The following is a 281,173-nucleotide window of genomic DNA, read 5'->3' on the forward strand; positions in this document are numbered from 1 at the left end:
GTGATATCTTTTCGAAGGAAAATTAAATTTTACCATGTGATTTATTGGGCAATGCAACCATATGGATGAATTTAATAGGGGGAACCTAAGCTTTAGCACCTGAGGAGTGGTACTTCAGTTTTCCTTGCTAAAAAGAAACATTGATGTATATATTTCTGGTAATATAGGACTAGCCAAATTGGCTAAGCAATTTGGTGGTATTTTTCATCTCCGTATTGGGTACTTACACATGGTCGCTGTGTCGAGCCCTGATATGGCTCGACAAGTCCTTCAATTTCATATATTTGCTATAGGGCAATTGAATAATTAAGTGTCGATTGATTGGTCCAGAGTGAGGGGATTCCATTGAAATCAACCCTTGCAATCAAAACCCTAAACCAAAATCGAAACCCTAAACCCCAAATGGAAACCCTAAACCTAAAATCAAAACCCTAAACCTAAAATCAAAACCCTACAATCACAAAATCGAAACCCTAAACCTAAAATCAAAACCCTAAACCAAAAATCGAAACCCTAAAACAAAAATGGAAACCCTAAAACAAAAATCAAAACAATTAATTTTAAAAACTTACTGTTACTCGGCCCTGTCAGTGTCTTGAGTGAGATTGAGAGTTGGAGAGACCCAAGGCAGTGAGGGTGGAGGCGGTGCCGCGGCGCTTGGTCTGGAGGTCAGTGACGATGCGGATGAGGGTGGCGTGGACAGTATCGAGTGGGGCGGACTTCAGTTCGAGTTGGGTCTTGCCGATTTTGCCGCCGGTGAAGGAGAGGACTGGGATGGTGGCTAGCTCAGAGGTGAACGAGAGTGGTTTGGTTTGGGTTTTGAGGGAATTGGGTTCGAAGTGCTTTAGACAGAGCAAGGGATTTTTTTTTTTAAGCTTAAGGAGATTTGTTCTTTTTAATTTATAGTAAGGTGTTTTAGCCCCGTTTTTTAAAACGTAGCTTCAGGAATCTTGAAGCCGCGTTTAAAAAACGCAGCTTCAGGGGAACTATGGCCGCGTTTCTCAATAAACGCGGCTTTAGGACAGAACTAGAGCCGCATTTTACAAACGCGGCTTCAAGACATAAATAAACAAAAATTTCAGATGGGTCTGAAGCCGCGTTTTAAAAATGTGGCTTCAGCCCATAAATCACAAAACGCGGCCTAAGACCCAAAAAACGCAGCTACAGACTTGGGCTTGGGTTGCGTTCCTCCCACGCGGCTATAAATCAGGTGCTGTGGCCGCGTTTCTCAGAAACGCGGCCCAATTAGGGTCTTAGGCCGCGTTTTTGCAAACGCGGCTGAAAAAAACGCGGCCTAAGACCCGCGTTTTTTGTAGTGATATATTTAAAAGAGTGTGCCAAATTGAAAGTTCAATATGTGTATAAACACCTTTGAACGTTTAGACTCCCAAATTACAAATTACCAATTCAAGCTTATTAACAAACAATATACGTGCGGAAAATGTAAATAAGCTAAAATAGAATTGATAACATAATCTAAACTAAATAAAATCACATCCACAACAGAAATTAAATGGCAAAGATTAAGGGAAGAGAGATGCAAACGATATGTTATCGAAGAGGAAACCGAAGCCCTTGGCGTAAAACCTCTCTGCCACCCTCCAAGTGGTCAATAATCCACTAAAGAATGTAGTTGGGATACATGGACAACAGAAGACCCTCCAAGCCTAATCTACCCAGTGTACCTAAGCTCTCCAAGCTCCTACTCCAACGAGGTTGCGCTGAACCTATTTCTTCTTTAGCTTATCGGATTCCGTTATAGCCCATAGCATCAACCAATACTGAAATTGGTCCCTTCCTAACTGCTTCCCAAAGCACCAAACAACCTTTTCACAGAAATGGGTATGGTGAGAAAATGTTTTGGTAATGTACCTCCCAAGGATGTAGCAATGGAGAGGAAGAGAGTAGAGAAATTTGAAGAGTCTCTTTATGAAGATTGTGGATGAGTCAATCTTGTTTTTTCTCTAGGGTTTCTCTCTCAAAATTCTCTCTGGAAACTCTTTACATTTCGTGGGTATAAGAAGTATTTATACTAGAGTGAGAATGGAATGCGAAGAGTCAGGTTTTTTAAAACAGAGCTGACTGGCCACTTGGCCTCGCGACTTGACTGAGTCGCAAGTTCAAGTCGCGAACAAACAGAATGGCCAGACTGGACTTTTTGTCCCGTAGTGCTCCAGCTAGCATGACTGTTCGTCTTCTCTGCATGCTTCACTCGTGTGCATCATCTGGCGGCTTGCAAGCCGCGAGCCACCGGCGAGATCCAGCCGCGAGTCCCTGCTTCACTGCACAGTCTTGAGCATTTCTTCACACTCTCTCTCACACTACCCTTACATGAATCCCACCTAAATACAGGGTTTCTAAGTGCTGAATCACAAGCAAATTGGCATGGAATAAAGCCAACAAAATGGTTGATAAATTTCAAGCTTACACAAACAATCATTTACAATCAATTTTTATAACATCTTATAAAAAAAGATGTTAACACTAAATACAAAAACTTAATTAACAAATTGCATCTCACAAAATCAGAAGAAAGGTTTTTAAATAAAAATATAATATAGAAAATTGAATAAATAATATTTGATTGATATTTAAATACTAAAACATCACTAATTTGTTTTTGCCTTGAGCCTTAAAATGTATTCATCCGGCTCTGTGCCTTCAATTCTCATAAGAGGAAGTCAAAACCAGAACAAATGATATTCTTGCAACAAGACTTCCTCAAATTATTTAGCCACAAAACCAAAAAAAGAGAGAGTATAATTTAGATAATGAAAGCTCTGATTTGTGTTAAAAACACAAGAGCTATTTAAACCATAATTTAAAAAATTACGGCTCGGTTCATTTTACTCTAACTTAAACTAAGTGCGGAATAAAGTAAATGCGAGCGAAAAAACAAAACAAATACTCTAAGCCATATTCATTAAAATACAGTAGTAAAATGAAAGTTATAAGAGTAAGGAAGAGAGATGCAAACACAAGATAACACTTCGATGTGTTATCGAAGAGGAAACCGAGGAACTCGGCGAAAAACCTCTCCGCCGCCCTCCAAGCGGTAAATTGATTCACTATACAATAAGTTGGGATACACGAATAGCAAAAGACCCTCCAAGCCTAGTCTACCCAGTGCACCTAAGCCCTCCAAGCTCCTACTCCAACAAGACTTCTCGAAAGCGTATCTTGTCTAGCTTTCCGTATTTCGCAATGCACTCGATTGCATCCGCCAAAGCTTGGCTTCTTCCAATGCTTCCCAGCAGTACCAAAACCTCACTAGACACTCAGTATGGGTGTGGTAGGTGTTTGAGCTATCAACCTCTCAAGGATTTGAAAATGGAGAGGTAGGAGTAGAGGAAAACTACAATGGATGGTGTAGAGAATTATGGGTATGACAATCTCACACTGTCAAGGGTTTGAGGCTAGGGTTTTCTCTCCGAAAAGCTCTCTACTTAATATGTAGGTAATGATAGTCTATATAGTGTGTATGAAGATGTAGTGGAGCAGATAGGACAAAATAGCAAAACAGACTGTTTCGTGGGTATCTCGCAGGAAGGCCTTACCTGCAAGACACTCGCAAAAACCAGCTATCACCATCTGTCATGACTCTTCGCATTCTAGTCATGTGTTGGGCACATGCCTCACTTTGCAGGATGGCTAGTCGCGAGTTACCCGCGAAAACTCCTTTTGTCTTTAAAAGATGTCTTGAGTCTTCACACTCTTTCTCTCACACACAACCCTTACAAATAAATCACACATAAAATACAGGGTACAAAAGATTGAATAAAGTTACAATCAAATTTGGCACGGAATTAAAGCCAACACAAAATAGTTGTAAATCACAACTTTACAATCTCCCCCTTTGACTATTCCGTGACAAAACACCCTATAACAAACTCTAAACTTAAATGTGAGTTTGGGAACAATGGCAAAACTCACTCACACCTAATCTAGAAGCTGTGAAGCACTTGCACGAATACACCTGTATCCTGAAACACTCACACATAAACAAAACTTTCATTAAGCTCATGACAAGTTGAATACAAGGTACGTATAAAAGCAAGTATAATGCGATCAAGGTAAACATCAAGATATAAACAATGAAGCATAACTTAATCATACAAGAACAGTCATTACGGAATGACTACAATGATCATTTAACTAGTAAACGATCATCCGAACACACAATGCAATTAAGTACAAAGCACGAATCAATTGTAAGTCCAAAACACTCAACCAATGCAAAATACCAAAGTATTCGCATTAAGGATACAAGATCCAACAAGGGCACAAGAGTGTAGTTCTCAAGATAAACTATAAGTACTAAATAAATGCTACAAAACAATGAGATAAACACAAAGTACTGAATATTAAACTGAATTTAAAACAAAGTACTTAAAGCTTTAAAAGAAAGCAATGTAAATAAAAGCGTTCTAGACTATGGCAAAAAAATAAACAACTAAACCACCAAAAATTAACCAATATGTCTATGAAGTGCATGTGCTACACTATGCTCCGCTATGCTCCCCCTCAAAATGTGCAACTCTCCCTCAAAATTTCCTCCCCCTTTTTGACCGGAATGGCCAAAGGAGCTAGAATTGCTCGGATTCTGAATCGGATCCTTGCGCCATCGACGTATCCTCGATTTGTGATGATAATGTAGTGATTTGACCTTGGATGTAAGCAAATTGATCTGCAGTGCTGCACAGGAGACTTGAACAAGCCATATATCTATTCTATCGTAGTAAGAAGTCGATCAAGACGATCAGTTCCTCATGGTTGTGCTTGGGAAGATGGCTGTGCAGAACTCTCTGGAGTAGAAGTAAATCTGTCAATCTTATAGTCTGTGTCTCCACCTTCTTCTTCAATAGCAGCCCTTGGAATTTGAGAAGTGCTGGTCTTTGATCCTTTAATGTGAGTTGTGCTTTGAGTCGCTGTGTGTGCACCAATGGGGTAATCTCTATGCACAATAGTGAGACCGCTCGGCAAGTTTGGGGTTTGCCTTTGCAATGAGACCTATAATAAGAGAGGGAAATGGCATGACTGTTCTGGAGTTCTGCTTCTCAATGCTTTTGGTCAAGAGGTGGAAGATGTGTCCACAAATATCAATCTCTTTGTGAGTGAAGAGATCGTACAAGAAGATTGTCCTTGCAGCTGACAATGTTGTCCAGTTGGTTACCAGATACAAATTGTGGATCATCACAAAAGCAAGAGCCCTCATTTTCGGATTGAATGGAATTGTGTTCATAGACCTCTTGGTTGGTGTACCACCAAGAATTTTTACCATTTCCTTGATGGATTCCAAACGATCACTGTATTGCACAGTAATTGGCTGTGAAGGAGGATGAACTTCAAGAAAATCTTGAATTGAATCTCTTGTAATAACAAATTCCTTGTGTCTCACCCAGCAGTTAATGTGGTCTCCGTCCACACTAGCATTGGAAAAGAACTCTTTAATGATTTTCGAGTACACATTTCCACTCGGAGTTAACAGCTTCGTCCATGTCCTCTCCTTCAATACATCGGGAATGAAAGTGTCTTCAAGGGTATCCAATTGGACAACTCTCGCCATAATTATTTTACCTCGCTTGTAGCAGTCATTGTAAGCCATATCTGCCTCAACATATTTGAAGTTGTCAGAATCCGTGCGAGCCCGCTTAGAGGATTTCTTGGAAGTAGCATGCTTGGTGAGAGACATCTGCATAAATAGACACAGAACACACAAAGAAAATGCAGAAACACAAAACAGACCACAAAACTTTATTAGATTCAAGGTAGTCCAATACTTAAAACAGAACATAACAGTGTCAAAGCTACATGCTTTATGCTCTAAACCATGAAAACACTAACAAAATGCAAGAATATATCAACTGTGCATGTGTGTGAATGAAGTGATGCAAGGAGTGTGCCTAGGTGATGGATGACATGGCATAGAGGCACAAATTAGGCAAAGTGTGTAAAACACACACCCAATGATCAAAACATGTCAAACATGTTTAATCAAGGGTAAACCCAAATGGTGGAACTCATTTGAGTCCAAAACAGCACAAAAATGTCACTTGAACATTTTGTCAAACACTTAGCATGCAACACTGTTCTACACATGTGGACAATGCATGAACATATGGAAATATGCCTAAAGACATGTTTAGAATGCCATAAGGGGCCAACACAGATACACAAAAACCAATTGGGACTTAGTCCAATCAAAATATTGAAAATATTTTGCTTAAAAATCATGAACCCAACCCTTGTTTTGAAAATCCCCAAAATGTATAACCCTAAGATAATTTCTGCATAATCTAAGACAGAAATGAAAATAATATTTTAGAAAACGTACCTTGAAGTCGATTTTGCAGAAAACAATCTTGAAAAGATGGGGTTTCGAGAGAAAATAAGATTTGGGTTGAGAGAGGTTCGAGAGAGGCAGTGCGAGGGAAATAGAGAGTGTTTTAAAAACTCAGTCACATCAGCCCTATAAAACTGAAAACACGCGTTTTTCGCAGGTTAGGCAGTCTCGAAATTACTCGTGAAAAACACCACTGAAGCACAAACACTTTCGCGGGAAGCTTTTAGTCGTAAAACAGTTGCGAGACAATCGCGAAAGTCTCTGTATGAATTTGTGTTTTCAGTTTTTGCCTAAAAAATATTTCGCAGGAAGAGCTCGGTTGCAAAATAGTCGCGAGATAGTCGCGATACTCTCTGTGTGAAAATTGAGAATTTTAGATTTCCCTTAAACACTTTTCGCAGGAAGCTCTTAGTCGTGAGCTTCTTGCGAAAATGCCTCTGAACCAGTTTTTGAAGAACAACACAAGAAATGCATTTTGAACAAAAACTTAAAGCACGAAAGTATAAAAACACTTTAAAAAACATATAAAATACTCAAAAATCTTTTTGGGTTTGATCGACAAGCAATTGAGTATACACATCACATTTGATCATGTACAATCACACAAATGAAATAAGCATTCATTAAACAAAGTCTTGTGTGTTGTGTGTGGGTCTCAAATGTGGAATAGTCCTTAGTCTAGAGTGAAACTTCAATGATCAATCCATCAAGTCATACACAACTAGTACTAAGTCAAGTGGACTATCTCAATTATAGAAATGAACATATATGATCTCCCACAAAAATGATTACATAACTTTGAAGCTTTTCATTTGGCTTCTTTACAAAACATAGCATTTGATCATTTTTGAACAAATACATTTTAGTTTGAGATTGATGCCTGAACTTATTGATATTTCAACTTTGTGAGTGAGCCTTTGGCTTTTTGAGGCACCATACATTTTGATACAAGTCGCTTTCCCTTTTTCCTAGTCAAATACTAATACGTGCGACGACTTTTGCAGCTCAATATCTCTTTTCGAGATTTGACGTTTTATGAGCTATATAGCAAAAACATAAAAACGTGGGAAAAGATATAGGCACAAGTCTATGCAAGTATCAAGACCAACAAGACTATTGACTAATCATTCATGACAAGCTTAAAGATTGATTTACAACAATCACACGAAGATTTCAAGATTTTTTCCACAAAGATTGATGTGCATACAAAACAAGCTAAGCTCATAAATGCACTATGCCATTAGTACGAAGGTACTATGCCAAACTCACATGTGATATACACAACACAAGCAATCAAACTTTTTGAAGATTTTTCAAATTTTTATGAGTTTTTGAACTTTTCAACACACTAAAAAACATAACAAGAAAAGTAAGATCAACAAAAAAAAAAAAACAAGAACAAAATGCAGCTAACAAAAGAAACATGCTATGAATCGGAAGCAATGACATAAGGAGATTTTACATGACATGATGCATGAACCTATGACCCTAAACATCAAAAGTATTAAAACATAAGCATAGGAAATAATCATGCATAGGTACCCTTCTTCACCCACACTTTTTGAGTGTTTTGGGTGAGAGCCTTGGATGGAGGTGCACGACCAACATAGCTTTCCAACCTCGGAGTGAAGCTAGCAAGGCATAAAGAGATGTTCTTTAACATTTCCATGACATCTCCAATGAGATGTCCTTCATTTTCTCCCTTAGATTGTGTTCCCTTTGGTTTCTTCTTTGAACTTTCTTGCCCTTACATGGAATCAGCTTGGGTGCATGAAGCTTGAAACAGTTGGGTCTTGTGTGCTCTTGAACACCACAATGATGACACACATGCTTTACTTGAGGCCCCCTCTAATTTTTGAGTAATGACTTCCCTTTATTCTTTGGTTTTACACTAGTGGTTATCTTATCAGCAACAGGGGTCTCAGTCTCAACTGTCACTTCTTTAAGTTTCTCAATACTCTTGGCTGATACGAACCTCACTTCCTTCTTAGGTTTGTTGCTGGAGCTTCCTTCTCTAGTATAACCCAAACCGGTTTTGTCATGTGAGGATTTCTGTGAGGACAACACACTGTCAAGTTTCTTGGTGGAGGTACGCTCAACCTTGACATTAGCTTGGATTATTTCAAGCTCTAGAAACTTGATCTTAGAGTAAGCTTCAACTAGCTCTCCCTTGAGTCCCTGCTTCACATTTTGCCTCTTTAAGTTGCACAAGAGTACACTTATACTCTTCTTCAATCTTCTTCATCTTTCTCATAGCATAGTTCACAACCTTGGCATATTTTCCACAGTCTTCTAGCAAAGAATCATATGCTTCTTGAAGGTTGTTCTCACCTTCATTTTGGCATACATCTTCAACTTCCTCACCCTTAGAATGTTCACCAAGCTCATTTACCAAATTGCTCAAATCATCCTTAGATTCAACGGAGGTAATTGTCATGAAGGCTCTATAATTCCCGTAACTGTCACACTTTTCTTCCATGTCTGAATTTGAGCTTTCAGAGTCGCTAAGAGTAGTGGAAAACATCTTACCCTTCCCTCTCAAGTAGTTGGGACATTCTTTCTTGATGTGTCCATGGACGTTGCATTCAAAGCACACAACTCCTTGGGGGGATTGAGAGTCCTTCCCATCTTTCTTCCTGAACTCCTTTCTACTACCTTTGGATGATGAGAACTTTCCTTTACTAAAAGACTTCCCACTGTTCTTTATCTTTAGAAATTTTCAGAAATTCTTTGCAAGGAATGCTACTTCTTTTTCCACATCATCTTCTTCAAAAGTGTCGTCCATTCTCTCGTTGATGGTTTTGAGTGTAAGTGATTTGCTTGGCTTGTGAGAAGGTAGTCCAAGTTCATATGTTTGGAGAGATCCAATTTGCTCTTGAATCTTAATCTCATCCAAATCTTTGCTTTCTTCTTGAAGGAAAAATACATGTTTGTATCGCATACAAAACTTACGCAGTGGAAAAATAACGGATCTACTTCATTCATAAATGTTAACATGCACTATGTAAGTTTCAGAATTTGAGAACAAGAGAGTGTACCTTGGAGCGGTGAATTTCAAAACCGAAGATCAGAAGCACTTAGGAACACTTTCAATCTTCACTCCAATTCCACTAACACTCAAGATGTGTGGTCTCTCAATCAGTTTATAAAGGAAGAATGTCAAAGTGTCTAACACTTACATACACACCATTGCACAATAGTGATCTTACAATTCACTTACAGAAAATTCTGTATGTTTCTCCTTTTATATCTAACTGATTATCTAATTGGGCTGGCCTTTTGGGCCTTTCCAATTGGGCTTAAGTGTGTGGCTTGGAGTGAGACCAAAAGGGACCAATAAGATACTAGCTCCAATGAGCCTTGGAATTTTCTGTCAACTCTTGACAAGTCCAAAGTTACCATTAACTATATTTAATACCACTATATAAATATAGTTGCACTCTAGACCTTATTTATAAATTATATTCCAAGACTTTATTATACATGCAACCCTTCATAAAATATTCGTAGTAATACAAAGTCATAAATGTAGACTGTCACTTTGTAAATTACTATATCTTAATTCCTTGAGTACCCGGTTTAATCCTTTAAGTTATTCATCATATATTTATGAAATCCAATTTCATAAATATATACTTTAGTAACTCCTTACTAAAGTGGTTAGGCCTAACTTTCTGAATAACTGAACCCATTAAACTTATCTCAAGAGAATATTTTATACCTCCATTAAGAGACTATGAATTCCATCTTGAGAATATATTTTCCATCAACGCTAAATGTGGTTACCCAACATACTGAGGTTTTGACCATAACTTTAGATCTCACTCTTGATATATCAAAGCAACCTACACTTCATGATCAGGTCCATTATCCTTTTAGGATTAAGAGTTCATGTAAATATAAGTCGTGAGTTTATTATTCATTTGACAGTCGTTAGGAGAATAATAAATCTCACAACGGTCTAGTTCAATATGTCTTAACACTTAAAACATATCAACATATCAACTAGAAATCTCCATTTCCATGATCAAGACAAATGATCTTAGTTGTTATGTTATAGTCTTCATAGATGAAATGCCCAATTTCATCACTGACTACGAACTGAAATTCTGAATTTACAAAGAACTTGTGATTCATCTTTTCTGTAACTAAATTACATAAATCACATACTATGCATCTCATGGACTATATGATAATGTCCCAATATTCATGTTACCATTATTTTTAAATAATAATAAAACAACTTTATTAAACACAACATTAAGTTATACATAATGTCAAACATAGCATTATACAAATAGGATTTAAGGGCACATATCCTAACACTTCTATAACAGTAACCTTCGCACGGTAGCTCTCCGATAAGGACCTTAAGATCTTTCTCAGCACCTTAGCAACCTCAATCTTTTCACCAAGATTGAGCTTGGAAATCATGATTTCGTTGAGCTTCCCATAAAATGAATCAAATGACTCATCGTTACTCATCTTAAGCTCTTCAAATCGAGTGGTAAGCATTTGGAGTTTTGTGTCATTGACTTTCTTGGTACCTTCGTAGGTAGTCTCAAGAATCATCCAAGCTTCCTTGGCGGTCTTCACGTGCGATATCTTGTGAAATTCATCAGTAGACACACCACAAAAGATAGCGTTAATTGCTTTGCTATTGGCATTTGCCAAAGCAAGTGCTGCCTTGTCCCATTCAGACTTGGCTGTTGTGGGTCTAACATACCCATTTTCAACGGAATCCCATACGGACTCATCTATAGAACAAAGAAATGCCCTCATACGGACTTTCCAAAAACCGTAGTTGCTCCCATCAAAGTATGGCAGAGCATTGAGGGATTGTGATCGATCTATCACAAAATGAGTCTTGGATCTCACTTAGGTAATATAACCATAACAAGTGTACCTGCTCTGATACCGATTGAAAGCTTGGATTTGAGTTAAAAACACAAGAGCTGTTTATACCCCAATTTAAAAAATTACGGCTTGGTTGATTTTACTCTAACTTAAACTAAGTGCGGAATAGAGTAAATGCGAGTGAACAAACAAAACAACTACTCTAAACCATATTCATTAAAATACAGTAGTAAAATGAAAGCTAAAAGATTAGGAAAGAGAGATGCAAACACAAGATAACACTCCGACGTGTTATCGAAAAGGAAATCGAAGAACTCGGCAAAAAACCTGTCCGCCGCCCTTCAAGCGGTAAATTGATCCACTAGACAATAAGTTGGGATGCAAGAACAGAAAAAGACCCTCCAAGCCTAGTCTACCCAGTACACCTAAGCCCTCCAAACTCTTACTCCAACAAGATTTCTCAGAACCGTGTCTTATCTAGCATTTCAGATCCCGCAATGCGCCCGATTGCATCCGCCAAAACTTGGCTTCTTCCAATACTTCCCAGTAGCACCAAAACCTCATTGGACATTCAGTATGAGTGTGGTAGGTGTTTGGGCTATACACCTTTCAAGGATTTGGAAATGGAGAGGTAGGAGTAGAGGAAAACCACAATGGATGGTGTAGAGAATTGTAGGTATGACAATCTCATACTCTCAAGGGTTTGAGGTTAGGGTTTTTTCTCTGAAAAGCTCTCTACTCAATATGTGGGTAATGATGGTATATATAGTGTGTATGAGGATGTAATGGAGCTTTAATTTGATTGCTTTTGGGTTGCATGTTAAGTGGGGGTAAGAAGTGATGTTGACAATCTTGTTGGGATCATAATATACTGTATCCATGCTTTTTTTTTATATTAATTTTGGTTTACTTGTCAGATAATTGCTAACAATCTATTTGCTGCAGGCACTAGATAGAGTGCAGCCTGGACTCGACGATCATACCCAGTTGACCCGGCAGCCGAATCATCGGTCAACTCCTCTTTGGAGGCACGCCTCCGATGAGGTATGTAGTTGTATTATTAATACATATTTGTTTTATAATTACCTCGTGTGCATTACCTAACACAATGCTCGTCCGTGTGCAGGAGGTGCTTGGCATCATAAAGGTTTGATGCCGTAAATGTGTATTGCCGCAGGCTGGGCTAGACCCACGTATCATGCAATACATAGATGCAGCAGGTTTGACCGGGTTATTCAAGGTTCGTGAGATGGAGGTCGACCATGCCTTGATCATGGCCTTGGTCGAGTGGTGGCATCCGGAGACGCACACGTTCCACTTACCCCATGGAGAAATGGGTATCACCTTGCAAGATATAGAGGTGATGTTGGGGGTTCTGGTGGATGGGGTGCCTATCACTGGGAAAACAGACTTGAAATGGAATTTGGTGTGCCGAGATTTGTTGGGGGATGAACCTCCAGTGATACCGAACACAAACAGGTCTACCCTTGCTGGGGCGAGGTTAAAATACACGTGGCTTGATGAACGGTTTACCGCTTCCCCAATTGCGGACGCTGGTGACAAAGTCGTGCAGCAATATGCTTGCTACCACCTACTTATACGGATGGGGGCCTTGTTGTTCATGGACAAGTCGGCGGACCGGGTCTCAGTGTTGGCTTTGCAGTTCCTCAACCCAATCAACAATGTGAGGCAGTACAGTTGGGGTAGTGTAGCATTGGCTTGGCTCTACAGGCACCTTTGTAGTGCATCAAAGAAGGATGTGATGTAGATTGGAGGCGCGCTCTTGTTGGTGCAGCTATGGGCCTATGCAAGGTTCCCACGAATATGCCCTATTACGACGCTGCCTCTACCGCCAGTACACTCGGGGCCCCTTTCCATTAGTTACGTTCATTGAGTTCTCGTTATTCAGGCTAAATGTCTCTTAGGAATAATTATTTATGTGTAATAGTATATTATATTTTATTTGTCTCTTTGATATAATTAAAAAAATGTGAAACTAACAAACAAAAGAAACTTATCAATGCTTAGTATATGGATGTGAGATATTTGTGCAAGTTTGTTAATTGTAAGTTCAGTAACGAGCATTTGTTGAAACCCCATGTTTGCTAGGTGGAGCGGCACAAAGAGCACCGCAAAGCATGCCACACACGTCCTTGTTGCGTACCATATTCAATTTTCTTATCCCTGCACACAATCTTCTCTTTTTCTTCCCCAATTTTCATACACTGCGAACTCTGTCTCAGGCTTGAACTCAATATAATTTCTTTGAATCTTGGAAGACATTTTCTAAGCCTAAAAATAAGTTTATCAATAAAATATAATAAAATAGGGAGCACAAAAAAATAAAAGATAAAAGAAAACAAAAACCTAGATCTTTTACTATTTTCTGCAGATCAATGCTAGTCATTGTTTTAATTGCTTGTTGACTTCATTTTGTTAATATTTTGAACACAATGTTACCGATATTTTACTTTCTGGCAATAATCCCTGAAGATTTTGTGTACAAATTAAAGCAAGAAATTCCATGCTTTCCATATTACATATCACAAACATAATCTTAAATTAGTATGATGTCTCACTATCACAAATATAATCCACTTATGCAGATTGTATGGGAGCCCTACAAGCTTATGCTGGGCTCCTTGGCTGCGTATTGCATCGCCGGGCAGCATATTTGGAGGGCCGAGGTGCCATTGATATACTTTTGGATAGTGGAGGGGCATCATCTCGAGCGGGTCTTCCGTCAGTTTGGGATTAAGCAACCAGTTCCACTTGTTGTGGATACGTCGACTGAGCGTCACAGGATATCCCTCTAGGGTAAATGGGAGAACTGGTGGCAGAACATGCTCCCCATATTTAGCGATGGGCGAACCGAGAGCATGAAGTTCGTGCTGCCCCCCTCCTAGACAGTGATACAACATACCTCGTTGAGTACATGACGTGGTACAATCACAGCACAAGGCGGTACATAATACCAGAGTCTGCATACTGGGAAATCATGGTGAGGCAACAATTCCTTCCCCTTTGTTGAAACCATTCTTCGATTAAATATCTTCAATTAATTATTGTCGTTACATCTCTATGAGTTTATCTTTCATTATATTTTAAAGTCAAAAAATACTATGATTTAAGTTCTTCATAAATAAGTGAATTTGTCTTGATCCAATTTGTTTGCGTGAGGAATGGTTATTTTTTGTTTTTTTGTTTTTGGTTGGCTTGTAATTTCAAACGGATGGTACAACTCTCTTTAGTAGTGATAATTAGACATTTCATGTTAATTCATAGTCACAGTAGATAGGCTTACCTCCAGGACTGAAAGCAAATTAGATATTTCATGATAGATATTACCTCTAGGATTGGGAAGTCCCTTACTAAACTGTTTGTAGAATGCAATTTCCAACACCTATCTTTCTTCAAAGTCAAAGCCTAAAAAGCTAGTAATAGCAACTTCTAGTTTCTCAGGCCACAAAATAAAAGGAAAAAGAAAAAGGGACCTAACAGATTGGATATTGTTGTAGAACCACGATGTCTACAAAGCAACCATGAAAATTTCTAAAGTTGGGAAGGCAACTCCGGATTCTGTTGCAAGCAACACTATTTGGAATCCATATGCTCCTTATTTAGAATTTCATTAGCTATATATACTACAGACTCTTTTGAAATTCGAATAGATTTATCCATATTTTGCATCATACCTGCATTCTTGCTTTTATGACGCCCTTGTTTTGCAGGTTCAGACAATGCTTAGGTCTCTACAGAGATACGGCGAAGGTTCTGACATGCACAATGACCTTAAGCTGACACTAGAGCTTGTGGAAGAGCTGGGCCGACTTAAATTGGTAGATGCCCTTGCAGAAGCATCCGACATTGGTAGACAGGCCTCGGGTCGTAGCGGGCAAAGTGGTGGGTCTCGAGGTGGTGGACGCCGTGGAGGTGGTCGAGCTGGTCGTGGCTGTACGACTTAGCCCGATCCCATCTACGACGAAGAGGTTGACTCCAAGGCAGAAGAGTCATGGCTTGTGGGTGATTGGGTACTGTCTGACGATGGCGGCAGGACACTATGATGCACATCTAATGCTGCTGCTGGGCCATCCCACACCGCCGGTCATGAGGACACTGTTCCAGCCCAGACTACGTCCCGTGGTGCTAGCACGGACTATGAGGACCCTCCTTGTATGTCGCCCCTAGTTTTCAGTGGATCCGTCCATGATGGTGGATGCATAATTGTCCCCACACCAGGCATGCCCACCCCACCTCTAGTGCATGTGGAGCCCACCATGGCAACTTCATCTCCAACCCCCCACGATGAGGCTGTATAGATTGAGCAAATACCAGCTGAGGACATTGAGCCGGTTGAGGATTTGCGATGATCGCGACGCCCTCCTGCGCATGCTCCTGATTGCTGGACTGGTGATGGTTTGTACTTCGTCTATACTTCTCATCTTCTTGAGCTACTTATACTATGCATTTGATTGAATATGTTAATTTAATCATACTTTTGTGTCTGATGAAACAGGTAAGATTAGACCTGTGTGGGCATATGGGCAGAAACGAAAAGATCATTGAGCAGTCAGATAGTGTGTGCTTATACTTCCTTCCCAAAAGTTGACTGGATATTTCCGTTTCACTTTTCTTTTAAAGTTGTATCTTTTTTTTAGAGCTTATATATGGTGGAAAAAATGCAGCCCGTAATTCGTACATATTTGCAATTTTTTTCATTTTGGCTTTTGTGCGTGCTTCTTCTTACTGGGTTTTTGGTTTTAGATTTTTAGCTACCTCAGTAATATTTTCACACAAACTTTATGACAAAATGATGTTAATCCTGCAGTAGCCTGCAAGAGGTTGGTCAACACAGTGATTCTTGTATTTATGTTGTGCCATTCTAATTTCTTTTTTCACTTGTTTCCTTGTTAAGAAATTTATTTGAACTTCAATTATTTAAATAATTTTTAATTTATTCCAGAGCAGTGTCATGTTCAGAAGACTTACAAAGAATGGAGGAGAGTTTGAGGAGCAGACTCAGGAGCATATTAATGACTATGCCAGTGCTAGTTTGAGGACCTTGGTGCTTGCATATCGTGAACTCGATGAGGAGGAATATAATAAGTTTAATGAAGAATTTACTGAGGCCAAGAACTCCATGAGTGCAGATCATGAGGAAATGATGAAGGAAGTGGCAGAGAAGATTAAGAAGGATTTGCTTATAGGAATTGCAGAACATGTCACCCTTGTAGTCTTAACTTTCACAATTACAAAATTTTAGGTTATAGAGAATATTAATACAAATTTTCCATGAGAATCTTTGGAGGTCAATGTCATGGAAGGAAAAGATCCCATGAACAGTGCTTTATTTTGTCATGTGTATCTTTTGTGATTGTCTCTAAGTCTAGTTTCTTATTCATCGTGATTATGGTTTTTTTTATTGTAAACTGTATCTTCGTGTTGGGCTTTATTTTTGTTAATTTATCCTGCTCCATATATGCCTTAACTTGGTCCTGAGAGTGTCATGGTTATTTTACGCCCCGAATTTTAGTCGCTTTCAATATCTTTTGGGAGTTAGTGTTCTATTTCTTTTTCTGGGTGATTAGTTGTTGGTATCTGCTGGGACACTAATTTCTTTAATCTAAATGCAATGTTGTTTTCTCGTTGTGTAGAACAATCTCCATGAACTTTGGTCCCTTCTCAACTTTCTTCTGTCTGAGATATTCCTGAAACTTTTGACGAATGGTTCCAAATTTCTGGTGAAAATGATCAGCAAGAAGTTGTCCAGCAGCTTCATAAGGTAGGTTAAAAACTTCTGATTAGGGAGTGTGTTTTATGTTATGTTTTCTAGCCTTCTCTCTCTCTGCCCCTTCAAACACGCTTTATCTTTTAAGCTGATGACATATTTAAATTTTAGTTTTCTTCATTTAAAAGGTCCTACGCCCTTTTCTCCTTCGAAGGTTCAAGTCAGATGTGGAGAAAGGTTTACCTCCAAAGAAGGAAACAATTCTTAAACTCGGCATGTCACAAATGCAGAAACACTTTTATAGGGCTTTATTGTAGAAATATCTCGAAGTTGTTAATGCTGGTGAAGAACGTAAGCCTCTTCTGAATGGTTATGGCAATGCAGCTGCGTAAATGCTGTAATCACCCATATCTTTTTCAAGGTGTTGAACCTGGCCCTCCATATTCTGCCGGAGATCATCTTATTACAAATGCTGGTATGCTATTTGTTCCATGTAATTTTGGGTTTGTAGGGTTTTTACATTGACAAATGATCAAACCTAATGGACAATCAATTTCAATTTGCAGGTAAAATGGTTCTATTGGATAAGTTGCTTCCGAAGCTGAAAGAGCGTGATTCTAGGGTCCTGATATTTTCACAGGTAATTTTTCTTTAAAATTGTTCTAGTAATTATGTTGTTGGTGACTATGGTTGGCTTGATGATTTTATTTGCAATAGATTCTTGTTTGGTAATGGATACATGCTTTGATATGCAGTGTTATTTTTTATGTATTGTATTTGTATTTTTCCTGTCTGATTGTGTGGTTAGTATATGTTTTTATAATTCAGATGACGAGGCTGCTGGACATTCTTGAAGATTACTTAATGTTTCGTGGATACCTATATTGCCGGATTGATGGGAATACTGGTGGAGAAGATCGTGATGCTTCCATTGATGCTTTTAATAAGCCAGAGAGTGAGAAATTTGTTTTCTTATTATCAAGTAGAGGTGGAGGCCTTGGTATTAATCTTGCTACAGCAGATATTGTCATTCCTTATGATAGTTATTGGTGAGCATCCGTCTTTATTTTCTTGTGGAAGTTACTGTGGTGTGTGTATGTGCATTTCTTTTTTCTCTCTTTTTTTGCTATTTTTGGTAGTTTGTTGATGTTTGTGGTTTTCTCAGGAATCCCCAAGTTGATTTGCAAGCATAGGACCATGCTCATAGGATTGGTTAAAAGAAAGAAGTTCACATTTTCTGGTTCTGCCCAGAGGTTTGGATTTGTGTTTTTTTAAATAACATATTAGAAGCTAGATGTAATAATTTTTAATCACCTTTGTGATTGTAAATGATTTATGGAACAGTATACTATTGAGGAAAAAGTTATTGAGAGGGCTTATAAAAAGGTAGCACTTGATGCTTTGGTGATCCAGCAAGGACGATTAGCAGAGTAGAAGAGTAAGCATTTTTTTTGTATTAAATGATTTTCCTTTTAGCGTCCTTTTTTTTTTGGGACAAATTTTTTTATTAAAAATTATCCACATGCATTTTTCTTCTTTGCAGCTGTTAATAAAGATGAACTACTACAGATGCTGAGGTTTGGTGTTGAAATGGTTTTCAGTTCCAAGGATAGTACAATTACAGATGAGGACATTGATAGAATAATTGCAAAAGGAGAAGAGGCCACTGCTGAGCTTGATGCCACGATGAAGAAATTTACAAAAGAGGCAATGAAATTTAAAATGGATGACAGTAAGTATATTTGTTTTCAAGAGATTTTGCCTATTAATATATATAGTTGTACAGTTTTTGCTTTGCAATGATGATATAATTTTAAAATGTCTAGTGCTAATATTGATGTGGTTTTGTGCAGCTGCTGAATTGTATGACTTTGATGATGAGAAGGTAAAGGAAATTCTGTCATGTTTTGTTCATCAACCAATATAGGTTCTTCAATTTGTACTTTGCTTGGTGTTGCTTTAAGGCTCACTTCGTAACTTACTGCTGTCCATGCATTTTGTTGTGGCGTGAAGGACGAGAACAAGGTTGATTTCAAGAAACTTGTTAGTAATAACTGGATTGAACCACCAAAGAGAGAGCGGAAACGAAAGTAATATCATCTTTTTTTTTTAATTTAAAAAAAAAAATTTAATGCATTTTAATGAGTTTCAATCATTATATGAAATCATTTTTCCCCATGTAGTTACCCAGGATCTGAATACTTTAAGCAAACAATGCGCCAAGGTGGTCCGGCAAAACCGAAAGAGCGTCGGATTCCTCAGATGCCTCAATTGTAAGCACCTATTGAAACTTGTGTCAAAACTGCTATCCTGTTCTCACTTGCTATGAAACCTATTTATTTGTTTATTTATTCTTTTCTTCTGTTGCTGGCAGGCAGGTTTTCAGTTATTTAACACTCAAAGGCTGAGTGAGCTGTATGAAAAGGAAGTGCGCTTTCTGATGGTGGGTATCATTGAGCTCCTGCATATATGCTTTCGGCTTTGATAAAAGCCTCGTACATAATTGATCTCAAGTTTTGTGTTTATGCATAATTTATTTACTATTTGACAATATTTCAACAAACACTGTGATACGAATTAGCTGAAAGATATAATAGATGTGGATGAACCTGAAGGTATTTGGGTATCTTCTATATGATTTGCATCTACCCGACTCTTTATAATCTTATTCATTTTGCATTAAATCCTTCTCTAACTGGGTGTTAAAACATTTAGATATAGGAGACCCATTGACTGCTGAAGAGCTCGAAGACAAGGAACGGCTATTAGAAGATGTGAGTGAGTGGATTATATGTCACAAAAAAGATTATGCAAGTCACCTTTTTCAAAGCTTGGCTATTGGTGCATGTCAGGGATTTTCTTCATGGAGTAGGAAGAGATTTCAATACTTTCATCAGGGCATTGCATATGCCATTTTCTTTACTGAGTTTCATACTGCTGAATTATTTACAACAAAAAAAGAGTCTGCGACTTTTTATACTAGTCTTTGCTCAGGAAGACCATGAGGGACGATCAACTTTGTCTTTGTAAATCTTTGTCAATTTTGAACCCTTCTATAGGTATAAAAATTGTCATAGTTTTGAAAGTGACTATTGAGAAAATTTTGTCATTTCCCATGTAATCATGTTACTCAAATAACTTCAATAAACTGTTTTTTTTATATATAAAAAAATGCAAAATAACTCTCTCTCTCTCTCTCTCTCTCTCTCTCTCTCTCGGATTATGCAAAATGACTTCAAGTACAAGTGTTGAATCATTAGTGATAGTCATCTAGTTAGTCTCTCACATTATGCTCTTCGTGTTACACATTTTTATTTTATTTTTACAAGTCATAAATGTGATTGATGTTAATATCCTCCTACCATACCAAAATATTACTAATTTAGTATTGGCCCAAAGCTTCAAGGGCCTCATATTGTGCCCAACGCAAATCTCTCTTTTTGTATTATGTAACTACACAATAATGGACTGAAGTGAACCAAATTTATCTCATACAACCACGTCAATACTGAATAGGGTAAAATGGAGCGAATAGAACCTACTAGACCGATTAGGACCAAATGAGACCAAAGTAGACAGGATGGACCGAATAAGACCAAAGTAGTGCTGAAAATAATAAGGTTACTTGCCATATATACATATCTGCCATCCCAAGTCTTCTAGAAAACGATGTTGCTTCTATTTAAACCACACACACGAAACTAGTTGGCATATAGACATATCTTACAGAATACCACAACAAGAAGTCATATTTTTGCATTCATTTACCCGTACGTTGTCTCGTTGATGCATTGACTTCATCATCCCCCACAACATGGGCCACCATTTCATTCAACATGTTCGCACTCAAGGTTGCAATCCTCCTTACGTGGTCACGCTCCTCAATGGCAACTTCCAACTGATACCTCAACAAGTTTTCCTAATGTCTCTACTATCGTAGTTGGTTCCTCCGCTTGGAGAAGTGCTCGATGGAGTTGAGGTTGACATGTTCGGAGTTGCCCACGATGCAGACGCACCACCCTGTAAATCCATACCATTACGATGCAAATACTCCATGTATGCGACTTTTGCTTCCCTTCGATCTTTATATGATTTGTGATTGGCATTTGGGAACTTATGAACTTGTCTGCTCGCATCTAGCCAACTGTTGTATATGCTTGGAACACGACCATTAAACACAATGTAGGTACATCCCATCCCGCTCTACAAACACGCATTGGTGGGATGTCTTTGCACCAGGATTTGCAGATGCATACCTTCTTACTAGTGGAATAGGTATAGGTTGTTATAGGAAAACTGGGAAGAAGAACTTGATTTCTAAGAGGTCGAGTTATGTAGAACAAGATCCCCTGGAGGTTAGGAATAACTCGATTTCTAAATAATCGAGTTATGAGGGTAACTCGATTCTTCATTTGTCGAGTTTCTAAATTGCCATCACATCAATAACGTCTAGTAAATGTAACTCGGCCACCTAACAGTCGAGTTTTTAGTACCTTGACTACCTAGAAATTGTGTTATGATTCACGACCCCTTCTCCACATATGGGAACCCATGCACGTGTTTGGCTTCTGAAAAGCTTTACGGTGATGGGTTCTAAATAAGAAAGCTTGACAGGATTCCTAATTTCCTACTAGTTCCTGTGTTGGCATTTTCCTCCTCACTATTTCATCCTCACCAAGCATGCTATAGTTGTGGTCCCCTCCTTCTTTGTTGTGGCACATCTTCCTTGACTGGTATATCTTCACTTTTGTAGAAACTGTAATTACATTTGGATTGACACTTTAGTGTGTGGGTTTTGATTACCTTCTTAGTATGATTTTGACACTCTGTGTGTATATATACATATATATATATATATATATATATATATAATATGTATGTCTATATATCTATATATAAAATAATTAACTACGTACCCATATATGATCACACACACACACACACACACACACACACACATATCTATATATAAACAAAATGACTACGTACCCATGGAGGATCACACACACACACATATATAGGAACACATTAAGTCATCAATTTTTAGAAACATGATGTCGGGAATTGGAAAATTTTTCAATACTCAAATAACCTTTTTCCAAAAATGATTAATTATTGTGTGCCCTTAGGGTACACATTCGCAAAGTCCTATATATGTGTGTGTGTGTGTGTGTGTGTGTGTGTGTGTGTGTGTGTGATAGTAACATTGTATACACACACGCACACACACACACACACACATATAGTAATGTATGCATTCATCCATAACTATCAACAATGATGTAACAAGCAATCATAGGTTTAAATTGTGTGGCTCTTTCGATTCTGAAAAGCTTTAGTGCTTGGGTTCTGAACAAGAAAGCTTGAGAGGATTCCTCATGTTCGTCTGAACAAGTTTGTTACGAATTCTTAGGATATCAATATAGTGCATCTGTAAAACTTTTATTGTACGTTCAAGTGCGTAAAGATTAATTACTGTTGACTTTTGGAAAAACTATGATTACAGTTGGATTGACACTTTAGTGTGAATGTGATTACCTTCTTACTATGATTCTGACACTGTGTGTGTGTGTGTGTGTGTGTGTGTGTGTCTATATATATATATATAATGTGTGCCCTTAGGGCACACATTAAACCGTCAATTTTTGGAAACATGACATCGGGAATTCAAAAAGTTGTCAATACTTTTTCAATTTTGGAAAAAAATTGATTGATTATTGTGTTCCCTTAGGGCACACATTTTCGCAAAATCCTAAATATGTGTGTGTGTGTGTGTGTGTGTGTGTGTGTGATAGTGACACTGTATACATATACATGTCCAAACATACATGTGATTCCCTATGATGATGATATATGCATACATCCATAGCTATCAGTAATGATGTAACAACCAATCATGGGTTTAAATTGTGTGGCTCTTTCAGTTCTGAATAGCTTTAGTGTGTAGGTTCTGAACAAGAAAGCTTGAGAGGATTCCTCCTGTTCGTCTGAACAAGTTTGTTAAGAATACTTAGGATATCAATATAGTGCGTCTGTAAAAGTTTTATTGTACGTTCAAGTGCGTAAAGATTAATTACTGTTGTGTTAACATGTGTTAATATCTTTTGCACGATAACCACAATTAATTGTCTTATCCAGGTCTACCATGGGTCATCATTGCTTCTATGTTTACTACGATGGGGAGCAATATTTCCATGACTTGCATGGGCTTTCCTACAGAGGCGAGTCAGTGAAGAAGAAGTTCATTGAGTTGAAATGCGGATCACACTTGAGAAAAATGCACCGGAAGATAATGGAAGCTCTAGGGTTGGACAAGGTGTCACATAAGATATCCATTGTGTACCATGCCCCCTAGCTACTTGTCAGTACTCAGGCATTCTACAACTCAAATCCGTTGGATTGCGATGCTGACGTGGACATGATGTGGACAGTGATTAAGAGGACCCCCCAGTTCATAGCGTCTGACTTGTATGTAATAGTTGAGGCTGTTAGGTTCCATGCTAGTGCAAGTTCGCAACATGGCAGTGGGGTGGAAGAGCCACACTCATCTCCGCTTGACGTGCATCCTTCCTTTGCTGATGCCACGCCTTTGCCCTACAACACTCAACCATGCAGTGCAGTTGATGATTTAGACAACACCCAAGAAGCTGAAGTGTTGGGTGCCACCCAGACACATGATGTGGGAGGGCCTAGTCACACATATGAACATGTCCAAGCCTATATGGATGGAGGACTTGATGTTGATCCCAGTCAAGATGTGTACGAAGAGTTCATTGATAATTATAGACCGGTGGACAATCTAGAGGTCTTAGATGAGCTCCAGCTTGAACAGAATAAGGAGGCTTGCCCTAATATGTTCCTATCCCAAAATGGATCAAATCAAACACATGGGAAATTATTAATGACCCATCACCTGCATTGGGTACAGGACAGCTTACAAGTTGGCATAAAGGTGATTCGCCGCAAAAGGGAATGCTATTCAAGAATAAAGCCTCCACTCAGTATGTGTTGACCCTCTACTCTGTGGAGCATAATAAGCAATACAAGGTCATCAAGTCTGATACGAATAGGCTGGTAGTGCGGTGCATACGTGATGCATGTCCATGGTCAATTCAGGCTAGCTGCAGCAAAAAGCACGGGATGTGGGTGATCAGTAAATGCGAGGGTCCCCACAGTTGCACATCCCTCCAGGTAGCGTTCGATGGACGGATGATGGATTCAAAGTTCATTTCCATTGCACTTAAGTAGTATATACGGGAGGACATTGCAAGATCCGTAAAGGACCTACGTAGTATGCTGCATGCGAAGCATTCGCATGAAGTTAGTATGTACAAGGTTTGGGAAGCCAAACATAAGGCAATTACGCGTATTTACGGGGATTTTGATGAGTCTTACATGGAATTGCCACGGTTTCTAGCGGCATTGTCCAATGCAGATCCGGACACTATAACAACATTAAAGTGCGACCCCTGTGTCCAGGGGACTTGTATATTCAACTCCGCGTTTGGGGCTTTCGGTCCGTGTATTAAAAGGTTTAGGCATTACAGGCTGGTTATAAGCATAGATGCAACACACCTCTATGGCAAGTACAAAGGAAAGCTGTTGATAGCAATGGCAACAGATGGTAAAAACGAGGTTTATCCACTCACATTTGCCGTTGTTGAAAGTGAGAGCACGGAGACATGGGGATGGTTCTTGGCATGCTTGCTGACCTATGTTACGAATTGGACCAATTTGTGTATAATCTCCGACAGGCATTGTGGGATACAATCATGCTTTGATGACACCACTAGGGGCTACTTGCAACCGCCCTTAACCCATCACCGGTATTGCCTCTGCCATTTAGTAAGCAATGTTAACACTACCTTCAAAAGTGTGGTGTTGAAGAACTTGGTATGGAGGGCAGCAACTGCGAATTAAGTTAGGAAGTTTGAAAACACAATGGATTGCATCAAGAATGTCAATCCAGATGCGTACGACTATCTTAAGGATGTACCTCAAGAAAAGTGGACACTTGCACATGACCATAGGCATCAATATGGGGTAATGACAACCAACCTATCAGAGTGCTTCAATGGGGTACTTAAGGGCGCACGTAGCTTGCCCATAACTGCAATGGTGAAGTTCACATTGTACAAGGTGAACTCGTACTTTGACGATTGTCGAAACAAAACCCTACAGCAGTTGGAAGAGGGGCAAGTGTGGTGCAAATATGCCTATGACAAGTTCGAGGCAAATAAAGAGAAGGCGAAGCTCCATATGGTTAGAAGGATGAGCGCGCAACAGCACCTATATATAGTGGAGACACAATCTTCACTGTTGAGCACTGGCGGGGGAGCTCACACCCATAGGGTTCCCTCATGGACATGACATGCACGTTTGGGAAATGGGAAGCAAACAAGATCCCATGTTCACACTTGATAGCAGTTTGTGCCAAGCACAACCACGATGCCACAAAGTATATGGATCGTTTCTACCACTTGGAAGAACAGTATCACAGCTACGAGCCGATATTCCAACCACTAAAAGATAGGTCGGAATGGTCGGAGCCAGAAGAAAGGAGAACAGTGATGCCAAACCTACGGTTGATCCAAGGGAAAGGTCGGCCGAAGTCCACGAGAATCCGCAATGAGATGGATGCCAAGATAGGGAGTTGCCAACCTCATTGTGGATTGAGAATGGACCAAAGTCAAAGTGTGGGTTGTGTCATCAAGAGGGTCATAATCGTCGTAGATGTTCGACTCGAAATGTGGCATCAACAAGCCGTGGTGCTATGTAGTAGGTAACAATTACAAGTCATAGTAAGAAGGGGGTATCATAAGTTATTCTTCTTTACATTACTGACAATTAGTCTTGTTACAAGTGGTCTAAACAGAATGAATTGAAATGTTTAGGTATGCATGATGTTAGAGGTGTAAACTATGATGATATATGTAATTTGTTAATAATGGACGAACCCCTACATTTGTAGATATTACATTATATGAGTTATAATTAAGATTCCTGGAGTAATTTTTAGATTGGAACCATGATAGTAATACCAATGTATCAAATTTAGCTACACTTTGGGCAATCTTGTGATTACTTGTTGAAGTAGTTGCAGTTAGTCTTAACTCCTAGCTATTACCATTCCAAGTCTTCTATCCCAGTTTTGGTGTTCTTTCAATCTTATTGTTTGTGGTGTACATATTCTAGTATTCATGGGGTCTCTATTTCCCTAACTGTATATGTTTTGCTTTAGATTGCTAATTTTGACCAAGGTGTAACTTTAGAAGATCCTCATTTAAGCAGGCAAGCTTCAAGGTTCTTCTGTATTTGTCAATTCAATTTATTAATTAATGTGGGTTGTATACTAATTTTTGTGTTGGTTACTCCTCAGAAAGGAGGTAGCCTTGAAGCAAAGGGAGATTTGTAGTTCCATTACTGTTGCCATGTCCTGTGTGGCAAAGGTGCCAGACTTAAGACGTACCATTGATGAAGTTGTTAGAATGATTGAAGAAATCCGACAATCATACTCAGAGAACCGGCCATCTTCTGAAGAGAACAAATCCAATGACTCAAATGTGCAGACTCCATGATTTCCTAAAACCATTGTTGGCGTATGCTTTCTAAGTTTCAAGTTACAATTGTCAAGAATTCATCTAATGCAGAATTGAACATTTTATTTTTGTACATTAATGGATTTAAATGTATAAAGGCTCTTTACTTACAAATAAGCTTGTATCGATGATTTTCTTATTTGCGTATTGGAATTAAGGGAATGATTTATTGATGGATGTGGTTGGAATTATATGGATGATTTGATTATGGAAGTGGTTAGAAGTAGATGGATCAGCAGTTGTTTATAGTATGGTTGTGAACAGTGCTACATGAGTTCTTACTCCATGTAGGAAATGTATTCCCAAATAACTCGATCATCAATTTATCAAGTTGTGCTTGAGGTAGACTGCATATAACTCGATTCAATAATAATCGGGTTATGTGGAAGACCATTCTGGACATTAGGATTCCTCTTAAACTACATCTGGATCAATCCAAATATCTGGGCTAGGTGTGGAACCACAATGCACATAACTCGCCTTGTGTATTATCGAGTAACAATGCACATAACTCAATTAGTTGCATATCGAGTTATGTGTAAGCCAGAAATTGGATTCCTGTGAATTACACTGCACATAACTCGATTCAACAATAATCGGGTTATGTGGAAGACCATTCTGGACACTAGGATTCCTCTTGGACTGCATCTGGATCAGTCTAAATATTTGGGCTGGGTGTGGAACCACAGTGCACATAACTCGCCTTGTGTATTATCAAGTAACAATACACATAACTCGCCTTGTGTATTATCAAGTAACAATGCACATAACTCAATTCGTTGAATATCGAGTTATGTGCAAGCCGAAAATTGGATTCCTGTGAATTACACTACATATAACTAGATTCAACAATAATCTGGTTACGTGGAAGACCATTCTGGACACTAGGATTCCTCTTGGACTGCATTTGGATCAGCCCAAATATCTGGGTTGGGTGTGGAACCAGAGTGCACATAACTCGCCTTGTGTATTATCGAGTAACAATGCACATAACTCAATTCATTGAATATCGAGTTATGTGCAAGCCATAAATTCGATTCCTGTGAATTACACTGCACATAACTCGATTCAACAATAATCGAGTTATGTGGAAGACCATTCTGGACACTAGGATTCCTCTTGGATTGCACCTGGATCAGTCCAAATATCTGGGCTGGGTGTGGAACCATAGTGCACATAACTTGCCTTGTGTATTATCGAGTAACAATGCACATAACTCAATTAGTTGCATATCGAGTTATGTGTAAGCCAGAAATTGGATTCCTGTGAATTACACTGCACATAACTCGATTCAACAATAATCGAGTTATGTGGAAGACCATTCTGGACACTAGGATTCCTCTTGGACTGCATCTGGATCAGTCCAAATATTTGGGCTGGGTGTGGAACCACAGTGCACATAACTCACCTTGTGTATTATCGAGTAACAATGCACATAACTCGATTTAGTAATAATCGAGTTATGTACAAGCCCAAAAGACACAACATGGATTCCTTTGAGTTACGTTACACACAACATGGACTCGTTTGAGTTACACTGCACAGAACTCGATTCAGTAATAATTGGCTTATATGGAAGATGAGGAACCATTCTGGACACTTTATTTAGTACTGAACCTAAGAATCATCAACAGTTGTGTGGGTTCTCAGCAAAAAACAATGTCAATTTTTGAACTAGAACTATGAGTTTTCAATGGCGGAGAGACAATGAGGATGGTCCTGCTGATCTTACCACAAAGGCCCCACACTTTTTCAAGATTATTATTCTTCAAACTCTTCAAGAACGAAAGCTTGTAAGTATACCCAATTTCATGATCTTTTTCACTCTGAAAATCATATGCTAATTAACGTCGTCCACTTGGTCTTATTTATTTGTGATTCTTGAAAAACTTTACATTTGTTGATGACCAAATTCAAGAAAATCTGTGAACTTGGTTCCATGTTACATGTAGTCATAAAAACTTTCATTTTGTAATGCGTAGGTTACTGCTTTGACTTATTTTTGTTCTTTTCTCTGTTTGTGGGGGTGGGGGGCTGGAAGCAAATAGGAGGACTTAATTCAATGTAACATGTAGTAATGTAAATCTACCCTTTTGTAATGCACAAAGGTTATGGTTGTAGCCATGGATTTTTTGACTTCTTGATACAGTGGAACAAAATACCCCATCAATTTTTATTTTATTTTCTTAATTACATCTTTCTAGCACTGTCTATATGGTTTGTGTTTGCTTTTTTTTGTTCATCCAACAAGTATCTTCCTTGAACAATTATTAAAGTATTAATAAAAGAAAGACTAAATCCATTTTTCCTGCAATGGTACTGACTGCACAACAAGAATAAAGCTTGATTGAATGCATGTGTTTATTTACAAAGCCTGCATTTATGTTATGGAGATTCTTTTTACAGCGGATTCCAAAAAAGTTTATAAGCAAATACGGAGTTCATCTGTCAAATACGACCTTTCTTACGATTCCAAATGGTACAAAATGGAAAGTCAAGTTGATAAAATGTGATGTGGAGGTTTGTTTTCAAAATGGTTGGTGCGAATTTGCAAGCTATCATGCTCTAACCCTGGGGCACTTTCTAATTTTTAGATATGAAGAAAATTCACAATTTTATTTACTCATATTTGATGCCACTGCAACAGAAATAGACTATCCTTTAGATGACCAACTCCAAGTTCGTAGGATGGAAGACAATGAGAGTGATGATAACTCTCTTCAAATCATGGATGGCTCTATGCCAAGCCGAAAAACAAGGGAGAAACCACCATTACCATGCTCTCTACCTCATAAGAGGGCAAAAACCAATCCAGGAAGTTCTCATTTGCAAGCAGGGGATACACATTTCAAACCTGAACTCACTAAATCTAAAGGGTCAATGTTAGACAAATCAAAGATGAATGTAGAGGTATCTTTTACTAGTCGAGAATCTAAAGGTTTGAATCTTAAACTTTTGTAAGGAATTGGTTGATTTTGTAAGCCTATTTACTATTAATTTCAGGTGCATGACTTCATATTTTCATGTCATTTCAGGATCAGCTCATGGGGCTGGAGAAAATCGAGTAGGATGCAAAAGCAGCCCGTTAGTTAAACCTAAATTTGATTGCAATCTGGATTATGTGTCTTTCTTACATGACCAATGTCCTAAGAAAGATGGTGGTGTAGGCATGTCTACCAATCGGAGAAGGCTAAAAGCCAAGGCTGTTGTGAAGAACCAAGAATATAAGGCTCTTGAGATTAAGTAAGAATTGATGACTACTAATGGAAAAGCTGAAAATCTTGTGAGAGCCAATGCTTTTAAATCAGAAAATCCCCTTTTCACGATTATTATTCATCCATCATACCTTATTGGCAAGGATCGTGCGGTAAGCTTTCAGCTGAACATATTGTTGGGTTTTAGAAATGCAACTCCCATTAACTTTGATTTTTCATAGATCAATTAGAAAGCATGTAGCAGAGAGTTGTTGCTGGACATAACTTGGTAATGATTTGCTTCTTTGTGTTTTTAGGGGAATTGAAGTTCCATTTATAGTTAACAGTATTGTCTGGATATCAAATAGAATCATCTTAGGTGGTAGAAGGAAATCACATAAGAATGTAAAGTCATCTTAGGTGGGTATCAAATAATAGTATTGCCTCAAAACCGCTTTTCATTCAAATGGGTTCAACTATTTTTGAAATATCTCTTATTATTTTTTGTACAGAGTTTACCTCATGGCATTATCAACTACTTACCGAGAGAAGGATTTACCAAGGACTACACCAAAGGAAGTATACTCACTGTGAAGCTCCAGGTTGTAGACTGATTATGACCTGTGAAGTTATATGTTTATGAAGGAATGTATCAGAGTTCATCATGTGTCGTATCTGGTGGTTGGTATGCATTTGCGAGGGTTTGCATATTTGAGCTGATTCTGAGGGATGATGCTGTGTTAAAAGTCCACATTTTCAGATGCCTCGATTAAGTGGTTACTAACTTTGCTTTGTAAATAATGAATTAGTATTTATCTTCTTGGGAGCTTATTATTTTGCAACTACTCTGTTCAGACCTTTTTATCCCTTTTTGATTTTGGATTTTGTTGAATCAAGGTTGATGTTTTGTTATATTTACAGCCCTGACCTGTCAGGGACTTCTATCAATAGGATTTGTATATTTGGTCCAACAATCTTGGTCCTTACTAAATCAATAATAATTTTCCCTAAGTAGTATGCAAAGTGTTCGCGTAAAATAATCTGCAAGCGCACAGAATCGTAACAAGTAGTAAAGTGTTTTTAGAAAACAAATGTTGAACCCACAGGGATTAACTATGTTATTGAATACCGAAATTCACTAAATTAATTACTATTTGGAAAATCGAAAATAAATGGAACGTTCTACTATCTGAATTAAATTAAACTATTTAATAAAAATAAATCTACGAATAAAAGATTAACAAAATGCAAAAATCTAAAAGTGTAAAAATATGATAAGAATGGATCTAGAGCGGTTGATTTCACCTAAAAAATCTCACACAATTTATTCTTCCTAATTATTAAATTCTAGTAATCTCCTGTTGATGATTAAAAATTTCTTAAGTATTCAATATCTTCTCTTGAATAATATCAAAAATATCTTCAACTAACAATTCCATATCTCTATGTGAATTTAATTAATTGGAGACTCATTACGTACTTTGAATTTTCTGAAAAATTACACTAATCGCGGTAAAGCATCTCTACTTTCGCTTAACTAATGATGTTTAATTTTAGAACTAAAATAAAAAATCACCTCTCGGTTTCATTGTAATTCAATTGATCAAACAATAATTCGTAAAAAAAATAGTAAGCATTAAGAATAAGAATTAAACACTCAATCATGGAAATATTAAAAATAAAATAACTCAAAATATAAATTGTGTGTTCGTTGCTAGACTACATTAACGCTCTAGAAAATAAATTTAGATCATAATAAAATTGAAAAGAAAACAAATAAAACTTATGTTCTTCATCTGAATTGGTTGATTAACATGAAGCTCTCGCCTTTGTCCTCAGATCCTCCTCTTCATAATGACTCCCAAAACAAGTTCTTCTATGCGGCGCCCCCTTTTCCTCTCAAGTTTTTTTCTTTTTTCCCTAAAGAGCCTTTAAATAGGTCAAGGAATTCTATTCCCGTTTCGAGAAAATCCCAGATTTTTAGGCTTCACTTAACCGACAATTTTGGCCCATTTAACATCAGAATTTGGACTTTTGGTAAACTACAAAGTTGTAGCCCTTTAAGTTAACTTTCTATCACAACTTGAATCATCTTGATTGGATATCTGAACCGAAAGTTATGCCAAAAATACTACTGATGTGCAGGCTGGAATCCTAATCCTAATCTGAATTGGACTTGAATTTGGTGCAAATTTCCTTTGATTCCTTGCTCCACTTGAACTTGAATTTAATTGGGTTGGTCTTCTCTTGAATTCATGCCTGGCTAGATGAAAGTTGGCTTGATTCAATTGGCTTAGCCCCACTTTGCATGTAAAGCTCTTGTTATTTGCAACGCAAAGATATTATATAATCAGTAACAAAATAACATAAAAGTAAGGCTAAATATGTAGATATGTGAGTACTTTATTGTATAGATTTCATGCACATCACAAAGCATCTGAAGAGTGATGTGGTAGACTGTGGTAGTTCCTCAGGAGCGATGTCACAGTTCCTCGGGAGCGATGTTACAATTTCTTCACTCGGTTTCATTGTGGAATTCCGATATGATACTAACTGATAGTGTAGTACCATTGTGTTAGTCAGCTACACTATACATAAGCTACATGCAAATAACTCGATTTAGTAATAATCGACTTATATGGAGGACCCTTCTGGAGACTTGGATTCCTCTTCGACTGCATCTGGATTAGTCTAAATATTTGGGCTATACATGGGACCGCACTACACATAACTTGATTTTCTAATTATCGAGTATATTAATTAGTCGATTAATAAGAAGTCAAGATATGTGATTACCCACCATTATAAACTCTCCCCCAGGTTTGCAGAATTTGCAGCAGTCCGAAATTACATCTTCAATTTTTCTCGCTACATTCGGCTAGAATCGACAATTTCCCGCGCAAATTCTTTGAAGATTTTACATAGTAAGACTCTTTTAACCATTATGGTCTTTAAAATTACACATTGGTGGTGCGTTATTCTCCAATCTATGATTGATGCTTCAAACTTCATTGTCTATGTAGATTGTGATGAAATTAGGTGTTTGGCTAGTTAAATGCTTTGTTGTTAGTAAGGTTACTTGCTTATCTCGTAGGTTGTCTTCAACTAGTTTCCTTCCACAAAATGAACTTACCAGTGGCTCCATATGTGTGTGGTAGTCCTTATGCTGTTTGTATGTCTGAACTGTAAATTGTGCAATTTAAAATTTTAGGCGGTACAAGTTGGTGAAACTTACGACATGTAGCTAGGAATTTCGAAAATGTGTTAGATCCTACATCCACTTGTATGTTTCCTATATAATAATACTATTGCTGTTAGAATGCTTGCTATCAGTGCGTGATATTATTGATCATTTTGACAAAATTCAATATGTTAACAAATTGCAATTTGGCTTTTTGAGTTCAACTAAAGTTTATATACTCTAGGTCTTTATGTACAAATTATTGACTCGGACCAAAATGCATTACAATTATTTCACCAACTAAACAACCCGTGAATAAGAAATCTGTTTTTTCATTGTATTGTTGTAAACTACTCTAGACAGTACATTGTATGGATGATTTTCTACCATGGTAGTGCGTTATTCTCCAATTTTTGTTCTCTTCTTCAAACTTCATTGTCTATGTAGATTGTGATGAAATGATCTATTTGGCTATGAGAATATCAATGGGTTAGGTAGTATGAATCTTGTGTTTATATCTTCGTAATGCGGTTTTCGGTTCTATTTTTTTGTGAGCTGATCGTGTTTCCATTGCTGACCATCAATTAGTTATGGCTCCGAAGAGGGTTAAGAGGGAAAAATCCAAAGCTGCATTCGAACCTGAAGTGGTGTTTGATCAATTAAGGTTCCTCACGCCCGAAAATGAGCAAACCTTTGAAACCTTGATTAAGCGTAGGCATATTTTGGGAGAAAGGCAAATCAATCTACATGAACTACATCCTTCTGTCCATGAGAATCTATAGTCTAGGCATTGGCTATCCCTGTGTACAAACATACAACCCCCTCCAGCTGACTTGATTAGAGAATTATATTCGAATCTCTCAGTGCATGAGGATCTCAGTGGTCACAAGGTGGCATCGTCCATACATGGTGTACCATTTACAATAACTAGGGAGTGCGTATCTAAAGCTCTTGATGTACCTATAATTTGTACAGCTACTTATCCATACTCTAGGGCTCCCCGTATTGATGATTTTATGGATGTCCTTTGTAGACAATCAATCACTTGGGGTTCTGACCGAAGTATTAGCTCAAGTGAGTTGACTGAGCTTAATTATATCTTCTTTAGGATAGCTTGTCACAACATTTTCCCTATCTCTCATATCCATACAATCCCTATAGACAGGTGTTTCTTTCTTTACGCCCTCGTCACCGATAGTTCCATTTGCTTTCCTTCCCTTTTCATTGAAACCATTGTGAAGGTGCGTAGGAGCAAGTATAAGAGGCATGGTTTGTTTTTTCCAGTTCTCATCCATATGGTCCTCAAATATTTAGGATTAAAGAACTTTCCTTCCCAAGAGTTGGTTCACATCCAAGCCCCTATAGGAGCCAAATTTCTGAAACAGCGAAATGCCCAAAAGAAGTTTGTCGACCCCAATGTTTATTCATCCAAGAGACCACGAGTACGGTCTACTACTGAAGATGTTCCAGGTGAGGATATGCATGCGGATCCCACAGCTGCTGTTGCCGAGGATGGTGATGATGAGGTAGATGTTGACACTGTTGCTGCAGTGCATACGGCCCTCCTTCTCTCTCTCTTCATGCTATGATGGAGACCATTATGACAACTCAGGCAGCCCATGGGTAGCTTCTAGATGGTCTTCTTGCCGAGGTTGTAGCTCTGCGAGCGGACTTAGTTGAATATAGACGCCCTGTTCCACCTTCTCCACCATCTGACTCTTGATGATTGCCATTGGCCATTGTACCCAAGGGGGGGACAAATTTTTTGTAGTTGTTGTATATTTGGAGAATTATATGACAGTTCTATGAAGTGGTTTTCAGCCAGTTATATATTTTGTTATTTTAGTGGCAGTTTGAAGAACATGGTATCTGTGAAAAGTAATTTGATATATTAATATGATGGTTAGTTTCATAGCCATCGTTACTATTATTAGTATTATTGAAATGGTTATAACCGTAAGAATTGTTTATGTTATTATGTGATTCTATATAATATCAAGTAGATCCAAATATTTAAAAAAGATTTATTTCATAATTCGGTACGGCACTCACGTGTTATTAGATTATAGTAATTATTAATACAAATTGAAAGTTTGTGAAAGCACAATTGGTTTACAGGGTTTGATATTGCCGATGAACCACCTATGAGATTTTCCTTGGAGCAATGACTAAAGCTATATCTTGACTTCAGGCAATTGTTTTTATTGGAGGTTTTGCTTTTCAATCATGTATTTTCCACTAATTGGATATTGTTGTCACTCTTGAATTAGTAGTTATATTATACTGAATTTGGTCCCCGTCTGGACTGTACCTCATGCATCATATTTTCATTACAAAATTTCCTGATGAAACCTTGCAGTGCAGACTCATCCAAAAAGAAAAAAAAGCGACACTTGGCACGACCTCATGCACCACCGCATTAGGTCTAACGGTTTTTTTTTTAAATGTACTATTGAGTGTATTGATTTTGCGCTACTGCAATGGAGTATACTAATGCACAAGCTATAGAATGTGTGATTATACTTCGTGTTGTTCAATTGCTCCATGCATCGCACAAGTTAGCGACCAGTAATAGTCATAATAACTACATTAGCAATAATAACTACAACATGCGCCAAGTCATTCCCAAAAAAAAAAAAAAAATAGAGTAACTGGATACGCCAACGACATTTGCGCCAAGTCTAGTCCTATCAAACTGCCACCTTCAATGTGACATTGGGAACATTTAAAATCCTTTTCATATAGTGTTTTTCCAGCCTGTATTGACATGACAAGCCCTAATAACTGAAATTGTTATGATTTGACTGTGAAATAAGGTTATAAATGCAATATAATAATGATCTTCTTTCTACCCCGCTAACTTCGTAGATTGATTAAGCTATGAGTTGATATGCCTCAACATCAAATCGTAGAATGCGAAACAAGTTTGGATCTACTTCAACAAATGAATCATCACAAGTTCCAATAGATCAACAACTACAGACATACACAGACCACTATGGAGGGAAATGGGTTGGAAAGAAGAGAGATTTTGTTAATATGCCAATATACACGTACAAGAGTCTTGGAAGCGTCGGGCACATCATGGTCGACAAACCTACAAAACTAAGTACAGATGCCACTGCAATAGAGTTCATCGTAGTAGAACCACCATGGTCAACCCTATACGAGAAGAGGTGTGAGTTAGAGGTGTATTGTCGATGGCACGGGTTACGAGTTCCTAAGGCACGTTCAGTCGAGTTACCTAGAGATGAACCTGCCAATATACTTGCTCGTCTTGAACAAGATAACAATCAAATGCAAAGGCGACTAGACTGTTTTCACGCAATCCAAAAAGCTAGGAAGCATCTAAAGGGGAAGACGCAAGAGCGAACCATCAAGTTTATTAATGAAATTACTGTGTTAGATGATGACAGAGATATTTCAGACTTCTCAGATTCAAGCAATGATGATTTTCAAAAATTTCTACCTACGAACATTAGATGTTGTTGTTAATGTCTACACATTCTGTGCAATACAGAATGTTGTTGTTAATGTCTGACAAATGATGATTATGTACGTTTAACTTTTGTAACTCTAAAGATTAACTGTTCATTAGTTTTGGCTAAGTTTATATGAAATCAGTTTCTCATTTTTTTTCCCTGCTGTTCTTTGTTGCTACTGTTAGGACATATGTGTTTCACTTGAGCATATGTCATTCTTTTATGTAATTGGCTAATCCTTTGATAAAATGCACTTTACTTATAATTGGGTAGATTTAGGATGAGTTTTATACTTCAAGAAACTGTGTTTCAAGATTAAGTGTTGAAGTCATCAAGTCTGTCCAAGAAACAAGCTGAATAGTGCAAGTTTATTAAAGCTTGATAGCTAGCATGTGTCAAAGTTTAAAGAGCTGTTCTAGCCCCGTGGCTCGACAACTACTCGACAACATCTCGACGCCTCTATCTGTCAAGGTTTAAGAAAAACAGATTTTGAGTTCTGTTTTGATTCCAATCTGTGGATGTGTCTTTGAGCCTTCTTTTCTCCTAACCCTAGACATATAAAAGGATTATTTTAAGGGCCGTCAAAACATACACAAGTTGCTCAAGCATTTAGAAATCCTTGTTTAAGCAAGTTGTGACCAGAGACAAAGTTCTTGCCCTAGTTCATCTCTCTTGTGAAGAAGTTACTATGTAATGTGCACTGTAGGGTTTTGTAACCAAGCATCTTCTTGATCTTCATCGTGTGGATGAATTGAAGAACTTTGCAGCCAACAATCTTCTCTAGTTGGTGATTGAAGTCGCGTACTGGGATCCGCAAAATTGGTTAGTCACATACTTGGGAGCCGTGCATTGAAAGGAGAAATTGTCACTACATAATAAGTCCAATTGGATATTGGGGTAAGGGTTCAACTGTAGGTTGGTAAGGTACTTGGGATTCCTTTACTTGTAACCGCTTGTTGTGATAATAGTGAAATTTCGGGAGTGGTGACCTTAAAATCACCCGGTGGGGTTTTTGCCGTGTAAGTTTTTCCCATTCGTAAACAAATCACCGTGTCATTTATTTTCCACTGCATACTTAGTTTAATTGGTGATTTGTTTGTGCTACCACGCAATTTGCATGTTAATTTGATTAATTAATAACTTGGCTAATTAATCAACTTAATCCATCACAAGGGGTCAACACATTTTTGGCCTATCAGCTACAGTGGGTTCTTGTACTTTGGTTGGACAGTGTCCTCTGCTTTGTAATGTAGGAAAAACCTTAGGAAGTGAAATACCTCCACTTAGATATGTTGATGTTTCCAATATTCTGTCTGTGTAACTTGACACACATAACACTCATCACCCAAATTAGATTTATTGCACATTACTTGTACAAAAATTTAATACATTCAATACATACAGACTCATCCAAACCACATATATGATTAAATAATACGAATAATTCATTTATATGAGTTGTTTGAGTCGCTGCATCATATACACGTATCCATGTATCTTAGTTCCGCTAGTGTACTACTTTATATAGATACATTACATACAGACTCATTCAAACTAGACTAGCCACTCACTTACTGAAAAACCATATGGCTTACATAACACATGGTCACAACGATATTTGGTTTACTTATAAATAGGGTAAATGCCTAAAAGCCTAATCAGCCTCTAAAATATTTCATTCAAGTTATTGGTTTGTTGTAGCATTGCTCCAAAGCTTCCTAATGTTGCAATTGTGATGATCGGAAGCCATTGATGTAAACCTTGGAAGCATAGTTTTCTTCATGTAATTTTACATTGATGTTGAGAAAATGTAACTACATTTTGTACCCCCAAAGACTCCCTGAAAAGTTTGTAAGGGAATATGGGGATAAAACTCTCCAGTTTTGCTACACTTACTGCTCTTAATGGTAACATTTGGCAAGTGAGGTTGGAGAACGCTAACACAGCTCGACACTGTTCAACCAAGTCATGTTTGCAGTTCTACATGTGCTGCTCAACAGCTCAGCACTGTTGAACCCTATTCAGTCATATCATCCATGCTCATGTTAATACACAAATATGCAACCTTTTGCAATGCACTGCTTTCAAGGATGCAGAGGATCCCTCAAAAGTGTAAGCAAAATTTTGGGGGTGAGCTATCAACCATTGCTACACTGATGTTCACAGTTCTGCACGTGACGCTCAATAGCTCGGCACTATTGAACCTTGACCACAAGTACTCATCCCCACTCACGTGAATACACAGATGTGCAACCCTTTGCAATGCACCATTTTCGAGGAGGTAGAGCATCCTTGAATTGGTTATGCATGAATTTTGGGGGTGAGCTGTCCACCATTGCTGCAATAGTATGTTCGGAGTGCTACATGTTCTGCTCAACAGCTTTGCACTGTTTAACCCCGTCCAGTCATATCACCTACACGCACGTCAATACATAGATATGCATCCTTTTGTAATGCATTATTGTCAAGGATACAAAGCATCCCATAAAAGTTTATGATACATTTAACACAGCTTGACACTGTCTCGTAAAGTCATGTCAGATGAAGCAAAGGAATGCTGAATAGTCTTCAACAAGACATACCAAAGTGGTTAGAGAAAAGTCTTAAAACCACATCCATCAAATATAAACCATACCAATGATCAAAGTCCCTAATTAAATATAAGCATAAACATCACTAGTTTAAAATTTAAATAGGTTAGCCTAGTCCGAACTTTGATGGTCAACCACGTGAAATATTGAGACACTAACCACAACAAGCTTCCTCTCAATCACCTCGAACACACAGACATCTCCTTCTTCTAAATTATTGTCTTTCAAAAATGCAACTCATCCCTTACCGAATCTCATGGCTGAATATGTTTTGATGGGGGATAATAGCACAAGACATTGAAGTGTGACAAATTGCTTCCCAATAATATACTTGGTAGAAAATTCAGCAGGTACATACTGCACAAGAAGGAGAAACAACTAAGCATTAAACTATATATGTTTCAAGGCCATATTTAAGAGAACATCATGATCACATTATGTATAAAGGCTCACCATATTATGCGGCTGCGAGATACCCATGAAAGAAGGATTTTTAGGCTTGAACTTTTTGGCTGCTTGGATTGCTCTCTCTCTTCCTCTGGACATGCTAGAAAATTTTTCTAACAAACTTTTCTCTAACTTCATGTTTTGTAGGCAAATCATCTGAGGGAGATATGTTTGTATCATCTTCATCTAAGTTTATTATTTCTACCTGATGATCTTCCAATTTACAATTTTCTTGTGGGGTGGATATTGAATCTTAGTGGCAATCTTATCAAATATAAGAACATGGAAGCTTGAATTTCCTTCATATCTGAAGACTAAAAAATAACCATAACAGATAGAATGGTATTCAACGAAATCCTGCCAACCATTACAAAACCAAATGTTGTTATCAGCTTTCTTCAATCCCACTTGCCAAATACCACCATAGAGAGCAATAAGTGTAACTACAATGGATAGCTCAACACTGTTGAACCCTGACCACAAGTACCTATCCACACTCACATGAATACATAGAGCATCCTTGAAAAGTTTATGCATCAATTTTGGGGGTGAGTTGTCCACCATTGCAACACTGATGTTCGAAGTGCTGCATGTGCTGCTCAACAGTTTCGCATTGTTGAACCCTGTCCAGTCATATCACAAACACGCACGTCAATACAAAGATATGCATTCTTTTGCAATGCACTGTTTTCAAAGATGCATAGCATCCCTAAAAAGTTTATGATACATTTAACACAGCTTGGAACTGTCTCGTTAAGTCGTGTCAAATGAAGCACAGGAATGCTAAATAGTCTTCACGTGAATAAATACGCAGCATCTTTTGAAGTACATAGCACTAACCCGCTGTTGTAGTACAAGCTGTAGCCATATCAAACAGCTGCCTCAGCGAACCACATGCACCAAATGGCGCCACTGCACAACCAAGTCATGTTCGCAGTTTTGCATGTGCTCCTCAACACCTCTCCACTGAATAGTACACAGTTGAGTTGTATCATCTTTACTCATGTGAATATTTACCCTTACATATAGTCACATCCACGTGAATACTTGCCCTTGCAAAACCCCTATATAAAGTCCCATTTACACCTACCCTTGTAAAACATCTACACATACCAAAGTCCCATTTACATCTACCTTTGCAAAATATCTACACATACCAATCTGAAGTCACATTTTCCAATGTCAATGCACAATTGGATGCTACCTCATTTTCCAAATAACTATAAAAGGGAAACAAATTCTGGCGAGGGGGAATACTATGCCGAACTGCGGTGGGAGTGGGACTTTCGCGTGAACGAGTCCAACATTCAGCACGATGATCTCGTGCGACTCAGAGTGCCTCTTGTTGACTGTAGCTCGCTCACACTGCCACGGTGAAACATGCACCAATATGAGCATGCAGTGACTAAAATAAAAGAAGAGAACAATCTTATGATACTTTGTAGGTCCATGAATCACATGCTACAACTGGCGGAGGAGTTGGCCGCCGCAATGAACTGGCAACTCATTCCGGCGGAACGTAAAAATGTCCTCAACTATGAGGACTACTTGTCAAAATGAATGTTTATGTGGTGTGTGCCTTATGTCTACGGGTTAAGTTAATAATGTTAGTAGTGTTAGTGTTCGATATGCAATGCATGCATATTGGTGGCATCGTGTAAGAATACTTTAGTTTTTTGTGTTATGCCGTAGGTGTAGCCGCCGCAACCAACAAGCAACTCACTCCGGCGAAACGTAACAATGTCCTAAACTACAAGGATTACCTGTTTGAGTAAATGCCTATGTGGTGTGTGTGTTATGTCTAGGGTTAAGTTAATAATGTTAGTAGCGGTAGTGTTCAATATGCAATGCATGCATATTGGTGGCATCGTGTAAGTTATATTAAGTTTTCTGTATTATGTCGTAGGTGCTTATTGAAAAACATCACGTGTGGGAATATTTAACTTTTATGCGTTATGTGGGAATAATCTAGATTACGAATAATGTGCATGCTCCTCTTGATGGCTATAAGGTTTACATAGTACAAATGCAACAACAGTGACACACATACATATAAAACACAGTTAAGCAAAATAGTTCTCCAACAAATTCTAATAACACCACGACACGATTACTCTTCATCTAACATCTCCACGTCTTACTGATACATGGGATCAGCAAGAAGTGATTGCATGAATTGTGCGTGCTCATACCACTCTCCTTCCACTGACTCTTGAATCTCGACTTGGGTCCGATATTGATTAAGATGTATCTTCATTCGATTATTTTCTTCTCTTATGAGGTTCAATGCTTTACGAAGTTCGTCGATCGTATCTCTGGGCATTTGCGATGCGAGTCGTCGAGGCACTGGCAACTTAAAACCAACCAACTCATCATAAAACATTTGTTGTTCACGAAATAAACAAGTCCACTCCTGTCTCATGGTATTGTGAACGTAAGCACTATTTCGCAAATTTAGATTGATTGGATGGCTGAACTCATCTTCCAATACCTAGCAACGGCTCATAGTAGTGAACACATCGTGAGGCCTATAGAGTTGTGGGTTGCCAGAACCAGACATTGACGTTGAATAAAATAACATCAAATGATTAAGTTAACTGTATGCATCAATTATTGGTAAATAATGTAATGCTGCATAAGATGGTACACGACAAAGACATTCATAAGTTTGTGTACTATTACATGCTAAAAATGAAATACTAACACTAACATTTGACCATAAACATTAAACGTTGTTGTTAATGTCTACACGTTGTGTGCAATACAAAATGTTGTTGTTAATGTCTGACCAATGATGACAATGTGCAATACAAAATGTTGCTATAGTAAAGATTTCATTCTCTTGTGACCAACATTTACTACAACAAATAACCAAAATCACACCAATGTACTTACTTCACACTCGTTCAACCAAAAAAATAAAAAATCAGTACAATATCAAATGAAAATACCATTGCCATAAAATACTGGTGGGAGTTTTTTACCTAAGGTGATATAAATTTCAGTTGAGTCCCGAAGCAGCTGTGGATTTGTGGAGCAGAGCGGAATTCAGTTCAGACAAAAAGCAAGACACTTTGAATGGAAGGAGATGTGTATTTATTATATGAGAATAACTCGATTTTAAGGAGTTCGAATATGCTTTATAACTCAACATTCAAGAAATCGAGTTATATTAAAAGACATGAATCCGTACGCTTGACACCAAGACAGTCTGAAAACAGGTTTAACAAGAGCATAACTCGATATCTGTATAGTTGGTTACATAACTCGATTTTAGTATAATCGAGTTATTCAGGGATTAAAAAAAGGATATGCCACGCTGGCTATCCAGCGTGGCACAAAGCTGAAGCTAACTCGACTATTTAATAATTGAGTTCTTCACAAAACTCGATTCTCATATTGTTGAGTTATAAAAGAGGGGTATTTCCCTAATTAGTTTGGAAAATGGGGCATAACACTGTTATTTTTGCGCGAAAAGGGCATTTGCTCATTTTCGCCTTGAAAATATATGTTAAAAATAACACAGTGTGCCAATTTTTTTTTTGTTTTTTTTTAGAATCATAATGTGTTAATTTAATTATGCGGTTGACTCTTGACATACACAATATTAATTTTAACTTGAGGATGATTGCCTTTTATCATCTAAAACCATTGTTGCTTTGATGAACATGTTAGGTTATGGCTTGATCCACCTTATTGAACTCAAACCATTGAGCTTGAGACCTCTTAACATTGATTCTCACTATGGAAGTAACATAATCATGGCTAGTTCCCTAACTCTTTTAAATTTTATTGCCAAAAAAGGGGGAAAAAAAACCTAAGACTAAGAAAAAAGATTTAGTTCAAGCCAAATATTACAAGTAAGAGTAAGTTTTCTCATTTTGACGGTTGTTATCCTTCATTCCAACAAAATGAAATTTCAATAAATTTTTCTTTTAACAAAATTTACATAAACTTAACATTATCTTATTTTTAGAAAAGTCAACCAATGCATGGATGCAAACGTAATTGTTGTCAATTGAAAAACTTTATTTCGCTTTTGAAACCCCCTTAGAAGACTCTTTGTTGTTAAATTTAGATGTGAAGGCATGAACTATAGTCCATTAGTCCTTCTAATGTCTTCGTAATTAACTTTGCAAATAAATTTAATTATCTCTTTTTAATTAATTATTGATGCGTCTCTATTTTTATTATGAATAATGTAGCAGCTAGATTTGAATCCTTTACAATATAATAGGTATTGCACAAGGTGCAATAATGGTCAACAAAGAGTTAGACAAGATTAAAAAAAAAAATAGCAAGAAACCATTGGATTGGATTCGAGAAATTAAAAAACAAAATAAACAAAAAAGTTATAGAATAAATGGTAAAAAGTTTTTTTTTTTTTAATCTCATCCAATTACAAACATTTTTTCAACTTTTTTTTTTTAGTTTTTAGTTTTCACGAGATCTAAATCGGTCACAACCAAATGTCTCATCTTTACTTGTCACATTACACTACACTACAAAAATAATCTCATTTCTCCATTCGACTAAGCACATAATAATGACCTTATAAGTTCATTACCTGATAACTGGAGTTATCAAATTCAGTAGTAATCCATGATTCTTCTCTATTTTTGGATAAATATTACATGCTTAATTAACTCATTGTATTATTCTTTGTTTTAAAAAAATAAAAATAAAAGCATGTAAAATGTCTCATCAATATTGCCTTGTCTTGACTCATAAATTCACTCCTAGTCCTTCTCCTTTCATGTTCACTTTCAACTTAAAACAAATTGTTCAAAAAGTGAAAAAAAACATGTAGGGATCACATTATGATATGTTAGGATTTACCAAGTCTATTGTATTGCCATTACTGTTGCATTGTTTTTACTATTCTGTTAGTTAACTAACTCTAGCTTAAAGGGGTTAAGGGTCCATGGTTTGGTTAAGTGAGGTGATTGTATCTGTGTTAGTTAGTTAGGTTGTGGTGGTTGGTTTGTTAGTGAAGGGGTGAAGAGTTAGTTAGGAATAACAGAGTGGCATATCTTGTATATATAAGGATTTTACTAAGCCTTAAGGGCATACAATAGTATACTATTTTGAAAAAAAAATTATTGAGAATTAAAAAAAATTTTACAATTTTTTCAATTCTCCATAAAATGTTTCCAAAAATAAATAGACCGGACCCATTGTATAAAGGGCTACGGCCATGTTCAATGGGAAGATAAGCAAGTTGTTAATCAATTAACCCTCTTCCTATCTCAGTCTTCTTATTCCCTTCTCTGTCTCTCTCTATTCCCTACCACTCTTTTCTGGAGGTTAGGCTGTCCTCGATTTCAGCTACAATCACAGGCCAACAATCCTTGCAAGATATCATCTTGTCTCTCATCATAAAGAGAAAATACATGTTGTTTCCGATGCATGCATCTTCCCTCTCACATGAGGGTGGACCCCACACTTTTAGGGCCCATCCCATGAGGGAGGATGCATGCACCGGAAACACCATATACCACCTCCATCATAAATCACTTTATGGACTTTTCTTTTCTCTTTTAATTCATTTGTACTACAAAAGTGAACATTTTCTCGAGTCTCAACATTGACTTGGACTTTATCTCAAAAAAAAAATGGCTTGGACTACTCTTTTTCTCTTTTAATTAATATGCAAAACAAAAGATAGATTGTGAATATGCAAAACAAAAGAGGACATTGTCTCAGCGTCAAGTTAAATCAAATTTAATGTGCTTGCTCTTGTAAAAGTTTTATAAAAAAAACAAAAAAGGAAAAAAAAAGTGTTATAAGTTTTACAAATTTTACTATATAGTTCTTATAAATTGATATGTTAACTTTGAAAACATTAAGAAAATATTATCTATTTATTTATTACGGTGTTGAATTTGTTGATGTTATACTAATCACATTTATTGTGAGTTTCAGTTAGCTCAACTAGTAAAATCTTTAATAGTTGAGTAGAGATTTGAGATTCAATTTCACGCTTATATCAACAATTAATATAAGTTGAAACTCCTTTTTATTTTATTTTTAAATCACATTCATTGGCACAGGAATTTGTAAACTTTTATAGTTTGATAGCTGATAATTTTAACATGCTATAATTATATGTGAAAAATGAGTGAAATCAGGGCTGGCCTTGCACTATGCAAGCTATTGATTCAACTTGCTTATTCTGGGATTGAGTCCAGTTAGGTCCCATATCAATGCTTTTTTTACCATTTTGTTTAATCCATTTACAAAGAAACCAGTGGGAGCCTATAAGGACCCTTTACTGCTTCGTTTACATGGACTAATTGCTTTTTTCTTTGAGAAGCGTTTCCATGGACTTATGTTGGTTGGATTCAGTGCACAAATTTTTTTTGGCAAAGTCTCATGACCCAAAGTGCTGTCCTATAACGTAGTTCTTAGGATTTTTATATGAGACAAGTCCTGAGTTCCAACTTTCACAGGAAAGACGTTATGTTAATGTTTTTGATAATTTGATAGCTATAACGGGGAGGGGGTGGTTTGAATCTTGAAAATCTCTGTTAGAGATACCATAATATGCTAATTTAGTAACAAGGTTCTTGATAAATAGAATATTAATTTTAACTTAAAAATTATTGTCTTTTATCGTCTAAAATCACCATTGCTTTGATGAACATGATGTTAGGTTATGGCTTAATCCACCTTGTTGAACTCAAACCGTTGAGTTTGAGACCCTTGGCATTGATTCCTCAAGGATGGAAGTAAGATAGCCATGGCTAGTTCCTAACTCTTTTATTTTTTATTGCCAAAACAAAAAAAAAACCTAAGACTAAGGGTAAAGATTTAGTTCAAGCCAAATTTTAGAAACAAGTGTAAGTTTTCTCATTTTGACTTCTGTTATCCTTCATACCAACAAAATGAAATTTCAACTTTCTTTTAAAAAAATTTACATAAACTTAAGATTGTCTTACTTTTGGAGGAGTCAATCAATGCGTGGATGCAAACATAATTGTTGTCAACCAAAAAACTTTATTTCACTTTTGAAACCACCTTAGAGGACTCTTTGTTGTTAAATCTTGATAGGGTGTTAAATCTAGATAGGGAAGGCATGCAATATAGTCCATTAGTCCTTCTAGTGCCTTTGTAGTTAATTAGGCAAATAAATTTAATTATCTTTTTTAATTAATTATTGACATGTCTCTATTTTTATCATGAATAATGTAGCAGCTAGATTTGAATCCTGTGCAATATACTAGGTATTGCACAAGATGCAATAGCATCTAATGGTCAACAAAAAATTAGACAAGTTGAAAAAAAGTGTAAATTTCAAATTATACCCTTAAAGTTTGGGAGTGATTGAATTTTACACCTTAAAGTTTCAAAAATTAGATTTTATCCCCCGAAGTTTGGGGTGTTTTGATTTTACACCCTAATGTTTTTGAACTTGGATTTCTCTCTCTAAAGTTTAGGGGTGTTTGGATTTTACACCCCCAATTTCTAAAACTTTGGGGTGTAAAATCCAAACACTCCAAAATTTTAGAGAGTAAAATCCAAACACTCTTAAACTATAGGAGGTAAAATCTAAATTTTGAAACGTCAAAGTGTAAAATTCAAATATCACCAAACTTCAGGGGGTGCAATCCAAATTCTGAAACTTCAAGATGTAAAATCCAATCATCCCAAATTTTAGGAGTATAATTTGCAATTTACCTTTGAAAAAATAGCTAGTAACCATTGGATTGGATTTGAAAAGTAAAAAAAACAAAACAAAAAAAAAGTTTTAGAATAAATGGTAAAAGGTCTAAAAAGAAAAACAAATATCATCCAATTGCAAACATTTCTTTAACTTATTTTTTAATATTTTATTAGTCATTGCATTCTATTGCATCTTACGCAATACCCTAAATATTGCATGAGATCTAAATCCGTCATAACCAATGTCTCATCTTTTCCCCTTATATTACATTACACTACAAAAAGTGCCACATTTCTCCATTGGAATCAGCGCATAATAATCACCTTAGTTCATTGCTTGATACATGGAGTTATTGAATTTAGTAGTACGCCGTCATTCTTCTCTATTATTGGATTAATATTGCATCCTTAATAAATTCATTGTGTTATTCTCTGTTTTAAACAATAAAAATAAAAGCATGTAAAATGTCTCATCAATATTGCCTTGTCTTGCCTCATGAATTCACTCTTAGTACTTCTCTTTTTAAATTGTTCAAAAAGTGAAAAAACGTGTAGAGATCACATTATAATATCATCTTGTCTCTTGTTATAAATCCCTTTATGTACTTTTCTTTATCTCAATATGTACTACAAAAGAGGACATTGTCTCAACATTGAGTTAAATCAAATTTAATATGTTCGGTCTTGTAAACAATTTTATTTTTAAAAAAGTGTTATGGTTATCACATTTCTATTAAATAGTTAACATAAATTGATTTGTTAACCTTTAAAACATAAAGAAAATGTAATTAATTTATTTATTATGGCGTTGATGTGATATTAATTACATTCATTGTCACATAAGTTTGTAATCTGTTATAGTACAATTGTTAATAATTTTAAAATTTTATAATATAAAAAATATATGTGAAAAATGAGTGAAATAATAGTTTTTTTTTTATATACGAGTTTGTATCTAGAAGATGGTAGCTTGAAAATTTTTCTCAGACCTGGGCTTGAAACTATGCAAGTTTTTGACTCAACTTGCTTATTTTGTGTTTGAGTCCAGTTAAGGCCCATTAGGTGCTTTTCACCATTATGTATAGGCCGATGTCCAAGAAACCAATGCCGGCTTATAAGGAACCTTTATTACTTCGTTTTCATGGGCTGAGATTGGTTGGACTCAATGCCACTAAAATCTTGGGCAAAAGTCTCAAATGACCCGAAGTGCAGTCCTATAAGGATAAGGTAGTTCTTAGAGTTTTTATATGAGATAGGTCTTGAGTTACAACTTTCACACGAAATATATTGTTTTGATATTCAATAGCTATAGTGGGAGGAAAATTTTGAATCCTAAAAATATCTCTTGAAAATATCAAAATTTATCATTGTAGCTACAAGATTCTTGAAAAACACAATGCTACTTTGAACGTAATAATTATTATCTTTTATCGTTTGAAATTATTAGTACTTTTTGGTAAATATGATGTTAAGTTATGGCTTAATCTACCTTGTTGAACTCAAACCACTGAGACCCCTTAGCATTGATTCCTCGTGAGGAAGTAAGATAGTCATAACTAGTCCCCTAATGAGGATCGGTTCAAATTGGCCAAAAATGTTAGAAACAAGAATTAGTTTTCTTCTCATTTTAACTTTTGTTTTCCTTTGTACTAACATAATAAAATTTTCAATATTATCTTTCAAATGAACATAAAGTTAACATTATTTTAGAGAAAGCCAACCAATGTATGCAAGCACACATGGTTGTTGTCCGTCAAAAATCTTTATTTCACTTTTAAACCCCCTTTAATGAATTATTTGCTTAGGTTTAGACAAGGGCAAGCACTATATAGTCCATTAGCCCTTCTAATGCCTTTGTAATTAACTATGAATTTAATTTTCTTTTTTTTTTTACCCAAAAAAAAAGTCCAGGACAAAACGTTTTTCATAATTATTAATATGTTATTCTGAAAGAAGGCATCCCTCGTGAGAGTTTTGTTGTTTAACAAACATCTTTTTATATTTTTAGGATGATGATTTGAATATATTAAGGGTTTTGTTAATGAGCATTTGTTAGTAGATTATTTTAAGGAAGTTTTAATTTTATTTTCATGAGAAAAATAAAAAATTGTAAAAAAAAAATCGTCAAAATTTTATATAGTTATACTATCGAGTTCTTTTAAAGCAATGATTAACGATTTATTTTAAAAAAAATTTAACACTATTTTTATGAAAAATAAAAATAAATGTCAAAATATTTACTTGTGTCGTATTTTAAAAGGAAAAAAAATTTAACAACCATTCCACTACTTTTATTAGTACTAACCACTCTTTAATGATTTAATGATTAAAAATAAAAGTAGAGTTTATTAAATCCTAACCACTCTTTAATAATTTAATGGTCTAGATTTTGCCATGTCAGCATTTTATTAACAATCATCTTAATTGTTTTGTTTACAACATTATTTTATTATTTCAAGAATATTATTAATGAAATGCTGACATGGTAGAATCTAAACCATTAAATCATTAAAAAGTGGTTAGGATTTAATGAACTCTACTGATAGAGTACCCTAAGAACTCTAGAGGATCTGAATCCTATCATATTTTAATCCCAAGACATGGGAATTAATTACTCCGACATCACTACTAATTAACAAAAAGACAAGTTTCTCAACAAAAAAAAAAAAGACAAAGACAAAGCCAAAGCCAAAGCCTTTAGCCACTTCGAGTAGGAACCTCCTGATTCTGCAATCAAGTTTGGAGCTCCTGATTCTGCAACAAACATTCTTCTCGCAATGGTAGCCTCTGTTCTGATTTAAATTTATAATCTTTTATTGCTTTTGTTTATTTATGCTATTAGTTTTTCTGGGTTCATGTTCTTTTTTATATTCATGTTTAGCTGGATGTGAAGTTTGGATAAGAGAATATTAAATCCATGTATGTTTGGGCAGTTTTACCCATTTGGGGTTGTCAAATTGGAGTTACACTATTAGGAATTCTATATTAGTATTTGCAATGATTATGTGCTTGTTTGAATGTGTACGTGTAAGTCAACAACACGAACAGAAAGTAATGATTATTGTGAAGGGTAACACTAACACACTTGTTTTATTGACAGAATTCAAATAGGCCTTTTGTGGGATTCTTGAATTTTTATTTTTATTTTTATTTTTTTTAAGGAGGGCCAGAATTTATATTGCATATGGTTCAGTAGTTTTATGTGACCCACAATTGTATAAGGCTTAGTTGTTGTTGCATGTTTCAGTTCTTGAATCAGCTAGAACTTGTCCAAAAGAAGTTTTGCTCTGTGAACATTCACTAATTACCCAAACAGGAAAATCCAATTTTCAAAGTTTTATTTTACTAACTTTTTACGCAACCTCTACTTCTTGAGGAATTTATGGAAAGAGAAAAAAAAAAAAAATCATATATGTGCTTTTATCAAATGGTTGATGTCATGCTTCCATAACATATGGCTGCCTTCCAAGAGAGATGATAGAATATAATATATCAATAATGGAAGTGAAAATTAATAAGATAAGTTTAACAACTTATAGGAATGAGTTAGTGAGTAATGTTTAGAGATTCCTTTAATGGCCTTCTGAATGATGGAATTAAGAATCACTGGAATTTATTTAAAATACAGTTTCTCATGACAATCTTATCAATATAAGGTGCAATTTTTAGAAAGAAGTTGAGAGAATTTGAGGTTTTGGGCTCCTTATTGAAATGAATTAAGCTGATATTTTTGTTTCAGAGCACTTTTTAGTGAGGTCAAGGGTGCATAAAATGTAGTTTTCACTTTTTTGCTCCAATTGAAGTGGCATTTTTCCTTGTATGATCTCCCATTACTTTGATACTCAAGAAGGCTATGGTTGCTGATGACTTTCTCTTTGCTTTTAGTTAGGCTTTCTTTAGCCCTAGCCCCTAGCCATTCTATGATCTTAGAAATTCAATCAAACAGTAAGGAAGGCCTCGAAGAATACACCATAGAAAGATTTCTAAAGTTTGTAATGTTATGTTCCTTTTTTGAAAATAAAATCCATCTTAACAAAGGAGAGAACTATTAATAGGCTACTATGTCCTATGATATATGCACTACTATGTTTTGCTCTCAAGCCCACCATCTTCTCTACTCAAAGTGTAGATTTCTCTTCAAGAATTTAGTTTGACATGAAAGGACCTCAATCACTGGTAACCTTGTGGGGTGGTAATATCTGGAAGAGCTCAAAGCATCTACATTTTTTGTTCTTGTATCCATTTTATAGGGTCAGGAGTGAGGTGATTGGCTTGGCTTAGGACTACAAAACCCTTTTTTCAGTTTTGCCTATACAAAGCAAGCTTCTGAACGTATCAACTCAATTGAATTTCTTCCCATAAAGGTGGTGGTAATTTGCATAAGTTATTTGTCAATACAAGCAAGAAAGCTGGGGAAGACAGTATATGTTCATGTCATCATGTGTGTGTAGAAACTTACCAAAAGAAAAAGAAAACTAGTCTGTAAATAAACCATTTGTTTATCTAAATTCTCTTCAAGCTTCTTGTACATGACCTCCATGCTTCCTTTTTTTCTTAGTTGTGGGGGGGGGGGGGTTGGGGGAGGGAGATTGGGTGGAGCTATTCTTGAACCTAATTTTATTTAGAAGTATGCTTATGTTAGTATGTACAATGTCTTATACAAATTTGTTTTTCCTGAATGTCTAGATGATGCAAATGATGGGTGACAAACAGAGAGTAACTGGATGTGTACCGTTTGTGTACCTTAGTTTTATGTTGAAGTGTATTTATGTAAAATGTCTTACATCGAAGGATTCTTTTCCCAAATGTCTAAATTATGACAAAATGATGGGTGAAAAATATACTTAGGTTGTTAGTGACTCCTTGGCCACAGGGGAATAACATCCAAATAGGATTTCTACTGTGCTTAAGGAACCATTTTCTATGATTTTTAAGCAATTAAATTGAGTACATATTAAAATATTTTGCTAGCTCCATTTGTCAATGTTTTTCTGGGTTAGTTATGAAGACAAAAAATTCTCATTTCATAATAGGCATTTTTACTGTCACGCAATACTCCTAATGCACTTTTCTACTTCATTAACCATGCTCTTATCCTATGATTCATATACTTTTTTCTCTTTCCATTCTTATGGATTATTGATCCAAGATTTCGAAAGCAACAATCCTTTGGTATGTCTTGACCATCAATTTTTACAACCCCTTCATCTTTATTTCTCCTTTTATTAAGTTTACACTCCATGTACATATTTAACTTCTACTTAGTCTAAAGCATCCATTCATTACAACTACATAATCTGCAAAAGGCATACATTAATGAATTTCATCTTGAATTGATCCAGTAAACTTTTGCATAACTAATGCTATATATATGGACTTCAGCTAATCCATAATACAATGCTATTTGTCATTGGAAACTTACTTGTGATGCCCACCTTTTCTTACACTATTTATAGCTCCAATATTATTCTTAATCACATTAATATACTTTAGAAGAACTCATTTCTATTTTAAAACCATCACATAACCTTTCTATTTACCCTTCATATTCTTTCTTTTAGTTAATAGGAAACATATAGAGATCTTTATAGGTTTCTCAATATTTTTTCATTAGTCATTTTCAATAACAAAATAGCTTTCCATGGTAGACCATCTTGGCATAAAACCAAATTGATTCTTTGATTTAGTTGTTTCGTGTCTTAACCTATATTCAGTCACCCTCTCCCAAAGTTTCATAGTGTGACTCATAAACTTAATTCCATGGTAATTTGTATAGTTTTGAATCTCTCATTTGTTCTTGTGTAAAGTTATTAAAGTGCTTTCTCTTCACCATGAATTTTGTTAACACTTAAAATCTTATTGAAAAGGTTTGTCAATCATCTGACACCACATCACTCAAGCACTTCTAAAATTAAATAAGGATTGCATTAGGTTCCACAACTTTTGTTGTTTTCATCCTCCTCAGTGCGTCCTTTACCTTGTTCATCTAATTGTTCTATGAGCAATTGTTCTAACGAAACTGCAGTTTCTATCCATAATTGGATTACTCATTCTAATTTCTTGTATGACATTTAATAAAATATTTTTTTCTAAATAATTCTTCCATCACTCTAATTTCCTATACGGCTTTATAGCCTCCATTAAAAACTTGTCGTAGAAAGCATATAAAATTTCTTTTTCCATCCATCATCCCAAACTTACTATATAATTAACCATAAGCCTTAAATCTAACCTCTTGGATTTCCTTTTTTCCCTTCCCTCATAGCCATGTCCTAATTTTCATTAGCGACCTTGTCCCTATATCTAAGTAGACGTTTGTAGCTCTTGCTCTTTTATTCTAATTGTTGCTTGGATTTCCTCATTCCACCTCCTAATCTCCTTCGTCGAATGCTCAAATCCTTTAGATTCTCTAAGTGCTTCTTAGCTACTCTTTTATTACAACTACAAGTTGAGTCCAAAGTCTTAGGTTAGCAAACAGTGAAAAAATGTAACCTTTTAGGATTGTCTTGAGAGTGTTTGAAGTCCTTTTTCAAGACCAAGACATGGCCACGTTTCTGCTGAAGAAGACGTGAAGTTTTTGGAATCTCGATACCTGCTCAACACCAATTTAATTGGTTGAGAATCACTTAACTTGACCTATCGAGCTTGTATCTCAACCTATTGAGAATCGGGTAGACAAAATCCTGTTTTAACTCAATCAACTGTCATGCATCTACGGTTTTGTGGATTTAAAGCCAAGTCATTAAGGAGACCTAGGGCACGTTATTTGAGGATTTTTGAGCCGTATATTGTACACACCACTTGGAGACTCAAGCTCTCTCAAAGCATCAACAGGAGCACAAGTAAGAATTTTGAAGATCCAGTTGAAGTAGCTGCATTCAATACACAAACAAGTTGCTGGAGTGATCTTCAAGAGGGTTCTTGAAGCCGTGACCATGTTTGACAGAGTCCACAGATAGAAGAGTTCAAGGTTTTGGAGTTGTGACTTGAACCTATGACCTTGGCTCTAATACCACTTGTCGGACTGTGACATGCGCCACTTTGCCTCAAAACCAATTGGTGATAAGGAAATACACTCAAAGTCTTTTATGACATCTGACGTTGCGTTCCATGATTCTATTTATAGTGTGGTCGTAGGGAGCCGAATTATGGTCCACCCAACACTAATTTTATTCCACATTTTATTAACTGTTTTGTAGTTTTATGAAGTTTGAAATGGTTGGTCAAGTCTACATTAAAGAGGAGCAGTTTAATTCAACTTTAGGGAGGTATATGGGAAACGGAAGGGGAAAGGTAAAAGGATTGAATCAAATGAGATAAATATGATGGCCTATAGGTAGCAGTAGAAATGGCCCTAGATGGAGTTGGTTGGCAATTATTGATTTGATTGGTTGACTTCAAATAGCTGTGATAGAAGACTTTGTTGAGTTTAAGAGTAAGGTGGTGCTATTGGCACCGTTAAAACGTTAGTGCTCTATGAAGGCACATTGGTAATTTTGGAGCCTTCAGAGCTGATTAATAACTAGAATCATTTTAAGAGACTTGGACTTCAAATCTGGCAGAACTCTAAGCTTCAGAAGAATTTTGGGTGTTGCAGCAGTTATCCTATCCTATGCTTTCCTTAGCAACTACTGGTGCTTTGTTCCATTAATGGAGGCAGTGTTTCTAAAGTTTTCAGAACAAATGGAAGTAGAATGTAGCTGATGGGATGGTATAGTAAGTAATAGCATTTCAGACACTAAACTTTTGTGTTATGATCTTAGAATGAACAAGAGTTTGATTAAACAATTATTGATATATGTTAACATGGTAATAATGCTCTATACATTTATCTTACAAGCGAAATCTGCCCATCTTCTAAACTCTCTTATTTTACTGCCTTCCGAAATTGCCAATCCAATTCCGTTCCTTCCCCCACACCCAACACCCACATAATACAATCTCCATTTATCTACATTTCCCTCCATCTGAATTAGACAAGGGGACCCCACTCCTTTATTATCCCATCCATCACCTTCTGAAGGCTTAAGAACAGGGTCTTGTTGAAGCCTTGTCCAATTCTTTAGCCCATCTGGAGATGCTGCAATCCCAATACACCTCATCCCATCTGCTGAAACGCCCTCATATGCCATCAAATAGTTTCCTTCGTTGCCGTTTCTCACCACACACGCATTCTTGACCCCAATTTCATCAAAAGAACCTTTTGATCCACCTCCAAGGATCTTCCCCAGTTTCACCCATCTGATCCCATCTCTGGATCTTGCAAGTCCAAGAGCAAACTGTCCATTTTCCACATCATATGAATGATAATACATCCTGAGGTCATCGTTGCTGTGCACTACAACGTGAGGTGCGGCAATAAACAAAGAATCCCACTCCTTGTCTGATCCCACATCTAACAAGGCTCCACTGTGATGGTCCCCTTCAATTCTGGCCCAGTGCCTTCCATCTTGACTGCATGCCAGCCCTGGCAGAGACTTGAAAATTTTGCCAATTTTATGATTTTCATCTTTCTTGTCTCCGCCATGGACTCTTTCTGGATTTTGTAAAATGTTTGGAGCTCCTGATAAGTTAACTTCTTCAGAACTATATCCTGTGTAATAAAGCCAGTAAACAGCACTGTACATAGGGCTGGACATAATAACCATCTCAGAAGGCCTGATACTATCTGTGTCAAAAGCCCACCAATTCTTGCTGCAATTCATCACCAAACCATCATCCCCAGATGATCTAATATGTTCTTCTCTAGCCCAATGAATTCCATTGCTCGAAACTGCTAGCCCGATGGATTCGGAAGTGTTGTTGTTAATATCAGACCTTCCATGGTACCACATATACCACCTTTCCTCATTGTCTCCTATGTATCTTTTCACAACTGGTGAGCCAATTTCGGCACTATCCCAGCTGTTTTTGAGACCCAAGTCAAGCACCAGACCTCTTGAACAAGTAGATGTTAGTGCTTGATTTGGCACAGGAGCTGCCAAATGTTGAGATTTTGAACTCGGATCCCGTTCGATGGCAGGATTCTTATTTGTTGCATTATTGCTGCCAATGCCTGGTGTTGTGGAGCACCTAGTGACAGAGAAGATGCTATTTTTAGACTTAGGACATGGACATCTTTGGTGGCTGGGAAAGTTGCCACATGAAGATGTGCCAGAGGCATAGAGAGCAAGTGTTTGTGGTTGGGTAGAAGGCCATGATGGTTGGATTAGATTTTTTGCGTTCATCTTTCTGCCAGCAGTATAAGATGCAAGAAGATTTACTGTTTTGATCCTTGTGACTGCCGCTGTGTCCATTAGAGGACTACAGGAGAGCAGAATTAGAAAGGAATTGGATTGGTATCAATGGCAGAATCAGATACAAATTAAGTGGTGCCACATTCACGTGGCTTTTATATGAAGTAGAGAATTTCTTTTTGGGCTATTTGAAAATTTGCCCCAAAATTTTCTTTTTCTCTAAATAAATACTTCATAATTTGAATTATATTCAAATACATCATTGACCTCTGAAGCTTGCATGAGAGTACTTGTTAAACCCCTTTTAACCTGAAAGTCTGTAGGGTAAAGAAATTATGGTAAAGTGCATCTTCCCATCCTAAAATATGATATCAGTTGTAATGTACCCTAAAATTTAAATTAAATAGTCACCCCCCTAAACAAAGGGATCAATTGCAATTTCTCACCACTGTTAAAGTTTCTCCAATTTATGTTATACTTATCACATTATCACATGATGATGTGCTTATCTTGTTTTATCTTTTATGTGATATTGACAGTGGGGAATGTTGCAAACTTGCAATTAATCATATAATTAAGGGGCTTGGTTGCTCAAATTTATAGTTTAGAGGGACATTGCATATGACCCTAGGGTGAAATAGTGAAGCGTGCAGAAGCTGTTACTTTTATCTCAACGTAAAGAGTGATATTTCAACATTCTACTAAGGGTAAATTTTGTAGAAAATTTAGATTCTGTAGGAGGTCATCAAAAATTCCAAATGCTAGGGATTGTTCAGAAATATCCTAAGATATTCGTCGGTATATTTAAGAGAAACAGAAAATTCCAATATTCCATAAATTTGTCATTCTCACTCCTTGTTCTTGTACTATCTACTATTCTTCCCAATGAATTTTGACAACTCCTGCTCTCCTCCTTTCGCACCAATTGGGAATATTGGTTGCTTCTACCTGTCAAATGGCCAAGGCAAGACCTGAGCTTTGGTTGACTCACCCATTTTTAGTTGAGACATTATTTGTGCAAGATTTTTTGTTTAGTTGGTATGAAAACGTTTCACATGTCTTTAGATCTTGTGTGAACTGAAATAAAAAAATTTATTACTCTGGGGATTTTAATTCTTTAGAAGTTGATGACACCAATATCAATTTGGTTTTCTCTTCTGTTCTTCTCTTCTTTTTCTTTCCCTGTAATTAGAGAAGAATCTCATTGTCAAATGCTGAAGAGAGAGAATAAAATCAGCAAAATGTCTAGAAACACAAACAGGGACATTTTAAGTAAGGAGCCAACTTTACCATGCTTATTTTACTTTTTTCTTCCTTCAAATCAGGGAGCAAATCATGCAACCAGCATCACATGCTATATTTATTCTATTAATCATTTGTTGGATGGTTATGTTCATGTCAACTTTTCTAGTGCACTAGACCATATACAACTTGAAATGGCTTAATACATGAGCTTCTTGTCAAGGACCTAGGTCTCTGAAACCAGTTATGTTGAACCTGATGTGCTACACATATTTTCTGAGTGGAACACATTACTCTTGCAATATGACCCTCACATGAAACTTGGCCATTTTGAGGCCCAAAACTAACTAATTTTTGTGGGAAGAAAGTTTTAGAATGGGAATGCTGCTTTTGTTTTTGAATAGTAGCAGAAAGTTTGGGTTGCTGATGATCAACATCACTGTTAAGTTCTAGGTTTTCGTTTTTGGGCTTTTTTTTCCTTCTTAACCTGCAACAAGTTAACTAATATTTTTTAGGTACAACCTGTCTGCGCCTTGTACCCTTCTAATGAACCCTTGACTTAGGGTTGAGGAATGATGTTCAACGTAGCTACCTTTCATGTGGCACAGCCACGGAAGGATGGGTAAAGATCTAATTAATTGATATTGTCCACATCTAAGATATTTCTGCTTCTTAATAATTTGATTTCACTTCATTGTACAGTAAAATATTATTTCACTGCATAGTTTATACTTAAATGTATGATTGCTTGTGAAATTATATCATATTATATCCCTGTTTATTCGGTCACATAAAGTATTTGTACTTCAGTTTTACAGGTAACAACTACTTGTACAACGTATTGCTGTCAAGGTTAACAGGTGACATCTTGTGATTACTATATAATAAATGTAACGTCAGCTTACGTAAAAGAGATGTTAAACCAATCACAATTTTTCATTTAGTTGCGTTCCTAGCCTTATTCGTTTAATATTTCAGAACTAATAGTTTTGCAGAAACATTTTTATAATGCAGTAAGTGTTTGCATTTGTAAACTTCAACATCTTTTTATTAAGAATAGCTATATCATGGGTGGTCATTGTCTAGGTGCGCCATGAAAATATTGTCACCATCTTATATTGCTGTTGAGAGGTTTAAGGTGATCATTGCTTTGTCCAGTCACAGGCTGTGGGGAGTATGTGGCTGGACAAAGCAATGATCACCTTAAACCTCTGGATTAGTATGAGCATATGACAATAAAACACCATTATAACATCCGTACAATTATGCTGGTAAAAACTTAAAAAAAAAAAAAAAACCAAATTGTGGTCTCCACATTGGTTTTCAATGATCAGCTAATTTCAAGTTTTATTGTAAAAGATATGTTTATGATATCTGGCTCAGTCAATCCTTGCTAACTAGTTTTCATCAACTAATTTTTCATTCTTGGTTGAGAGTTATACAACTTATAACATGTTGTTGCTTTGAATTTCCAAGGTGGAATGGTCGCTAGTGAGGCTGCGTTTTAGTGCACGTCATATTAAAATGTCTTTTGTTCAACTTAGACTAGTTCCATTCCATGAATCCAACTCATAATAGTTTATTATGTTTTTGGGCTTAGGACTTATATATAATGGGCGCATCTACTTCGTATTCCCCTTATTTTTTATTTTTTTAAAAAGTGGTTTAGGATTTTTGTTTTTGTTTTTTTAAAACTTTTTCTATTTACACCAAATGATTAAAAAAGAAAAACTTAATACGAAATGACACTTTGTGGAAGGTGTACGACTTGACAACCTTTTAGAGGATATTTGTTTTCAGCTTTAATGGATGATAAACTAAAAGTAAAGTGTTTAGATTTCTTGTACTTTTTGTAAATTCTACCGACCTGTCTTATTTTGTATTTTAACGATAAAAGCGATCAGCGATCATTATGGAGTTGACTCCATATGTTAAAATTTTACCACGTGAATATAATATATGACAAAAGTTAATGGAGGATATTAGTTTAAGAAATATTTTTATAAACTTTTTATAAGAAAAAAATTCACAATTTTTTATATTTATTATGAAAATGATATCAAAATTTTCTTAAAATAGTTACGTTGGGTTGTGTCTTCACGTGGGTATGCTATGGTCTTGGCTGCGTGCACATGCGGGGTTGTCATGACCTAAGCAGCGTGCATGCGGGCATGTTGTGACCTTGGCTGCTTGCTCATGCTGGGTTGCCATGGCCTAGGTAGCTACATGCTGGGTTAAATGTCAAATGGTATAAACATGTTTTACAAAACGAGTGTATATACATGGATATATATGTACGTATATCTATACACACATGTGCGTGTATTTGTATACATACGAATATACATATGTATGTACCTACCCTTTGTTTTTGTAGAAAATACATATATCATGTCCGTGTTTATAAAATACCTTGTTTTCAAGAGTACTTATACATGTATATATGGAAGTACATCTATATATACCCATGTGCGTGTATTTGCGTGCATATGAATATACATATGTATGTATATCTCTTTTTCGTAAAAAATACATATACCATGTCCGTGTCACACTAACACCCGTTTTCAAATATATATATATATATATATATATATATATATATATATATATATTTTTTACTTATTTATTTATTTATATTTCCTCTAATTTTGATTAGGTGGGGACTATTTAAGCTTTGAGTACGATTTTTTTTTTAAGTCCATTACAGTTTCATGGCCTTTCCCTTTGGGCTATAAAGTGATAATAACCTTCTTCTTTCTTTTAAAACTTTATTGTGGTAGCACCTAAAGATTAAGATTGAATAGTTTATGAATGGAGGATACTATGAAAATATTTCACTCAACCGCTGACAATATTACTAAAAATTTACTTAGAACTTTAAATATCATAATTTATTCCATGCTTTAATCAAAATTTTGATGAGTTTTGCTTACCCCCAAATGAGATGAATCTAAAGTGGTAATTATTTTAGAATAATGGGACTCACCATGCTTTGTAGGTGCAAAATCTGGTGTACATTTAGAATGATGTTGTTCAAGGTGTTGTTTGACAAGGACTCCTTAGCACTTGGAAAATGAAATTCAGAAAAAACAAAAGAGAAAAAGATTTGAATATATATATATATATATTATTTATTTATTGTGATGGTATGGTCCATGATTATGTGGTGATCGTTGGGCCTGGACTTCTAATTAATTTGTGTGATATTTCGGGTATAGCTCACAAAAGAAGGTCCCAAGAAGAGTTGGGTTGATAGTTTGTAATTGAAGGTGGTTATAAGGTGGTTCTGTATTGTAAGCCTAGTCGTTCGAGGAGGTTCTCAGGTGGTCGAGTTGCCTTTAAAGTATCCCGGGCTAGAATACTTCCCAAATATAACGTGGTTTTTTTTTGTTTACTTGTGTTTCTCTTCCCAGAAAAAATGTTCAAACCTTTTCTCTCGCGAGCTTCTCCTCTTTTATAATATTTCGTTAGTGGATTGGTAATGATGAGAATATTCCACCTGTGTGTGGGTCTTGCCATTTGCAAGATTTGGATGGCCTTTTGAGTCTAGGTTACTGTTCTAACATGTCCAATCTCACATCAAGGGGTGGGCCCTATAACTTCGTCACTGCAATGATTTCCTAGTAACTTGAGTCCGACATCGAGGCCCGTGCTCAGATGGCGGACTCTCTCAAGACATTATTTCTCTTTAGCGTTATTTCCCCTCCTTGTGAAGTAGGTGGGGTCTATTTAGATCCCATCGTAGTCACTTGGTAACTTATGTGATTACAACTTACGACTAACAAAAAGATATTATATTCATTACATATATTTATCTATTAAAATATTTTTGGCATAGATAAAAAATATATTTATTGATTTTTCAGTCAAAATTCACATTTCAAATCGGTAAATTTTCATTAGCTAAATACAGGTTACAACATACATAAATTTATTTCATTTTGGTTAATAAAGACTTGTGACATGTTCGAATTGTAATAATTTTAAAGTTATATTCTGAACATTTATGTACCTGAGACTTTAGGGCTTAACTTAAAAATAATATTAGACTTTGAAGTTTAAATCTTATTTCTTTATTAAATTGCTTACACTCAAAATTTTTATAAAAGGGGAATAAATTACTATGTAAGGAACTTGTGATTCTCTTACCATTTTTTTTAGAACTTTTGAAAGGTAATATATTGTTTTTTCTCTCTCTTTGATTAAAACTCTACCTTTTTTTTTTTTTTTTTTATCTATAATCTCTTTCCTAAATAAGTTTGACATATAAAAGAGGTAATAGCTTATTAATTGTAACATAAAAAGTAATCGAAGAAATGGACAAAATTATATTATATTTATATTATAAGTTAGGTTTGGGAGGGGATTTGTAATCATTCATGATGCATGCATTAGTTTTTTGTTTGTTTGTTTTTTTTTTTGTCCCTCGACATCGTCCTTGCCTAATAAATTGCTAAATGTTTAAAAAGACGGGGAGTAACATTATTCATTGTTTTCTAGAATCCAATCCCCTTTTGATCCATTCATTTCTTCAAGCAAGGGATCCATAGTAAAATAAACTATATAAGCAAAGTAACAAAGTGCATACCATATTGGCAAACCCTTCAAAAGGTTAGCTTTCAATACTAGTCGTTACAAAAAGGTCTTTACAGTCTTGGTTCTTTTAGCTCTCTACTAATCACCGAGAGAAAAGCAAACCAACAAAAATGGCCACAAAGACAAAGGGAGTCTCATCCATTATAGGGTGGAAGTAAATTCTTAAAATAGATAAATATAAAAGATCTCCAAAGTTTGTTCATTGAGACAAATTAACCTTGACATTTTAATGTTGTCATTTAAAATTCATTTATATATATAATAATAGGTGAACTGAGAGAAACTCAAATTAGAATTCCAAATTAGAGTTCTAATTTTGAATTATGTGTTATAAATTATTTATTATTAAAGAGTTTTATTTCTTAGTTTTAGAATCAAATATGGGATTACATCATAAATATTTATCCAAGTAAGTTATTAAGTGTAAAAACCAAAGAGTCTAGAATAAATGAATCGTAAAAAAAAAAGTGCTTCACAATAAATTTTTTATTATTTTTAAAATGGACAATTTACATTTTATACATAATAATATCCTTACAATTTTTTTTAAGAGTTAACAAAATATAAAAATGACTATCAATAGTATTAAATTATATATATATATATATATATGAATTATATCGTACATCTTATTGTATATTTTTAAGTGTATCCATACATATGCATGGGGTTACAAGCTATTATTGTATAAGTCATAACAATACAAATACTCTATTAATCTCTCTTTACATATCTTTTTTTTTTTTAATACTTTTCTCTCTTTCTTATCTGTATTTAAAACTTCTCTCATTGTATCCTACACTTTCTTTATTTCATAGATTTCTCGCTCTTTATTATGAAGAAAAAGGCAACCATCTATAACAAAAATAGTATCATTAGGTGTAAAAACTTTCCTCTCACCAAATAGAATACACTATTAGTGGATTTTTACAAATATCTATTTAAATTATCATGACTTATAAAATCTAAGGTTTACTATGATAAAAGTAGAAAGTCAAATTTTAATTTCTTGCATTACAAGACAAGTTTTTTTTTTGGGTGGTAGTTTGGAGGACCAGCAAAAAGCTACGAGACAACTCACTAACTACAATATATTTTTTTGGCAATAATATTTGTCAAATCAAATCCAATCCCTAGTATAAAATTATAAATGCTGACCAAAATTTTTTTTCTTAGAAATTAAGAGCAATACATCATCGGAAAGTCCCATGGTCTTGGCTGAGTCTAGAAGGAACATGTGCGAATCTAACTCCTTGAAGGTCCTTATCTTTCATTCAACATCTGTCCCTCAAAATTCAAACCCACAGTCTGAAATCTTAATGTCCTTTGCAATAAGGGAATGTCTATTCTCAGGGGCTATAATTACTAAATCCACCCCAGCAGACACTCACAGCTCATAACTATTGCCATAGTGGTTCTATTTTAATTTAAACTTTCGTGCATAATGCCAATTCACTCGGTTGTCCTCGGTGATATATCATTTTCTATGTGACATGATAGATATCTGATAAAGTAATCTTCTATTCTTTATCACAACTTGTGAAAGATTCAAATACAATGTCACCAATGAGTGATTCTATGGATATAAAATATTACCCCAAACGTTTTTTCATTCTGTATTTTTAATTGTTCACAATATGAGCTTATAACACAATAGTAATATGAGGATCCCAACCTATTTCACACATCTTAATTACCACAACTAATTATGTAGTAGGCTATGATTGACTGTTTGTTATTTTCATATAAACCAAAAACTTTTTTTTTTTCACCATTCAATGCATTCATAACCAACTACATGGAAGAGTTGTGGCAAAATGTATGAAATAAGTTGTAGTTTTAGAATTTTTTATTAAAAAAAAACTCTGAAAAACATAAAGAAAATAGTCCATTTAACGAGTGCCCTTTGTACATTTGATAATAACAATTTTAGAAAATTTATAATACCATTTTTATAAAAATATAAAAAAGTGTAAATAAAAAAAATTATTTTTTTCTTTTCTCATAAAAAAATTTTTAAAATTTTTTAACCAATTATTTACTTAAAAGAAATACATACTGCAGATTTGTGATTTCATGGAATATTATGGAAAAATGGTAAGGGAAGAGAAAAAGATTTGTGAGACAAAAAGTTGGCCTATAAAGTAGTAAAACTTTCATTCAGAAAAAAAAAAAAAGGTAGTAAAACTTTCTTTTAAATGTCCCATACACGTATAAGAAAGAATCTTTTAGTTTGAATTTTGAAGTGGGTAATGTTCGTTAAAGGGAAGGCATTTTATGGTGAAGGCCGAAGGGATCCACCAGGGAGTGAGTTAGACTTTTGAAAAGGTAAATTTTACGTCTTATCCTATGCATGTGTGTGTATATTGGATTTATTTTGGTCATGTTCAAATGGAGGCTCTAAAAATTTTGCTTAGGATTCATTAAGAAATTTAAATTAAAAAATTTTAAGAAGAAGAGAATTTGAATATATCAAGTTATTGACAAAAAAAAAAAGTTTTACAATTTTATTCTACAAGTTTTCAAATTTTGAATTGTTACATGATAGTTCATTATGAATATTTATTGTCAACGTGGGTAGTTATGATCATTTTATTTTGTTAAGTTTGTCTAATATTTTTATTTTTATGCGTTGTTATTTGTTATTGTCATTATAAAAATATTTTAAACTAAATGACTAAACTTAATTTATTGGTTTTGTATTAATTATTGAAGCATACAACCATTCTCATTTATACATAAAACAATGCACTACGTGTCTACTTAACCAATCAAATACTTGAATAATCACTAACTTTATAATTTTTTTTCTTGAATTTTTCTAACTTTATAACAAAAAATTATTATAACGTGATAACAATACAAACACATGTAACAAACCTTCTCTATTTCCTAATTATTAAATTAAATTATATTATATTTATACTATACACACAAACATCCACACACATCATTATTCACACAAACAACTTTATAACAAAAAATAATGCATACAATCAATATTAGACACACTCATACACATATAATATAAATTTATAATAAAGAGTGACGCTTACAATTCACAAACGCTTACTCTTACTCTTAGCAAAAATACTTGTAATAAAAGTGTATAAAATTCAAGTTAAGGTGTGCAAAAATATTTTTAAGAATAAATTAAAGTATTATACTTCAAAAAGAATGTTTTATATATATATATATATATATATATATATATATATTTAAAGTCAAGCGGCTCACTTAAACCCTGAACAAAGTGTAGCGCTGCCCCTAATAATGTCTCATTATTGCAATTGTCCCGGTTATTTTAAGTAAGGGTTCATTTAAACTCGTGAACAAAGTGTAGCGCTGCCCTTAGTCACATCTCATCATTGCAATTGTCCTGGTAATGGAAGATATATATATATATATTTAAAGTCAAGCGGCTCACTTAAACCCTGAACAAAGTGTAGCGCTGCCCCTAATAATGTCTCATTATTGCAATTGTCCCGGTTATTTTAAGTAAGGGTTCATTTAAACTCGTGAACAAAGTGTAGCGCTGCCCTTAGTCACATCTCATCATTGCAATTGTCCTGGTAATGGAAGAGGTGTTGGACCAAGCTTTGCCATATGTCTTCACTCTCATAGCACGTGGACCTCACAACTGTATGAAATCGTAGAGTTCGCATTTATACTCATGAGTCATGCCTATGATATATGATATATAGATGCAAGAGATAATTATTACTGGGCTTAACTTGTTTGGGACTCTGCAAGAATGCCAGCATGCAGTGCAAGTCAGCACAGATTACTCTCTATAACAGTGTATTAAGCTCAAGATTCTGTATCTTCCATTCATTTCGGCAAAGTTCAACATTTTATTGGTGTAATGTGATGAATATTTTCCTTCCCCAAAAGAATAGATAAAAGAAATGTCCACGAGATAAACACCAATTTATTATAAATTATATATGTAAATATATGATTGGATTTTTTTTATTTATTGAGAGAATGTATATTATTGGACACTGATTGTTTCATGGATCATTGGCACTATTTCTTTTTTCTTTGGTTCCTTCATTTGTACTATATTCATAGTTCTTTTTGTGCACGTACGAGGTGATTCACAAGATTTTTATTATGTGATATGTCATTAGTTTGTGGCGACTAAGTGTGTGTGACACCAAGAAAAGGCTGGGGCCAAATGCCTTTAAAATTATATGTGTGTGTGGGTGTACATTGATAATTAAAAATTCTTTTTCCAAGCACGAATCGTATCTTTGTGCAAGTATACAATTTTTAATTATCAATGTACACACACACACACACACACACACATATATATATATATATATATATATGTGGGGGGAGGGGGAGGTAAAAGTGCTTAAATGCACGTTTGGGCCTTAGGCCTGGTTAGTTGGTATAAGTCTGTTCAATCAGAGTCTTCGAGGCCCACAGGCTAGTCCGCGCTACAAGGGGCAGAGAAGTTGTCCGAGAAGGATTATCTCCTCGGATGGGCCCAATAAAGGCCATGAGACGTTCTAAAGGATTTAGAGACAGAATTCTAGAAGATCTGTTGGGTAAAAGCGTGATCCAAACACTCGTTAGAAGGAGGAACGTGTGAGAAATATTTGAGGAAAAAGCTGCTACCACCGCATTAAAAGCCCTGCATCTACCTCCCTGGCCGCATTATTGGAGAAATGACCTCTGAGCATTAATATTCAGCCTTCCAGCTATTATTTGAAGACTTCAAGAAGGTGATGGATGTGACAAGTATCTAAGAGGAAAATCTGTGTTACACGTGGATGAAATAGGAAAGAAGAAGAAGGTTATAAGAAGACGAGAGAGGAAAGAAGAAAAGGACCTCTTTTGGAAAACTAAAAATTGTAATATTTTGCTTAAAGAAAGAAAGGCAATACAAGTAGTCATCGGCTTACGTCCGAGGAGAGTTTTTTGTCATATTCATCTATTATTTGCGTAGATTGCGGCATTCTAGCCTGTTTATCAGTTCCCCAATATCCCTAATCTAGGTTTCAAACCCATACTCTACAAATTTCATTGTATAAGGCTCTTTGGGCCTGAGCCCATCATTCGTTTGGGTCCGGGTACAAATTGTGCACTTACAATTGGCGCCGTCTGTGGAAAATCTAGTGTGGAAGGAATTAGATCATCATGGCAGGCTTAGGTTCGCATCATGCAGAGTCTCAGGGGTCCCAGCGAGAAGATCATTTTAAGCGTCTTGAGCGTCGGAGGGATTAAGAGGGAAGTGTGCATACAGTACACCCTGATGCAAGCCATTCGCGTGGTGGAAGTAGGGCCACCCATGAGGATGATGCCAAGGCCATGCAGAGGGAGATTGACCACCTTAAGAAAAAGCTATGCCGTGTCAGATGAAGGCGGGCTTCACCTCCGTCTAATCCTTCCTCTAGGGGGTCCTAGGGAAGCAGTTACAATCCAAGGTCCAGGACTCCCCCTAGCGAAACCTTCTCTTACGAGAAAGATGAGCTTCCAAGTCGTAAGCATAAGAAGTTTCCCTCCAGGGGCTTGGAAAACGATGCTATGAGCCGAGCGTTACACCAACTCTCCAAGTCACCATTCTCACGCAAGATCGAGAAGGGAAGGCTCCCACGGCGGTTCACTCAGCCCACCTTCACCATCTATAATGGCAGGATAGACCCAGTCAAACATGTGAGCCATTTTAATCAGAGGATGGCGGTACATTCTCAGAACGAAACCTTGATGTGCAAAGTCTTTCCCTCTAGCCTAGGACCTGTTGCTATGAGATGGTTTAACGGACTAAAGCTGGAGTCTGTCGATTCTTTCATGGAACTCACCAGGGCATTCGCGTCTCGATTCATTACATGCAGTAGAGTCCCTCGGCCTTTGGACTCATTGTTATCCATGGCCATGAGGGAGGGTGAGACTTTGAAAGCGTATTCTGATAGATACTAGGAAATGTTTAATGAAATTGATCGAGATTTTGATGAAGTGGCGATTAACACTTTCAAAGTGGGCCTCCCAACTGATCACGATTTAAGGAAATCTCTGACCAAAAAGCCCGTGCGGAGTGTACGTCGCCTCATGGATCGCATCGACGAGTACAAAAGGGTTAAGGAAGATCAACAACAAGGCAAGGGTAAGGCAAAGGTTATCCCCTAGGAGAGAAGGAATTTCAGGTCGAACAGGTACCATAACAATAAGCTGAGAAGAGATTTCTCTGGGCAATCTGGCTCAGCCACTCCTCAAGTAGTTAATACCGTGTTCCAAGAACCAGCGCACCAATTGCTGGAGAAAGTCCGTAAGGAACCCTACTTCAAGTGGCCCAGTAAGATGGCGGAGGATCCTACGAAACGGAATCAAAACATCTTTTGCTAGTATCATCAGGATGTGGGTCATTCTACCGAGAATTTTCGGACCCTTTGGAACCATTTAGAGCAGCTTGTTAGCGAGGGAAAATTGAAGCAGCACTTGTATCAACCCAACGAACAAGGAAATCATTTGGGTTCAAATAATCAGAAGAACAACTCATCTCGGCCGCCTTTGGGAACGATTAATGTCATCTTCGCTGCACTTGGCAGGACCGGTTCTTGTCCTACAAGGGTGATGACTGTATCACATTCCCAGGCCGAGGAGTCTGGCTCGAGGCCGAAGAGGATCAAGGGGAGTACGCCTATTTTGGAATTCTCTGATGAGGATAAGGTTGGGACTATTCAACCACATGACGATGCCTTGGTGGTCACATTGAGGATAGGGAATTATGACGTTAGGAGGGTGATGGTTGATCAGGGTAGCAGTGCGGATATTATGTACCCTGACTTATTCAAGGGGCTTAAGTTAGGATTGGAGGATCTCACTCCTTATGATTCGTCGTTGATAAGCTTTGAAGGGAAGACTGTCATACCAAAGGGACAAATTCGTTTGCTCGTACAGTCAGGTCTGGAAACGGTTGATGTAGATTTCATTGTGGTTGACGCATATTCTCCATACACGGCCATCGTCGCCAGGCCTTGGCTGCATGCTCAGGGTGCTGTCTCTTCGACTTTACATGTGAAAGTAAAATTTCCCTCGGGTGGATTGATTGAAGAAATTCTTGGTAGCCAATCAATAGCAAGGCAATGCATATCAAGCGCAATGCTGCATCAAACCGAATCAGAATCCTCGACCTCGACTGTGGAAGACTTATAACAATTAACAACTCTGGATGCGCCAGGTGCAATGACAGCAAAGGAGGCCACGTGTGACAAGTTGGAAAGATTTCTCATAAATGATGACCCCGAAAGGTTCTTTCAAGTTGGGATACGGCTACCACACCAAGAGAAGATGGAATTGGTGTTGTTTTTGAAGAACAATATCGATGTTTTTGCATGGGATCCCTATGAGGCTTCGGGGGTTGACCCAAGTTTCATTTGTCATCATTTGAACGTCAACCCTGCCGTTATTCCAGGAGGCAACCACCTCGGCGTTCTTTGAAAGAACATGACGAGGCCGTCAAGGAAGAGGTGCTTAAGCTCAAAAGGGCTGGGGCTATTAAAGAAGTTTTCTACCCAGAATGGTTGGCGCACACTGTCGTAGTAAAAAAGAAGAGCGAAAAGTAGAGAGTATGTGTGGACTTCACAGACCTGAACAAAACCTGCCCAAAAGACTCGTTCCCAATGCCTTGCATTGATCAGCTAGTGGATGCTACGGTTGGGCATCCTCGGATGAGTTTTTTAGATGCCTTCCAAGGTTATCACCAAATACCTTTGGCGTTGGGTGATAAAGTCGCCTTCATTACTCCTACGGGGAATTATCACTATAAAGTGATGCCATTCGGTTTGAAAAATGCAGGGGCTACTTACCAAAGGATGATGACTAGGATATTCAAATCTTAGCTTGGGAAGACCATTGAGGTATATGTGGATGATATGGTAGTGAAGAGTAAGATAGTACCTATGCATGTGAAAGATTTGGACGACACCTTTCAAACACTTAGGAAGTACAAGCTGCGCCTTAACGCCTCAAAGTGTTCTTTTAAGGTGGACTTTGGAAAGTTCCTAGGCTACATGGTGACTCATAGAGGAATAGAGGTAAATCCGGCACAGGTCAGAGCCATTCAGGGCTTGCAAACACCTCAAAATTTGAAGGAAGTTCAGAAATTGATCGGGATGACTGCTGCTTTCAGCAGATTTATCTCTCGATCCGCTGATAAGTGTAGACATTTTTTCAAATTGTTAAATAAATGGAAAGGATTCCAATGGTCCGAGGAGTGCGCTTTAGCTTTTCAGCAACTTAAGGAATATCTTTCTCGGCCACCCATCATGTCTCGGCCAGAGGTCGATGAAATCCTGTTTGCATACCTAGCTGTAGCCATCCATGCAGTCAGCTTGGTGTTGATAAGGGACGGCAGTGGGGTAGAAAGACCGGTTTATTATATTAGCAAATCTTTGAATGAAGCTGAGGTGCGTTATTTACCCTTAGAGAAGGCAATTCTGGCTATAGTTTATGCTATACGAAAGCTTCCTCACTACTTCCAATCCTACACCGTCGTGGTTTTGACTCAACTGTCTCTTAAGTCAGAATTGCGAAGTGCTGACTACTTGGGGAGGGTAGCCAAGTGGGGAACTATTCTAGGAGCTTTTGATATCAAATATATGCTGCGCACCTCGGTGAAGGGCTAGGTTCTTGCTAATTTGGTGGCAGAATTCGCCGAACCATCGTTAGAAGAAACTGCAAAGGAATCGCACATGGATGAAAGATCAGTTGGCATGATCACATGCAAAGGGCCTCCGATTTGGAAGGCGTATGTTGATGGGGCAGCAAACCAAAGGGGATCAGGCATTGGACTTGTTTTGGTATCCCTTGAAGGAATTACCTTTGAGAAATCATTGAGATTAGCGTTCTCGGCCACTAATAACGAGGCTGAGTACGAAGCTGTCTTAGTCGGTATGGATATGGTATGGAGAATGGGGGGAAAGGTAGTTCATATGTCCTCAGATTCTTAATTAGTTGTGGGCTAAGTGACAGGTACCATGGAGGCTAGGGATCCAAGAATGCAAGAGTACCTGACCCAGGTCAAATGTTTACAATCCAAGTTTGATTCTTTCGTCCTTTCGCATGTTTCTAGAAGTGGAAACACGCATGCGGACTCGTTGGCCACTTTGGCGACGTCCTCGGCTCAGTGTTTGCCTAGGATTATGCTCGTCGAAGACTTGTTGAAACCGACTTTAACCACCACAAGTGCCGTCCATATCCATCTGATAAGGCCCGGACCTAGCTGGATGGACCCCGTGGTTTCTTTTCTAAAAAGCGATGTTCTGCCCGAGGAGAAGTCTGAAGCAGATAAAATTTGTCGAAAGGCGCCTCGATTCTGGTTGTCCGAGGATCATAAGTTGTATAAACGCTCCTTTTCCGGACCATACCTGCTATGTGTACATCCTGAAGCGACGAAGGCACTTTTAGAAGAATTGCACGAGGGAATTTGTGAAAGCCATACTGGGGGGAGATCCTTAGCCCATAGAGCTCTGACTTAGGGATATTGGTGGCCCAATATGCAGAGAGAAGCTTAGGACTACACAAGAAAATGTGACCAATGCCAAATGTTTGCTCTTAATATTCATCAGCCTAGTGGTGTCCTTAATCCTTTGTCTAGTCCTTGGCCGTTCGCTCAATGGGGACTGGATATAGTTGGGCCTTTTTCGAGGACTGTGGGAAACAAAATGTGGCTACTCATGGGAACTAATTACTTCACCAAGTGGGTCGAAGCTGAGCCTCTATCAAATATTAGGGATGTGGACTCCAAGAAATTTATCTAGAAGAACATTATCACTAGATTTGGGGTACCTCACACACTTATTTCAGATAACGGCGTGCAATTTGATAGTAAAGCTTTTAGAAAATATTGTAATGACTTGGGCATCACAAATAGATACTCCACTCCCGCTTATCCTCAGGGAAATGGGCAGGCCGAGGCCGTTAACAAAGTTATAGTCAGTGGACTTAAGAAGAGGCTAGACGACGCAAAGGGTAGATGGGTAGAGGAATTTCCACATGTTTTGTGGACATATCGGACTACGCCGCAAAGATCCACTAGAGAAACACCCTTCTCCATGACTTACGGGGCCGAGGCGGTGATACCTTTGGAATCTGAGTTTCCCACATTAAGGACGAGTTCTTTCAGCCTGAGAAATAACGATGGTCTCCTGGAAAGAAGCTTGGATCTGGTTGAGGAACGGCGAGAGGCCGCCATGGTCTAAATGGCTTATTATCAGCAGAAGCTCAAACGAGGATATGATGCTCATGTGAAGCTAAGGCCACTAGCGCCTGGGGATTTGGTATTGAGGAAAGTCATGGGTACTTCCAAAAATCCAGCGTGGGGAAAGCTAGCACCAAATTGGGAAGGACCATACCGGATCATTTTTGTGGTGGCCATAGGGTCATATCGTTTAGCTGATCTAGATGAAAAAATTGTATAACACCCTTGGAATGTAAATAACCTACGAAGGTATTATTATTAATAAAAAGCACTTTTGTAGTTCATTGTTCAAATTATCATTATGCAGTTTGATTTACTTATTGCTAAATATCAAACAAAAACTTGGTCATGCATGGTCCTCGGACCACATATCTCGTGAAAATTGATATCTTATTGATTGTTAAACAGAATCTTAGTTATGTCGGGTCCTCGGACCTTCTACTTTGGGGAAATTAATATTTCAATTCGCTATTGCTAAATATCAAACAGAAACTTGGTCATGTATGGTCCTCAGACCACATACCTCGTGAAAATTGATATCTTATTGATTGTTAAACAGAACCTTAGTTATGTCAGGTCCTCGGACCTTTTACTTTGGAAAAATTAACATTTCAATTCGCAATTGCTAAATATCAAATAGAAACTTGGTCATGCATGGTCCTCAGATCACATACCTCGTGGAAATTGATATCTTATTGATTGTTAAACAGAACCTTAGTTATGTCGGGTCCTCGGACCTTCTACTTTGAGGAAATTAACATTTCAATTTACTATTGCTAAATGTCAAATAGAAGCTTGGTCATGCATGATCCTCGGACCACATACCTTGTGGAAATTGATATCTTATTGACTGTTAAACAGAATCTTAGCTATGTCGGGTCCTCGGACCCTCTACTTTGGGGAAATTAGCAGAAACCATACCACATGAGTGTTGATGTGTTAATGAGCCACAGTAAGTTTGATGGATTGCTTTATGCCCCAAACTAAATGCTAAATTAAATTTTAGATTGTGTATTGCTGTATTACATATATTATGGTTTTGAGGCATAATTTACATATATATACTAAGTATATGTACTTTATTTGAAGTTGTTGTTAATCGAAATGTTGTAAAGACTTTACTATGTATTAAGGGGGTGGAGTTAATTGTTCCACTCATGTAATTTTGCACTAAGGAGAAGCGAAGTAGTATTGTCGTACTGAAGGTTGAAAGCCTGTTGAAGATCAAACCTTTCAAATTTCTCATTAATTTTTGTCAATGGATACATTGGAAATAAAATTTTGAAATAAAAAGGTTAAAATGAAAGTCCTAAATACAAAAAAACTTATCACGTAAGGAAAAGGGGTCCTAAGTGGCCTAAGCCTTAAGCCTTGGTAGGGGGGTCCTGCTTGGATGTGCTGGCAGCCCCTTTTGCTTTGCTGTCCTCTTCGAACGAGGCATGGACTTGTTTCCCTCTGTCTTTGGCCACTGGTGGAGGAACATTGGGCTCGGCATTCTTGCTCGGAGGCTTCTCGGCTTCGTCTCCTTGTTCCTTCTCTTTGTCAGAACCAGCAGGTTCTTTAGGAGTTGGGACGGGCAATGGAATCATGGATGGATGCGTTGAAGGCACTGTCTCGGGGGTAGATGCGACAGGAGGAAACTCTTCGAGTACTTGGATGTCCTGAGGAAGCCAAATGTTCTTAAGCTTCCTCAACTCGGAAGTTGTGGGAATCCCTGCCACATTTAGAGCTTCCGCCCACACTTGTTGGCAGTACTCCCGGCATAGCTCGGTAAACTCCTCTGTCGGTTGATTTTCTGTCGCCTGAACCCCTTCTTTGTAAGCAGCCTTCTTTGCAGCCTCCATGCTTTCCTTGAGGGTACGAGCCTCTTCCCTCATTCAAGCAAGCTCCTTCTTCAGGTCGGAGTTATCTTTCTAGGCTTTGGACAAGTCCTCGTCCTTCTGACGCAGAAGTTTGCGTTACCCCTCCACCTGAGTTCTCATCGTTTTTAGTCTAGCCTCGGCACCATCTCTCTCCCTCTTCTCCTCTGTCAGCTGCTTGGTTAGGTTATCATTCTCCGCAAGGGCTTGGCCTAAGGACTTCTCGGTCTCCTGTCTGACCTCAAGTTCAGTTGCAGCTTTCTTCCGAGAGTCTTCCACCCACTTTTCTGTAGCAAAGACTTCTTGAATGACCTGTGTTAAAGTATTAAAATAAATGCATTATTGTTAAAGCAAATTCAAAGTACATGTAAACGATTTTTTCGCTAAAGTGTAATGAAAGCATTAAGGTGAGGGTAAACACGAGACACTCACCAAAGCCAAGTCCCTTTTTAGAGAAAGAAAAAGATGTGGTTGAGTCATCTTATCTAGGGCATCCATGTCCTTTGGTAGGAGAAGAGGCCGTTCCAAAGCCTCAGCCAGGTGATGAGCGTGTCCTTGCTGGAACGCCCTGATGTTGGATTGGTAAGAGATGGGGGCCTCATCTAGCTTCAGTTTAGGAGTCTAGTTGGCCTGTGTACGGCGTACCTCGACCAGGTCACAATTCTCCCCACTCTCTACCGAAGAGGCACGTCCCTTACCTTGCTTTCGGTTGTTGTTATTGCTGTTTTAGTTTCTCCTTCCTCTCCATTTTTGCCTCCTCGGCCTCGTTTTTTCTCTTCTTCTTAGGCTCCGGAATAGGAATCTTAGGATCAGAGGGAGGAGGGGGCGGTGGCAGAGGGGGAGGGATCTCTGACTCACCCGCGTCCTTTTTAGAGGCTTTCATGCCCTTCTTCGACATCAGTTTCCTAAGAGTGGACATGTTGTCTTCTTCGGAGCTAGAGTCGGGCTGTGCAATTATTAAACCTTTTATGCCCAAAGTTTCTGCAGGCACGTGCTCTTCGTCCGAGAGGATGACGAGTTGATCCTCTCGAGGTCTCTCAGCTTCTTCAAGGCGAAATTGGTCAATCTCCTCGTCCAACGATTGTTGCGAGGACGCAGGTTCTTCTTGGATGGCTGTTGTTTGGGAATGTGCTGAGAGAGGAATTACTGCGATGGGGCGAGAGAATAGGATGATGGAGGGGTCGTTTGGGAGTTCATGATCAGAAAGGAAGCCTCGTCGTGAAATGTCTATCCTTTTGCATCGTTTGTCTCTTACGGTGATCGCGTTGTCAATCTCTTGGAAATCGTCTGATAAAGGATCGTATCCTAATATCAGATGGGCTTCTCTCACTTGTAGGTCTTCGCTAACAAAGACTTCGGATCGAAGAATGCGGTTGAGGTCTGTGACGTTGCAAAGACATAGACGCGGCCGTACGTGTTGTTTATCTGTGAAAAACATCCGAGGAGACGAGCATGGTTAAATCAGCAATAAATATCAAAGAAAGGTGTAGTAACATGTAATGTAACCAAAAAAGGTAAAGTTAATGGGACTAAGTCACAGGTTAGGGAATCTAACTCCTATAGAGTCACACCTGGGTCTCCCCATTCGACTGGGTAGTGAGGGCCGTCAGACCAGTTTCCCGAGACGATAAGGTAGTCGTCTTTCATGCCTTTGTTGGATTTGGGAAGGTAGGATATGAGCCTAACAATGCTAGATCTGGATTTAAGGTAGTATCCTACGCTTTTAAGTTTATGGCACTCGTACATGTAAACGACGTCGTGGCATGTGAGGTTCAGACCCATTTGTTCGTTTAAAGCGTCAACACAACCTAAGACTCTAAATACATTTGGTGTGCACTGATTTGGGCATAACCTATGGTTACGTAGGTATTCTCTGGTTAAGTTTCTCATGGGAAGGGTCATCCCACCTTCTAGGAAGGCGATGATGGGAATGATAACTTCTCCCTCTCTTCTAGCGTTACCTATGGCTTCTACTGGGAAATATCTCAAGCCTACGTCTTGGGGAATATGGTATTTGGCCCAAAAACCCTCCATACCGGCATCGGTATCTACTAAACACTTAAATCTACCCATTTGGTGGGAGTGAGAATGAAAGTTTAGAGAAGGGGAGGGGTCTAGTTATTGGCCGAGGACAGAAGCCGAAGAGAAATGAGTAAAGGAAGTTGAGAACTTACGGGAAATAGTTAGGCGATTCTTCGCGAGTTTCTTAAGAGAAAAGATAGTGATTAACTCTTAGATTTGATTGATTTTTGAAAGGATGGATGGAGATATGGTTTCCTAGGCGTTTTGGCGTGTGGGAGGCGGCCTCGAATCAAAATTATCCTGCCTAATTTTTTAGAATGAACCTGGACCGTTGGATGCGTATCTCACCGTAGAACGTGGGGAGCAAGACGTAACTTGCAATCATTAATACGAGTGTTCCGGGTTTCGAAGTGTTAGAGGCAGTTTTAAAGGAACGAAAGGACCCCTACATGTGTGGCGGTTTGCAAAGTGTGTGGGGTGCGCTGTTGGTTCAAAACTCTATTTCTCTCCTTGGATGGGGGGAAAAATGAAGTTTTGAGGGGCTATTGTGGGGGGTAAAAGTGCTTAAATGCACGTTTGGGCCTTGGGCCTGGTTAGTTGGTATAAGTCTATTCAATCAGAGTTTTCAAGGCCCACAGGCTAGTCCGCGCTACAAGGGGCAGAGAAGTTGTCCGAGGAGGATTATCTCCTCGGATGGGCCCAATAAAAGCCATGGGACATTCTAAAGGATTTAGAGACAGAATTCTGGAAGATCTGTTGGGTAAAGACGTGATCCAAGCACTCGTTAGAAGGAGGAACGTGTGAGAAATATCTGAGGAAAAAGCTGCTACCACCACATTAAAAGCCCTGCATCTACCTCCCTGGTCGCATTAATGGAGAAATGACATCTGAACAGTAATATTCAGCCTTCCAGCTATTATTTGAAGACTTCAAGAATGTGGTGGATGGGACAAGTATCTAAGGGGAAAATCTGTGTTACACGTGGATGAAACAGGGAAGAAAAAGAAGGTTATAAGAAGACGAGAGAAGAAAGAAGAAAAGGACCTCTTTTGGAAAACTAAAAATTGTAATCTTTTGCTTAGAGAAAGAAAGGCAATACAAGTGGTCATCGGCTTACGTCCGAGGAGAGTTTTTTGTCATATTCATCTATTATTTGCGTAGATTGCGGCCTTCTAACCTGTTTATCAGTTCCCCAATATCCCTAACCTAGGTTTTAAACCCATACTCTATAAATTTCATTGTATAAGGCTCTTTGGGCCTGAACCCATCATTTGTTTGGGTCCGAGTACAAATTGTGCACTTACAATATATATATATATATATATATATATATATATATATATATATATATATATATAAAGTGATGAAATTTCTCCCTCCATAATTACATCTCAGACATTATTTATTTATTTATTTATTTCAATATTGCAGGAGACAATCTTGAATATTTTAATGCTTTTTTATTACCAACTTTTATTCATTATGACCGCATGCATAATGCAACATAAGTCAAAATTGTTTTTCCTCAGAAAAAATAAAGGAGAGAAAAAAAAAACACCCACAACATATTGGTTTTCTTAATACTAGTTTTTAATCCGTGTAATGCACAAAAAACTTGGAAAATATTTATTTAATTATTAAATTAGATAATTTGAAGAAAATAATTTATCTAATCAATAATTTATGTAGATAAGAGAAAAACTAATTTAATTAGAATGGTTAGTGTTGGATTATTTTATACAAAAAGACAATGCTTTTTAATTAGTTTAAACTAACATAATTTTACACTATTTGTATATCTAAAAAACCATATTTTAAAATATATATTAGAATGATGACATAGAAAAAGTCAATAAAAAGTTTTTATGTTATTATACCAATAAGTCTAGAAACACAAATTTTCTGACATCCGTGTGTTAAGAAAGCAAGTTGTGAATGATAGGTACAATAAAATGTTGTTAGCGATGGGTTCATATAAAAATTTGGTAACGATTTTTTTTGTAGATACAATAAATTTTAATTTATAACATCCTTCCATAATAACTAGTTTTTATAACATATCAAACCACTAATTAATTTTTAGTATATGAATACTTAGGTTTTTTATTCAACAATGAATAACTTTACCAATTAAATTAACTAAAAACTATATTAAAAAATTATTAAAAATATAGTATATGTATCAATCATTACTCTTCCTACTATATTTTATTGGCCATTTTACTAGATTTTGACAGCTCGGGGAAGTACCTCCAATCTGCAAGTCAATTTGGAGACCTTTCAATGTGCCAAACTTGAAGCAGAAATATAATAAAAAAAATAAAAATTGGAGCACAATGATGATCTAGAAATGGCTGCATGGTGGAACTAATAGTCTAATATATACCATGTACAAGACTTCAATAGCATCTGCATCTCACTGTTTCCCATGAGGCTACAATAATACAGTGTTTTGAGAATTATAAATATGAAGATACAGTCTGGGCTACCTTTCAGAAGAACTTATTCATTTTGCTTCTTCCACGAAAAAGACAATTTTCAAAGACAATATTTAGGATAACTGTCTTTGAAAACAGTCTTTGGCATTTGGCAGTACATTATTTGCCATTGAATTCTCTCTCTCTCTCTCTCTCTCTCTATATATATATATATATTTTTTTTTTTTGGTTTATTATTTTGGTATGTTAGAGTTTGAGACTTAGAGGTCCATTTGTCAACATTAGTTACAATTCTAACAAACAATAGAAAAAAAAAATCTAAATCCCAAAAATTGCGAACATACTGTACATGGATCCAACCTTACTTTGCTCTAGTACTCCTAATTATATGGGAGGAAGCATATTAAAAAAAAAAAAAAAGATGCTACGTCCACAACATTTTTACAATATTTTCACAATAAATCACAGGTGGTTAGTTTTTGTTGCTTCAAATTTGAACCTAACACTAAGATTACTTTTTTATCCCAACAATAACAACCAGTAATAACTTGCCACTTAAGATTTGTTGTAAAAATGTTATGAAAATGTTGTGGACATATCATTTCTCATAAAAAAATATTTTAAATATTATTCAAGTTCTATTTATAAAATATTTATAGAATTTTTTTATGGGAAAAAAAGTAATTGATTTTTTTTTACAGTTTTTTATATTTCCTATAAAAGTGATATAATTTTTTTTTAATAAAAAATGGTCCATTAACAGATTTCCTCATATTAGTTATTAACCGAACCCTATAAACATTACCTATTTATTTTATCCTCTCTATATATATATATATATGTAAAATAATTTACTAAAATTATTGAAGAAGACAGGATTCGGGCATTACGGAATATGTAACTTAAGGGGGGCATTCAGAAGTATAAAATATTGGTATATTAATTGTAAAGCTAGTTGCCAACTTGTGGCGTATATATAAGAAAAAGGTTTGTTGAAAAATATATACAATATAAATCAATTAATAAATAAAGTCAAACAAAAGAATCTGTACAAAAAGATCTAACATAATCTGTACAAAGAAATCTGTATAGTAATAAGTTATTTTTATATAGAAACAACTTATTTGAAAGAAAACGATACATAATTTAAATAGACTTTTTTTTAATAAACACTACATAGTTTAATAGAACTTTATGATAGATGAATTCTAAATAGTTCTAACTAGTATGTAACAATTTCCAAATTCTTAAAAAAAAAAAAACACTCTTTATAATCCTGAAAATAAAAATAAAATGCTAATGTGAAAATACGCATATTTCAAAAATTGATGTGAGACAAAAAATGTGCCGTAAGAATACTTTTCATTTTAGTAATACACATCTTCTACTTTTTCATTTATCACTTAAGAAAACTTAAATTTAATACATGCACCAAATTACAAATATATTATTGGTTCTGCACTTTAAAAATATAATTCAACAATTCCCAATAATATAACAAGTTCACAACTAATAGTATGGATTTGTTGTCTTAATTGATCCATATGAATAATGACATATGGTGCGTAAAAAATTATAATAAAAAATTAATAAGAAATAAGTAGGTTGCTTTAGTCTAATGGAACTCATGAAGGCTAAAGTAATTTAATGATAAAAAATATAGTCATATTATATATGTTGCTTTAGTCTAATAGATATAACACATGATAGATGGATTCTAATTGATTTCAATTATGTAATATATATATATATATATAGGTAAAGCTGAGAGAAAATCTAATTAGGTTTTAAATTGGATTTCAATTATTGTTTAATTTTACGTCACTATGTCCTATTTAAGGTTTTTTTAATTTTTGTTTTAGGTGAGTTAATGAAATGCAAAAGACGAAAGCTCTAAAATCAATAAATCATCAACAACTCAATAAACAAAAAAAGAAAAAAAAAGAGAGTAAACTCATGTGTATATTTAAAAGATATTAAAAAAAGAGAATATAATTTGAATCTATAGGTGTATAATTGTAATTTTTTTTAATTGTACCGTACATATAGACGAGTTATACACTAGTTTAACATAATTTAATGCTTTGAAAATTAAAATATAGGACACGTGTTCAGAAATTCAGGTGATGATACAAAAGAAAGTCAAAGAAAAATCTAATTCTTGTATTTTTACTATTTTATATATACACACACCATTAGACTTGATTATAGAGAATTAAAATTATTCTTTTTTACATTTCATAAATTCCCGTCATTTTTGATAAATAAATCAAACCAGTTTGGGATAGCTTATTTTCTTGGCTTATTTAGCTTTACAATGATAAATTGCTGAATGATTCAATTCTACAATGATATTGTTTTTGCCTAGGGCACATATATGATTATTTTGGGTATGATACCTCCAATAATCTGATCATTTATTTTTCAAATTTATAATCTCAAATATATAAATAAAAAGGAAAACTGATGATCCCAATGGACGGCTAGGTGTCAGAAATTATGAACTGATGATCCCAATGGATGACTGATGATCCCAAGGTATCAGAAATTATGATACCTCCAATCCGATCACTTATGCTCATTCAAAATGCTTCAAAATAATACAAGGATAATTTTTCTGATACATGATTTAGTTTTTCTTATACAATGAAGGGATTTTGGGGGCTAATAAGAGACTGAGAGAGGGGAGGAGACTGATATTTTTTCTTCTAATGTGCCTAAGGCTTCTGCCTATATTCTGCTGATTCTAACTCATACAAGTTCTCCACTATATGATATCAACTTTACAAAAGTATCAATCACGTTTTTGGTGGGGAAAAGTATTATTGGAATTTTTACACAGTGAAAGTAAACAATTCTACCTAGTAGTAAACATAGCCGCTTAGTAACTATTAGTAATAATTCCAGAATCTTTGACGGATTCTCTGCATGAAAAGTGACTGCACAATGACAGAATCTCAGCATAGTGACAGATGAACAATGTCACATAGTAGCTGTCTGAAAATAATTTCTAATACATCCAAAACTAATATAGTGAAAAGTCTTTAATAATTTCTGATATTAGGGTTAGAAAAAGTAAAAAATTCCAATAATACTTTTCCTCACCAAAAATGTGATTGATACTTCTACAAAGTTGATACCAAACAGTAGAGAACTTGAATAATTTTGATTCAGCATTTTAAATCAGCAATTTTATTTTCCTTATACTTGCATGGAGTGTGGGAGAGGAGGAGATCTAGTGTCAACTAGGACAAACTCATAAAATTGTTGGGTCTTTTTTGGATTGTCAGGAAAAAAAGTGGAATCCTAGAGGAAACAATTTTGCGGCTAATTGTTTGGCGATTTTCATATGAGCATATTCTGGATGAAAAGTGAAGAGTTTTGCTAATTTGGGTTTGATCACTGGAGGGATTTCTTTTTGTTTTTCTTCTCTTAGAGGGGAAGAAGATCTTTGTCTAATACTGGATGATGAGTTTTGTGTCTGATTCTAAACATTATTTTCTTATATTCATTTTCTTCCATGTTTATTTCTGATACAATTTCTTTTTCTACTTTTACAATTTTATTTTTATTAAATTTTTTATATTATTTATTATTTCTAAAATCTTGATATTGTGCATCTAATACCAATTTATTTATTTCATTATCTGATTCCGTCTCACTTACTAATTCTGAAGAATCTTCTATTTCAAAAGGAAATTAATACTATAAGGAGGAGACTCATTCTTTATTTATTTATTTTATTGAACTTGTACTTCATTTTTTTTTTTCTTTTAGTTGATTAAATGTTTTTTGTTCTAATATATTAGTACTAATACCTTCTTCTGCTGATATACTATACTCATTCTCTGAATAATTTGATTAATAATTTTCATCAATATAATTTGATTCTCTATTCATATTTAATTTGTCCATTCACATTCATCACCCCCAAACTCATCAAAAGAACCACTTCCTCCTCATCCCATTATCTTCCACAACTTCACCCACCCAATCTCATCCCTGGACCTTGCAATTCCAATACCAAATTCCCACTTCCACCACTAAACTCATCAATGCAAGACCTTCTCATAACTATATCCAGTGTAGTACAACTCTAACCTTTGTACTAGACTTCACCACTACCTCACAGGGCCTTAATATTCTCAGTATCAAATGCCCACTAATCCTTTCTAAAATTCATCACAAAACCTGCTTCACTACTTGATTTCAGTTTAACAGCTTCTCCACCTCTCTCCCAACGAATCCCATTGCTTGAAACTGCTAAGCCTATCGAATCCAAACCCAGGTTTCCATTAGACTTTCCATAGTACCAAGTGTACCACCACATTTCCTCATCACTGAGGAAACTTTTCCACAACCAGTGAACTTAATTCTGCATGTCCCATGTGTTTCCAGGACCCAAACCAAACACCAACCCTCTAGATGATGATGGTGATGACGATAAAAACAGAAGAAGAAAATGATATTTTGAGTTGGGCTCAATGGTCGAATTTTGGTCTGTTTCATTCTCTTTTGGTGTCTGGTTTTGTAGAGTATCGAGTGAGATAGAGAACATTGTTTCTGGGATTAGAGTTTGAGACATGAAGAATGAGCATGTTGGGTTTGGCTGAAAGCCATTTAGGTGGTTGGGGAGTAAGGTAATTGGGTCAGTTATTTTTTGGGTGGTTGAATGAGATATTTGTGAAGGCCTTAAAGGTTTTCATTATTGTTGAAGCTGCTGCTACTGATGATGCTTCCTTGATGGTAGATGGAGAAGCTCATGGGATTGGGTATGTATGAAATGTGGGGTCAAAGACAAATGAAACTTGAATGGCATTGAAAGAGACAGAACTCAAGCCTCTTATTCAATGGTAAGAGATTTTACTAGTTGAGGCACTGAGTTAATTGGAACCCACAACTTACTACATGGCATTGTCACAAACATTTACCACCTTTCAGGTTTATGGACAGCAGACTTAGATTATGGAACATTTGAAGCAGCAAAACAAACCATTTTGATAAATTCTGCTATGTCCCTGGCATTTATCAAACTCAATGCAAAATGATCACCACCAACCTAACAACCATTAGTCCTACATGCATGTCCATGATCTCCATAGCGCTTGCTCTTTGTGCAGGATTACTACAGATAGTCAGTGGGCTAATTTCATTCAGTTAGACTCAGCACAATTGCATTCATTGATTTTTGGAAAACCAAATGCACCTGTTTGTCTATTGTGGGGGTGTAAGACTAGAAATGCTATTCACCTACTAATGTTGGCATTCAGCATGTAACAGGTCTAAAATGAAGATGATTGGCAACAAAACCCACAGATTTCAAGATTCTATCATAATTCCAACCTTAAATAGGAATTTTCTTTCATAAGCTCATGGATATGCAATGGTGATATGGTGAGAAAAAAATATGAAAAGAAATACTAAACAGCCGAATCAGATACATACCTTGAACCCAACTAGGTGTAAATGGCAGTACCGCACCAAACTTAATGGTTATCTGCAGAGGGAGGTGGTATCTTTTGCACACCCGTGGAGTCCATAGACTGTGAGTGGGCGCATATGATAATTACTACTACAGAGGAACCGACCATGAGCTACGTCAAAACTCTTAAATAATCTATAAATTGTTAATAAAAGATTGGGAAAATCATTAACCACATGTTAAAAGAAATACTGAAATTATACTAAATCTACCGACTCATGCAAAATGTTGAGGCCTCAACCTTCAGAATGAAAGGGAAAAAAGTAGAAGTGTTTCTCTTAGAGGGTTATAGCTCAGTCTCTGGAATGATGCTTCTCAGGAATGACCACTAATATATACGGAAGCCCAAAACATAATTTTATTACAAATTTGCTCAAAACTTCAATGAATCAATAACAGAAACTATAGTTTTTGTTAACCCAAAACCAAAGAAAATTCTTGAGAATATTAACATATAAAAAAAGGGAAAAAAAAAAAATTCCTTTCTAAAGTGCTCGGCCTGCTAATTGAGCTCACATTGGGCCTAACTATCAAAGCCAATGAACCCTGGTGGTTTATTGGCCCTAATTATTATCAGAACTAAGGATCCAGAAACAAAAGACAACACTATGTTTGTGCTCTATTGGCTATTGCCATTATAGGGTTACCAGCCACCCCCCCTGAATCTGTCTTGTGCCTCTGCTGCCTTCTCCTCTTTCAACTTCTGCACAATTTCAAGTATTTTGGGATTGAAGAAACGGTCACGAACGTACTTCCTCTCCTCAGCTTGAATCTCTTTGATAGCACTAGGATATGGGTTAGCAGGAGGTTTCTTCCCTTGAAGACGCGCAATCTGCTTCAATTGAGAATATGCCTTTTTCTTTGCTTTTTTCTCTGCTCGATATTCCATCTAGACACCAAGAAACAACAGCAATCAAAAATTTCTTCCCCCGCACTGGGGGGAGGGGGGTTTGGTCGGGGAATAGAAACAGCGGATGAACAAATTGCAGCTGTTTTTCTGAATTTATGAGTCAGGAATACATACATCAGCTACAGCCATTGCTTCTTCCTCACTAACTCCCTGCTCCTTTAGATCAAGCACCCGCAAACCAAATAAACGAGCTGGAGGGGGATCAAAACCACAAATCCTGTAGAAACACAAAGCCTAAGTGAATTAATGTTTGGCTTACCATTCATGAGTCCAGAAACCAATTTCAATGTTGCTATATAGATCATGAAAAGACCCCAAATCATAAGATAATCGTAGAACTAAAAAGTAGAAGACTTGAAAACATGGCCTTTAATCAAATTACTTGATACTCAGCAAGTTAATGCAGGAAATAGGCCCACTTATTATTAAGATTCAGTCTGAAATTCAATATGAAAGGAACTAACAAAAATTACTAGAAAGAAGACAATACAAATAATGAGTCACTTGCAGCTTGTGAAAAAGAATTATTCCATAACCATCAATGCTTCAGTAAGCAAAGTGTTGGGTGCATGGCACCAAAAAAGTTCCAGCCCACACTGGATTAAATGCAAAAAAATTTTTGTACTGGCCAAGTGAGCCACATGACCTATTCCTTTTTTGATTTAGAGTTCTTATTTTCCTAGGTACTAGGCAGCTAGGGTTATTAACTTATACATATAAAAGAGTCTTATATTTTTTGTGATATGTGTGTGCTGCTGAAAGCCATAGAGAGCTGGTAGCGAGAAAAAGAAAAATAAGAGGGGTGCCGCAAAGAGTGAGCAGCCAAGTGTGTGATGCAATGAGTGCAGTGAAGAAAGAAAAATTGTGTGTGTGAGAGCAAAGAAAACAAAGAGATTTTCTTTAGCCATGAGACATACACAAGGGAATATAAATTGGGGTTTTCTCTAGGGAGAGGTTTTTTGGTTGCTACAGCCAAGGAAAGTTGTTGCTTTCAAGTGAGTGAAGATCTCATGCGAGCTCACATAATTCCTAGACATAGATATAATTGTGTTTAGTGTGGATCTTAAGTTAGGCCTAAGCTTGAGATGGTATTCTAATTGATTTGATAATAGTGAAATTGTTGCAACTCTGTGGACATAGGCACATTGCCGAACCACGTAAATTTTGAGTAGTGTATTATTGTTTCTTTTGCGTAATTTCTTTCTCTATATTTGGCATCTCACATGTTCTAAGAATTAGAGTAAATTCCTAACACAAAGAAAGGAAACTGGAACATCATCCAAGAGCATGAGCAAAACCAAAATTAAATATTTGACCCAAGTATGGTAAGTAGCTCATTAATTGATTACCAACTTAAAAGTAGCCACAGTATGGTCAATTTAACCCACCAAAATCAAGATCAACAGTCCCCATTTTGAGAAATATTTTCTCTTTATCTTAATAACTATGTTCTGTTCCATTTCAGATCATAATCAATTATGCATCCAAAGCAAGAATAAAGGCAATGAAAAGTTCTTTATCAAAACTGTGAGTCAACACTGAATTCAAAAGAATTTCCATCTTTAAAAATAAAGCAACTAGTCCACTTTTATGTGTTTTCAAATCAAGAATATAACTTGTGCATGCATGCAATCACAAACCTCTGAACAGAAAAGAAAAGAAAGGTCAGCAACATGCAGGATACATTTCAATCACACAGATACCCAGTTCATCCAGTTTTGAAATGTTAGCAAACATTCAAGTTTGCCAACAAATAGAACTAATGCGTAGAACAAACTCAGAATGTTTTGTTCCTTTTTTTGTTGTTGTTGTTGTTCACATTTAAAAATTTGGGCCATCAATTTTCTTCAATAACATACTGCTAGCACCATAAGAAAACCAAATTTATAACAATATCGGTATGTTACAAGCATATCATAATGAATGAACCGAAAAATAAATAGACTGCAAAGGAAAAGTAGACATATAGAAACAAGGCAGTACTTGATGGCATCTTCATGTTTTGAGTCCGGATGTTTCTGAAAAAACTTTTTGATATAAACGTCCTCTGGGAGAATGATCCTCTTAACTTTCCCATCAGCACGAGGAAATGTTGCAGGTGGTGCACTGCACATAAGTTAGCAACATAATCAAAATACTATTTTTATCAGTAAGTTACACAAGCACCGAAATGGTCTTGAACCTATGATCTCACTCTCCACCTTCCTCTTACAAGTGAAGGAGGTGCCATTTGACCTAGAGCTCATTGGCACAAGCGCAACATATTCAAAGTATTGAGATTTATGAATAAGAGCTTAAAAAAATTCTTAATGTGGGCATCACAGGCATCAAAATCATAACTTTGATAATAATAGATTAAGAATGCTGGAATTGGATGTATGCATTTAAAGAAAAGTTCACACTTTTGACATACTTTATTCACATCTATATTTCTTTTGCAGTGAACCAATTGCAAAACTTTTTTTTTTTGGAGATATATATGATAGAATTTCAACCTATGTTATTCGCTCCACGATAATAGCACTTTATCATCAAGCTCAGACATCATTGATTTTTTGTGTAGGCGGGGTTCAAACCCAAGTCCCTTTTATTTATTTATTTATTTATGGGTAATCAAAGATTTATTTCATAAAAATGACATCATGTTTGCGATGGTGAACACTTAGAACTTAAAATGAATACAAGTACCTTAGGAAGAGATACAAATAGAAAGAAGAAATTCAGTAATGGAAATACATTATGTAAAACCCCAAATTTTACCCCTACTCCCTTATTTGATGACGAGACTTACGAGCTAACTAGTCTATTATAATTTATAATATTCACCTCATTTGTTCTTAACTAATTCAACCAAAAAACACCCCCAAACCAAAGACAAAATGGACAGAATTCACAAATAAGGAACCCGGTCCCTTATTTGACCATAAGGGACTTGTTGAGCGAACTAGTATTCACCCCATTTGTTCTAAACTAATTCAACTAAAAAAAAAAATCCAAAAACCAAAGTAATAATGGAAAGACGAAACAAATAAATTTAGAAGTTAAAATTTGAAATTATCATAAGGAAGTTTACTAGTTGAGCTAACTAGTATTCACCCCATCTGTTCTTAACAAATTCAACATGTAATTCAACTAAAAAAAAAAAATCCCAAAACCAAAGTAATAATGGAAAGACTAAACAAATAAATTTAGAAGTTGCAAAATTTGAAATTAGAATCAAGCAGAATTGAGACCATAACAAACCAAGCCTATTCTCTTCAACCCCACCACATTTTTCAACAAAATAATGATGATTAAGTAATACCCAGAAGCGAAATGGGATTTCAAACAGCACATATATACTGAATCACATATAAAAAAACTAAAATTTGAGCAAACCCAGATAAAGGTAAGAACTAATAAGTTATTAAATGCAATAGAGAGAGAGAGAGAGAGAACTGTTCCATGGCTTTGAGCCAAATAGGCTCGGACTTGGCCAAGCCCTTGACGAGCTTTCTGGTACGAGTAAGCAAATCTCCTTTGAGGAACGACATGGCTTTGCCTTTTCCTTTGGCTTTGCTGATATCTGTCTTGTCTTAGCGAGACTGTGCTTTGCCTTCCACTTTGCTTTTTTCCGTTTTTGTTTTGTTTTGTATTTTTTTTTTTTTTTTGGGTACTGAGACAAGTTTAACTCAGGTTTTTTATTTATAGTTTTTTTTTTGTCTAAAAAATATATAAAATAATTGTGAGTATTTTTAATAATGTGTAAAAGTGAAATAGACTAGTGTCATAATTTTTAGGATTTTTCTCTATGTCAAGTTGATAAGAGTTTAAAATTTTGAATTTAAAAAACTTAGTAACTTTTTAAAAAAATAGCAAATTATTCTTTTAACTAGTTTCTTTTTTTAAATTTAAAATTATTTAACTAAAAAATAGAAGTATTTTAGAGGGTTTAAAAATTTGTGTGAGAATATTTTAGTACGCAAAATAATGAAATCCAAACAACAAATTTTATTATTAATAATATAGATAACCCACTAGGGGTGGGTCAATACAAACACAAAGAAGATTTTCTAAATTAAAGTATGAATATTTATTATTTAAAAGTTTTTAAAGTTTGGTAAGTTTTTTTTAAAAGTTTTTAAAAGGAAATATAATGTATTTTACATTCAATTATTATATAAAACATAAAATTTTGTAAATAATATAATGTGTGGTAGAATAATGTTTCTAGTACTTTTTTTATAAATAGTTTATCATCTATACGTCTTAAATGACCTAAAGATGAAGTATGTATAATTTTAGGAAAAAAAATACAAAACTTTAATAACATTAAAAAGATGTAATTTTATCAAGAACTAACTAGCATTATGATGAGAATGTAACATAATTGCCAATGAAGCAACTCCTCTCTTTTTTACGAACTACTTCTCCCAAAGCATTACTAAAGTGGATCGGAGTAAACTGAAATAGATTGAAGTGGACCAAAATAGATTGAAATGGACCAAATAGAATGAATAGACCGAAATAGAGAAAATGGACCAAAGTGGAATGAAATGGACCGAGTGGACTAAAATGGACCAAATAGACCAAATAGGACCGAAATGGATCAACGTAGACTGAAATGGACTGAATTGATCGAGGTAAACGAAAATGCTATGCTGATGTGGCATAATAGGAGTGTAACAACAATAAATGCTACGCTTCAACTTTTAGGTATTATATAGATATAGATGTAATAGAAACATGGTACCAAAAACTTTTTTTTTTTTCATTATGAGTGCTCAAAATATATGGTTTTACTATACTTTTTAGACCATAGTTTTCACATTGTTTTAAAAACTAAAACCCCAATATTGCTACCAAACTGACCCTTAACTTTCCAAAATAAGTAATGCCATGTATCTTTAACGGAATGTCAAAACTTGCTCCTAAGCCAAGCCTTTCCACAAATGTTTTCTATGGTTACAAGATTTTTCCTTCGGTGGATGATGAATTTTTTTTTTTTTTTTTGAGAATCTAGACTAAAAGGCCCTTGTATTATTCATTGATGAAAAAAATTACAAAGCATCTCGAACAATTAGAGGAGCTATATCATCAGGAGTGGACTCAAACCAAACTTGTAGCTCATTGCCTAACTTAGCATGTTTGGCAAGAAAATGGGCAACAGAGTTGCTTAAGCGTTTCACATGGGTAAAGGTACAGACCCGAAAACCAGAAGCAAAAAAGAAAACATCTTGGATTACATGGCCATACTTTAGATGAAAGACGTCATTGGCCAACAGCGATTTAATAATTTTCTCAGCATCGCCTTCGAACACCAAATTAGAAACGTTCAGCTCCCTCGCAAATGTCAAAGCTCTTCAGCATGCTAAGGCTTCAACAATTTCCGCACATGTGGGAACTAGGATACGTTCAGCCATTGCTCCTATCACTCGATCACAGCAATCTTGGATCACAACTCCTAGTCTAGCAACCCCCTGTTCTGAGAAGACGGCCCCATTGAAATTTACCTTGAGATGTGGTGTTATAGGAGGGATCCACCTGGAAACTCTCAAGCTTTCTGAACCTCCCCTTCAATCCAATACCTGAGTTGATTTGAACTCCACCTGCAGAATCTCAGCCTTGGCTTGGATCAGTTGGTACTCCATGACAGCTTTGCCCAGTTGTGTAGCATTTCTTCTATCCCAAATAACCATAAGATTGTTGCTAAAAGGTCGACATTAATTCGATCCCTTCTCATCAACACCACTGCGCAAAAATCCGCAAAGAGAATGAAGCTTTTACTTAACAACTTCTTGAGCTCATCATCAGGTTCCCGTATTACAAACAGTCTTCGATAGCCCCATAGAGCATGGATAGTGTCTTCACCATTATATTTACAATTTGGATAGCAAGCGTACCTAACCACACCTCTAAGCAGCAGGTTATGCAGAGTTGGTAAGGCCTCACCAGCTGCTCTCCAAATCATGTGCTTCACCTTGTAAGGAACCTCCAGATGCCATATCCCCTTCCATAGCTGTGTACTCCTTTCCCCTGATGAGCAACTTGGCATCAAATTTCTATCCTTTCTTGCTAGTAGTTTATAGGTTGATCGAGTGGTGTGTTTGCCATGTTTTGAAGGTAACCACACCTTTTTGTCCTGTGATTCATAAACACTAAGAGGTATCCATTTTATAATCTTTGCTTCATGAGGTACAAAGTTATTGCCAATTAACTCTACCTTCCACTCATGCTTGTCATGACTTATGAGATCACATACCTTTGAAACATTGCCTAAACCTAAGAGAGGAGATATAACTCTTGACCCCGAGACTTGTGGAAGCCATCTGTCACTTCTGACCTAAATAGACTGGCCATTCCCAACTCTCCACACCCTTCCCACTTCAATGACATGTTTTGCTTGTATGATGCTCTTCTAGGCATAGGAGCCTTTGTTAGAGGACTCACGATCCATTATTGAGTAGTTAGGGAAAAACTTAGCCTTGAATTCTTTATGGAAAAGACAATTTTCAATTTTCTCAAGACGCCATAATTGCTTGGCCAATAGTGAATCTTGAACTTGCTCAACTCTCTAAACCCCATACCTCCCTCATCTTTGGGCTGACACATCTTCTCCCAACTAACCCAGTGTATCTTCCTTTGCTCACCTCTATACCCCCACCAAAATTTTCTAATAAGAGTTTCTATATCTTAAATCAACCCTTTCGATAACTTAAAGCAGGACATTGTGTAAGTGGGGATTGCTTGAATGACAGCCTTGATGAGAATTTCATGCCTTGCTTGTGATAACAACTTCTCTTTCCAACCCTTTAATTTTATCCATATTATTTCCTTAATTATGCTGAATGACTTTTTCTTTGCTCTCCCAACCAGTGAGGGTAAACCCAAGTATTGCTCATATCTTTGGGTTGTAGGAATACTCAAGAAAGTAGTTACTGCTTCTTGAGTCCACTAAGGTGTATTCGAACTAAAGAAAATATTCGCCTTCCCCCTGTTTATGCACTGCCCTGAAGCTCTCTCATATTGGTATAGGATCGACTAGATCTTCACACATTCAGAGATAGTAGCTCTACAAACTAAACTGTCATTGATAAACAGAAAGTGCGAGACTCTTGGACTAGTGGGTCACAAAGAAACTCCCTTTATATCTCCATTCTCCTCTGCCCTCTTAAATAAAGAATGCAAACCTTCTGTCACCAATAGTAACAGGTAGGGGGATAATGGGTCTCCCTGACGCAAACCCCTCGTGGGGGTAATGGACCCGTTAGGTTGACCATTAAGCAATACTAAGTAAGTAATTGAACGGGTACAAGCAACGATAAGATTTATCCATCTTTGGTTAAAACCCATCTTCTCCATGACCTTCTCTAAATACACCCATTCGGCTCGGTCATTTGCTTTGCTCATATCGAGCTTCAAAGCCATATATCCCATCTTGCCACATCTTTGTTCCTTCAAGTAGTGTAGTGTTTAATGTGCTACAAGAATATTATTTGTGATAAGGCGATCATACATGAACGTGCTTTGAGTTTCTGACACTAGGTTAGGCAGTAAAGGCTTCAATCGGTTTGCCAAGATCTTTGCTATCAACTTATACAACACATTACTTAAGTTGATCGGCCTAAAATCAGATACTTTTCTAGGACTTTGAATTTTTGGAATCAATGATATGGAAGTATGATTAAGGGAAATAGGAATGGTACCTGAGTTGAGCACTATAAGGATTGCTTTAGAAACTTCCTTTCCAATATTCTCCCATAACTACTTATAAAACAACGGTGGAAGACCATCTGGACCCGGGGCTGTATCTGCATCCATTTGCTTGAGAGCAGACAACATCTCTGCCAGCACGAAAGGTTTAAGCAATTCAAAATTCATATCTTTCGTAACCCGTAATTCCACACCATTGAGTACAGGGTCCAAATCTGTGGTGTTTGTAGTGGTGAATAGCGAAGATTAGTACCCTGTAAGCAAATCTCCAATCTGATTTTCCCCTTCCCCCCAAGTCCCCTATTCATTCTTAATCCTTGAAATAAAATTTTGCTTATTCCTTTCCGTGGCGCTACAATGGAAATACTTGGTGTTTTGATCCCCGTATCGAAGCCATTCAGTTCTAGAGCGTTGCTTCCACATGCATTCCTCCCTATCCATGAGCTGTTTAATCTCATAAATTAGCACTTTTACATGAGCATGCCCCTGCCTGCCATGGATGCACTCTCTGCCTTCAGTAGTTCTTTCCTTTTCCTAGCCAAAGTGAGTGAACATTGCCAAAAATATTTTTATCCCATAGCTTAAGTTGATTTTGGCAGCCACTAACCTTCCTTAAGGCCTTATCCATTGGATTACCATTGGAGCACATATCCCACGCCTAGTGGACAACTCTTTTACATTGCTCATCCTTAAGCCACATTGCCTCAAACCGAAAAGGTCTTTGAGGTCGATAAAATCAAGTTTGGATATCCTCTGTAGCAAGCCATAAAGGTTTATGGTTAGAGGACAAACTTTGCAAATGGTGCAACCAGACTGATGGGAACTTCAATAGCCATTTAGTTGTTGCCAGAGCTCTGTCCAGCCGAACCCACATCAAAGGACCATTGAATCGATTGTTACACCATGTAAAAGGTAAGCCCTAAAAGCCTAAATCCTTAAATCCACAGAAATCCTGGCAGTCCTTAAAATCCTGCATTTACTTCTCTAGCCAAGATCGCACCTCCAGATTTCTCCTCAACTTTCGTAATTTTGTTGAAATCACCAATACATACCCATGGCAAATCATGCTGGGATGCAAGATGGCGAAGGATTGACAAATAATTTTCTTGGTTAGCCATTTCAAGTGCTCCATAGAACCCCGCGAAGTGCTAGGTGTCATCAATTCCTGGATTTATCACTACGTTGATATGTCGAGGCGCAAAAGTTCTAATGTGAAGGTTGATGTCATTTGACCACCATAAAGGCAAGCCCTCCACCCAAATTCTTCCTTGGCACAATAAATAAATTGTCAAATTTCAGGCAACACCTCAGTCGTTCCAAGTAGGACTTCTTCTTCCTAGTTTCCATCAAAAAAACCAGGTTGGGATCTTTTGCCTTCACTAAATCCGAAAGCTCTCGAACTCGCCGTGGGTTGCCAAGCCCATGGTAGTTCCAATGTATGCAATTCATGTTGAACGATGGGGTTGAAGGACAGCCATTGCCGATGGATTGGATGGTATAGGAGCTTCATCAAGACTCATCTCTTGCCATTTTGCTGGTTGTACTTTTGATATATCAAGTGTTGACCTTTTCCTCAGTTGGGTGTTATTTGGTACCTGTATCTCATCAACTCGGGCTACCCTAGTTATCCTAGTCCATCCACCCCCTTGATCTTCTGTGGCTTGTTGATGGGCTCGACCTAATTTGTTAACTCCCGAAAGGGCCTCCTTAACTCCTCACATGCCTTTCCCTGCACAAATTGAAGCCCACGTTTGTCCTTCAGCCTAGCTGATGAAGGCCTATTTACTAGCCCACACAACTTAACAAGCCCAAAACACACCATTGATGTTGGTCCCCCACCTAGTGCTCCCGCCTTGATATCATGACGAAGATCATTGTCATTAATACACAAAGCATCCAAAGACGTGTTATTTGGAAATTCATCTAGCCTGATACAATCCCACAATTCTCAGTCTCAAACTTCCTGATATCTCGGTCTATTTCCTGTAACTAAGCCAGGAATGGATCACCACCCTCAAACTTACCCACATTCTGCATACCCAAAACTGAAGAAACACCTAAGGTCATTTTACTCACAGTTTCATTGTCCTTAAGTGCTTCCTCACTAGCTCCTTCCTAGAGAGTGGACTTTTTCGATTTCGAAATGAACCTAGCTGGATTTACCTTTTTTGTAGGTAGATTAGCTGGGGTAGCAGTAAATTCTGCATACTCCACGCCCTCCTTTGAATGCCACTCTATATCAGGATTGCCCTCAAACGGAGATTGATGAAGATTCTCCTTCACCGTGCTTGAGTTGCTTCTCCCCATCACTTATAGCACATTTTTTGACAAAAACACTGGCTCCATCATAGTAACTAGGAACAAAAACAACTGATTTATTATAGGATCTATATGGAGGAGCTCTTAAACTCTGATCAAACTATTTTTTTTCCGCAGTGAGAGTGCCTTTGCTTTCAATCCACATTTTACACTCTTTGTCTCCATGATCCAGACGCTCACACTAATAACAAATATTAGGCACTCTTTCATACCTGAAGATGACCCACAGCTTCTTCCCATTCTCAAACGACACTAATTTACCCTTGCACAGTGGTAGGGCAATATCCAAAGTTACCCTTACCCGTATGAAACTACCACTGTTCTCATCTACTCCGCCAATTGATCTACTAACCTCCTCAATGATATCACAAATCTTTGCTATTTCTATTGTCATGAAACAGATTGGAATGTCATGCACTTGAACCCATAAAGTAGCCTTATTGAACTAGAGTTCTCATATATGAGCATTAGCCTCAAATTTCTCCAAAACTACCGGATGCTTGTCAAAACACCATGGCTTGGTCTAGATAATACGAGTCACATCCACCTAGTTACTAAAAACAAACATGACTACATGATCATCAACGGTCCGAATTTTAAAACCACTAGTGGACCGCCATAATTGCCTGAACGTTCGTGCCACTGCTTCTATGTTTAGCACTCACTTGGTTAAGAATTTTGTAGCTATTAGAAACTCAGAAGATCTGAGTTTGTTCTGTAGTGTGAAGTCTGAACCTTCCCTCTCGTTAAGGGAGGGGTTGTTCCAGGTCTTGGTAATTTCCTCCATTAAAAGGTGTTTCCCTAATCCTCACAACAAAAACCCAACAAGCTCAAAAGGTAACGTTGTTACCTTTGGAGAACAAAACACACCTTCACAAGGATGGAACAACCTATTCTACAGCCTAAGAGAAGATGGCTAGAGCCAAAACTTTCTTAGCGACAGAGAAACCTACATGAGGGGGCCTCTTGCCCCCATCTCATTTGCTTTGGCATTGGAGTAATTGGGTCCCCACTGCATTTACATTGGGGTTGGCATAACGCCTTGTTCCCTTTTTTTTTTTTGAGAAAAAAAATAGTAAAAATTTTATTTTATTAATTAATATTGAGGGTTATTTTTTAAAAAAGTTAAAAATAATGGGTTAATTTTTTTCCTCTAATATGGTATTTTTTACACACTTTCTAAACCATAATAGACATTAAATATGTTTTAAAACATTTAAAATAATAGAGAAGATAGCTTATTAACTACATGAACAAGAAGTTTCACAAAAGAAAAAAGGAAAAAGTCATATGTTTTAAGCTAAGTAGGGAGGGGGTTTATCAAGCAAACTTCACAATAGATGGAGGCTTTCCAAGCGGAACACTCTGCTTTCCACGTTGGTATGCAAGACATTATTCTTGAAGGGATTGATCAAGGCCTCTTTGCTAAAGTACAGTAGGGTCACACTAAAAAACTTTAGCACAAGGCATGCTAGTAAAGGATTTAAGGTTGCTTATTAGTTCATTTAGAAGTTAGAAGTTATGTTTTGTTTTAAGACCAAAGAAACAAATAGAGTAATGTAATTAGTTGGCTAAACTATCATTAAGTGTGAGTGAGCAGAGCTTTTGGTAAGATAAAATTCCTCCCACGTTAAGGTGATGGATACTAATTTTTTTGCTTTGAAATAATTCGTAACAGTTGTGTCATGGATTTTTGGATGTTCAACATTTACCTTCTTGGTTTGCATGATACTACTAAGAAGGATGTGAAGATACTATATATTAACAAGAGTGGGAGTCTTTTTGTCTTTGATGAATTAGATTAGATGCCTCACCTGTACTCAGTTTGAGGGCTAGAGGCCATAAATGATCAGTGAGCCAGTTCCACGGTGAAATAAATATAACGATCACAAAGTTGAATACAACCCAAACTTGATTGACCCCAAGGCACCATAGGCTAAATCGTCTAGTACTTGGGAGTTGGGACCATGTTGTTTTGGTAAGGTTTACTACATTTGCAAGCATTCATAGCATAAAGCAGAATATAAAAAATGCGATAGATAATTTGTATCCTATGTTTATAATCAAGGTCGTTGAAGCTGGTATGATTAATTTATAAGCACACATTATTTTCAGCATAACGTACTTATTCTTTAAGCAATCAAGAACTCAACCTAAACTCAACGTACTTGTTGATACATGATGCAAGACAAAAGCTCATGAAACTCACGCACATATTGATACATAGAAATAGACTTGTGCTTATGTAGCTTTCCATGAAGAAAGCGGTGGGGTTTCAGAATCCTTCCAAGTTGGATTCTCATTCGTATATCTGTCACCCTTCACGACATCCTTAGCAGCAAATGATTCAAGTTCAACCATTTCTTCTGGTGTCAGTTTCACAGACAGAGCTCCAATGTTTTGGTTAAAGTTTTCAATCTTGGTGGTTCCAGGTATGGGGCACACGTCCTTTCCCTGGTGATGAACCCAAGCCAGTGCTAGCTGTGATGGGGTGCATCCCTTCCTTGCTGCCATTTCATTAACACGCTCAAATATGGTTTTGTTATGCTCCAGATTTTCAGGTTGGAACCTAGGTAGGAACTGCAAGTAGCAACTACATATATTAGCTAGCATCAGGACTGAATCATGAAACAACAATGGAGACTTTCATGGAGGAAGGGTCACTACTCATTCTGTCATTCATAAAGCCAATGATAATTATACAATAAAATACTTATTGTTATCAGCATCAAGACTTCATCACTAAAAAAAATTTTGAGGTAGCACAATTTATAAAGGCAATGATGAATATAAAGTTTTAAAAAATTCCATAACACATCTATTTAGGTCTATAGGCATCCACAGTTGCTGTTCCCTGGCTTAATGATGAGGACAACACACCTTATTAGATTGGATTTCTTATGTAGTTGGATTAGTTCATAGATCATGCCTATGAACTTGCTAGAAAATGTGAGTTAGCTTCTAGATCCCTGTTTGTGAGGTATCTTGAAATCCATAGTGTCACCACCAGTCCTCTATCTTCAAGTAGCAAGCCTCAATTCACCTTACTCCCTAGGCCTCAACTCACCTTACCCCCTCCTATGCCCAACACAATTAGTGCACCATTAGCTGGGGATGATAAAGGAAAAGGAGTGGTGAGTGAATCATCAAAGATAGGTTCCCACCTATAATGCTTTAAATGGCCAGGCTTTGGTCATATTGCTGTCAAATGCCCAGCTAAGGCCCTTATCCTTTATGAAGAGGAGAAAGAGAATAAAGAGGACGATATAGAAGAAGTGTATGAACCCAACATGGCTGAAATCAATGTTAGAGATGATTAATGCAAGGAAAACCTTAAACTTGGTTGTATTCAAATGATACCATCTCACAACCCATGAGAGTGATCTAGAAAAGACAGAGTGAGGAGTCCATTTCCCATGTCAACCAATATGCATGTGAAAGTCCCAAAACTGAAAGCATGATTCCATTCTAGGAAGCCTTTAGGTACTCTCCCATTTCACCCCATGATAGGGCACTTGAGTCAATAAGAACATATAAGCATCATGAGGTAAGAAAACAATTTCGAGAAAATGATAATCCCTATAAAATTCATGCTAGTTCAGATTACAAGAAATTTCAAGCACGGGATTTCATCATGATTCCAAGTAAGCAGTTGCAAGCTCGTAGTACTGAATCAGTCAAAATGTTGAAACATGTTAGATCAAATGCATACATTGTTGATTTTCAAACTGATTATAAAATGACTCCATCTTTAATAGTGAGAATTTGGCTATTTATAAAGGCCCAGCAGTTTATTACCAACCCCATGATTTTGTCCAAATCCCTATACCAGCATGTAAATAAAATATTGATGCTATTTTAGATGAACAAGTTATTTCTACTAGGGATGGAGAAATTTAGTGGTACCTAGTTTGCTGGAAGGGATGACCAATATCGGACTACACTTGGATCACAAGAGATGAATTGTAGCAACTTGATCTGGATTTACTAGAGTACTACGTAGAGTTATACTTGATGGGGCCAAGTCTTCCCCACTCCAGGAGGGCTTGTACCACATAATTTTTATTTAAGAGTTTTCTTTAAAATATAATTGTTGGGCTATAGGTTTTTTTTTAATTGTTATTGCATCCCACTACCCACTAAGCCCACATCTTATAATACAAGCTACAGAATAGAGGAAGAGATAGTCAGGGTTTATTCTAAGAGGCTAAGAGGTGTTTTCCTTGGAATTAGAGCACGTACAATTGAAGAGACAATCAGATTGTTCAAGGTAAGATTTCTCTCAATTAGAAACAAGAAAAAAATTAGAATTTTATTAGGTTATTTAGAAATTTGATTTTGATCCTAAGATTTATATTCTAACATTTAGATTTTCCGCTGGATTAGATATTAGATTTGAGTCAGTGGGATTTCACGAATCATTATTTCTGTTTAAGTCTTCTATTGGATTTATACATATAATCCTAGATTGAAGTCAAACAATTCGGCCATTCTTCTTCCATTGAATTGGTGTATATATATATATATATAATGGTTAAAGAAGAAGTCAAAGAAGGGGCTACCGTCCTTCTGTTGGATTTGTGTATATATATATATAAAAAGGTTAAAGAAGAAGTCAAAGAAAGTTGCTATTGTTATTCGGTTGGATTTGTGCGGTTGGATTTGTGTGTATATATATATATATATATATATATATATATATATATATATATATATATATATATATATATAATGGTTGAAGAAGAAGTCAAAGAAGGTGGCTATTATGCTTTAGTTGGATTTGTGTATATATATATATATATATATATATATATATATATATATATATATATATATATATATATATAATGAATAGAAGAAGTCAAATAATTCGGCTGTGGTTTCTTTGCCTCTGGGACTTATGCTATGCCAGTGTGGTGTTATATATATACATATTAGGATATTAGGATAGTTGTAAAGTTTTCTATGGTGGATATATATAATATGGCTTGTTTGGGATTATGTATATCAAATTAAACTCTAAGGCATTAGCTGCTGCCTCTGCGTTCGATAAATTCAAGGAAAACACATATTTGTTTTGGGTAGAGATACTTTGCATTAGTGCTATCATGTAGTTCAAAGAAAGTATTTTACTAGTGAGTCAGCTTTTTGTAGTTTAGTAAAATTTATATTTTGTAGAGGATATTGAGTAATTTTCATAATTGATTATAGGTCCGATTTAAGAGTGTCTTGAGGCTCTTGGAGATTATTTTAATGGATTTTCAGAGTGATTCGAGTGCGGTAAGTAATTATGCATAATATGCACAAGTTTTGCTCTTTAGGTTCTTAGAAGTTAAAGATTTTCAAAGTTATATTTTTAAGCTTACATTTTTTAAAAAGTTTATCAAAAAGCATTTTTACACTATTGAAAGAGAAATTTTAATTGGCTTTTAAATAATGTTTTAAAAGAAATTTCGAATTTTGAATAACGTTTTGAATGTCTAAATCCCATTTAAAAGATGATTTTTAACTAAACTATTTTCTGAAAATAATTGAGTTTCAAAGTAAGTTTTCTAAAAAGATTTTTGTTCTTTAAATTGTTTCAAACCAAGTGATTTCGAAATCATGTTCTTGTTTTTTTCAAATGGTATTTAAGACGTTCCTTTTAGCAAACTGGATTTTCAAACTTATTCAAGAATTGTAAAAATATTTATATAACCTCTTGAGTTCCTATTCGTTCCCTAAGAGAGTCAAGCATCTTTTGATTTATGTTTCAATTTGATATTGCGATATTCAATATATCTTTATTATTGGAACAATTGTTAATATTGAGAAAATTATTATATGTTGTATAAACTTTATTGTTTGTGATATGTGACTCAAAATGAGTGTTTTTAGAATTGATCAGATATATGTGTAAATCCGCTCACAGGATTGTATGTGAGGATATGTGTTGATCCCTTACCAGCAGGGGTTAGATGTTGGTATCCGCTCACAAGATTGTATGTGAGAATATGTGATGTGTATATGTGACACTGTGCTCTGATCAATTATTTGTATGTGTTTCCAAAAGACTTTAAGATATGATTATATGTGTATTAAGTGATTCTTTACATGTTTTGAAAACTATATTGGATATTTTGAGTGAAATTGTGAAATCAAACTCGTGCTTTGCTCGACTCTATTCCGTTGTGTATTCTGTATAATTACTTACTAGATGTGTGGCTCACCCCATCAATTAATATTTTCAGATTAAAGTATAGTTGGGAACTAGAACCTTTGGACCGCTTGTGAGGTGCAAGGTAGAGCGTGGAAGTTATAGGCGGCTTCAGTGTTACTTGAAGACTCATAAAATTTTAGTTACCTTTGTTTTGTAGTTCACATTTTATATAGTGGAGTTTATTTTCAATTTGTGGAGTTTTGAAAAGATAATTAGTTATTATTTTTTATTTATTTATTTTCCGCTTAGAACTCACAACTTTTTGGAGATTATTATAAATTGTGGATTTTAGTTATTATAAGAGGTTTATCAGAAGCATTGTTTATTTGGAGTTTTATTGAATTAAGTTTAAATAAATTATGTTTATTGAGCTAAGTAAGGTTAGCAAGTTAGTCAGGTATCTAAATTCATGTTCCATGGATTTGGGTCCTGACAGGGCTAATGAGGACAACACACCTTATTAGATTGGATTTCTTATGTAGTTGGATTAGTTTAGGATTCCATTTTATTTTGAGTTCAAATAAGGATTAGACGATTAGATAAGGATTGGCCTTTAGATTACTATCAGTTTAGAGTTTTATGGTTTATGGACTTTTATTCTTGCAAGCTCTATATAATGGCTTCAAGTGGTTTATGTTTTATTAGACTTTTTTTTAATAGGTAATAAAAGTTTTATTGATAGCAAAAGTGCAATGTGTTTATGATTGTAAACTCACAGCAAAGAAAATAATTCAAAAAAAAAAAAAAATCAAATCAAATAGAAACTCTAACAAAAATAAGGAAAAAAGACAAGGAAATACAATGTGTAAGACCCCAAATATGAGACCACAAGGTCCTAGCTAGCAAATTCTTCAACAGATAGATAGGTCTCTCAGTGTCCTCAAAAGTTCAAGCATTGCATTCCTTCCATACTCACCACATAAGACATGCTAGTACCATATTCCAAAAATTTGAAGAATAATTCCCCAATCAATTCCTCCAAGTGAAAAGATGAGAGACAACTGTATTCGCTATTCGGCATCACCCACTGAACTCCAAACAAAAGAAAAACCTCACTCCACAAAGCATAAGCAAAACTACAATGGAGTAAAAGGTAATCCACAGTTTCCTTATCACTCCGACATAGGCAACACCAATTAACAAGAGGCAAGTTCTTTTTAACAAGGTTATCTATTGTAAGAATCCCACCCCTAGCAGCAGTCCATAAAAAGAAAGACAACCTTTTAGGTATCTTTACACACCAAATGCTCTACCAAGGGAAAGAAACAAAAGTTGCTTTCAATAAAGAATTATAAAAGGAGTGCACATAAAAAATACCGTAAGCGATTCAGCTGCCAAATCATAACTTCATCACCCACCCCCCTTGGAATTCTGGCAGAAACTTGCTCAAAGAAAGAGTAAAATCTCCCTATTTACCAATCATTAAACTCACGATGGAAAAGTAAGTTCCAACTACTACCTCCCCCATCTGGTGCATATAAAATCAGATCAGAAATCAGAGCATCTTGAACCACAGCATAGAAAAAAAATTCCTGATATAACTCTTTCAAAGAAATAGGACCGCTCCAAGAGTCGTGCTAGAACCGAATGTGAATACCCTCTCCCGCTGCATACACCACATGACTGCACCTTTCCTAATGTTCTTCCACAACCCACAGCCATGTGTCCCTCTCACAACTCTATTGATTAATGAAATTCAGATGGGAGATTTTCCAATTCATTGGGTGCTGATTCCTAACACCTTAGGTGTTGATGGCTAAGTTTTCTTGCTTGGTGCCAATTCCAAGCGATCCTTAAGTGCTGATTCTTAGGGTTTATCTTTTAGTTTTCTTGTTCTTTCATTTTCTCTTAATTGTCCTGCATCACTTAATTTTCATGACTCTAAAAGATTCCAGAAGGCAGTACAGATGACATAAACCGAGGTAGGAAAATAACAATTGTAATCTAGGTATGCCAATTTATTCGGTTCAATCAGTATGATGTGCCATTAAAGTATTGGCATATATTAAAATCAGTATCTTTCAAGTAGTACGGCATCAAAAAAGTCAAACTTCTTTCATAGATGACTTACATAGATTCTAGAATTGATTATTAAAATTCTTTGGAGCAATGACAAAATAGCAACAAACAATTTGTCCATAACCATTACATAAAAATAGTTTTCTGTAAAACGAAAAGGAGTTAAATGGGAAAATATTCTATTTCAAGAAAACTGATCTAGAAAGCGGTTAAAAAATCTTATTATAGAGAAGAACCAAATATTCTGAATGGCTAAACGAGAAATGAGGTAGGATACAATAACAAATATACAATAGACACTTGACATCTGCACTGTGAAGTTATCAGCAAAACATTTAGACATTGAAAATCACTTGTTCAGATTATTAGATTACCTGTATACTATAACCACTAACGATGTTGGTAACAAGTCAAACTTTATATGCTGTATTAGTTCATTAAGAGAATCAGGCAAAGCATATAGATATTTGCAAGGTCAATCAGCATGTGAGCCAACTGAGGAGATAAAATCTCTAATAATGCACTGATGATGCTATACTGTGAAACTAAATGCATGTATATCTCACTTCGAAGCACAACATTTGAGTGATGGACGTACAAACCTTTCGGAAATCATCGTCAGTCAGATTTTCAAGAAACTTAGACCCAGATGAAAAGAACCCTCGTCCTAGAGGACTGTATGCCACAATCCCAATCCCTAGTTCCCTGAACAATTAGGAGAGTAAATTTATATTTTGAACCATAATTATTATATACCTTAAAATGCAATTGTAATTGACACCTCACCTGCAAGTAGGAATTATTTCTTCCTCCACATCTCTAGACCACAAAGACCACTCTAGCTGCACAGCAGTTATGGGATGAACCGCATGTGCCCTTCTGATTGTAGAAGCAGAGGCCTCAGATAGACCTATATACTTCATTTTACCCTCTTCAACTAGTTTCTTGAGTTCTCCAATCTTACAATACAAAGGAGATTAGAATTAGAGGATGCTCAACAGCAAGATTTTAAAAGATGCATAATGGGACATATTAAGAGAGAATAGAATTAATGGATGCTCAACAGCAATATTTTAAAATATGCATAATGGGAAACATTAAGAGAAAATAGTGGCAACAAATGTAACAACTAAGCTGGCTAACAAAGAGATAACTGCAAGATAATCACTGTAACAATAGTATATTGATATGTAATTAGACTACTTAGAATATGATAAATGCCAAATTATAATGCTTGCTGATCATTATCTGACAGTCATGATAGGATAGGTTCATGGTTACATGTTCTTAGCCAAATGGTAGTTTCCTTTATTCAAAGATCTCATAAATAATTTAACAATGATGATCACTTACAGTGAAGTATGAAGCTAAATTTAAATATGCATATTGATAGTCATCATATGTCAGAATATATGACGCCTTCAGAACAATGCTCATTAATCCTTCAAAAGGGGCACAAGTAAAATATGGTGCCTTTGATCTCTCTCTCCCCAAAAGGAAATGTGAAGTCACTAAAAATATTTATTAAATATAAAAATGAATTCAGAATTTTGATTTCTTGAATTTGCCTAGGATGCAGTCCAAAATATTAGGGATGTGGAGATACAGATAAGAATGGGGGGATGGGGTGAAGTTGTATGAAATACATTATATAGAAAACTGAAAATGAGTTCATCAAAACAAAAGCGTTAGTTGATTCCCGCATTAATTCAATATTCAGTTCAATCAATTAAAAAAAATAAAAATCATTAGTTTGATTCCCTCACTCAGTTGAATTGATTAAAGTAGAATAAAGGAGAAAATGAGGAGTTCCTAATTTGGTTTGCTTTTGTTGTCATTCATACACATGATCTTCTTCCAATACTCAAAACTATAATGGAAATGTGAAAGAAGGTTTCAGTTCTTCCAATATGAATGAGCAAAAGAGGCAAGTGAGAACAAACTTCTACTTTTTTGGCACCACAAGTATAGAATGGAGAAGGAAGTCCACACAATGTTCATGTTTAAAAAATATGAAAGTAAAAAGGCTTATAATAGTGTTCCTGAGAGATGAAACTACAAAAAGGAGAGTGTAACAAAGTGTGGCTAAATATCCTGCACTCTTTTTTTCTGAATGACATTCTTTAAGTCTCGGATCTTCATTCAAATCTTAATATGGCATTTCACTGAGACAGGATATGACTCCAACGGGGACTTTTAAAATCAGAAGACAAAATCAGCTCCACTCTAAATGGAATCCGAACAGATTCTGCTCATGTTGTTCAAATAATTATCAGGAAATAGACAATGAAAAAAAAAAGATAATAGGCTGAATTTCTGTAAAAGGGGATTTCTCTACTGCCAACATTTCTGGTTCTATTTCTGAATTGAATGCATACACTCTATTTCCACCAGCTATTGTTTGGAAAAATCCAATTGAACAAAAATTTTACAAAGCAAAAGAGTTAGATTAACACTTAATAAGCCATGACATTGCAATTAATAAGCCAACCCTGCCGCCATAGACATTTGCCTCAACTTAGGAGTTACTACATTACTTTATCTAAAAATGGAGTGACCCTTGTAAGCTAGAAAGAACTTTGAAAGGAACAAAGCACAGTAGACTAGAATATTTGGGAACAAATATTGTATAATATAATAATGCTTAATGGAATCATTTTTGATATAATAATGAAAAGACAAATGGAGATAGTACTATATATATATATATATATATGCAGAATTGTTGATAGAAATTAATTTCAGGGGACATTAAAAAAGCACAAGACTACTACTTAATGTTTGTATTGTGTGGGAGGCAAGGGCTGGATTACAAGTCTCTAAGAATGAGACTCACACACATATACATTTAGATTTAGATTATGATAAAGTAAAATTTTTATCTTGTATAAAAAATTAAAAAAAAGACTTCATATCTGAATCTGATATGAATTAACTAACCGTGACTTCAATGGGAATGCGGGTGTCAATACGATGCTGATAGTAGAGATCAATACAATCAATATTGAGGCGCTTCAAACTGGCCTCACAAGCTGCTCTCACATACGCTGGATCGCCACGGATTTCCCTCTTCCCATCCGCAAAGCTAACACCAAACTTTGTTGCCAATTCCACCTTCTCTCTTACCCCTCCCTTCAAAGCCTGCAGCAAACACCCATGAGTATGACCCAACCCACGCCAAAAATGGAAACTAAAGGCCTAACATTGTACGTGATCATCTAAAATATCTGTGATCATCTAAAATTTTTTAGGCCTACCATAATCAAATTTTGGACAAAATTTGGCAATAAACTTAGTTGTAAACTAAGATTATAACTCTACTCAATATTTTTTTTTAATTGTACATGAATTTTGACAAATCCCTAAGGGGATACATTTTTTTATTTATATCTTTCATATTTGCAAAATTTCAAGAAGATCAAAAATTAATAATTATGTCATCAATCAAATTTTTAAATTTTGAATTTTTGTAGTTTAAAATTATACATAAAAGATAAATTTATGATTGATATGAAATTTGACATGCATTTTAAGAATATAAATATTAAAGAACGTGTAATTTAACAATTAAATTTTCAAAATTGACCATGTTAATTTATTTAATGAGAGTTGTAGGCTTGTAGCGTTAGACTTTAGTCCCTTAACAATATGTTAGATCCTTACAAACAAAAAGAAAAACCCCAATAAAATTTTTATCTAACTAAAATTTTGATAGAGATATAACTTGTAACATAGGTAATGAGACTATTATGCAAAAATTTCAAAATAAAAAAATTTATAAAAAGAAATTGTAAGACTTTATGAATTTGTGTGAGTGTATATGTTTTCTTTTTTGGGGTAAATATATGAAGTTTTCTTTTAATTAAATTTTGTGTAATTTAAGTTTCTTAATTACTACTCGAAAAATATTCCTGGATCCACCAATGCTAGTAATACAACATTTTAATGAGTACCTTTCCAAGGAGGATTTCATTGGTGAAGGGGCCATAGATGTCGGAGGTGTCGAGGAAGGTGACACCAGTGTGGATGGCATGATGGATGAGAGAGATCATGTCTTCATCAGGCTTTGGAGGACCATAGAAGGCTGACATTCCCATGCACCCTAAACCTTGTGCAGACACCTCCAGTCCCTGTGAACCCAGCTTTATTCTCTCTACTCTTCCACCCATTATTAATTCTTTGCTTTTTTTTTTCTTCAACAATCAACTTCTTCTTGGCTGCCTTTTAGCCAAGAAGATAGAAATATATATACACATATATAGCATATCATATGCTGGCTTAATTATCAAAATGCTGGCGTAAGGACATACGTTTTCTTTGGGTAACTATTCCCCCACTTATCGAGGGATTGAGTTTTAAAGTTGAAAAAAATAAATAAAAAATTCAACCATTAAATATTAAAAAAATGAATAAAAGTAAAAAGGAAAACGACAAAAAAAATAAAGGAGATTAAAAAAAGGAAAAGGACAAAAAAAAAACTATAGAAGGAAATTAAAAAAAATACAGTTGACACGTAATAAAAAAAGACAAAACCTGTAAAAAAATGACAAAACGGAAAAGAAAGCAAGAAAAAAAAAAAGAAAAGGAAAAGGACTATAAACAGTACGTAGCACGTTAATGGAGGGGAGTTTTTTGTCCAAACATTACTATTTTGTTTTTTCTTTATTTCGCTTAATTTTTAATGTGGCCTTAAAAAGAAACACTTAGATTTATTATTTATTTTCTTTCTTTTTCCACCAAACCAAACTTACTCAAAAAAATTTCATTTTCTATTTTCTCTCTGTGCTTTCCCACCCCACCCCCCCCCCCCCACCCCCCCCCCCACCCCCCCCCCCCCCCCACCCCCCCCCCCCCCCCACCCCCCCCCCCCCCACCCCCCCACCCCCCACCCCCCCCCCCCACCCCCCCCCCCCCCCCCCCCCCCCCCCCCCCCCCCCCCCCCCCCCCCCCCCCCCCCCCCCCGCCCCCCCCCCGCCCCCCCCCCCCCCCCCCCCCCCCCCCCCCCCCCCCCCCCCCCCCCCCCCCCCCCCCCCCCCCCCCCCCCCCCCCCCCCCCCCCCCCCCCCCCCCCCCCCCCCCCCCCCCCTCATTCTATTTCACATCTAAACAAATACTTCCTAAAATAAATGCAAATACATGGACTTGTTGTTGAGGTGAAAATGACTTATTAAATTAGTCATGAATATACCTTTCTAAAAGAAAAAAAAAAATAGTCACGAGTATCATTCCTATGATATTTATTTATTTATAGACTTTCAATTTATAGCTGTCACATCTGAATAATTAATTATTTCAAAAATATGATTTAATTTCAAAAATATGATTTTATCTCATTTTTTGTTGAAATAAATCTTTCAATAAGCATAACCACATAGGCATATGCACAATGGCTAACAGCAAAAGTAAAACAATAAGTAGGATACTCTCAGCCCAAAAAAAAAAAATAATAATAATAAGTAGGATACAAAACTCATCAACACATCCACAATCTTTCAAGCTAAATTTATTTTTACTTTTTTTTTTTAAAAATAACTACTTAAATATATGCACTTTCCTATGTTTACCAAAAAAATTTCATTTTAATATTTTTCCTTGTATAGTCGATTGAAATAATGGAATTGTTCTAATTGAATAACTTTATAGCCTTTCTTTTCTTTATTAGGCTTTTGAGTGGAGTTATAGTGTGTCTTTGTGTTAGAACCCATTTTCTTCTCCCTTGTATGTGTATTTGTTTCTCAAAAAAAAAGTAATACTTAAAAAAAAAAACTTTAATTATTTTTTAATGCTAAAGTAGGCAATCCACTAAAATGATGCAATTGCTCACTAAAGTTTACCTTAGTTTCTAATTTGGGGTCAAAATGGCCAAATACCATATTTGGACAGAATATTTAAAAGTTTACTACTCGGTTTCGAGAAATATTTAATATACCACTATTTTAAAAACCTGTTCATGAAACTTGAGTTTTACATAAAACTCAAGTTTCGAAAATCAAGTTCCAAAAAATGTGACATGGTGGCAACAGGCCATCTCGGTATTTTATACGAAAGTTTGTTTTAACTCGAGTTTAGGAAGCACGAGTTTCTTGTAATATAAAAGGAAAATTACACTCAAACCAACTCAGGATTTGACCAAGTCACTTTCGTTGGCCACTCCGTGGCTTGAAAAATTGTCACTTCATCCACTTGAAATAAGGTCCATTAGTCTCCCGTTACCCACCTTGGTTAAAAAGAGGGGTACTCGTATTTCACATCCTTTTATATCTATCTTCTCTCAAAACATAAAACCTAAAAATCAAGAGAAAAAAGATTTAAAAGTTAGGTTTTATAAAATTGAAAACATAATATTGTTCTTCGTAGTTGGATCGATTGCTTCTATGGTTGAATTTTTGTAGTTGGGTTGATTGCTTCTATAGCCACCACCACCAACAAATTTTTTTTTTAATGGGTAATTGTTCATTTCCTAACTCTATAATTTATAATTTTCAGGATAGACATACCAGGGAGAAGTATCTAACATTGTCAATTCTTAAGAAAGTTTGGGTTTTGTGTATTTGATCTAAACTTTGATAGAGTATGGGACATGAATAATTATTTTTTTGAACATTTCATGAGAGGCCAAAGAGTCGGGCCATACATGGTTCTAGGTGCGAAACAGTCGAACAATATTCAGGTTTTCACTTTCCGACACAGTTGTTCTTGGTGCATGAAAAACTTTAGTTTTAAAATATCAAGAAGGAAAGGCAATTGTACAAGTTATATATATATAACCGAAACCTCTGAAACTCTCACAATTTTCTTCGTCTACACAATATTTAAATAAAATTATCATTTTATTTAAATAAAATGATTTTTGTTTAATCCAAATTTAACAATGAGTGAAACTCTATCTCTCTAACAAGTCCAACTTAAACTCAAACTCAAATATTGATAATTTATCTTCAAATTTGCGAGATTAATCATGAACACTATAAAAGCAAAGCAGACCCTAATTTTTTTTTTTAAACCGAGTAGAGGCATGAACTCTTTTTATATTATTTTCTTTTCCTCTACTTCATTAAAAAAATATTAATTTATGGTATTTCATGTATTTTTTAAAAAGTAATTTTCTTACATGAACCACCAAACTCTCTTTAATTGTTTTTTATAAGATAAAAAAGCTTGTAATAATTGAAATAATTCTTTTGTTTCAATAATATTTCTAAGTAGTGAATCATTTGATTTTTTAATATTTTTTGGTCTTTCAGAAGTTTTAATATTTGAATTTTTGAGTTATTTTTTATAGCATTTAAAACTGTTTGACAATTTTTTTGTAAATCATTACACGTTTAAGCAATGGTTTCTTCATTAAATTGTAATACAAATTGAAGTCATACAATAGCAAATCATGCAATGGTGTAGTTTCTTAAATTTTTTATAAATTATTTTAGTCACAACAAAAAACCCAACAAAGGTGTTACCTTCAAAGAACAAAACACACATTCACAAGGAAGGGACAACCTATTCTACAGCTTAAGAGAAGATGGCTAGAGCCAAAACTTTCCTAGCGACAGAGAAACCTATATAAGGGGACCTCGTGCCCCCATCTCATTTGTTTTGGCATTGGAGTAATCGGGTCCCCATTGCATTTACTTTGGGGTTGGTGTAAGTGCACAATTGCACCTATACCCAAAGACAATCACGGGCTCAGGCCCAATGAGCCTTAAACAATAAAATTTGTAGAGCGTGGGCTTAGAACCTAGGTTAGGAGTACTGGGAGCTTAACAACAGGCTTTTGTAAGTAAATACAGGTGAAAAACAAATGATAGTTGCAAATGAATCTCCTCGGACTTGAGCCGAGGACTACTTCTTTATTATTTCTCTTTCTTCTTTCAAGATTACAATTTTTTCCTCCTCTTTCTTTGTCTCACCCCCCCCCCCCTTTTATACTTCCTTCCTTGATACTTTTTGAATAGTGGCTAGAAGTTTCCCCCCTCACTGTTCAGGGGTCACCTCCCCATTAATGCGGCCAGGGAGGTAGGTGCAGAGCCTTTAATGCGGAGGTGGCAGCCTTTGCTCTTGATATTTTCTTTAATACTGGTGCATCTAGAAGATTCAGGATGTCCCCCTTTAACCACCAGTCTTTCCAGAGTTGTGCCTCGACCTTCATAATGAAGTTTTGAGTTCTCTTGAATCTGTCCGAGGAGAAGCTTTCCCTCGGCTGTATCCTCGGACCCTCGGCGTATGGGCCAACTCATAGAGTTTAATCCTGGAGCAGGTCGGCCCTCCATGTTACAGCCCAAAGGCTCATATGCCCATTTGGGTCCTTTTATTCCCCACAATAGCCCCTCAAAACTCTATTTTTCATCATCCGAGGAGAAAAATAGGGTTTTGATTCAACGAACACTTCCTCCACACTTTCTGTAAATAACCACACGTGTGAAAACCGTTTTGCGTTCCGGAGGGTGACACTTGGCGGTTTTATTTTCAAAAACGCGCGTATTTATTACTGTAAGTTATACCTTGTCCCCCACGTTCAACGGTGAAATGAGCATCAACCGGTCCTTGTTATTCCATGAAAATTTGGGCGGGACAAATATAATTTCGAGGCCGCTTTCCGCACACCGCGACGCTTCGAGAACCTGCGCCTTCATTTAATTCATCAGGGACTAATCCCATCAAAACATCAGTAAACATACTTTACCTGCAGAAAACCGTGGAAATTTGCACAACTTGAGATTCGTAAGTTTTTTATTCTTCTTTTCTTAACATTTTCTCCTCGGATCTTGTCCTCGGCTATCCTTGTAGACATTTTTCCTTTTAGAGTTTAGTCTTTCGTCCCTCCCTGATGGGAAAATTTAAGTGTCTAGTTGATACCGCCGCTAGAATGGAAGGCTTCAGAGCCAAGTATCACATTCCCGGCGATGTAGGTTTAAAATATTGCCCGGCGGAAGCCGTGGCCGGCTCTAGAAAGGAAGGAGAGGTTATCATCCCAATGGTAGCCTTTGTAGAGGGTGGGATGACCCTCCCAATGAAGCCTGTAACTAGGGAGTACCTCCGCAACCACCGGTTGTGTCCCGATCAGTGCACCTCAAACGTTTTTAGAGTTTTGGGTAGCGTCGATGCTCTAAAAGAGCAAATGGGTCTAAACCTCACTTGGCACGATGTCGTCTTTCTGTACGAGTGCCATAAACTCACCAATGTAGGTTACTACATTAAATCTCGCTCCAGCGTCATTAGGCTAATCTCCTGTCTGCCCAAATCCAACAAAGGCATGAAGGATGACTACCTGATCGTCTCTGGGAATTGGCACGACGGCCTCCACTGCCCAGTTGAGTGGGGAGATCCAGGTGCGACACCTTAGGATTAACCTCCCCACCGCACAACTTCCACTAACACTCACAAAAATGTGTATTCACATATATTCATGTTTATTTAAGTTTATTATATGTTGTGTGAATCTGACCATGTTTGTTTGCTTTGATGTCTTTCTTTGCAGATAAGCAACACGTACGCCCGCGCTTAAGCCACTGCAACGTTGCAGATCTGAACCGAGCATCGCGCTCCGAGGTGTTTGTCGGCCATGACCTACAACTCGGTGGCTGCTCATCCGATTTCCGGGGTACGATCCCATATCCTCGGACTTCCAGGCAATAGATAACGCCATTATTGCCGGTGACCGGCGGTGTAGGAAGATTCACGTAGCCAGACCACACTTCCTGGCCGACAACGACCTCCTTGACGCCCCTAACACCATACTGTACCTACAACCGATTGCTGCGGTCCCTCTAGCTACACACTCCCAGGCAACTGTTATCCCAGAGGAGCAAGTGTCTTCTTCAAACACTTTAGACGAGGAGATAGAACACTTCCAGCTCGAGGACTCTCCACGACCTCGCGGAAATCCATTTGTTATCCTCTCCGACGAGGAGGAAGAAGAAGCTGAGGCCTCTGGGATTGCAGGTCTAGTGATAGCGCGTCCAGACGACAGTTCAATCGAAGAAGAAATGGACAAGCTTAAGGATCTCATGACCGACAGAGGTGCCCGAGTGGCAAAGAAAGGAGCAAAAGGGGCCCAAGCTCACCCTGCTTTGCCATTACCCCCCTCCTCCAGCCGAGACAAAGCCTCCCACAGATGATTCTAAAAAGAAAAGAAAGATGGACGCCGAGGGGGCTGGTGGGGAGAAAGCAAAGAAACTAAAACAGCAACCGCCGCTGTCCCAACAACAGAAGCCGGACAAAGGCAAAGGGGCGCGCCCGCTCGCCTGAGAGCTGGGGAGGTCGTCGGGGAAGTGGCCGAGGTGCGACGAGCACCCGCCACTCCGTCTCCGACTTAAGGCTAGATGGCGCCCCTATTCCCTCGCCACTCCAAAGATCGTGCGGCCCAACAAGGCCACGCCCACCACCTAGCCGAGGTGTTGGAGCGTCCTCTTCTCGTTGCCCAAGGATATGAAATCCTTGGAGAAGATGGGCCAGCCCGCACGTTCCTCTCATTGAAAAGGGGTTTAGCTCGGTAAGTTCCACCTCGCACTTATGTTCTGTATTTATTTGTAAACACTTTACCGCATTGACCCTCCTAACATTTTTGGCACCATCCAAGAGGTTTTTGCGGCCGAGAAGTTCGTGGAGGATTCTCGAAAGCACGCCGGGATGGAGCAAGAGTTAAGACAAGAGAGGCGTAAAGGTCTCTCGGCCGTGCCCCGGCAGAGAAAGGGAAGCTCACTTCATTGCCCGGCCGACCCGAAAAGAGAGAGCGACGGCGACAAGGCCGCCTTGAAGACAATGACAACCCAAGTGGAGGGGCAGCGTAAGCTTCTCCGTCAAAAGGATGACGAGCTCGCTCGGGTTCTATCGTGCACGCTCCGACTTGAAAAGGAACTTACGCCGGCGAAGGAAGAGGCTCTCGCCCACCAAGACACCTTGGAGGCCGCGAAGAAGGCCGCTTATCGCAGGGGGTGGCTAAAACGCAAGAAGAGCCGACAGAGGCCTTTTGCCGCCGTGCCGAGAGTCGCGCAGGTCCGGGGAGAGGCCATGAATGCGTAGGGGTTCCCGTTTCCGAGCCGAGAAGCCCGAGAACATCCGCTTCCCCTAGACATACAAGAAATTGAAGACCCTCCCCGTTGTCGCCTCTCATGCCCTTCCTCCCGTGGTGGAAGAGCCTCGTTCCTCGCTCCTACTGTAACCCGAAGGTTCCCATAAAGAGAAGGACGAGTGCGTTGGTGTCGAGAAGGAGCGATCCGTAGCGTGGAGCCCCTTATTCCTTCAATAGACAAAGGAAACAAGCCTTGTCCACCTTTGAGCTAGAATCAAGAGTGGAGGCAGCGAGCCCCTTCAAGACCCCCCTGCTCTAATAGGGCCTAGTCTAGGAATTTTTTTGTACTCCCCTTCCTTGTATGTAATTAATGAAAAACATTTTTATTTGGCTTTCAATATTGTTGCCTTTGTTTTACTTTATTCTTTTTGTGCTTGCCATGAGAGCTTTCAATATCAAACAGTTAAAGGGAAAACAGCATAAATAAGTATAATTCCACTATGCAAATAACTATGACTTCAAGAATGCCGCATAACTTAATTTAGACATCAAATAATGTCTAAGTTTAGACAACTCATATGACAGTTAAACCCTTGTAATCTAACATATTACTTTCAGTAGGATGCAAGGTCCAAGGACCATTCCTTACAAAAATTTTGCTTAACACTTAAAAATGAAGAGCTTGAGATCCAAATTAATAAATGGTGAGATAATGACTCCCATAAAACGGATGATAAGAATAAGAATAATGACAAAATATTAAGAATAGTGACAAAGCTTGTGGTCCGAGGAACACACTTAACCAAGTTTCTGTTTGACTTTTAAGAATAGTAACTTCAAATGTTAATTTCCCCAAAGTAGGAGGTCCGAGGACCCTGCATAACTAAGGTTCTGTTTAACAAATGACAAGACATCAATTTTCACAAAGTTTGTGGTCCGAGGACTGCACTTAACCAAGTTTCTGTTTGATTCTTAAGAACAGTAGCTTCAAATGTTAATTTCCCCAAAGTAGGAGGTCCGAGGACCCGACATAACTAAGGTTCTGTTTAACAAATGACAAGACATCAATTTCCACAAGGTTTGTGGTCCGAAGACTGCACTTAACCAAGTTTCTGTTTGATTCTCAAGAAAAGCTTCAAATGCTAATGTCCCCATCTTAAGCGGTCCGAGGACCCGGCATAACTAAGGTTCTGTTTAACAAATGACAAGACATCAATTTCCACAAGGTTTGTGGTCCGAAGACTGCACTTAACCAAGTTTGTGTTTGATTCTTAAAGAACAAGAGCTTCAAATGCTAATTTCCCCAAAGTAGGAGGTCCGAGGACCCGACATAACTAAGGTTCTGTTTAACAAATGACAAGACATCAATTTCCACAAGGTTTGTGGTCCGAAGACTGCACTTAACCAAGTTTCTGTTTGATTCTTAAGAACAGTAGCTTCAAATGCTAATTTCCCCAAAGTAGGAGGTCCGAGGACCCGGCATAACTAAGGTTCTGTTTAACAAATGACAAGACATCAATTTCCACAAGGTTTGTGGTCCGAAGACTGCACTTAACCAAATTTCTGTTTGATTCTTAAGAACAGTAGCTGCAAGCGTCAGAGATACTCATAACTTTAAAATGTTAACTGACAAAGGCACATTTTATTAATAATAATACCTTCTAAGATTATTTACATTCCATGGGCGTGGTACAATTCTTTCATCTAGGTCAGCTAGCCGATATGACCCTATGCCTGCTACTGAAACAATGCGATAGGGGCCTTCCCAGTTAGGTCCTAGCTTACCCCAAGCTGGGTTCTTAGAAGTGCCTACAACTTTCCTCAATACAAGATCACCAGGTGCAAGTGGCCTTAGCCTCACGTGGGCATCATATCCCCGTTTTAGCTTCTGTTGATAATAAGCCATTTGGACCATGGCTGCCTCGCGTCATTCCTCGAGTAAATCAAGACCTTTCTCCAAGAGTCCATTGTTATTCTCCGGGCTAAAAGAACTTGTCTTCAGGGTGGGAAAACCAGATTCCAGAGGTATCACCGCCTCGGCTCCATAAGTCATAGAGAATGGCGTTTCTCCTGTGGACCTGCGCGGTGTGGTCCGATACGTCCATAGAACATGAGGGAGCTCTTCTACCCATCTACCTTTCGCATCGTCCAACCTTTTCTTAAGCCCACTGACTATGACCTTGTTAACGGCCTCGACTTGCCCATTTCCCTGAAGATAAGCTGGGGTGGAGTATCTGTTTATGATACCCATGTCACCACGATATTGCCTAAAGGCCTTGCTCTCAAATTGAACGCCATTGTCGGAGATAAGTGTGTGTGGTATACCGAATCTAGTGACAATATTTTTCCAGACAAACTTCTTGGAATCAATATCTCTGATATTCGCTAAGGGCTCGGCCTCAACCCATTTGGTGAAATAGTCTGTTCCCACAAGAAGCCATCTTTTATTTCCTGCTACTCTCGGAAATGGCCCCACTATGTCCAATCCCCACTGCGCAAAAGGCCAGGAACTGGAGAGAGGGTTAAGAACCCCTCTAGGCTGATGAATATTAGGGGCGAACCTCTGGCATTGATCACATTTTCTGGCATAGTCCTGAGCCTCCCTCTGCATGTTGGGCCACCAATAACCCTGAGTCAGGGCCCTATGGGCTAAGGACCTTCCCCCAGTGTGGTTTCCACAAATCCCTTCATGCAGTTCTTCGAGAAGTGCTTCCGTTGATTCAGGGTGCACGCACAATAAGTACGGTCCCTGAGAAGGATCGTTTGTACGCTTCGATCTCTTTAGATACCCAAAACGTGGCGCCTTCCGACGCACCTTTCTCGCCTTCGACTTGTCCTCAGAAGGATGTCGTTCTTAAGAAAAGATACGACTTGGGTCCGTCCAACTAGGTCCAAGCCTTATTAGATGGACGCGAGCCGCCCGGCGGGGATAAAAGTTGGCTCCGAGGAATCCTCCACAAGGATAATCCTCGGGCAAGTCCCGAGCCGAGGACGTTGCTAACGTAGCCAAGGAATCGGCATGAGTGTTCCCACTCCTAGAGATGTGAGCTAAGACAAAGGAGTCACCCCGTTGCTGACTGACCTGGGCCAAATATTCTTGCATTCTTGGGTCCCTGGCCTCCATGGTCCCCATGACCTGGCCAACCACTAACTGAGAGTCCGAGAATGCATGGACTTCCTTTCCACCCATCTTATGTAACATGTTCATGCCCACTAGAACTGCTTCGTATTCGGCTTCATTATTAGTAGCCGAGAATGATAGCCTTAGAGATTTTTCAAAGACAATTCCCTCTGGGGATATCAGAACGAGTCCCACACTAGACCCTCTCTGATTAGCTGCCTCATCCACATACATTTTCCAAGTCGAAGGCCCTGCGGCCGTGATCACACCAACTGATTTTCCATCCATGCGTGCTTCTTTTAGAGTTTCTTCTGGCAATGGTTCAGTAAACCCTGCCACCAAGTCAGCGAGGACCTGGCCCTTCACCGAGGTACGAGGTTTGTATTTAACGTCAAAAACTCCTAATATGGTTCCTCACTTTGCCACCCTACCAGTGTAGTCGGCGCTGCGTAACACTGCCTTGAGAGGCAATTGGGTCAGAACCACCACAGTATGAGACTGAAAATAATGAGGGAGCTTCCGCGTGGCATGAACTATGGCCAGAAGCGCCTTCTCCAAGAGCAAGTAGCGCACCTCGGCCTCATTCAAAGACTTACTAACATAGTAGACCGGTCTTTGCATCCCACTTTCATTCTTGATAAGGACCAGGCTGACCGCGTGTACGGCCACTGCCAGATAAGCAAACAAGACCTCGTCCGCCTCGGGGCGAGACAAAATGGGTGGCCGAGAAAGATATTGTTTAAGCTGCTGGAAAGCTAACACACAGTCCTCGGTCCATTGAAACCCTTTCCACTTATTCAACAATTGGAAGAAGGGACGGCATCGGTCAGCTGACCGAGAGATAAACCTATTCAATGCGGCAATCATCCCGGTCAATTTCTGGATTTCTTTTGGGTTGCGAGGAGGCTGCAAGTCCTGAATAGCCTTGACCTGCGCTGGGTTCACCTCTATGCCTCTGTGAGTAATCATGTATCCCAAAAACTTTCCAGACCCTACTCCAAAAGAGCATTTTGAAGCGTTAAGGCGCAGCTTATATTTTCTTAGCACTTGGAAGGTGTCAGCTAGATCTTTGACGTGTGAAGGTATCGTTTTGCTCTTCACCACCATATCATCTACATACACCTCAATGGTCTTCCCTAGCTGCTGTTCAAACATTCTTGTCATCATCCTTTGGTAGGTAGCCCCAGCATTTTTCAAACCAAATGGCATGACCTTATAATGATAATTCCCCGTCGGAGTGATGAAGGCAGTCTTCTCTTGATCCTCCAATGCTGCGGAATCGTGGTAACCCTGGAAGGCGTCCAAAAAACTCATCCGAGGATGTCCGACGGTGGCATCCACCACTCGATCAATACGCGGCATTGAGAACGAATCTTTGGGACAGGCCTTGTTCGCATCGAGAAAGTCCACACATACCCTCCACGTTCCATTCTTCTTTTTAACAACAACCTGCATGGGCCAACCACTCGGTAGAAAACTTCTTTGATAGCCCCACCCTCTTGAAGTTTAAGCACCTCTTCCTTTACAGCCTCGGAATGTTCCTCTGAAGAGCGCCGAGGTGGCTGCCTTCCTAACAATAGCCTGGGTTGACATTTAAATGGTGACAAATGAAGCTCGGATCGACACCGGAGCTTCGTAAGGATCCCACGCAAAAACATCAATATTGTCCTTCGTAAATTCTAACAATTCGATCTTCTCTTGGTGTGGCAAAAGTATGCCGACTTGGAAGAACCTCTCTGGGTTATCGGCTACCGGAAACTTCTCTAACTCCTCACAATGTGTCTCTCTCCCGCCACCATCCCGTATGAACCCGAGCCTGTTAATTGCTATAAGTCTTTGGTGATTAAAGTCGAAGACTCGCTTTCCGTCCGATGCAGGACTTAATGTTCGATATGCATTGCCTGGCCACCGATTGGCTGCCGAGAACTTCCTCAACATATTCCCCCGAGGGGAATTTAACTTTAACATGCAAAGTAGAGGAGACAGCTCCCAGAGCGTGCAACCAAGGCCTGGCGAGGATGGCCGTGTATGGAGAGTACGCATCAACCACGATGAAGTCCACTTCAACCGTTTCTGAGCCAGATTGAACGGGCAAACGAATCTGTCCTTTCGGCACAACGGACCTCCCTTCGAAGCTTATAAGTGGCGAGTCGTAAGGAGTAAGATCTTTCAGCTTCAATCTTAACCCCTTGAATAGATCAGGGTACATGATATCTGCACCGCTGCCCTGGTCTATTATCACCCTCCTCACATCATAGTTCCCTATCCTAAGCGTAACTACAAGAGCATCGTCATGGGGTTGGATAGTCCCTACTTTATCCTCCTCAGAAAATTCCAAGACGGGCAAATTGAGCTTCAACCTCTTCGGCCTGCAGCCTGTCTCCTGGCCTTCGAGAATGGGAAACCGCCATCACCCTGAGCGGGAGCCGAACCGGTCCTGCTGTGCAGCAAAAATAACATTAATTGTTCCCAAAGCCGGCCGAGATGAATTATTCCTCTCGATTGTTTGAACCGCATCAACCGCGGCCTAGGTTGGCACAAGCCGCTTCAGGCTTTCCTTCACTGACAAGCTGCTCCAAGTGGTTCCAAAGGGTCCGACAGTTCTCAGTAGTGTGGCCCACATCCTGGTGGTACTGGCAAAAGAGGTTCTGATTCCTCTTTGCAGGGTCTCCTGCCATCTTATCAGGCCATTTGAAGAAGGGTTCCTTACGAACTTTCTCCAGCAGCTGATGTACTGGTTCTCGGAATACAGTGTTCACGGCCTGAGGTGCTGCCGAGGCGGACTGCCCAACGTAATCTCTCCTCGGCCTGTTATTATGGTGCCTGTCCGACCTGAAATCCCTTCTCTCCTGCGGGATAACCTTCTCCTTACCCTTTCCTTGTTGTTGGTCTTCCTCCACTCTCTTATACTCGTCAATACGGTCCATGAGGCGACGTACACTGCGGACGGGCTTCTTAGTCAAAGACTTTCTCAGGTCGTGATCAGTAGGAAGGCCTACCTTAAAGGTATTAAGTGCCACCTCATCAAAGTCGCCATCTATTTCATTAAACATCTCCCAATAACGGTCGGAGTATGCTTTCAACGTCTCCCCCTCCCTCATGGTCATGGATAACAGCGAGTCTAATGGCCGAGGGACTCTGCTGCATGTAATGAACCGCGAAGCGAATGCTCTAGTAAGCTCCCCAAACGAACCTATAGACCCCGATTTAAAGCCGTTGAACCACCTCATAGCAACAGGTCCCAGGCTAGAAGGGAAAACTTTACACATCAAGGTCTCGTTGTGAGAGTGCACCGCCATCCTCTGGTTAAAGTGACTCACGTGCTCCACCGGATCAGTCCGGCCATTGTAGATGGTAAAAGTGGGCTGGGTAAACCTCCTGGGAAGCCTTCCTTTCTCAATCCTCCGTGTAAATGGAAATTTGGAGAGTTGGTGCAACGCCCTACTCATAGCATCGTTGCCTAAGCCCCTAGAATGAAGCTTCTTACATCTGCGAGTTGGCTGGTCGTCCTCCTCACCGGAGGATGTTGCACTGGTGGGGGAGCGCGACCCCGAGCTGTAGCCACCTCCCCTATCCTCCTCTGAGGAAGGATTAGATGAGGACGGTGAAAATCTACGTTTAGCACGACGTAACTTCCTCTTCAAACGATTGATTTCCTTCTGCATGGATTTAGAACCCTCCTCGTGGGTGGTGCTACCCCCACCATGAGTATGGCTAGCGCCGGGGTATTCTGTATGGACACTCCCCTCACGATCCCTCTGACGCTCAAGGCGCTCGAAACGATCCTCCGGTTGTGATCCCTGTGACTCTGCATGGTGAGAACCCAGGCTTGCCATAGTATCCCAACTCCTTCTAGACTAGATTTTCCACAGACGGCGCCAATTGTAAGTGCACAATTGCACCTGGACCCAAAGACAATCACGGGCTCAGGCCCAATGAGCCTTAAACAATAAAATTTGTAGAGCGTGGGCTTAGAACCTAGGTTAGGAGTACTGGGAGCTTAACAACAGGCTTTTGTAAGTAAATACAGGTGAAAAACAAATGATAGTTGCAAATGAATCTCCTCGGACTTGAGCCGAGGACTACTTCTTTATTATTTCTCTTTCTTCTTTCAAGATTACAATTTTTTCCTCCTCTTTCTTTGTCTCACCCCCCCCCCCCCCGTTTTATACTTCCTTCCCTGATACTTTTTGAATAATGGCTAGAAGTTTCCCCCTCACTGTTCAGGGGTCACCTCCTCATTAATGCGGCCAGGGAGGTAGGTGCAGAGCCTTTAATGCGGAGGTGGCAGCCTTTGCTCTTGATATTTTCTTTAATACTGGTGCATCTAGAAGATTCAGGATGTCCCCCTTTAACCACCAGTCTTTCCAGGGTTGTGCCTCGACCTTCATAATGAAGTTTTGAGTTCTCTTGAATCTGTCCGAGGAGAAGCTCTCCCTCGGCTGTATCCTCGGACCCTCGGCGTATGGGCCAACTCATAGAGTTTAATCCTGGAGCAGGTCGGCCCTCCATGTTACAGCCCAAAGGCCCATATGCCCATTTGGGTCCTTTTATTCCCCACAGTTGGCATAGCACCTTGTTCCCCCTTTTTTTTTTTTTTGAGAAAAAATAATCATATAAAGTTTATTTTATTAATTAATATTGAGGGTTATTTTTTAAAGTAAAATAATAATGGGTTTATTTTTTTCTCTAATATGTCTTTTTTTTTATACACTTTCTAAACCATAATAGACATTAAATATTTTTTAAAAAAAATTTAAAATAATAGAGAACATAGCTAATTAACGACATGAACAAGAAATTTCACAAAAGAAAAAGGAAAAAGCCATATGTTATAAGCTAAGTAGGGAGGGGGTTTATCAAGCAAACTTCACAATAGATGGAGGCTTTCCATGCGGTACAGGTTGCTTTCCATGTTGATATGCAAGACATTATTCTTGAAGGGATTGATCAAGGCCTCTTTGCTAAAGTATGGTAGGGTCACACTAAAAAACTTTAGCACAAGGCATGCTAGTAGAGGACTTAAGGTTGCTCATTGGTTCATTTAGAAGTTAGAAGTTATGCTTTGTTTTAAGACCAAAGAAACAGATAGAGTAACGTAATTAGTTGGCAAAATTATCATTAAGTGTGAGTGAGTAGAGCTTTTAGTAAGATAAAATTCCTTGCAGGTTAAGGAATATAGTCCAAGCTGATATATTATAAATTGCTATTACTATACCCCCTCCCCCCCCCCCCTCCCTCCCCCAAAAAAAATAGGCAAGGGTTTTTAATAAGTATTAGCTATAAGAACTAAGGGTAATTTTTGGGCAGGCTGGGAGGGAAGTTGCCCCCCGCTCAACCCCCCTAACTCCGCCTTTGGTTTAAATGTAATATTGCATATCCACTAGTTTTATTGCATAAAACATGACTAACTGTTTATAATGTTCTTACTAAGGCAAGTTAGAGCAATATAAGCTTTTAAATCGTGTAATGACCTTTGGGATTTTTTTTTTCAATTTTAAAAATTCCCTTACTTCAGAGCAAAAGAAACAAGAGCTTAAATTTTGAAGGAGCTCAAACCTAATCCTCACATTACCCAATTCAATTTGGGATCTGCAAAAAGCTTATTTGGTGGCCAAGTTTTAAAGGCTTCAAGTCATTAACAATAACAAAATTTTGCGAGATTGAGATACGGCCCAAGTCCATTTCTCAACTTTTTAATGGTGATGAAAACTAATTTTTTGCTTTGAAATAATTCATAACAGTTGTGTCATGAATTTTTGGATGTTCAACATTTACATTCTTGGTTTGCATGATACTACGAAGAAGGATGTGAAGATGAATAAGTCTTGTGCCACATGAAGTGGCACAACAAATGCCACAACTTGCTTATATTGCTCAATGTACTTGTTGATACATGACGCATGACAAAAGCTCATGAAACTCACGTACATATTGATACATAGAAATAGACTTGTGCTTATGTAGCTTTCCATGAAGAAAGTGGTGGGGTTTCAGAATCCTTTCAAGTTGGAGTCTCATTCGTATATCTGTCGCCTTTCACGACATCCTCAGCAGCAATTGATTCAAGTTCAACCATTTCTTCTGGTGTCAATTTCATAGATAGAGCTCCAATGTTTTGGTTAAAGTTTTCAATCTTGGTGGTTCCAGGTATGGGACACACGTCTAAAAAAAATAGTACTATTGACAAAATATTTTTATAACAATTTCATAATAAACTTTAAATAGTAAGTTGTTATTAGTTCTCATCTAGACCTACTAGTGACATTTTTTTTTCCTACCATTAACAACTTCTTATATAGACTTTATTGTGAAATTTTTGTGAAAATATTGTGTCCATAACTTGCATTAAAAGATGTAATTAAAACAAAGAATTCTCTTTATATAGACATTGTCTTTTTTAGTAATTTACCCCTCAAATTGCAACTTTTATAAATGCTAGCTAAATACTCAGCTTTTTCAAAAAGCACTTTTTAACAGTTTTTACCAAACACTCAGCTTTTTGAAAAAACACTTTTTCATTATGCACTTTTTGAAAACTCCACTTTTTTATTATGCACTTTTTTCAAAAAGCCCAACCAAACGCACCCTTAGCATGTTAGCAGAGGGGAGTTTTTTGTCCAAACATTCTCTCTTGTTTTCTCTCTACTTTGAAGAGAAAACATTTTGGTGGGCTAAAGGAGAAAACACCCGGGTCCCATCATTTATTTTCCTTCCTCCCCACCCCACCAAACATACTCCAAAAAAGTTTTCCTTTCTATTTTCTCTCCAAAATTTTTCATCTATCTTATTTTCACCTCCAAACAAATACACCCTTAGATAAATGCAAAGATGGACTTGTTGTTGAGGTGAAAACAACTTATTAAATTAGTCACGAATATACCTTTCTAAAAGAAAAAAGAAAAAAGAAAAGAAAAATTAGTCACGAATATCATTGCTATGATTTTTATTTATTTATAGAGTTTCAATTTATAACGGATTAACGGTCATTTCTGAATAATTAATTATTTGGAAAATATTATTTGATTTCAAAAATATGATTTGATCACCTTGTTTTTAGTCGAAATAAATCTTTCAATAAACATACCCGCATAGGCATATACACAATGGCTAACAGCAAAAGTAAAACAATAAGTAGGATAGTCATTTTAATATTTTTCCTTGTATTGTCGATTGAAATAATGGATTTGTTCTAATTGGATGACTTGACAGCCTTTTTTTTCTTTATTAGGCTTTCGAGTGGAGTTGTAGTGTGCCTTTGTGTTAGAACTCATTTTCCTCTCCCTTGTGTGTGTGTTTGTTTCTCAAAAAAAAAGAAAAAGAAAAAAGTAATACTTCAAAAAAAACTTTAATTCTTTTTTAATGCTAAAGTAGGCAATCCACTAAAATGATGTAATTGCTCACTAAAGTTTACCTTAGCTTCTAATTTGGGGTCAAAATGGCCAAATACCATATTTGGACAAAATATTTAGTAGTCTACTACTGTTTGAGAAATATTTAGCAATATACCACTATTTTGAAACTCGAGTTCATAAAACTTGAGTTCTACATAGAACTTGAGTTTATGAAAATTGAGTTCCAAAAAAATGTGACATGGTGGCAGAGGCTAATCTGGTATTTTATAGTTTAAAAGTCCACGTGGAACTTGACTTTAGGAAGCTTGAGTTGCTTGTAATATAAAGGGAAAATTACACTAAACCCACCTGTGATTTAATTCGAAGTCACTTTGCCTACCTGTGATTTGAAAATTGTCACTTTACCCAGTTGAGGTGAGGTCCGTTAGTCTCCTGTTACCCACTTTGATTAAAAAGAGGGGTAAATTTGTATTTTTGCTACATTTTTATATCTCTCTCCTCCCAAAACATAAAAACCTAAAAAAAATCAAGAAAAAAAAGATTTAAAAGTTAGGTTTTATAAAATTTAAAAACAAACATAATATTGTTCTTGTAGTTGAGTTGATTGCTTCTATGGTTGAGTTTTTGTAGTTGGGTCAATTGCTTCTATAGCCACTACCAACAATTTTTTATTTTACAGTTTTTTGGTAATTGCTCATTTCCTAACTCTATAATTTATAATTTCCTATGATTGTACATGAGGAGGGCAGATCTAACATTGTCAGTTCTTAAGAAAGTTTGGGTTTTGTGGATTTGATCTAAACTTTGATAGAGTATGGGACATGAATAATAATTTTTTTGAACATTTCATGAGAGGCCAAAGAGTCGGGCCATACATGGTTGATGGTTCTAGGTGCGAAACAGCCGAACAATATGCAGGTTTTCACTTTCCGACACAGTTGTTCTTGGTGCATGAAAAACTTTTAGTTTTAAAATATCAGGAAGGAAAGGCAATTGTACAAGTTATTATATTTAAAATCAAAACTCCATGTATCAGTATTCCCACTAGTTCCATTCACGTGAAATTTTCTATATGGCTTGAAGAATTGCTTTCCAAATTTCACTATCGTGAAGCATCCACAGCAATTAACAACGTGATGCATTAAGTTGTCAAGGGTGGAGTACTAATTGCAAGGCAAGATATTGTTCTATTTTGGATGAGACAGCTAGGAAACAATATAGGTACAAAGAATGACTTGCCATAAAATAAGAAGGTACTTAGGATGGTAATATGTTAATTAACCATATCTCATAGTTGTTTGCTTCCGATGTTTGAATACATTTTTTTAAGAAGACAATATTAGTATACTTGAATCTTTTGCGGAGGCATTATTACAATTGGTTTACATTATATAGATATAGATGTAATAGAAACATGGTACGAAAAACCTTCTTATTCTTTTTCTTTTTCTTTTTCTTTTTCTTTTTCTTTTTTGGCATTATGAATGCTCAAAACATATGGTTTTACTATACTTTTTAGACCACAGTTTTCACATTGTTTTGAAAACTAAAACCTAATACTGCTACCAAATTGACCCTTCGCTTTCCAAAATAAGTAACGCCATGTATCTTTAATGGTATGTTTTCTATGGTTACAAGCTTTTTCCTTTGGTGGATGATGATTTTTTTTTTTTTTTTTTGAGAATCTAAACCAAAAGGCCCTTGTATTATTCATTGATGAAAAAAATTACAAAGCATCTCGAACAACTAGAGGAGCTATATCATCAGGAGTGAACCTAAACCAAACCTGTCGCTCAGTGCCTAACTTAGCACGTTTGGCAAGAAAATGGGCAATAGAGTTGCCTAAGCGTTTCACATGGGTAAAGGTATAAACCCGAAAACCAGAAGTATAAAACAAAACATCTTGGATTACATGGCCATACTCTGGATGAGAGACGTCCCTGGCCAACAGTGATTTGATAATTATCTTAGCATCGCCTTCGAACACCAAATCAGAAATGTTTAGCTCCCTCGCAAATGTCAAAGCTCTTCGGTATGCTAAGGCTTCAACAATTTCTGCACATGTGGGAACTAGGATATCTTCAGCCATTGCTCCTATCACTCGACCACAACAATCTCGGATCACAACTCCTAGTCCAGCAGCCTCCTGTTTAGAAAAGACAGCCATATCAAAATTTACCTTGAGATATGGGGATGTAGGAGGGATCCACCTGGAAACTCTCAAGCTTTCTGAACCTCACCTTCTATCCAATACCTGAGCTGATTTGAAATCCACTTGCAGAATCTCAACCTTGGCTCGGATCGTTGGCTCGAATCAGTTGGTACTCCATGACAGCTTTGCCCTGTCGTGTAGCATTTCTTTTATCCCAGATTAACCACAAGATTGTTGCTAAAAGGTCTACATCAATTTGATCCCTTCTCATCAACATTGCTGTCCAAAAATCCGTAAAGAGAATGAAGCTTTTACTCAACAACTTCTTGAGCTCATCATCAAGTTCCCCTATTACAAACAATCTCCGACAGCCCCATAGAGCATGGATAGTGTCTTCACCATTAGATTTACAATTTGGATAACAAGCGTACCTAACCACACCTCTAAGCAGCAGGTTGCACAGAGTTGGTAAGGCCTCACCAGCTACTCTCCAAATCGTGTGCTTCACCTTGTAAGGAACCTGCAGATGCCATATCCCCTTCCATAGGTTGATCGAGTGGTGCATTCGCCATGTTTTGAAGGTAAACACACCTGTTTGTCCTGCGATTCATAGAGACTAAGAGGTATCCCTTTTATAATCTTTGCTTCATGAGGCAGAAAGTTATTGTCAATTAACTCTACATTCCACTCATGCTTGTCATGATTTATGAGATCATATACCTTTGAAACATTGCCTAAACCCGAGAGAGGAGATATGACTTTTGACCCCAAGACCTGTGGAAGCCATCTGTCACTTCTGACCTAAATGTACTAGCCATTCCCAACTCTCCACACCCTTCCCACTTCAATGACATGTTTTGCTTGTATGATTCTCTTCCAAGCATAGGAGCCTTTATTAGAGGACTCACGATCCATTATTGAGCAGTTAGGGAAAAACTTAGCCTTGAATACTTTATGGAAAAGGCAACTGTCATTTTTCTCAAGACGCCATAATTGCTTGGCCAATAGCGAATCTTGAACTTACTCAACTCTCTAAACCCCATACCTCCCTCATCTTTGGGTCGACACATCTTCTCCCAACTAACCCAGTATATCTTCCTTTGCTCACCTCTATACCCCCCACCAAAATTTTCTAATAAGAGTTTCTATTTCTTTAATCAGCCATTTTGGTAACTTAAAGCAGGACATTGTGTAAGTGGGGATCGCTTGAATGATAGCCTTGACCAGAATTTCGCACATCACTTGTGATAACTTCTCTTTCCAACCCATTAATTTTTTCCGTGTTCTTTCTTTAATTATGTTGAATGACTTTTTCTTTTCTCTCCCAACCAATGAGGGTAAACCCAAGTATTGCTCATATCTTTGGGTTGAAGGAATACCCAAGAAAGTAGTTACCGCTTCTTGAGTTCGTTGATGTGTATTCGAATTCGCCGTGGGTTGCCAAGCCCATGGCAATTCCAACTTATGCAGTTCATGTTGAACTTCAAGGTTGAAGGGCAGTTATCACCGATGGATTGGATGGTATAAGAGATCGATTGTGTCAAGCCATGACATTGCAATTAATAAGCCAACCCTGCCACCAAAGACATTTGCCTTAACTTAGGCTTTACTACATTACTTTATCTAAAAATGGAGTGACCCTTGTAAGCTAGAAAGAACTTTGAAAGTGTTGATGCTCATTTTTTAAAAGTCCAGCAGCGGGAAGAAGCCCAACAATATGGGCAAAAAAAGAAAAAAGAAAAAAAAAAAGAGATGGTGGGTTGATAGGAAAGAACCATTAATGATAGGAATAATGGATCATAGGCCCATAAAATAAATAAATGGGTCTTGAGAAAAGCAAATGGGCCTAGAGGAGCCCAAAGGAGGAAGTAATAAACCCATGGACATTAAGTAACGAAGAAGAGCAAGAATAAGTCACAGTAGGCCCGGAGTAATGAAGTAAGAAAGAAAGAGGTTGATGGAAAAGCCCATGATCCCCAATGATGAAGGATAAAGCAATCGGGCCAAGGAAGCCCAAAAGAGTTAGCAAAGTGCCCATGGGAATGTAGAATCAGGAAATGGACCAAGGATGTCCAAGGAAAACAAATGGACCAAGGATGCCCAAGGAAAACAAATGGGCCAAGGATGCCCAAATAGAAAGAAACGGCACAAAAGAGCCCACAAGAAAACGGGCTGAGAAAAAGCCCAAAAGTGGAATGAATGACCATACGAAGTCATTGAAAGAAAAATGAGCAACAGGCTTAAAAAGACCCAGTGAACACGGGTCAAATAACACCGTGGCAAGAATAGTAGAGTGGTATGACAGGAATGACAATAGGACTACGGGTGGAACAAGGAATGGACTAAAAGGAAGAAAACCCAAGCAAAGCCCAGCCCTTGAAAAAAAGCAGGCCAATAAAGAATGAAAGACCAAAAGACATTTCACGCCATAAGAGGTCAAGGATGGGCGGCAAAATGCACAGACGAGCCCTAGACCAAGGCAAATGCATGAGCAACGGACAGGTTTTGGACGTACATAGGAAGTGGAGCACGCGCAAGACCCAGACACTACCAGCCTGTACCTAGCCAATATAGGAATGGTGGGTCATGAGTTAGAGGTAAGAGAGGGTATGGTCTGGTGGTAGGGAGAAGGGGAAGCCTATTCTAGAGTTCCCGTTCAAGCTCTTTTGGGGGAAATGTCCTGCTGGGATGATGTATTACCCAAAAGAGGAAGGATGAGTTAGAACCACTAGGTGCATGCCATGAGAGATAGGAAGAGAGAACACCTACACCGTAGCAGATGAAAATGTCATAGTGAGCAAATAAACAAAATAACCTTCTTTGTCTAGTAATGGGGAATGGCATAGCCAGCACAGGTAAGTGGTGGTGGCTGGGGCACTGACAAACCAATGGTGGTCGGCAAGGACACCCAGACCAGAAAAAGGTTGTTAGGGGGTAAAATTGTAAAAAATAGTCGCGACAAGCAGTATATAAAGGGCCTTTGCCGTGCATAGTAGGGGGATCGAAAAAAAGGGTAGTAGTCACCATAAGAGTGATCACCATCACATTGCATGAGAAAACACAAAAAGAAAGAAAGAAAACAAAAGGAAAAAATTGAGATAGTAAAACAAAGGAAAAGAAATAGAGAGTTAGGAAGAAAGCAAGAGAGAGTAGAATGGCAGGCATGCACCAATAAGTTTTCTTTCCTTCTCTCCCTTTCAAAGCCTACTCTCTGCTAAAGAAAAAGAATCTATTTAGGCACAAGCCATTCAAGTCCATTTCCTTAAAGTGAGTAATTTCTACGGCAGGATCCTCCTGCAAGGTTACTCACATTGAGGAAATGGTTCCCTCCTTGGCCATAGTCCCGTGACAAAACTGAATGTGGCAAACGAATCTTCTTCTTTGACTTTACCAATCATTGCTATCATTTCTCCACAAGTCTTTATTATTACATTTACAACTTATTCTTTTCTTTTACTTTAATGAAAGATTGTTTACTTAATTTGCCTAACAGTAATATATCCCACTTATCATTGTTTTTGTTGCACCCATCTGCCATAACTTTTTCTGCGGCAACCTCGCTTGCCATGGGTATGTGACTAAAGTTTCGGCAAACGGGGCATAGTTTATGCAAAAGCTAGACCAAAGTGAGTTACAGTTGGGCCGGTCTCAATTCTCTTATCCAGAACACTTGGCCCATACAGCAGGAGGCAGTCCTGCCCGAAATCACAAAAAGACCCATCACAGAAAGGAACAAAGCACACTAGACTAGAATATTTGGGAACAAAGATTGTATAATATAATAATGCTTACAAACAATTAGAACTAAATAGTCCCTCCCCTATTTTTATTTTTATAGAAATAGAATGGTCTTTATTGTCTAGAAGTTAGTTACAAATACATTAAGATAAGGTTGTGAGAGTTAAAAAATGTATATTCCAGTTCCAGCCATCACACATATATGCAAAGGATAATTCTTGATATAACAATAAAAAGACAAATGGAGATGGTACTATATATTTATATGTGGAATTTTCTATAGAAATTAATTTCAGGGGACATTAAAAAAGCACAAAACTACTACTACTTAAGACTTCATATTTGACCATTGCACACCCTTGGTGCGATGATCATTTTACAAGTATAAGTGTTTGTGGGGTGTGGGGGGTAAGGGTTGGAGTTTAAGTCTCTAGAAAGAGCTTTACACATATATACACTTAGATTAGGCTAGAGTAGAATTTATATCATGTAAAAAAAAAAAAAGACTTGATATCTGAATCTTATATGAATTAACTAACCGTTAGGTATGATGGTCATTTTATAGATATAAGTACTTGTGGGGTGTAGAGAGTAAGAGTTGGAGTTCAAGTTTCCAAGAGGAGCTATACATACATATAAACTTAGATTAGGCTAGAGTAGAATTTCTATCATATATTAAAAGAAAAAGACTTGATATCTAAATTTGATATGAATTAACTAACCGAGACTTCAATGGGAACGCTTATTGGTTCATTTAGAAGTTAGAAGTTATGCTTTGTTTTAGGACCAAAGAAACAGATAGAGTAACGTAATTAGTTGGCTAAATTATCATTAAGTGTGAATGAGTGGAGCTTTTGGTAAAATAAAATTCCTCCCAAGTTATGGAAGATTGTCCAAGCTAATGTATTATAAATTGCTATTACTATAAACCACCCCCCCCCCCCAAAAAAAGAGTAGGAAAGGATTTTCAATAAGTATTAGCTATAAGAATTAAGGGTAATTTTTGGGCGGGCTAGGAGGGCAGTTGTCCCCTGCTCGACCCCCAAGCTCTACCCTTGGTTTAAATGTAATATTGCATATCCACTAGTTTTATTGCATAAAACATAACTAACCGTTTATAATGTTCTTATTAAAGCAAGTTAGAGCAATATAAGCTTTTAAATCGTGTAATGACCTTCCCTTTTTTTTTAAATTTTAAAATTCCCTTACCTCATAGCAGAAGAAACAAGAGCTTAAATTTTGAAGGAGCTCAAACCTGATCCTCACATTACCCAATTCAATTTGGGATCTGCTGAAAGCTTATCTGGTGGCCAAGTTTTAAAGGCTTCAAGTCATTAACAATAACAAAATTTTGTGAGATTAAGGTACAAGCCAAGGCCATTTCTCAACTTTTTTATGGTGATGAATACTAATTTTTTGATTTGAAATAATTCGTAACAGTTATTTCATGGATTTTTGGATGTTCAACATTTCCCTTTTTGGTTTGCATGAAACTACTAAGAAGGATGTGAAGATACTATATATTAACAAGAGTGGGAATCTTTGTCTTTCATGTATTAGATTAGATGCCTCACCTGTACTCAGTTTGAGGGCTAGAGGCCACAAATGATCAGTGAGTCAGTTCCGCGGTGAAATAAATATAACGATCATAAGGGTGAACACAACCTAAACTTGATTGACCCCAAGGCACCATAGGCTAAATCGTCTAGTACTTGGGATGATGTTGTTTTGGTAAGGTTTAATACATGTTCAAGCATTCATAGCATAAAGTAGAATATAAAAAATGGGATAGATAATTTGTATTCTATGTTTATAATCGACGTTGTTGAAGCTGGAATGATTATAATTTATAAGCATACATTATTTTCAACATAACGTACTTATTCTTTAAACAATCAAGAACTCAACCTAAACTCTACTTGTTGATACATAACGCATGACAAAAGCTCATGAAACTCGCGTACATATTGATACATAGAAATAGACTTGTGCTTATGTAGCTTTCCATGAAGAAAGTGGTGGGGTTTCAGAATCCTTCCAAGTTGGAATATCTTTCGAATATCTGTCGCCCTTCACGACATCGTCAGCAGCAAATGATTCAAGTTCAACCATTTCTTCTGGTGTTAGTTTCACAGACAGAGCTCCAATGTTTTGGTTAAAGTTTTCAATCTTGGTAGTTCCAGGTATGGGGCACACGTCCTTCCCTTGGTGATGAACCCAAGCCAGTGCTAGTTGTGATGGGGTGCATCCCTTCCTTGCTGCCATTTCATTAATACGCTCAAATATGGCTTTGTTATGCTCCAGATTTTCAGGTTGGAACCTGGGTAGGAACTGCAAGTAGCAACTACATATATTAGCTAGCATCAGGACTGAATCATGAAACAACAACGGAGACTTTCATGGAGGAAGGGTCACTACTCATTCTGTCATTCATAAAGCCAATGATAATTACACATTAAAATACTTATTGTTATCAGCTTCAAGACTTCATCTCTAAAAACAATTTTGAGGTAGCACAATTTATAAAGGCAATGATGAATATGAAGTTTTAAAAAATTCCATAACACATCTATTTAGGTCTGTAGGCATCCACAGCTGTTATTCCCTGGCTTAATGATGAGGACAGCATACCTTATAAGATTGGATTTCTTATGTAGTTGGATTAGTTCATAGATCATTCCTATGAACTTGCTAGAAAATGTGAGTTAGCTTCTAGATCCCTGTTTGTGAGGTATCCTAAAATCCAAAGTGTCACCACCAGTCCTCTATCTTCAAGTAGCAAGCGTCAATTCACCTTACCCCCTAGGCCTCAACTCACCTTACCCCCTCCTATGCCCAACACAATTAGTGCACCATTAGCTAGGGATGATAAAGGAAAAAAAGTGGTGAGTGAATCATCAAAAATTGGTTCCCACCTAGAATGCTTTACATGGCAAGGCTTTGGTCATATTGCTGCCAAATGCCCAACTAAGGCCCTTATCCTTTATGAAGAGGAGAAAGAGAATAAAGAGGACGATATAGAAGAAGTGTATGAACCCAACATGGCTAAAATCAATGTCAGAGATGATTAACGCATGGAAAACCTTAAACTTGGTTGCATTCAAATGATACCAACTCACAACCCATGAGAGTGATCTAGAAAAGACAGAGTGAGGAATCCATTTCCCATGTCAACCAATATGCATGTGAAAGTCCCAAAACTGAAAGCATGATTCCATTTGAAGTAAAGTCTAGGAAGCCTTTAGGTACTCTCCCATTTCATCCCATGATAGGGCACTTGAGTCAATAGGAACATATAAGCATCATGAGGTAACTAAACAATTTCCAGAAAATGAAAATCCCTATAAAATTCATGCTAGTTCAGATTACATGAAATTTCAAGCACGGGATTTCATCATGGTTCCAAGTAAGCAATTGCAAGCTTGTAGTACTAAATCAGTCAAAATGTTGAAAGATGTTGGACCAAATGCATATATTGTTGATTTTCAAACTAATTATAAAAATGACTCCATCTTTAATAGTGAGAATTTGGCTATCTATAACGGCCCAGCAGTTTATTACCAACCCCATGATTTTGTCCAAATCCCTATACCAACACGTAAATAAAATATTGATGTTGTTTTAGATGAACGGGTTATTTCTACTAGGGATGGAGAAATTCAATGGTACCCAGTTCGCTGGAAGGGACTACCAATATCGAACTACACTTGGATCATAAGAGATGAATTGCAGCAACTTGATCCGAATTTACTAGTACTACTCAGAGTAATACTTAATGGGGCTGAGTCTTCCCCACCCTAAGAGGGTTGATGAGGACAACACACTTTATTAGATTGGATTTCTTGTGTAGTTGGATCAGTTTAGGATTCCATTTTTTCTTTTGAGTTCAAATAAGGAATAGACGATTAGATAAGGATTGGCCTTCAGATTACTATCAGTTTAGAGTTTAGAGTATAGGTAATAAAAGTTTTATTGATAGCAAAAGTGCAATGTGTTTATGATTGTAAACTCACAACAAAGAAAATAATACACACACACACACACACACACACATATATATATATATATATATATATATATATATATATATATATATATATATATCAAATTGAAACTCTAACAAATATAAGGAAAAAAGACAAGGAAATACAATGTGTAAGACCCCAAATACGAGACCACAGAAACAAGGTCCTAGCTAGCAAATTCTTCAACAGATAAATAGGTCCTTTAGTGTCCTCAAAAGTTCAAGCATTGCGTTCCTTTCATACTCACCACATAAGACATGCTAGTACCATATTCCAAACATTTGAAGAATAATTCCCCAATTAATTCCTCCAAGCGAAAAGAAGAGAGACAACTGCATTTGCTATTTGGCATCACCCACTAAATCCCAAACAAAAGAAAAACCTCACTCCACAAAGCATGAGCAAAACAACAATGGAGTAAAAGGTAATCCATAGTTTCCTTATCACACCAACACAAGCAACACCAATTAACAAGAAGCAAGTTCTTTTTAACAAGGTTATTTATTGTAAGAATCCCACCCCTAGCAGCAAACAATAAAAAGAAAGACAGCCTTTTAGGTATTTTAACACACCAAATGCTCTGCCAAGGGAAATAAATAGAAGTTGCTTTCAATAAAGAATTTTTAAAGGAGTGCACATAAAAAATACCATAAACAATTCAACTGCCAAATCACAACATCATCACCCACCCCCCTTGGAATTCTGGCAAAAACATGCTCAAAGAAAGAGTAAAATCTCCCCGTTTCCCAGTCATTAAACTCACGATGGAAAAGTAAGTTCCAACTCCTACCTCCCCCATTTGGTGCATATAAAATCAGACCAAAAATCAGAGCATCTTGGACCACAGCATAGACAAAAAAGTCCTAATATAACTCTTTCAAAGAAATAGGACCTCTCCAAGACTCGTGCTAGAACCGAATGCGAATACCCTCTACCGCTGAATAGACCACATGACTGCACCTTTCCTAATGTTCTTTCCACAACCCACAGCCATGTGTCCCTCTAACAACTCTATTGATTAATGAAATTCAGATGGGAGATTTTCCAATTCATTGGGGGCTGATTCCTAACACCGTAGGTGTTGATGGCCCTGTTTTCTCGCTTGGTGCCAATTCCAAACGACCCCTAGGCGCTGATTCTTAGGGTTTATCTTTTAGTTTTCTTGTTCTTTTATTTTCTCTTAATTGTCCTGCATTACTTAATTTTCATGACTCTAAAAGATTCCAGAAGGCAGTACAGATGACATAAACCGAGGTAGGAAAATAACAATTGTAATCTAGGTACGCCATGCTTAATTTATTCCGTTCAATCAGTATGATGTGCCATTGAAGTATTGGCATATATTAAAATCAGTATCTTTCAAGTAGTACAGCATCCAAAAAGTCAAGAACTTCTTTCGTAGATGACTTACATAGATTCTAGAATTGATTATTAAAATTCTTTGGAGCAATGACAAAATAGCAACAAACACTTAGTCCATAACCATTACATAAAAATAGTTTTCTGTAAAAAGAAAAGGAATTAAATGGGAAAATATTCTATTTCAAGAAATCTGATCTAGAAAGTGGTTAAAAAATCTTATTATAGAGAAGAACCAAATATTCTGAATGGCTAAATTAGAAATGAGGTAGGATACAATGACAGATATACAATAGACACTTGACATCTGCACTGTGAAGTTATCAGCAAAACATTTAGACATTGAAAGTCACTTGTTCAGATTATTAGATTGCCTGTATACTATAACCACTAACGAAGTTGGTAACAAGTCAAACTTCATATGCTGTATTAGTTCATTTAGAGAATCAGGCAAAGCATATAGATATTTGCGAGGTCAATCATCATGTGAGCCAACTGAGGAGATAAAATCTCTAATAATGCACTGATAATGCTATAAAACTGTGAAACTAAATGCATGTATATCTCATTTTGAAGCACAAAATTTGAGTGATGGACCTACAAACCTTTCGGACATCATCGTCAGTCAGATTTTCAAGAAACTTAGACCCAGATGAAAAGAACCCTCGTCCTAGAGGACTGTATGCCACGATCCCAATCCCTAGTTCCCTGAACAACTAGGAGAGTAAATTTAAATTTTGAGCCATAATTGTTATATACCTTAAAATGCAATTGTAAGTGACACCTCACCTGCAAGTAGGAATTATTTCTTCCTCCACATCTCTAGACCACAAAGACCACTCTAGCTGCACAGCAGTTATGGGATGAACCGCATGTGCCCTTCTGATTGTAGAAGCAGAGGCCTCAGATAAACCTATATACTTCATTTTACCCTCTTCAACTAGTTTCTTGAGTTCTCCAATCTTACAATACAAAGGAGATTAGAATTAGAGGATGCTCAACAGCAAGATTTTAAAAGATGCATAATGGGACATATTATGAGAAAATAGAATTAATGGATGCTCAACAGCAAGATTTTAAAATGTGCATAATGGGACACATTAAGAGAAAATAGTGGCAACAAATGTAACAACTAAGCTGGCTAACAAAGTGATAACTGCAAGATAATCACTGTAACAATAGTATATTGATATGTAATTAGACTACTTAGAATATGATAAATGCCAAATTATAATGCTTGCTGATCATTATCTGACAGTCATGATAGGATAGGTTCATGGTTACATGTTCTTAGCCAAATGGTAGTTTCCTTTATTCAAAGATCTCATAAATAATTACAAAATAATTTAATAATGATGATCGCTTACAGTGAAACATGAAGCTAAATTTAAATTTGCATATTGATAGTCATCATATGTCAAAATATGACGCCTTCACAACAATGCTCATTAATCCTTCAAAAGGGGCACAAGTAAAATATGGTGCCTTTGACTCTCTCTCTCCTCAAAAGGACATGTGAAGTCACTAAAAATATATATTAAATATAAAAAAGAATTCAGAATATTGATTCCTTAAATTTGCCTAGGATGCAGTCCAAAATGTTAGGGATGTGGAGATGCAGATACGAATGGGGGGATGGGGTGAAGTTGTATGAAATACATTATATAGAAAAGTGAAAATGATTTCATCAAAACAAAAGCGTTAGTTGATTCCCGCATTAATTCAACATTCATTTCAATCAATTAAAAATAAATCAAAACCATTAGTTTGATTCACTCACTCAGCTGAATTGATTGAAGTAAAATAAAGGAGAAAATGAGGAGTTCCTAATTTGGTTTGCTTTTGTTGTCATTCATACACATGATCTTCTTCCAATACTCTAAACTATATTGATAATGTGAAAGAAGGTTTCAGTTATTCCAATATGAATGAGCAAAAGAGGCAAGTGAGAACATACTTCTACTTTTTTGGCACCACAAGTATAGAATGGAGAAGGAAGTCCACACAATGTTCATGTTTAAAAAAAATATGAAAGTAAAAAGGCTTATAATAGTTTTCCTGAGAGAGGAAACTACAAAAAGGAGAGTGTAACAAAGTGTGGCTAAATATCCTGCACTCTTTTTTTCTGAACGACATTCTTTAAATCTTGGATCTTCATTCAAATCTTAATATGGCATTTCACTGAGACAGGATATGACTCCAACGGGGACTTTTAAAATCAGAAGACCAAATCAGCTCCACTCTAAATTGAATCCGAACAGATTTTGCTCATGTTGTTCAAATAATTATCAGGAAATAGACAATGAGAAAAAGAAGAAGAAGAAGATAATAGGCCAGATTTTTGTAAAAGGGGATTTCTCTACTGCCAACATTTCTGGTTCTATTTCTGAATCGAATGCATACACTCTATTTCCACCAGCTATTGTTTGGAAAAATCCAATTGAACAAAAATTTTACAAAGAAAAAGAGTTAGATTAACACTTAAAATTGAAGAAATACATGCTAACAAAGATCATGAGTTGAAACCAAGAAGAGAACATAAACAGGATAAAATAAGGAGATCGATTGTGACATGCCATGACATTGCAATTAATAAGCCAACCCTGCCGCCATAGACATTTGCCTCAACTTAGGCTTTACTAAGTTACTTTATCTAAAAATGGAGTGACCCTTGTAAGCTAAAAAGGGACAAAGCACACTAGACTAGAATATTTGGGAACGAAGATTGTATAATATAATAATGCTTACAAACAGTTAGAACTAAATAGTCCCTCCTCTATTTTTATTTTTATAGAAATACAATGGTCTTTATTGTGTGTGGCAGTTAGTTACAAATACATTAAGATAAGGTTGTGAGAGTTAAAAAATGTATATTCCAGTTCCAGCCATCACACATAGGTGCAAAGAATAATTTTTGATATAATAATGAAAAGACAAATGGAGATGGTACTATATATAGCCAAATAGCACATTTTTGCAAAATTTACCACTTTTTGGTAGTCGAGTTTGGCGAAATTGAGTTTTTTATGGGCTCGAGTTTTCAAAAATTTTCAGAGTATATTTTTTCAAAAAACTTGAGTTTTAAGGAGTTTCAAAAAAGTGGTAGATTCCTGCATATAAGGGTAGATTGCTAATTTTTTTGCTAAATAGTAGTAGTGGGCTATTTTTGCCCTTTTATATATATATATGAATTGTCTATAGAAATTAATTTCAGGGGACATTAAAAAAGCACAAGACTACCGCTTAAGACTTGATGTCTGGATCTGATATGGATTAACTAACCGTGACTTCAATGGGAACGCGGGTGTCAACACGGTGCTGATAGTAGAGATCAATACAATCAATATTGAGGCGCTTCAAACTAGCCTCACAAGCTGTTCTCACATACGCTGGATCTCCATGGACTTCGCCATGGACTTTGCTAAATAGTGATAGTGGGCTATTTTCGCCCTTATATATATATGAATTGTCGATAGAAATTAATTTCAGGGGACATTAAAAAAGCACAAGACTACCACTTAAGACTTGATATCTGAATCTGATATGGATTAACTAACCGTGACTTCAATGGGAACGCGGGTGTCAACACGGTGCTGATAGTAGAGATCAATACAATCAATACTGAGGCGCTTCAAACTGGCCTCACAAGCTGCTCTCACATACACTGGATCGCCACGGACTTCGCTCTTCCCATCCGCAAAGCTAACACCAAACTTTGTTGCCAATTCCACCTTCTCTCTTACCCCTCCCTTCAAAGCCTGTAGCAACCTCCCATGAGTATGACCCAATCCACGCAAAAAATGGAAACTAAAGAGTAAAGCTGCATATGCTTTGCTGCCTAGCTAGGAACACTACTGTACTACGTACAGCATATTTTTTTTAATTAAGGAAGCTTTAGTACCTTTCCAAGGAGGATTTCATTGGTGAAGGGGCCATAGATGTCGGAGGTGTCGAGGAAGGTGACACCAGTGTGGATGGCATGATGGATGAGAGAGATCATGTCTTCATCAGGCTTTGGAGGACCATAGAAGGCAGACATTCCCATGCACCCTAAACCTTGTGCAGACACCTCCAGTCCCTGTGAACCCAGCTTTATTCTCTCTACTCTTCCACCCATTATTAATTCTTTGCTTTTTTTTTCTTCTTCAACAATCAACTTCTTCTTGGCTGCCTTTTAGCCAAGAAGATAGAAATATCTATGCACATATATAGCATATCATTTGCTGGGGTAATTATCAAAATGCTGGCGTAAGGACATACGTTTTCTTTGGGTACTATTCCCCCACTAATCGAGTGGTTGAGTTTTAAAGTTGAAAAAAAAAAAATCAACCATTAAATATAAAAAAAATGAATAAAAGTAAAAAGGAAAACGACAAAAAAAATAAAGGAGATTAAAAAAAGGAAAAGGACAAAAAAAACTATAGAAGGAAATTAAAAAAAATACAGTTGACACGTAATAAAAAAAGACAAAACCTGTAAAAAAATGACAAAACGGAAAAGAAAGCAAGAAAAAAAAAAGAAAAAAAAAAAGTACTATAAACAATACGTAGCACGTTAATTGGAGGGGAGTTTTTTGTCCAAACATTACTATTTTGTTTTTTCTCTATTTTGAAGAGAGAATTTTTTAGTGGGCTAAAAAAGAAAACACTTAGATTTTATTATTTATTTTCTTTCCTTTCCACCAAACCAAACTTACTCAAAAAAAATTTACTTTCTATTTTCTCTCCAAAGTTTCCCATCTATCTTATTTCACATCTAAACAAATACTTCCTAAAATAAATGCAAACATGGACTTGTTGTTGAGGTGAAAATGACTTATTAAATTAGTCATGAATATACCTTTCTAAAAGAAAAAAAAAAATAGTCACGAGTATCATTCCTATGATATTTATTTATTTATAGACTTTCAATTAATAGCTGTCACATCTGAATAATTAATTATTTCAAAAATATGATTTAATTTCAAAAATATGATTTTATCTCATTTTTTGATGAAATAAATCTTTCAATAAGCATAACCACATAGGCATATGCACAATGGTTAACAGCAAAAGTAAAACAATAAGTAGGATACTCTCAGCCCAAAAAAAAAAAAAAAAAAAAGTAGGATACAAAACTCATCAACACATCCACAATCTTTCAAGCTAAATTTATTTTTACTTTTTTTAAAAAAATAACTACTTAAATATATGCACTTTCCTATGTTTACCAAAAAAATTTCATTTTAATATTTTTCCTTGTATAGTCGATTGAAATAATGGAATTGTTCTAATTGAATAACTTTATAGCCTTTCTTTTCTTTATTAGGCTTTTGAGTGGAGTTATAGTGTGTCTTTGTGTTAGAACCCATTTTCTTCTCCCTTGTATGTGTATTTGTTTCTCAAAAAAAAAAGTAATACTTAAAAAAAAAAAAACTTTAATTATTTTTTAATGCTAAAGTAGGCAATCCACTAAAATGATGCAATTGCTCACTAAAGTTTACCTTAGTTTCTAATTTGGGGTCAAAATGGCCAAATACCATATTTGGACAGAATATTTAAAAGTTTACTACTGTTTGAGAAATATTTAGTAATATACCACTATTTTAAAACTCAAGTTCATGAAACTTGAGTTTTACATAAAACTCAAGTTTCTGAAAATCAAGTTCCAAAAAAATGTGACATGGTGGCAGAGGCTAATCTGGTATTTTATAGTTTAAAAGTCCAGGTGGAACTCGAGTTTAGGAAGCTCGAGTTGCTTGTAATATAAAAGGAAAATTACACTAAACCAACTTGTGATTTGACCCGAAGTCACTTTGCCTACCTGTGGTTTGAAAATTGTCACTTTATCCACTTGAAATAAGGTCCATTAGTCTCCTGTTACCCACCTTGGTTAAAAAGAGGGGTAAATTTGTATTTTTGCTATCCTTTTATATCTATCTTCTCTCAAAACATAAAAACCTAAAAAAATCAAGAGAAAAAAGATTTAAAAGTTAGGTTTTATAAAATTGAAAAACAAACATAATATTGTTCTTGTAGTTGGATCGATTGCTTCTATGGTTGAATTTTTGTAGTTGGGTTGATTGCTTCTATAGCCACCACCACCAACAAATTTTTTTTTTTAATGGTAATTGTTCATTTCCTAACTCTATAATTTATAATTTCTTGTGATTGTACATGAGGAGGGCAGATCTAACATTGTCAATTCTTAAGAAAGTTTGGGTTTTGTGTATTTGATCTAAACTTTGATAGAGTATGGGACATGAATAATTATTTTTTTGAACATTTCATGAGAGGCCAAAGAGTCGGGCCATACATGGTTCTAGGTGCGAAACAGTTGAACAATATTCAGGTTTTCACTTTCCGACATAGTTGTTCTTGGTGCATGAAAAACTTTAGTTTTAAAATATCAAGAAGGAAAGGCAATTGTACAAGTTATATATATATATATATATATATATATATATAACCGAAACCTCTGAAACTCTCACAATTTTCTTTGTCTACACAATATTTAAATAAAATTATCATTTTATTTAAATAAAATGATTTTTGTTTAATCTAAATTTAACAAGGAGTGAAACTCTATCTCTCTAACAAGTCCAACTTAAACTCAAACTCAAATATTGATAATTTATCTTCAAATTTGCGAGATTAATCATGAACACTATAAAAGCAAAGCAGACCCTAATATTTTTTTTTTAAACTGGGTAGAGGCATGAACTCTTTTTATATTATTTTCTTTTCCTCTACTTCATTAAAAAAATATTAATTTATGGTATTTCATGTATTTTTTAAAAAGTAATTTTCTTACATGAACCACCAAACTCTCTTTAATCGTTTTTTATAAGATAAAAAAGCTTGTAATAATTGAAATAATTCTTTTTGTTTCAATAATATTTCTAAGTAGTGAATCATTTGATTTTTTAATATTTTTTGGTCTTTCAGAAGTTTTAATATTTGAATTTTTGAGTTATTTTTTATAGCATTTAAAACTGTTTGACAATTTTTTTGTAAATCATTACACGTTTAAGCAATGGTTTCTTCATTAAATTGTAATACAAATTGAAGTCATACAATAGCAAATCATGCAATGATGTAGTTTCTTAAATTTTTTATAAATTATTTTAGTCACAACAAAAAACCCAACAAAGGTGTTACCTTCAAAGAACAAAACACACATTCACAAGGAAGGGACAACCTATTCTACAGCTTAAGAGAAGATGGCTAGAGCCAAAACTTTCCTAGCGACAGAGAAACCTATATAAGGGGACCTCGTGCCCCCATCTCATTTGTTTTGGCATTGGAGTAATCGGGTCCCCATTGCATTTACTTTGGGGTTGGCATAGCACCTTGTTCCCCCTTTTTTTTTTTTTTTTGAGAAAAAATAATCGTATAAAGTTTATTTTATTAATTAATATTGAGGGTTATTTTTTAAAGTAAAATAATAATGGGTTTATTTTTTTCTCTAATATGTCTTTTTTTTTTATACACTTTCTAAACCATAATAGACATTAAATATTTTAAAAAATAATAATAGAGAACATAGCTAATTAACGACATGAACAAGAAATTTCACAAAAGAAAAAGGAAAAAGCCATATGTTATAAGCTAAGTAGGGAGGGGGTTTATCAAGCAAACTTCACAATAGATGGAGGCTTTCCATGCGGTACAGGTTTCTTTCCATGTTGATATGCAAGACATTATTCTTGAAGGGATTGATCAAGGCCTCTTTGCTAAAGTATGGTAGGGTCACACTAAAAAACTTTAGCACAAGGCATGCTAGTAAAGGACTTAAGGTTGCTCATTGGTTCATTTAGAAGTTAGAAGTTATGCTTTGTTTTAAGACCAAAGAAACAGATAGAGTAACGTAATTAGTTCGCAAAATTATCATTAAGTGTGAGTGAGTAGAGCTTTTAGTAAGATAAAATTCCTCGCAGGTTAAGGAATATAGTCCAAGCTGATATATTATAAATTGCTATTACTATACCCCCTCCCCCAAAAAAAAAAAAAAAAAATAGGCAAGGGTTTTTAATAAGTATTAGCTATAAGAACTAAGGGTAATTTTTGGGCAGGCTGGGAGGGAAGTTGCCCCCCGCTCAACCCCCCTAGCTAGCTCCGCCTTTGGTTTAAATGTAATATTGCATATCCACTAGTTTTATTGCATAAAACATGACTAACTGTTTATAATGTTCTTACTAAGGCAAGTTAGAGCAATATAAGCTTTTAAATCGTGTAATGACCTTTGGGATTTTTTTTTTCAATTTTAAAAATTCCCTTACTTCAGAGCAAAAGAAACAAGAGCTTAAATTTTGAAGGAGCTCAAACCTAATCCTCACATTACCCAATTCAATTTGGGATCTGCAAAAAGCTTATCTGGTGGCCAAGTTTTAAAGGCTTCAAGTCATTAACAATAACAAAATTTTGCGAGATTGAGATACGGCCCAAGTCCATTTCTCAACTTTTTAATGGTGATGAAAACTAATTTTTTGCTTTGAAATAATTCATAACAGTTGTCTCATGAACTTTTGGATGTTCAACATTTACATTCTTGGTTTGCGTGATACTACTAAGAAGGATGTGAAGATGAATAAGTCTTGTGCCACATGAAGTGGCACAACAAATGCCACAACTTGCTTATATTGCTCAATGTACTTGTTGATACATGACGCATGACAAAAGCTCATGAAACTCACGTACATATTGATACATAGAAATAGACTTGTGCTTATGTAGCTTTCCATGAAGAAAGTGGTGGGGTTTCAGAATCCTTCCAAGTTGGAGTCTCATTCGTATATCTGTCGCCTTTCACGACATCCTCAGCAGCAATTGATTCAAGTTCAACCATTTCTTCTGGTGTCAATTTCATAGATAGAGCTCCAATGTTTTGGTTAAAGTTTTCAATCTTGGTGGTTCCAGGTATGGGACACACGTCCTTTCCTTGGTGATGAACCCAAGCCAGTGCTAGCTGTGATGGGGTGCATCCTTTCCTTGCTGCTATTTCATTAACACGCTCAAATATGGTTTTGTTATGCTCTAGATTTTCAGGTTGGAACCTAGGTAGGAACTGCAAGTAGCAACTACATATGTTAGCTAGCATCAGGACTGAATCACAAAATAACATTGAAGCCTTTCATGGAGGCAGGGTCACATCTCATTCTGTCATTCATAAAGCCAATGATAATTACACATTAAGATACTTATTGTTAACAACATAAAGACTTCATCACTAAAAATAATTTTGAGGCAGCACAATTTATAAAGGCAATGATGAATATAAAGTTTAAAAAATTCCATAACACATCTATTTAGGTCTATAGGCATCCACAGCTGCTGTTCCCTGGCTTAATGATGAGGACAACACACCTTATTAGATTGGATTTCTTATGTAGTTGGATTAGTTCATAGATCATGCCTATGAACTTGCTAGAAAATGTGAGTTAGCTTCTAGATCCCTGTTTGTGAGGTATCCTGAAATCTAGTGTCACCAGTAGTCCTCTATCTTCAAGTAGGAAGCCACATTTCACCTTAACCCCTAGGCCTCAACTCACCTTACCCCCTCCTATGCCCAACACAATTAGTGCACCATTAGCTAGGGATGATAAAGGAAAAAAAGTGGTGAGTGAATCATCAAAAATTGGTTCCCACCTAGAATGCTTTACATGGCAAGGCTTTGGTCATATTGTTGCCAAATGCCCAACTAAGGCCCTTATCCTTTATGAAGAGGAGAAAGAGAATAAAGAGGACGATATAGAAGAAGTGTATGAACCCAACATGGCTAAAATCAATGTCAGAGATGATTAACGCAAGGAAAACCTTAAACTTGGTTGCATTCAAATGATACCAATTCACAACCCATGAGAGTAATCTAGAAAAGACAGAGTGAGGATTCCATTTCCCATGTCAACCAATATGCATGTGAAAGTCCCAAACCTGAAAGCGTGATTCCATTTGAAGTAAAGTCTAGGAAGCCTTTAGGTACTCTCCCATTTCACCCCATGATAGGGCACTTGAGTCAATACGAACATATAAGCATCATTAGGTAAGTAACCAATTTCCAGAAAATGATAATCCCGATAAAATTCATGCTAGTTCAGATTACATGAAATTTCAAGCACGCGATTTCATCATGGTTCCAAGTAAGCAATTGCAAGCTTGTAGTATTGAATTAGTCAAAATGTTGAAACATGCTGGACCAAATGCATATATTGTTGATTTTCAAATTGATTATGAAAATGACTCCATCTTTAATAGTGAGAATTTGGCTATTTATAAAGGCCCAGCCGTTTATTTCCAGCCCCATGATTTTGTCCAAATCCCTATACCAGCATGTAAATAAACTATTGATACTATTTTAGATGAACGGGTTATTTCTACTAGGGATGGAGAAATTTTGTGGTACCTAGTTCGCTAGAAGGGACGACCAATATTGGACTACATTTGGATCACAAGAGATGAACTGTAGCCCCATGATTTTGTCCAAATCCCTATACCAGCACGTAAATAAACTATTGATGCTATTTTAGATGAACGGGTTATTTCTACTAGGGATGGAGAAATTCCGTGGAACCTAGTTCGTTGGAAGGGACGACCAATATTGGACTACATTCAGATCACAAGAGATGAACTGTAGCAACTTGATCCCGATTTACTAGAGTACTACTCAGAGTTATACTTGATGGGGCTAAGTCTTCCCCACTCCAGGAGGGCTAATCAGGACAGCACACCTTATTAGATTGGATTTCTTATGTAGTTAGATTAGTTTAGGATTCCATTTTATTTTGAGTTCAAATAAGGATTGGACGATTAGATAAGGATTGGCCTTTAGATTATTATCAGTTTGGAGTTTTATGGTTTATGAACTTTTATTCTTGCAAGCGCTATACAATGGCTTCAAGTGGTTTATGTTTTATTAGACTTTCTATTTTTATTTTTTATAGGTAGTAAAAGTTTTATTGATAGTAAAAGTGCAATGTGTTTACAACTGTAAACTCACAGCAAAGAAAATAATACAAAAAAAAAAAAATCAAATAGAAACTATAACAAAAATAAAGGAAAAAAGACAAGGAAATACAATGTGTAAGACCCCAAATACGAGACCATTGAAACAAGGTCCTAGCTAGCAAATTCTGCAATAGATAAATAGGTCCCTCAATGTCCTCAAAAGTTTAAGCATTGTGTTCCTTCCATACTCACCACATAAGACATGCCAGTACCATATTCCAAACATTTGAAGAATAATTCCCCAGTCAATTCCTCCAAGCGAAAAGAAGAGACACAACTATATTCGCTATTTGGCATCACCGACTAAACCCCAAACAAAAGAAAAACCTCACACCAAAAAGCACGACCAAACTACAATGGAGTAAAAGGTAATCCACAGTTTCCTTATCACACCGACATAGGCAACACCAATTAACAAGAGGTAAGTTCCTTTTAACAAGGTTATCTATTGTAAGAATCTCACCCCTATCAACAGTCCATAAAAAGAAAGACAACCTTTTAGGTATCTTAACACACCAAATGCTTTGCCAAGGGAAAGAAACAAAAGTTGCTTTCAATAAAGAATTATAAAAGGAGTGCACATAAAAAATACCATAAACGATTCAACTGCCAAATCAAACATCATCACCCACCTCGGAATTTTGGCAAAAACATGCTCAAAGAAAGAGTAAACTCTCCCCATTTCCTAGCCATTAAACTCACAACGGAAAAGTAAGTTCCAACTCCTACCTCCCCCATCTGGTGCATATAAAATCAGATAAAAAATCAGAGCATCTTGAACCACAACACAGACAAAAAATTCATAATATAACTCTTTCAAAGAAATAGGACCACTCCAAGAGTCTTGCTAGAACCGAATGCGAATACCCTTTCCCGCTGTATACACCACATGACTGCACCTTTCCTAATGTTCTTCCACAACCCACAGCCATGTGTCCCTCTAACAACTCTATTGATTAATGAAATTCAGATGGAAGATTTTCCAATTCATTGGGTGCTGATTCCTAACACCTTAGGTGTTGATGGCTAAGTTTTCTTGCTTGGTGTCAATTCCAAGCAACCCCTAGGTGCTGATTCTTAGAGTTTGTCTCTTAGTTTTCTTGTTCTTTTATTTTCTCTTAATTGTCCTGCATCACTTAATATTCATGACTCTAAAAGATTCCAGAAGGCAGTACAGATGACATAAACCGAGGTAGGAAAATAACAATTGTAATCTAGGTATGCCATGCTTAATTTATTCGGTTCAATCAGTATGATGTGCCATTGAAGTATTGGCATATATTAAAATCAGTATCTTTCAAGCAGTACAGCATCCAAAAAGTCAAAAACTTCTTTCATAGATGACTTACATAGATTCTAGAATTGATTATTAAAATTCTTTGGAGCAAAGACAAAATAGCAACAAACAATTTGTCCATAACCATTACATAAAAATAGTTTTCTGTAAAACGAAAAGGAGTTAAATGGGAAAATATTCTATTTCAAGAAAACTGATCTAGAAAGCGGTTAAAAAAATCTTATTATAGAGAAGAACCAAGTATTCTGAATGGCTAAACGAGAAATGAGGTAGGATACAATAACAAATATACAATAGACACTTGACATCTGCACTGTGAAGTTATCAGCAAAACATTTAGACATTGAAAATCACTTGTTCAGATTATTAGATTACCTGTATACTATAACCACTAACGAAGTTGGTAAAAAGTCAAACTTTATATGCTGTATTAGTTCATTTAGAGTATCAGGCAAAGCATATAGATATTTGCAAGGTCAATCACCATGTGAGCCAACTGAGGAGATAAAATCTCTAATAATGCACTGATGATGCTATAAAACTGTGAAACTAAATGCATGTATATCTCATTTTTAAGCACAACATTTGAGTGATGGACCTACGAACCTTTCGGAAATCATCGTCAGTCAGATTTTCAAGAAACTTAGACCCAGACGAAAAGAACCCTCGTCCTAATGGACTGTATGCCACGATCCCAATCCCTAGTTCCCTGAACAACTAGGAGAGTAAATTTAAATTTTGAACCATAATTATTATATACCTTAAAATGCAATTGTAATTGACACCTCACCTGCAAGTAGGAATTATTTCTTTCTCCACATCTCTAGACCACAAAGACCACTCTAGCTGCACAGCAGTTATGGGATGAACCGCATGTGCCCTTCTGATTGTAGAAGCAGAGGCCTCAGCTAGACCTATATACTTCATTTTACCCTCTTCAACTAGTTTCTTGAGTTCTCCAATCTTACAATACAAAGGAGATTAGAATTAGAGGATGCTCAACAGCAAGATTTTAAAAGATGCATAATGGGACATATTAAGAGAAAATATAATTAATGGATGCTCAACAGCAAGATTTTAAAATATGCATAATGGGACACATTAAGAGAAAATAGTGGCAACAAATGTAACAACTAAGCTGGCTAACAAAGAGATAACTGCAAGATAATCACTGTAACAATAGTATATTGATATGTAATTAGACTACATAGAATCTAGGAAGCACGGACGCGGCGCCGGAGGTGCCGCACCCGCGTCCGACGCGGTGCGACGCGGCGACGCGCGAGGGACGCCGCTGCTCGCGCGTCGGTGCTGCGTCGGGCCGCTTCGGCCACGTGTTTTCCTTTTTTTTCCAGCCGACTCGCGCCGACGCGGCTTAAATCGCGCTGACGCGGCGCCAATTCGGCCAGAATCGGGCCTGTTTTGGCTGTTTCGGCCGTATCGGGCAGTATCGGCCGGCAACCGAAACGGCCGAAACAGGCCCGAAACGGCCGAAACAGGCCTTGATTCATGCTGCAACAGCCGAAATCGGCTCTAAATGAGACCCAAAAACCCTAAATCTATCATTTCTTAATTTTATTTTGAATATTTGTTGCTTCTTTTGTGTTTTCTTTTTGGTTTTGTGTTGTGTTTTGTGTTTCTTGCTTTTTTCTTTCTTTGTTTTGTGAATCAAGGCATAGTAAATTAGTAATATGTTTTTTAAGAATATTTTAATAGTAAAAATATATAGAAAATATAAATAAAAATATTTTTAATAATTTTTTAATTGCCGAGTCCGGCCGCACCCGCACCCACCTTTTTCAAAAATTGCCGAGTCCCGCACCCGTACCTGCACCCGCACCCGTGCTTCATAGCATAGAATATGATAAATGCCAAATTATAATGCTTGCTGATCATTATCTGACAGTCATGATAGGATAGGTTCATGGTTACATGTTCTTAGCCAAATGGTAGTTTCCTTTATTCAAAGATCTCATAAATAATTTAACAATGATGATCACTTACAGTGAAGCATGAAGATAAATTTAAATTTGCATATTGATAGTCATCATATGTCAAATTATGACGCCTTCAGAACAATGCTCATTAACCCTTCAAAAGGAGCACAAGTAAAATATGGTGCCTTTGACTCTCTCTCTCCTCAAAAGGACATGTGAAGTCACTAAAAATATATATTAAATATAAAAAAGAATTCAGAATATTGATTCCTTGAATTTGCCTAGGATGCAGTCCAAAATGTTAGGGATGTGGAGATGCAGATACGAATGGGGGGATGGGGTGAAGTTGTATGAAATACATTATATAGAAAAGTGAAAATGAGTTCATCAAAACAAAAGCGTTAGTTGATTTCTACATTAATTCAATATTCAGTTCAATCAATTAAAAATAAATAAAAATCATTAGTTTGATTCCCTCACTCAGCTGAATTGATTGAAGTAGAATGAAGGAGAAAATGAGGAGTTCCTAATTTGGTTTGCTTTTGTTGTCATTCATACACATGATCTTCTTCCAATACACTCTAAACTATAATCGAAATGTGAAAGAAGGTTTCAGTTCTTCCAATATGAATGAGCAAAAGAGGCAAGTGAGAACAAACTTCTACTTTTTTGGCACCGCAAGTATAGAATGGAGAAGGAAGTCCACACAATGTTCATGTTTAAAAAATATGAAAGTAAAGAGGCTTATAATAGTGTTCCTAAGAGAAGAAACTACAAAAAGGAGAGTGTAACAAAGTGTGGCTAAATGTCCTGCACTCTTTTTTCTGGATGACATTCTTTAAATCTTGGATGTTCAGTCAAATCTTAATATGGCATTTCACTGAGACAGGATATGATTCCAACGGGGACTTTTAAAATCAGAAGACAAAATCAGCTCGACTCTAAATGGAATCTGAACAGATTCTGCTCATGTTGTTCAAATAATTATCAGGAAATAGACAATGAAAAAAAAAAAATAATAGGCTAAATTTCTGTAAAAGGGGATTTCTCTACTGCCAACATTTCTGGTTCTATTTCTGAATTGAATGCATAAACTCTATTTCCACCAGCTATTGTTTGGAAAAATCCAATTGAACACAAATTTACAAAGCAAAAGAGTTAGATTAAGTCCTAATAAGCCATGACATTGCAATTAATAAGCCAACCCTGCCGCCATAGACATTTGCCTCAACTTAAGCTTTACTACATTACTTTATCTAAAAATGGAGTGACCCTTGTAAGCTAGAAAGAACTTTGAAAGGAACAAAGCACACTAGACTAGAATATTTGGGAACAAAGATTGTATAATATAATAATGCTTACAAACAATTAGAACTAAATACTCCCTCCCCTTTTTCTTTTTCCTTTTTTTATTTTTTATTTTTTATTTTTTTATTTATAGAAATACAATGGTCTTTATTGTGTGGAAGTTAGTAACAAATATATTAAGATGGATTTTACTAATGTGTGCCCTAAGGGCACACAATAATATACTATTTTTGAAAAAAGTTTTATTGGGAATTGAAAAAGTTTTATAGTTTTTTCAATTTTTCATAAAATCTTTCCAAAAATGGATGTCTTAAAGTGTGCCCTTAGGGCACACATTAATCGGACCTCATTAAGATAAGGTTGTGAGAGTTAAAAAGTGTGTATTCTAGTTCCAGCCATCACACATATATGCAAAGAATAATTTTTGATATAATAATGAAAAGACAAATGGAGATGGTACTATATACAAGCGAAAATAGCCCAATAGTATATTTTTGCAAACTATGTTGCAATTCACTGTTTTCGAAATATGTAAGGATCTATCACTTTTTGATATAATAATGAAAATACAAATAGAAATGGTACTATGTATAGGTGAAAATAATCAAATAGCACATTTTTACAAATTATGTTGCAATCTATCACTTTTTGGGTATTCAAATTTGGTGAAATTAAATTTTCCATGGTTCTTGAGTTCTCCAAATTTTTCAGATTATATTTTTTCAAAGAATTTGAGTTCCAAAAAAGTGGTAGATTTTTGCGAATTTCCAAAACAATGGTAGTGCTAATTTTTTTGCTAAATTATGGTAGTAGGCCATTTTTGCCCTTTTATATATATATGCGGAATTGTCGATGGAAATTAATTTTAGGGTATATTAAAAAAGCACAAGACTGCTACTTAAGACTTGGGTTGTTTGGTGGTTATTTTCATACAACAATTTTCAGTTTTTAATGGCATATATCAAACGGACCCTTGATATCTGAGTCTGATATGGATTAACTAACCGTGACTTCAATGGGAACGCGGGTGTCAACACGGTGCTGATAGTAGAGATCAATACAATCAATATTGAGGCGCTTCAAACTGGCCTCACAAGCTGCTCTCACATACGCTGGATCGCCACAGACTTCGCTCTTCCCATCCGCAAAGCTAAGACCAAACTTTGTTGCCAATTCCACCTTCTCTCTTACCCCTCCCTTCAGAGCCTGCAGCAACCACCCATGAGTAAAGCTGCATATGCATTGCTCCCTTGCTAGGAAGGAACACTACTGTACTACGTACAGCATTTATATTAATTAAGGAAGCGTTAGTACCTTTCCAAGGAGGATTTCATTGGTGAAGGGGCCATAGACGTCGGAGGTGTCGAGGAAGGTGACACCAGTGTGGATGGCATGATGGATGAGAGAGATCATGTCTTCATCAGGCTTTGGAGGACCATAGAAGGCAGACATTCCCATGCACCCTAAACCTTGTGCAGACACCTCCAGTCCCTGTGCACCCAGCTTTATTCTCTCTACTCTTCCACCCATTATTAATTTTTAGCTGTTTTTTTTTCTTCTTCAACAATCAACTCTTCTGCTGCTGCTACTACTACTCGTTGCTGCCTTTTAGCCCAGAAGACGGAATCATAGAAATATATATAGCATATCACATGGTCCTACTACTCCTACAACTACACATACAAATACAAATTGTCCTCTTTCGTAATTATCAAAATGCTGGCGTAAGGACATACGTTTTCTTTGGGTAACTATTCACCCACTCCCACCCCACTTTGGAGGGAATCGAGGGATTGAGTTTTAAAGTTGAAAAAATAATAATTTAAACTTCCACTACTAAATATAAAAAATGAATAAAAGTAAAAAAATGTTGCGAGAGACTTGGAGTGAATTGTCCGGAGCAATTGGTAAGGTGTAAGGGTCTCTTTAAATATCATTTATTTTGTTGAAAATTAAAAATTTATTGTTAAAAGTATTATAATAAAATAATTTATAAGTTAGTTGATTTTTTAAGTTGAAAGTATGGTAACTTCAGTTAAATAGTAATATGAACAGTATAAAATAATTCATTTGTGTTTTTCATCTTTTTATAGGGTTTGTGAACAGTAATGTGGGACCTAGGTAATTTTCAACCAAACGCGCAAAATGCTATCCAAACACTCATTAAATGTAATCGCACCAAATCCTAATCCCTATTAGAGAACGGTTCCTTTTATTTATTTATTTAATAGTCAGTTTGGTTGGACAGATAAAGGATAAAAAATGCAAAAATGATAGAAAAATATTTAATTTCTCTTGTGATGTTTGGTTTGAATAGATGAATAAAAAATATAATTTGTATAAATTTACTTTTATGCCCTTAAGAGATTAAAAAAATAACAAATAAGAAAAAATAAATAAATAAAAGCACCAAAGAGAAGGACAAAAAAAAGCTAAAGAACGAAAAAAATTTTTAAAGAAAAGGGAAAAAAAAAACCTAAAGGAGATTAAAAAAAGGAAAAGGACAAAAAAGAAAAAACACTAAAGAAGGAATCTATTACCTATAGTAAAAAGAGCGAATCAATGCACTTCGTGAACAGTGCTTTTTTGTCGAGCTACTTGTCTGCTATTTGTTTATTGTTTCAGCACCACCTTTTTTTTATTTTATTTTTTTGAGAATGTGACAAGCACCTTCTTCTTTATTCTTTCTGGGGTAAGGACAAAGGAGAGCTGAGTTGGTTTCTTCGTTCTGTGTAGATGGTTTACACTTCTAACCTTAAAAGTTTTTAATTTGATCAGTTAGAGAGCGTAGGTCTTTTGGTCTTTTCCCCTATTTTATTTTATCTTATCTCTTTGTTAGCTTTTTTTGGTCAGCCAACTACTCTGTTGATGGACACGAACACAGGACAAAAGTTTGAGGGAGAAGAACAACGCTGGAGAGGAGGACTCTGCTTTACCAACTACTCCACTTATTGATAGAGAGCAGCTATGAGTAATCATAAAACAAACTCTTTCATCTTTCCTTTTTTCTTTCTTTGATTCCAAAACAAAGCTTCAAAGTAACAGGTAAGTCCAGTTGTATTGTATTTTGTTTGTTTGGTCATATTTTTTAACGTTGATATTATTGTTTATCATAAACTCTTATGTTGTTTTATATTGTTGTTTTAGTTGGTAGCTCGCAACAAAGAAGTAAGTTTACACATGTATAAAATAGTATAGTTTAAAATTAAACTAGATATATGCAGATAACTAATATATGTGTAGTATATAATATGAATAAACGTGTCAAAGAACAACCAAAGAAAAAGACATCTTGGTATAGCACATTATCTGAGGAGCAGAAAAAAAAGAAAAGGGAAGCATATGTGCTGAAGAAGGCTCTTGCAAAAAAGGCTATTAGGAATGAGCATATGGTTACGACACCAACCATGGGTACTTCTAAAGTAACAGATGCTCATACCCAGACTGATTGTAATGATGAAAAAGGTATTGAGAAAGGTGTACATGGAATGAAAAGAAAGCAATGTGTTATTATAAGTGAGGATAAAAAAGAAAAACATCATGAGAAAAAAGAGAGAAGCATGTGCCAACAATAGTGTTGATTCAAGAAAGTGTTCTCAAAACAGAGGAGTGGGTATAGTGATAAATGAAGGCTCTGCAAGAATATCAGGTGATTATTGACTACTTAAGATAATATAAGAAGCAAAGATCATTTTAAAAAAAAACTATGTCAATTGATACATGATAACTAATTCAATTAATTTGATATTTAGAAAACACTCGGCCTTATTATTACTTTTCCTTTCTCTCTATCCAACTAAACATACTCCAAAAAAAAATTTCTTTATATTTTATCTCTAAAATTTTCCATCTACCTTATTTTACTTCCAAACAAACACACCTTAAGATAACTGCAAAGATGGACTTATTGTTGAGGTGAAAATGACTTATTAAATTAGTCATGAATATCCCTTTCTAAAAGGAAAAAAAGAAAAAAAAATAGTAACGAATATCATTTTTATGATTTTTATTTATTTATAGACCTTCAATTTATAGTGGCCATTTCTGAATAATTAATTACTCCAAAAATATGATTTGATTTCGAAAATATGATTTGATCTCCTTGTTTTCAGTTGAAATAAATCTTTCAATAAAGCCTATTAGGTGATATTAATTGAAAATTGACATTGACGACATAACTGCATGAGCATTTTTTGATAAGCATAACTGCATAGATATATTCACACTGGCTAACAGCAAAAATAATAATAATAATAATAATAATAATAATAAGAAGAAGAAGAAGAAGAAGAAGAAGTAGGGTACAAAAATCATCTAGAAGTCCACAATCTTTTGAGTTAAATTTATTTTTAAAAAATAACTACTTAAATATATGCACTTTCCTATGTTTACCAAAAAAATTTCATTTTAATATTTTTCCTTGTATTGTTGATTGAAATAATGGAATCGTTCTAAATGGATAACTTGACAACTTTTCTTTTCTTTGTTAGGCTTTTGAGTGGAGTTGTGGTGTGCCTTTGTGTTAAAATTCATTTTCCCCTCCCTTGTATGTGTGTTTGTTTCTCAAAAAAAAAAAAAAAAGAAGTAATATTTTTAAAAAAACTTTAATTCTTTTTTAATGCTAAAGTAGGCAATCCACTAAAATGATGCAATTGCTCACTAAAGTTTACCTTAGTTTCCAATTTGGGGCCAAAATGGCCAAATACCATATTTGGACAAAATATTTAGCAATCTACCACCATTTGAGAAGTATTTAGTAATATACCACTATTTTGAAACTTGAGTTTATGAAATTTGAGTTCTACATAGAACTCGAGTTTATGAAAATTGAGTTCCAAAAAAATGTGACATGGTGGCAGAGGCTAATCTGGTATTTTATAAATTAAAAAACCACGGGGAACTCGAGTTTAGGAAGCTCGAGTTGCTTGTAATATAAAGCGGAAATTACACTAAACCCACCTGTAATTTGACCCGAAGTCACTTTGTCTACTTGTGATTTGAAAAATGTCACTTTATCTACTTGAGGTAAGGTCCGTTAGTCTCCTGTTATCCACTTCTGTTAAAGATAGAGGTAAATTTGTATTTTTGCTACCCTTTTATACCTCTCTTATTCCAAAACATAAAAAACTAAAAAAATCAAGAGAAAAAAGATCTAAAAGTTTGGTTTTATAAAATTTAAAAACAAACATAATATTGTTCTTGCAGTTAGGTGGATTGCTTCTATGGTTGAGTTTTTGTAGTTGGGTCAATTGCTTCTATAGCCACCACCAACAATTTTTTAATTTTATACTTTTTTTGGTAATTGTTCATTTCCTAACTCTATAATTTATAATTTTTTGTGATTGTACATTAGGAGGGCAAATCTAACATGGTCACTTCTTAAGAAAGTTTAAGTTTTGTGGATTTGATCTAAACTTTGATAGAGTATAGGACATGAATAATTATTTTTTGGGTAAAATATTATTTTGGCTCCTAAACTTTGTCAAAAGTTTATTTCTCATCCCTAAACTTAAAAAAAAAAAAAATTATATTTTCATCCCTAAACTTTGTAAAGAATTTTTTTCAATAGTTTAGAGACAAAAATAGGGATAACTTTTTTTTAATAGTTTAGGGATGAAAAACAAACTTTTGGTAAAGTTTAAGAATATAAATAAAATATTTTCAATAGTTTAGAGACAAAAGATGAAATTTTTAATAGTCTAGGGATGAAAAATAAACTTCTTAAAGTTTAAAGATGAAAACCAAACTTTTGGTAAAGTTTAGGGACTAAAATAGAATTTTACGTTTATTATTTTTGAATATTTCATGAAAGGACAAAGAGTTGGGCCATACATGGTTCTAGGTGCTAAACAGCTGAACAACATGCAGGTTTTCAATTTTCGACATAGTTGTTCTTGGTGCATGAAAAACTTTAGTTTTAAAAGATCCAGAAGGAAAGGCAATTGTACAAGTTATTATATTTAAAATCAAACCTCCATGTATCAGCATTCCCAATAGTTCCATTCACGTGAAATTTTCTATATGGCTTGAAGAATTTCTTTCCAAATTTCACTATCGTAAAGCATACACAGCAATTAACAACGTGATGCATTAAGTTGTCAAGGGTGGAGTGCTAATTGCAAGGCAAGATATTGTTCTATTTTGTATGAGACAGCTAGGAAATAATATAGGTACATAAAATGACTCGCCATAAAATAAGAAGGTACTTAGGATGGTAATATGTTAATTAACCATATCTCATGGTTGTTTGCTTCCGATGTTAGAATACTTTTTTTTAAGAAGATAATATTAGTATACTTGAATCTTTTGTGGAGGCATCATTTGTCAAATACTATTGGTATACAACTATTATATGTCAATTACACATAGCAACTACCAAACCTTAGTTCCAAATGTTTTTGAAACTGACTATAGATCCTCTATAATCCGAATCAGCCACCTCTAAAACAAAATAAAAAAACAAAGGCATGGGTACTAGCTGTTTTCAAAATCTTTAAGGTTGCATTTGGGAACTTAGATTTGGATTTGAATTTTGATTTGAAATTAATAGATTTGAAATCAAGAGATTTGAAATCCATTGATTTTAGGAGTTATTTCAAATTCAAGCATTTTAAATATTGAAAATTCTTGGTGGATTTGTCAAATCCAAATCTTTAACCTCTTTTAAACTTCCCAAACAAAGGATTTGGATTTAAGCTCCCTCAAATCCAAATTCAAATCTAAGGAATCCAAACAGATCACAAGGCAAACGTTTTTTTTTTGTTGTTGATAATTGGGGGCTGGGGATTTGAACTTGGTTATCTTCATTTAAAATACCAAGATGTGTCTATTAGTTGAGTTACAAGTCTTTTGGTAGCAAAAGAAGTCAATTTTATAAATATATCCGCGTGCAAAATTGGTCAAGTCAATACAAATATTTTTTAAATTGTGGGAAGGGGAAGGGAAGGCAGATCAAATCCGTGATACGGGAGACAGGGGAGGGGTTAGGCGCCATCGGGCCCATTGGCACAAATAATGAATTGTAAAAGCCTATAACTCATCATGATTATCAACCAGTTTTAAGCCCCAGCTCATATCTTCACAATGTCTCACATGTGGAACAAGTGCACCATTATCCATTCCTTTCTTTGTCTTGCAATCATAAAATGGGGGAGCATGAAAACAAGGCTCCATTGACATGGCCTGACGACAAGGTGGATTAGGGGTCGTCTGATTATCAGACTTGTAGAGAATCCATGGCTTCAAACCACCAAGACCTTGAGCTACATAACCAAATGTTGACCATGCACTTGTAACCAAGACATCAGTTAAGCTGAGGAGATACATTTCTGCCCATGCCTTGCTGTTGTGCAACCTGTTCTCTGTATGTTGAAATTGTTCTTGGCTTGGTTGGAAAACCTCAACCACATCTCCATTCACTGTTGGGTGTTCCCAGTACATGTTTCTTACATTCTCAAAGTACCCAGAACTCAAAGATGTTATAAGGATAGCTTTCAAGTTTGCCTTTTCTGATTGGGTACCAATAGTTCTCTTCCTATCTACTTGTGGCAACACTTTATACTTTAGTGTACAAGCTAAAACTTGATCCATCACATATTGGAAAGGACCAGGTCCTGTATCAAAATTTCTTATTTGAATTCCAATCCTCTCATCTGCTTTAGCTAAGTAGGCTTGATAGTACCTTGTTATTAGTCCCCATACATGATTTGAGGGGTGGAAAAGATACCGGCCTAAGTGGTGGAAAACAGTATCTTTCTGTGGGAATAATTTGCTTAGTTCTTGCTCAAAAGAGGGCATTAAGAAGAGAGATGGGACAAAGTATAGATCTGATTTCATTATCAACCAAGGAACTCTATTGAGAAGAGTTTGATCTTGATCACATAAAAAGAGCTTATCATGATCATCATAATCATGTGCTAGATGGAGATATAAATATGATGGTAGTGATACTGTTGAAGTATTTAAGATGTTCTTCTTCAACATGTTCCCATAAGAATGAGGAAACTTCTGACTAAGGATTTTAAATGTCTCTTTAAGGGGGAAGTCAACAGGCAAAACCCATGATTTTTCTGGAAATGGCTCACAGAAAAGATCAGCCATATCCTTTCCTTGGTCAACAAGCAATACTCTGTTTGTGAGGAGGGCATAGAGAAATGCAGATGTCAGGGTTAAAACCCTGTTGCCCAAGCCACTATAAGATATCCACACAACATACTTACACTTTGTAGAACTAGCACTGAGGTGAGACTTGAGAAGTTTTTGTGTTCTATTGTATGATTTAGTATAAGGTCCGCATCGTTTATGGAGATCTTCATAACTCCGAAGTCTTGAAAGGAGATAAGAAGACGGTTTGTGAAGTGATGGTTTTTGAAATAAACTGGATTGATACCTGCTTAAGCAAGATCCCTCATCAAATCCAGAAGCAAGAAGTCCACCAAGTAGTTTATCTTTAGGCATGTCAGTAAGTTGAGAGGAAACATCTTCTGAACCTACAAATTGTAGTAAAGAAATGAAAACACTATGCTTATTTGATTTACTAGAAAATCAATACATGAAGATACTGTTAGGCCTTGTTTTGTTGGTAGAGATCAGTAACGGTAAAGCCAATACCTTCCAACATAAGCCTTGAATTATCTTAACTATTGTCAACTCACAAATTTCTTAAATATTCTAATTTAAGTATTCTGAAACCCCAGGAAAATTGCAATTCTGCAGCTCATACAGTTGCTAAGTTTGCTTTAAACTCCTGTCAGTCTTTTTGTTTCAATAAAGGTAACTTCCCACCTCGAATCAGGTCTGTTTCTAAGGTGGAGTACCTCGCTTGTAATTCCTTTTAGTCTAATGACATTGAAGATTAGCAAAAAAGTATTCTGAAACCCCAGGACATCCAGTATGGAAATGGTATTGAGTATCTAAAATCATGCAGCTTTGGGAGCTTACTGACAGTGTTATGCAATATAATGCTCATGCTAAGTGCTAGTATATGGAACTACAGTTAAATTTGTAAGACTTGACTGTAATTATAGTGATATGAGTACTAAGAAACGTAGATAGCTCAAATTGGAGGTCCAAATTCAAACTTCCAACTTTCCTATTAAACTACACAAAGAAGTAAGTACTTGAAGAAAAATTGAGCTGCTTAAGTTATACAAATGCAGAAATGAGTTATTTTAATAATTATCTATATCTAGCAACAAGATAAAACTTCAAAATTATGGTTTTATTTATGGTTTAATTTATAAAGGATTTATATCAAATTACAGGCATGTCATTATCAGTACAACAACATTCTAAGATAATCTAAACAAATCTAATCATGAATGGAGATCACATCAATAATATAAAATAAAACAAAAAACAACTCTATTGCTTATGTTCATGGTCCCTGACTAGTGGATTTATGGACCTTCCTAACCTAAAAGATTGTACTAGTCTGAATTGCAGAATTTGCATCCCAAATATGCAAAAAAATTTACTTTTCAGAAACTATACTTTATGTGCCCAGATTTTTCTCAGGTCTATTAGTTACTGTTTGAATTTTCAGGGGGGAAAAGTCCTTGCACAACTTTAAAATTAACATAGTTAAAACAGAAGTGGCTTTTTGGCTTTTCTCTATAGAACTAACTTAGTACCTATTGTGATTATGCATACTTTTCTTCAGTGACATTGACAATGAAGATGTAAAGTTTTAAAAAGTACGTGAAAAATTATGGTTTCAATTTATGACCCAACTAATTTCCTGTCTTATGGTTCAATTTCATATATATCTTGCATACATTCGTTAAGCTATCCTTCTCAAAAGCTATCCTTCAGTTTCATATAGCTCTTGTATCAAACAGCATAAAAGGCACTAATTATTGTAATTTTCCAGTTCTTTGCCACCATTTTAGTGATTCATTATTGAAAAAACATCGAATGGGAATGAGCAAATCAATGAGAAATACATAACGGGTGACCAATTTTACACAAATTGAACTCACCAAATTCACCAAAGTAAACTCTCTAGTTATGCTAAAAAAACCCATATTTCCAAAATATGGCACTTATAATAATTTTTAAAAAAATAACGAGAAAAGAAAAAACACTAGACCCTACATAACCATACAAACACATACAAACACGATAACTATCAAAAGCCCAATATCTAAAACAAAAAAGTAGTCACAATTCTATGAAGTCAAAAAGACGAACAACAACTACCAAGTTTTTATCTCAAAACTTTGGGGTCGTTATGAATCATCAACATACTAATTATAGTCAATCACATGTATTATTTTCTTTCATTCTATCTTATTCAAAATTCAATAAAATTTCACAACTTTTTTAACTTGTTGAGATGTCATTTTCACATGCTATTGTACGCAAATCACAACTTGTCACCTCATCAGCAAAAAAAAAAAAAAGCTGTGAACTGTGTTGTGCCATTACTCATTAAACTTATTCATATAATTGGTAGCAACCAAACAGGAGGTACATAATCTAACAAGTAACAACACCGTTCTCACCTGCATGCAATGAAGTAGCATTGTGAGCTGCGTTTTCCAAAGCACTGGCTTCAAGGACTTCACCAATGCGATTGGCAGGTGGGTTTTGAAGGACGAGTGTGAGTGTGACAAGAAGTGGGAAAGCCACCAAAGAAGCAACCAATACCTTCAACATCTTTGGTGCACTCATGAGGCTCTGAGGATTCGTCTATTTGTGGCCTTTGCTGGAGTTGATGAAAGCTTTAAGATTAACCATTCAAATCCTTATAAAAACGGAACGGGTTCACTCTTTAAAATTCATGGGGTCTAAAAGTAGCAAACAATCTGCAAAAAGAGAGAGAGGTTTGGACTTTGGAGTTTGGACTGTGAAGACTGATTCGAGCTGGTTATAATGATACGAGCAAGTTTTCAACTTAAAACAGTAGAAGCCGTTAAAAAGTTTTGTAGCTCAATTAATATTTTTTGATATTAGAAATGTTTAGGGTTTAAAGTAGTTTAAACCATCTCTACTTCACATATTGAATTATGAAAAATGAAAAAAGAAAGAAAGAAAGAGTCAAAACCAAAGGAGGTGGCTTGATTTGTGTCATTTATGTTTCACATATCTGCACCTAGCTAAAATCATGGCTGCAATCTCTACTACTTTCTTTCCTTCCTTTTTTTTTTTTCTTCCTGTTTTTAATTATTGAAATGATAACCATGACAATCGCAATAATGAATTAAATCAATAAATTTAGTGATTCAAAAATTGTTTTTATGTTACTTATTGTGATTAATATATAATAAAAATAAATACAAATCATCCGTAACACTTTTTGTAGTCCACTAATTAGTAATTACAACTTATCATGTGTTATTTTTTTATTCCATTTTAAACTTTAGTTATTTTATAAGGAAAATTAAACAAATATATGGCAAGTTGTGATTGTTAAAATATAAAATAGAACACAAAAAGTGGTACAGAAATTTGTATTCAATAAAAACTATATCAATGATTCACTCATTTACAAATGATGTTGATCTCTTCTAAAAAAAGAATTGATGTCAGGAATTTAATAGGATAAATAATGTTGGCTGTAAAAACTTGAAGACTCTCTAAATAAACCTCACAATTTTATTGAATGATGAAAAGAGAGATTACAAATTAGTGAGAATAGATTACAAAGGCTAGCTATTTATATACAAACTAATCCAAGAGAATGAACCAAAATATCTACGCTCTGTTTGTTTCGATGAAAAATATTGTGTAAAAATAGTTTTCTATATTTTCAAGTGTTTGGTAGTATTAGAATAAATAAGTTAAAAGAAAATTATATTTAGTTAACATAAAAAATATAACTTATTTTAAGAGATTGTTTTCCACTTTTTTTTTTTGGAAAACAATACTATTTCACAGCAAGCTCAATAAAGAAAATTAAGATATTATTTTTCAACTCATTTAAGACTATTACCAAATATAAGAAAATGAAATTGTTTTATAAAAAATGTTTTTTGAAAAATAAAACATTTTTCAAAAAATATCATTGTTGAAACAAACATAGCCTAAAGCTAACTCTGAAACTAATTTCAAGATTAGCGTGAAAAGTGGTTATACTAAACATCCAATAAGAGCATTACACGCGCTCAAATAGTAACAAACTACTTAGGGTCCGTTTGGATAGAACTTATTGTTGAAAACTGAAAACTGAAAACACTGTAGCAAAATAATTTTTAAATGTGTAAATAGTGCTGCAGGACCTATTTTTAATAAAAAATTGCTAAAAACATACATAAACAGTGTGCGCACAGTACGCACACTGCGCACTTGTCCCCCGCAGCAGAAAAAAAAAACAAAAAAACAAAACAAAACAAAACGTTGACGCAGCAATAATAAGCTGGATCCAAACCAGCACTTAGTACTTACCCCATCTCACTTAAGTGCTGCGACACCGTTTCAATAAAGCCTTCAGCAAATTTAGAGCAAAACGGCGCTGTATTAATGAAATTCATTAATTCACCACTTATGTCAAACGTTGTCATTTCCCAGCTTGTATCTGATATGTGATCAAACAATCGTGCTTTGCTCTGCTTCTGTTCTATATCTTCAACAATGGCCAGCAGCCAATCCACATTTTTTTCATTGAGTGAAAAATTATTGTAAATCCCTTATCAGGAACAACCTTTGCAATCTTGCCATTTGGGTATATGGGTTATTAAATTTTTTTTTTTTTTTTTGAAAGCTATGGGTTATTAATTTATTATTATGGTACGCAAGCTAAAAATGGTAAAGTATGCCTTGCTTATGAAAGAAAAGGAAATTTATTGTGTGAATATTTCTAAAATAATAATTTCCTTTGAAAGGGGATTTTTTTTCTTGAGAATATTTGTTGGTTGATTTTCATTGTCATACTGTTCAACTTCTTTATATGGTCATTAAAATTTGGAAAAAATAAATAATAATATAAGAAAAAAATTAACGAATATCTTAAGAACATTGATTTAGGAACTACTTTTAGAAATTATTTATGGGAAAAAAAAACAATTAATTTTTTTACTCTTTGTTTTATATTTCACATAAAAGTAGTGTAAAAATTTTCTTAAAATAGTTTATTAACAATTACCCTAAGAGCACCTATTAAAAAGTTTTACTTTTTGTTTTACTATATAGGTTTTACACACATTTCTCATTGCAAGGGCCGAATCTAGGATCTAGTGCCCGCCAAATCCACATAAGTAAGCTTAGTGACCATTGAATTACTACCTTTAATGGTTAGAGTTTATATCCATTGAACTTTACAACTATATACAAGATATAAATTTATGGAATTGGGGTTCAAATCCTATCTACATAATATATATATATATATATATTATTCGGTATCTTAATCTAGAGATTAAAAAAAAAAAAACAATCATACCATAGGTTGAAATTATATTGTATCTATATAAAAAAAAAGTTACATCATGTATGTGCAAGTGAGATTTTTAGGTGTTCAGACGTGTGTGACCTAAAAGCCTAACAGTACATTTGGGTGTCAAAACTTTGTGAACAATAAAAATGTAAACTTTAACACCAAAACATGAAAAGGAAGATAATGGCAAAACAAAGAAAGTAAAGAAGAACCAGGATATGCGAGGAAAACCTTATGAAATTGATGAAAAACAACGGTGAGTGAAGGACAGAATATCTTTCACTCTTAAAAGACTGTGTAATAAAATGGAAAGTTTAAGGTTACAATGTGATGTTCTTCCCAAACCCTGTTTCATCTTTTGCCTTTCTTTCCTACCCATAATTCTACCTCTCTACCCTCTTTACTCAATAACATTCTCCTCTTATAGTATGAGGAATGTTGCTGGATGTAAGGTAATAGGTGTCTCACTCTCATTCCTCCTCACAAACCCTAATACAGTTACTGTACCATATCATGGTTATAGGAGAGAGAAAGATCGCTGCTACCAAGGTAGTGGGATGAAAGGTGGCTCTGCTATATTGTGAAGGACAAGTATTGACAAGGAAAGAGACTGCATGAATCCTGAGGGCATTGCACGTGTCCTTGGCAATGGTCCAACTTGGTACTAGCCAATTAGGAAAGTTCTACAACCTCTGACCAACAGAGACCAAATTCCTTTTCATGGTAGTACTCAGTGTCCAGGCCAGACTGTGCATCTCACTGCCCCCAATGGTGATCACGTTGTTGGCAAGAGCCAAAAAGGCATAACTCCCTTCATCAACATCCCTCTTCTTTTACCTCACAATTTGTCCATGTGTAAGGCCTAGATGTGATCAAGTCAACACGTTTGCTTGCACTAGCTTGTGTACTACACACATCATCTTAAACTTAATCCTATACTTCTCATCTTTTTTTATTTTTTTAAAAAACTTAGGTTATGTTTGGTAACAATTTTTGTTTTCTATTTTCAAAAACTTGTTTTAGGGTATTATAAAGAAAAAAAAATTCTTGTATATTTGAAATCAAAAACATATTTGGTTAGTTGAAATTTTAAAAAAAAATTGAAGAAAAAAATAGAAAATATTAAAATATGTTATTACTAGGATTTGAACTTTAATGCTAACTCATTAATGGAGACAAATTCATTAGATTAATACGTATTTTCATTGACTTTTGAAAATTAGAAACTGAAAACAGTCTTTTGCATGTTTTCAGTTTCCTTTACAAATTGAGTTTTGAAAACAGTTTTTGTTTTTAGTCTATTTTGGGTTGCCAAACAAGTTTTTTAGTCTCAAAAATAAAAAATTGTTTTTGAAAATAGAAAATAAGAGGAAAAAAAGTTACCAAACATACCCTTAATCTTCTATTATAATGATTTTCAAAAAAATAATCCTATAAATATACCAAATTTTTCACCTTTACCAATGTATGGAAACATAAACAAACTGTTGACTTGAGCCTATTATGGCTCCAAAATATATAGCATGAGTTTTCATTTTTATTTATTTATTATACAATAGAATAGAATTTAAACTTATGACATCCATTCTATGATGATTGTATTTTATCATTAGACAAAAAATGTTAATAAGTTTTTGGTATAGGCCGGTTTCAAATTCTAGAATTTTTTTAAAGGAAAAATTCTAAATCTCTTGTCTGATCACAAACAACTTTTTTCTTTTTCTTTTATTTGATAAACACTCACACATATAAAGGAAGGGATGAGATAAGGGAATCCACTTAAACTAACTAGAATTCACTTATAAGTTGCTGAGTTGTTAACTTATGGGAACAATATCATTTTTATTTTTTTACCTATGCTTATCATAGTATCACTTACACTCAATTTTTTATACATCAATCACAATTATTTTTAATATCAATATTTGTTTTGAGATAAATGTGATAAATTTTCAACCTATGAATTCTCCTCCATTAGCGCTTTAGATACCTTAAACCTTAAATTGGATATGTCCTTATTTTCTAACATACCGGGCGAAGTTGTCCTTGTTTAGGAAATCATCCCCTTTTGTCTTTCATTGGCCGCCAACTCTTCCACTCTCTCTCTCCCTCTCTCTCTTCATAAATCGGCACCCACTAGCAATGTTTGGCGATTCAGATCACGTGAGTCCTAATCTTTCTTTCTACCTATTTTTATTTTTCCAATTTCTCATTGGGTTTAAATACCTTCACACCCATTTGCTTGGTTTCGCTTGGAACTCAATGAAGCACTGATTTTTAATACTTTTTTTTTTGAAGCTTTTGAAATGGCTTATGTGTGTGTGTGTTTTAGGTTTCACTGATGTGATATCATATGTATCATGTATGCTACTTTTTACTATTTTATGTTTGTGATTTAACCTCTTTTCGCTAGCAATGTAGAATAGTGGCTTGCAGTGTAACTGTCTGCTTGTACACTATAGTCTATTAGAAAGTATGCCAAAGATGAAACATTGATGTCAATTTCTCATTATTTGAACCAAATTCACAATTATCATCTATCTATCTGCTATGAATAAATATAATGACACGGCCCAATTTCACAACATGTTTAAGTGTTCAACTATGAGTAGCCGACACTTTCTTGCCACCAAATTTTTTTTCCATCACTCATAGTCAATCACTTCAGCAAGTTATGAAACTAGGTGTGTCTATAGTATTGTTGATATATGTATCAGCTGAGGCTCATACATAAACAATGTATGACACTGGTTCATGTCATTTCACTAGTTCACTTTCCTTTTTCCTAACATATGCAAGAAGACGTCTTATGTAATGGGAATATACAATATTAGACTCACAACTTGTATGTAGGGTTGAGGTATGTGTCTCACATGTAAAGATGGGAGGGTGTTGCATTCATTTGTCACATAATATACTTTTTATAACTTATGCATACCTCTTCAACCTTCTATTGTTTTGGGTATAATGGCTAAGCAACTATAGCAATGGCGATGAAAATGGAAACGATACTAAGGAGTGCTGAGGGGAGCTTGGGGTTCATAATAGGGTTTCAAAGGTTGAGCATGTTATGGCTCTTCCTCCACCATTGGATTGAGCCATTAATTGAGGGGTCACATGCATCTCCACTATTTGTTTGCCTGAGTTTGATTAGAAACAAGACAACAACATCATTGGTTTGGATTTGAGTTCCCAAGTTTTTCTTATGGTGGATCTATGGAGCTTATGGCGGATCTATGGTGCTTATGGTTGTCCCCAAGAGGAAGGTACCTATTGATTTTAGTACTTCACTTTATATATATATACACACACACACACACACTTGCACCTCATGTGATGCTCATGATTTGATCTTCAAAGGGTATATCTTGGGCATCTGGTGGTATGCAACTAATATATTACAAAATGTGGGATTCACAAGTATTTGGTCTGCACCAACTATGAGAAATCCATGAAATATGATTGATGTATACTATAATTATCCTTATACAACAATCCTCTCATAACATGTGGGTTTTATATAGATGTGGTGTAACGCTCTAGCCCAAATCAAGAGAAAAAAAAAAAAAAAGAGATCAGAGTTTTTTAGGAGCCACGTGACCCACCTACCCCTTATTTCCTCACCACACACCACACACTCACAAATATCTCTCCTTATTTGGCCGGTCAACTAAGGGTCCTTTATAAGTTTCTTTTCTTTTCATTTTCCTCACAAACTCTCCTCTCTTCACTCCCTTACTCTCCCGCTGGTACCACTCCTCACCACTTCCATCACCATTTTTTAGCAAGATCACCGAAAAAATCCATTGGAAAGAGGTAAGGCTCACTCATCTCTACTATTTGAGGTAAAATTTTCTAATATTTTTGGTGGTTTTATATGCTTTTGCTTGAGGTTATGTTTATCTAAACTTTAATAATAATACCCATGTGATTTATGAGCAATAGAAGTGATAGTTATATGTTTTTATGTATGGGTTTTGTCTTGGTAGATTTATTTGATAAGTGGGTTTATAGTTTTTACAATGGTGGTTAGCTAAGTGGTGAAGATTTGGGGTTTTTGGCTTTTTAATGTGAAATAAATGGTGAATATATTTCTTTATTTTTTGGATTATTTGGAGTTAGTTAACTATTCAAATAATTTGTCTTGGAGGATATTATGATATTTGGTATCATGGGTCTCTTGTTGATGTGGTGTAAACCTGGTGGGAAGTACTTAGAAGGTGTTGAGGTTTTGATGTTAGAGATAATACCTTGAATGAGTTGATTTTATAAATTGGAGTCTATGCCTTGTGAATGAATTGGTTGAAAACTTTGGAAGTGGAAAATATTTTTGTGAGGCTAAATACTAGGCTTGCCTAATCAAAGTGCTTATTTGACAATTCCTAATTTGTGGCTAGATACAATTTCAAGCTTTATGCTTATTGTGATAGGTTTGTCTGATATTGTTAGGTTCTAGCTAATCTCCTTTGGAGCTTGGAGAGTTAAGCTTTTTGAGGGTTGCAAGGTAAATAGCTTGTAATGGGATTTTTGGAAAATAACCACGTTGCATAAACTTTGTTTTTGGGTCACACATTTTGGAAAATTATTTGTGGAACTATGTTTTCTTAAAATGTATTGTGTTGTGACCTTGTTATATATGATTGTATATGAAAAGCACATCATGTTTAATATTGAGTATAGGGAAATGCATGATTTGTTAGTATGGAAGAAATAAACATCTTTGATATAATTCTTGGGAATGGATTTTATGGATTTATTGTATTATTTGCAAATTCTAAAGATGTTTTATCTGGACTTGTGATATTTGAGAATTTGATAGAAAATGTTATTGACAAGAATTGATTTTGGAAAACTTGAGAACCTTGTGAATATATGGGGTATTTCAAAGGTTTTTGTGAAACTACTTGAAATTGAATCATGTTTGATTTCATGTGAACTATGAGCTCTTTATGTTTTTACCCTTGGGTCGTGACATGTGATTACCCGGTGATTACCTAGCTAGATGTCGTAGTCTTTGTGACATTAGCATCTTGGCACCCTGTCTTTGTGGCGGATTGATGTTTTTGTGGCATAATTGATGTCTTCGTGGCATAACTAATGTCTTCGTGGCATAACTTGATGTCTTTGTGGCATACCTAATGTCTTTATGGCAGTTTGTCATGTGGCCTTGGGTTGGATTTTTAGGTTTTAACAAGGATATTTTGATAGCTCACAGTAAATAGTATGTAGTTTCATGTTGAAATATTTTGAGAAAGCTTGGTGCTATATTCTTTTAATCATTCTTGTCAATTTATTAAGAAAAATGGATTTGCATGATCCTAATAGAAATTCTCATATTATAACATGTTTTGTAAATTTCTCATTGTTATGCCATAGTCTTTGTGACATTGGTATCTTGACACCCAGTCTTTGTGGCGAATTGATGTCTTTGTGGCATAACTGATGTCTTCGTGGCATGATTGATGTCTTCGTGGCATAACTTGATGTCTTTGTGGCATACCTAACGTCTTTGTGGCGACTTGTCATGTGGTCTTGAGTTGGGTTTTTAGGTTTTAAAATGGTGTTTTGATAGCACACAATAAATAGTATGTAGTTTCATGTTGGAATACTTTGAAAAGGTTGGGTGTTATATTCTTTTAATAATTCTTATCAATTTATTAAGAAAAATAGATTTGCCTAATCCTAATGGAAATTCCCATATTATAACATGTTTTGTAAATTTCTCATCGTTATGCCGTAGTCTTTGTGACATTAGTATCTTGGCACCCCGTCTTTGTGGCAGATTGATGTTTTTGTGGCATAATTAATGTCTACGTGGCATAACTTGATGTGGCATACCTAACGTCTTTATGGTGGCTTGTCATGTGACCTTGGTTGGGTTTTCAAGTTTTAAAAGGGTGTTTTGATAGCTTACAGTAAATAGTATGTAGCTTTATGTTGGAATACTTTGAAAAAGCTTGGTGCTCCATTCTTTTGATCATTCTTGTCAATTTATTAAGAAAAATAGATTTGCCTAATCCTAATGGAAATTCCCATATTATAACATGTTTTGTAAATTTCTCATTGTTATGAAACTTGCATTTCTCCCACTCCCATTAATTATGCTACTAACTGAGCTCTGTCTCATTCCATCATTTTACAAACTTTTTCAGAGTAAGTAACTATCATTTTAAGACAGCGTTTTGGTAGCTAGTAGTAGTTAGACTAACTGCTAATGGAGATTGACTTTTGTGACGAAGATAATTGATGATGTATAACTTAGAGTAGGCTTGACTCAATTCTTTTGTATCTAATAGTGGTTATGACTTTATTTCCACTAATGAGACAAGTTTTTGATATGTAATTGTATTTATTCAGACCTCTATTCTTTTGTAGCCAATGGTCGTTGTAATTGTTTCATAGAGCTCTGACTTATTTTGAGAGCATATCTAATGGAATTATTATGATAATCCTTGATATTGGTACTTGATATGATTTATTTGGATTGAATTGCTCAAAAGGGAAAAATCTACAGGTACCTTTAAGATATTTCTCATGCTTTGGACTCTTTTGGGTTCGGGGCGTGACATGTAGGATCCATGTATTGTTAGGGCGTTGTTGCATCTTTTTTTTTGATACTGGGAGTTGTTGCATCTGGTGGATGTAGGAAATAATTCCTGCTCATTTTCATCAAACAAAAAATAAATAAAAAATTCCATAAAAAATAATAATAAGCTCAAATGGTCACAAGTTTCATAATTTATTTTAGAATTTTAAATGGGTAAACCTTAGGTATTATACTTAAATTTTTTTTGTTTTGGGTAAATTGCAAATTATACCCCTAAAGTTTGGGTAAATTGCAAATTGCAAATTAGAATGTTATAGCTTAAAGTATTAGAATTTAGAATTTACCCCCTGAAGTTTGGGGGTGTTTGAATTTTATATCTTGGCATTTTTTACTTCCTAACTTTTAGGAGTGTTTGGATTTTTTACACCAAAAATTCTGAAATTTTATGGTGTAAAATCCAAATATCCTCAAACTTAAGAAAGAAATTCAAAAAACCCCTAAAATTTAGGAGGTAAAATCCAAATTCTGAAATATTATGGTGTAATGCCAAACACTTCTAAATTTTAAAGCGTAAAATTCAAATTCTGAAATTTCAGAATATAAAATTCAAACACTTCAAAACTTTAGGGGTGTCATTTGTAATTTATTCTTTTGTTTTTAAATAGCATAGTTGGAAAATTCATCATGCACTACCTTTGGATGGTTTTGGCAATTGGATTTATACAAGGTATCTCACTTTAAAAGCATAAACAAGTATCAGTTAAGTTATGAACTTCTTGGTATACACAAACCTTCCATTTGATCATATAGGGACTGTTTGGTTTCAAAAATAGTGTATTCAATATTCGTTTCCATTTTTGTTTATTCATTTTCTGAATTTGAATATTCGATAATAAAAAAAAAGTCCATTTTCAACTTCATTTTCTAAGCATACCTGTTTGGCACTTGTTTCCCTCTTCTTCTTTTTTTCTCTTTTTTTTTTTTTTTTTTTTTTTCCACTTTAAAAAAGTAACTTTTTTTACTTACATTGTTGGTCTATTCAAGTCAGAATGGAAATGAGAGACCAAGAGTCTGTTTGGATAGAACTTATTTTGCTGAAACTGAAAACTGAAAACTGAAAACACTGTAGCAAAATAATTTTTAAATGTGTGAATAGTACTGTGAGACCCATTTTTAATGAAAAAGTTGCTGAAAAGTGAAATTTGTGGGACCCATGAACAGTGCATTTGTGCACTGTTCATGGCTGAAAAGTCAATACATGCGGCTGGGTTTAAAAAAAAAAAAAACATAATAAAAAACGCAGACGTGGACGCAGGAACGCGGATCCAAACGCCCTCCAAATAGTTGTTTAGGGAGAAAGAGCCATTGGCTCATCAAATCCATTTATTGCAAAAGCCGACCAAGGCATGGAAGAGGGCCCACTCGTTTTTACAAGAATGTCATGTATTCATTTTTGTAGAAAATGAAAAACATTGAAAAATTGTTTTCATTTTCTATCTTCATATTTGCTTTTTTTTTAGTATAAAAAAGGGTAAAATGTAAAACTGACCCTCTAGTTTTTTTAAATTTTATTTTAGTCCTTTAACTTTGCTTTTATTCATTTCAATCCTCTAACTTTCATGTTTATTAAATTAATACTTTTCCATCAATTTTTGTTATATGTTATGGTTAATTTTTCAATTTTATAAAAAAATTTCAAAATTTTTAAATTAAAAAAATTTAATTAATGATTGAAAAATATTTTCCAAATTTTAAAAAAAAAAATTTAACAAAAATTAACGGAAAGACCTTAATTGAATAAATTTGAAACTTAAAAGACTGAAATTAACGAAAGCAAAATTAAATGACTGAAATGAAATTTGAAGAAAGTTAAAGAGTCAATTTTGTATTTTAACTTATAAAAAAAATGAAAATAAGGTGTGAAAATGAATACAAACAGGTTTTCTATTTGTGAGTTCCAAAAATAAAGAAGAAATGAAAACAAAATACACAATGTATTCAGCTAAACCAAACAGGCCCTATAGCATCCCAGCTCAATACGCAAGGCCTCTTAAGTTCAGGCAAAGAATGTTTAATTATAATGCGCGTAAAAAAAAAAGCATTTTGTGTCAAAAATTGCCGGAGTCAGTTACGTTACGCATGAAAACGTCTCAAATTCCAAGCTAACCTTGACGAAGGACACGTGTCAGACCATTGGTGGGTCATGCAGTGCTCCACCGCAAAGCAAAAGCTACAAAGACCAAATACACTGCTCCCTAGGCCAGAGACTACAATCTGTACCAACCAATCATATGGAATGTTGTATTGACCGAATGCAGAAACCAAGTGTCTGATTGGTGGAGACAAAGTGAGTGCAGTGTACTTTGGTGCACCTGATTTTTTTAGCATAACTAACTGGACTTAGTAAACAGTGTAGCAGTAGTGTGTGTGTACTGTGTATAAATGGAAACATAAGAACTGAGGCCGAGACCTTTCAGTTTTCAATTATGCTTTCTTTGTAGAGAAGACATCACCAAAAAACAAGAAATACCCAGCTGGAAAAAAAAAAAAAGGTACTTTTGCATTCTATCTATCTAACTTTCTTGGTTTCTTTGATTAGAGTTCAACATGTCTACATTTCTATTCTTGCATTGGTGTTTATAAAACTATAAACAATTGTTTACTTTTGATAACTATTAGTGGGTTCAAGAGATAAACCAGTGGTAATAACGTTCTTTGTTGTGTTTCATGTTTGTGGTTTGAACCCCAAGTCTCTCTTCCTATTAACAACCTATGTATTTAAAAAAAAAAAAAAAACTATCAGTGATTATTTATGAATTTTTTATTGCCATTTATATATGCTAAGAGCCTTGTAGCTCAGTGCTATTGTCTGGTCTCCTAGAACCCGGTTCGAATCCTCCACCCCACTTATTGTAATTATTGAATTTGATTGCCATTTATATATGTTTAAATTGATGTTAGAACTTAGAAGTGAATTCTACCCATATTAGCTTTGGCTGGATCCTACTTGGTTCTTTCTTTGTGCAATTATTTATTTTTCTCCTTTGGTTAGATTATACACTTTTTTGTGTTCTTGCTGATACGTTAGTGACACTTCTAAATTCCCAGATTTTGTAACTTGTTTAGCTTAAAGCGGTTTTTGGTAGTTTTCAAGAGAGATTATAAAATAAGTCTTGTGAAAGGAGAAAAGGACTTATAAAAAATTACCAACATAGAAGGGTCAAGATGAAGTTTGGGAAAGAGTTCAAGAAACAGATGGTGCCGGAGTGGACAGAAGCCTATATGGATTATAATGGACTAAAAAGAATACTAGGAGAGGTGAGGGGTTACAAGCAGACTAAGCATTCTGCAACACACAATAAGGCCTTACAGAAGAAACCAGCATTGGACAAAACCTTCAGTGGTCTACACAAAGAAGCTAGCAATCTTCCGAGTAAGGGAGATATCGAGGACCAAGTTATAGATGTTAACACATTGCAGCATGAGGGTTCCGGACAGATTTACAAGACCAAGTTCCTAAGGCAGTCTGAAGAAGGAGGAGAGGTTGAGGTAACGTTTTTTAGAAAACTTGATGAAGAGCTCAACAAGGTCTGTAATTTTTACAAGGACAAGGTGGAGGCACTGATGCATGAAGCTGATGTCTTGAATAAACAAATGGATGCTTTCATTGCATTGCGGTTAAAGGTGGAAAACCCTGATCTCAATGGCTCTAGTCTAAAGAGATGTTATCTTTCCAATGTCTCTTCGAAGATGCCCCCAACAAGCACTACTTGCAGCAGAGACAGGAATCCAGGTAAATGCAGGACTAAAGAAAGATCATATGGTATGTTTTGAACTTATGTGCATAGATATATATAAGGAATACATGCATCCAAGTGGGTAATTATAACAATGGTAGAAGATTGTCGAAGGACACTTAATACAATTGGAGCCTGGAGTCATATGTTCAAGACTTATTGGGTGCATGTGTAACACTGGAACTTACAAAAATAAAAATAAAAATCTTACTCAATGCATAAGCTTTTGGGGGTCTAGGGGAGGTGATCAAATGATTGGTAGGTAGCCTTAACCACCCCTCTTTTTTGTAGAGGCTGATTTCTAGCTTGAACTTGCAACTGGTGCCATTGAACCAAGGCCTGACCACTAGTACAAAAATTAAATGCATTTGCAACTTTTCATTACCTCATATCATTTAAAGAATGCTATCAATTTTTAAGTGGTAATAGTTTAATAATTTGGGAAGATGTTTAGAGTAAGTTGACAAGTAATACTCAGTCCATTTTCTGGAAGCAGTGAAATTAGTATACAAGTTTAACTAGGTCACAAGAGCTTTGGAATGTACTTTATTCAGGATATTTAATAAGAAGCTTGTTGGTTCTTTACTGTTTGCTCTACATCCTACAAAAATGGAGCACTAGTTTTGGAATCAAGTCATAGGTAGCTTGATTGAAGAATGGAGGCCATCTTATATCTATCACATGATTTACTGCCAATCATGTAGGAATGAGGCATATGGATATGAGTCTCTGAGTTCATTTGAGTAATAATCATCGGCTAGAAGTATCTATTAATCCTTCAAATATATGATTGCTCGCCTAATGTGCAGGAAGGGAGTATGTGGGTTTGACACCTGAAGTAGATATGAATGATGATCATCAACAAGAAGATTCTACTGCTGGTCCAGAAGTCAATTCAGTTAGCACCACCAGTCCTGATTGTGATCAAAGGGAGGAGGTGAACAAGAATGACTACAAAGAAGATCCTCTAAAAATTCTTGAGCACGTGAAGATTAACAATACGCTTGAATCTCCAATTTCAACCATAAAAGGCGTTTTCAAGAATTCCAAAGAAGAGGACTTGAGTTTTAATAAAGAGGAGCTGAGAAAAGTTGAAGAACGACTAAGACATGTGTTTGTTGAATTTTACCACAAGCTCAGTCTACTAAAGCACTACAGGTGATAAACTGTAAATGGGTGTCTGCAATCTGCATAAGACAAGGTCTTGCTTTTTATGTCATTTAACTATTTTGTGCTTATTCATTTTTGCAAATGGATGGACCAGCTTTATGAATCTTGCAGCATTTTCCAAGATCATGAAAAAGTATGAAAAGGTCAGATGCACACTGAACAAGTATATTGTTCTTTAGATTCCTGAGTTGCACACTCTTATATAAGTTAGTCAAATAAAAATTATAGAAAATTCATTTTGATATAATAGTATTCTAATGAGAAATGTTTAACTTATGTAGATCACATCAAGGAGAGCTGCCAGATTATACATGAGAATAGTGGATGACTCTTACCTTGGCAATTCTGATGAGGTTTCTTTTATCTATTTTATGTTCAATCATAATATTGGTGAATCATACATAGGATTATATATATGCTTGTATAATGTATTATAAAGTGCTAAGCCACAGATATTCCAAAATTCGTTGAAATGACAATATCAAAAACACATTTGACAATCCAAGCCAGGCTTGGATAGTAATCATTCAATAAAATTCATCAGAGTCTAGTATAATAAACAAAATTTCTAAGAGAACTTTTCAAATCTGAGATGGTTGGGTTTGAAAAGCACATAAAATTCCTTGATTACATAGCTAGGGATAGTCTCTTTATATTTGCTCCCTGTCTGCATTAATGGTTTCTTAGATTTAAGTTTTTTGCCTATTCTTAATTATTAGATATTAAAAAAATAATGAACTTACCTATAAATACATTGAATTAATGAATGCAGAGGTTCCCCTGATTTTGTTCTTGCAATCAATCTCAACATTGGTTAAACATAGATTGGTTCCGGGTGGGGGCAAAATATGAACACAACCAACATGAAACTTTTGTATTCTTCAAAAGACCGTTTATAATGGAATGCTTTAGAGAAACAAATTGCTTCATGTTGGTTTACCATCGGTTGAATATCTTGCACAAATACTGTTTATCTAGCTGCATCCGCATTCAAAAGTTCGAATACTTAATTACTTTGACTCAGTATATGACCATATTGAAGGTGCCAAATTTGTTAACTAGTGTCTTGGTGTGATACCATAGACAGTCAAATCATATTCTTTTAACCATATTTTACTGTAAACTAGTTGGATCACTTTGTTAATTGTAGGTTACTGGTCTCCTGGAGAGGGTGGAGACTACATTCATCAAGAACTTTTCAAAATCAAATCGTAGAGAAGGTATGAAGTTATTGAGACCAAAAGCAAAAAGAGAAAAGCATAGGGTGACATTTTTTTCAGGTACATGATTAATTCTCTTTATTAATTTCTTCCACTAATCAATTATCAGAACTAATTCAACCTAAATTGCTTCAATTCTTTATACCATGGCTTTCACATTTTGTTATTTACAATGCTTTTGTGTGGATAACTTGTAGCTGTGGTTCTGATGCCTGCATTAATCAACCCCTATTTTGTCTTGATAATTGTAGGTTTCTTTTTGGGTTGTTCAATTGCTCTTTTGGTTGCCATTGTTTTAAGAATAGAAGCTCATAATCTTATGGATAAGGAGGAGGGCACCCAGTATATGGAAAACATTTTCCCACTATACACGTAATTAAGGACCTTCCTGAAACTTCTATTTACTTATCCATGAGTTTGCACTTATAAAGCACTCTTCCAACTTTTTGGTTTAGCCTGTATTTTCTCTTTGACACAAGTTTATTTCATTGCAGTTTATTTGCATATATTGTGCTACATATGCTCATGTATGCAGCCAACATATACTTCTGGAGACGTTATCGGGTCAACTATCCATTTATATTTGGTTTCAAGCGAGGAACTGAGTTGGGCTATCAAGAAGTTTTTCTCCTCAGCACTGGTCTTGCAGTACTTGCATCAGCCGGTTTCCTAGCAAACTTGCAGCTGGACACGGACTCAAGTACTCGAGACTACAAGACAATCACTGAACTGGTTCCTTTGGTGTTAATTATTGTAAGATTTTTAAAGAAGAAAATTTTTCCCATCTAGAGTGCTTTAAACTTGAGTGTCATTTAATTGCTGATATTGCTTATTTTCTTTTCTCACTGAAGTTTAGCATTTTGCCATGCATAAATTTTAAGCATCCAATATTAACTACAATCTTTCTGTGTGCAGTTTGTGCTTCTCATCACCTTCTGCCCTCTTAACATTCTATACCGTTCAAGTCGTTTCTTCTTCATTAAATGTATTTTCCGCTGTATCTGTGCTCCTCTCTACCCGGTAATGGAATGTCAATAACTAGATAACATTGTTAAGATGAAATAGATACCATTTTTTATCGTCTTTCTTTGCAGGTTACTCTACCAGATTTTTTCTTGGCAGACCAGCTTACAAGCCAGGTTTGATATTCTCATTCATTTTAATGGCTGCAATAACTAAATGATCTATGACTTTATATTATTGTTATGCTGTTTGCTGCTGTTTGACCACAGGTCCCGGCCTTTCGGAGTTTTGAGTTATACATTTGCTACTATAGTTTGGGAGAATACTCAAGGAGGCAAAGCAAGTGTCTTAGTCATGGTGTCTACAATACATTCTATTTCATTGTTGCTGTAATACCGTATTGGCTGCGGTTCCTACAGGTATAAATAAACCTGTTATTTTCTGTGTGTTTTGACTTTTAAGTATACTAATTATGATGCATGGTGGAATTGTATATGAGATGGAAGCCCATAATTCTAAGCTTAACTAAGGTCCACAGTGTTCCTTTCAATGCTATTCATCCCTGGCATACTTGGGTGATTCTCTGACTAGATCAGATGAGAATTTCTGAATACAGAAATGCCATGAATCGACACAGCATGCTCATGTCTCTGGTCAGCTAGCACCACTAAAACTACCTTTGTGTCATGCGTTTCAAAAATGAGTTTTTGCTAGTCCTTAACAGTGGCTGGCTTGCTGTTTGGCTAACACTACACTTGACCTTTGGTTCATCCACATATATCATGCATTTATTTGTACCATCTGACCGTCCAGATTTATACTAAAAATGTGTTGCTATTATAATTGCATCTATCATGTTTCCATTTAAGCATGCATCATTTCAATTCAGTGATTCACACAAACAGAGATCATGGAGAACATAAAGAGGATTTTGCTCCCCTTGTTAGGAATGAGCTTGCAAAATATGATCCATTCAGACACTGCATTTGCTCTACATCTAATTTCCTACTCTGGTCATGCATCCATCTCCATTGCAGGACTAAATATTCATCCTTCTTTTAACAAAAGTAAAACAAATCTTTTAGTAAACATTTAAGCATTCAAAAAAAAAAAAAGTTAAGCATACTGATGGACAGTATTTGTTAATTTGTAGTGCATTCGTCGGTTGTGTGAAGACAAAGATGCAATGCACGTGTACAATGGTTTGAAGTACTTCTCGACCATTGTTGCAGTTATTATTAGGACAGCTTTTGAACTAAAGAAGGGAATGACCTGGATGGTGTTAGCTTTAGTCAGCTCCTCTGTTGCAGCACTAATAAATACATATTGGGATATTGTCATAGACTGGGGGCTTCTGCAAAGGCAATCAAAGAACAAATATTTGAGAGATAAACTTGTAGTTTCACACAAGAGTGTCTACTTTGCAGCTATGGTATTGTTCAGGGACTGGCTTTGAGAGACATGAAAATTATTTCTCCTCTTAATCCAATTTGTTTGGGGGCTTTCATTGCAGGTGTTGAATATAGTATTGCGATTTGCCTGGATGCAATTGGTGTTAGAATTCAGATTGCATTCCCTTCATAAGATGACCATAATAACCATCTTTTCCTGCCTAGAGATTATTCGTCGTGGCATTTGGAGCTTCTTCAGGTACTGTACCTTTTTCTTAAATCAGGATGCATGCTTGTTGGGTATGCTTTTGTTCTACAGTTCTACTTAAATCCTGCCAATTCTTGCTGCGCCAGGCACAAAACACAAATAAGAATTGTGATCATTAAGGCAAAGAGATTGAATAAACCACTATTTTGCCAGTATATTTTAGCTCAAATTGCATCTCCTCTCCCTGTAAGAATAGGATGGAGAGTGAGTTGTGGTTTCAAAACCTATTAAGCAAATGTCTACTCTATCAGTCTGTCAAGATTTTGTGCAACATATGATGACTGCACATTTATTAGACCTCTAGCCACATGTTACAGCAGAAATTAATATTAGTGTGTGCTTGAACCTTGAGTTGTTTATTCAATCAGGTTGGAAAACGAGCACTTAAACAATGTGGGCAAGTACCGCGCATTCAAGTCAGTCCCACTTCCTTTCAGTTACTATGAGACTGACAATGATGATGTTGATGATGATGATGACGACGATGATGATGACAAGATTGATTAGCAACAACACAAATAAACATTCAATTGTGCACCAAGGCTATGATACAAATGCCTTGCTTTGAGGATGATCTTTAGTCTTGATAAGCTTCATAAAGTCTTCGATATCTAGATACGTACACAGCAAAACTTCCACCTTCCTGATGGGCAAAAATTCCATCATATATCCTGGTCAACTTGGAGGAGGAACAAGCCATAAAAGCCAGTATGATCTGTAGTTCTTAGCCAATCTGAATGCTGGACTAGCTCATGTTAAGTCTCTTCATTCTTTGTTGACCTTGAAAAGATAATTAAAAAAAAATTCATATACATACTCTTATGGTTAAGAAAATGCTTCAAAGTTGTTATGATTCATCACAAGGCCTGTAGCACAAGTTCTATTCAATAATGTATAAAATTCCATTCCATTGTCATGGTGGATGCCTTTCTTTCTTTTTTTTGGTTGAATAAATACTATTATTTCAAAAAACTGAGAATACAAAGGCCCAAACTCAACTAATAAGGGCATAGAAGATGGAAATGGGCCCTGATCTATACAAAAGAAAGCCCATTGAACTAAATTGTGGGCGACAACATTCTGCTCTTTTCTTGCAAAACTAACTTCCTAGCTGTTCAAAGAGTTAAAAGGTGCAAAACCACTTCTTCAACAATAGAAACACATACAAATTGTATTAGGTGTTGATAAATTTGAAGCACTCTGAAATCCAAATTGGATACACAATAAAACTGTTATAGATTAAATTAATTAGTAAAACCTACCACTAGCTGCAAACCATCATTTGCTTTTGCTTAATAGGCTCAAATTGTCACACACATACTCAAGCACATAACAGATATATACATGAGAGAGAGGGCCAATCCAAAGGTTATGTCGTAGATTATGCTCTTGCATTTGATCATATGGATATAATACCTAAGCTCAATAGAGAAGATCTTCATTATTAAGTATTGGGACTAATAACAAGAGTTTTGTAACTCAATGGCATAGCCTAGTTTCTCTTATGAGAAAAATTAAGATTTGAATCCCCCTTCCCTTCCCTCACTTTTTGCAACATTAATTTTTTCCCCTTTCAAAGTACTAGACTAATTTTTAATTCATGTCACGCAACTAAAACATATTATTATAAAAGGACTTGGCTTGCGTCCAGTGCTCCAATGCACTGAACCCATCAAGATGATGACACATGAATTAGTCTGTATACCAAAGCATTGTACCCACATGTACAATTTAGATCCATTGCACTAAAACAAATAAACAGTCTCTTAAGCATCACATCAAAATTTTGGATACATTTATTTATAGAGCACCAAGGTCATGCATGACTCATGAGGCAAATTCCTTGCCATTTCTTTGAGGATGATTTCATGAGGTCTACGCGTCTAGCAGGCCTTACGTGATGGGAAATGGAATTGGGCTGGAATTCGACGGCCCATGTTTGTTGGCCCCAAAATTGAACGGCTAGGAACAAACCACGTGTAATGACCTACGCCTCAAGAAAAAACAGTCTTGCGTGACCCTCTGAACAAACCACGTTTTAAATGGATCTCTCAAATAAATTTCTACTGGTTGAATTTATTTATTTCTGTAGGACTCTTTTATTTTAATCAGAAAACATATCTACTCTGTCCATACAATTTTAGTCTTTTATTTTCTCTCAAGTTAAAAATTTTTAATCAAAATTTTTTTTTTCAAAAAAAAAAGTTAAAATTTTTTAATTCTCTTAAAAACTAAGGGAATTGCACTTTTTATTATTAACCATGATACAAATAGCAATTTCCTTTTAAAACTACAATTCTAAATAATATTCCTCATCATCTATTAGTAATAAACTTTATTTCTATCCCTAAGATTTTTGTTATAGAATATTTAATTTTTATCAAATATACCTTTTAAAAAAATTGATTGAACGTAGCTTTAGTGGTGAACTGGTGATGAATTTTTTTTGATACAACATTTTTTTAGAGAATTTTTCAACTTATGAATTTTTGTTGTTGTTGCTTAATAGGCTCAAATTCTCACACACATACTCAAGTACATAACAGATATATACATGAGAGAGGGCAAATCCAATGGATATGTCGTAGATTATGCTCTAACATTTGATCATATTTGGAACCAAGCTCAATAGAGAAGATCTTCACTATCAAGTATTGGACTAAGGACAAAAATCTTGTAATTCAATGACATAGCCTAATCTATATTATGATAAAAACTAGGGTTTGAATCCCCCTTTCCCAACTTTTGTAACAATTTTCCCCCTTTTAGAGTACTCGACTAAGTGTAATCAAAATTTAAATCTTTTTAACAAATTTTTAATTCATATCACGCAACTAAAGAGATATTGTTATAAAAGATTTGACTTGTATCCAATGTTCCAGTGCACTGGACCCATCAAGATGATGACACATAAATAAATCAGAATGATGACACATAAATGAGCTACTGCATTAAAACACTAAACCCAAGGTGTGCCTTGCTACAAATAAGCATCACATCAAATTTTGGATACATACATGTATATAAAGCACCAAACCAAGCTCATGACTCAATAGGCAAATTCCATGCCATTGCTTTTGAGGATGATTTCATGAGGGTCAGCAGGCCTTACGTGAGGGGAAGTGGAATTTGGGCTGGAATTTGACGGCCCAAATTTTATGGCCCCAAATTTAACGGCTAGGATCAAACCACGTGTCATGACTTACTCCTCAAGAAAAAACAGCCTTGTTTGACGCTCTGAACAAACCACGTTTTAAATGGCTCTCTCAAATATATTTCTACTAGTTGTCCATTTAATTTATTTCAGTAGGACTTTAATATATATATCAGAAAACATATCTACTTTGTCAATACAATTTTAGCCTAAATTTTCTCTCAAGTTAAAATTTTTTAGTTCTCTTAAAAATTGAGCGAATTGCACTTTTTTTTTTTTTATTAACCATCATCTATTAGTAATAAGCATTATTTCTATCACTAAGATTTTCATTAATTTTTATCAGATATATCTTTTTTTTAAAAAGATTGAACGTAGCTTTGGTGGTGACCTGGTGGCTGGTGATGAAAACTTTTTTTTTTTTTTGGTCCAACTCAAACCTAAAATAGTAAGAATTTGGAATTTTCTAAAAAGGGTTTACAGTGGATTTGGGTTCACACTTTTAAATTTGCTAAGGTTTAAAATTAAAAAAGGGTTTGGGTTTTTGTAGTAGGCAGCTGAATGACCTAATTATCAATTTAAATTACTAAAATATCATTTTCATTTATTATTTATAAAAAAATAATTTATATAATAAAAAAAATACTAAAAATATATCAAATAAAAAACTTCACGTACAAAACTCTTAACACTTATTAACGGTTAAATACCAGTAATATTTTAGTTTTAGATGTTCATTGGTAGTCAAACTCCATACTTAATCCAACTTATTTGATCCAATTCAAAATAAGATAAATATACACTTTTTACTGAAAACTTTGTGTTTATGTGGAAAAAAAAAAAATAGGAGTTCAATTTTTTTTTTAATTTATATATATATATGTATATAGTTTTCTTTTCAAAATCAAGCTCTTATTTCAGTTTCTATTTTTTAGTAAATCCTTTTATATATATGAGCTTTTGAAAAAATAGTAGTATATTAAAAATAAAAAAAAAGGCATATTTGGAAGTGGGGTTTTTAGGAGGTTTAAGCAAAAAAGCAAGAAGCCATGGGAGGCGTTTCCTCATCAATCCCTAGCGAACAACAACAAACTCACACCAACGTTGACTCGTCTCCCAACTCACCGATTCCCTCCGATTCTAACTCACCAAACCCTAAAATGTCCGATTCCGATTCCAAAACCCCCAAAACCCTAGACCAAGACCAAGACAAAGAGAAAGAGAAAGCAGTTCTGGAAGATTCAAATCAATCGGCGGCGAAGGATTCTGATAATGTCGAAAACAAAGGCGAAGAAGGAGTTGGAGATGAAGGAGACGAAGAAGAAGAAGAAGAAGAAGAAGAAGAGTGTGGATTTTGCGTGTTCATGAAAGGCGGTGGGTGCAAGGACAGCTTCGTAGCTTGGGAGAAGTGCATCGAAGAGGCGGAGAAGAGCAAGGAGGACATTGTGGACAAGTGCGCCGAGATCACCACCGCGTTGACCAGGTGTATGGAAGCTCACGCCGATTACTACGAGCCCATACTCCGAGCCGAGAAGAAGGCCAAGGAAGAAGTCCTCAAGGAATTGGAGGACGAGAAAGAGAAAGAGAAAGAGAAAGTAGAAATTGCTTCTAATTGATCTAATTTGATGAGGTTAGTTTGCTTTTTGATTCTGTTTTAGAACTCAAAATTTAGCGGTTTTTTTTGGGCTGCTATTTTGTGCGGTATTAGCCGCGGTGATAAAAGTATAAAAAGACGTGATTTTTTGGAGTTTTTTGTTCGGGATATGGAGGCCTGGTTAGAGGCAATTAAGGAAAATCTTGATAAATGGGAAGTGTTTTTTTAGCCAGCTTTGATTATGTTCTTATGTTGGTATTTACAAATGTATGATTTTTTGGGTGTTGGGTAATGGTCAAAAGAGAAAGAAGCCGCTTCTAATTGATAATTTGATGGGGTTATTTGCCTTTTTGATTCTGTTTTAGAATTCAAAAGACATGATTTGAGGCAATTAAGGAAGTCTTGATAAATGGAAGTGTTTTTAGTTAAACTTCTTTTTGTTGATTATGTTTCTCATTATGTTGGTATTTTCGAGTAGATAATGAAAAAGATGTTACTGCTGGGTTTTGTTGAGTAAGTACATTTTGGTGAATCAATTTCTGTTGGAGCAAAACTTAAGTACAGTTCCTTAGATGAAACTTTTGTGTTGCATTGGGGAGCGGGATTCAAACCTTTTCCTTCTCGTAAAGGAGACCAGGCAACACTATTGAGGTACACACCTAAGGAATTGTAAAGGTTTTCCCTTTCCATGGCTTGTTGATAAATTTCCCTATTCTGTGCTTAGAAACGCTTCAAATGTTTCTTACTTACGCCCTTCTAATGTTCGTTGGCATGTTGTTGTGCAATTGCTTGATTTACTGTTAGTTGTTTAGATGTTTAGTACTTTAACCATGCTCATACGGTGTCTAATTCTTTCCGTGAGTGCAGACTTATCCTACTTGTTAGTGGAGACTATTTAGTATTTTTGTGTGTTGGAACCTTTTTTGATCCTTACCTTTATGTGGGAGCTGTGTGTCCATTGTACCATTTCAGTTCAACAAGCTTGTTCACAACTGCTAAGTCAACATGTGTTAACAATGGGTGTAAGATCAATATCTTTGCTTGATGTGGACATTTATTTTGTATTTGTAACACACTTCACCTGTTTCTTGATGCTTTTATTGTGTCTATGCAGACATGTTTTTGTAGGCAAATTTGTTGAATATTATATTTTCACTTAGTAGAGATTAGTATTTTAACCATGCCCATATGGCTAATTCTTTCCATGTGAATCCTCACCCTGAACATATTCCTGGTATTTTACCATAGATTAGTGTCCCTTGCTTTTCTTCATTTTATTTATTTTCTTCAATTTGGTTATTTGACCTGTGTTAACAATGGGGTATAATCAATATTTTTCTCTAGTAATACTGTATTTTGTTTCATATAAATTTGCTATTGATTTTCAAAGTTCGATAAGTTGATGTTCTCATTTCCTGCCACTTCCTGCATCTTGTTTTACTGATGCTGTCCAGGGTGCTGTTCTAGATTCATCTAGATTACAATTGTAAGATAGATTTTTCAGTCTGTTCTGAATTTTCAGGTTTAATCAGTACATTTTTTTCAAAGATTCCCCCTTCTGATATTCTTGTTTTTAGTTGGAAACTAAGCTTGCGTATTTGAATGCATGCTGTGAACAGCACAGACTGACAGATTGTGCTCATGAGGTTTTCTTATCAATGAAAAGTTGAAAATGAAATTATATAAAGGTTATTCTACTGGTCAAACTGCAAAGTTCTTAGATATTCAGGAAATTTTTATGTTTTCTTTGCATGGATCGTGATCTCCAAATTAATGTTATCTGGTAAATTTGGATTGATTCTTTTGTTGATTGTGATGATGAGGAAGTGCTTGTTGCAATTGTCTAGTTATGCATTTTTAACATGGTTTTTTCTTCAAAAATCTTGGCCATTGGGATTTTGGGATTTAAGAATGATCTGCCAAGCTCCTTTTCCTACCTGGGGTTGGGATCCTATTTGCGCGTATAAAGGCAGGAATTATTTTTTAGCATTCTACTATGCTTCCATATGGCTGTTTAATTTTATCGAATTTTGTGTTTGGTGAGGGGTTCTTTCATGTTTTACATGTCCTGTTTCAAAGGTTTTGCAAATCAATAATCGTTGTGTAGATGGATGTTATGATTTGAAGAGACTGCAAGAAAATTCATAAAATTCCTTGATTTATGGTGAGAGCAAAATCGACTTGGGGGTTCATGTGATGGAATAGTGGTAATGTGGTTTAAACCCCACCTATGAAAAAGAACAGTGCAATCAGACTTATTTGAAAGATCATGACTAAGTATTGCTTGACCAGAGATTAGTGCCTCATGTTTGATGTGTACAAATGTTGGCAAACTTTACCTTGGGGAGTTGATCCAACTGCTGTTTAAGATGAACCATGTGGGAAGGCTCTTTTTTATTTGGAGGGGATGGGAACAGTTCTCTTCAAATTATGTAGGACAGCCCATTTATCAATAGAGTGAGCTAGGACATTGTTTTCCACGTTAGTACAAGTAACATAGTAACATACCAACAATAGTGTGAATAGCAGTTTTCAGGCATCAGTGTGACCCCAAGCTCATGCTCGAGCTTGACAATATACTGCTTCACAAAGACTGTGAGGCCCTAGTGGAAGATCTTGGCATGGCGAAGCCCATGGACAATGGGAATTCACGTATTACAACATCCCCGTAGTCATTTTCAAGCATCATGTTGTCAGGCTTTGCTTAGTGCGAGTGATGGGTTGGTTCGTGGGCTGTATTTGATTGGACCATATATTTGGGCTATGAGGTTTAAGTTTGGGCCTTGGTTTGATTGGGCATTTTTTGTTTTTGTTTTTTTTTTTTTGGGTGATGTTTGTTCAGCTGGGTTCTGGTTGGGTGAGTTTGGAGGGGACTGTGTGAGGATGACCTTACGATTTGATAGCAATCAATTTAGTCCCTATATTTTGATAGTAATCAATTTGGTTATTATCATTTCAACTTGTAGTCAATTTTTTTTAGTGAGTTGACATGGATCAAATTGACTGCAATCAAAATATATTAACCAAATTGACAATAACCTCAAAACATTAGGGACAAAATTATATTTTGGCCTTAAATTTAGTTGGAATCATCATCCCCTAATTTACTGTATCTAAGTAGTCTTGCCTAATAAATGAAGGTAGTGGCGGCTTGATGCATTTGAGGGCCTAAGGCGAAAATTGATTATGATGCAAAATTACTACTAATTAACATGAACTATGTAAAAATTAAATAAAAAAATTAAAAAAATTTAGAAATTTTATAGATAGAAAAAATTTGACAAAATTTTTCATAGACAAAAAATTTGACAAAATTTTTCATACTTGTTGATGTGGTAGATTGATAGTGGTAAGTAAAAGAGTAGTGTTAGTGGTAGACTTAGATGAAACTAGTAAAAGTTTGCTAACTCAACTCTTATTATTATTCTAATTTTTTTAGAAGTGCAACATTCAAAATATTTTTTTACAACAAATCATAGGTTTTAAGTTACTTTTTGTTTTCTATTTGAAAATATTACTATAATAATTTGTTTGCCATTAATAACATGCTGTAACAATTCGCTACTTAGCATTAGTTGTAAAAGTGTTGCGAAAAATATTGTGGATGTTGCATTTTTCTCTCTTTTTTTATTTGTTTTTCATCTGATAAAAAAAATTATTTTATTTATTGATTATAAATAATCCTATTGGTCAAAATTTGGGAGGCCTTTTTTTACTTAGGGTTTTTAAGTGACCGCATCTCTTGCTCTCCCATTCAGCCCACCCTGAATGAAGGAGCTGTTTTTCCCCTAATAAATAAAAACAGCTTTTTATACACGAAGCCAACATGTTCTCTCCTCTCTTCTTCTCCACTTATAACTTGTCATTTGTCAAAAACAAGCAAAAGCAACAATGAACAAGCAAAGAAAGAACTTAAATTTCACCATGATCATATAGACTGCAAATATAAGAACATGAATCTGAATTTTTGGGCCAAAATGGGCTTTTATTCCTCTCTCACAAGCTTTTCAGTAAAATGTTCCATATCTAAAACTAATTAGAAAAATGCTCCTGTTTTGAAACTCGATTTTCTAAAAATTGAGTTTCAAATGTAAAACTAGATTTTTGGAACATCGAGTTATAGCGAACGTGGACTTAGTTTTTTTTTTTTTTTTGGAACACGAGTTCCTTGAACTCGAGTACTTCACATGGAACTCGAGTTTTAGCATTTTTTTTTTATTTTAAATTTTCAGTTCACTATAACTTGATTGTCCAAAAATTGAGTTTTAAATTGAAACTCGATTTTTAGAAAATCGAGTTTCAAAACAAGAGCATTTCCCTAAATAGTTTCAGATATAGGGCATTTTGTTGAAAAGTTTTGGCGAATGGGCAATTGCCCATTTTCTGCCGACATTTTGTTCTCATTTTCACTTTAAAGTTCCCATCATCTGCAAGTCATGGTGAAACAATTTAATTTTTCTTTATTGGTGTGTTAAAAAAAAAATTAAAAATTATCAAATAGCTTAATGTATGTGTAAACACAAAATTTCAAGTTTTATGAGCTGGTTTGGATGAGACGTGCTTTGTGAGGAGGTGGCTTGTAATGAATTATGAATATAATTGTCTTGTTTAAATACATATCAGAAATTAATTTGGTACCCTACGTGACATTAAAGGAAATGCAAGATTTCAGAGTGGGAGAATAAGAACTAAACTTAGATGTTTTCAATTTTGTGGATTAAGATATTTGGAAATTGTGAATTTTATGACAACCATAATTCTAACACTTTTCATCACATGTGAGCTTAAACTCCCCCTTAATAAATGGAGTTGAATGTGGAATTTTAAAATTATAAATGAGAATGATTGAACTCAAAACCTATTTTCTTTGATACCATGATAAGTTATATTTAACCACTTAACCATAATTTTAACAAAACCACATTATAAGATTCTTTTGTTTCTATTTTTTTTTCTTTCATTTTTCGTGTATTTGGGAATATATTATATGTATAGTGTTTATGTTTATCAACAGATATAATTTTTATTTTTAGTAAAGTATATATTAAATTTGTGAAAAAAAACTAAAAATTAGCTTATTTTAACATATTTAAAAAAAAATTAAAAATTAGACTATTGGAATAAAAATTGAAAAAAAAAATCAAATAAGCAAGAGTGAAACACTCCTTAAAAAATGTAGATCTGATACCTGATGAGACTCGAACTGGTAAATTTGACACTCATTTCGGGTCGGTTGTGGCCCTTGTAGGTTATGATTTTTCCTATCCGAAGTGGTTAGATCGAGTCCGAGTTGGGCACAAACCCGACACAAATCGACCTGTGAATAGTCGTAGTGTGTTGAGGGAAGCATGCATTGATAGTAGTGTAGAGCAATCTTAGTAACAAAAGCAAAATTTTTGTTATAACTTGTTTTATAAGGTGAGATAAACTCTAATAATTATGCGTTCTTGTTATGAAATATTAAAATCTATTATTATTCAGGAAAAAATAACAAAAAAAAATTGAATTTATCAACATAAATACATCATGTAGGACTGTCATGGTCATGGACTACCTTCACAAAGAAATTAATGTGCCTCCATCTCAATTGTCAACATCTCCCATGAAAAAAAAAAAAAAAAATCTGTTGTAGTTTTTAGAATAATTTGAACTTTCCTCGTAATATATTACTCCTATTTATGTAAAGTTGAAACAACCTATTCATCTTTATCTTCATCTTCATCATAGTTGAAGGGTAGTGGCACAGACTTGAAAGCTCGGTACTTGCCAACATTGTTCAAATGCTCATTCTCCAATCTGAGCAATTATGCTTAAAAATTTATGTTTATCACAAAAATCAAAGAACTTTTTGTACTAAAATGACTTAATAAAATCTTTGTTACTTGAAGAAATTCCACGTGCCACGACGGATGATCTCTAGGCTAGCTACAATGGCTACCAAGGATCTTTGTATGTAAGAAAGACACTTTCAAACCCAATACAGTCTGCATCCATGCAAATCATAGCAACACATTCAACACCTGCATGGTCATGAAGTTAAAATTAGTAGTGTTACTGTGTTAGATGTTGATAAAAGCTAAGAAACCAGCACATGGAGTCATGGACACTGACGCAGACACGAGACAGGTGGGGTTGAGATGGTTAATGATTAACATATATCCTTGAGCATATTTTATGTTTATTTTAAGTTTTAAAAAAAAGGAAATAAATAACATCTATCAAAAGCCATGTGGATGCTATAGTTATTTTTTCTCTTACCATTGCTCCAAAATATACACTTTTATGAGGGACTAATAGCTTGTCTCTCAACCAGCGGTTCTTAGATCAATGTTGAAGAAGCCCCCAATCTATAACAAGGTCCCAGTATGTAGCAACAATTGCTGCAATGGTTGAGAAAATCCCGGCTAATGTTTTCCAACCCATTCCCTTATCAAGAATATAAGCAGTCCTCAAGATAACAGCCATAATAGTTAGAAAATATTTAATGCCATTATATCCTTGCATAGGATCTCTCTCTTCATACAGGCGCCTGAGACACTAAAAGCGATAAGGGAATTAAGCATGTCCATCAAGCAATTATCATTCAACTTGTAGCAGCATAAGAAGAAGAGCAATATTTGAGACACAAAAGGCTTTTATAAAACTTTTCAAAACTCTCATAAATAGTTAGATGTCAAGTTAAAATTGGTGTAACATCACTTTTACATTATTTTACCGTTGACACCACTTTTAGCATACACCAATTACAACATGATACCATAAATATAATGATTGTGCCTTATTTCTTTTTTTATCCCTAAACTTATTAAGTCAAAGAAATGTCTTGGTACCTGAAGGAATCGAGACTAGTATGGAATTACTGCAACAATGAAAAGGAAACTTTTGTATACTTTGCTTTCTTCACACCTGTTCTTTCTGTGGTGGAAGTCGCCCCAAACATAGTAACAAATGTAGAACTCAAAACTTCTCAAGGCTTGCACCTGCAACAAAAATTAGAATAAAATGATCAATGAATATGATTGGCGATACATTAATGAGTAAATGATTTTTTTGTGTGTTTCAAAAGTTGACACATCAATTTATAACTCAGTAGCTTTATATAGTAAAATGTGTAGTAGTTATAGTATCATTCTTGCCCAATTGATAAACAACATGAACCAATTTACGAACCTGGCTAGTGAACTGATCTGCCAAGAAGAAATCTGGGAGTGTCACCTGCAATAGAAAGAAATTCACAAATGTTCATACTTCATACACAAGCACCCCAGTTTTACTTACTAATCTTATGCATTATGAGTTCTTGACCAATATTTACCTTGTACAAAGGAGCACAGATACAGTGAAAGAGACATGTAAGGAAGAAGAAACAATTTGAGCAATACATGATGTTAAATGGGCAGAATAATATGATGAACATAAGCTGCAGAGAAAGACAGGATTAGGTTCCACCTATATATTCAGAGGTTAAATGTGGAAATCATCAATTAAGTTTAATAATCTTACAAAAACCAAGTTCAGAGGCAGAAGTTCGGTGAATGTTCCATAATCTTTTGTTTTTTGATCCATCTCCATGTCAAGGTCTAAGAGCACAGTGGCTAGTGCTAACACTACAAGACCAAAACCGAGGAGGAAAACTTTTTGATACCCCAACTCGGTTCCTTGCTTGAATCCAAATATGAAGGAATAATTGACCTGGTATCGCCTCCAGAAGTATATATTGGAAGCATACATAATCATGTGCAGAACTATAAATCCAAGCAAGCTGCAGGGAGTTCAACAAGCGAAACAAAAGAGTTATATATCCCCTTTGTTGGAAATGGAAGTCGTGTTCTTCTCATGAATCTGTTTTTATTCAGCTAAAAAAACTTAAACACTAGAAATTCTTGTTCGGTTATGTTAACATAATTATTAGCTTCAGCATTTTCTATTAGTTTATTAGTTTAAGCTTCTAGGACAAATGATACTTTATTATGATACTAGAGTAGAAAATCCTAGAAATTCAGTTTAAGAAGAAATATACCTGTAAAGGGGAAACATGTTTTCCATGTACTTTGTTGCCTCTGGCTTATCTATGTTATTGCGTGCGCGAATAATTAAAATAAGGGCTAAAATCAGAGCTACTGTGCAGCCAGCAAAAAAACCTGAAGTTTTTGCAAAGACCAAATTCGAGAGAAAGAAATTGATATCAGAATTGGTCCCAAATCACTGTTAAGAAGTTTAATTCATCCTAATAAAAGATCTTACCAGTGGAAAATGTTGTCCTATGTCTTTCCCTCATTGCCTTGGGTCTTAAGATTTTCATGCCTTTGGTGCGGTTAGAATTAGAGAAATGTTTGATGAATGTAGCTTCAACCCTTTCCATAAGTTTGGTAATCTGAAATGGTAAATGGAATATCAGATTAGAAGGAAAGCATTTGACATTAGCAACCCTTTTATAAGCAAAGCCTAAAGGTTAAGTAGTTTTGAGAATGAATGATCTGGTCTCCCCCTTCTTTCTTGCATTTCGCTAATGAATAGAGAAATTTTACCTCATCAGAGTTGCCAAGGGAGGAGTTATTGGTGCGGACACGAGATATAGGCCCCCAATTATACACACATATGGGAGGAAGAACAAAAAGAAGACGGCCCAACCTGTGGCCTTATGGATGGAGCCTATTAGTTATTGGGCTTGAGATTAAGCAAGCCCGAACATTTAATAATTAGGGTTTTGTGTTGTTAGGGTTTTATGTTGTAGTTATTTAAACACCTTTTTGATTATTGTAACACAGCTTTTTGGAGAATTATAAAAAAAATGTTTGCTTTCTTTTTACACTGGTGCCGACTCCAGTCCCTTAGGTGCTGACTCCTAGAGTTTGTCCTACCATTTTTCTGCCCTATTATTATTTTGTGGTTGTCCTACGTCAGTTTTGGTATCAGAGCCAGGTTTCCGATCCATTCAACACCACCGTAGCCAACCACATCAAAGCAAAGCCATCAAAAAACAAAAGAGAATGACAGTACCTTTCAAGTTTTTACCCCATGAGATTCTAAACAAGCCCAAGCCAGTCCCTGCCATCCGTGTATTCCCCCAAGCCCCACATGAGTTTCTCACCCCCAAACCAACAGAGCAGCCAGCGGCGCCTCCCAAGCCGGTGACCACCATCCGTGCCCGCCTCTAATCTCAGAACCCACAGCCCACAAAAAAAAAAGAAAAAAAAAGAAAGAAGGAGAAGCAGAGACTCACGGACCCAGCACTACACCCATCACCGCGAAGCCCAGCCACCATCGGCCGCCGCGAAGCCCAACCGTCACCAGCCACCAGCCGCCAGCCGCCAGCCACCGCGAAATCCAGCCCTTCACCCAACCGCGAAGCCCAACGTCACAGCTGCGGAGGGCTGCGACCACCGCCGTGCCGGGCCGAGACGAACGGCCTCCGGCTCGGCGACTCCGGCCGCCGCCGCCTCCGTCGACGCTCCGGTAGAAGACTCACGTTTCTTCTTCCTCTTTTAGTTTACGTGGTTTCTTGTTTTTCTTTTCAGTATGTGGGTTGAGTTCAGTCTGTCGTTTTGAGTTATTTTAAAGACTGTAGCACAGTGTAATTTATTTTGAAAAAAAAAAAAAAAAAAAGTACTGTTGCTGTGACAAAAAAAAAAAAAAAAAAAAAAAAAAAAAAAAAAACTATTCTTTGTGTAAGCCCATTGAGGGTATAATTGTTCTCACAGGTTCCTCAGTCCAAGTCAATTCATTACTTGAAGAGCAGACCGTGGCTACCTAATGCATTACGTGGAGCCACTGACTAGGGTACAATTCTGACTCTATTTTTTTTGGTGGATTCAATTTTATCTCATTAAACAATATTGTCTTTATGTTTTTTATGTGCATATCCCACCATACTCCATTATCCTATCCAATTTGTGCTCAGGTTAATCGCTTTACTGTTTGTGTCCTCTTTTAGTACCCACTCTAAAATCCCAAAAAAAAAAAAAAAAAAAAAAAAACCAATTTCTTTGATAAATCTTATTCTTTTTGTGGAGCTTCTTGGAATTTGATGTTTATTTGGGCTATCTCGTAATACTGTGAACACTGTCACTATTTGTCTGCATTTTCTTCCTTTGATTCATCGATCTAGTCTCTACATGCACTTTGCTTGACCTTTAAATTTATATTGAGAATTGATTACTTGAAATTTTGGGAATTTCAACTGCATTCATAAATATTGCGTTGCATGCATCTACGTAGTGGTCGTGTCATGTCAAACCCTGAACATCAATCCACGTCCGAATCTAGGCCCTCTTTAGAACAAACCATAGGAGACCTAGCTAAGAGTGTCCGTGATTTGCTGGATAGGGTAGAGCGAATTGAAACATCTCGAAGAGACCACTAACCATGAAGGAGATAACATGCATGGGCGAAATAATAATGGTCACTTTAATAGGGCTCCACACTTTGAACATGATCACTATAATCACTATGGTCCTAGGGATTATGATGATAGGATGTCTAAGGAAAGGATAGAAGCACCCACCTTTGATGGCTGCCTAGATCCACAGGTTTTCAGCGATTGGTTACGTCAAATGGAGAAATTCTTTGACTATTACCATTGGGTGAGAATAGGAAAGTGAGATATGCTAGAATGAAGTTAATTGGGAGAGCTGATCTTTTGCGGGAGGACCTTGAGGAAACCATGGCGACGACGTGAGCCCCCATTATTGATTGGATGGAGATGAAGGACGCCTGCCGAGGAATTATCTTCCTCCAACTTATAGGAGCTCCCTCCTTGAGGAATGGGATCGCCTAAGACAAGGCAACGCTCTGTGACCGAATACATAGAGAAATTCAAGGAATTCCAGAGGCGAATTCGAATAGTTGAGGAAGAAGTTGTCACACTCAATAGGTTCAAGAAAGGTTTAAATGCTAACCTACTAGGCGAGATTATCACCCGAGGAGTCACCACCTTAAGAGAAGCCTATGACCTTGCTAGGAATTGTGAGTTAGCATCCAAATCTATCTTTTGGCGACGTTCGAGCTTCGAAGCATTCCTCCCAACCCTCACCCTTTTGGTAGCAAACCTAAACTTGCCTTACCCCCAAAGGTCAACCCCGATAGCACCCCGATACAAAAAGAGGACAAGGGAAAAGGTGTGATCAATGAGCCCTCAAGATTAGGCTCTCGCCTCCAATGCTTCGAGATGCAATGGGATTGGGCATGTTGCGGCTAGATGTCCCTGCAGAACCCTTGTCATTCAAGAGGATGATGAAAAGGTAGAAGATGTTGAAGAGCTAGTGTATGACCCGAATGCGAAGAAGGCCAAGATGTTGAGGCCGAATGGGAAGATGATCCCAGTTACCTCGCGTGCATTAGAGCCATCTCTCCTCAGGTTGATGATTCCAAGGCTGTTTTTGGTGTCCCTAGAGTGAATGTGGTGAGGTGTGCCTTGACAGAACAAAGGGAAACTGATGATTGGCGAAGAAGTGCCATCTTCCAGACTTACACTAAGTGTGGAGATAAAACGTGCAAGGTTATTATAGATAGTGGGAGTTGCATTAATGCGGTGTCCTCTAACGTTGTTTCCCGCCTAGGCTTGAAATTGATCCCACACCCTAACCCATATAAAGTTTCTTGGGTGGATACTTCCTCCATAGCCATAAAAGAAAGATGTGTTGTCCCACTTCAATTCCTCACCTACAAGGCGGAAATATGGTGTGACGTAATTCCCATGGATGTAGGGCACATTATCCTAGGTAGACCTTGGCTTTATGATTTGGATGTCACCCTTCATGGGCGATCCAATTCTTGCTCATTTATGTTTGGAGGCAAGAAGATTGTGCTTAATCCTTTGAAACCCAAGCCAATCGACATGAGCAAGAAGCCGGAAGTACCGAAGGCGAAAGGTACGAACATCATAAGCCCAAAGGCATTTGAGAGGGTAGCGGTTCGGGAATCCATTGTGTTTGTCTTGGTTGCTAGGGAACTTCATGGAGAGACTTGTGAGGAGCAACCTGGAGAAGTAAGGTCCGTGCTCCAAGAATTTAAGGATGTATTCCACGAGGAACTCCCCCGATCAATTACCGCCCATGCGTGACATCCAACACGCCATAGATTTTGTGCCGAGGAGCGACCACCCTAACTTGCCCCATTATAGGATGAGCCACTGCAGAACATGCCGAGTTGCAAAGACAAGTAGAAGAACTACTTAGGAAGGGTTTTGTTCGTGAGAGCATGAGCCCTTGTGCGGTCACAGTCTGCACTCTTAACTCCAAAGAAAGATGGGACTTGGAGGATGTGTGTTGATAGTCGTGCCATCAACAAGATCAACTTGTGAAGTATCGTTTTCCTATCCCTCGATTGGATGACATGTTGGATATGATGGCTAGGAGCAACGATCTTCTCCAAGATAGACTTGAAAAGTGGCTATCATCAAATTAGGGTTCGTCACAGTGATGAGTGGAAAATTGCCTTCAAGACAAAAGATGGTTTATATGAGTGGATGGTTATGCCTTTTGGATTGTCCAATGCTCCTAGTACCTTTATGAGAGTGATGACTCGAGTGCTCGAAGCCTTTTATGGGAAAATTCCTGGTTGTGTACTTTGATGATATCCTCGTTTATAGTAAGTCTAGGGAGCAACACTTAGACCACCTAACTCAAGTTTGCACAACCCTTAGGACGGAGAGTTTATATGGTACCCTCAAGAAGTGCTCTTTCTTTAAGGATAAAGTTGTCTTGCTAGGTTTCATAGTGTCATCTGAAGGAGTTTTAAGCGCCCCCAAAGTTCAAGCAATTATGGATTGGCCCGAGCCCAAAACTATACATGAGGTTCGAAGCTTTCATGGGCTCGCTTCCTTTTATCGCCGATTCATCAAAGGATTTAGTACCATCATGTCTCCCATCACTGACTGCTTGAAACATGGGGAGTTTACTTGGACAAAGGCTGCTACTAAGACGCCCGAGGAGGTGAAACGAGAAGATGAGCGGGCACTGTCATGCGTCTCCCTGATTTCACCAAACCTTTTGAAGTGGAATGTGATGCCTCAGGTATTGGCATAGGGGGAGTCCTTAGTCAAGAGTGTCACCCAATTGCCTATTTCAGTGAAAAGTTGAATGATGCTAAGCAGAAGTACTCCACGTATGACAAAGAATTTTATGCCATTGTACGAGCTCTTTGGCATTGGCGTCATTACTTGTTGTCTCCAGAGTTTATTATCTACTGCGATCATGAAGCTTTGCGTTATCTCAATTCCCAAAAGAAGCTAAATTTTAGGCACGGTAGTTGGGTTGAATTTACGCAACGCTACTACTTTGTGGTGAAACATAGAGCGGGAGTTGAGAATAAGGCTGCCGATGCACGCGAGTCGAAGAGTATCTTTGCTATCGGTCATGAGTGTTAAGGTCAACGGGTTTGAACGACTTAAGGATGACTATCAATCATGCCAAGATTTTGGGGAGCTCTACACTAGCCTAAGTAATGCTTCACATCCGTCTTGGATGATTATACCCTTCAAGATGGTTACTTGTTCAAAGCCAACAAGTTGTGCATCCCTCGGTCGTCGATGAGAGATTTTCTAGTTTGGGAGATACATGCGAGGAGGCCTTGCGAGTCATTTTGGCCGAGATAAGACAATTGAGGAAGTGGAACGTCAATTCTATTGGCCTGGTCTTAAGAGGGGCGTTGCTAAGATAGTTGGTCGGTGTCGTACATGTCGACTAGCCAAACATCGCAAGCAAAACAACTTTGACATGCACGCCTTTACGTGCCGGATCGCCCGTGGCGGGGACGTGAGTATGGACTTTGTGCTAGGTTTGCCCCGCACCTTTAGGAAGCATGATTCTATCCTAGTAGTTGTTGATCGCTTCTCTAAGATGGCTCATTTCCTACCATGTTCTAAGACTTCTGACGCTTCTAAAATTGCAAAGCTTTACTTTGATGAGATTGTCAAGCTTTATGGTCTCCCCAAAACCATAGTGTCAGATAGAGATGTTCGATTCATGAGTTATTTTTGGAAGACCTTGTGGCATTTAGTAGGCACCAAATTGAAATTTTCCACGGCATTTCATCCTCGTTGATGGTCAAGCGGCGGGGTGGTTAATCGTAGCCTAGGAAACCTCCTTCGGTGTCTAGTGGGTGAAGCCAATCGGAATTGGGATTCAATTCTTCCTATAGCCCAACTTGCATATAATAGCTCTGTCAATAGGTCTATAGGCGTTAGTCCTTTTGAGGTTGTGCATGGATATACACCTAGGAAGCCACTTAGATCTTTTGCCCATGTCCCCACATGTATTAGGATTTACGAATGTTCTTCCGGGAGGCATTCGCACGACATGTTCATGATTTGCATGCGAGATTCACACAAAAATTCAGGTAAGTAATTCTCGATATAAAATTCATGCTGATACTCATCGGCGTCATGCGAGTTTCGAGGTAGGAGATTATGTCATGATTCGGATCCGACTGAACGGTTTCCCTGCAGGACCGTTAAAAAATTGCGAGCTCGTAGTGCCGGTCCGTTCAAGGTATTGAAACGAATGGGCCCAAATGCATATGTCATTGACCTCCCTCATGATTATGGTATTAGCTCCTCCTTTAATATTGAGGATCTAGTTGCTTATAAAGAAGCCCTACGGCTATTCTGATACTCCTTTTGATGAGCCTTTACCTAATCCTATTGATGCCCCTAATGCCTACCCCTTTACCCTTAAATTTGCCCTATGCACATAAAGAATCTATTGATGCTATTTTAGATGAGCAAATTGTTTCTACCGAGGATGGAGGAGTTCATCGTTTCCTAGTTCGGTGGCGCGGGCGACCAGATTCCGATTGCACATGGATTACTAGAGATGAGCTACAGCGACTGGATCCTGACTTACTGGAGTACTATCAGAGCTCTTCAGCTTTCCACTCGACGGGGTCGAGTTCCTCTCACTCGGGGGGAGTTGGTGCGGACACGAGATATAGGCCCCCAATTATACACACATATGGGAGGAAGAACAAAAAGAAGACGGCCCAACGTGGCCTTATGGATGGAGCCTATTAGTTATTGGGCTTGAGATTAAGCAAGCCCGAACATTTAATAATTAGGGTTTTGTGTTGTTAGGGTTTTATGTTGTAGTTATTTAAACACTTTTTTGATTATTGTAACACAGCTTTTTGGAGAATTATAAAAAAAATGTTTGCTTTCTTTTTACACTGGTGCCGACTCCAGTCCCTTAAGTGCTGACTCCTAGGGTTTGTCCTACCATTTTTCTGCCCTATTATTATTTTGTGGTTGTCCTACGTCAGTTATCCACCATTTTCATGTAAGATTTTGATGCATTCCTCGAAGTGATCTGCAATGTTAAGCTCAAAACGCATGAACCAAAATCAATGTGCAAACCTTGGGAATAAGAGCAGTGTCTATTTGCTAGCAGTTTTTTTTTTAGTATCTAAACATATTTTTTTATGTACAGTTTTTTCTAAATACAACTATACTTGAACCAACTTTTCAACAATAAGCAAATCAACAAACTTCTCATTCTCATCCAAATGCACGCTACATACAAATTTTTTTTTTTTTGGAGGGGAAATACCTTATCATATTTCTTCATGATCTTTGAAAATGCCAGAATATTCAAGAAGCTGTATCATTCAAAGCAAAATCATTTACTGCATTCATTTGAAAGAAAGACAAGCAAATCAATCCAACCAAATTAAATAATAAACTACCATATAGTACCTATAGTTCTTTAGAAGCCTAAGCTTTTGATAAAATTCAACAAAAGCTCGCTTAAGTTGATCTTCAACTTTCCTCAAATTTTTCCTGGTAAAATTCAGCTCGGTCTGCGGAGGGTGTTTGAGTAAGCCCTTAATGGTTGAACGATGAATCTCTTGAGTGTTGTTCATTTTCACATGACTAAGTATTTCAAGAGGAGCTGGTCTAGTTCCCTTCATGTTCTTTAGCCTCTGTTCATGAACCATTTGGTTGACAATTTCATTCTCTTTGTCATCTTTGTCATCACTTGATTCATCTGATGATGGTCCATTGCTACTCGGACCCTCTTCAATCACATCTATGGACATGGGAACTCTTCCTGATCATGGAGCATTTGATTTAGATATTGCAGAGTTCTACTAATTGATATCATTTTACAAACGCATTGATATTTCTGGACTTGTTATGAATATGAAACTAGTGAAGCATGGTCATAACAAGCCACTATTTTAGTAAAATAAGTTCACACGCGTTGCATATCTAACCAAAAACGCTGTCCCAAAGTCATATTACAGTTGCTACAGCTTCTATTACATAAACCATATAAATTAACTTTACTAATATACTTCTTTTTATAATTCGATAATTACAATAATGAGAAAGAGAGATTCAAACCCATTCTCCTCATAAAGAAAAGTGCCAAGAAGCTACAAGGCTCTTGGTGATGCATCATTTTTTTAATACAAAAAATAAATAAAAGAAATTTATTTTTGTTATTGATCTGGGCACCAATGAATTGCTAGTTTAATTTGTATGCTTTTTACAGTAATATCGGTAATAATTTTAGGATTTTTCAACAAGTGCAACACTAGCAGTTAACAACAGTATGAAAAGGCTTCCAAAAAAAAAAATTATGAATATAAAGCTTCAAAAACTTACTACTTGCTCTGGCTCCTTTTGGTGTAGAAGCAGCCAATGCAGCCGCTGAAGCAGCAACATCAGAAGCAAGACGAGTCATCTCCACAGACCTATCAAACCACCCTTGAGGATTCTCCACTTTGATCCTAAAAGCAATCAAAGCATCCATTGTTTGTTCAACATAGCTGCTTCCTTCATCACCTCCTCCACTTTAGCCTTGTAAAACTTGTTCACTTTATTGAATTCATCGTCAAGTCTCCTAAAGTAAACCAATTCATATTCACCACCTTCATCGGAGGACATGCGAAACGTAGTTTGTTAACTTTGTGAGCCACCATGGTTCACAGAATTGACAAGAATGGCTTGGCTTTCAATGTCATCAGAAGCTGATGATGGGCTTGTGGGGTGGTTGTATCTTTGTGTAAAGCCACTAAAAGCTCTATAAAGTGTGAGCTTTCATTTAAGGCCAGCTGGGGTTGCTGGTGGCTTGGTTCTTTGCTTGAAGCGTTGAATTTCTTTCAAAAGAGATTTAAGTTGATTGTAATCCATGTATGTTGTTTGCCATTCAGGCACCATTTGTGCTGTGAATTCCTTCCCAAATTTCATGGTTTTTTTTAGCCTTTTATTGCAGCACCAAATTTAGCAATAGTGAGCTATAGTTTTCTTTAGGGAGTGTAAGAGAACACCTTTGATGTAAGTACAATCTCTCTCTCTCTGTGTATCTATTTATATACACACACATGTTGAGGACAATCCTTGTAGGCTGTATCTTATGTTTCTTCGTGGAAAATTCATGCGGGAAAATTCCTATTGAATAGCGAGCAGACATGCGTTGGCTAAGGTTATATCTACGTCAGAGAGATTACATGTATCTGTGGCCACGAAAAGTTTCATGAGCTGTTATACTCACGACTCATACAAAAATTTCTCCACCACGCACTTTGAGGTTTGAACAATGGAAAATACGGCGAAAGGCCGATAGGCCAAGGTCTCTTATCACCTTTTTCTTTTCTTTTTCTTTTGTTTTGAATAGAGAATACGGCCAAAGACCGAAAGGTCAAGGTCTCTTATCACCTTTTTCTTATTTTCTTTTTCTTTTTCTTTTGTTTTGAATTTTATTTTAATTTTGAATTTTTTTCCCCAGGATCTTGCATAAAGGTTAGGCCCCACACATAATCTATTACATATAATATCTTTTATGTGGAAAATTCTTAGGTACTCCCGGAGTATAGTGAAATGGCTTCCTCACATTCATGCCTCATGAATTTAATGCATAAATGTGAGAGAGGAACTCCGTACTCAGTACCTAAGAATTACTCCTTTTATGTGGCAAGTTATTAAAAAAATCTTAACAAACAGTGTTAAATTTTTAATGGTAAACTCAGATGAGAACCGATAACGACTTGCCACTTAGTTTTTATTATGAAATTATTATAAAACTATCGTAGTCATAGCACTGTTTATAAGAATAATTGTTTTGAGTAGATGGGAAGGATGGGTGGTTTTCAAGCCATACACGTTATAATTTCCTAACCAAATAAATCATTGAGAGAGTATACGTAGAATTTACAATCAAGGATTGTAAAACAAAATTCTTTAAAGAATCGAGAATGAGAGGTATTAAAGGTTTTAAGGTCATACCAGAGTATAACGAGAGATCAAGCTTTGATAATGTTATAATCACTTTAATAATAAAATAAATATGAATAATTAAAATAAAATTTGAAAAATGAGCAATCTTGATTAAAACAAATATTTAAGATACTTTTCAAGCTTATATTAAAAATAGTTATTTGTATATTTTTCTAGTTAATACTTAATCGATATTATAGTTTAATTTTTCTTGTATTAATTTACTCTTAAATTTTAGTAAATCTATTATCCTTGAATGGTCAAAATTTCTTGATTCACATTTTGTCTCCTAAGTCAAATTCCTGGTTCCGTCTCATATGGTGTCTCATGCTTTCCATGAGTGTGGTCTTATTCATAATTATTAGTGGGTAAGATCAATAAATTTGCTTGATGTGGATTTTTTTTAACACTTACCTGTTCAATTACTGGATGCATTCATTGTGATTTGTCAGACAGGTTTGTTAAAGCAACTTGGTTGAATATTAGATTTGCACTTAATAGAGATTAGTATTTTAACCATGCCCATATGGATGCCTAATGCTTTCCTTGTGCTTATCGAATTATGGTTCCTACTGTTTTACCAGGAGGTCAGTGTCCCTTGTATTGTTACAATTCTATTTGCTTGTAATTGTGCTTGTGAGGTTAGCTTATAGCAAAATTTAGTTACAGTATCTTAAGTGCAGTACATTAAGTTTCTCAATTAAATTTAAATATATTGTTATATTGAATTTAATTGTCTTTTAAAAAATTACATTGTTTGTGTCTTATTGGTCAATATAATCATAGGTTTAAATTTTAATTGGATTATTATCTCTTAATATGCTGTACCTAACTAGTACCTCTCTTGACGCTATAAGTTAAAACTCTTAAAAAAAAAAAAAAAATTTCCTCCAATAAATAAACAAGCTGTTTTTTCACCCTAATAAATGAAAACAGCTTTTTATTTACGAAGCCAACATATAAATGTTCTCTCCCCTCTTCTTCTCCACTTGTGACTTTTTGTTTGTCAAAACAAGCAAAGCAACAATTAACAAGCAATAAAAGAACTTAAATTGCACCATGCTCGTACAGTGTCAGAAAATATAAGAACATGACTACGAATCTTTGTACCCGTTTTCACTTTAAAGTTCCCATCATCTGCAAGTCATGATAAAATTAAACACTTTAATTTTCCTTTATTGGTGAGTGTAAAAATTAAAATAAATAAAAAATTTCCAAAGCCCTTAATGTATTTATAAACACAAAATTTCATAATGGGAAAATAAGATTTGTACATGCTATTTTCAATGTTGTGGACTGGATGTTAGGACAAGTGTGAGCTTAAACTCCTCCTTAATAAATGAGGATGAATATGTGAAATTTTAAAAATTTTAAATAATAAGCAGAGCAAAGAATCGAACTCAAAACCTTTTTATTTTTTTTATACTATGATAAATTATATTTAATTACCTAATTATAATTTTAACAAAACCACAATATAAGATTTTTTTTTTTTTCCATTACTCATGTGTTTGAGAATAGATTATCTGTATAGTGTTTATCAAAATATTTAATTTTTAGTAAACTTTATATTAAATGTGCGATACAAGGCTAAAAGCTGGCTTATTTTAACATATGTTTTTTTAAAAAATAAAAATTAGAATATCTGAAAAAAAGAGCCAAAAAGCAAAAATCAAATAAGCCCAAGCAAGAGTCAAACACAGTCTACTTCAACGAAAATGTTGTCCGCTAATGTCCAGTTGCAGTTTTAGTGACGAAGCTTTTCTTTTACATACGTTAGTCAATTCCCTCCTATCATTTTACTTGACTAGGTCCACGGTTTGTCTGCTAGTGAGTGTTGTCCAAGTCTGGTACTCGTTACTTACCCACCTTTTTTTGTACGGCATTTAATCGAGTTGGGTTGAGTTTGTTTTCAATAGCCAGTTTCAATGGAGTTTAAATATTCTGTCCCATTTTTTCTGCTTCATTCTATACTTCATTAATAAAAATTTGCCACGTGTTCACCTAAGTAATTAAATATTATCATTATTGACTTATTAATGCTACCGTTATTAATTAATAGTAGTATTTAATTACTTAGGTGAACACGTGGCAAATTTTTATTGGTGAAGTATAGAGTGGAGCAGAAAAAGTGAGACAGAAGATTTGGACTCGTTTCAATAGACACGTTGGACTATTCTAATGTATCCAATTGAGTGAATTTCTCCCATCATTTATAAGACATAACAAAACTGGACCCGATTTGAAAATTCAATCTAAATCTGAAGGAAAAAAAAATACCCAATATGAATTTGAAATTTTTGACTTAAGTGTAAAAATGGGTTCACCTATGACTCAATACATATTTTTTTTAAATAATTAAAATTCAGCCTTGAAAGATCATTAAATTTATTTATGAAGAAGAAAGTGAACATTTTTATATATAAAAAAAATGGTAAATAATCAATATATATATATATATATATATATATATATATATATATATATATATATATAAAAGTAGAGACCTCATGCGGGAGAGAATGAGGTTTTGCTAAGTGACATTCTCTTTGAAAAGATAATTGAATTTTTTTTTTGAAATAAAATACATCATTCTTAATTGATTATACTTATTAGATGCCACATTAGTTATTTACTAAACTCAATATATTTTAATTAACAATATATGAGACTAATGGATAAGATAGAAGGATGTTAATCATCAAAAACTATTTTTTTTTTCCTTATTCCTTCATCCAAAGGTTTTCTTATGTTTATGCCTATGCCTACTCCTCTTCCCTTATAACTAAATGCCTACTCTTCCTAAACCACTACATGCCTTCTCCTATGCCTATGTTGCTAAATTACCAATTCTATGTTCTATAATTTGCACAAACTGAAATAGCATTCAGATTATTTAATAACACATGAATCTTCCAAAAAAGTATATGTTTATTCACCTGGGATAATAAACAACAATAATGCTCATCTTCCACTTGCTTCATGTCATAATGGTCGTGGTTCAATATGGTAAATTGTTTTTTTTTTTTTTTTTTTAAATTGATACTAAGATGCTCTTTTACTTACTTATACTTTTCGTTTGCTAATTATTATTCTTATGGGCATTTGGGGCTTGGGCCTTTATAAAGTGATATAGTCATATAATAGGATGCTCTTTATGCCATTTTTTATTTGCTAATTATGATTTTTATCAAGTTCTGTTAATAGATTAAGATTGTCTGGAATGAGCTTAACTGTTGTTTTCTTGATCCTTTTTCCTTTTGGTTTTTCAAGTTAGTATAGGTGTTAAGTCGATGCTTCAATTTCATTATACACAATTTGATTCTATTGTGTTTGTTGGTTGATCTCATACATTCAAAAGAGTAACTTTCGTAAAGATATATTAAAATTGAGGTTGTTATGTGCTTCATTTTCATTTTAGGTTTAAAAAAATTTAGCCATCATGAACAATTTGATGATTGCAAAAAAATACATGTTTGAGGAGAAACCACACAAACATATATCTACTATAAATCAATTAAGTATGCTGACATTTACTTCATTGAGCTAAAGTTACTAAATGGCTAAAAACAACTTAAAAAAAAACATTTCTTAAAAATATGAAAATGCATGTAGTCTAATCTTTTCACATTGTAACTAATACTTTTAATTTGTAGTTTTGAAATTTTTGTGCTCAAGATCGATTTTGGCAAGAAGAACCATCAAGGGCAGCTTGGTAGTGTCATATCTTGAGATATGTAAGTTTTTTTATTAGAGAGAATTTATTCAACAAGTGCTTATATTATTGAAAGTTTGCAACATACTCTAATAGATTAAAAATATAATTAGTGTAATTAGTTAAATTAGTATCTATTGATTTGTCGTTATATCAATGTGAGAATGCATTAAGCCATATTCAAAAATGTTTTTATTCATTTTTATTTTTTACTATTGATTTGAATTATGATATTAGCTTACTCATGTTTAGTTTTTTTCGACAAAAATTGATACACATGCAATCAAGAGTATAACAAAAATTATGCTCTTCCCATTGAATTCCAAACAATGGGCTGATATTTTATATTAGCCAATCAACTTAAATCTTTAATATGCCTTTATTACTTTAAATGCTTTAGATAGCGTCAATGATAACTTTTCTATTTGATAGGCCAAGAATGTATTGATCCCTTGTGATAAATTAACCAATTAATTAGTCAAGTCAATTAATTAGTTTAATTAACATGCAATACACGTGGTAGCACAAACAAATCACCAACTAAGTTAATATGCAGCAGAAAATAAAGTTGATACGGTGATTTGTTTACGAATGAGGAAAACCTCGAAGGCAACAACCCCACCGGGTTTTAAAGTCATCACTCTCGAGAATCCACTATTATCACAACTTCCATCGCAACTGCTTTAGCTCAAGGAAAACAATATATAGCTCTATATTTTTTTTATAGAAATAATTACAATATACTACTAACCCTGCAACTTGAACCTTTTTTCCCTAACTCCCGCAATTTGAACATTTTCTCCCTTAAACCCCAGACACTTTGTGTATGGGGAGGTGCCAATTCAGCTACAGGGCTCTTGACATATATATATATATATATATATATCTCATTTAATAAATATAAAAGTTCTTTTAAAAAAAATTAATATGTTTATCATAATTAAGGGAAATCCTAATGGGTACTTCTGTTGAGCATATGTGAAGAAGGCATATACATACCACAAATGGTAATGAAGAAAGAAAAAGTTATTAATCCCTTTTAATATGGTTAATTGTTTTGTCTCAATCAGTCGCCCAAACAACATACCGCTTATTCATACCACAACCACAAATGACAATGCAGCATTAGCTATCTGTAATTGCTAATCAGAAAGTATAGATTTCTTTAATAGCTCTATCTTCATTTCTTTTGTCTAATATGTCTTTACTGAATCAAAATTAAACCACAAAAATCATATAAAAATCACCAAATTAGAATTTAAAATTATAATTAAATTTTTAAAAGAAATCTAGGCACATTTGCACAAAAATTCCATGTAACTAAGTCACACTTAGGAATATTGGACCATTTTTCCTTTGTATAAATAGGGGGGGTCCCAATGTGATGAGGGGCTAACAATTTTTTCTTCAAAACATTTAGGGTCCGTTTGGTTGGAGGAGTGAAAAAGTGGGAGGATGGAAAATTGTGGGAGGTTGGAAAAGTGGGAAGATGAAAAATATTTAGTTTTCCCTCTTGTGTGTTCAGTTGGAGGGGTGGAAAAGTGGGAGGGTGGAAAACTCTTTTGTTCGGTTGGAGAGAAAATGGGAAGGATGGAAAATGTAATTTATATAAATTGACTATTATACCCTTATTATATAATATGTAAGAAATAGATTTATTTGTACTCATTACATAATATAAAATTTATCACATCATATATATAAATTTATATTTATATTTTTATTATTATAGATCAGGTCACGTTAAAAAAAAAAAAAGAATGTTGAAAAAAACATCCCAGGTCACGTTGAAAAAAAATCCTAGGTCACGTTGAGAAAAAAAAATTAGAAAAGAGAACGTTGAAAAAAAATAGGTAGGAAGATAAAATTTTTGTAAAAGTGCTACTATAGCACTTTTCTCTCCAGATTTTCCTTCCGATTTGGAAGGAAAAAAAAAATGTGGGCCTGGAGAGAAAACTTTCTCCCGGGTTTTCTCTCATTCCTATTTTCCTTCCCCAAATGAATAGTGAAAAATAACATTTTCCACCCCATTTTCCTCTCTCTATTTTCCATCCTCCATATTTTCCACCAAAACGGACGGACCCTTATTGTAGGAATACAACAGTTTTCCATTGTAGACTTTTTACGATTAAAGAACATGACTTGCCAACTAATCAAACTAGAGTTTTTAGTACCTACAACAATTTCACAACATCAAGAACAAACCCCAGTGTATACAATGTCAAATTTTATGGTCTCTTGTTACATCAAACGAGTGTTTAATTTTTCTCGCAAAGTATTGAATAGTAAACTTCTGGGCCATAGTCTTAATTACAACTCTCAATCATGTTGGACTTGGATGACACCTATCAACAACGTATCATTATGAGATGCAGAAAAATATATATATATATTTGGTGTGTACACAACGTTTAGTGTGGATGGGAAGAAATTCCATCCTATTCCAATTGGTTAGGTTGGTAAGGGACCTGTTCCAATTTAATGATCCTGAAATTTTGTATACAAGTAATAATCAAGGAAACTTCCATCTATAATAAGTTGGACTTTTGGCAAGAGAGAAAATTGATGTCTAGACAAATCAAGCTAAGGCCGACCAAAATGGACCATATTCTTAATTTCTTATCTCTATTTGTTCCATGTACAAGACTTATAGTCAATGCTTGGCGTATAAAAATTGAACATCTTATCTAAAGTTCATCTTTTGAAAGCTTAAGAAAAAATTCATTTAAACCAACACAATATATAAATTATAAAGGAATCAAAGAAAAAATGTCAAAAATAATGAAATATTAATCTATGCTTAAATTCTTATAAGGATGAACACAATAGCAATATCCTTTTAAAAAAAAAAAAATAAAGATAAAAAAATCTATACTTATTTTGTACGTATGATAAAGTCCTATCACAAAGTTTTTTGAGACTCATGTTGATTAGTGATTAGAAATTATAAAGGAATAATCATCAATATATATATATATAAGCAGAGATCTCATGCGAGAGTGTGTGAGGTCTTGCCAAGCGACGCTCTAATTTTTCATTTAGCATTTTTTACCTCTTTCATTAAGTTTTTTTTACTGTTACCCAAAAGTTTACATTAACTTATTTTATTGTTATCTCATCAGTCTCTCATTATTTGCCTAAGCTTACATCACACATTTCTCTCTTTTTCTTGTCTTTTAGCATACCCACCATTTTAATATTTTAAAAAAGCAAAAAAATAATAATTAATGACTAATAGTAATAACTAACCAAATAAGGCCTTAGAGAGAGATAGAGAGACATAAAATGTTGTGGATTGTTAAATAAAATGCATTGTTTTACTACAAAATCAAAACGCATTGTTTCCCTATAAAAGACCTAAGATTGACAAAACATTTGAAAGAGAGAGAAAGAGAAATTTGAGGGGACATCGCCTCTGTCATATTGGCCTCCCACCACCATCAAGACGCCGAAACCCCTACAGGTATTTTTTTTTTAAATTAGGGGATTAAATATGATTTAGGTTTGGGTAACTTGGTTGGATAGTTTTTATTTTGGGTATATAAGTAGAAAGAATATTTAGTACGCAATATAAAGTCATATTCTACCATGATTTTAAATAATTTATAAGACACGTGCAAACACTTGCCCACACCATGTTTTAATGTCGCACTATCAATGAGTGGAAGACAGTGAGAGTGTTAGACATACTTTTATTTCATAGTATTAAATATGTGAACACAACACAAATTATTTGATTTTCACGGTCCTGTTACTCTTTTGCATTTATTTTTTGTTTCATGATTTAAAAAAATAATAATAATCTTACCTTTTTTTTTTAGGGTGAAAAATTAATCTTACCTTGAGAAGGCTATAAATATGCAGTGAAACAACAATTATAAATTGCACACACATAACCATTATAATTATTCAGTTCAAGGAATGAGTAGATTTTTTTTTTTGGAGGAATATTGTAGAATAAAAGTTGTTACAAAATGTCTCTCTCTCAAAGACCTCATTCGAGAGTGCATAAGGTTCTGCCAAGTGGCACTATAATTTTGCATTTAGTCTTTTTTTTACCTCTTTCATTAAGTTTTTTTTTTTTAAATTGTTACACAAAAGTTCACATTATCTTATTTTACTGTTATCTCATTAATATCTCATTAATTGCCTAAGTTTACACCACACCTTTCACTATTCTTCATGTCTTTAGCATACCCACTGTTTTAGTATTTTAAAAAATAATAAAAATAAGTAAGGGCTAATAGTAATAACTAACGAGATAAGACTCTAGAGAGAGATAGAGAGAAACAAAAATGTTGTGGATTGTTAAATAAAAAACACTATTCCACTATATGTTACCAAAATAAAAGACCTGAGACTAACAAAACATTTGAAAGAGAGAGAAAGAGGAATTTGATGGGTCACCACCTCCGTTATAAACCCCCACGGGTAATCTTTTTTTCTTTTTAAATTAGGGGCTTAAATATGATTTAGGTTAGGTAATTTGGTTAGTTAGTTTTTGTTTTGAGTATATAAGTAGAGATAATATTTGGTATGCAATGTAAAGTCATATTCTACCATGGTTTAATTTTAATTCATCTATAAGACACATGCATACACACTTGCCCACACCATGTCTTAATATCGCACTATCGATGAGTGGAAGACAGTCAGAGAGTTGTGTATACTTTTATTTCATAGTATGAAATATGTGAACACAACACAAATTAGTTTATTTCATGGTCCCGTTAGTCTTTTGCATTTATTTTTGGTTTCATGATTTAAAAATAATAATAATCTTACTTTAAGAAGGCTACAAATATGCAGTGAAGCTACTAAACCAATTTTTAATATCTCAAAATGTATATGTTTTTTTACTCTAATTTAGTTTACTTTTTCTTTATAATTTATGTACAACATTATTCAAAACTTTTTTACATAAAATGTCACAAAATTATCAGTGCATCGCACGAACAACTTACTAGTTTCAGAAATAGCTTGCTTCCAATGTAAAAGGGAGCATAAAAAAGAAGATGCCCACTATTATTGTTGATGATGTCCTTTTGAGTTATTTATAATACATCATGGGATGTAACCTATAAAAGTTTGATTTAGAATTGACACATTCTTTCACTAAAATGTGTTTTAGGCCTTGTTTGTTTCAACAAAATTTGATTTTAGAAAATAAATGAATAAAAATATAGCGAAAAATATTGCATTTGCGGGTGATAATTTGGAGCAACTGAAATTAATGGCCAATTGGAAATTGTTTTTTGATTTACGGTAAAACAAGGACTTCTAACAGAAAATGTTTTACACTTTCATTTGTGGTCCTTTCATTTTCCACCCACCCAAAACTCATTAACTAAACCTCCACCCTCCCCCACCCCCACTGTCGACCACCTAACCACCACCCCACTAACGTCCTCGATTGCCAACCACTGCCACTTGCCATTGATCTCTATTTTTTTAATCTAATTTTTTTTTAAAATTATTATGTATATGCTTGGGAGATAAGAAAATGTGGGAAAGTACTAGAAAATATGTTTTCGATAGCATTTTTAAAAGATATTTTCACCTATCGAACCAAACACGGCCTTAATTTAATATCTTGAAATTATGTGACTTTTCCAAGCTTCTATCTATTGATATGACGATGAAATGCTTTGGAAACAAATATCAAACTAATATTTCATCAAGGCTCGTACTCATCTAGATAAGTGTTATCCATGAATCAGTGTCAACAAAATTGTAACGAGAAATAAGAAACTTTTTAGCCCATTTTTTTAACTTTCATAGAATTCAATAGCAACACAAAATTCAAGAATGAGATTTCATAAATTCTAACAGAAAAGTGCATGCATTATAATTATAAGTTGTAGCCACATACAAACAAAATTGTCTAACATAAATCAATTGGGACAAGTATAATTTTGGTTAGTAATACTAGAATTTGTCTTATTTTAGTACTATAGAACAAGTTGATTTGTTGATCTGAGGCTCTGATGAGCTCTTTTTTTACATGTGTGAATTTAAACTAATGTATATTACATCAAGAATTTGCTTACTATGTGGCAAATACATGTTTCTCTTATATATATATATATCATATGGAAAAAAAAAAGATTACCCGTAGTGTAGCCTTGCCTTTTTACCTGACTAGCTTCAGTCTTGTCTGCTTGTGTCATAGTTCATGAAGGGAGGAATGCATTGATAGTAGTGTAAAAGAACCTTAGAAACAAAAGAAATTTTTTTGTTACAACTAGTTTTATGAGGTTAGGTAAATTCCAATAATTATGGGCTCTATATAAGATTAAAATCTATTATTATCTAGGAAAAAAAACATAAAAATTTAATTTATCAACATAAATACATCATGTGAGACTGTCATGGTCATGGACTGCCTTCACAAAAATATTAATGCGCCTCCATCTCAATTCTCAGCATCTCCCAAGAAAAAATGAAAAAAAAAAAATACATTCCTCTTTTTCCTTGGTCTTATATATATTATTTATGTAGATGTTGAAATAGCCTATTCATCTTTATCTTCATTATCATCATAGTTGAAGGGTAGTGGCACAGACTTGAAAGCTCGGTACCTGCCAACATTGTTCAAATGTTCATTCTCCAATCTGATCAATTATGCATAAAAGTTTAGGATTATCACAAAAAATAAAGAAGTTATGGTACCAAAATGACTTTTTAAAATATTAATTTGTTAATTACCTGAAGAAATTCCATATGCCACGGCGAATGATCTCTAGGCTAGCTACAATGGCTATTAAGGAATTTTTATTTAAGAAAGACACTTGGAAACCCAATACAGTCTGCATCCATGCAAACCTCAGCAACACATTCAACACCTGCATGGTCATGAAGTTAAAATTAGTAGTGTTACAGTGTTAGATGTTGATAAAAGCTTAGAAGCCTGCACATGGAGTCATGACGAGACAGATGGAGTTGAGATAGTTAATGATTAACATATATCTTTGAGCATATTTTATGTTTATTTTAAGTTTTTAAAATAAAAACGTCTATCGAAAGCTATGTAGACGCTACAATTATTTTTTCTCTTACCATTGCTCCAAAATATACACTTTTGTGAGGGACTAAGAGCTTGTCTCTTAACCAGCGGTTCTTAGATCGACGTTGAAGAAGCCCCCAATCTATAACAAGGTCCCAGTATGTAGCAACAATTGCTGCAATGGCTGAGAAAATCTCGGCTAATGTTTTCCAACCCATTCCCTTGTTAAGACTATAAGCAGTCCTCAAGATAATAGCCACAATAGTCAGAAAATACTTAATGCCATTATATCCTTGCATAGGATCTTTCTCTTCAAACAGGCGCCTGAGACACTAAAATGAAAAGGGAATTAAGTATGTCCATCAAGCAATTATCATTCAACTTGTAGCAGCATAGAAGAGCTTTATTTGAGGCACAAAAGGCTTTCATAAAACTTTTCAAAACTCTCATAGATAGTTAGATGTCAAGTTAAAATTGGTGTAACATCACTTTTACATTATTTTACCATTGACACCACTTTTAGCATACACCAATTACAACATGATACCATAAATATAATGATTGTGCTGTTTTCTTTTTTCTTTTTTTATCCCTAAACTTATTAAGTCAAATGTCTTGTTACCTGAAGGATTCGAGACCAGTATGGTATTACTGCAACAATGAAAAGGAAAGTATTGTATACTTCGCTTTCTTCACACCTGTTTTCTCTATGCTGGAAGTAGCCCCAACCATAGTAGCAAATGTAGAACTCAAAACTTCTCAAGGCTTGCACCTACAACAAAAGTTAGAATAAAATGATCAATGAATGTGATTGGTGATACATTAATAAGTAGATGATTTTTTTTGTGTGTTTCAAAAGTTGACACATCAATTTATAACTTAGTAGCTTTATATAGTGAAATGTGCAATTGTTATAGCATCATTCTTGCGCAATTGATAAACAACATTAACCAATTTACGAACCTGGCTAGTGAACTGATCTGCCAAGAAGAAATCTGGGAGTGTCACCTACAATAGAAAGAAATACACAAATGTTCATACTTCATACACAAGCACCCCAGTTTTATTTAATAATCTTATGCATTACGAGTTCTTGACCAATATTTACCTTGTACAAAGGAGCACAGATACAGTGAAAGAGACATGTAAGGAAGAAGAAACGATTTGAGCGATAAATGATGTTTAATGGGCAGAATAATATGATGAACACAAGCTGTAGAGAAAGACAGGATTAGGTTGTGCCTATATATTCAGAGGTTAAATGTGGAAATCATCAATTAAGTTTAATAATCTTACAAAAACCAAGGTCAGAGGCAGAAATTCGGAGTATGTTCCATAATTTTTTGTTTTTGGATCCATCTCCATGTCAAGGTTTAAGAGCACACTGGCTAGTGCTAACACTGCAAGACCAAAACTGAGGAGGAAAACTTCTCGATACCTCAACTCGGTTCCTTGCTTGAATCCAAATATGAAGGGATAATTGACCCGGTATAGCCTCCAGAAGAATATATTGGCAGAAAACATAATCAAGTGCAGAACTATAAAGCCAAACAAGCTGCAGGGGATTCAATATGCGAAACAAAAGAGTTATATATCCCTTTTGTTGGAAATGGAAGTCATGTTCATCTCATGAATCTGTTTTTATTCAGATAAAACAACTTAATACTGGAATGTCCTTTCTGTTATGTTATAATAATGATTATATTCATCATTTTCTCTTAGTTTATTAGTTTAAGCTTTTAGGAAAAATGATATTTTATCATGGTATCAAAATGGATAATCCTACAAATTTAGTTTAAGAAGGAATATACCTGTAAAGAGGAAACATGGTGTTCATGTACTGTGTTGCCTCTGGCTTACCCATAAATTTGCGGGCACGGACAATTAAAATAAGGGCTAAAATCAGAGCTACTGTGCAGCCAGCAAAAAAACCTGAAGTTTTTGCAAAGACCAAATTCGAGAGAAAGAAATTGATATCAGAATTGGTCCCAATTCACTGTTAAGAAGTTTAATTCATCCTAATAAAAGATCTTACCAGTGGAAAATGTTGTCCAATGTCTTTCCCTCATTGCCTTGGGTCTTAAGATTTTCATGCCTTTGGTGCGGTTAGAATTAGAGAAATGTTTGATGAATGTAGTTTCAACCCTTTCCATAAGTTTGGTAATCTGAAATGGCAAATGGAATATCAGATTAGAAGGAAAGCACTTGACATTAGCAACCCTTTTATAAGCAAAGCCTGAAGGTTAAGTAGTTTTGAGAATGAATGCTCTGGTCTCCCCCTTCTTTCTTGCATTTCGCTAATGAATAGAGAAATTTTACCTCATCAGAGTTGCCAAGGGAGGAGTTATCCACCATTTTCATGTAAGATTTTGATGCATTCCTTGAAGTGATCTGCAATGTTAAGCTCAAAACGCATGAACCAAAATCAATGTGCAAACCTTGGGAATAAGAGCAGTGTCTATTTGCTAGCAGTTTTTTTTAGTATCTAAACATATTTTTTTTATGTACAGTTTTTTCTAAATACAACTATACTTGAACCAACTTTTCAACAATAAGCAAATCAACAAACTTCTCATTCTCATCCAAATGCACGCCATATATAATTTTTTTTTTTTTTTTTGGGAGGGGAAATACCTTATCATATTTCTTCATGATCTTTGAAAATGCCAGAATATTCAAGAAGCTGTATCATTCAAAGCAAAATGATTTACTGCATTCATTTGAAAGAAAGACAAGCAAATCAATCCAACCAAATTAAATAATAAACTATCATACAGTACCTATAGTTCTTTAGAAGCCTAAGCTTTTGATAAAATTCAACAAAAGCTCGCCTAAGTTGATCTTCAACTTTCCTCAAATTTTTCCTTGTAAAATTCAGCTCAGTCTGCGGAGGGTTGAGTAAGCCCTTAATGGTTGAACGAGGAGTCTCTTGAGTGTTGTTCATTTTCACATGACTAAGTATTTCAAGAGGAGCTGGTCTAGTTCCCTTCATGTTCTTTAGCCTCTGTTCATGAACCACTTGGTTGACAATTTCATTCTCTTTGTCATCACTTGATTCATCTGATGATGGTCCATGGCTACACGGACCCTCTTCAATCACATCCATGGACATGGGAACTCTTCCTGATCATGGAGCATTTGATTTAGTTATTGCAAAGTCTACTAATTAATATCATTTTGCAAACACTTCGATATTTTTGGCCTTGTTATGAATATGAAACTAGTGAAGCATGGTCATAATAACAAGCCACTGTTTTAGTAAAATAAGTTCACACTACAAACGCGTTGCATATCTAACCAAAAACACGGTCCCAAAGTGATATTATAGTTGCCTTGTTATGAATTGATTTACTAATATACTTCTTTTTTATAATTCAATAATTACAATAATGAAAAAGTGAGATTCAAACCCGTTCTCATAAAGACAAGTGCCAAGAAGCTACAGGCTCTTGCTGATACATCATTTTTTTAATACAAAATAAATAAATAAAAGTAATTTAGAAATTTATTTTGTGTGTTATTGATCTGGGCGCCAATGAAGTCCATTGTTAGTTTAATTTGTAAGCTTTTTACAGTATAATTGGTAATAATTTTGGCAGTTTTCAACACTAGCAGTTAACAACAGTATGAAAAGGCTTCCAAAAAAAAAAAAAATTATGAATAAAAAGCTTGAAAAACTTAATTACAACTTGCTCTGGCTCCTTTTGGTGTAGATGCAGCCACTGCAGCTGCTGAAGCAGCAACATCAGAAGCAAGACGAGTCATCTCCACAGACCTATCAAACCACCCTTGAGGATTCTCCACTTTGATCCTAAAAGCAATCAAAGCATCCATTTGTTTGTTCAACATAGCTGCTTCCTTCATCACCTCCTCCACTTTAGCCTTGTAAAACTTGTTCACTTTATTGAATTGATCGTCAAGTCTCCTAAAGTAAACCAATTCATATTCACCACCTTCATCGGAGGACATGAGAAACGTAGTTTGATAACTTTGTGAGCCACCATGGTTCACAGAATTGACAAGAATGGCTTGGCTTTCAATTTCATCAGAAGCGGATGATGGGCTTGTGGGGCTGTTGTATCTTTGTGTTAAGCCACTAAAAGCTCTATAAAGTGCGAGCTTTCGTTTAAGGCCAGCTGGGGTTGCTGGTGGCTTGGTTCTTTGCTTGAAGCGTTGGATTTCTTTCAAAAGGGATTTAAGTTGATTGTAATCCATGTATGCTTCTTGCCATTCAGGCACCATTTGTGCTGTGAATTCCTTCCCAAATTTCATGGTTTTTTTAGCCTTTTATTGCAGCACCAAATTTAGCAATAGTGAGCTATAGTTTTCTTTAGGGAGTGTAGGAGAACACCTTTGATGTAAGTACTCTCTCTCTCTCTCTCTCTATATATATATATATTTATATACACACGCATGTTGAGGACAATCCTTGTAGGCTGTAGCTAGTTGATATATATTGAGTGTTCCCTCAGATGTAACTCCCACAGTTAATAATTTATTTTTGTCATTTCCTGAATATTTACATCTTGGGCATCTGTCTTTTTGCAAAAGAATATCGTTTCAAGAGCATTTACATCCAAAATGCTATAAAAAAAAAAAAATATATATATATATATATATATATATATAACATTTAGCATTTCAAAACACAATTTTATCTATTTTATCATCAAATTTTATAATTCACCAATTAAAGGTTTTATATTTTTTTACCACTCCATTAAAATATGATTTTTTTTCTTTTTTAATTCTTGTTTATTCTCTGCATCTCTTCCTCTCTCTTTCTCTGTGTATCTCTTCTCCCAAACAAAAACACCCAAGCCACCACTCACGGCCACCGCCAGCAACCGCCATCATCATAATACCCAAGCCACCACCACCATCAGAAACCCAACCCACTCCCACTGCCCACCGAAAACCACTGCAAAACACACCAAAATACATCGAAACCCACTGTGAAACAAACTGACACCCACTGCAAAACCCAACCCAACCCAACCCACTGCCACCAGCCACCACCGCCCACACCCACTGCCACAGCCATCGATACCCATTGCCAAACCCACCGATACCTAATCCACAAACCAAAATCAAATCACAAACTCAGACCCACTTTGAAATCAAACACAAATCCAAACTAAAATCCCTTCTTTACAAACCTTACCAACCAAACCCAAAAAAAAAAATCCTCATTTTACAATTCCCAAACCAACTGATCAAATAGGGAGCCAAAAAAAAGAAAGAAAAGGAAAATAGAAAGAGCTTGAGAGAAGAGAGAGTTCAGCCTTGAGATTCCCACGGTGAAGCAGCAGCACCATTTTCTCTTCTTTCCGTCACCGTGTTCTTAAATTCCTCAACAGTAAACCTTATACCAAACGATCCACCTTCCTCAGCACAAACACCTTGTTTCCGCTGCAAGCCCATAAAAAAACAACGATGGAATCATTTGGATTTGTCCAAACATTCACCAGGAATTTAGACGTGGCAAAACGGGTTCAGGCCGGGCCAATTGGGTTGCGAGGTTTTTTTTTTTTTTTAATTACAAAAAAATAATAACAACCGGTTTAGAGAGAATGAATAAGATTAATTAAGCAAATGAATTGTAATTAATGTCACTAGTTAATATCCTTCAAATTCTAATAATTTTGACCATGACAAAAATTATTTATAGTTATAAATTCATGATGGAAAAAGTCTTCAATATTAATAGTTTACTGTCAAAATGCAAATAATTACAAGTTTATATCTTCAAAAAGAGATAAATCTTAAAACAAACAAAACAAGTAAGTTAGCAAAGTAGCAAGTTATCGATCTTTTTAAGTGCACATGTTCTTATTACATTTAAAATAATAGTAAAGTTAGATTACTTAGAAAGATAAACTAAATAAAAAAAATATTTAAAAATAAACATAACATATTAAGTAAGAAAGAATAAGTAGACCACCTTGACCATTAAGCCATGATTTTGATTGTCTACCCTCCAACCTCAATCCTACATGTCTCTTGGATTTTATATAAAATTATATCTTTTAAAAAATATAAAAAAAAAAAAGAGTTGTCGACATCTTTTTCGCAAAATATATATATATATATATATAAGGAAAATATTAATAGATGTCCTAAAAGTATTTATTAGTGAACTATTCTAGAAAAATTTTATTAATAATAGAAAAAAATAAAATTTTTCCATTTTTTCCATTTTTTCACAAAAGTAATGTCAAAACTTTACTAAAATAGTTTGTTAACAAGTTCTTTAAAAGTACCCACTAACATGACCTAAAAAAGAAAAAAAAATCGAAAAGTGTTCATTATCCAACAAACCCCATGAAAGGAAAATTTCATATACAAGTTGATTCCACTGTTTGCATCTATGGCCACTGTGGACCACAACTAGTATTGAATGAGATTTTTTTTTTTTTTTTTAATGGTTGTCTTGACAGCCTTGAGCCTTGTGATGTCTTGTAACATCCCATAATTTTGATACCAATTTATTTATTATACGTAAATTATAAAGGAGTCCTACAATTAAATGAATTAAATTGACTTGGGGCTAAGACATTAAAAATAAGATAAATGCTAATGGGATATGAAGCCCAAGTAAGGTGGCATAAGTAAAAATATAGGCCTTAATAACCCTAGCCTCTTACCTTTTTAAGTTACATGTGTATACATATAAGAAAGTTCTTTTTTGTTTTCAACCACAACATACGATTAAGTTTTTTTTTTTCTTTTCTCCTTTACGGCTATGCATCAGAATTTAAGGTATGACAGTCTTGCTCTAAATTTAAGGAGTTTGAATAATCATAGCTAGCAATTGTCATGAACCTAGACTATCATTATACTAATAGAAAAGGACTCTTATAATTGTATTAAATTAGATAAGGATGATCAATATGTTAGGAGACTTTGAAATTGAATCAAGTAGAGTAATAGGCTTGGACTTTGTCACCATGTTAAAGAGAAAAGGGTGTTTGTGGTTAATATGCTTTAACACATAGCCTCCATTTTTTTTTTTTGTTGCTAAACAGCCTCCATTGTTGACCGAATAACCATCCACCTTTTATTATTGTCTAAACTAGACCAACGGCATTAAAGGGACAATAGACAACCAACGGCATTAAAGGGACAATAGACAACTAGATTGATAGCAAGGCTAGTACGTGGCTTCCTATATTTGATTGAATATATATATATATATATATATATATATATATATATATATATATATATATATATATATATAATTTTGCTATGAAGATTTAAAGCTTCTGAAAGGGAGTTTGGCTTCTCTAGTTGACCATGATGATCACAATGTTATAATTGGAATTGTGTATATATATATAGCCGTATGGTCCTCCATAGGCTTTATGATTGATTTGTCAGAAGTATAATATGTGGCTTATTTGATTAATAGATTTAACTATTAGGTTGATCAAATAGGTTTATATATCATGTGGCCTCTAAGGAATAGTAGAATATATGATGGCTAGACCTATAGTTAAATGTTAGAGTTTTATAGAGTTGCATGACAATCATGCTTATTAATAGATAGTAAAAATACGTGAAACAGAACAATTAGATTAAAGCTGAAAGTGAACTAGAGAGTTACGTAAAAAAATGTAAAACTTTGGAAATACCAGTGTTGTTTAAGATTATATTGTCTAAGTATGAAAACAGATTTTAGTGGGAAATTCGTGTATTAATGGACTTTTTTTTGGTGTTGCTAGACTCTAATTCTATTGATTCATTGTGACTCAAGGGTGATTGATTCCTTTTATTTTTGCAACTAAGAGGTAAGTGGTGTTTACTAATTTTGGGGGTTTTCCCAAATAGTGTTGATTAATTAAACTATTTTATATCAAAGAAATGTGTTGTTATTCTATATATATAAATGGATATTTTATAATTGCTTGACGTGCACATTAGTTATTCGTTTTATGAAAAACTTGTGGAACAACCTAAATTTATTTAAATTTGTATGTGTGAATATAGTCTTATATTTTTGAGAACTATGAATGAATTATTTTTGTGAGCATCTTGAATGGATTATTTATGTGAGCATCTTGAACATGTTTTGAAAACCTATGACAAGTCGTGATTAAAAGCTCAATATTGTACTAGTCCTTGGTAAGGGACAATTATACTGCAGCTAGTCCTTAGCAAGGGATGGTCCTAGAAAAAAGGGGACAGTGCACATTTGATAGCTCCTTAGTAAGGGAGTATATTATTGAGGATCCAAAGAGGAAGCTCCTTAGCAAGGGAGTGCATATTTAGGTTCCAAAGGAGTCGTCCTTACCTTAAGAAAGGGGATGAAAAGGAGGTTCCAATCCCAGAAAAGGGGACAGTACAACCCTGTTAATGGGGCATAAACCTTGGCCACGATAAAAACCTAGGAAATTGTGTATATGTTGGTACTGATATATATATATATATATATATATATATATATATATATATATATATATATATATATATTATGATGGCTCACAGTATAAAGATATTTTTTATATGAAATATTTGATGATAAAATATTGATAAGGTATAAGTTATGAATTTGTTGTAAGAATTATTTTTTTGAAAGGTTGTTCCCACGCCCCAATGTTAGTGAATTCCATTTATTGAGTTATCTCACCTCCTCTTTATTTCCCCTTACAGATATATTAGAGGGATTATTGGAGTGGGGATTACTGGAAGTCAACAATTATGAATTATTTTGTGAGACTACAGATTTTATTATTATTTTTATGGTATTAAACATTGTACTTAAAAATTATTTTGAGGATGTATTATTTTTGGTGGATTAGAGCTCTGACATTTGTGATGAGATTTTAGGTTGCTGGTTTCTTTTATTTAATATTTTTTTATGGATTTTTCATATTAAATAGACTTTTATTGCCTATGATTTTGGGGCGTTACATGTCTTGTTTGAGTTGTGTCTCATGTCACTCATGTCCGTGATTTGTGATGAAGCTCAAATAGTCTTCAGCAAAAAAAAAAGAAAAAGAAAAAGAAAGCTCATAGTCCACTATTACTGTTGATGATGTCCTTTTAAGTTATTGTTAGTATATCATGGGATGTAACCTATAAAAGTTTGATTTCGAATTGACACATTCTTTCTCTAAAATGTGTTTTAGGCCTTGTTTGTTTCAACAAAATTTGATTTTAGAAAATAAATGAATAAAAATATAAAGAAAAATACTGCATTTGCGGGTGTTAATTTGGAGCAACTGAAATTAATGGCTAATTGGAATTTATGGTAAAATAAAAGGACTTCTAACTGAAAATGTTTTACACTTTCATTTGTGGTCCTTTCATTTTCTGCCCCACCCAAAACTCATTAACTAAACCTCCACCCCTCCCCCACCCCCACTCCCACTGTCGACCATCTAACCACCACCCCCACTAATGTTCTTGATTGCGAACCACTGCCACTTGCCATTGATTTCTATATTTTTAATCTAATTTTTTTGAAATTATTGTGTATATGCTTGGGAGATAAGAAAATGTGGGAAAGTAGTAGAAAATATGTTTTCGATAGCATTTTCAAAAGATATTTTCACCTATTGAACCAAAGACAGCCTTAATTTAATATCTTGAAATTATGTGACTTTTCCAAGCTTCTATCTATTGATACGATGATGAAATGCTTTGGAAACAAATATCAAACTAATATTTCATCAAGGCTCGTACTCATCTAGAAAAGTGTTATCCATGAATTAGTGTCAACAAAATTGTAACGAGAAATAAAAAACTTTTTATCCCATTAATATATATATATATAAGCAAAGACTTCATACGAGAGAGTATGAGGTTTTGCCATATGGCGGACTCTATGAAGAGAATTGAAATACCTTAACTCACATCAGGGATAAGAACAAATTAATTATTGGCTTTTGGTTTTATTTGGTTCAATGTTTTTAGACTTTTCTAATTAAAAAAAGATATTCTTTGTATTATTTAGTTCAATGTTTGAAGACATTTCATTTCTCACACATACACACAAAACACTCTGCATTTTAATTCACTTTTTCACCTCTTGCACTTCTAGCCCTTTATATATACCTACCTATTGCCCTTCATGCTATCCCATGTCAAATACACAGACAAAAAATGATGTCATTTACCTTCAATCTTTTGACGACACTTACCTAACTCTAACATTGTTGCTTTATCTGCTCCTATCCCATTTGAGTTGGTTACAACAAAGGAATGAGGGTTTGTGTTTTATATTGAGTGACAATGGCGATTACGATTTTGATGTCGACATCGGATGTTGTAAATTTGTGAGTTTTGTAAACGATGTGATTATCCGTGGGTGTTTGAGATGTGTATTTTGTTTTAGAACTAAGGAGAGAAAAAGACATATTCTATAAGAAATTTTATTCTATAATTTTTCTCCAAAGTTTTTTTTTTCATTATTTCAATTGAATAATTATAATGAATATGTATATGTAATTTATAATTGTTGCTTTTTTTTACGAACTCATTACTAATAAAGTTTTATAACAACTATGCTATAATACATATACAACATTCTCCAAAATCATCTTATATAAAATATTACAATATTATCCATGCATTGCATGGATAACTTACTAGTTGTTTTAACTTTCATAGAATTCAGTAGCAACACAAAATTCAAGAATGAGATTTCATAAATTCTAACAGAAAAGTGCATGCATTATAATTATAAGTTGTAACCACATACAAACAAAATTGTCTAACATAAATCAATTGAGACAAGTATAATTTTGGTTAGTAATACTAGAATTTGTCTTATTTTAGTACTTTAGAACAAGTTGATTTGTTGATCTGAGGCTCTGATGAGCTCTTTTTTTACATGTGTGAATTTAAACTAATGTATATTATATCAAGAATTTGCTTCCTATGTGGCAAATACATGTTTCTCTTTAATATATATATATATATATATATATATATATATATATATATATATATCATGTGAAAAAAAATAAATAAGGGCACACCCTAACTCAACCCGTTTGAACCCAATAAAGATTACTCGTAGTGTAGTCTTGCCTTTTTACCTAACTAGCTTCAATCTTGTCTGCTTGTGTCATAGTTCGTGAAGGGAGGAATACATTGATAGTTCATAGTAGTGTAAAAGAACCTTAGAAACAATAGAAATTTTTTTGTTACAACTAGTTTTATGAGGTCAGGTAAATTCCAATAATTATGGGTTCTATGTAAGATTAAAATCTATTATTATCTAGGAAAAAAACATAAAAATTTAATTTATCAACATAATACATCATGTGAGACTGTCATGGTCATGGACTGCCTTCACAAAAATATTAATGTGCCTCCATCTCAATTCTCAGCATCTTCCAAGAAAAAATGAAAAAAAAAATTCCTCTTTTTCCTTGGTCTTATATATATTATTTATGTAGATGTTGAAATAGCCTATTCATCTTTATCTTCATTATCATCATAGTTGAAGGGTAGTGGCACAGACTTGAAAGCTCGGTACTTGCCAACATTGTTCAAATGTTCATTCTCCAATCTGATCAATTATGCATAAAAGTTTAGGATTATCACAAAAAATAAAGAAGTTATGGTACCAAAATGACTTTTTAAAATATTAATTTGTTACCTGAAGAAATTCCATATGCCACGGCGAATGATCTCTAGGCTAGCTACAATGGCTATTAAGGAATTTTTATTTAAGAAAGACACTTGGAAACCCAATACAGTCTGCATCCATGCAAACCTCAGCAACACATTCAACACCTGCATGGTCATGAAGTTAAAATTAGTAGTGTTACTATGTTAGATGTTGATAAAAGCTAAGAATCCTGCACATGGAGTCATGACGAGACAGATGGAGTTGAGATAGTTAATGAGTAACATATATCTTTAAGCATATTTTATGTTTATTTTAAGTTTTTAAAATAAAAAAATCTATCGAAAGCTATGTAGACCCTACAGTTATTTTTTCTCTTACCATTGCTCCAAAATATACACTTTTGTGAGGGACTAAGAGCTTGTCTCTCAACCAGCGGTTCTTAGATCGACGTTGAAGAAGCCCCCAATCTATAACAAGGTCCCAGTATGTAGCAACAATTGCTGCAATGGCTGAGAAAATCCCGGCTAATGTTTTCCAATTCATTCCCTTGTTAAGACTGTAAGCAGTCCTCAAGATAATAGCCACAATAGTCAGAAAATACTTAATGCCATTATATCCTTGCATAGGATCTTTCTCTTCAAACAAGCGCCTAAGACACTAAAACGAAAAGGGAATTAAGTATGTCCATCAAGCAATTATCATTCAACTTGTAGCAGCATAAGAAGAAAAGCAATATTTGAGACACAAAAGGCTTTCATAAAACTTTTCAAAGCTCTCATAGATAGTTAGATGTCAAGTTAAAATTGGTGTAACATCACTTTTACATTATTTTACCATTGATACCACTTTTAGCATACACCAATTACAAGATACCATAAATATAATGATTGTGCCGTTTTTCTTTTTTTCTTTTTTTTATCCCTAAACTTTTCAAAGAAATGTCTTGGTACCTGAAGGATTCGAGACCAGTATGGAATTACTGCAACAATGAAAAGGAAAGTATTGTATACTTCGCTTTCTTCACACCTATTTTCTCTGTGTTGGAAGTAGCCCCAACCATAGTAACAAATGTAAAACTCAAAACTTCTCAAGGCTTGCACCTACAACAAAAGTTAGAATAAAATGATAAATGAATGTGATTGGTGATATATTAATAAGTAAATGATTTTTTTTTTTGTGTGTTTCAAAAGTTTACACATCAATTTATAACTTAGTAGCTTTATATAGTAAAATGTGCAATTGTTATATGGGTACGTTAGGATAGAACTTATTGCTGAAGACTGAAAAGATTGTAGCAAAATAATTTAAAATGTGTGAATAGTACCGTGGGACCCATTTTTAATAAAAAAGTTACTAAAAAGTACATGAACCATGCTTGCACAGTGCGTGAACAGTACTTACACAGTGCGTGCACAGTAACTTGTCTCCTAAAGCTGAAACGTGCAGCAGGGAATAAATAAATAAATAAATAAATCTGAAAACGCAAATGCGTAGACGCAGACGCAGATCCATAGTATCATTCTTGCGCAATTGATAAATAACATTAACCAATTTACAAACCTGGCTAGTGAACTGATCTGCCAAGAAGAAATCTGGGAGTGTCACCTACAAAAGAAAGAAATACACAAATGTTCATACTTCATACACTAGCACCCCAGTTTTATTTAATAATCTTATGCATTACGAGTTCTTCACCAATATTTACCTTGTACAAAGGAGCACATATACAGTGAAAGAGACATGTAAGGAAGAAGAAACGATTTGAGCGATAAATGATGTTTAATGGGCAAAATAATATGATGAACACAAGCTGCAGAGAAAGACAGGATTAGGTTCTGCCTATATATTCAGAGGTTAAACGTGGAAATCATCAATTAAGTTTAATAATCTTACAAAAACCAAGGTCAAAGGCAGAATTTCGGAGTATGTTCCATAATTTTTTGTTTTTGGATCCATCTCCATGTCAAGGTTTAAGAGCACACTGGCTAGTGCTAACATTGCAAGACCAAAACTGAGGAGGAAAACTTCTCGATACCCCAACTCGGTTCCTTGCTTGAATCCAAATATGAAGGGATAATTGACCCGGTATAGCCTCCAGAAGAATATATTGGCAGAAAACATAATCAAGTGCAGAACTATAAAGCCAAACAAGCTGCAGGGGATTCATTATGCGAAACAAAAGAGTTATATATCCCTTTTGTTGGAAATGGAAGTCATGTTCATCTCATGAATCTGTTTTTATTCAGATAAAACAACTTAATACTGGAATGTCCTCTTCTGTTATGTTATAATAATGATTATATTCATCGTTTTCTCTTAGTTTATTAGTTTAAGCTTTTAGGAAAAATGAAATTTTATCATGGTATCAAAATGGATAATCCTACAAATTTAGTTTAAGAAGGAATATACCTGTAAAGAGGAAACATGGTGTTCATGTACTGTGTTGCCTCTGGCTTACCCATGAATTTGCGGGCACGAACAATTAAAATAAGGGCTAATATCAGAGCTACTGAGCAGCCAGCCAAAAAACCTGAAGTTTTTACAAAGACCAAATTCAAGGGAAAGAAATTGATTTCAAAATTGGTCCTAATTCATTGTTATGAAGTTTAATTCATACTAACAAAAAACTTTTACCTGTGGAAAATGTTGTCCTATGTGTTTCTCTCATTGCCTGGGGTCTTAAGATTTTCATGCCTTTGGTGTGGTTAGAATTGGAGAAATGTTTGATGAATGTAACTTCAACCCTTTCCATAAGTTTGGCAATCTGAAATGGAAAATGGGCTATTAGATTAGAGGGAAAGTACTTGACATTAGCAACCCTTTTGTAAGCAAAGCCTATGGGTTAAGTTCTCCTTTCTTTCTTGCATTTTGCCAATGAATAGAAAAATTTTACCTCATCAGAATTGCCAAGGTTGGAATTATCCACGATTTTCATGTAAGATTTTGATGCATTCCTTGAAGTGATCTACAATGTTAAGCTTAAAACGTAAGAACCAAAATCAAAGTCCAAACCCTAGATAAAAGAGCAGTGTTTGTTTGCTAAGAGTTTGTTCTTTAAGCATCTTAACATATTTGTTTATTTACAACTATACCTGAACCTGTTAGGATGCGGTGCCCTTAAATCCTATTGTATGATACTATATATTTTATTATGTATGACTTAATGTTGTGTTTAATAAAGTTGTTTTATTATTATCTAAAAATAATGGTAACATGAATATTAAGACATTATCATATAGTCCATGAGATGCATAGTATGTGATTTATGTGAAAAGTCACAAAAGATATAAATCACAAGTTCTTTATAAACTCAGAATTTTAGTTCTTAATCGGTGATGAAATTGGGCATTTCATTTGCGAAGGCTATAACATATCAACTAAGATAATTTGTCTTAATCATGGAAATGGAGATTTCTAGTTGATATGTTGATATGTTTTAAGAGTTAAAACATATTGAACTGGATCGGTATGAGATTTATTATTCTCTTAACGACTGTCAAATGAATAATAAACTCACGACTTATATTTGCATGAACTCTTAATCCTAAGAGAATAATGGACTTGATCATGAGGTGTAGGTTACTTTGATATATCAGGAGTGAGATCTAGAGTTACGGTTAAAACCTCAGTATGTTGGGCAATCACATTTAATGTTGATGGAACATATATTCTCAAGATGGAATTCATAGTCTCTTAACGAAATTTGTTATTCAGAATGTTAGGCTTAACTACTTTAGTAAATAGTTACTAGAGTATATATTTATGAAATTGGATTTCATAAATATGTGATGAATAACTTAAAGAATTAAATCGGGTACTCAAGGATAAGATGTAGTAATTTACAAAGTGACAGTCTACATTCAAGACTTTGTGTTACTACGAATATTTTATGAAGGGGTTGCATGTATAATAAAGTCTTGGGATATAATTTATAGATAAGGCCAAGAGTGCAACTATATTTATATAGTGGTATTAAATATAGTTAATGGTAACTTTGGACTTGTCAAGAGTTAACAGAAAAACCCAAGGCCCATTGGAGCTAGTGTCTTATTGGTCCTTTTTGGTCCTACTCCAAGCCACACACTTAAACCCAATTGAAAATGCCCAAAAAGGAGAAACATACATAATTTTCTGTAAAGAATTGTAAGAACACCATTGTGAAGTGGTGTATGTAAGTATTAGATACATTGACATTCTCCTTTTGGAACTGATTGAGAGATCACACATCTTGGGTGTTAGTGAAATTAGAGTGAAGATTGAAAGTGTTCCCAAGCGATTTTGATCTTCAGTTTTGAAATTCATCACTCCAAGGTACACCCTCTTGTTCTTAAGTTTTAAAACTTATTTAGTACATGTTAACTTTTATGAATGAAGTAGATCCGTTATTTTTCTGCTGCGCACATGCATTTTTCCTTTAAATGGTATCAGAGCGGTCTTCATTTCGTATCTGTTTAACATGTTTATAGTTTTGGAATTATAGACAATAGTTTCATATTGTTAGAAATTTGTTTTCTACATGGTTCTTGAAATTATTGTTTGATAAAAACTGATTTGATGTTATGATGTTGTTTAAGTTTTAGTTTAAGTATGTTAAACTGAACTTTAAGGCTATAGCATCAATGAAATTCAGTTTTGATATCAATTTCTGTTCATTATGATCGTATGCTGGTTGTTTTGTACATGAAACTTAGAAAAACTGTCTTAGAAAAATTTTGAAAAATTTGAAATTCAAGACGCTCGATCGATCGAGGATCTGTCGAGCATCTATCGAGCTGATAGAAGATCTCTCGATCGATCGAGGATCTGTCGAGGATCTATTGAGATTCGTAAAACTTATTCTCGATCGATCAAGAATCTGTCAAGGATCGATCGAGCAACTAGAACTTTTCTCGATTGATCGAGGTACATCCTCGATCGATCGAGGACTGTGGATTCAGAATTTTTCTAAGTATTTTTACATATATAAAGAGTAAGACAATGTGTAATTAGTTTATGCATGTTTTAAATTTAAAAACCTTTATCTCAAAACATCTAGTGGGAGAGAGATACAAGGGTTGCATCTCACAGCCTCCATTGTTGGTTCATAGTAGTGTGAAATATATACTTTGTCATTTCTTAAAGCTTAGCATTCCATGCGGAGAGTATTTATTTCATTGTCATACAAGATTGGATTTCTTGGTTTATAGTGGTTTGATCAGACGCTTTGTCTTAGCTTCGAGCTTTGCATTCCATGCGGAGGATGTTTTATCATGGCACTACAAAATAAACCTGTTAAAGGGATGAAATGTGGCTACACATGATTCTAGATAATGGTATATACTAGACTATGTATTATAGTATCCTCTATGCTGTGTTCTTACTATTATTACTTAGAGGTTAAATTTAAAAACGGCATATTATTAGTGTTTGATAAGAGTTATCATGATAGCACTAATAATGAGAATAACTTTCAATCAATCATAGTATTTAATGTTCACTCTATACTGAGAAATATTGAATATGGGATTGGGTTGTCGTTGTATATATTATGTTATGGTTTTATTAAAGTTTCATACTATATGTTTATATGCTAAATTGATAATGTCTAGTTTACTTATTATATTCATGTTTATTATTTTCATATTTGAACATGGCATCATTTAGCCCACTTGTTTCTATTCTTAATCAAAACAAACTGACTAGATCCAACTATGTGGACTAGAAAAGAAATTTGGATATTGTTTTAACTGCTAAAGAGCACAAATATGTGTTTATTCAACCATGTCCTAGCTTTCCTTCATTAGATGCTCCTCTTGAGGAAAAACAGCGATATGATCATTGGCAGATATCTAATGAAATGGCCAAGTGCTATATCCTAGCATCCATCTCAAATGTTCTACAGCATCAAATGCAGGATGTAGAACTAGTTTCGGACATAATGCATAGTCTGAAGGAGATGTTTGGTGAGCAAGGCCGTTCAGCAAGGCAAGAAGCCATGAGGCAAATTTATAATACTAAAATGGCTAAAGGTACTTCAGTTAGGGAGCATTGTCTTATAATGATCTCTAATCTGAATACATTAGAGGTTTTAGGTGCCGACATTGATGGAGAATCCCAAGTGGATATGATACTTCAGTCACTACCAGAATCATTCAAGGAATTCAGACTGAATTATAATATGAACAAAAAAGTTTATTCCTTGTCTGAATTAATGAATGAATTGGTAGCGGCGGAAGGCATCCTAGGTACTTCTAGTGTTGAAGCCAATGTGAGTGAAGCTTCTACTTCTCAACCTAAGTCGAAAGGCAAGAGTAAGAAAAAGAAGAAGAATGACTTCACTAAGCAAGAGGGTAAGTAAATTGCCTTAGGGGTTGCTGACAAAGAAAAGAAGCTCAAAGGAAAGTGTTTCCATTGTGGTGAGAAAGGACATTGGAAGAGAAATTGTCCAAAGTTTAAGGCTGCTAAGAACAAGGGTATGACAACTTCCTCTCTTCTTGAAATATGTTTGGTACAGAATCCCACGGATTCCTGGTGTGTGGATTCAAGTTGTACTAATCATATCTGCAATTCTTTGCAGGGGTTTCAGGAGACCAGAAAGCTGAATGAAGGAGAATTGTTTCTTACCTTAGCGGATGGGAGTAGAGTTCCAGTTGTAGCTGTTGGTGTTGTTAATTTGTGCTTTGAGTCTAGGGTTTTAATATTCGAAGACTATCTATTTGTACCTAATGTTCGTAGGAATTTAATTTCTGCAACTTATTTAGGTAATTATGGGTATTGTATTATTCTAAAAGACAATGTTGTAATAAAGAAGGATAAAATGTTTATCTGTTTTGGCAATATTGTAGATGGTCTTTATATTTTAACTCTCGATAAGCATGAATTAGATAATTTTGAATTAGATAATAATTCACATGTGAAATCATTAAAGAGAAAGTTTCCTTCTACTAGTGAAGCATATCTTTGACACTTGCATTTAGGTCATATCAATTCAAACAAAATTCAAAGACTTATCAAAGATGGACTCTTGGGGTCCATGGACTTTAATGAATTTTCAGTTTGTGAATCTTGTTTGGAAGGTGAAATGACCAAATGACCTTTTAATGCAAAAGGTAGAAGAGCTCAAGATTTGCTAGAACTAGTATATTCAGATGTATGTGGTCCTATGTCAATCCAAGTAAGAGGTGGTTATGAGTATTTCATCACATTTACTGATGATTACTCTAGATTTGGTTATGTGTACCTAATGAAACAGAAGTTCGAAATTTTTGACAAGTTCAAAGAGTCTATGGCTGAAGTTGAGAATCAATTGGGTAAACGCATAAAGGTCATTCGATCTGATCGAGGTGGAGAATACCTTCTTGGTGATTTTAAGGATTACTTGACTGAAAATGAAATTATATCTCAGTTGACTGCACTTGGAACTCCACAACAAAATGGTGTAGCAGAAAGAAGGAATAGGACTCTTTTAGATATAGTTAGATCCATGATGAGTTATTCAACTCTACCAATTTCTCTTTAGGGATATGCCTTATGTACTACAATGTATCTTCTGAATTTAGTACCTTCGAAGTCTGTTCCTAAAACACCTGTAGAGTTGTGGAATGGGCGTAAGCCTAGTATGAGACATCTCCATATTTGGGGTTGTCCAGCACATGTGTTAAAAGGAAAGTTTGACAAGTTACAATCTAAAACATAAGTGGTTTTCTTTGTAAGGTATCCAAAAGGAACAGTTGGAGTTATTCTATAGTCACAAGGATAATAAGGTGTTTGTTAGTACAAATGCCAAATTCTTGGAAAATGACTATATGAATAATTTTACTCCTAGAAGTAGAGTTGTCTTGGCTGAAATGAATGAACCGGTAGTTAAACAACCAATGGATGAAACTAGAGATGATGTGGATGTATTGGATACACCACCAGATACTATTGATGAGATGTCTAGTACACAGGTGCCTCGTCGTAGTGGGAAAATTGTTTGGCCTCCTGTGAGATTCATAGGTTTGGGAGAAACTTATGAAACTATCTCAGAAGAGGCTGAATCAGATCCCTACACTTATGATGAAGCAATAAATAATATAGATGTACATCATTGGGTCCAAGCTATGAAATTTGAATTAGATTCGATGTATTCCAATCAAGTTTGGGATCTTGTAGAGGCGCCTAACGGATTAAACCTGTTGGTTGCAAATAGGTTTACAAGAGGAAGAGAGGGATAGATGGAAAGGTTGAAACTTTTAAAGCAAGACTAGTGACGAAAAGAGGGCATTGACTATGATGAAACTTTTTTGCCAGTAGCCATGCTTAAATCTATCAAAATTCTGTTATCTATTGCTGCTCATTAGGATTATGAGATTTGACAAATGGATGTCAAGATTGCATTTTTAAATGACAATCTTGAAGAAGAAATATATATGTTGCAACCGGAAGGTTTCATAGCAAAGAACCAAGAGCATATGGTATGCAAGTTGAAAAGGTCCATTTATGGACTTAAGCAAGCATCTAGGTCATGGAACATCAAATTTGATCAAGTAATCAAATCATTTGGTTTTGAACAAAATCTTGATGAACCATGTGTGTACAAGAGACATCAAGACAAAGTAGTGATGTTCCTAGTGCTTTATGTGGATGACATTCTACTCATTGGAAATGATGTAGGAGTAATGTCATTGGTTAAAGTTTGGTTGTCAAGCCAATTTGATATGAAAAACTTGGGTGAAGCTAACTATATTCTAGGGATCAAGCTTTGGCGAGATCGAAAGAATAGGATGTGAGGTTTGTCAAAAGCTGGATATATAGATAAGGTCTAGAACGGTTTAGCATGCAAAACTCCAAGAAAGGATTACTTCTTTTCAGACATGGAGTTCCTCTGTCTGATTACAAAAGGCCTAAGACTCAAGAGGAGGAAAATATGATGAGACAAGTTCCTTACGCTTTTGCGGTAAGAACTCACATGTATGCCATGCTTTGTACTAGACCGGATATTTGTTATTCAATTGGCATGGTCAGCCGATATCAATCAAATCCAAGACCAAAACATTGGCAAGCTGTAAAGCATATTCTCAAGTATCTACGGAGAACGAGAGATTATATGCTTGTTTACCGTTGTGAGGATTTGACTTCCATTGGCTATACAGATTCAGATTTTCAGTCGGATCTAGATTTCAGAAAATCCACGTCGGGATGTGTTTTCACCTTGAGAGGTGGAGCCATAAGTTAGAGGAGTGTTAAGCAATCTTGTATTGCCGACTCCACCATGGAAGTTGAGTATGTTGCTGCTTGTGAAGCAGCAAAGGAGGCTGTTTAGCTCAAGAAATTCCTTTCTGATCTTGGTGTTATGAAAATTGAGCAAGTTCCCATTACATTGTTCTGCGACAATAGTGGAGCGGTTGCACAATCCAAGGATCCAAGGAATCACAAGAAAGGAAAGCACATAGAGAGAAAGTATCACATCATTCGAGACATTGTTGCTCATGGAGATGTGATTGTAGCAAAGATTGATGGTGCAAAGAATGATGGTGCAAAGAATCTAGCGGATTTCTTTACCAAAGTCTTGCCCCAAAGGACTTTCGAGTCTCATTTGGAGGAGATGGGAGTTAGATTAGCGCACAATATCTTTAGGGCAAGTGGGAGATTGTTAGGATGTGTGCCCTTAAATCCTATTGTATGATACTATGTATTTTATTATGTATGACATTATGTATGACTTAATGTTATGTTTAATATAGTTGTTTTATTATTATCTAAAAATAATGATAACATGAATATTGAAACATTATCATATAGTCCATGAGATGCACAATATGTGATTTATGTGAAAAGTCACAGAAGATATAAATCATAAGTTCTTTGTAAACTCAGAATTTTAGTTCGTAGTCGATGATGAAATTGGACATTTCATCTGCTAAGACTATAACATATCAACTAAGATGATTTGTCTTGATCATGGAAATGGAGATTTCTAGTTGATATGTTAATATGTTTTAAAAGTTAAAACATATTGAACTGGACCGATGTGAGATTTATTATTCTCCTAACAACTGTCAAATGAGTACTAAACTCACGACTAATATATGCATGAACTCTTAATCCTAAGAGAATAATGGACTTGATCATGAGGTGTAGGATACTTTGATATATCAGGAGTGAGATCTAGAGTTACGGTTAAAACCTCAGTATGTTGGGCAACCACATTTAATGTTGATGGAACATATATTCTCAAGATGGAATTCATAGTCTCTTAACGGAGATACAAAATATTCCATTGAGATAAGTTTAGTGGGTTTGTTATTCAGAATGTTAGGCCTAACTACTTTAGTAAATAGTTACTAGAGTATATATTTATGAAATTGGATTTCATAAATATATGATGAATAACTTAAAGGATTAAATCGGGTACTTAAGGATAAAATGTAATAATTTACAAAGTGGCAGTCTATATTCATAACTTTGTGTTACTACAAATATTTTATGAAGGGGTTGCATGTACAATAAAGTCTTAGGATATACTTTATAGATAAGGCCAAGAGTGTAACTATATTTATATAGTGGTATTAAATATAATTAATGGTAACTTTGGACTTATCAAGAGTTAACAGAAAAGCCCAAGGCCCATTGGAGCTAGTATCTTATTGGTCATTTTTGGTCTCACTCCAAGCCACACATTTAAGCCCAATTGAAAAGGCACAAAAGGCCAGCCGAATTAGAATAATCGGTTAAACACAAAGGGAGAAACATACAGAATTTTCTATAGAGAATTGTAAGAACACCATTGTGAAGTGGTGTATGTAAGTATTAGATACTTTGACATTCTCCTTTTGGAACTGATTGAGAGACCACATATTTTGGGCGTTAGTGGAATTGGAGTGAAGATTGAAAGTGTTCCCAAGCGATTTTGATCTTCAGTTTTGAAATTCACCGCTCCAGGGTATACTCTCTTATTCTTAAGTTCTGGAACTTATTTACTACATGTTAACTTTTATGAATGAAATAGATCCGTTATTTTTCTGCTGCGCACATGCATTTTTCCTTCAGAACCAACTATATACAATTTTTTTTTTTTTTGAGAAGGGAAATACCTTATCATATTTCTTCATGATCTTTGAAAATGCCAGTGTGTTTAAGAAGCTGTTCATTCAAAGCAATATGATTAAATGAATTCATTTGATAGAAAGACAAGCAAACCCAACCAAATTTAATAATAAACTAGTACCTGTAGTTCTTTAGAAGCCTAAGCTTCTGGTAAAATTCAACAAAAGCTCGCTTAAGTTGATCTTCAACTTTTCTCAAATTTTTACTAGTGAAATTCAGCTCTGTCTGCACGGGGTAATTGAGGAAGCCCTTAATGGTTGAACGAGGAGTCTCTAGAGTGTTGTTCATTTTCACATGGCTAAGTATTTCAAGAGGAGTTGGTCTAGTTCCCTTCATGTTCTTTATCCTCTGTTCATGAACCATTTGGTTGACAATTTCATTCTCTTTGTCATCTTTGTCATCACTTGATTCATCTGATGATGGTCCATGGCTGCTCGGACCCTCTTCAATTACATCCATGGACATGGGAACTCTTCCTGATCATGGAGCATTTAATTTAGTTATTGCAAAGTCTACTAATTGATATCATTTTGCAAACACTTTAATTTGATATTTTTGACCTTGTTATGAATATGAAACTAGTGAAGCATGGTCATAACAACAAGCCACTATTTTAGTAAAATAAGTTCACACTACAAACACGTTGCATATCTAACCAAAAACACGGTCCCAAAGTGATATTATAGTTGCTACAACTTTTATTGCATAAACCGTATGAATTGATTTACTAATATACTTTTTTTATTTTATAATTCAATAATTACAATAATGAAAAAGTGAGATTCAAACCCGTTCTCATAAAGAAAAGTGCCAAGAAGCTACAGGCTCTTGGTGATACATCATTTTTTTAATACAAAATAAATAAATAAAAGTACTTTAGAAATTTATTTTGTGTTATTGATCTGGGCACCAATGAGTCCATTGTTAGTTTAATTTGTAAGCTTTTTACAGTATAATTGGTAATAATTTAGGCAGTTTTCAACACTAGCAGTTAACATCAGTATGGAAAGGCTTCCAAAAATAAAAATTTAATGAATAATTAAAAGCTTCAAAAACTTAATTACTACTTGCTCTGGCTCCTTTTGGTGTAGATGCAGCCACTGCAGCTGCTGAAGCAGCAACATCAGAAGCAAGACGAGTCATCTCCACAGACCTATCAAACCACCCTTGAGGATTCTCCACTTTAATCCTAAAAGCAATCAAAGCATCCATTTGTTTGTTCAACATAGCTGCTTCCTTCATCACCTCCTCCACTTTAGCCTTGTAAAACTTGTTCACTTTATTGAATTCATCGTCAAGCCTCCTAAAGTAAACAAATTCATATTCACCACCTTCATCGGAGGACATGAGAAACGTAGTTTGATAACTTTGTGAGCCACCATGGTTCACAGAATTGACAAGGATGGCTTGGCTTTCAATTTCATCAGAAGCGGATGATGGGCTTGTGGGGTTGTTGTATCTTTGTGTTAAGCCACTAAAAGCTCTGTAAAGTGCGAGCTTTCGTTTAAGGCCAGCTGGGGTTGCTGGTGGCTTGGTTCTTTGCTTGAAGCGTTGGATTTCTTTCAAAAGGGATTTAAGTTGATTGTAATCCATGTATGCTTCTTGCCATTCAGGCACCATTTGTGCTGTGAATTCCTTCCCAAATTTCATGGTTTTTTTAGCCTTTTATTGCAGCACCAAATTTAGCAATAGTGAGCTATAGTTTTCTTTAGGGAGTGTAAGAGAACACCTTTGATGTAAGTACTCTCTCTCTCTCTCTCTCTCTCTCTCTCTCTCTCTCTCTCTCTATATATATATATATATATATATATATATATATATATATATATATTTATATTTATATACACACGCATGTTGAGGACAATCCTTGTAGGCTGTAGCTAGTTGATATATATTGAGTGCTCCCTCAGATATAACTCCCTCCCTCTATATATATATATATATATATATATATATGCATGTTGAGGACCAAAGTATTAGCTCATGTTTGTTCGTGGAAGATTCATGAATTCAAATGAACAGGTAGTTTACACGTGTTGGCTAGCTAGTTCTATTTCTTCATGGGGGAGAGAGGTAAATCCGTACCTGTATATACGGGCTTTTAACTAAAAAAATAAAAAAGTTAGTTACGTGACATAAATTTACAATTTTTATATGTAACACAAATATTTGTGATTCGTTATCTCCTGTTTATATAGGATTATTACTTAAGTCTTGTTTTTTAGATTTTTTTCTTAAAATTTTATCATGAGGTTGTTTAACTTAAAAAATATATTTTCATTTATAAAAAAAAAGTCATATAACAAAATTTTAAGATAAGAACTTAAAGATTAATACCTAAATTGGAGTCTTTTTTATAAATTTCTTTGTAATAGTAGAAATTTTGGAGTTAAAATGTCATTTTCTAGGTAAAGAAAATAGTATAGTAGACTATTTATAATGTGAACATAGAGAAAATGAAGAAGGATTAAATGCTGCCACTTGACAGATTTTTTACATATCTAGCAAATTTTCTATTTATTTTCAAAGCCGCCTAACTTTTTTCTATTATTTTTCTCCCCTGTCAGAGTCGCCATGTTCTTTGACCATTCTTTGCAAATTTTCCAATGTCCAAGAAATAATAATTTATTTTTGTCATTTCCTGACTATATACATCTTGAGCATCAGCACCTATCTTTTTGCAAAAGAATATCATTTCACGAGCATTTACATCCAAAATGTTAAAAAAAATATAGCATTTAGCATTTTAAAATACAATTTTATCTATTTTAACATCAAATTTTATAATTCACTTATCAAAGGTTTTATATTTTTTACTAATCCATTAAAATGTGATTTTTTTTCTTTTTTTTTTTTAATTCTTTTTTATTCTCTGCATCTCTACCCGTCTCTCTTTCTCTATGTATCTCTTCTCCCAAACAAAAACACCCAAGCCACCACTCATGGCCACCGCCAGCAACTGCCATCATCATAATACCCAAGCCACCACCACCATCGGAAACCCAACCCACTCCCACTGCCCACCGAAACCCATTGCAAAACACACCGAAATACATCGAAACCCACTGTGAAACAAACTGAAACCCACTGCAAAACCCAACCCAACCCACTACCGCCAGCCACCACCGCCCACACCCACTGCCACAGCCATCGATACCCATTGCCAAACCCACCGATACCTAGTCCACAAACCCAAAATCAAATCACAAGCTCAAACCCACTTTAAAATCAAACACAAATCCAAACTAAAATCCCTTCTTTTCAAACATTAACAACCAAACCCAAATAAAAAATCTCATTTTACAATTCCCAAACCCGCTGATCAAATAGGGAGCCAAAAAGAAAGAAAGAAAAGGAAAATAGAAAGAGCTTGAGAGAAGAGAGAGTTCAACCTTGGGATTCCCACGGTGAAGCAACAACACCATTTTCTCTTCTTTCCATCACCATGTTCTTAAATTCCTCAATAGTAAACCTTATACCAAACGATCCACCTCCCTGAGCACAAACACCTAGATTCTGTTGCAAGCCCATAAAAAAACAAAGATGGAATCATTTGGATTTTTCCAAACATTCACCAGGACTAGACGTGGCAAAACGGGCAGGTCGGGTCAGTTCGAGTCGGGTCAAAACGGGTCATTTTTAAATGGGTCAATCAAGTTGCAGGTCGGGTCAGGTTGACCCATATTTTTCAAACAAGTTTTTTTTTCAATTACAAAAAAAATCAATGACAACATTTTCAGAGAGAATGAATAAAATCAATTAAGCAAATGAATTACACTTAATGCCACTTGTTAATATCCTTCAAATTCTGACAGTTTTGAGCATGACAAAAATTATTTATAGTCATAAATTTATGATGAAAAAAGTCTTCAATGTTAATAGTTCACTACCAAAATGCATATAATTACAAGTTTACATCTTCAAAAAGAGATATATCTTAAAACAAACAAAACAAGTAAGTCAGCAAAGTAGCAAGTTATCGGTCTTCTTAAGTGCACATGTTCATGTTGCATTTAAAATAATAGTAAAGTTAGATTACTTAGAAAGATAAACTAAACAAAAAAAAATTTAATAATAAACATAACATATTAAGTAAAGAAGAATAAGTAGACCACCTTGACCATTTAGCCATGTTTTTGATTGTCTACACTCCAACCTCAATCTTACATGTCTCTTGGATTTTATATAGAATTATATCTTAAAAAATTTATAATAATAAAAAAAAGAGTTGCCTACATCTTTTTCACAATATATATATATATATAAGGAAAATATTAAGAGATGTCCTAAAAGAATTGATTAGTGAACTATTTTAGAAAAAATTTAATAAGAATAGAAAAAAAAAATTTTGATAGTTTTTTCTATTTTTCATAAAAGTAGTGTCAAAACTTTTCTGAAATAGTTTGTCAACAATTTCTTTAAAAGTACCCACTAACATGGCCTAAAAAAGAGAAAAAAAAATAAAAAACCTCAAAAAGTGTTCATTATCCAACAAACCCCATAAAAGAAAATTTTCAAATACAAGTTGATTCCACTGTTTGCATCTATGGTCTTCAGCTAGTATTGAATGAGATTTTTTTTTATTTTAATAGTTGTCTTGACAACCTTGAGCCTTGTGTTGTCTTGTTTGAGTTGTCTCTCATGTTACTCATGTCCGTGATTTGTGATGAAGCTCAAATAGTCTACAGCAAAAAAAAAAAAAAAAAAGCTCAAATAGTCATTCTCTCATGTGAACAACAGTTTACTTGTTTATAACTTTATATCTATAATATATTAACTATTAGTTTTGATACTTTGTGCTTTATGCACCTAGTATCATGACGTTGTTTAAATATTTTTTTAGCGAATTTTTTTTAACAGGTCGAGTTGACCCACAAAAAAATCCGGTTGGGTCACGGGTCAACTCGTTTTTACTTCGGGTCAAAAAAAGGTTCGGATTAGGTATTTTTCAAGTCGGATCGGGTCAGAAAATTCTAACCCGTTTTGCCATGTCTAACCAGGATGTGGGTGGCACTGTAGCATCCCTCTTGTATCTCTCTCAATCTTTGAAGTCAGCAAATGAAGCCGAGATTCAGCCTTGGAGGGGAGGAGCTCCAACTGTGAAATAGAGAGAAATAGAAGCTACGGGAAAGAGAGAGGAGGAAAGTGAAACAGGAGAGAGAAGAAAGAAGAGAAAAATAAAAAAGAGAGAAAAAAAGTGAACATTGGAATAAAAAAATAATATTTAGTTTAGCATTACTGCTACAGTGAGGTGTTATAGATAACAGCTATAACAACTCACTATAGCTGTGTGTCAAAATTTTTAGCATTTGAAATCTTTGATGCAGTAGGTATATTTGTGCGTTGATAGTAAAATTTGGCTTTTAGCATTTTTAGCATTGTTGATAAGAATGCTCTAACGCATAAAAAAACTTACTTTATTATTTTAGCATATCATTTTACAATATACTTTATATCAATCATATGTTCTATTATTCAACTCCATATATTAAAATAATATTTACAACACATTAAAATAATATATGAACACAAAACTTAGCCATTATACAAAACAGAATCCATGGTAGTGGCTAGCAACCAAGAACCAAAGCAAAGGACACCAACCAACAACCACTGCCACAACCACCACATATCCACAACCCAAAACACAAATCAAAACAAACCCAACCAAATTCAGCCAAATACCCACAACAAACCCATTACCAAACCCACAGCGGCGGCAAAAACACCAACCATCACCACCGTACAAAGCACCAATAGCCACAGTAAAAACACCAACCATTGCCATTATATACTGCGTATAGAACCCCCAACAACAATAACAACAACAATAAACCCAAAACCAAAAACCCATAAACCCAATTTGAGAAATTACCCAAGCCACCACCATGAGTGACCCGGCCATGGGAGATTTGGAGATGTGGTGAGCGGCAACATTTGATAGAGGACCGGCCATGGGAGAAAGAAAAGAGGAGAGAATGGCAATGGGAGATAGAGGAGATAATTGTTCTAAGGAGAAGAGAGAAGAAGGAGAGGAGAGAGAAGGGTTAAGGAAAGTGAGGCAAACAGTGAGAGAGATACGTTAGAGGAGAAAGAATAGAGAAATAGAATAATAAAAAAAAATTTAGCATTTGTGTCCGTACTTTTTAAAATTAGGAACGGTATTGTTCATCTATGCCAAATTGTTTAGCATTTAGAACATTTGATGTGAAAGGTTTTTTGGTGTTTGATGTGCCAAATGCCAAATATTTGGCATTTGGCACACCTAGTACTAGTGCTCTTATGAACTTTCAAACAGAAAATTAACCCCGACCATTGTCCACTGAATAATCAAACTAATTACTATTAGCTTAGAAATTTTTATATAATCACTTTAGGCAGATGAATATTTTCAAAATTTTAATGTTCCTCAAGTTCAATTTTGCAAACAAGCAATTATAAAATAAATAAATAAAAAGCTAGTAATTAAATCAAGCTTGGATCTAAAGACCTCATTACCTCAAAACCCAATGCTTGTATTTTTGTAATTTTCTATGGGGAAAAAAATATTTTTTGGATATGTGAAATTATTTAGTGTAACTAGTGCACTGATTTTTTTTTCATTTAGTATAGTAAACCGGGAGTACGGATTGGTTTCTTATTTAGTACACTTTCGTTTCTTCTTAAAGCTCATTTAAAAAAAATTAGAGGGAAGAGATTAGACAAACAAAACCTCCTAAAAGTATAATTAATAATATATTAATCTTCGCAAATAACCTTTATCCAAAACTCTCAAATAATCATAGAGTTGAACTTTTGTTTCTCTCATTAATATAATGCTCCATTCTTTAATCAACTTGAGATTGGTAGAAAGGGTCATATCTTTGACAACTTTGATTCTCTTTTTCCTTTTTGCGTTACAGAAAAGTTAGAATTTTGAAATGTCCTTGGTAGGAAAAAAAAAAAAATCTTTGGAGATTGTAGTGGTCCTAATTTCCTTTCCAAAATTGAGGTTCTTAGCTCTCTGTCTTTCATGCACTTAGCTCAAGCTGTATAGGAACCTTTCATAGACCTTATTCCTGTTGTTCTTTCTGGTTGGGCTCTTTTTGACGAAGGAAAATGTAAATGGGCCAAAGCTTAAGGGTGAGTTTGGTAGGAGGAGTATTATGGTTTTGGTTTTTTAAATAATGTAAAAATTGTGATTTAAAGAATGTACTAAAAATTCGCCTTTTGAATATTCATAAAGAAAAAAAATGTGTTTGATGGTATATTTTTATAATATTTTTTTTATACTGAAAAAATATAATTGAGTATTTGGAATAAGATCTGTTTTTAAGACAAGAACAATAAATTAACTATTATTTTAATTCAATGAGAGAGAAAAGTCCCACGCAAAGACAACAGATCTCCCTTTCTCTGCTTCCTCTTCGCCCTAGATAACAGATCACCCATGCATCATTCAGATTCATTCAAAGTTAGATAGGCTCAACGTTCAAAATTAATCTATCAACTGACCCACCGAAAATGGTTGTGGTGGTAAAATTAAATTATTTAACTATCGATATTTAGAGCTTCTCGTCAACTTATGCATTAAAAATTAATATATTTTGCATTACCAAAACCCACTTTAATTATTTATTTTACATCATTAGCTAACACATTGTCGTTCTCTAATTTACATTTTTAATACATTAAATTAATATATTTTCTATCTACAAGTTGCTACAATAAACCCACTTTAATTATTTATCTTACATCATTACGTAACACCTCATTGTTCTTTATTCTACATTTTTAATACATTAAAATACTATATTTTCTATCTACAAGTTGCTACAATAACATGGGCATGCCACACAGAGAGAGAGAGAGAGAGAGAGAGAGAGAGAGAGAGAGAGAGAGAGAGAGATTAAAAATACCAACTAAAAAAAAATTATATTGTGCTACTGTGTTTTTTTTTTTTTTTGGTTAGAATCATGCAAAATGCAATTTACCTCTTTCCCTCTCCTTATTCATTTGTTCATAGCATGTTAGTTGCATTGGTGTACCCGATAAGAAAGAATTTAATGGGCTCTATTATTTTTATTACTTTATTAATACCTTTTAATACTCATTCAACAATCCATAAAATCTTTAGTATCTTTCATATTTTACTAATTAATAGAATAAGAGTGATTTTCAGTTAGTTCAGTTAGTAAAATTTTTAATAGTTAAATAACAAATTTAAAATTCAACCCTTACTTGCATTAAAAACTAATTAATGTATTGGACAAATAATAAAAGTGCGTGTATTAAAAGTAGGATTAAGATTGGTTGGGTTATGGAGTCATGGGTGGCTCGTTGGCTACATTTCCTCCCAGCGATAAAACTCAACGTTGAATAGTATATTAAGATTGACTCAACCTGCACTTTTCTATGCCTTGGCGTGCTCTTCCATGCATGGTCAAATGGAGTCTTAATAATAGGTGGCAGGGATTTGTTAATGAATCATCCTTACCTAATCAGCTTGTGAATGTGATCAGGATTCAGGAAGATGCTTTTGATCTGTACTTTCCAATGCTTTTGAACTGTACTTTCTACTGCTTTTGTTTTGTTTTTTTTTTTTTTTTTTTAATTTCTGCTAATGAAGCTTGATTGGCCTTCAAAAAAATAAAAAATCCCTGTGTTGTTCAGTATTTCTTTTCTCTTCATTCTCTCTCTCTCGTTGAATTCAATTGTTGCTCCCTATGTATGATAGGCTATGGATTTTGGAATGGAAAAGTCTACCTCACCATGTTCAGGACCATCTTATACTTATCAAGTTATCCTGACTCACTCAGACACTCACAGATCACAATGCAAAACACTGCAATTTGTGACACGTCATGAGACCATATATCATTGTCTAGTTTCTTTTTAATATATCCAGTTTACCATATATATATATATATATACACACACGCATATATGTGTGTGTGTGTCATTGCACCATATATTTTACTACAAACTCTGAAACACAATTATTATATGAATATTTTGTATTGTCTTGGATAAGGATTGTGTGAAATTCCCATCAAAAAAAAAAAAGGATTGTGTGAAATTCCCACGTGGGAATTTCACCATGATTTTGGACCAGAGGCCATGGCCTCCAAATTTATTTAAAAAATATTAAATAACAATTAGATATATATATATATATATATATATATATATATATATATATATATAACCTCATCCAAATTTTATTATATATAATTACATTTTAAATGTATAATTTTTTTCTAAAAATCTAAAAAATATATATCTAAGAGTAACTTGGATTGACTAAATATATAAATCAATTGGACATTTATAATTCTTTAAAGAAACAAAATTGAACATTCATAAAATTATAATTAATGAACACGTGGACAATGTCACTCTAACAATTATCTCAAAAATTAAAGATAAACAGCAAAGACTTTTTTAAAACTCTTTCCTCATAAAATGTTTGTTGATTAAAGACAAATTCATTATCAAAAATAATAATAAGTTCAAGATACTTTTAAGTCTTTTTGTCAAAGTTTGTTGAAATTTAATAAGTATATATTTTGTAATTTGTAGTACACATGTGAGTTATAAAGTACTTATTTATAATATTGCTTTTTACAAGTATATATGCATAATATATATACCAAAAATGGGTAAAATAAAAACAAAAAACAAAAAACTTATTGTTGAGGTCCAAAACATTACAAATATTGAAATTTAAAACTAATGGGCCCTCAAGGATAGAAAATGCCCAACTCGTGAGCCAAGACCCATTTAAAATGGGTAAAAGGAAGTCCAAACTCATGAATGGGTAAGCCTTGGGCCTTAAAGAAGGAAGAAAAAGCAGAAGAATGTTGGCCCAGCCTCTATGAGAAGAACCCCCAAGGAGCCCAAAAAGATACTAGACTAAAATACCTAAGAGCTATCAGAATCAGGGAAGGGATCCTCAAAAAGTACAGGAAAGAATCAGCTGGTGGTTGGACAGCTCAAAGAAACATGCTCATGGGCACAAGAATAGTCTGTCTTCACGTTGCTTTGGAGCATGGGTTGAATTAATGCAGAATAACGATTGGAAAATATATGGACGTAAGTTTATTCTTTTTAAAGTGGTACCACCTCAAACCCTTGGTGCGACGGTCACTCCACAAATAAGTGCTTGTGGGGTGTGGGGGGCCAGAGCCGAAGTTCAAGTCTTCAGGAGGGAGTTTCACACACACATACACTTAGATTAAGCCAGAATAGAATTCTATCTTGTATCAAAAAAAAATAAAGTGGTAAAGACTTCCTAGTTGTTGCATGGCAATTGTACAAGAATGGACAAAATTAAGAACCAAGGTAGTGAATGTCCTATACATGTTGTGTCTAGGAAGATGTACATGTTGAACAAATTGACTTTGAAGTCGGAACACTGGTTGCATAAATTTGTTGTTTGTATTAACCACCTGGGGGGGATCTTCTACGGCTTCAATACCAATTTATTAGGACTTAGGAAAAGGAGAAGTAATAATGGTGGATCCATCAAGTCCATTGATATATAGAGAAAGTCTTTACGCCTTGATCACCACTCTAACAGGAAATATTTATGTTTCTAAGAAACCAAGAACATAGAGAAATAAAATAAGTGTCCTAAAAGAAGTTTCCATTTCAAACTCCATCTAGGAAGCAAAGGCAAGAATACGAGTACAACACGATGAAATAAGCAATTTTTGAAAAATTATAACATGATATAGTGGGTAAAATACCAATATGACATTGGTACGACATGAATGTAACACAGGTACATGCTAATACCTCAATTGAAGTGTCCATATTTCCTAAAAGTCCATCAATCTAATTCACAATATAAAAGTTAGCGTTTGAACTTTTTGGAAGAAGAAATAAAGTACAAGAGAATTGAACAATAATTAATAAGTAAAATTCTTCAACAAAAAAGTTGAAAGGTTTAAAGAAAAAAATAGAACAAGAAGTGTGTGTATATATATATATAAACTACTCACTTTCTTAACTTTTTCTCAATGACTGTGATTCAACCCTCTCACTTGCACTCACAACAATTAATACAGTTCATTTAGAAAAATTAGGACATCAATTATTGTTTGTGTTGTCAAATAGTGTATTTTGCAATATTAATTTGTAATATATATAATATTGCATTTTTTATTTTTTTTTTTAAAAAGACAAAACAAAGTTCTTAATATATTTTATTTTGAATTGAGTGCAGCTTTCCTACTTCTCAAAAAGAAAAAGAAAAATGATGCTATGCAATGTTGGAAAATTTAGATCCTAGTTAATAAAATTATCAACTTTTAAACCCAAGTTGTTAATTAAATCTATTATAAATAATCATTGTTTAAGAAAACAAACATTCATATCGTGTCAATATCATACACAACCGAATAGTAAATAAGACAAGATATGATGACTTAGAAAAACTAATGAAACAAATTAGTTTCACAGTAAAAAACTTGGGGGGAAACCTTCCCAAAAAGCAATCCACTATAATAAAAAGAAGTCTTAGATCTAGTACAAAACATTTGTCCATAAATTCTACAAACCCAATAGATGAACTTATAGCATAAATCTTTTACCGCTTCAGAACCTCTGAACTTTTCAATATATGAGCGCTTCACCCACAATCACAATTGGAACCTCCAATTGCTTCAAGAACCTCTTGAAAGTTTTCCTTATAGTAGCAACTCTGTGGTGGTTGTTATGACTTCAGTTTCTTCACCAATGGAATCTTCAGATCTACTTTGAAACTCTTTAGTTTGGTGAAATAGAGAAAACTTGGTTACAAAACCCTAGCCGCGTCTCTCTCTAAAAAGCCTTTTAATAGATGGCTTATGATGTCTTTAAATACCGGTTCAAACGGATCTCAATTCGAGTTTCAAATGAATAAGTTATAGGCTTTTTTGCGTTATTGATTTTTGCTGTTCCTCGAAGCTCGATAGATCGAGCTGTTATCATGCTTCTATCAAGAACAAAATCTTGATAGATTGAGCTACTATCAAGCTTCTATTAAGGAAACAGTAAGTTTCTAGCTTCTATTAAGCTGCTGTCGAGCTACTATGGAGAACATGCTGAAAATGTGTTTTTCTTGAGCTTTTCTTGAACAAACTTAATTTGTGTCTTTAACTTGGTCTTCAATTACAACTTTAAGACATTTTAAAACTCAATAAAAAACACATAATTTGGCATGGTTGACAATACCAAAACACATGACCCTAATAATCTCACACTTTGCCAATCCATGACAAAACCTCAAGTACGAAAGTAAGCCCAATACAATAATAACTCAAATATAACGAATGAACTCATATTCAAATATACTAGCCTTTCTAAAAACAACCAGTCCTGATTGAGAAACCACAACACAGAATAGGATTGCCTATTTTGATTAGCTTCAAACCTATCTTTCTTGAAAGCATTTAACAAACATGTTATGCACATCATGTGGAAAATAATGACAAGTAATAAACAAGTAAATTGCGTTTTGCTATAAGATATGCCAATTTCATAAAAATATGAACCTAACAATCTCCATTTTTAGCGATCCGTGACAAAACCACAATAGTACATTGAATGTCCTAAAATACATTCTACTTAAGATTACAAAATAAGCCTAGTCTAAAAGATCTGACCCCTAGAAGTTGCTGCAAGAAGAAGACACGGAATCTTGACTTGGCTTTAACTTGTCTTTCCTGAAAGGCACTAATTAAACAAGACGCATCAATATACCATGTGGAAAATAATGACAAGTTAAATAAAAAAGAAACAGGTTTATAAAGTAAGAAAAGAAACAACACATGTGAGATAAAGTGTGAAACACATACATCATCATTATATATAGAAACAACGCATGATGTATGTAAATGGTTACAAAACCAAACATACACAACACAAAATATATCAATATCAAAGTGTATCAAACTAACTCTCCCCTTAAATTAGTTACATTAAAAAATTTTCTTCCCTTTAACATAAAGTTCTCCTCTTAAATCTATGACTCCTCCTAAGAAATGACATTCAAACATCAAATTTCTCCATTTTTTTGAAACGATTGTCAAAGGGCATAGAAAACCAAAAATACTTGGCCAGAGACAAACAAAAAACTAACATAGAGGGAAAAATGAACCATAGACCTACAAGAAGAACATGGCAACAAGATGCTATGGACACAAAGGAAAAAAAATGCAAAACTTAAAACTCCAAAAGACTTTTAAAGAAAAAACACAATTTTTTTTTTAAATACTCACACTAGTACAAGAGTAACTTTAAATAGTCAAATCACATTGTACTTGTGCACTGTATCAAGAGTAGCAAAGAGAATGCGTGTTGCGTGTTGTGTGTGAAACTTTTGCAAGAAAGCATAAGAGTCTCATTATAGACACATAATTTTGCATGGTTGACAATACCAAAACACGTGACCCTAACAATCTCTCCCTTTGTCAATCCATGAAAAAACCTCAAGTACGAAAGTAAACCCAATACAATAATAACCTGAATACAATAAAAGAACCCATATTCAAATACACTAGCCTATCTAAAAACAATTAATCTTGAGAAACCATAGCACAAACTAGAATTGACTATTTTGATTGGCTTCACACTTGTCTTTCCTGAAAGCACTTAACAAACATGTTATGCACACCATGTGGAAAATAATGACAAATAATAAATAAGTAAATTGTGTTAACCTAACTTGTAGGATGGTGCACCTACCACCCCATCTCGTCAAATTGCCATCCCTACCACCCCACCATGTCAGATGAGACGTAACGTATATATTGTATTTATATGTCAAAATATGAGTGGATCGTATAAGGTTTCTTCACTTTTACAGTAACATGACCATCCTTTTTAATTGTCACATAAAGAGTTTTTTTTTTTTTAGAATGTTTAGGTTTGTTTTAATTGTTGGTGATAGGTACAGGTTAATTAGGTCCTCTGAGGGAATGGATGATCTAATATTGGGTTGATTAGTGACCTGATACATTTTTAAAATTCTTTTTTAAAAAAACCAGACCTTGAAATATCATTAATGTTGCTTACGAAGAAAGAAATTGAACATTTTTTAGTTTTGGAAAATAATTTCACAAACAGCTTGCTTCCAATATAAAAGGGTGCATCAAAAGGAAGATGCCTATTATTTTTGTTGATGCTTTCCTTTTGAGTTAGTGTCAATGTATCATGGGATGTAACTTTAAAAAGTTTGGTTTAGAATTGGCATATTCTTTCACAAAAATACTTTTCAAGTTGTGTTTGTTTCGATAGAAATTGATTTCCAAAAAAAAAACAATTCCTCATTTGCAAATGTTAATTTGGGGTGACTAAAATTGTTGGTCAATCGGAAATTTTTTTTTACCTTAAAATAAAAGCAGTTCTAGCGGAAAATGTTTTATACTTTTATTACTTTTATTTACTTTCCTTTCATTTTTAATCATACTCAAAACTCATCAACTGAACCTCTACCCCCACTATCAATCACCCAACCATCATCCACTGGCACCACTAATGTCCCAAGTCACCTAACATAGCCGCCAATCACCGATCACAATTGTTTTGATCTTAAAATCTCATTTTTATTATATGTGCTTGGAAGATGAGAAAATATGAAAAAGTAATAGAAAATATATTTTTCGTAACATTTTCAAGAATGAAAACAAATACTTAAAAATATTTTACAAAACATTTTCAGAAACGCAACCAAATACTTTTTTAAAAAAAATCAAAAAATATTGTCACTTGAAAATATTTTATGGTTGGAAATTTTTTTTCGTAAAACCAAACACAACCTTAATTTAATCTCTTGAAATTTGATGACTTTTCATGCTTGTATCCACTAATATGATGATGAAATGCTTGGAAAGGAATATCAAACTAATACTATTTCATCAAGGCTAGCTCATTCTCATCTAGACAGGATATATTGATCAAATCCTTGAATCAATGTCAATAACATTGTAGGGAGAAATAAAAAACTTTTGAGCAAGACTTAGGTACAATACTTATGTGTTGTTCCTTAAATTCCCCCTTTAAGATTCTGCCATATGGATTTTTTCTCATGAGATGAAAGTATAGTTTTTAGTTAAGTAGACATATGGTTGAATCTTAAAAGTGGAACCTAAGGAACAGCACCTAAGATACTATACTTAAGTTTTGTCCAAAACTTTTTGGCTCATTGTTTTGACTTTCATAGAATTCAATAGCAACACAAAATTCAAGAATGAGATTTCATAAATTCAAACCAAAGTGCACACATTATAATTAAAAGTTGTAACCAAATACAAACAAATTTTTTCTAACTCAAATCAATTGAGACAAGTAAAGTTTTGGTTAGCATTAATGCTAGAATTTGTATTATTTTATTATTAATAAGCAAGTTCATTTGTTGATTTGAGGCTTTGAGCTCTTTCTTGAAATAGGTGAATCTAAATTAATACATTTTACACCAAGTAATTTGCTGCAAGATTTACTAAGTGAGAAATACATGTTTTTCTCTTTTAAAAAAACATGTGAAAAAATAAGAGTCAACCCTAACTCAACCCATTTATAACCCATTTAAGATGATCCATTTTTACCTGAAACTAATTGGCCCCATTTTCTATGTCATTTTTACTTGACTAGGTTCAGGGACAGACTCAAGATTTCAAATTAGAGGGGGCAAGAGTATAAGAAAAAATACTCCAAATAGGCATCCATATTGTATTAACAAATTATAAATACACAAAATCATTATTTCTTAATATATTGAGATGCAATCAACTACCAACAAATGTTTTTTTTTTTTAATACTAGGCTGGCTAGGATTTTTTTTTTTTTTTTTTTTTTGAAGTTAGAGTATTCACAAGAGTGGTGTGCACCTCAAAAGCTATTTTGTATATTTTACCTCACTTTACAATACAATTAACATCAAATGTTCTATTTTTTACCACTTATTTAAAATAATATAAAAAAACTCATTAAAATAATAAAGGAAGAGAGAGGATTTGAGTTTTTTAATTGAAGGAAAATAGACATTAATTAACTTGCTACAGTTAATTAATATTATACCAGTTTACTGTAGTTTCAAAAAATTTAGTTTTAGCTTTTCCAATAACACATGGTCTTTTGGTTCTTTGATGGTAAAATAATTTTTTTTTTTTAAATTAATGTGACTACATAATGTAGTCTACATTAGGGCTATCCAAACCCATCCGGAGACCCGATCCACCCAAAGAACTCGACCGAAACCGATCCGACACCGGACGACCCGACTACTCCGACGATCAGCGGAGGGTCTTCTCCACCAGAAACCAACTCCGGCTAGTCAGTTTCGGTTTCTCTCCCCCTAAAACCTGAACTGACTGGCAAAAAACCCATTTTCCGACGAAAAAAATTCTAGATCTCGGCGGCGAAAAAATTCCAGATCTCAGCGAAAAAACCCAAATTCAGGCGATATTTCACGAGATTCGGTGAGATTTTGACCAGATCTAGCAAAATCTCATCAAATCTGGTGAGATTTCCATCGGATCTAGCGAAATCTCATAGATTCCGATGAGATTTTTGTCTAATTTGGACTTTCTCACTCTTTTCTCGCCATTTTTTCGCCGTTTTCTCAAATCTATGATACCAACCAACACATCTACCACCCATTGAAGGTTTGATCCGCCCGACTTGTCTACTCCGGCGGTCGGCAGCGGGTGAGATTTACTATCACCCTATTCCGTCGGGTTGGGCATAAACCCAACCCGGACCAACCCATGGACAGCCCTAGTCTACATCTCAATTCTCAGCATCTCCCAAGAAAATGAAGAAAAAATAAATAAATTCTATTGTAGTTTCTAGAAAATTTTAACTTTCTTATTTCTCTTTAGTCAATTGCCTCCTATAATTTTACTTGACTAGGTCCACAGTTTGTTTGCTAGTTGAGTGGTGTCCAAGTCTAGTCCTTGTTACTTACCAACTTTTCTTGTAGGGGGTTTAATTGAGGGATTTGGGTTGAGATTGTGTCCAATGGAACTGGTCACTGGATACAAGTCATGCCCAATTGAGTGCATTCCTCCTATCATTAATAAGAATTAACGAAATTGGACCCGATCTGAAAATTCAACCTAAACCCAAAGGAAAAATACCCAATACGAATTTGAAATTTTAAACTTAGTATAAAAACGAGTTGACCTATGACTAGATACTTTTTTTTAAATTGAATTTTTTAAAAATAATAAAATTCAGCCTTGAAATATCATTAACTTTATTTATGAAGAACAAAGTGAACATTTAAAAAGGAAAAAAAACATTTTGGTAAATAATTTCATAAATAGCTTACTTCCAATGTAAAAGGGAACATCAGAAAGAAGACGCCAACTGTTATTGTTGGTGATGTCCTTTTGAGTTATTGTTAATAAATTATGGGATGTAACCTATAAAAGTTTGATTTAGAATTGACATGTTCTTTCACTAAAATGTGTTTTAAGCTGTGTTTGTTTCGACGGAATTTGATTTATGGAAATAAATAAATAAATAAAATTAAAGAAAAATACTGGATTTTCGGGTGTTAATTTGGAGCAACTTAAATTATTGGCCAATTGGAAATTGTTTTTCAATTTACTATAAAATAAAAGCAATTCTAGCGGAAAAATATTTTACACTTTTATTTGCAATCCTTTCATTTTCTGCCCCACCCAAAACTTATCAACTGAATCTCCACCCCTCCCCTGCCTCCATTGTCAACCACTTAACCACTAGCCCCTACTAACATCCTCAATTGCCAACCATTGCCACCAGTTGCCGATCTCTATTTTTTTTTTTTTTGTCTAAAATGATTTTATTTATTTATTATATATATATATGCTTGGGAGATGAGAAAATGTGGGAAAATAGTAGAAAATATATTTTCGATAGCATTTTCATGAATGAGAAAAAAAAACACTTGAAAATATTTTCCAAACCATTTTCAGGAACTCAACCAAACAGTTGAAAATATTTTAACCTGTCGAACCAAATGCAGCCTTAATTTAATATCTTGAAATTTGATGACTTTTCCAGGCTTGTATCTATTGATATGACGATGAAATACTTTGGAAACGAATATCAAACTAATATTTCATCATGACTCATACTCATCTAGATAAGGGATATCCATAAATCAATGTCATCAAAATTGTAACCAAAAAAAACTTTTTGGCCTATTGTTTTAACTCTCATAGAATTCAATAGTAACACAAAATTCAAGAATGAGGTTTCATAAATTTTAACAGAAAAGTGCATGCATTATAATTTGCTTACTAAGTAGCAAATACATACATACATACATACATACATATATATATATATATATATATATATATATATATATATATATATATATATATATATATATATATATCATGCGAAAAAAATAAGGGCACAGGATAACCGAACCTGTTTATAACTTGTAATGACACAATTTGCACCCAAACCCAAACGTGTGTAGGGCTAGGCCCAAGTAGCCTTATACAATGAAATTTGTAGAGCGTGGGCTTGAAACTTAGATTTTATGGATATTGAATAACAAGTATGGTGGGCTAGATTGCCAATACATGCACAATGAAATGGTTTTATGACAAAAACTCTTCTCGGACGCTGGCCGAGGATGTCCTGTATTATTCTTTCTCATTGCCACAATAAATTACAGTTGAAGGTAATGGATACAATATTTTTCTCTTTCTTTTTTCAGATCCCCCTCCTTGAATGCCATTCTTTTCCTTTTATATCGTCTTTCTTCCTTCTACCGTCCTCCACGTATAACCAGATCACCAACCTAGATACTTGTCCCATCCACCGTCTTCTTGAAGCCCTCAAACAACAGCTGTAACACTGCCCACCACTGTTCAGAGGTCATTTTCGCATTAATGCGGTCAGAGAGGTAGGTGCAGAGTCTTTAATGCGATGGTAGCAGCTTTTTCTAAGATATTTTTTCTTCACTCCTCCTTCCTGTGCTCATGTGGAACATATCCTCCCTCATCAGACCTTTTAGAAATCCCTTACATACACCAGGATGTATGGCACGACCTTTATCTCATGGAGCCGAGGAAATTTCTCTCCTCGGACCATTTCCACCAATTTCTCTCGTAACAATTTGTTTGTGGGCCTTTATATCCAGTATAGTCATTATCACTGAAGACTCCTCAAACAAGTTAATATCCTCAGATCAAGCCCAAGGCCCACAAACACACTCTGACTCTTCTGTCCCCCACATAACCCATGAAAGATTACACGTGGTATAGTTTAGCATTTTTACTTGACTAGGTTCAGTGTTGTCTGCTTGTGTCATTGTATGTGAAGGGAGGAATACATTGATAATAGTGTAGAACAACCTTAGTAAAAAAAGCAAAAATTTTGTTACAATTTATTTTATGAGGTCAGGTAGTAAATTCCAAGAATTAAGGTTCTTGTAATATAATATTAAAATCTATTATTACATCATGTGAGAAGAACATTGTTCCAAGAATAATTTATCAACATAAATACATCATGTGTGACTGTCATGGTCACGGACTGCCTTCACAAAAAAATTATTGCGCCTCCATCTCAATTCTCAGCATCTCCCAAGAATAATTTGAACTTTCCTCGTTTTCCTATATATATATATATATATATATATTAATTACTTATGTAGAATGTTGAAACAGCCTATTCATCTTTATCTTCATCTTCATCATAGTTGAAGGGTAGTGGCACAGACTTGAAAGCTCGGTACTTGCCAACATTGTTCAAATGTTCATTCTCCAATCTGATCAATTATGCATAAAAATTTAGGATTATCACAATAAATGAAGAAGTTTTTGTACCAAAAAGACTTATTAAAATCTTTGTTACCTGAAGAAATTCCATATGCCACGACGAATGATCTCTAGGCTAGCTACAATGGCTGTTAAGGAATTTTTATGTAAGAAAGACAGTTGGAAACCCAATACAGTCTGCATCCATGCAAACCTCAGCAACACATTCAACACCTGCATGGTCATGAAATTAAAATTAGTAGTGTTACTGTGTTGGATGTTGATAAAAGCTAAGGAGCCTGCAGATGGAGTCATGGACACTGACACAGACGCGAGACAGATGGGGTTGAGATAGTTAATGATTAACATTTATCTTTGAGCATATTTTATGTTTATTTTAAGTGTTTAAAACAAATAACATCTATCAAAAGCTATGTAGATGCTACAGTTATTTTTTCTCTTACCATTGCTCCAAAATATACACTTTTGTGAGGGACTAATAGCTTGTCTCTCAACCAGCGGTTCTTAGATCGACGTTGAAGAAGCCCCCAATCTATAACAAGGTCCCAGTATGTAGAAACAATTGCTGCAATGGCTGAGAAAATCCAGGCTAATGTTTTCCAACCCATTCCCTTGTCAAGACTATAAGCAGTCCTCAAGATAACAGCCGCAATAGTCAGAAAATATTTAATGCCATTATATCCTTGCATAGGATCTCTCTCTTCATACAGGCGCCTGAGGCACTGAAAAAACAAATGAAAGAAAATTAAGTATGTCCATCAAGCAATTATCATTTAATTTGTGGCAGCAGATGAAGAAGAGCATGTGGGAAAACAAAAGGAAATTAAGTACGCCCACAAAAATCTTTCATAAAATTTCTCGCAGCTTTCTTAGATGTTAAGTTCATCACTTTTACATTACTTCACCAATGAAACCACTTTTACATACACCAATTCCACTATGATACCATTAGAGTTGTGAAGATTTTTGTCCCTAAACTTATTATAAGAAGAAGAAATGTTAAGGTTCGTACCTGAAGGAGTCGAGACCAGTATGGAATTACAGCAACAATGAAATAGAAAGTTTTGTATACATCGCTTCTTCCACAGGTGTGATGTCTGTGCTTGAAGTCTCCCCAACCATAGTAGCAAATGTAGAACTCAAAACTTCTCAAGGCTTGCACCTGCAAAAGAAGAATAAAATGATCAATATCATGGACTTCTGGATAGACAAGAGATTCGTAAAGCTGTTAAAATTTTTACTAAAAATGGTTTCCAAACTGATGAACAATGAATGTAATTGGTGCTAAATTAATAACATTGTATATCAATTTCTTTTCTTTTTTTTTTCCTTTTTCTTTTTTCGAAAGGTAACACATCAGTTGTTAAGGATTATTATTTTCTTTTTATTCTTAGGTAATTGATAAACAACATGCAACAATTTACCAACCTGGCTAGTGAGCTGATCAGCCAAGAAGAAATCTGGGAGCGTCACCTGCAGTAGAAAGAAATTCACAATGTTCATACTTCATACAAACCACCCCAATTTAACTTACTAATCTTATGCATTACTTTTTCTTGACCAATATATACCTTGTACAAAGGAGCAAGAATACAGTGAAAGAGACATGTCAGGAAGAAGAAACGACTTGAACGATACATGATGTTAAATGGGCAGAATAATATGATGAGTACAAGCTGCAGAAAAAGAGAGGAATCACAGGATTAGGTTCTGCCTATAGATTCAGAGGTTAAATGAGGAAATCATCAATTAAGTTTGATAATTCTTACAAAAACCAAGTTCAAAGGCAGAAGTTCGGTGTATGTTCCATAATCTTTTGTATTTGGATCCATCTCCATGTCAAGGTTTAAGAGCACACTGGCGAGTGCTAACACTGCAAGACCAAAACTGAGGAGGAGAATTTCTCGATACCCCAACTCGGTTCCTTGCTTGAATCCAAATATGAAGGAATAATTGACCCGGTATCGCCTCCAGAAGAATATATTGGCAGCATACATAATCATGTGTAGAACTATAAAGCCAAACAAGCTGCAAGGAGTTCAACATGTGAAACAAAAGAGTTATAGATCCCTATTGTTGGAAGTGGAAGTCATGTTCATTTGAATCTATTTTTATTCAGCTAGAACTTAATACTTGAATGTCTTGTTTGTTATGTTAAGTATTAAATTCATCACTTTCTATTTGTTTAATTAAGCTTTTGGATAAATGATACTTTATGATGGTATTAGAGTAGAAAATCCTAGAAATTCAATTTCAGAAGAAATATACCTGTAAAGGGGAAACATGTTTTCCATGTACTTTGTTGCCTCTGGCTTATCCATGATATTGCGTGCGCGAATAATTAAAATAAGGGCTAAAATCAGAGCTACTGTGCAGCCAGCAAAAAAACCTGAAGTTTTTACAAAGACCAAATTCAAGAGAAAGAAATTGATATCAGAATTGTCCCAATTCACTGTTAAGAAGTTTAATTCATCCTAATAAAAGATCTTACCAGTGGAAAATGTCGTCCTATGTCTTTCCCTCATTGCCTTGGGTCTTAGGATTTTCATGCCTTTGGTGCGGTTAGAATTAGAGAAATGTTTGATGAATGTAGTTTCAACCCTTTCCATAAGTTTGGTAATCTGAAATGGCAAATGGAATATCAGATTAGAAGGAAAGCACTTGACATTAATTAGCAACTCTTTTATAAGCAAAGCCTAAAGGTTAAGTAGTTTTGAGAATGAATGATCTGGTCTCCCCCTTCTTTCTTGCATTTTGCTAATGAATAGAGAAATTTTACCTCATCAGAGTTGCCAAGGGAGGAGTTATCCACCATTTTCATGTAAGATTTTGATGCATTTCTTGAAGTGATCTGCAATGTTAAGCTCAAAACGTAAGAACCAAAATCAATGTCCAAACCTTGGGAATAAGAGCAGTGTCTATTTGCTAGCAGTTTTTTTTTAGTATCTAAACATATTTTTTATGTACAGTTTTTTCTAAATACAACTATCTTGAACCAACTTTTCAACAATAAGCAAATCAACAAACTTCTCATTTTCATCCAAATGCACGCTATATACAATTTTTTTTTTTTTTTTTTTTGGGGAGGGGAAATACCTTATCATATTTCTTCATGATCTTTGAAAATGCCAGAATATTCAAGAAGCTGTATCATTCAAAGCAAAATGATTTACTGCATTCATTTAAAAGAAAGACAAGCAAATCAATCCATCCAAATTAAATAATAAACTACCATATAGTACCTGTAGTTCTTTAGAAGCCTAAGCTTCTGGTAAAATTCAACAAAAGCTCGCTTAAGTTGATCTTCAACTTTCCTCAAATTTTCCCTGGTGAAATTCAGCTCTTTCTGCACAGGGTGCTTGAGTAAGCCCTTAATGGTTGAACGAGGAGTCTCTAGAGTGTTGTTCATCTTCACATGACTAAGTATTTCAAGAGGAGCTGGTCTAGTGGCCTTCATGTTCTTTGGCCTCTGTTCTTGAACCTTTTGGTTGACAATTTCGATCTCTTTGTCATCTTTATCATCACTTGATTCATCTGATGATGGTCCTTGGTTGCTCGGACCCTCTTCAATCACATCCATGGACATGGGAACTCTTCCTGATCAAGGAGCAATTGATTAAGTTATTGCAGAGTTCTACTCACTGATATCAGTTTTGCAAACACTTTAATATTTTTGGCCTTGTGTGTGAAGCATAGTCATAACAAGCCACTATCTTAGTTAAATAAGTTCACACTACAAACACTTAGCATATCTAACCAAAAACACTTTTGTAAAGTGATATTACACTAGCTACAAATTTTATTACGTAAACTTTATAAACTGATTTGCTATTATACTTTTTTTTTTAATAATCCGATTGTTACAATAATGAAAGAGGGAGATTCAAACCTTGTTCTCCTCCTAAAGAAAAGTGCCAAGAAGCTACAAGGCTCTTGGTGATGTTTCATTTTTTGAATACAAAGTAAATATTTAGTGTGTTATTGGTAAGTTTTTTTTATAGTAAAATTGATAAGAATTTTAGCATTTTTCAACCAATGTAACACTAGCAGTTAACAACGGAATGGAAAAGGCACAATTATGAAAAATGAATAAAAAGCTTCAAAAACTTACTACTTGCTCTGGCTCCTTTTGGTGTTAATGCAGCCAATGCAGCTGCTGAAGCAGCAACATCGGAAGCAAGACGAGTCATCTCGACAGACCTGTCAAACCACCCTTGAGGATTCTCCACTTTGATCCTAAAAGCTATCAAAGCATCCATTTGTTTGTTCAACATAGCTGCTTCCTTCATCACTTCCTCCACTTTAGCCTTGTAAAACTTGTTCACTTTATTGAATTCATCGTCAAGTCTCCTAAAGTAAACCAATTCATATTCACCACCTTCATCGATGGACATGAGAAACGTAGTTTGATAACTTTGTGAGCCACCATGGTTCACAGAATTGACAAGAATGGCTTGGCTTTCAATGTCATCAGAAGCTGATGATGGGCTTGTGGGGTGGTTGTATCTTTGTGTTAAGCCACTAAAAGCTCTATAAAGTGTGAGCTTTCGTTTAAGGCCAGCTGGGGTTGCTGGTGGCTTGGTTCTTTGCTTGAAGCGTTGGATTTCTTTCAAAAGGGATTTAAGTTGATTGTAATCCATGTGTGCTTCTTGCCATTCAGGCACCATTTGTGCTGTGAATTCCTTCCCAAATTTCATGGTTTTTGTCCCTTTTTGTTGCAGCACAAAATGAAGAAATATATACTGAGCTAGTTGCTATAGTAAATGAGTGTAATATATCACCTTTATGAGATATATTAAGTGCTCCTTCTGATGTAACTATCTCCCTATATATATACATGTTGAGGACCATACTATTAGCTCATGTTTTGTCCGTGGAAGATTCGTAAGGAAAATTCAAATGAACACGTAGCTTACACGTGTTGGCCAGGTCTATTTCTTCATGTAGGAGAGAGGTACATCCGTACAAGTAAATGTGGGCTTTAACTTTAAAAAAAAAGTTAGCTCTGTTAACACGTACAAATTCACAATTTTTATATATAACAAAGATTTTTCATAATTTTTACCTTAATTTTTATATATAATAATCAGTTATTTATCATTTTTATACAAATTTATTACCTTTTTTTTACTACTCGTAATCAGTTACATAAAAAAAATTATAGGAAAATTATAAATTTAGTTGTTTGCGGTACAAAAGGTTTTTTTTTGGAGTAGAAATGTTATTTTCTAGGTATAGAAAATAGGATAGCAGTCACTATTGAAAATGTGAAGATCGGAGAAAATGAAGAATGATTAATTTACTTGACAGGGATATATTGCCATTTACAGTATATTTTTATGCTCATTTTCAAAGCCGCCTAACTTTTTTCACTTGTTTTTGTCCCCTGTCGGAGTTGCCAGGCACGTTCTTTGACCATTCTTTGCAAAGTTTCCAACGTACAAGAAATACTAATTTATTTTTCCTGTCTTCTACATCATTATGAACTTTCAAACAGAAAATTAACCCCATTGTCCACTGAATAATCAAACTAATTATTATTAGCTTAGAAATTTTTACATAATCACTTTAGGCAGATGAATATTTTCAAAATTTTAATGCTCCTAAAGTTCAATTTTGTAAACAATGCCCTAGAAAGGAGTAAATCAAGCAATTATAAAATAAATAAATAAAAAACATAAAAAAAAAAGTAGTAAATCAAGCAAATTCGTATGTACAGCTACAGTCATCCTTGGATCTAAAGACCTCATTGCCTCAAAACCCAATGCTTGTATTTTTTATTTCTCTCTCCCTTTTGGCCTCACAAAGAGGAAGAAGAATGTAATTTTCTAAGGGGAAAAAAAGATTTTTGAATATGTGAAATTATTTAGTGTAACTAGTGCACTGAATTTTTTAATCATTTTTTCCCATTTATTATAGTAAACCAGGAGTACGGATTGATTTCTTTTTTAATAAACTTTTAGTTTCTTAGAGCTGATTTTTTAAATAAAAAAAATTAGAGGGAAGAGATTAGACGAAATAAAACCTCCAAAAAGTATAATAATCTATTAAACTTCGTAAATAACCTTTATCCAAAACTCTCAAATAATCATAGAGTTAAACTTTTGTTTCTCTCGTTAATATAATGCTCCATTTTTAAATCAACTTGAGATTGGTAGAAAGGGTCATATCTTTGACAAGTTTGATTCTCTTTTTTCCTTTTTGCGTTACAGAAAATTTAGAATTTTGAAAAGTCCTTAATAGGAAAAATAATTTTGAGATAGTAGTGGTCTTGCTTTCCTATCCAAGCTGTAAAGGAGTCTTTAATAGACCTTATTCCTATTGTTCTTTCTGGTTGGGCTCTTTTTGATGAAGGAAAATGCAAATGGGTCAAAGCTCAAACTTCAACATTGTCATTCATATGCTTCTTCCAGATTCATTCAAAGTTAGATACACTCAACTTTCAAAATCTGTCAACTGGGCCACCGAAAAAGGTTGTGGTAGTAAATTAAATTATTTAACCATCACTTACTATTCCCATCAACTTATTCATTAAAAAAAAAAATTTTATTTTGCATCACCAAAACTCACTTTGATTATTTTACTTAATTACTCGACATATTCTATGATATACATCTTATTCTTTATTTCGCATTCTCAGTACATTAAAATTATATATTTTCTACCCACATGTTGCTATAATAACATGGGTCTGTCACACATACAGAGAGAGAGATTGAAAATATCCAAAAAAAAAAAAAAAAAGATATACATAGTGCTACAGTAACTTATATTTTTAGATGTTACAATGGCAACGTTTATTATTTTCTACAGTGAGCCAATGGAGTGTGATTTTACTGTTTTGTACTTTTGTTTGCTACAGCATAATGTTTACAAGGAGATTTGAATTATTCTTCTCTTTAGAGAAATCAAGAAATGTTACTATAAATTAAAAGGCATTCTTTGACAAAAATAAATAAATAAATAATTAAAAGGCTCTCAACAATTCTATATATATATATATATATATATATATATATATATATATATATATATATATATATTATTAATGATATTTAGACGTGAAAATTTGGCTATTTATAGTAGTATTAGCACTACAACAAACTTTAGTTATTTCGACCCTCTTTTATGGAGGGTTTACTAAAACCTGTCGTTACAATCTATACATACAAGTGTGCTTGTAAATATTACTAAACTTTATCTCAGAGGTTATTAGGTCCCTCACAATAAGTTAAAACACCCTTGAAATAAATGTAAAAAAAAATAGCACATACAAAACTTTACATTTTGCAACCCACAACCCTTGATAAAATATGACAAAATTTTCAGCCCTTGAAAAAAGCCCACGAAAAAATTTAAAAAGAAGCCACAGCCCTTGTTAAAATATTTGTTCACTCTCTCACAGAAAATGAGAAAGCATTGAGCCCAAAGAGCTTGATGGAAATCTCAGAGCTCGACGATCATGGAAATCGCGCAGCTCCGATTAGGTACGAATTGGTCTCGGCAATTTGTGACTCTTCGTCTCTCTCGGCTTTGTGTTCTCAGCTCCGATTGGGTACAAATTGACCATGGAAGTAACAAACCCTAATTTTGTCTTTGATTTTTTGGTTTACCCACACTTTTTCATCGATTTCCCCATGATTTTCGTTTCACATTTTTCAGAAAATTGAGAAATGGAAGTCACTCATTCTCTCAGCAATGGTGTTCAAGGTTTCTCGCGTCGAGACCTAGCCAATCGATGGCCAAAAGCCTAGTACATCTGGTCTCCGCAAGAAGGTTCAATTTCCCTTTCTTTCTATTCAATTCGATTCGATTCGATTCTTTCACTGTTGCGCTTTAATGTTCGTTGCTTTTTTTTTTGATCTATTGCGTTTCACCGAATCAATCACTTTATCGAAATTAATCCATGCAAATTCGATCTCTATTTGATCGAATTGATCAATTTTGATGTAGAATCAGATTATTCGAAAACTTGTTTTTTTCATTCAGATTCTCATCGAATCAGATTTTAGTATAACTGCACGACTTGCTTGGATCAGTGAGGCTTGTGAAAATCAATTTGAATTCGCTGCATTTTCGTATTCTGACTGTGTTGATGAATGAATATGAATTTTCTCTTTGGATTCAAGAACTATTACTTTATCAATTGCTAAGTTACTATGCGATTGTTGATATATGTGTTAATTTATATTGTTTGTTGTTTTATTGTGTGGAAAATGCTTGGGCACTCTCTTTGTCTTTGTTTGTAGTATTTGGATCTAATGCGTGTTAGTTTAATAATTAATTTGCTTCAGATCTAGCTTTTTTAATTTTCAATTATCAGAGGTTTGGCTTCAAGGCTCTTGGCATTGTTTTGGAGTATCATGTTCTGTGCAAGGCTTAGTTAAGCTGAAAATGTGTGTGAATTTTATGAATTATGAAGGTTCAAATTAGTGAAATGATATTTGTTATGGAATATCATGATCCTTGCATTGTCATATGTCCATTTGGGCAATTTGCTTTTGGGTGTCATGGGGTGATGTTGAGCCTTCTTTGATTGATTTTCAGAGATTAGTATAGCAACAGCTGACACAATAGCCTACATCTGAGGAGTTGAGTATTGGGAAAATTAAGTTCAAAGCATTTGATTTGGGAGGTCATCGGATTGCTCACAAAGTTTGGAAGGACTATTATGCCAAGGTAAGCCATTTGCAAAAAGCAAAGCTAAGCTAGTTTTGTAGCTATGTATTGTGTTATCTATGCAAAGTTTTCTTGCAGCAGTCTCTTTCATCCAGATCCACATTTTGTCCCCAGGTGTTATTGTAAAGCTGATCGATATTTGTATGTTTGTGGAGCTATCTATGCTTACACATTATTGCTGTTTCTCATTGTTTTTTAAATTTGAGATAAGGAGGGGAAAAACCTGCATTTTATAGTTATGTATAGCCTTTTGTACCATATGATTTTTATATTTTATAAATTACTTGACTTCCTACTCTTCATTGGCATTAACTCTTTATGCTTGCTTTCTCAGTACTTGCAAGTACCTTTACATTCTCTACTTTAGTCTTGTCACATTCTAATCCCCCTAGATTCATTCTAGGCTAATGTAAAAAAGTATCAACTCTGTTATGCTTTGTCTTTTATTTCTTTCAACAGATTTGTTTTCTGTTCTGACTTGTAGTCTCCCCTTTTTTTATTTACTAAAAGGCTTTTTCTATTCTACCCTTCTCCCTAAGTTCTAGTTATGTCAACTAGAAAAAATCATATGATAGAAAGGACTTTATGGGGTTGATTTGATAGATGGTGTTTCATCTTCATGAATTGGCTAAAGAAGGCACAAAGCTGGCATACTTCATGAGAAACCAACCCAACTATCCAAAACATAGACTAATATTCAAATTTTAATCAAAGAAGCGAGTTTTCCTTCGGTTATGAGTTGGAATGCTAATAGAATTTATTATCAACCATTATCTCTGATGAAAACATGCCAAAAATGTGGTAGCACTAGTATTTGGATTTGGACGAGTTGAAAGTCCAACTAGCTTGTGCACGCACACTATAATATGAACGAGAACACAACACAACAGCCAGCCCAAAACCACTCAACAATAAAATAATCCTAAGCCAAATCCACTATGATTGGCTTGGTATTGTTAATGTTCTTTTTTGACACCGGCTATTAATGTTGGGTTTTGAAAGCCTACGGAAAGGATAATATGTTGAGGAGATGATTGAACTAAATAGGGAAATGAATAGTTCACTTCACAGGTATACTCTTACAATGGTTAATATTTCCTTCACAATTATGATGCGAGTCATCTCAATTTAAGATCCGCTTTCTTAACCGCAAGACTTATCTTGTATTCTCTCATGTATATATCTCTTTTGTGCCATATGTTAGGATAGTTTACAAATATTTGTATTTATTCAAAAGATTGAAATTTGTGGAACTAAGAATGTTTAACTGATGATGCAGATAATTTTTGGGACTAGATGGAGACATCTTTAAGGAGAGAGACTTTTGGGAACATGTTGGAGGAATTGATATTGCCTTGGCTCCATCTAGTTTTGGCCAAGCAAACACACGGGTAGATGGACTTTCTAATCAAGCAAACCCCTCTTCTTATTTAATTGTGCATGTATATTCTTTCTTTTAGATCAAATATTGGACAGCAATGGACGTGGATCATCAATTCCTTGAAAAGATAGGATTTATGGGCTGAAGGCATAAATAACATGAGTATTGGGATTTAGATCCTGCCTTTTTGTTTGGGATGCCCAAGTTTTTGTCCTTTTATGTTTTGTTGTATCATTTAGGTTTATTTTCAGTTTTTTCTTTTAGATAACTAGAACTTGATAGCAAGACATGCATAATTTTATCTTATGTTGACACAAGTAATAATAATATTCAGTCCAATGCTAATTATTTTCAGGCTTTTGATATCTTGCTCCGGAAGTTACAAAAGTATGTTCCTTTTGGTGCATCTGTTGCTGATTTGTATGCAGGAGCTGGTGTAATTGGATTATCATTAACAGCTACTAGAAAATGCAGGCAAGAACCGAGATAATTATAAATGTGCTGGGGCCTAGAGTCTTACTCTTTATTTTCAAAATTTCTAACTCATTGTTATTATTGTTTTTCAGGTCTGTCAAATGCATTGAGATTAATAAGAAATCAAAGTTATCTTTTGAGAAGACAGCTGACCGCCTACCAAAAATTGTAGATAGCAGCATCAGTTGGCATCATGCAGATGCTTCAAAGGTTGGCATTTAACCCATAATTTAAGGAATTTATGATAATTCCACATGTGATTAATACTTATTGCAATAATTTTTTTTTTCAACATGAAATTCTTTTATTTTACAGCATAAAGCTAAATCATCATCTGAAAGGTTGGAACACTTTGTAGTTGCCTAGATAAATTTAAGACCACATGTCATTAATGGTCCCTATAAAGACTGTTAAAATCATAGAACTTGGCAATTTATTAAATATATTGAAATTTGGTCAATTTTACACAAGTACTATTGTTGCATGATTTATCTCAATAGTATTTTTTTCTGCAAACCGAAATTACCGAATGCCTTTCAAAACTGTAATGTTACTACAACTGTGGTTTGGAGTAGGAAAGGGTGTCTCTAGTATAGGATGTCATGATTACTATGCTTGTTTTAAGATCTATGTTGTGGCCCTTTATTAGTTTATATAGGTGTAAGCTTATTTATTGGATGATTTGGTATCTCACTAGTTTTGGTTCCACTGAAGTCTGTTCTTGCTTTTAGGTTATTCTTCATGTGTTTCTTCTGGTGTTCCTTACATGTTTCAATTTCATAATCTGTATCATTCTCTCTTTTTCAGAAACTTGAGGGCACCCATAATGGTTGAAATGTTCAATTGCACTAGCTAATAACTTCTTGCTTTGGAGATGATGATGAAGAATAAAATGTATCAAAACTTTTAACTCTTGGACAGATTTGGTCTTTGTACAGTGTGATTATTGATATCTTTTCTCTTAAACAATAATAGACTTATCATTTTTGAGACCATTAATATCACTTTTGCTATACATCAATATCATAGCATATCATCTCAACAATTGTAAATTTTTGTGTGTGTGTGTATATATATTTTATGCATGATTGTGGTTTTTTTTTTTTAAATAAAATAAAATCTTATTTTGAGGGTCAAGAGACCCTTTTAAATAATCTTATTTATCAAGGGTTGTAATGTAAATTTTTTAAACCTTGGTAAAAGGTTATTTAAGGGTCTCTTGACCCTCAAAAAAGATTAGAGCACATATTTTGAGGGCCATGAAGGCCTTCAAAATTTCTTTTTCGACGGTATAAGTTTCAAAGGTTATCAAGGGTCAATAGAACTCTTAAAATAATATTTCTCAAGGTTTTTAAATATTTTTTTCAAGGGTTTTGACCCTTGGAAAAAGTCAAATTTGTTGTAGTGTAGATATACTACAAATTTTATTATATATTATAGTTTGCAAACTAACGTGTGACCAATCTCAAATAAACTAACAATTGAATATTGTTTGTCCATCAATTTACAGTGGTTTTTTTTTTTTTTTTTTATAAGATAACAAGTGTTCTTTCCGTCGCTTACTAAAAAATAGAGCCGAGGCCTATGGAAAGTAGGAATTATCATAGAATAAGGAAGCTGCGAGGTTGGTTGATCATAAACTCATGGTCATGGGTGGCTACATTTCCTCCAAGCGACAAAACTCGAAAGGCACAGCAAAGTTGAATGGTTAAGAACTAAGACGTTACTATTGCACTTTTCTGGGTCTTTGCGTAGCCTCCATGGGCAGCATTCTTTTCTTTCGAACTTTTCTTTCATTTCTCTCTCGTTGAATTGAATTATTGTTTGTTGCTCCCTATGATGTATGATGGGGCTATGGATTTTCGGAAAGGACAAGTCACCTCATCACCATGTCCAGGACCAGGATAGCTTCTCGATCCTGACTCACTCACACGTCACAATGCAAAACACCACTATTTGTTACACGTGAGGTCACATGTCATTGGAGCTGTGTTAGTTACATAAAGTGACATAATTTGTGTCATAACTCGCTTACATTGCGAGTTGTGAGTGATAGAGAAATAATGGCGGGTCCATATAGGGTTACTTTATTCTACTACTCACAACTCGTCACGTGGGCAAGTTGTGCAATTTTACGACACAAGCATTATTTTATATCATTATTCATGTACTATATATATATCTTAAGCACAAGTACTATATGAATATATTTTGTATTGTCTTGGATAAGGATTGTATGATCAGTGGGAATTTCACCCACATTTGGGCCATAGGCCATGGCCTCCAAAATTTTAAATAATTACTAAATAAAAATTTTATATATATAATCTTATCCCAATTAAATTTATTATATATAATTACATTTTAAATATGTACTTTTGTATTTTTTCTAAAAATCTTTTTTTTAATTATATTTAAGAGTTACAATCCCATTAAAGATGAGAGTTGCAACTTGCATGTAAAAGATGAACACTTAGACTTTTTTTTTTTTTTTTGGAGAGAAAATGAACGCGTAGACATAGTTATTCTAACAGTTATCTCAAAAATTAAAGACAGCAACAAAGACGTTTTTTAAATTCCCTCATAAAATGTTTGTTGATTAAAGATAAGTTCATTGTCAAAAAAAAAGAAAAGATAAGTTCAAGTTACTTTAAGTCTTTTTGTTAATCTTTTCTCAAGTTTGTTGAATTTTTTTTTTTTTTTGTTGAAATTTAATAAGTATATATTTTGTAATTAGAAGTACGCATGTGAGTTATAAAGTACTTAGTTTGTATTTACAATACTGCTTTATATATATATATATACACACACACTACTATTCATAATATATACCAAAAAATAAAATAAAAACAGAAAACTTTAGTCATCAATTTTTTATTCAACGTCCTTAACCCCCAAGAACAAATTCCTAGCTAGGATGGATTGAATATATAAAAAAAGGATTTGAGTCTCAATCCATTTATAAGATGGACAAAGACTTTATTATCGCTAAACTGGTGGTGGTTGGCCAAAATGGGCTTTTGCCCTGTTCGTGAAAAAAAAAATCAGCATGTTGGCCTCTTTTCCAAACTAATTAGGAAAATGCCACTCTTTTGAAACTCAATTTTTTCAAAATCGAGTTAAACCCTATAGCGACATTTTAAGGAGCCTATAGTGATGTTTTCAATGACCTATAGCGGCATTTTGTAACTCGAGCTCCATGAAGTCGAGTTATAGGTAAAAAAAAAAAAAAAAAAAAACTTGCATGTAACTCAATTTCATGGAGGTCGAGTTACAAAATACCACTATAAGTCCTTAAAACGTCACTAAAGGCTCATTAAAATGTTGCTATAGGGCTCCAGATTTTTTTTTTAACTCTATTTTAAGAAAATCGAATTTCAAAAAAAAACATTTTCTTAATTAGTTTGAAAAATAAGATATTTGTTCTTCTTTTTTTTTTTTTGCGCAAAATAGGCATTTGCCCATTTTCACTGGTGGTGGTGGTTATCACCGTCGGACTTATCGACTTTTATAGTGACCTGTGACCAAAAAAAAAATGTTCAAATTGTTTCACTTTCAGTATACAAGAATTGACAATGATTGAAACTGACACTTTATGAATTGTATGTGTACGTTGCTTTGGGGCAGGGTTGAATAAATGCAGAACAACGATTGGAGAATGGACGTAAGTTTGTCCTTTTTAGAGTGGTAAAGACTTAATTCCTAGTTGTTACACGGCAAACAAGTGCTCTAATCTTATTTTGAGGGTCAAGAGACCCTTAAATAACCTTTTACCAAGGTTTAAAAGATTTATATTTATAACCCTTAATAAATAAGGTTATTTAAGAGGGTCTCTTGACCCTCAAAATAAGATTTTATTTTATTTTAAAAAAAAAAACCACAACATGCACAATATATATATATATATATTCATGTTGGAACTACCATATTGAACCTGGATGGAGATCAACAACAATCATATTAAAACTACTTATGAAGCATACAAATTAACAAAGAACAAGACAAGCTGTCAAAGAAAATTGTCCTAATGAAAATAATGGGATTAAGAACAGAAGCTCAACTCTCTTATATACCAAGTATTTGTCTCTATCAAATCCTTAAAATAGCACAATGGAATAGTTTAATATGGGGATTAATCCCATATAAAAACCAATTTATTGAATATGAACACTATGAATTCATATATAACCAACACTTCTTCAACAACGAAGAGAGAGAGAGAGAGAGAGCTTAAACCAAAAGGCCCATATGCACAAAAGAGATAAAATTATGTCATTTACAAGTTGTCTTCATCCACTGAGCCTCCATAAACAATAGAGGCATGAACATGTGGATCCTTAAGAAGATTCTCAAGTTGTAAGAGATGATGTTTATTTATTATCCTTGCAATGCTGCATGATTCTTTTGGGTTTTCTCCAAACATTTCCTTGAGCATGCTCTTCATCAACTCCACCTGAAACAGAGTATCATTATTTCAAAATGCTGTTGCATTACAAACAAACAAAAAAAACTTAAAAACTCATATAAGATCCAGCATAAACTACTACTTTCATACCATAGTGTGTATAAGTTTCTTTTCAACAAGGATGTAGTCTATTGCACTGTTCCAGAACATTATGGAACTTTACAAGCATGTGCATCGACATCTCATGCGGGAAAATTGTATATGTAAACAACTCAACAAGTCATTCCAAATTTATCCAATAGTACTAAAACAGTCACTGGTTTGAGTTAATCTTCATACTTAGTGATCACTACTAGATTGGGCTGATTGCGAGGTGATATAACTGAACATCCGCATCATCTTATTGTCATAATGTGCTCTTTGTTCAGCCATTTGACTAGCTTGTTGTTCCTCAAAATGTCTTCTTTGTTCTGCCATTTGAATAGCTTGTTGTTCGAGCATGCTTTTGAGGTGCTTTACTTCTCCTAGAGTAACACTTACACGTTGTTGTTAGTTTTCTCTTTGATGATCAATTTTTGTATTTGTTCCCTCTGGCTGTGTTAACAAAAACTGGTTCCTTCTAAATAAGGAACAGGGTTTTCTGTTTTGGACATGTAAAGGTGTCTAACAGCTTTGTATAGACTTGTATACTTTGTAACTACATCCTTGTACAGACTCAGCAATCTCTCCACATCCCCAACTGTCAGTTCGCCAGCCTCTGCATCCATGTAAGGATAATTTGATCCACCTAATGCAATCAAAGGAATTTCAGATCTACAATCAAAGGAATTATAGCGTTTCTATCAACACCAGATGAGAAATTGATATATGGGGTGGTAGCAACTGCAGTAGTAATATTTATCTCATGCATTTGACATGTGCATCATCTCTCTCACATGTGGAGATGACGCATATGTGCCAAATGCACAAGATACTTTCTTCTGCATCAGATAAAGGACAACAAAACAAATAGCTCAATGTAATATAGTATATCTCCTCTAGAAACAAATAATAAATAACAGATAAATATTTTTTAATCTTCCTTGGAAAAATAAGTGAGCTTTTTTAGTAGTTCGAGGGTTACCACTTGTATCTTCTTCTTTATCATGCATTCATGTTGGAGTAGGATCTGTTTGACCTTGCAATGTGGGTGAGGCTTCTATCCATGTATTCAATACCAATCATTCAAATTGAAGGCTAGATCCTGAGCAAGACCAAGGAACACCAAATACAAACCAAAATATAATTAATGTGTTCCTAAGTCCTAACTCAAAAATTCCCCTACCACCACAAGTAAATTAGCAACTATGCTAATTTACTTGCAGTTTCCATCCAAAATATTTAGCATTTAAATAAAAGAATGAAAGTGTTGATTTACTCAACAATTCATAATGCACAAAAGCTTCTCACGAGGGGCTTTGAAAGTGTTGATTTTCTGCAATTCTTTCTCTGCAAGCTGAGTAGGGGAAAAAAAAGTGGAACAATTATGGGTTGTCCTTTGGAGGAAGAGGTAAGATAATTATAACTTACTGTTAATATAAAAAGAATGAAGACTTCTACTACTTATAAAAGAAAAAATAATACACCCCAGGAACTTAAAAAAACCTGTTGGAACTACTGGGATGATTATAACTTCTTCACACCAAAAAAACTCAACAAGGAAAAGGGAGGTGGGGGTGGGGGGGGGGGGGGAGGAGAGATATAATACACTTCCAAAAATAGAAGGACCGAAGATCATTTGATAATATGGTTTTCACCTCAAGGAAGTCTGACCAGTGAAATTCATTTTAGATAATTCTTTATAATTCTATCATAAACTACAAATAGTGAGCTATATAACTAAAAACCTATGGTCTGTCAAAACTTTATAAAATGCCACACATAATACAGAAGATAAAATATATCTATGTAACACTATAACACATTTATGCAATAGCATAAACCCTATTTTTTGGCAGACACTATAACAAGGTTTGAATTTTCCTTTACTATTGATTATTTTAATGCAAAGCAACTAACCAACTGCACAAGAGTGAACCAATTTTTAAAGTTTATGTATTTATTTATACAAAAGCAAGTAGAACTGGGATTCTGTCTGGAAATAATGAACTTGGCTGATAATCATGATGCAGTGCAATAGCAGCAAAAAATTAAGGTTAATTTTTGAAAAATAAGAGGGGTCCTACCTAATCAAAATATTAGGCTGCATGCCACTGTGTACTCATTTATTGACTATATTACTTATCTGTTAAAGGGAGCTGATATAATACACGTTTCATGGTTTTATTTGGTAGTGCTACTTATGAATTTTAAATTACAGCTTAATAGCCAATTAGGATTCAAATTTCTTACCTATCCTTTTCTAAATGCTACTTGTCTTCACTAGATTAGTCTCACTAGAATAAAATTTAATTTCTGTTATTGCTAGTTAATATATGCTTTTCCCCCTTGGTGCATCGTATAATATCATGAAATGCTCAATAAATAATCATTCACCGTAGCATCCCAATGGAACTAACAAGCTTAACATACCGTGCATGAAAATATATAGCAAGAGTAGTATTAGTATCAGCAAACTAGCTAAACACACACGTTTTAAACAACAAAGATTAAGTTAAAAATTAGACAAATTTCTCAAAACATAAATAAAGCCAGCATGCCTACCAGCCACAAAGCTTCATTGTGAAGAACTGCGGGTATATCTAAATGCTCAGGCTTCAAGAAGGTCTGCAACAAACATATTTTCTCTGAGACTTCACGATCAATCTTTGCATCCTCTGGAACAGAAGCAAATGTCCGCGAAAACAACTTTGTCATGACATACTTCTCTAAACCCTGCATTATGCATTGTACAACATATGGCTGAATAGCAAAAATAATTTTTGCTAGTATTATTATATTTAGCACATATGGTGAGTGTTAATAAGTTAAAAAGAGCTTCCATCAAAATCGGTTATTATACTTTATTATATTCAAATCTTAAGAATTCGATACACAAACCAAATTAAAACAGTAAATAAATATGAAACACTAAAACTCTAACCAAAGCAAATACTATCCAATTCTCTCTGTTACATTTCATCAAACAATTTGCGTGCACCACAAGCAAAAGAATATTTAGCACATTAGAAAACCTAGAACTGAATTTACAAAATCAATTAGAATAGCATTGAAACGCAATTAACATTCATTCATTCCATTAACAATCTCGGAATACAAACACGTAGCCCAAACTCACCGCATTATCAAAATTCCCTCAACCATTTGATTTCATTTCACAACATGCACTCTCATAGCAACCATATAAAACCAATTAAAAAAAAACCTAACTATGAAAATCGCAATCATAGCGACACTTAACAAAAACACTTAAAATTCCCCATCTCTCTGTTTGCCTGCAGAGAAACCGTAGGAAAATAAAACAGAAAGGAAAGCTCGCAAGCTTAATTTCTTACACACTCCAACCCTAACCTTTTTTGAGTTTTCATTTGCTTTCAAGTCTCAAACAAAGCGTGTGTGTGAGAGAGAGAGAGAGAGAGAGAGAAGATATATAGATAGAGATACCTTATACGGAGAGGTTTGGATGAAAGCCACTGTGGCTTCTCTTCACTGTGATTGAGTTAGTGAGTGGAGAAGGATTGAGCCTTGCAATCTCGTTGTGCCTGTACTCACAATCAAAAAATAAAAAACTCAATCAATATTTGTATGAAAACTGTAAAGGAAACAGAGATTATGATTTGAAATCGAATAATGAGATCGCAAAAGTCGAACAATTAGAAATCGAAATAGGGAAATCGATGATGAGCTCAGTTTTCTGAGAAATGTGAAATGAAAATCATGAGGAAATCGATGAAAAAGCATGGGTAAAACAAAAACAAAAAAAAATCAAAGACGAAATTAGAGTTTGTGATTCGTACCTAATCGAAGCTGAGAAACGGTGATCGTCTAAATCAGCAGAGAGATGAAGAGTCACAAAACCGAGATGAACTCGTACCTAATCGGAGCTATGCGATAAGTACCAATCGTCAAGCTATGAGATTTCCATGCTCTGTGAGATTTCTATGCTCTGAGAGTGATAAGAGCTCTATGTGTTTGTTAGTTACGTTGGGCTATAGTTTTAAATTTCGTTGTGGGCTCCTTGCAAGGGATGAAAATTCTGTTGTGGGCTTTTTTAAAGGGCTGAAAAATTTGTAACATTTTACCAAGGGTTGTGGGCTGAAAAAACTGGTGCATTTTTTTTTTCACATTTATTTCGTAGGTGCTTTAACTTATTTTGAGGGATCAAATAATATTTGAAATAAAGTTTAGTAATAAAACCCTCTGCATTTTTATTTATAGGTTGTATCAACAGATTTTAGTAAACCCTCGATAAAAAAGGGTTGAAATAACTACACTTTGTTGTAGTGTTGTACAAGAATGGACAAAAATAAAAACCAAGGTAACGAATGTCGTCCTATATATGTTGTCTAGGAAGACATTACACTTGTTGAACAAATTGAATTGGAACGATACTAGCTAGTACAGGTACAAATACAGTACAGGACCTACAGGTGCATCACTCTAAATAAAGAGTTCGTGTTTTCTAGAATCTATCAATAACATTCCCAATATATAAAAGTTAGTATTTGAACTTTTGAAAGAAATAATAAAATAAAAGAGAACTCAACAACAATTAATAAGTAAAATTCTTCAACAAAAAAGTTTAAAGATTTTAAGAAAAAATTGAACAAGAAGTACGCTAATGTCATATTGTGTTGAGGGAGGCCTGCATTGATAGTAGTGTAGAACAACTTTTAATTAACTGTCAAGTTCTAAAAGTTTAAAATAATTGGCAAATCGTGAACACACAAGAATATACAAGCTGCAGAAAGAAGATTTCAAAAACTGCCTGGTTTGACCGATCAAAAGATAAGCTTGACCGATCGAAAGCCGTATCTGTAGAATTTTAATTAAGCCCAAACAGCAGTTTAAGCCCATTATGGATTAGGGTTTCAGATCTACTTCTCTCACTATATAAAGGAAATCCTAAGCACGTTTTTATAAGGCTTTTTAAGAGAGAGAAGAGTGTACCTCTTTTGTATTTAGGGTTTTGTTCTTAAAAAGCTCTCTCATATCTTCTACCGGTGTTATTACTTGAAGAATCTCGAGATTCGGTGTTGTAGAAGTTGCTGCCTTCTCTAGTCATCAAAGGTGCTGATGATCTAAACTTTCAAGGGTGGTCTTAGAGTCACAAACAGGAGAGTTTGTGTTGCTAAACCTTTGAGTGGGATCTCAAAATCACAAACGTGGGTGTTTGTGTTTTGCAAAGGTCAAGGAAAGAAGTAGTCCGTGGACTCAGAGCAATCATGGGGTCGTGCTAGTAAGTTTTTTACTCGAGATAGCAATAGGATGTTAGTGGTCTAAGTCGCTATTGTACAAACTTCAATTCTTTCATAGTGGATTTGCTATTTTACCTTGAGGATAGTTAGGTCAAATCCTCCCCAGGTTTTTTACCGGTTTAGTTTTCCTGTGCCATCGTATATTTGTGTTCTTTATATTTCTGCTGCTTTACATGATATGATTTATATGTGTTAACCTAGATCTGCATAATTTACCTAAGTTAATCACTTGACTAAATAACTAAGTTAATCTAGTTGTGTTTTAAAGGGTCTAAAAACGTACATTAACAAAAGCAAAATTTTTGTTACAATTCATTTTATGAGGTCAGCAGGTAAATTCCAATAATTAAGGTACTTGTAATAAAAATACTAATAATTAAGGTTCTTGTAATAAAAAAAAAAATTTCATTTTGCATCACCAAACTCACTTTGTTTATTTTACATAATTACTCGACATATTCTACGATATACATCTCCTTCTTTATTTTGCATTCTCCATAAAATCATATATTTTCTACCCACATGTTACTATAATAACACGAGTCTATAGTAACATGGGTCTGCCACACACACACACAGAGATTAAATATACATAAAAAAATGATATACATAGTACAGTAACTTTTTTTTTAGATGTTACAACGGCAACGTGTATTAATTTCTACCGTGAGCCAATGGAGTGTGATTAGTGTTTTGTTTGCTACAGCATAATGTAAAACTAGTCTCGTCACACACACTTCACGCATGGTATGAGACATTTTTGTAGCCAAAAGAAAAAACTCTGTGTTTTTATTTTATCTATACTGCTATTTAAGGGGCTTCTCCTATTTGGACTGGATTTTTTTTGTTCCAAAATACCCCTACACCCTACATTTAAGTAGAGATAAAGCTTGAGGATAACATAGTAAAAATACATCTTCAACATAGTAAAAATACATTTTTAAGAATCTAATTTATAAGTGGATAAAGCAATTTGAAAATTAACAAGAGAGTGATCCTATTTTTTAGGTAATATTTTAGTAGGAATTAAAGTTGCATTTTTACCTAATTGTCTTTTAGTTTTATCTCTACTTAAGCATATGGGTGTAAAGGCATTTTTGAACTAAAAAATGAGGAATTCAAATAGGGGAAGCCCTTTAAATAATAGTATAGATTTTTTAGCCAAACGAAAAAACTCTATGTTTTTATTTTATCTATACTACTATTTAAGGGGTTTTCCCTGTTTTGATTGGATTTTTTTTTTGTTTCAAAATACCCCTACACCCTACGTTTAAGTAGAGATAAAGCTTGAGGATAACATAGTAAAAATACATCTTTAACATAGTAAAAATACATTTTTAAGAATGTAATTTATAAGTGGATAAAGCAATTTGAAAATTAACAAGAGAGCGATCCTATTTTTTAGGTAATATTTTAATAGGAGTTAGAGTTGCATTTTTACCAAATTGTCCTTTAGTTTTGTCTCTACTTAAACATATGAGTGTAAGGCATTTTTAAACTAAAAAATGAAGAATCCAAACAGGGGAAGCCCTTTAAATAATAATATAGATACAATGGTGATGCTCTTACAATGTACTAAATGTATTACTCTTTTTTACAAGGAGGTTTGAATTATTCCTCTCGTTAGAGAAATGAAGTAATGTTACTATAAATTTAAAGGCTTTCTTTCACAAAAAAATAATAATAATAATAATTAAAAGGTTTTCAACAATTCTATACTTTTTTTATTAACGATATTTAGAATGATAAGATGTTTGATTTTATAGAAGAGTAGTGTTAGATATGCTACATATTTTATTATATACTATAGTTTAGAAACTAATGAATTACAAATAAATTAAGAATTTAGTATTACTTGTGCATCAATTTACATGCATTGGTATATTAATTTCTATATTATAAATTTTAAACTTTTGGTATTGGTGTACTGGGCCACTGGCGCATCTGTTAAGGAAGAATTAATCGGCTTTACTGTTTTTTTTAGAAGAAATCAGTAAGTGTTTTCTTTATAGCTTTTTTTTAGTTTGGCTCAAATATCTTTCATTATAACAAGTGTTTTTTTTTTTTAATAAAACAAGAGGGTGGCTCACGTATATATATTTAGTTATGGGTGTATTTAGATACCACTTATTTTGTTAAAATTGAAAAATTATTACTGAAAGTACTAAAAATAAAAGTAAAAGTTAGTTGAAATATTACAATGAACTTATAAATAGTACTAAAAAATACAATAAAACTCATAAATAATCACAAAAATAAGTTAAATAATAAAATATTTTTAATTTTTAATTCTAATTCAAACGGCCAAACGGTATATAACAAGTGGATTTTTTATTTATTTATTTTATAAGATACCAAGTGTTCTTCCCATCGCTTACTTAAAAATAGAGCCGAGGCCTATGGAAAGTAGGAACTATCATAGAAGGAAGCTGCGAGGTTGGTTGGTCATAAATTCATGGGTGGCTACATTTCCTCCAAGCGACAAAACTCGAAAGGCGCAGCAACGTTGAATACCTGCATGCACTTTCCTGGGTCTTAGCGTAGCCACCACCATTGGCGGCTTTCTTTTATCCTTTCAAACTTTCCTGTGTTGTTGTTCAGACTTTCTTTTCCTTTCCTTTCTCTCTCATTGTTTGTTGCTCCCTATGTATGATGGGCTATGGATTCTCGGAAAGGACAAGTGACTTCATCATGTCCAAGATAGCTTATCCTGACTCACTCACAGATCACAATGCAAAACACCCCAATTTGTTAAAGGTGTGGCCAGAATCATTGTTCATATATTTTATTATGAAAAATGCTAAGGAATATTTTTAATGTATTATTTAATAATTTATTTAAAGAAAATTTTTATGAAAAAAGAAAGAAAAGTAATTAATATTTTAACAGCTTTTTCATTTCTCATAAAAATTATGTTAAAACTTTTTTAAAACTGATTATTAATCAATACCTTTAAAGCACTCGCTAGCATGACCCTTTTCCTATAATATCTTAAGCACAAGTACTATATGAATATATTTTGTATTGTCTTGGATTAGGGTTACACTCAACCCAAAAAAAAAAAAAAAAGATAAGTGTTAGAGCATCCACGTTCATTTTTCCTAATTCTATCATATTTTATCATCCAAAAAGCTACTTTATCAATTATACAATACCATTCTTCATTACACCCAACATCAAAACTTCTATTTTACTATTCTACTCATTAAAATAATATATTTACGCATTAAAATATATACCCAACAAAATTTCCTCTCAGAGAAACTCTGTTCCAAAAAAGAAAAACCCAGAAATCCACCTTGCCACCACCACGCCACCGGCCAGCAATCACCACCACAACCAAACTCACCACCAACAACAACCACAAGAAACAACCACCAAAAGGGAAAGAAACACAAAAAAAAATTGCCAAAAACCACCACCACCGATCGAAAAAATTGCCAAGAAACACAAGAAATTAGCAGAAACACACCAAGAGAAAAAACCACTTCAAACCCACAAGGAAATCACTTCAAACCCACCATGCCGACTCGCCGATCTCCACAAGCCACCGATCAGCAACCCCAAGCTACCAATTAGCAAACCCAAGCCACCGATCAGAAACCCAAGCCACTGATCAGAAACCCACGCCGCCGATTTGAAACCCAGGCCATCGAAAATACGCTATCACCGATTTGAAATCCACGCCACCGATTTGAAATCCACACGATCACCGCCACGCCTTTATCGGACCTTGCTTCAGCCAACAGCGAGCCAAGAGAGTGAGAGAGGGTAATGAGAAAAGAGAGAGGCTTGATGTGAAAGAGCTGCGGCGATGGGTGAGGTGAATCGGCATGGCGAGAGAGAGAGGATGACAGAGAAGCGCTTGGTGTGATGAAAGAGCTCAGCGATGGAGAGACAGAGATCAAGTGTAGTGAATGGAGAGACAGAGATAAGAGACCGTGGAGAGAGAGAAATGACAGATATTTACAATAAAATATTAATATAAAAAAATACTATTGAGCTATAATGCAATTCTATGTTTAGAATTGCACTGTAGCTCCATGGTATTTTTTTTTTCCAATTGTTCCAGAACCCAACATTCAATGGAGCTCACTTTTGGGCCTCAGTGGTATATTACTTTAGAATTTGGCATTGAGAAGAGGTTTAGCCCATTCAATGTTGATGCTCTTACTACTATATGAATTTGTATTGTCTTGGATAAGGATTGTATGTATGATCAGTGGGAATTTCACCCACGTTTGGGACATAGGGATGTCCCCCAAAAATTATAAAATTTACTAAATACTAACAATTATATCTATACTATATATAAAATTTAGCTACTTTCAATATTTTTTTTAGAAGGAATTTCTTTTTGTTTCAATGAGAGACTGTTACATCATCCACTAACTAAATAAAAT

The 281,173-nt window shown here is 35.2% G+C and overlaps 13 protein-coding genes, 2 long non-coding RNA genes and 1 pseudogene across 24 annotated transcripts; 4 read left to right on the forward strand and 12 right to left on the reverse strand.

Annotated features, from left to right (window-relative positions):
* The first annotated feature begins 11,776 nt into the window (after positions 1–11,776).
* On the forward strand, positions 11,777–12,968 carry LOC142629194 (serine/threonine-protein phosphatase 7 long form homolog). Its single transcript, XM_075803162.1, has 3 exons — positions 11,777–11,785; positions 12,146–12,244; positions 12,378–12,968. The coding sequence occupies exons 1-3, from the start codon at positions 11,777–11,779 to the stop codon at positions 12,966–12,968; spliced, it is 699 nt and encodes a 232-aa protein (XP_075659277.1).
* A 41,863-nt stretch (positions 12,969–54,831) lies between these two features.
* On the reverse strand, positions 54,832–56,561 carry LOC142629551 (uncharacterized). The gene has a single exon (XM_075803558.1). The coding sequence runs from the start codon at positions 56,381–56,383 to the stop codon at positions 54,908–54,910; it is 1,476 nt and encodes a 491-aa protein (XP_075659673.1). The 5' UTR covers positions 56,384–56,561; the 3' UTR covers positions 54,832–54,907.
* A 27,926-nt stretch (positions 56,562–84,487) lies between these two features.
* On the reverse strand, positions 84,488–88,718 carry LOC142627027 (uncharacterized). The gene is made up of 4 exons (XM_075800805.1): positions 88,524–88,718; positions 87,069–87,191; positions 85,200–85,302; positions 84,488–85,064 (listed from the first exon to the last, which is right to left on the reverse strand). The coding sequence occupies exons 1-4, from the start codon at positions 88,616–88,618 to the stop codon at positions 84,819–84,821; spliced, it is 567 nt and encodes a 188-aa protein (XP_075656920.1). The 5' UTR covers positions 88,619–88,718; the 3' UTR covers positions 84,488–84,818.
* An 8,434-nt stretch (positions 88,719–97,152) lies between these two features.
* On the reverse strand, positions 97,153–107,558 carry LOC142627016 (putative aldo-keto reductase 2). Its single transcript, XM_075800795.1, has 5 exons — positions 107,268–107,558; positions 106,255–106,455; positions 104,101–104,273; positions 103,917–104,019; positions 97,153–97,676 (listed from the first exon to the last, which is right to left on the reverse strand). The coding sequence occupies exons 1-5, from the start codon at positions 107,481–107,483 to the stop codon at positions 97,338–97,340; spliced, it is 1,032 nt and encodes a 343-aa protein (XP_075656910.1). The 5' UTR covers positions 107,484–107,558; the 3' UTR covers positions 97,153–97,337.
* Positions 107,559–126,523: 18,965 nt separating this feature from the next.
* Positions 126,524–126,964, reverse strand: LOC142629195 (uncharacterized). The gene has a single exon (XM_075803163.1). It carries the CDS (start codon positions 126,962–126,964, stop codon positions 126,524–126,526), a length of 441 nt encoding a protein of 146 aa, XP_075659278.1.
* A 5,547-nt stretch (positions 126,965–132,511) lies between these two features.
* On the reverse strand, positions 132,512–140,340 carry LOC142627015 (putative aldo-keto reductase 2). 3 transcript variants are annotated; one of them, XM_075800791.1, is made up of 6 exons: positions 139,973–140,311; positions 139,629–139,829; positions 139,354–139,521; positions 136,861–137,033; positions 136,677–136,779; positions 132,512–133,018 (listed from the first exon to the last, which is right to left on the reverse strand). In XM_075800791.1, exons 1-6 carry the CDS (start codon positions 140,186–140,188, stop codon positions 132,680–132,682), a joined length of 1,200 nt encoding a protein of 399 aa, XP_075656906.1. In that variant the 5' UTR covers positions 140,189–140,311; the 3' UTR covers positions 132,512–132,679. The 3 variants fall into 3 exon arrangements, with proteins under 3 accessions (XP_075656906.1, XP_075656907.1, XP_075656909.1); XM_075800794.1 differs by lacking the exon at positions 132,512–133,018 and adding an exon at positions 134,795–135,070 and having other exon boundaries at positions 139,973–140,319; XM_075800792.1 differs by lacking the exon at positions 139,354–139,521 and having other exon boundaries at positions 139,973–140,340.
* Positions 140,341–144,642: 4,302 nt separating this feature from the next.
* On the reverse strand, positions 144,643–153,244 carry LOC142627017 (putative aldo-keto reductase 2). Its single transcript, XM_075800796.1, has 5 exons — positions 152,910–153,244; positions 152,601–152,801; positions 149,141–149,313; positions 148,957–149,059; positions 144,643–145,116 (listed from the first exon to the last, which is right to left on the reverse strand). Exons 1-5 carry the CDS (start codon positions 153,123–153,125, stop codon positions 144,778–144,780), a joined length of 1,032 nt encoding a protein of 343 aa, XP_075656911.1. The 5' UTR covers positions 153,126–153,244; the 3' UTR covers positions 144,643–144,777.
* A 5,380-nt stretch (positions 153,245–158,624) lies between these two features.
* On the reverse strand, positions 158,625–162,269 carry LOC142629197 (galactoside 2-alpha-L-fucosyltransferase-like). Its single transcript, XM_075803164.1, has 2 exons — positions 162,101–162,269; positions 158,625–160,084 (listed from the first exon to the last, which is right to left on the reverse strand). Exons 1-2 carry the CDS (start codon positions 162,267–162,269, stop codon positions 158,625–158,627), a joined length of 1,629 nt encoding a protein of 542 aa, XP_075659279.1.
* A 12,048-nt stretch (positions 162,270–174,317) lies between these two features.
* Positions 174,318–181,242, forward strand: LOC142627258 (phosphate transporter PHO1 homolog 10). Its single transcript, XM_075801075.1, has 13 exons — positions 174,318–175,310; positions 176,124–176,472; positions 176,579–176,627; positions 176,766–176,837; positions 177,635–177,764; positions 177,956–178,076; positions 178,199–178,457; positions 178,620–178,724; positions 178,799–178,843; positions 178,937–179,086; positions 179,821–180,099; positions 180,181–180,317; positions 180,695–181,242. Exons 1-13 carry the CDS (start codon positions 174,743–174,745, stop codon positions 180,831–180,833), a joined length of 2,403 nt encoding a protein of 800 aa, XP_075657190.1. The 5' UTR covers positions 174,318–174,742; the 3' UTR covers positions 180,834–181,242.
* A 3,240-nt stretch (positions 181,243–184,482) lies between these two features.
* On the forward strand, positions 184,483–185,306 carry LOC142627150 (uncharacterized). Its single transcript, XM_075800950.1, has one exon. The coding sequence runs from the start codon at positions 184,530–184,532 to the stop codon at positions 185,094–185,096; it is 567 nt and encodes a 188-aa protein (XP_075657065.1). The 5' UTR covers positions 184,483–184,529; the 3' UTR covers positions 185,097–185,306.
* A 5,373-nt stretch (positions 185,307–190,679) lies between these two features.
* Positions 190,680–218,508, reverse strand: LOC142628284 (phosphate transporter PHO1 homolog 3-like). 3 transcript variants are annotated; one of them, XM_075802374.1, is made up of 13 exons: positions 217,699–218,507; positions 216,790–217,132; positions 216,644–216,692; positions 216,329–216,400; positions 216,045–216,174; positions 215,821–215,941; positions 215,306–215,564; positions 215,118–215,222; positions 214,973–215,017; positions 214,632–214,781; positions 214,063–214,341; positions 213,712–213,848; positions 190,680–190,870 (listed from the first exon to the last, which is right to left on the reverse strand). In XM_075802374.1, exons 1-13 carry the CDS (start codon positions 218,279–218,281, stop codon positions 190,771–190,773), a joined length of 2,373 nt encoding a protein of 790 aa, XP_075658489.1. In that variant the 5' UTR covers positions 218,282–218,507; the 3' UTR covers positions 190,680–190,770. The 3 variants fall into 3 exon arrangements, with proteins under 3 accessions (XP_075658489.1, XP_075658490.1, XP_075658488.1); XM_075802375.1 differs by lacking the exon at positions 190,680–190,870 and adding an exon at positions 213,208–213,617 and having other exon boundaries at positions 214,063–214,333; positions 214,708–214,781; positions 217,699–218,508; XM_075802373.1 differs by lacking the exon at positions 190,680–190,870 and adding an exon at positions 213,211–213,617 and having other exon boundaries at positions 217,699–218,504.
* Positions 191,853–202,351, reverse strand: LOC142628287 (phosphate transporter PHO1 homolog 3-like; annotated as a pseudogene).
* Positions 218,509–225,371: 6,863 nt separating the features above from the next.
* Positions 225,372–238,401, reverse strand: LOC142628285 (phosphate transporter PHO1 homolog 3-like). Of its 5 annotated transcripts, none has more exons than XM_075802380.1 (13): positions 237,826–238,401; positions 236,785–237,096; positions 236,651–236,699; positions 228,490–228,561; positions 228,231–228,360; positions 228,006–228,126; positions 227,490–227,748; positions 227,302–227,406; positions 227,157–227,201; positions 226,547–226,696; positions 225,975–226,253; positions 225,624–225,760; positions 225,372–225,533 (listed from the first exon to the last, which is right to left on the reverse strand). In XM_075802380.1, the coding sequence occupies exons 1-13, from the start codon at positions 238,311–238,313 to the stop codon at positions 225,434–225,436; spliced, it is 2,247 nt and encodes a 748-aa protein (XP_075658495.1). In that variant the 5' UTR covers positions 238,314–238,401; the 3' UTR covers positions 225,372–225,433. The 5 variants fall into 5 exon arrangements, with proteins under 5 accessions (XP_075658495.1, XP_075658494.1, XP_075658493.1 ...); XM_075802379.1 differs by having other exon boundaries at positions 237,817–238,401; XM_075802378.1 differs by having other exon boundaries at positions 236,785–237,145; positions 237,773–238,401.
* Positions 238,402–255,216: 16,815 nt separating this feature from the next.
* LOC142627234 (phosphate transporter PHO1 homolog 3-like) lies at positions 255,217–261,200 on the reverse strand. Its single transcript, XM_075801052.1, has 13 exons — positions 260,526–261,200; positions 259,657–260,011; positions 259,511–259,559; positions 259,194–259,265; positions 258,906–259,035; positions 258,683–258,803; positions 258,184–258,442; positions 257,986–258,090; positions 257,843–257,887; positions 257,427–257,576; positions 256,858–257,136; positions 256,491–256,627; positions 255,217–256,404 (listed from the first exon to the last, which is right to left on the reverse strand). Exons 1-13 carry the CDS (start codon positions 261,109–261,111, stop codon positions 256,305–256,307), a joined length of 2,388 nt encoding a protein of 795 aa, XP_075657167.1. The 5' UTR covers positions 261,112–261,200; the 3' UTR covers positions 255,217–256,304.
* A 2,603-nt stretch (positions 261,201–263,803) lies between these two features.
* Positions 263,804–267,943, forward strand: LOC142627476 (uncharacterized). Its single transcript, XR_012842854.1, has 6 exons — positions 263,804–264,190; positions 264,962–265,093; positions 266,373–266,484; positions 266,830–266,948; positions 267,041–267,158; positions 267,756–267,943. It is a non-coding gene; the product is annotated as an uncharacterized LOC142627476 (long non-coding RNA).
* Positions 267,944–271,010: 3,067 nt separating this feature from the next.
* LOC142627248 (uncharacterized) lies at positions 271,011–275,476 on the reverse strand. 2 transcript variants are annotated; one of them, XR_012842795.1, is made up of 7 exons: positions 275,310–275,476; positions 274,957–275,054; positions 274,057–274,227; positions 272,776–272,848; positions 272,477–272,596; positions 271,504–272,140; positions 271,011–271,401 (listed from the first exon to the last, which is right to left on the reverse strand). It is a non-coding gene; the product is annotated as an uncharacterized LOC142627248 (long non-coding RNA). The 2 variants fall into 2 exon arrangements; XR_012842796.1 differs by lacking the exon at positions 271,011–271,401 and having other exon boundaries at positions 271,478–272,140.
* Between the last annotated feature and the right edge of the window lie 5,697 nt (positions 275,477–281,173).

Source organism: Castanea sativa, chromosome 3, assembly GCF_040712315.1.
Source record: "Castanea sativa cultivar Marrone di Chiusa Pesio chromosome 3, ASM4071231v1".
Taxonomy (NCBI): domain Eukaryota; kingdom Viridiplantae; phylum Streptophyta; class Magnoliopsida; order Fagales; family Fagaceae; genus Castanea; species Castanea sativa.

Excerpts from the sequence above, each read along its gene's own strand:
- LOC142628284 (XM_075802374.1), bottom strand. The coding sequence starts at position 218,281 with ATGAAATTTGGGAAGGAATTCACAGCACAAATGGTGCCTGAATGGCAA. Across the intron at positions 214,782-214,972 it reads CAGATCAGTTCACTAGCCAG|GTGCAAGCCTTGAGAAGTTT; the intron begins GTTCGTAAATTG and ends CTTTTGTTGTAG. Across the intron at positions 213,849-214,062 it reads GTGTATATTTTGGAGCAATG|GTGTTGAATGTGTTGCTGAG; the intron begins GTAAGAGAAAAA and ends ATGACCATGCAG.
- LOC142627016 (XM_075800795.1), bottom strand. The coding sequence starts at position 107,483 with ATGGGTGGAAGAGTAGAGAGAATAAAGCTGGGTTCACAGGGACTGGAG. Across the intron at positions 106,456-107,267 it reads ATGAAATCCTCCTTGGAAAG|GCTTTGAAGGGAGGGGTAAG; the intron begins GTACTCATTAAA and ends TGTTTGCTGCAG. Across the intron at positions 104,020-104,100 it reads GAAATAATTCCTACTTGCAG|GGAACTAGGGATTGGGATTG; the intron begins GTGAGGTGTCAA and ends CTAATTGTTCAG.
- LOC142627234 (XM_075801052.1), bottom strand. The coding sequence starts at position 261,111 with ATGAAATTTGGGAAGGAATTCACAGCACAAATGGTGCCTGAATGGCAA. Across the intron at positions 259,266-259,510 it reads TCATGAAGAAATATGATAAG|ATCACTTCAAGAAATGCATC; the intron begins GTATTTCCCCTC and ends TTAACATTGCAG. Across the intron at positions 259,036-259,193 it reads CCCTTGGCAACTCTGATGAG|ATTACCAAACTTATGGAAAG; the intron begins GTAAAATTTCTC and ends TTGCCATTTCAG.
- LOC142629197 (XM_075803164.1), bottom strand. The coding sequence starts at position 162,269 with ATGAGTGCACCAAAGATGTTGAAGGTATTGGTTGCTTCTTTGGTGGCT. Across the intron at positions 160,085-162,100 it reads TGCTACTTCATTGCATGCAG|GTTCAGAAGATGTTTCCTCT; the intron begins GTGAGAACGGTG and ends TACAATTTGTAG.
- LOC142627015 (XM_075800791.1), bottom strand. The coding sequence starts at position 140,188 with ATGGGTGGAAGAGTAGAGAGAATAAAGCTGGGTTCACAGGGACTGGAG. Across the intron at positions 136,780-136,860 it reads GAAATAATTCCTACTTGCAG|GGAACTAGGGATTGGGATCG; the intron begins GTGAGGTGTCAC and ends CTAGTTGTTCAG. Across the intron at positions 133,019-136,676 it reads CTGACGATGATGTCCGAAAG|TTCCTACCCAGGTTCCAACC; the intron begins GTTTGTAGGTCC and ends TGCTACTTGCAG.
- LOC142629194 (XM_075803162.1), top strand. Across the intron at positions 12,245-12,377 it reads GGAGGCACGCCTCCGATGAG|GCTGGGCTAGACCCACGTAT; the intron begins GTATGTAGTTGT and ends GTATTGCCGCAG.
- LOC142629551 (XM_075803558.1), bottom strand. The coding sequence starts at position 56,383 with ATGGACACAGCGGCAGTCACAAGGATCAAAACAGTAAATCTTCTTGCA.
- LOC142628285 (XM_075802377.1), bottom strand. The coding sequence starts at position 238,313 with ATGAAATTTGGGAAGGAATTCACAGCACAAATGGTGCCTGAATGGCAA. Across the intron at positions 228,127-228,230 it reads TAGGACAACATTTTCCACAG|GTTTTTTGGCTGGCTGCTCA; the intron begins GTAAAAGTTTTT and ends TAAAAACTTCAG. Across the intron at positions 227,202-227,301 it reads TATGTGCTCCTTTGTACAAG|GTGACACTCCCAGATTTCTT; the intron begins GTAAATATTGGT and ends TTTCTTTTGTAG.
- LOC142627027 (XM_075800805.1), bottom strand. The coding sequence starts at position 88,618 with ATGTCGTTCCTCAAAGGAGATTTGCTTACTCGTACCAGAAAGCTCGTC. Across the intron at positions 87,192-88,523 it reads TGGCTCAAAGCCATGGAACA|TGCACCACCTGCAACATTTC; the intron begins GTTCTCTCTCTC and ends ACTTATGTGCAG. Across the intron at positions 85,065-85,199 it reads AAGCAATGGCTGTAGCTGAT|ATGGAATATCGAGCAGAGAA; the intron begins GTATGTATTCCT and ends CTTGGTGTCTAG.
- LOC142629195 (XM_075803163.1), bottom strand. The coding sequence starts at position 126,964 with ATGGCTGTCTTTTCTAAACAGGAGGCTGCTGGACTAGGAGTTGTGATC.
- LOC142627150 (XM_075800950.1), top strand. The coding sequence starts at position 184,530 with ATGGGAGGCGTTTCCTCATCAATCCCTAGCGAACAACAACAAACTCAC.
- LOC142627017 (XM_075800796.1), bottom strand. The coding sequence starts at position 153,125 with ATGGGTGGAAGAGTAGAGAGAATAAAGCTGGGTGCACAGGGACTGGAG. Across the intron at positions 152,802-152,909 it reads ATGAAATCCTCCTTGGAAAG|GCTCTGAAGGGAGGGGTAAG; the intron begins GTACTAACGCTT and ends TGGTTGCTGCAG. Across the intron at positions 149,060-149,140 it reads GAAATAATTCCTACTTGCAG|GGAACTAGGGATTGGGATCG; the intron begins GTGAGGTGTCAA and ends CTAGTTGTTCAG.
- LOC142627258 (XM_075801075.1), top strand. The coding sequence starts at position 174,743 with ATGAAGTTTGGGAAAGAGTTCAAGAAACAGATGGTGCCGGAGTGGACA. Across the intron at positions 175,311-176,123 it reads CAGCAGAGACAGGAATCCAG|GAAGGGAGTATGTGGGTTTG; the intron begins GTAAATGCAGGA and ends CCTAATGTGCAG. Across the intron at positions 180,318-180,694 it reads GGCATTTGGAGCTTCTTCAG|GTTGGAAAACGAGCACTTAA; the intron begins GTACTGTACCTT and ends TTATTCAATCAG.